We start from the raw sequence: 273,052 nt of genomic DNA, 5'->3' as shown, positions 1-273,052 counted from the left end.
TGATCGACTCGCCGAATCATAAAATAACTATAAAACGACACTAAAACTACATGCACATTTACACTTATCGTTTATCATCCTGCAAAATATGTTCAAGAAAGTACGGACGTTAAGGCTAGAAAGTCATTATGGTTATAAAATGAAAACGTAGATGAGCGTTCTCGTCAATTTTACGGCTCGAAATACTGTTAAAGTTTAGTGTCGTACACAAAGATTTCTAATGGCATGTATGCGCAAACTTTGGTTGCGGCTGTCGAGGTTGTGGTGATTGAAAAGTCAATATTATTTAAAGCTACGTGCCGTTTAGTGGGAGCAGTCCTCGGAGTGACCTTGTGGCGTGGGAGACCAGCTAGAAATCGGCCCTGTGGTTACGCAATCTCAACCACTCAGGCGCGCCTCCGCGAGCGCTCGTTGCTCCGTCGCCCGCCATTTTGCCTTGTACCCTAATGATCATGTCCGACATATTTTAATTCTTGATACCTACTCGAATTCAATTCAATGTGAGTTTTTTCCTCTCCTCCTATTTTAGCACTTACTTAGATATTTTTTTTAAATACGACATAAAATACTGGCATCCTTACGAGCTATTCAATAACAAGAATATTATTTTATTCATCCTCTCTACAAATTTATTCACAAAAACTCTATAAAGGTAATCTTTTCAATTTTACAGTAAATGTTCGAATATTAAACTACTGATTTGTATGATGATTGATGAATAAAGAAAAACCCAAATATTGTGAAGATGAGCTGATACAAACACACAACACTGATAGCGTTTCGCGTTGAACGCAGAACACACCTTCTTAATTATCGCGTATTGATAAGCCTATCAATTGATTATTATTATCATTTTGTTTTGAAGTAAGTCAGCCGTAGATGAAAAAAATACATTTCCTGAAACAAATATAAAATCACGTTATTATATTAATTGATTTAACAGTACATAGAGGCGATGCTTTACATGTCTACTTCTATTTCTTTGATACAACCTCTCTGACTGCGTTTATTAATAGATACATCAATCGTAATTTATGTAAATTTATATACAATGAATAGAAGCGGTTAATTTTCCACCAATATAACGCTAGGAAATATTCGTAAAAAATATTTTTAATGAAGTAGGCATTCGTACTAGAGCTAGGTTAATCGATTGTGCGTTAAAATTAGATATCGTGAGAGAGAATTAGTGAAGTCGCATGGAAACAGGACGGCTGTAGCGGCTACTCCTCATAACTGCAATTGTTTTTGCTTTCCACAATTGACAAGTGTTAAGTACGTATACAGTATGTAGTAAGGTATGTAGTACACAAATGTGTTTGTATGCAGTGAGCTCTTAAATAAGCTTATTTTTATCGCTGCTTAGTTTTAATTCGTTTTTTTTTCAAATAATTGAAGTTATTTTAATTGTTTCATGACAATTTTTGAATCTTTTCTGCGGTTGTCCACTCTAAATTTGGTATGATAAGACGGCGTCTATGGGGATCTAACATTCTCCTTTCGAAAGACAAAGCTAAGAAAAACATTAGTTTAGTGACAATTATCCTGTTTGTTTCTTTTTTGTGGTCTGTGGTCATTGATTAACCCTTCCTCACTTCTCTTTTGTCTTATTGCCAATAGACACCACAATTCGTCATAGAATATAAGTTTCAAATAGAAAACTCTACATAAAAAATCTTAAATAGGTAGATTTGTCTACATCTTTTAAAAGTTTATTGCAATTTTATAAATAAAAACTCTTTTGTTGATATTTTCAATGAAGTATACTGTATAAGCACAAGTTTCGTACAGTATATTTTAAAATAATATTATGTCAATATATTACGTACTAGACCGGACTCTCAGTGGAGTTTCGTTTGCAAAAATAGCGGACCTAAATCTGACTTCTGATATATATTGTATAGATCCCAGACATCCTATAGACAGATGTTGCCAACCAGTTTTGTGGTCCCCCTCTCCCCACAACGGTAATTAAATATGGCATACAAAGAAAAAAATAAAAATTTCCAAAACATGCCGTGTGGGGTATCAAATGAAAGAGCTTATTGAGTAGATCACGAATATATAGCATACTATAACATTTCTTACACTTTCTCTAAGATTTTTTAGAAAATTTACGAAAATGCTCCATTTTTGAGTTAACTTTAAACCACTATAAATTGAAAACTCATGAATATATTTTTTAAATTATTATTTTAAATAATTAACAATAGTCTATTGTTTACGATTCAATAGTTCGTACAGTGAAATAGTTGCATGGGGGAGTCTGGGGAGCATTCAAAGATGGCGAGTATATTTTCAAGTTTATGCCAGAAATAAAGGCCTAATACAAAAATATCGGTGTCAGGGCTTAGAATAATTATCTCTGCACTGTCGTTGTGTTTGATAGAATGAAAAATATGGCAGAACATTCTTGAATCAGCCTCTGTGTGATTTCAAATCAGTAACTTCAGTGAAAGTTGCGCCTTGCAATTTAAAACATTTTGTGGGGTCATCAAATCCACCACATATATTACGAACTTTTGAATCGTAAACAATGGACTATTGTTAATTATTTAAAATAATAATTCAAAAAATATATTCATGAGTTTTCAATCTATAGTGGTTTAAAGTTAACTCAAAAATGGAGCATTTTCGTAAATTTTCTAAAAAATCTTAGAGAAAGTGTAAGAAATGTTATAGTATGCAATATATTCGTGATCTACTCAATAAGCTCTTTCATTTGATACCCCACACGGCATGTTTTGGAAATTTTTATTTTTTTCTTTGTATGCCATATTTAATTACCGGGGTGGGGGACCACAAAACTGGTTGGCAACATCTGTCTATAGGATGTCTGGGATCTATACAATATATATCAGAAGTCACATTTAGGTCCGCTATTTTTGCAAACGAACATCTCCTTGGAGCCTGCTCTATACCAAATACCAATAACTTTTCATTAACATACGGTACAAACATGTACAACACTATAAGGAAAACAATAAATGTAATTCAAGTATGTACATATATAGAGTGTTTCAATTCATAGTCTTATCTTTCTGTTTGCATTTAGGTAATTAAAAAAAATAACAAAAGGTATGGTAAATACCTAAGGGTAAAAAAATAACCGCTTTTTGTTTCTTATAAATTTGTACATTTATTGTAAGTAATTTTAAAATTAATGGAAAATAGTAAATTCTTATTATTATGCAAATATTAATTGTACATTAATTTGAGCACATTAAACTACAAAATTGAGTAATAGAATCATTATTTAAGAATTAATTAACATAGCGTTAATGTTACGAATTATGATATTATGGCTAATAAAAGCTTAATTACTGAGTGTCATTACTATTGGCTTCAGTGTTGTGTCAGTAAAGTAAACTTATTATATGTATTATGTAACGACAACTTTTGAGTGAGCGTTGATATGAAATCAAAAAAAATAGCACAGGCTCTATCACAGTATTACCATCCTACAGTATGGCGACGAATGTACTTGTGCAGAGAAACGGAGGGGAACTGGCGGGGGGTCGGGCGACGCGGGCCGCTTAATGCAATCACGCTGAGTTTGCATTAACTATCGCGAAAGGATGACGCAGTCGTATTTTTTGTGTAATAATTTTATGATACATAGGTACTTACATATTCTATTATGACGCGCAAAAACTGTTCCGTTTACGGATGTAAATCTACATTGAAATCCCAGAAGGAAACAATATTTCAGAAAGATTGTATTAATTGTATCTGTTGAATTAAAATCAAAGCTATGTATATGTTGTCCTCATTATTTTCTAATCAGATTGTACATCCCAATGCGAATGCATTACTTAGTTAAATGGTATAATATACAATTAAGAACATCCAAAAATAAAGTGTCCACGTAAATAATATTTAGCAGTGTAATATCTGTAATTATATATTTATGAACAAATAATTACATCAGATTTAATAATCGCAATTATTTTGAATGTACATATGAATAAATGATTTCATCATAATATTAATAATCAAAATTGTTTTATTTCCCATTTGTTGCAACCCTAGCGTATTTTCGTGTGGCAGCGTAAGTACCTACGCTGGCGGCGGCATCGCGCAACATCAAAGGCGATTCCTTACTGTAGGAAATAATATTGTAATACTGTGGGCTCTATATTATATTAGGGTCCTATCTGTAAATTCTGTAATATCATATACAAATACATATATCTTCTGTAATTGAGCAATACATAGTTTCAATCAAATATATATTGCAGCACGAACACTTCGTAGTCAGGCATGCAATACCTAAATCTTAATCTTTAATGATTTAAATTACCTAGATACCATTGGACATAAGTAGGCAGGCACAGTCCGAGTGGCGACCTTCTCGGAACTGAACATCGCGAGTCGCGACAGGAGCCCTGCCGCACCCTAAACAAAATACTCGTGTAACCTAGCTCGGTATTTTATAACTAGAAAGATATTCTTTGATTGCTTTCCTACTTTTTAAGTCAATAATGTAGGTACTTCTTTTCATAAGAATGATTTTATACTGATTAAGCTTATATTATACTGAGTTGCTGCGAATGTCATACTCAGACTCAAACATTTATTTTTTCAATAAGATTTCTTCTAGAATCACTCTTGAATCGTCATAACATATTTGTAACATTTGCCACCGATTGGGAAAGCAGTATTTATGAAGAAGAACCGGCACGAAATTCCATAGTTGCTCTTTTAAAATCATGCCAATTTTAAATGCTATTATCTAATAACTACATAATATATTGTGGAATTAAATAGTACAAAAGTGTTAATATGTAAATAGTACAAATGTTATCGGAACCTTAATCATATTTCAAAGATAACGATTTCGTTTCTTATTAACTAATGAGAAAACACATGACTGTATATTTCACTAGTCTCAATTTTCTACACAAAGACATGATTGAAGATTGTTGCATATCTGAGTGAAGCGCGTGTGTGTTATCAGAGGGAAGAACCTGACATTAACGATATTTATATAAAGCCCGATTGAAATCGGTACATTTGAAATTAAGATTTATAACAGAAACTAACATTAATCATTTTACGATTTTCCTGTCAAGTCACGCCATATTGGAGGTTTCAATGACAAAATGTAGAGTTTCAGAAAATTAACTGCAATATTACTAAGCATATCCGGGCTTACATACACCCTTTTCAATATCTTTAATTTCTATGTCACTGATTCGTAATCGTACATCTATATGAGAGATTATGTTCACCAGGACATAGTCTATATAAAAGAATATCTATTGTTTTATAGATTATTGTCTCTGCTATTTATTGCATCTTTGTAGCTATGGTTAGTAGCTCTGAAACAAGGACATTGTAACCGTCTTCAACAGCACCGCCTCGGGACGCGTTTCTATCATTATTGCGGAGTCTGTGATTGCTTCGAAGATATCTAACAGTACACAGCGAAAATTGAACGTCCGAAACGAGTCATTGAACCGAAACCTGACCGTTAGCCACTACAATCCGAATCTAGCAGGACGGGCCCTTTTACTTCTTTATGATTTTTTGTCCTAATTTCTTACTACTTTCTCCCTTCCTCTTATAGCATCTCACTCATTAACTCATGTTTTATGCAAAATTATGACGCAAATGGGTATTTCGTAATCACTCCTATTATAATAAATTAATATTTTAGTTTAAATGAACGTCCATTAGTTTATTGTAAAATGTCGTAACATTAATTCTATTTTACATTAATTGTCTTGGCCCCAGGGCACCTATAAATAAAGAGTATCTATCTAAATCATTATTCTTAACATTCCATGAACTAAATCTATAACAATGTATTAGGTTCCTTCAGAAGTAGATTATTGTGAATGCCAACAAAAATTACGTATGAAAAACTAGCACTAACTAACTGAACTATCTACAAAACATCCTTTAACAGATTCACAGTACAGCCATGTTCATCATTCGATACGAACGTACATTAACAAATTGATTATGAAATAACTGCATACCGGTTCACATAGCTAGAACATTGCACTCCGATCGATAGTATGGCGCTGATGACACAAGCTGTGTAGATACAATCACGTCGCCCATTCCGTGTTTGATGACAGGCGACGAACATCTATGTTAGAAAGCTGAAGGATTTCTTTTTGTTCGCAGCTTTTACCACTTGCGCAGTTTTAACAGTTACCGTCGACCGTTCTCTGAGCCGTTACAGTGAATCTGCTTATTCATTGAACTCTCGAAACATCCAAAGCTTGATGTTATCTATTCACCATCACAACTTACTAAAAACTAACAATTTACCTTAAGCAAACTGTACAAGTAACTTTTTTGGTAGTATCATATCGGTTTTATGATGTATAAAATAACGATTGAAATCTGTTTAATTGTTCCTACTGTTCTAGGAATCGTTACTGGTAAAATGTGAATATTTTAAAATATAAAGAAATATCGACAAAAAAGTTTTATGTTCCTATATACGTACCCAATATTTGTACGATACAGAGTATTTGTTACATAATATTTTACATAAAACAAACACAGTTTTCAGAAAATAATAGCTTTAAAACGTAGTAAATCGTGTGACCTAGAATTTTTCAGGATTTGAGGGCGTGTTTGTTATTAACGGGAAAGTGTGTTGGCAAGCTTTTATGCACCGACTGCGCTGCCTGAAAACTAGGTCAGCTCTATGTAAGGACTTCAGCTTACAGCGACACTGTGACCTGGGTCAGGTCAGCCCTGAATATACGTTATACATCTCATATAATCGATATCAACTTGCATTTTTCCTTAATCATCATAAATATTGCGAGGAAAGTTTTTTTGTTGTTTAGCTCTTTATCATGGTAGAGTTTTAGAAGAACACAATTTGGCTATATTTTTTACATTATTTGCTTACGATGCGATTTATGATTGAAAAATGACTATCATAATAACTTCATGAATACGTAAGGACATACATACAAAAATACATAGAAATAAAGGGTAACAATAAAAGTATTTTATAAAACACATAAATATTTTACAAATCCACTTTATCAATATAACTCATAATTTAATTGTTGACAAGTGAAAGACAGACGTAATGTTATCACATTATTTAAATCAGTTAACGGGGTGGGTGGCGCATATTTTAGTAATTCAGTACATTGTCAAATACATACATTTTTGCTTATATTATAAACTAAGGTACTATTAAATTATAGTATACATATATTATGATAGAATTTATACATAATATTGTCTTTAAGAGAACCTTATTTATTAACAAATAAATATATCATAAACAATGCGTAATATTTATCAGAAATCATCTAAGATCAATTTAAATGAAAGGAAGTTATCTAACGCAGTCATAATAGCAGGGTCTCTTGTATTAGGGTGAATGAACAGTCAGTCCACCTGATGGTAAGTAAGCATTGTCACGCTTGAGAACACTAAAAGTGTAAAGTAAAAGATGGAATGTGCAGAGGAATGGTAGGGATTGTATTTGTATGTCTAATTTCTACTTGAAAATGAATAAACGGTTCATACAATTTTTTGAAGCCTGTATCGAACTGTATAAAATGATATAGGCGGTTCCTGATGACGTTACGTCTTTATCACACACATCTATCAGAAATGTCATGAGAAAAATCTGAAGTGTGCAATATTTTCGTGATAGCGATGGTTTCGTGATAAGAGACAGTTGACCCTCTTGCATCATGCCGTTGTTAACAGGGTAGAAGTAGTTTGAAAATTCTAACTTTGCTAAAAAATATATTTTTATTTTATGAATTACAATACCCTGTTCTTAAAACTTATGAAATCAAAAGTTTTTAATTTTAAATACAGTTCTTTAACAGTAGATATATATAAACAAAAAAGAGGTAGGTAATTAGTAAATATTGCATGCAATAGGGGTGTTAAAGCTCTAGGCGATTCTTATCCTCCGGGAATGATTGGTGAGCCAAGTGTTTGCCTCGATTCACTTTTGAAACTTTCTAACCCTGTGTTGAAGAGAAGCGGTAGGGAGGGGCGAGCGCGGGTGCCAGAGAGAGGGTACCGACCTCATTGCCCATTGCCACTCCTCCCGCCGAGGCGGCAGGCCATTTTTATTGAAAACACTTCCGAGTTACATATCGTGCGCGACTTTTTTCGGACGCAATCCTTACATCCTTGACTTTTTTTAATAGTCTTAAATTATCCAAGATATAAATGGCTCGGAAAAAGTGACGCGAATCAATGATGATTTTTATTGTAACTTTATTATATTTCGGCAGTGTTTGAAAAGTGTTATTTTGATTGAAAAATATAAGTGCGCCCCGCGGTCTATTTTCCATTCGGTGTCGAGTTCGTACGGTTGCGAAAAGTGGCGAAGTTCGGTCATCTCCGGCGGTGATCGCAACAACGGAGGCGCTTTATCCACCCCGCCCGTGAGCAAGGGAGATAGAAAACTCTGCTGACATGGCGACAGTGCGAATGGACTAATGTTTTTCACGTGGAAAACTCATCCCTTGAACAAACAATCATAAAGGTATGCTGTACACGACTTTTAACCATCTATTACCCAATAATTCCTTTAATTTATTATATGAAATATATGTATAAGGATAAAGGTATCGTTCACCCTAGTTTAAATTTAAATTATTATTATTGTTTTTATTTTGATTTTAAAATTAAATTATTTCATACAAAATATCGAATGATATCTGTTTGTGGAAATTGTATGAGACTTATGTCTTAAATAGAGCTCATAATAACACGTTAGAAGTTTAATTGACGAATTATTTTTTGAAGTTGAAAAATCGGGTCCTTGGTAGCTAACGGCAGTACATTACCGGTACTCACACCCTAAACGCTTTAGTCATCGTTTTATTCATCATCAATCATCATAATCATAGTCTTCATCTAGGTAGGTACCCTAAAATAAGTTTGATAGACTATTAAAGGGCGATCTCAGTAACGCGAGAGGAAATCAATAAATTTCAATAAATCAATATTTTACCGTGCACCCTGCGCTGAATATATCCGCTGCCGCCATTTCGATGATGACGACGTATTTTTTGTGAGAGATATTCGAGCCGCGCAGCGAGTCGGTATTCGCCGCGCGGGGTTGCGACCGTCAGTCGTCGGGTGAGCGGGGTGCGACGTAAACGCGGACTCGGACTATGGCGGAAGGGCTGATTCTCATTCCCATAAAAGGGTCGAGTTGATTATAGTGCAGATACGTGTGGTACGTTTACTTATGTTTGTGCAGTGATTTAATTATTCTCAATTTGTTCTTATCGCGTCGTATCGGTCGATTTAGTGTGGATATCGTAGGTAATAATGCCATTGTGATGACGTAATGTAACGCGCTCGACTGGGTGCGTAGTAATAATTCGTGCGCCCGTTTATACCGCGATAACATTTGTGGTCAGCACCTGTGGATGTAAAGCAAATAATGGTTTAAAATACTTTAAATATATCCGATGTATCCAATAAGATTCTAATAAGAAATTGTTTACAACGATGCGTTGATTGCTAGTGGACAATTAATTTATTACACTTAATCCATTGAACATATTTTGATTGCACTGTAACGTTGAAATATTTGTATATGCATACAAACTATAACACGTATAATGTTTTCCTACTGCAGTGCGCTCGCTGCACAGATTCTCCTCCCGCCGCCGCTAGAGGCGCCCTCGATTTTTAACCTTGATCAATCTATGAGGTCTATCTATCTACAAAGGATACAAACGTGAAACGTGCATCTACTGTTTCATGACAGTATAATAAATGCCTAGATGTTCATTTTACAGTTTATTTTTTTAGTTGGCATTTATATTAATTAGAAAATAAGTAATTACTTCGGAACATAATTTATTGATAATGTATGGTTTATTGATAAACAATAATTTTATTTTATTTTCCAAAATATTATGAATGAATATTTACATATACTTATAAATATCTTGAACGTTTGTTTTTGTATTTATTTAGTCGACGCAATATTTTATTTTATTTCATTCATTTATTTCTGGAATTAATGCATGTTTTAATGTTGCACATAGATAGGTACTCTATGTGCAACATGTTATTATTTGCCGCTTTATCTTTGCCACCACAAGAAAAGTCATATCCGTCATATTTCGCGTCATATTTCGCTCTCGTTAGAGAGTAGTATATTCTTTGTTTCGCGTGCTCATCCTCAGACACAGTCCTCAGAGGATATCGCGTGACAGATAACACCTAACTTTGCTGATTGCTCACATGCCATAATAATAGTACATAAATTTTTTCTTCCACGATACTAGAGAAATCGAACAACAGTTATCTATAAAATGTCCATCAAAATCATATTTGAAGGAACTTTAATATTTTATACGTACCTAGGTATATAGTTTAAAATAATTTGGAAAATCCAAAAGTGCACGCCTCATAATTTTTTTTTAATAAATATTTATTAATTATTATTTTTGTTTATTTAATAACAATTAAACCACATCGAATCAGGCCCTGAAAAATGAAAGGGTTCTATTCCTGAGCATACTCAAGCGTAAGAGAAAAAAAAAGACTCGATTAGTAAAGTATTTCGGTCGCTATCGTGTTAACAAGAAAAAGGATCCGCACATACAGACACACGGACGTCCAAGACAGAACTTTTTTAAACTGTTTTTTAACTAGTTTAAATAACAAAAATGACATCAAAAATATCATGAACGTTAAAAATAGTGTTTTTTCTTAATATGTGTGTGTATGTATTATCTTACAAGTGCAATGTATGATACATATAGACATTTTAAGTTTGAAAAATCAGATGTTTTGCGCGAAGTGACAGTAGTACCCACCTCAACGCTTCGCTTATGAGGCGTGCAATAATTAGGTACCCACCATCCCACATAGGAAAAATTTTAAATTCAAAACATGCCACGCCTTCGAATAAAGTTGTCTATCATTATTATATTATTTACTGCTTTGTATACTTATTTAGTTTTTATCCCCTTTTCCAGGTCCTCTCGCGCCCGTCACACAAAAGCACTATGAGAAAATAAAAATGGCTTCAAACTAAACACTATCCATTGTTAAAGTTTTGTTGTATTATTCACGGAACAAGAGAGAATACTTATGTATACACAGAGATATTGTTGATATATATAGCTCTTAAGCCTGAGTGGTATTAATTATATCTTCCAAAGAAATAATACTGATTAAAGATGGCTACGCAAAGATTTTGTTTGAGGTGGAACAACCACCAGTCAAATATGCTGTCCGTATTTGATCAACTATTACATGCAGAGACGTTTACCGATGTGACACTGGCTGTCGATGGCCAATTGCTTAAAGCACACAAAATGGTTTTATCGGCTTGTAGCCCATACTTTCAAGCCCTTTTCGTAAATCACCAAGAGAAACATCCTATTGTTATACTAAAAGATGTACCTTATTCAGACATGAAAAGTTTGTTGGACTTCATGTACCGAGGAGAAGTAAGTGTTGATCAAGAACGGCTTACGGCATTTTTAAAAGTAGCTGAAAGCCTAAGAATAAAAGGCCTTACGGAAGTAAATGAGGAGAAATGCGATATTCCAGCGCTTACAAATTCACTTATACAACAACAACAAACTAATAACTCTGCGCATACACCACCACCGCAATTGCATAGAATACATCCTTACATGCATCAAAAAAGGCCCGCGTCGGGAATTCCAAGTGGAGGTGCCCCTCCAAACTTGCTCATGCCTTTATTGGGTAATGCATTAATGCAACCGAAGAGGAAAAGGGGTCGACCAAGGAAGCTGAGTGGAAGTTCAAGTGATGCTTTAAATACCGCCGCCAGTCCCCCAGGAGAGTTCATTCCAGAATCAGCATCCCACGCTTCATCAAACAGAGCTGGAGACCAGTTGATAAGAGGCTCACCTGAAATGCTAGAGGTCAAGATGTCGATGGACGGTTTCAACCCAGAGGATGGCACAACGTCGGGTGGCGAGGATGGAGGGGAGGCTCTCATGATAGACGAAGGCGATGATGCTCAATCCAACGAAGCACCGAATTCAGGCAAAGACTCCGAATCTGCAGGTATGTACTATGATAATGCACATACACGGTGATAGTAACGATTTATGATAGTAATTTTATACTCTTATAATTCTTAGTCTAATTTATTGCTATTCTTGTATGCAACGTTATTGGTAGATACTGTTATTGAGACGGTTTCATGTACTACAAACATTAAACATCGCGAAAAGAATTTAACGAATCATGACTTGTACTCGCTTATCTATTGTAAATAAAAATGTAATCTTCCCTTTCATTTACCTAACACCGCTAGAAAAGATGAACAATATGAAAAGAGAAATAGTTTAAAGAAAAGCTAATGGGATATAAGCTTTGATGTTAAAAATCTAAAAATATAAGTGAAAAGTGAAGTGATTATTAATGATTATATTATATTTAATTTATTTTTCTGAACGGGGTAAGTGATAATCTATAAAATTTTTCGTATCGAAAGATAAATGCTTATTCTTCCATAAAAGAATGAATTCTTTGCTTGCTTTTCTGCTTTCGGGGAGAGCTATTAGAGGAATGGCCAGGGGCATTTTCGGTGTGGTATAATTGAGTAACAACATTTCATTCTTATAACTTCCTTAAACAAGTATATATAACGTAGAGTAAAGGGAAAACAAACAAGGCTTATTCCCAATAGCTTTCCTTCACATAAAGCAAATTGGAAATATTATAGTGTCTGGATTCTAATCTATTTTTTTGCTCCGCTAAAATATTTCCATATGCAAATAGAATCATGAAAAAGTAAACATACCATTCGATTTTTAAACTCGTCATAACTCTGCATAGACAGTAAGAATCAATTAAATTATTTCAGATACCGCAAAAGTACCCAAAGAGGAAACACAACCAAATTATCCGTCAAACGGTCCCGTGCTTTCTATCGAAAATGGATCAATTAAACAAGAAGCTGTTACGGAAGGCACAGACGAATACAACGAACCCATAGAGTATAAATATAATCCAGACAGAAGCCGAGAAAATTCTAATTCACGAGACGGCCCGTTGAAAGATACAGATGATAAAAACAGGCTAGGTCGTAACTTAAAACCAAAGAATAGTAAAAAAATACTTCCTCAAATGTCAAAATTTAGAGCTCGAACTCTGTTCAACCAACTCTCTGGCTTATCTAATTTGAACCCCGCTTTGAATAGCTTTGATAAATTCCCTCCTGAAACTGTTCTTATGCCAGCCCTTGCCACTCAATTATTCGCGGCAGAGTTGGAACAAAACAACCTCAATATGGCTAACAACGAAGTGGCAGACTTATCCCAAACTAATTGGGAACATCGCATATTTCCTTCTCCAATTAGGAAGAATAACATAGGCAATGTCGGCAACTATCATGAGGAAACTAACGAGTCGGTGCGGGATTACTGTATTAAGGAAGGCGAGAATGTATTCAGATGCAAAATATGTGCGAGGGTTTATACTCACATAAGCAATTTCTGTCGACACTATGTCACTTCTCACAAAAAAGACGTTAAAGTCTTCCCTTGCCCCATTTGCTTCAAAGAATTTACCCGCAAAGACAACATGATCGCACATTTAAAAATAATACACAAAAATCAACCGAATGCTAATGAGCAAACGGCTAAGCAAGAGTCTTAATTATTTGTATGGAAAATTATACTCATGTTACTTACACGATTAGACGAAAAGATCTGATTTTATGTGTAAGTTATATTAAATTTTGTCTGATAAAATAGAATTTGATCGAGTAAAACGTGTAGTTTGCAATCGTGTAGGAGTTCGAGCTCTAAGTTTCACCTCTATCAATAAGTTTGTTGATATTTTGAACGACGTTGATCGTTCGTTGTTATATTTATCTATTTATTTATGTTGTTCCATTTGTTTCTTAGAGTGCTGAACTTCAAAGAGATTTTAACAAATTCTGTAATTTACTTGTTATTTTGCACTCACTTGTTACTTAATTTTATTACTTACAAACTTTCAGGGTACAAAGTAACTACTCATAGTGATCGTTTAATCAAACATAGTTTATTCGATTACATGCAATTCTCATTGAACTGAATTAGTTAGTGTAGATTAGAATTTACTTTACGAGTATACCAATGGCGGAGCCTTTTTGTAAATTATAAATTATATGATATTTATTAAGCGGTATATTAAAAGTAACACTACAGAGGCTATAATCCTTACAAAAAGGCTAATATCGCCATTATAATATAGTAGTGGTGTGAAATGCATTTTCATTTAACTTGCCTTTTAGTGATCTTAGTTATAATATACATTATAGAACTTCTCTGAAGTTATAACTCAATGTGGGCTATGATTTTAATTTCTAGGTTTGTTAAGATTAATTTAAAATAGTTTATCGATGTTGGAAGGTTTGGTTGTAAATGTTATTCTGTCAAAATAAATGCAGCACGGTTGCTAATAGTTGAATAACACTACACTAACCTCATTTAAACAAGTATATAGCATTGATACAGTTCCTTGATATGTTGCAGCTATTAATCTTTATTATATCGAAAAATCAAAAACCTGTACTAAATAGGGGGATGTTTATTCTAATTTTTTTCCGTTTAAGGAATGAGTATATGTTAAAGACAATACCTATCATAAAACTAAAGTAGAAATGTTTATACTACCTATATAAAATAACGAACATACCATTATTATTATATTGACATGTATATATCCTTAAAATATCTAGCAAAGAGTATATATAATATGTTAAAAAAGAAGATTATTTGAAATGTATAAAATAAAAATTGTTATTACTTGTAACGACACAACTTCACGTTGTTGTTAAAGTGATGTTAGCAAGGTGCTTTGGAAAAGGTTTAAATACAGGAACCATGAGATGATTTGTAAATTCTATTTAATTAGATGTCAAATTGCCTTAAATATAAATTAAGGGATCGTACTTATAATTTGGTTATATATTTAGATGCAATTGTAGTCTTCCAAACCGGTAGCGAACACGTTGACTTAGTTCAATTATTTACAAGATACTTACAAAAACAAATAGGTACCTACTGAAATTATTGATTATTTGTCTTTATCAGTCGGATGTTTTACCCAGAACGATACGTTTAAATTTTGTAATTTGTAGGTCCAGGGAACGCTTGCCTATTAGTGTGCCTTTACTTGTTATATTAATAAGTTAATTCGACTACTAGTTGACTAAGAAATTTCAAAGAATATTGTGTATAATTGTTTATTTTCATTATTCAAAGTTTACAATCTATTTTAAGAAGCTTCCTTAGGATTATAGAAACCTTTAGGCCCAAGTAGTTAAATATTTGTAGGAAATTAGGACTGTCATCTCATGTTTCCCACGTTACTCGAAATTAAAAAAGGATATATGAATAAAAACGATTTATAATATTTTTAACAGGGCGATTTCGCCTGCTTAATCGTTGTTAAGACTGTTAAATTCATTAAACATTAAATAACGAATTTATTGTACCCTTCATAAATTTATAAGAAAAATTTATCTTGGAAATTGGATAGGTACTTAATGATGAAAATTAGTAATATTTGAATGAGAGGCTAATGAAGTTTAGTATCTACTTACAATAGTCAATTTAGCCAGTGCCTAAACTTAAATTTTCGGAAACTTAAACTCGTAGTACTTTCTTTTTAAATGTCTAATGTTTGAATCTGAATCCCTTAGTTCCTTACGTGTATTGCATTGTATACATTAATTTATTATTGTAGGTTCTGTAACAAACTCGTATCCATCAATTATTTATTTTTAAACAAGTTTCAAATGTTAATATTGATTGAAATTTATTTATTTATATAAATGCTATATCATCAATTGGTGCTAAATTAAACTTAAGAAATGTCGCATATGATGTGATGTTATAAATGATGTCCCTAAACAAAATGTTATTTGTTGATAATGTTATTTTCAAATATATCTATGTACGCAGCCCTAGTTAGTTAATTTTAAAATTAACTCTACGAAATGGGGCCCTTCTGTGAAACTAGAATGAATGTATAGTATATTTATTTACAAAGATATCTATTTATTTTCAAACTGTTACTTGCTAACGTTATGTAATATACATATTAGATTATATCACGACATATTCACGATTCATATATAGACTTATCTTGAGCAAATACTAAAGTAATATTTATGCTTCTTAAAGATTATTAATTATATCGATAATATTTCAAATTTTAATGAAAATAGTAGAGAGTATGTATTTAAATTTGCATCAAATACAATATTGTGTACCTATTTACGATGCTATAATAGTTACTGTTATTTCCTTTTACTCTAAGTAAAGCTTATGAAATCTACATTACTTAGCTGGCGTAGAGAGGTGTTATGTATTAGTTTGTTGCGATTCGCAGTGTTTTGCGGGAACACACATACACTCAACTATGATATTTATGTAACTGTTCTAATTATAATACAGAAATATATGCACATATTTTTTTTATATATAAATAAATATATTTGAAAACTATAACATCGTGCGCAGGCACGTTTAACTAAATAAGGAACAATAACGTGCAAATATAAATGTTATAATGAAAATAACTTCTTATAAATTTGGGAACAGACGATCATAATGTTTTGTTATAACTCTTCAATTCGGAAATGTAATAAAATATTTATATTTACACCTCTCTTTAACATATGCATAGATTTACAAATATGGGTTTAAATTAATACAAATTATTATATTATATTCAATAATAGAAGTTAGCCAAATGTTGATTCCATATTTTTTGTTATGTGCACATAGACAATAGTGAAGGCAAACTGTAATAAATTTAGAAAGATTTAGATTTGAAAGTTACACGAATAGCATTATTTGTTAATATAACAAAATACAATCGTATACAATAATATGTTAATTACTATTTTTAGAATCTTTAAAAAAATAAAAGTTACATCAAAAGAGAGTTAATTTTTACTTAATGTTATTTTTTGATTTTATTTTCTTCGTTACTGTTTGTTTTATACCTCTTTATTTATTACGTGGTTCACTCTTATTCGATGTTGATTTTTTCTTTGTGAAGTTTAAGTAGGTACTTATACATATTAACGTTCTTATCTATGTACCTACTTTGTTTATTGTTTTATAAAAGATTTGCTACTGTTCATTGTCGCAATCGTATTGGTTATTATAAATCATAAATCAACGGCACCATGGTTTAACCTCTGTGTAAGTGTATCTTACTGGTGATATCAGCAACGATGCTATTAACAAATAATTCATTTTTTTATAATAAATAAATATATATAATAGTAGCAAAGTAACAACACGGGTTATTAGTAAAGATTAGAATAAGTTATTTATAATATATTATAGTTTTAAATTGTGTTGTAAAAAAGGAGTGAATTTTCTATTCTGTAGAAAAATAGTAGTCACGAAGAGAGGACTGATCAGGTAGGTAACGTTATCATTAAATTGATACTTCTCTCACGTTTTGTAGATGGTGTGGTTAGAGCTAGGTTTTATGTTTAAAATGCTTTCAATGTTGCTCAAATTTACGCTATGCGAGAACAAAGTATTTTTGGTTCAGTACAAATTGTTGCTTGTATCCCTTAAATCCATGGACAATTAGTTTCATTTATATACTTTATATGTTATTTTATTCTATGACATTATAATTAACTTTTTTTATAATTAAAAGTCTCAAAAGGCAGCTACATCATTTTAAGCTTAATGCAAAATCAATGTACACGCCCTTCAATATACTTACTATTATGACCCACCTTATGTGATCTTATAGCTAAGCTGACGTTAATTTACGTCCTTTATACTTAAATATCATTAATATGTACCTACTACAGAACTTGCCGAAATAGTTCCAAATGCAAATCCTTGAGTCCTATTTTATTCATAGTGAAACTTTACTTTTTGTTAAATAATTGTTTAATTTATTATTTAGATAATATGATTATTTTGTAATGTTTACATGTTTGTTCTCTTACGATCCGTTCTATTGTAGTATAAAAATATAGTTAATATTCGACTCTAAATATAATTAAAAAAAATTAAGCATTTTCTTATTACGTTCATCAGAATTTTTTGTTTCTAGTTGAATATATGTTTTATTTAAGGTCCTTCCTGACGAGCGAGTTTGTGATCTATGTCTATATTTTATGTTTTAAATTTAGATATTACAAAAAAATTTTGGTGCTAATATTGTCTTCTTGACATTATTGTTTTTTGGTATATGACAAACTCGTTCAAGAAGTAGTTCAATCACTTTTTTGTTTTTTTTTATCATGGTGTAATTAATTACTCATTGAACAAATAAATCTAAATATATTTTATGTTGTTGTTTTTTTTTATTTGTTTTTTATTTCCCTTTATTAGCACATTATCACAAGCTATTGTTATTATTTTTTGCAGAAATAATTTTTCACCATTAATCATCGTGCCCTTTCCTTTATAATTTTTTTTTATTTTCCAGGACGTGGTACTCCAGAATTTGAGAGTAAAGACACACTTTATCTCCAATCACCTTACAACGATGCTTCAGGGAAAATTCGCGTTAATCCAGCAACACAGTCGGCGTCAACTTCCAATGAATATCAAAATGATTCAATAAATAACAACACTTTACAACAAGGTAACCAGTCCCAGAGACCATCGGCTCGACGGCGGATACGGAGAAGAGCTAATTCAGCCTCCAACGACCCCGCGGAGCAACTTACGGAAATGTCGGTCAGAGGCCTAAATCTCTTCAGATACGCTTCGGTGAACGAAGGCGTTTATCAATGCACAGAATGTGCGAAGGAAAACATACAAAAAACATTTAAAAATAAGTATTCATTCCAGAGACACGCATTCCTCTATCATGAGGGTCAACAGCGAAAAGTCTTCCCTTGTCCTGTATGCTGCAAAGAATTTTCCAGGCCAGATAAAATGAAGAACCACATGAAAACGACACACGACTGTTATGTACCTAAGGATTGTGTTTATCCGCCAAATACATATTTCATATTACCGGGTCCGCTTCCAATTGATGGAATTGATCCATCTGGAATCAAATTGGAAACTGTGGGGTCAGGTTCACCTCAAGGTACAATACCACATTCTTCTCCTGATCCCGCGCAGGCTTAGAAGATACAGTGGTCTAAGTAATAATATAAAAATTCCAAGTGTACTTTTATAGACATTCATAGTGCCTTCTATAAAATGCCTTAAGTTGTTTAAAATATATTCTTGCAATTATTAGGTAGATATAGGTATCCAGAGTTAATTAGTTTGTACATGTCGTTCTATTTTTGGAGTGGAATTTTAATATACATTTTATATTTCCAATGATACTGTTATGCATTTAAAATCTAATGTTTGTTGGAGCTCATTGTTTCAATAGTTTAAAATATTAAGGTTGTGCGGATTAGACAATAATTATACAAAATAAATAAAAGGCCAGTTACGCCTTAATTATGGCGATTAAATTTTAGATTTTTTACAGAAATATTATATAGAAATGACGGGTGCTTAGGAAGTCTGAAAATTTTCTACGTTTTACGTTCTTTATTGTATTTAATTCTGTTATATTATTCTTCTTATATATACAGATAATAAGTAGTAGTTAAAATCACATATTTAGCAACCAAAGACTGTAATTTCCTAATAATATTCCGTTTTAAAAATCTGAATATTTTAAAGTTTCCTCTCTTTTTAAACCTGACTTAGAATTTACTAAACTTTCTAAGTTATTCGCCATTGTAATAATTTAAATACATATATGTTATCGTATAAAATTAAGCAAATATATTATTACTAATGATAATATCAACATATGTAATAGTGCCATAGCACAAATATTTTGTATAACAGTTTCCATTTTTTTTTAATTTTCGTAGGTTATATAATTGTATAAAGGGTTCTATCACAAAAGAACCTAAAAACGACAATCAGCAGTTCTTCCATTGATAAGGAAAAATATAAATATCATTAATTTAGGTGATAATACTATGTTAACGTTTTAAAATATAACATTATTGTTTATGGTAGGTAAGTTTATTACTGGTTAAAGTGTTTATAACGAGCAATTTTATGTAAGTTTGATATACCTAGGTATATTATAGTATAGATATATTTACTTAAAATCGGTTATTTGAGTTTTGTGTTTTAGATTTTGCGCACAATTTTTATATAAGTTTATCTAAGGTTATAGGTTCAAGTTTGTGTATATAGTGGGGGATGTATAAACTTGGATCGTTATAGATTTTATATTCACCGTTAAGGTATTAACAATTGCAGTGTGATGTTTTTTTTTTTAATTTAGTTAGGTATTATATTATGCGCCAGTCAATCGCACAAATTCTTTCCCGGAGCTGTGTAAAGGGCTTTTTCATTTTATTTGTCTATCTGCTTTATAAGAAGCGACCTACGATAGGATCTACCTACAACTTGGAGTCTATAATTTTTATTGCGTCCGAGCTGTTAACCTGTTATTTATTTCTTTTTTTTCTTTTGTAGTATTTTATTTTGTGATATTAGTGCTAACTAAGTTAGCTGTCATGTTCATTGTTAAAATGTCATTATTTTCTCTTTACTTTATCCTACACGCTGCTAGGCAGCATGTCGCTGGAATCGAAAGCAATTAAAAATCGTTTTCAATGAGTATTACGTATAAACGTACAAACATATATCTCATTATTTCTTTCTATTATAGTTACTGCAATTGTATTTTTTATTTTTCCTACCTAATAGGTTCACACTTTTATTTGAATGGCGGTAAATGTTTCCTCGTTCACATGGTATTAATATTACAATGATAATTTTTAATTTAATAGAATTTTTGCATTTAATATCTATAGATACATTCACGAAAAACAACTATCGTACCATCTCACTTTTCAAAACTTACCAATCCTTATCGAATAGAAGATTCTTACATTTGGAAATCGAGTAGGCCTAATCGTAATTTTTGCAAGTCGTTAATTTTTATGGCAGGATTTAAAGTTTCTAGACTGTATTTTAAGTTGGTAAGTATATGAGAATTTAAGTGTGGACCTTTAAAAGTTCATTCAATTATCTATCTATTGAGGAGTTTTTTATAAAGTCTATCTTTATCTAATAATATAATAGATCTAGTGCAATATAATTTGCAAGTGTTAATTAATTCTATATTCTATTAAAAGGGTATTTAATTGAAGAACAGATAGATATTTATCAACAGTTTTCTAAACGTCTTTATTTTAGTATTATATAATATCTATTTTATAGTTTTGTTTGATAAAACTTCTTTTAATTACTACATGTTTTTGTTTGTTTATTTTTTAACGGACTTGGTATAGGAACTGTCGATAACATTTTATTATTGGAAAGGAGTTAAGTACATACATTTATGACTATTCTTAAAGTATTATGTAAGTGAACATTTACGATAGATGATATACTTTTTATCAATGTTATTAACACGTACTACCACAGTTTAACTGAATTACATAGTTTTATAGATATAAATATAAATATTATTGCAAATAGCAAAGCTTTAACACTAAATTCTTTTAATGTTAAAATATTGTATGTAACAATATTAAAGTAGTTTTAAGAAAAAGAATCTTACCATCGCAATAAGTAATTAAATGCGAATTATGTACACTACCTACAAATAATGAATAAATAAAAAATTAGATTTATTTTGTTTTCATTTTATACATACCTTGTATTATTGAGCGGAACATTACTTATGATAAACTGAAAAAAATAACACGAATACAACCTTTATGGTTGTTATTTAGATAAATCTAACAGTAAGATTTTCTTGTTAATATATTTAATGCAATTAAAGTATCTTGCTGAGTTAATTACCTATGTTTAATTAAAATGTAACCGATTTCAGCATATCAAACAACGTATTACGATGATGTGGACAGTAATTTCCCAGTAATAACATTGGAGGTCCTATCTACAAACACAGACCATAATTACTCTACAAATTATACACAAGAATATAATGAACATCATTCACATGAAATGGAAGTTATGGACTGTGAAAATGACGAAACTGGTGTACATTTCCTATCAGAGCAAATAAGTAATGAATGTGATAAAAAAGAATTTGGAGACGCTGCTAATAGCTCTCCAACAGTGAGGACTGACTTACTAGAATATATGATAAGGAGTGACGGGAAAGTCGTCTGTAAGCTCTGTGGCGAGGTATTGCAAAGCCGTACGCATTGGTACAGACACAAATACAAAATTCATTCGGTTAATGCTTTAAATCCAACACCGTTGTTCCAATGTGAGCAATGTGGTGTATACTTTAAAAGCAGAAAAGGTATGTATAATAATAATAATCATTATTTGAAAGGTCGTTCTCCGAAAAATAGTTAGTCATAAAACATTAATGTTTCAGGATATATCGGACATTTAGCGAGTAGACATAACGAAGTTTTAGCGGATTCTACTCCAGTTACAACTAACACGAAAGTTGAAAATATTTCAAGTAGAACGACGGTCGCAGAACCTCCTCCAGACATAAAAGATGAGACCGATCCTGAAATGTCAATACCAAAGACAAGTGTGCCGAATTATCAAACTGCTACGGTTGTACAGTCAACAAAATCCACGGCAAATAAGAATACAGAACCTAAAAAAACATACAGACAACAAAGTAAGGGTAGGTTACATTGTATGAATATGTTAAAAAGGGGAGGCTATGCGGGGCTAACTCCCCCCACTATATTTAAAAGTATCTATAGATATGAACATTCATAAAATTAAAATAAGGACGGGCCCACAGCATAATATCATGTAATATCTCGTATCCTGTTTTTTTTTTTATTTACCCTGGCGCATACTGTTCCACTGCTCGCTAAGATTCGCTCAATTCCTTACGGAAGATCCTTTCTGTTTTCAAAAAAATATATGCCAAATGAAGTATTTTATAATTATCATCATCATCAGCCTATTATGTTTCCACTGCGAATATCATATATGAGAGTGCACGCCTGATCTCGACCCCCACTTATCAATTTGAAGTCCGAGTTCCTCATTGCTGAGCCACCACACCACCAAATATAATTATTTGAGATGTATAATGTAATTGGTTAATTTGTGTTTGGGATATTTGCAGGTGAAAATACCGTTCGAACTGCAAGCGAATGGGAAGAAAAAAGAATCAGAGAAGAAAAACTAGTAGCTGACATAATTGCCAGAGTCCGTAAGGAATGTGAAGGTCAGGCTAACATGCCAGCACGACGTGCGTACTCCCGTAGAACGTCTGTGATGCACTCATGACATAAGAATTCTTAAATTAACATGGATAAAATGTTCCTCTTGCAATAAATTGCAGGCCTAAATTTTACAAATCAATGACTAGTGCCAAAACCGTGTCAAAATTCAACAGTGTGTCAAATATTAAATTTTACTAGATTTTACTTGTTACAAGTTGTTCATGTTTTGTTTGCATTATTATTTAAGAGCAGCTCTTTAATAGAAAGCAAGCGTATTAATTAGAATCTAGTTGATTTTTAAATGAATTATTTAAGATGGAAAATATTTTTTGTAAGCCAATTAAATATTAAAAAAAAAGTCGGAAAAACTGAAACAACGTGAAAGTTCCTATTGCATGGCAATACCGCCGATGATATATTTTTTTAACGCTTAGCTTTTTTGTAATCTCATGTAAATTAAACCATAAGAAAAATAGGAATATTTATGCAATCTATAATTTTGTTAATTAAAGAGGTAATTTTGTATGGTAATTACTTAGGTAATTAACATTAAACATAATATCTGTTCCTTCTTATTTTCAATCTGTACTGTAAAATTGAACGTTAAAAATCTAACCATCCATTATTATCCAAATTTAAATTCGTTTTTCAACATAACATTATGCAGTGTTAAAAATTATGATAATCAGGGATAACTAAGAATTTTCAATATTATTAAAGTGGCTAGATGCTTCAAGATTATTTTACGTTTCCAAAGTAATGATATTAATTTATAAAACATTGAATAACCTTTGAGTTTATGCTTTTTTTGAAAGAAAAACTTTTTGAAAGATACCAATTTCAAAGTGTTATTGCGTATACTCGGATTTTTAATTAGATAAAGTAAACTGACGTTTTCTGTGTTGTCAGTTTTTGATGAAATAAAAATAGCGTTGTCACAAAGTGAATGATTGAAAATCGGGAATGAATGAAATTGAATCGAACGTCTAGTGAATATTTAGTTTGTAACAATATAACATCAAATAAACACAACAATGACAACAAACACAACGTAATTAGTTACAATTAACGAAAAAATTACAAAAACAATAACGTAAACAGCGTAACAATAAAAATAAAAAAATTATTATAATTACACTCTACTAGTAACTTATATCTTATGTAGCTTTATATATTATAATTAGAAATAATGTTATTTTATAGTTTGAAATGATGAACTATTCACAGTCATTGTTCATTCATCTGATTGAATGAGAACTGAATTCCTCACTATTACTTTAAATGTGGCAACATTATTTTACAAAGTGACATTAGCTGCTGTCAGTTTACTTTATCTAATTAAAAATCCGAGTATAGGTACAAGGTGTCCCGCATGTGTTATATATGTACATACAATATACCTACATACAATGTTCAATGGAACTTATAGTTTTAAGCTGATTTCGTTTTTAATTATTAAAAACGAATAGATTTTTTCTTTAACTGCAGTTAATTCTTAAACTGTAATGTTCCATTTTTACAGTTCAAGTTCGCGATAAGCACCTCCGGAATATATGGGTATATACAGCATTGTGCGGATGGCAAAGGTCGGCGCGTTGTTAATCAAACGCGTAAGTAGGGCGAGAATAAACGTGTAGAGATACAGTTATAAGAATTTATCAAATAGAAATCAATATACCTACTTACGTCGGGGATTTTATGAGTACATATTATTTTACGTAGATATCAGCGCATGAAAAACGTTTCTTTAAATATTAGATATCTATTAGATATTAAATATGCGACATTGAATATGTACCTATCCCCGTGACCACTCTCTCTTTTAGAATACATATATATAAACTTTAATTATATGTATTCTACTAAGCTTTAGTTAGCTATTATTAAACATGTAACAATGAATATGTCTCCCCGTGACCACTCTCTCTTTAAGAGTACATAATTTATAAACTTTAATTATGTATTCTAAGCTGTCGCTGTAAAATGTTAGTCTCCGTAGTAGTAAACTATGGAGTCTACTCTTCATAAGTGCGACAACTCTCAACGGACTATGAGCGAACAAACAAAAATATTTTACGTGGTTACTATAGAGTTTACTGTTTCAACTTTCTATCAATGTTCTGTGGCCTAGTACAATTTTGAAGTCATGCTCTTTTGTGTGTTTCAAGTGGCTGTTACATAATAACCGATACTAAATGTTTTAAATGTAGATACATCAAAATATGTCTTATGTAGTTTCAATAATAATAATCTGTGTCTAATACCTACCGAGTAATATATAAAGTACTTAATGTAGGTACATAATAGCGCTTTCATTCATAAAGTAATTATCCAAATGCGTGTTATTGGTGTCTACTATATTTATAAGCGTACTGACTCATTAAGTACAATGAATTATTATTATTTTACTCGTAGAATTATCAAATCCTACGACATAACCTATCTTGAGGTAATACATAGGTAATAAGTAACGGTAAGATACAAATGTATTTTATTTTGTTCCATATCATAAATGTAAGATTAAAACCAATAAAATGATTAAAATAATATAGAGTGTTGTTTGGACGGATTGAGTTGGGATACAGTAATTATTCTAAAAGAAAATTTGTAATTGCAAAGGTACCTCATTTATGTACATATTTGTTTACTTGGATAACAAAAATTAATATTTTTTTACACGAATACAAAAATATTTTGAAAGTACCTAAAAGATGAAAGATATTTTCAAAATTCTAATAAGTAGATATAACTACCTATTGGATAATATTGCACGCCTCATAAGCGAAGCGTTGAGGTGGGTACTACTGTCACTTCGCGCAAAACATCTGATTTTTCAAACTTAAAATGTCTTTATGTATCATACATTGCACTTGTAAGATAATACATACACACACATATTATGAAAAAAAACACTATTTTTAACGTTCATGATATTTTTGATGTCATTTTTGTTATTTAAACTAGTTAAAAAAACAGTTTAAAAAAGTTTTGTCTTGGACGTCCGTGTGTCTGTATGTGCGGATCCTTTTTCTTGTTAACACGATAGCGACCGAAATACTTTACTAATCGAGTCTTTTTTTTTCTCTTACGCTTGAGTATGCTCAGGAATAGAACCCTTTCATTTTTCAGGGTCTGATTCGATGTGGTTTAATTGTTATTAAATAAACAAAAATAATAATTAATAAATATTTATTAAAAAAAATTATGAGGCGTGCACTTTTGGATTTTCCAAATTATTTTTTATTTTATTACTTCATAACGTTTATGTCTTTTTATGTAGTTACATGCTTATTATATTTGGATATCATTATACATAGAGCCAAGCGATTGGCAGAATAACTACATTTAACTATTCTTTACTTTTGGAATAATCAATATGATCTATTACAATAATTTAGCCTCTGCTTGTGGAATAAGAAATTGGAAACCTGCATAATTATGCAGATTATTTTTTTAAAGTAAGTAATTAGTCCATACACTTTTAAATATTATAATACTGTATAATTATTAATATAATTATTCGTCCAGGTCAAACGTACATAAAGTTATAAATATCTATTTCATGTACCTACTGAAAAATTGAAATAAATTGTAGAGTTTACTCGGTGTATCGTATTATGTATAAATATTTAATAAGGAAACGTAAAGATTGAATTAAAGTTACTAAATTTAATAGGATTCAGTTTATTTGTCTTGTCCTCATATTTGTCAAAATCATTTTCACAGAATATAACAATAACTATGAAACTGAATCCTGAATAATTATCAAATGAAAGGGATAAGGGTAATAGTCACATATGGATAAGGCGAGGTATCTACTATCTACACGCGACATATTTATTGTAGGTGTTCTCAAAACACTGTTCGACTGTTAAGCACAATTAAATATTGAAATTTAATTATATATGTAGGTAATATTTTTAACACATTGATTTATAAAAGTATGTTAAAGATAGGAACTCCTAATATGTAAAAAAAAACATACCAACGGAAATTTTACGAAAATACACACTTAGTCAATTTATCGTATTTTGTAACTACATCGTTTCATATTAGTGTACACAAAAAAGAGTTTTTTATTAAGTGATATCATTCGATGAAACAAAACCTTTTCGTTTCATCTTCCGCGCCCCGATACCTCGTCTTAACATATAGGTGCATAGGTAATTGGATATCGACGGAAAACAAAATTGTATGTAAATAATAAGATAAACGAAATTGTAAATAAAACTATTTTATCATCAATTATTTATTACTATTATTCAATATGTGTCAAATTTAAAATATACGAAACCTGTGATGATTGTGGCTCAGATAATAAAGTAATAAAAAAGTCTATTGAAGTGCAACTTATTATTTTCCTCACTTGCATAATAATTAGGTACTAAGGGACTTACTCAATACTTTAGAGTTTAGACTTTATATTTTGGGCATTTCTCTTAATGTTTTTCCAACAGAATTTCCATATATATGCTACAGTCAAAACCCTGAACCAGTCAATATGCTTATTGACGGTTATTAAGGTTATTGACTAAGGGCGTCGGTTAATATCCTTATTGACTGATTTTGTCTGATAAAATATAAGGATATTGACCGGCACCCTTAGTCAATAACCTTATTAACTGATTTAAAGAGCAGACATTCAGTCAATATAGGTTTGAATAGATTTTAACACTTAAATCTTTCTGTAATGGGCAAGTAAAACAATAGCGAGTTTTACTTGCCCATTACAGAAAGGTTTAAGTGTCAAATTCGACCCAGTAGGTTACAAACATCGCACGTCATTTTCGTTCGCACGACAGTTGAATGAAATTTAAAAATGATGATTGCTGCTGATGCTTTATAGTGCATGCTCAATTACCTAATATGTTAGTAACTAACCTAAAAAACATTAAATGAATGTTAGTTATTAATTAAGTTTAGTGAAGTCTTCTAAATAATTATTTCTCTCAGAAATTGCGTTTTTTAAAGGTAATTTCGATTATTAGGCAACACATTGAATGAAAAAATCGGAAAAGGGTCGCAAACTACGATTACGACTGCGTTTTTCTTAATTTTACAAAAAAATGCCGTAGAATGCCTTTTGGACTTTTAGACTTTTGGGGACAACGGGAGATGAATGAAGGACAAAATAATAAACAAACATACTTTCGCATTTTATATTTTTAGTAGTATAAGAATATTATAGTAAGGAATCACTAAGGAATAAGGATATCTTCGTTTATTAAACGCTGCGATTGGGCTGTATGGCAGTACTGAGCCCTTGACTGAAATAACAAAATTGAAACTTGACGTTGACATTGTCATTTGTTCAAAAAACAAAATTCAAATTTATAATCAAAGTGGATCAAAATAGTAAACAAAGTAATCATAGTATGTAAACTAAACATACAATCCAAAGAGATACAATCATTTAATTGCATGAGTTGTGAAGTAAACTTTGCATTATAATATATTGTTTTGAGGTTTGCATAAGTTTACTTACAATAATTTTATTATTGATGAAAAGTAGATTGCGGTGAATAAGTCCTTAGAGATATATTTTAGGTTTCCAAATATGCCTCAGATATTTCAAGTTTTACGATGTTATAAGTGTTTTATATTTCAAGTGAGTAAAATGAATCAACCTTTTTTATAAAGCTCTAGGAAAAGGCTAGAATGACCTATTTATTATAATTTATGTATGTGATTTATTATTATCTCCGTTAGGTTATATTAAATTTATATAATTAGACAACATAGTTTCAAATAATGAATCTTTATAAACAGATACATCAAACAAAAAAAAGTAATAAATGGGAATGCAAGATGTGTGGTGAAAAACAATCGATAAAGCGACATTATGGCATTGGAACAGGTAAAGAATGCAGAATGCATGTACAGAAATTAAATAAAATGCAAGCTGAAAAAACTAATATGCCTAAAATAGAAAAAGACGAAGAAGAGGAGGATGAGGAAGAAGAAGTGGAGAATAAACTTAAAATGTCTAATACTCTCAATAATAAAATTAATAACAGTAAGTGGTCAAATTATATATCTGAATCCAAAGAAAAACAAGAAACAAACGAGCCTATGTATCTCAATGATCAGGAAGTAGTTTTAGAAATACCAAAAAAACCAAGATTGGTAAAGCACAAAATAAATAGACAAAGATATTTGGACAATCATTACCCTGATTCCATGAATTTAGATAATGTATGCAATGAAGAAAAAATTAAAACACAAGAACTAAGTTGTAATGGATTATCAGAAAAGAATATAAAAAATCCTATTTACAATAATTCCACATCTTTCCAAAAAATTAAATCAGCAACAGTGAATTCAGAAACCAAAGCACCAATTCAATGCTTGGTAGACATTGAGAAAAATTCTTATGAAAATCAATCAAATGCTGCCTGTGTATCTAATACACTCATTACAAAAACAAAACATAAATCAAATAGTTTTTTCGTTGCTGAAGCTCCAGACAAAGTAAAAAATTCTAAATGGGCACAGTACATTGAAATAGATGATAGTGTAATAATTAATGATGATATTGTTTCAAATATTGAGGACTCCGAGGTATACAGTTCTCAAATGAATGTAGCTGTTGTAAAGGAATTTTCACAGTCATTGCTAAACCTAGATGATAGTTGTGAAACTCAAAATTTCAATAAAAATTTAGATACTAAAGTTCCGATACAAGAAAATAAAATAACAAAAACCAAACAAGGAAACAAATCTTTATTTTCAATGGTGGATGAAGATGATTTAGACAGCATTTTAGATTTTTAAATGTAACAAATTAAAAACTAAATAAAAATTTAAAAGTGAAAGGAATAAAATACGTGTTTTTTTTATTCATTTGTTTATTTTTATCTTTAAAAACGTGTTTACAATGCATGCCTCAGTTTGCAAATCTCTGTTGTTACACATTTAAACCTACAAGCATTTCTATAAACAACCATTCTCATCACATGGCAACAACATTATATCACTTTATATCTAATACATAAAACTGGCTACAATCATTTCACTTAATAACTCCTAATAAATTGCATAAAATATATTATGCATGCAAAATACATATAAAAAGTTTGTGTTTTATTAACTAAGATATAGAGAAAATGCAAATTTTGTAAAAATTAACATTACATTAGTGTTCTTATCTCAGATAATAATACTTCAGGCAGTGTCTCAAGTCCCAGAAAATATAAATATTATTTTAGCTACGGCTAGTCCAGTGGTATGTCACAGTAAAACCACAAAAGTGTGGCTGCACGTAATATAAAAAGCATCTCACTGCTCTTGTTCAGTAATGTCCTATCAAGAATATGAATATTAATAGATTATAGCGAAATTAGTCTTGTGTATTTTTAATGTAAAAAATGTTTTTGTAACCTGTTAACTCAGTAAACAAAACTTAATAGGTACCTAAGAAATTTAAATTTGTTTTTTAACAAAAAAAAAAACAGCTTTATAATTTATATGTACCATGACTCATGAGCTATCTGATAAGTTTCTGTTGGACTTGTGTCTGTTACTTAGAAAAACATTGCATCACCCCTAATTCATGAATAATATTCCAATAATTCTAACATACCTACCTACTTATACTTTCTTTTTTGCCGATATAATATCTATATTCTAGTCTTCTTATATATAAAAATGAATCGCAAAATGTGTTGGTAAGCGCATAACTCGAGAACGGCTGAACCGATTTAGATAATTCTTTTTTTATTATATTCCTTGAAGTACGAGGATGGTTCTTATGTAGAGTAAACGTAAATATGTACCACGGGCGAAGCCGGGGCGGACCGCTAGTAATTAATAATTATAAAAAAATACTGTAACTCTCATTTGAAGATTGAGAAGTTAAACGGGTGTCTTCGATGAAATATTTTGTTTTCCATTAATGTTTAAATAGGAATTATTCAATAAATAGATTTCTTCAATGAAATATAATTTTACCACACCATAACCTTACTTTATTCTATAACATAGGTATTTACGTAAGGGCTAAGTTGCGACTTAGTCGCTTATATCCAAGCTTTGAAGGTCAGGATATAAGAAAATAATTTCAGTATTATGCGCATTTTGAATTAAAGAATTATTCTCCATCGAGTTATTCTTGTGGTCTTACTGGGACACAATACAAAAATCACAGAAAAACAATATATAAATACTTACTACGTAAAACAGAATTTTCAATATAGCATAGAATACATTTTAAGTAGGTTTAAAGATAATTTCGGAAGCCCTACAATATTCGATGCTTTACAATTATCATAAATAATATTACAATATCTAATCAAGATGTAGTAGTATAATATATCTAGATTCTAGACTTTAGATACTCTATTCATCTAGATCTAGAAGTACAATCTTCTTTTCTCCTCTGCGATTTTCATACCTTCAGAGCATTAAAACGTTAATAAATTTCTTCAACAAAATAAATATTTTTCGACTAGTATGCCATCATGTGTCGGCGACGATGCAGCTCACGGGCTCTTGCATATCGCCGACCATAACCACTCCACCTCCATGCTCTAAAAATACAAAAGGTAAGTCTTAATATTGTATTGGTACCTATACTTCAAATTTAATGAAAAACTGGATTAAATAAAGTACCTTTCATTATAGCTAGGAGAATCTCCTCTATACGTAATATGATCATCCGCATATCGTCTACTAATGTCTTCAATGTCACCTGCAAACGAAAAGGTCATTTGCAATATATTAATGCATTTGACATAAATAATAATATCCTAATAAGTTTCCGTAAATTACCAGAATTAGAATGCGAAAAACGCCTGCAGGATGGTCCTCGACAACTAAGTAATTGTTGCAACTGATTGTGGAAGTAATCTTTTTCCGCCACTGATAAATATTTAAACCTGTTTTGCGTTTCAAATGGATCTGAAAAATGTTTTCAATTATTAAGTTTATTTTTTTTCTCACAATAGGGAAGCGCTTGACCACGATCTCGCCTGATGTTTAGCTAAGCTGCTAAGATGTGGTCTGGTCTGGATTCATACATAGTGAAAGAATATGTTCCACCATTTGTGAAATTTACACTTACCTATCCGAAGATTATAGTAAGTCACGAGTCCAGTGACAAATTCACAATATAATAAATTATGTGTTGCATTTATAGTACGCACACAGTTGTACGTGTTATTAGAAGCGCTCATACAAAAGCAGAATGGCCCTGCAGTCCATAGCGGAGCAGTTCGCCAATGTTCATTGTCATGTCGGAAACAGTTCATACGCTCGGATTCGCATAACCGTTCAAGCTCCGCCTGTATACAACAAATAAAAAAATGAATATTGTTGATCAACACGAGCATAATATCTAATATTCTTAGGTATCCGTTTATACCTTCTTTTTAGCTTTTCTTAACTTCTTACGCAATCGCTGTTCTTTTAGCTTCCGTCTTTCTTCTTTAGCCCTTTGAGCTGCTTCTAGATAAGCTTGAGCAGGTCCTTTAACTTTTCTGTCGATATTAACAAGTCTTTGTTAAAATATTAAGGATTAAGATTTTTATTTATTAAGATTAATTTGCCTCAGATTATATAATTTATCAACATGATCGATATGTAATGTTTACATGTACCTAATTTAATAAACGAACAAACAGAAGAAAAGACAACTGTAAATTTATTATAACAATGTCTATTAACTTACCGATTTTCTTCACAGTAACAAACATGCTTGTCTTCATTTTCAATAAACAGAGGATGTAATCTTTTTTGAAATATATCTGTAGGCTTACTAAATATATCCATATTGTTTGGAGTACCCCTATTAGGGTTAAGTTTTTCATACTCTGAAGCATCAAATCTCGTTGGTCCCAAGTTCCCAGCAGTAGACGATACAGGCCTTCCTTTAGAAACAAATCGGGGCGTTTCCGTAGTTCTTTGAATCGACTTATTATGCATATGGTTTTGATGATGGGAAGGTATAACGTCTGCTTCAGAATTATAATACTTCGCGGTGGTATAAAAATCAGTTGCTGCTGTTGTGCTATCAGTTTTTGGAACAGATAAATTTGCAAACGGATCTCTGATGCTCGATGATTCCATCATTCGTGAAAATTCGGTGGTAATTTCATCAATTGTTGTTGATAAACTGTATAGCGTACTTTTTTCGACAACTTCTATATTTTTGTCGGAATTATCGTCGTTGGTAATAATTGTTGTGACTTGAGGTTTCGGTAAATCTTCAAGAATTTTTGTTCTATTATTGGAAATATTACTACTGTTTATACTATGTATCTCGAATATATTTGGCATAGTGGTTGTATTATTTTTTAATTGTATTTGTAAAATATCATCCTTTATGTTAGTGTTTACTGTAGGTACACTATACTCATTTGTGTGTTTTAACTTTTTTTCAAATAAATCAGTATTTCTCTGTTTAGGCTTTAGTCTTTGTATTCGAAATTTGCGCATGGAATCTTTATTGGTATTATTGCCATTTGCTATAGTCTTGTTCTGCACGCGGTTTATTATGTACGATGGATTAATAGTTTGAACTTCTACTTGAGCAGGCTTGCTAATTTTTAAATGTCTTTTAATTTCTTTTAAATCTTCTAATTTTGTTTTTAGCTGTCTTATTTGATCTTCTAAACTTAATCTGTTAGTATGCCAGGCTTTTAAATCATTGTATATAACTTGTGAGCAATTAACTGTGCCATCCTTTTCAAGTTTGCACTCTAATGTTGAATCATTGTTATTAATCATGCCTTGATTTCTTTGTTTGTGTTTGTTATGATTCCAGTGTTGTGCCCTTCTTTTGCTTCTCTTATGATCTATAGTATCTTTGGTACGTTCGTAAGCTTCTAAGAAGGCTTCAGTCTCTTTTATCAGTTTGTCTATTTTATCTTCGACGTTCTTTTTCTCAACTTCATTTAATGGTTCATTTTGGAAACTTAAATGACCTATACTAGGGTTTTCTTCAAGGATGCTATCAACTGTGTTGGGTTCAAAAACGTCGTTGTTCATAGAACGTTTAGTTCTAGTTATATTTTCTCTATGGAGATCAGCCGGTCGCCTAGCAATATTGCCGTCAGTTTCTAATCTTGTATATACTAGACCACTAGGTGTAAAACATGCGCATTTCTTTGTGCTCATTTTTGGCTGAGGTTCAATAACACTTGGCTGTAAGAAATATTACAGATACACATATTATAATAAAATTGGAGACAAATTTTATATCGATAGAGCTGTTTTTTAATTATCAATATGAAATAGGTATAAATAATTAAATAGTATAGTTAAGTGTAACCATCCTAATTATAAATATAAGTTTTATTAATGATATTATATCTGTATTCATATTGAATATCAAAATGCAATATTGTGCTACCTCGTATTTGCATTTGTGTTTTCTCCATCGACCGTTAACAAGCACACACTTCCATTTGCGTTTGTCAGAGCATGGAGCTCTTAGCTCAGCTTTTGAGCATTCCGCAGCTAGACGTGCTGCTTTTCCATTAATTATACTAGTCTCCGATGATTCTATAAGAACATTAAATTCACATTGAACATTTAAACTAACTAAAAACATAATTCAAACATGAATAAAGCATAAAGCTATGTACCTGACAAATAATTTTGTTCATTAGAGTTAGGATCATCAGCTTCCAGAACTTTCTCTAAACTGGCTTCAAGGATTGGATTGTGACTTTCATTTGATATTAACGGCTCAGAAGATTTACTTGCACCTGTTGCTGTAGTGCCCTGTATACAGAAAATCAATAACAAGAATTACGCCTTAATTTCGTAAACCACTTATTCATTTTTACATGGAATCACAAGTGAAAAAAATTATAAATGTAGACAAAATCAATCACTCAAACACATTGGCTTGCATAGTTAAAAAAACTCACATCATCATCATCATCAGTATCGTCGTCAAGTTCTAAAAAGTCATCTTCCGAATCGTAATCGAAATCCCCACTTTCCGAGGACGACTCAAAGGGATGTGGTGTTGTTGACTTTTCGTTCATTTCACGGCTGTACTTCTGAGCGCGCAGACGTTCTTCCATAATATGAGCTTGTGTTTCACGACGTCCAGAACTTAAAGATTTTAATATTATATTATAAAGTGTGATATGTATTAGTATGCAAAAACTAAACGTAGAGTAAGTATTTTTAATATACTGGCTGGAAAAAACGCTTGGCCAATGCAAAACTATTATTTAATCTCATGTTTGGCATGTTTCTTACCTCTCTACAAGGAAAGTATCGGGCCAATGTGCCGCAGCCACTCTTCTCCTTCTAGGCTGGAGCAGAGGCAGCAATGAACGACCATCCATGTGAGCAGGAGGGTCCACGCCACCCATATCCAGAAAAGTTGGCGCCAAATCTATATTCAGGACGATATCGTCGACACTGAAATTGATTTATGCTTTGTCATGTTACCTATATTTAAATAGAATTATCGGAATTGGACAAAGTTTATTTTTTTAAGATTAACTAATCATCATTAGTCACGTAACATTTTCTGCCAAAGAACTCGACTTCTCAATGATATTTAATTTAAATTGAAAAATAAGTACTAGCTCTATCTACATTTGTTTATAACATAAAACTATTATAAAGTGACATTATAACTTACACAGTGCCAGGTTCAACGCCGGGTCCACGAACTAGAAAAGGTACTCTAATATCAAACTCAAAAGGAAAACTTTTTCCCTTTACGAGCCCGAACTGTCCCAGGTGATACCCGTGGTCCGAGGTATACACGAGATACGTGTTATCTAATTCGCCGAGGGCCTTTAATTCTTGATACACCCGTTCTACTGCCTGCAATATTGAACATAATTATTAACATCGTCTTACGTCATAATCTTTTACTGGCTCAGCATAGTTTGTATCTTCATTATTTTAATTATACATCACAAAACCGATGAGAGGAATTTTTAATAGTTAAATTTAAACAAATTAAGTTTTATTTGTTATGTTAAGTACTACTGTTTACATTTATTTTCATAATTAATATTGAAATAAATTCTAAATACATAAGTATGTTCTACTTATGTAGTATGATATGAGATAGCTCATTCGTGGAGGTAATCTTAAAATATGATCATAAACAATGTTAATATTTTATATGCCACTCGTCTTTCTTCGGACTAGAAGCGTTTTGATTTTTTGCTCAAGTAACATTTTAATGTGGCGTAACCGAAAATAACAGATTTTGAGATGAATAGTCCTGCTTTATAATTATTAATTGCAGCCATTAAATTTTATAAATTGCCTGGAGAGTGCAATGCAATCTGAATGGTAAATTACATTGTAGTTAGTAGAAATATTACGATGTTTCGTTATTAGACTAGTTTTCTTACTTATTGGAGTTATTATTAGGCGCATTGGATGTTACATAACTTTAATTTATGATATTCAGTTATAGTATGGTTTAAAATAGGCGAATTCCGATAATATAGAAGTCATATTTTTTCCTAACTTCTGAATAATATTACCATATCAACGCTCTGCAGTGTCTGCAAGCGTTTGGTCATCAAGAGGTCTGTGAACTGGCGGTGAATGGGTTTCATTTTCTCCGTTACACGAAGTATCCATTGCTTGTCAGGATTTGGCGCCATGTCATATGTAGGTGTGCTGAAATAATGAATACGGTTATAATACGACATGATAATTATTTTCGACTTTCATAGGTAAGAATTATTATAACGTAATTATATAATAGACCAGAATATATTGTAAATATCTAGTTGTATAAATGATTTTTTTATTGGTAGAGCGAAACTTGGCCAAAAAGTAGCGTGGTGGAAGAAGCTTGCGCATATAAAAATGTACTAAAACTTGATGCGCAAGCTTCCCCCACCACGCTACTTTTTGGCCAAGAAGTTTGCCGGGCTATAACTATCAATAAGTTTAACTACCTTATGCAATAGATGTCATACATAAATAGAGATTGATTACAAACATCTAAGAAATTACATATAACCGGATTTAGGTAACCTAATAATGCACACAACATAATATTATATTTAGAAAAAAATCCATATTATGATTTATAAATAATAATTCGAATTGCATAATTAAATAAATTGTAGAGAAGTAATGGTTTATTTCATCAAACAAAAATATTGTAATTTTAAACCTGAGTTAAAAATGTAATTATTATGCTGCTTGTGCAATTATCCGCCTTGCCGGAACTTGATCTAAAGCTGAGCAAAAAACTAAAACAATAATCAATTAATTAACCCGTTTAATTGACAAGTGCGAAATATGTGGCATGCGGTTTATCGTCATGCATCGGCGCAAAAAGACTAAACAAAGATAATTTCACTTATTTATAGAAAAAAATAATTATTTATACTGATAGATAATAATTGTAACACTATAATAGTTATTTAATATTTATTAACCATGTCAATTTGAAATGCAACATATTACTTTCCCAATAAATGTGCCAGTTCATACTTCCTTATAAAAAGTGAATAGTAAATCACCAACCATATCACCAACCGTATCATCACCAACGTTCGATGGGTGTGTCTTTTTTGTATGGAGTCATAAAATACCTACCTACTATACTAAATAATCAAACTTAAATATCTACTTATAATAAATAATCAAACAAAAATTAAATAGCGATCTGCCAGTCTTAAACTTCAAAATCACTAAAAGTTAATAAATCATGTAAACAAAAACATAACAGAAATAAAGGTATTAATGACAAAAAAGTAAAAACAAAGCTTTACACACTAATGAATCTAAAACCCTTGATAAAGGTCTTGATAAACCTTAAACAACATTCGCCGATGTTATCATTTTGTTATATATTTTGTAGTTTTTTTAAGTGGTATCATTACAATATTTTAAAATTAAAATACTTTTTATGTGTTTATTTTTTATTGCAATCCTGTTTGTCGGCTCGACCCCCAGACAGGTTTGGTGGCCACACAATACGACAAAATCAATAAGAGATGCTGAACATATTATAACAACGATTTAGATCTCGAATTTTTATCATAAATCGTAGGTGTATGAACTTATTCTAATGTATAAATTCAGAACAGTTTCAGATACATCGCTTTGAATGTACCTACCTAACTACCAGTTAAAGGCATAATAACAAATATGTAAACTATGTTCTTATTTAATGTACCTAATTTACATTACATACCTACATTAACCAAAAAAGTAAATTTAAAATCATATTACAGGCCCCCACGTTGTAGGTAAACAAATTCGATACACCTGTTAGTTCTATGATTTGCATTATTAGCTCTCGAAGTAAACCTGAATATTAAAAAAAAAAACACTGGCAGTTGCCAACTTTACTCCGGGCGGTGGCGCCCAGACGGTGTGCGAAAAACTCTATAAAATATACCTACCTACGTCTATATTATAACCTCAGCCATAACACGGAAGCCATCAAAGCCATAAATGTATAAAGTCATTAATCACATCAAGATGCAAATAACTTACTCGAGACAAAAAAGCATAGGAGGTGCAGTTGTTTTTATACGTAAATCAGTTTTGGTAAAACGTCACTTATAAATTCGACTCGTGTATCTTAATATTCTCGATAGGTATTACGAAAAGTATTAAGGGATAACCATACTTCCTTTTCGTATTCTTTTTGTATAAAATAGTTCCTTGGTGGTCTCATTAAAAAATCAGATTATCTGATCTTGGATTTGAATGCATTTTTTTAGTGCCACATTAATTATCTGTCATTGGGTTCCGAATATTAAAAATCGTTTTTTTTTATATTTGCGAGCTAGTTTGAATAGAGATTAAAATTTAGAATAAGGTATTTAAATAAAATATACACTGTATGCTCCAGGTAGCCCGCCCTATTATCTACTGGCTCATTAAAAAAAAAACATAAATAATATTACGTCTTCGTGGCACGTAATCGTGTATGCAGTTTACTGCAATAACGGTGATTCCTTAGTACAGTTCCTCCCTACTAGAAAGACATAGAAAACTACTATAATATTTAACAGTAAACACATTCATTAATAATTTTCCAATTATCACGAACTACGTTCAATTCCAAGTAATAAACCTCAACAATAATTTGTATGTACCTAGCATGCGTGAAATATACAAGATTTATGCTCTTTAACAAGACATTATCTTACAGTTGTAATATTTTATATCTCAATGTACAGCAGTTTGCTATTTTTTCCATGAAAAATAAATCGGCGTTGGGTTAGCTAAAGGCAAAATTATTCACAGCGGTAAGTACTCATGTTGGTACGTGAAATTTTGGTGTTCAGAAAAAAAACAAGGTCGTTACAAGGTTCTTATGCTAATAATATTCCACACGGTTCCGTAGTTGCTCTTAAGATAAATTACTTGATAAAATCACTTGTTCGTAAACACGCCATGCAATCGATTATAATGTTTGTAAAATATATTTCGCATTGATGTCATGATCATTATGTTTATTCAATAAAAAACAAATTATTTTAAATTAATTTTAAGTAACGAGATTCCCTTCAGAAATGATGTATTTAAATGTATTGTGAATTTATGAAAAGATACTTAGTACAGTAAAATGCAGTAGGTACCTAGTATCTATCTACCTACCTACCTATCTTCAAGTCTTTTGTTTCTTCAAAAATTTTACCTAAAGATTAAGTAGTCGTTCTATATATTATTATGTTACATTGTTGCAGGCTAGACGAGTTTAATTGACATAATAGCTTCCGTTGTAGACAAGTGTAAGGGTCACTCTCTCCATGGTTGAAGAACCCTAAAACACGGTCAGCTCCTTAAATATTTAAGGGATGTAAAGATGGCCGCTAAGCTCGCAAAAATACCGAAGCAATTAGAGTTTTTGTTGAAACATTTAAGAAACGTGCTCCGTAAGTCTGGTAAAGATTCTCCTCTCATTTTGATTTAATTTTAACGGTTTCAATATTGCATATTTTGTTATACACAGAACGAAATAAATACATACATACGATATACTTTTTGTGTTTCTCTGTTTGCAAAAATCCATTACTATAATTTTGAATCCAAATCAAACTTTTGCACATGCAAAACCACTAGAATCTGTGCCTACTTAGGTATATATACTCCATACACCTAGGCATATTTTTATGCATACATATTTTTATTATTGTTTTTATAGTAGGTAATATGGAAGTCGGTAGAAAGACTTCTTTGAATAAAATTAAGGCTCTTCTTGATTGTATCAAAAAATATTGTATAAATTACAAAATGCAAATGCTGTTAAGGTTCACCCGGTTGACTTGTGAGGAAGCTGTCGTAGAAGCGAATGGAATGGAATGAATAGCTGTCTTTATATAATACGTACATACTTCTCAGACTTGCAGGCATTTTTGAATGAAAATTCCGATGCTTCTTCGTGAGCATACTTGTATAATCGCAATGTTATGATGATACTGATAACTAGTATAATATTACATCAGATTTAGTTAATCTTCACATAACAAACTTGCAATAAATTATATTGGGTATAATTTATTGCAAGAATTTCACCGTTATGATTTTTATTTTTATTTTTGAAACCTACTTACTTAATTTTTTTTCTCTAAATCTAAATCTACTAAATCTAAATCTACTTACTAAACTTTTTACTAGTTACTAACCTTAAATTAATTTTAAATTTTAAGCGATACCTTCATGATACCTTTAACCTATTGAATAATTTGAATAAACCATAGATAATCATAAACCATAGATAATCTTTATACTATGTAAAAGCCATGAAAATGTGTGGAACATCGTCCGAATTTTACTGTTTACCTTTTTTTATGAGAAACTAGCGGTCCGCCCCGGCTTCGCCCGTGGTACATATTTACGTTTTCTCTACATAAAAACCATCCTGGTACTTCAAGGAATATAATAAAAAAAGAATTATCGAAATCGGTCCACCCGTTCTCGAGTTATGCGCTTACCAACACATTTTGCGATTCATTTTTATATATAAGAAGAAGAAGACAAGTGACGAAAAAATTATTAAATGTGTGGAGATGACGTATGATGACGTTGAGTAAATGCGGAAGACTAGGAATTGAATTTCTCTTTTTATCATTGGCTTTTTTATAATTGGATACAGGTAACATTAGACAATCTATTGTACCCAATAAGCAAATGTTGACAAAATTTCATTTCACAATTATTTTTTATTACTTGTGCACACATAAAGCTCAATTTCTCTTATTTTAGGTAAAGTAAGATTATTAGATTTAGATTTTATGATATGGTACCTAATTTTATTGAATCATTCTAACAGTATGCTAAATAAGTCTAAACTATTAATTATAATATGTATCATCCTAGCTGACTATTAATCATAATATGATGATTATTGAAATGTTATTCGATCGTCTCAAGTGCTTTCACACACGGGACGTGTGATGCGACGTCTCAAAATTAAATGAAGAAACTAGATTTCCGCCCGCGGCTACGCCCGCGTTTTCAAAGGAAAACCCGCATAGTTCCCGATCCCGTGGGATTTCCGGGATAAAACCTATTCTATGTGTTAATCCAAGTTACCCTCTATATGTGTGCTAAATTTCATTGTAATCGGTTCAGTAGTTTTTACGTGAAAGATTAACAAACATCCATACATCCATACTTACAAACTTTCGCCTTTATAATAGTATTAAGAAAGATATTAAGATACATCAGTACGAATGTCTTACTTTTATGAAATATAATTACCATTTTATGATCATAAAGCGGATCATAGGCCGGTAAAATGTGCCAAAATATTAATTTGGTCATAATAGATATACTCACTGGTGTGTCGTTACATTGAAGAATAGATGCGAATACTGCGGCGCCGAGTCTTCAGGCCCGTGTGGGGCCGGGAAAGACATAACAAGCAGTACCGGTTTCCTCGTAAATCTTCGCTTCGACGCTCTCAAAAACGCTATTGAGTCATTCGCAATTAAATCTGGATAGTAATCCTGGAACAATAACAATTATATGTAGCTGGCTTGTTGCCAATGTCGCTGTAAATCATCGCATTGTTTACTGTTTCATTCTTGGAAATAAGCTGCCATTACAAATTCGTAAAATAAATACACTATGCACACACACATATTGGAAAATTTGCGGGCTTAAATTACAGCAGGCTATGTCGTATTTATACTTAGGACGTAGATATAATATAATCCTGTAACCTGTTTAAAATGCATGTAACAATTTTATTAAATTATTAAACCGAAGTATATGATAACAATAATATTAACTTACCTTAAAATAATCATCTCCGTGTTTGATCTTCTTCCCATTCATGTTAATACTGTAGTTGTAATACTTTGAGTTCATAATAAGGCCGCCCCATTCACGCCAGCCAGGTGGGATGTAGGAACCGTTGTATTTGTTCAAATATTTGCCGAAATAACCTGTGAACAAAATATACAATTTAAATCAACTTGATGGTATAAAGAAATAAATAATAGCCACTAAATTAAACGACGTTACATTATTAACGACGCCATTAAACGTATCTACATGTATGTGTTCGTCTGCTTGTAAGTTTGCTGCTGCATTTAGTTTTAATGAAAAAAAAGAAAGGTAAGAAAGAATTATTATGTTCGGAAAGTATCCATATAAAACAACAATAAGAAGACCTCTTATACAGGCTAATTCTATCAAACGATAACAAAACATAATAGAAGTATATAAATTCATATCATCATTTGGCACCATAACTCATTTATATGATCGGCGTCCCGTATCCAAATTTTAAGAAGACCTTTAACCTCATTAAGACCTGCAGATATTTATCGGTCCCAGGGCAGAGAGCTTTGCTCCTATTTCACGGAGGACTCTGGAATTTCATTTCGCCCGACCTTAATCTCTTCACGGACGTTGACTGAAATCTCTCACCCCCTTTTATGACCGCTCGAAATGCTTGCATTGCTTTTCGCTGCTTAATTGAAAAAATGCTAAATTGATTAAAGAGCTTATCTCTGACGATTTTATTGTTTTTTTTCTGTGTGAGAAGGAACTAAGTAGATGGATGAAAAAAATGGAATTTTAATACAATTAATACATATAAGCTTTAAATCGGCACTTATTGATAACAGAGAATGGGAAATAATAAATTTTAGATAAATGTAATAGTGCACGAAAAATATTTAACTAATAAAAGTTCTTTAAATATTTTCATACTTCGGAGAAAGTACCACATTCTAACAGAACAAGGTTGTTAAAGTGAAATGCTTTTATATTGAAAACTTTTAACGATACTCTCAGAGTGAGAGGTCAATATCCAATTTCCGTCCCTCATGTCCTCACTTTAAATTTTGATAATAATATTCCTTCTTGCGATGTGCATTTCATAGAGTAGGTACCTACCTCGCATATTTATATCTTATAATGTAACTTTATTCTACAAAATGATAATAAGCCCAAATAAATACCCTCCGAAAATGTCATGTTATCTGGAGTAACTAGTTAAAAATTGTATCTTAAATTGTAACCTACATCCAATTTTATTTTATTTTAACGAGCCAACACAGTGCTTAACCCACATCGTTGTTAAAAACTCAAAAATTTCGAGCGGTAAGTGACACCATTTCTTCGTTCCGTTGTCATTCAAAACGTAACGAGCTCACCTTAGCCCCTGGCACTTTCCTGGCGCAATCTTTGTTACCTCATAATTTATTATTTTAATTAAATCCTTTTAAACTGTTCGCCTTTTCCAGGTCCATTCACTATCTATAGATGGAAAATTTCAATAGAGTATAATTAATTGTGGTTTTAATTAATGTTCAAATCATTTTTTACCTCGGCTGTAAGCAATTTAACCTATTCAAAAGGAATTATATACAAAACAATTCATAATAGCCACTAGACATCAATAAATCTTAAATTATTACAATAATGTATAATAAAATATGAGGTTTCTTAATAACTTGACGTCTGATTTGTTAAACTTTTGATATGCACGGAAATGTCCTGCAAAATGCAAATGCATTAACTAGTTCGATTTTATCTATGGCCTCCACTCAACAGCTCTAAGTTATTTCACAGGCCAACAACTTACTAATTCGTTTAATATTGAACGGCAATTAATCATTTCCACAGTGCTTGTTGCAGTCGCTGATGTAATTTACGGTCTCTTAGAGATGATAATAGATTTTAAATGCTATGTTATTTTGAGCGCTTAGAGTTACCCTTACATTGTAGTTGAAATACTATTATTGTGATAACGTTGTATTGCTAGCATTCTTGACCTACATCGGTCCTAATAAAAGGCGTCCTTGGAACATTAATCATCTTCAATAATAGTTATCACTGCGACTACCTACATCGCTAGAGATTGTTATTGGAAAAAATCGACGCTGTCACTATTTAATTATTAATGTAGTTCTATTAAATGCCTTGTAGTTATTTATATTAAATTTTAATTTAACTTTATCGGGGTTATCGCAATTTAACGATATTCCCGGAACTGTTTCTTCGATTTGTTCGATCTTTATTTAAATTGAATGTATATCTATATGTTTCTGCACTTAACAGTAGCACAGATTAGTAGATATAGTTCGTACTAATTAACGTTTCATATTTACGACAGTTAAGTCTATTTGGTTTTTGCCGAACCAAAAAAAAATACTTTTTGCTTTACAAATCTTATATCTATAGATACAGTATCTCATACATTAATTGATTGGCAAGATAATAATTGTACAGTAAAATAACTAGTTGGTAGATACATATCCTGGTGAGTCAATCGTAATAAATATGTCAATGGTTCCCCACTTATCTTTACATTTAACGAACGTGATGTCACGCAACACTGCTTAATTTACACAATCACTTTCAGACTATGGTAGATCTAATTCTAGTATTTTATGAGTCAACAATAGAGCTAAATTCTGTAAACTGCGACTGCTTTGTGTACTGCGAGTTCATGCGATTGTAGAACACTTATTAATCAAACTTTGTATAATGTAATGTAACCTAACAATCTCAATATCATTAGTAAAATAGGGTAGGTGCCTTGCTAATTTATTATTGGATTACTACAATAATAAGGTCAAAAATTAAGCCTCAAAGATTTTACAGGCCTTAACGAACGTGGTAGACTTTTGCATTAAAGCCTCTCTAAGTTCGTGCAAACACACCTCGTTTTATTTTACTTCTAAAGTTGATTTGTTATATCATTCTAAGCATTCTATTAAAGCATTCCAAAATGAAATGAAAAGTGATTTCCATAATAGCTTGAATCGAATGGTTCATTGACAACAGTTGTGAATCGTGTGCGCAGAGGCAGCGAGGCGCCCGCGCCGCGCCGCCCACACTCAGGCGCGAGCGGAAGCAATTAAACCTACAAAGGTACAAATTAAGAATCACCTATTATTGGAACGTGTTTCTGAGAACAGTTTTTCTAACTTATTTATTTAATAACAATAGTCGTCAACCTCCTACACTAGTTTTTACAGCTTTGTATTTAGATCTGAAATCAGTTGTACGGTTTCCACGGGCATATGTAGTATTCGTTTTAATTGTGTGAAAATATCGCACTGAATACATTAATCATATGTAGATATTATATGATGATGTTATAACAACAGCCTCCCCTAATATGAAAACTGTATGATATATTCAGTGAATTTAGCGAGCAGTTAAGCTTAATCTAATTTACAAGCATGTTATGAATGTAATTTAACGAGGTGGTGAAGTGGCACGTGCGACACCCACACGAGCCAAGCGGAAGTGCCGTCCGCTTTGAACATCTACCCGCAAACTGGCTACCGAAATGCGTGCTAAGAGATAAGCTTTAAGCGTACCTATATAATATGTTTATAAGAAAATATATTTGGCAAATTATTATGTAAACTTTTTATATTCTGTGCGTGAGAGTACATGCGTAATTATTTGCTGATATGATTGAATCACGATTGAATCGTTCATACTTGTACATATCTTAATTTTTGAAGATTTAATTTAAAACTAACATTCAGAGCTTTATTCGTTATAAATGATTGATTCTATTTTATTCTATCCTTTTATTATTTAATTGACGTTAAACATTATTTTCCTATCGGAACAGGGGATTTGGAAAGTGGGGAAGACAAAAGAAGAATATTCTGAAATTGATATTTTTTAAGACTTTCATTCACATACATGTTGTACTAACAATGGACCACAATATAAACTCAAGTATTTGCGTGACCCACGTGGGCGTTCCACACTAACTGCCGATTATACAAATCTATGAATTATTTAACAGTGTCCGATGTCGCAAGCTATCGCTAGAGCAACGCTATAAATCTGTAAGTACAATAAATATTTATTGGAATTATACACTATCGCATTATTTACTCCTTAGAAACGTTAGCGCTCTTAATATTTGCTTTAGTATTTTATGTGCAACAACGACAATTATTAGTCTCAAAGTTATAGTGCAAATCGTTTGAATACAATTCAAATAAACATCTACACATAGATTTTAGAAGACAGTCAATAATTTTGAACTTATAGCTTTTCTTGGAAAGTCTTTCTATATGTTAAGATATTGTTTACAAAATAAATAGGCTATCACTATAATGCAAAGTATCATTATTCACATTACAATGTGTACCATTCGAGAAAGCTGTTATCACTTTATCAGGCCAGATGTTTTCTGAGAAATCACTACAAATACATTATTAACGCTTGCTATATTCTGTAACACAAAATTATGTGAATAAATTTTCTACTTGGATTATAACATGCCTTTTAGTATACATGTAGTTGCAAAAATAGAATTAATAATAGCCTAAGCATGATGTTGTATGAAGATGTATAGTAAAATAAGCTGATAAGATAAACAACAATATTCTATGAATTTTTAGTGAAATAAGTGAAACTGTAAACTTGGTAAAGTTGACCGCCTTCTCGGCACAGTGGTTGACGCGTAAGCGTGGAACCGAGGGGTGATGGGTTCGATTACCGGTGGAGACGAAGAAAAAAAATGTCTCGGTCTGGAAGGACACAGACGGTTGATCATCTACTTGTCCCTAAAGAAAAATCGGTCAGCGAAACAGATGTATGCATAATGCATCTGCCCTTCATCCCACAAGGGGACATGGGACCTCATTTTTTAAACTTGGTTAAGTAACTACTAACTACCTACAAAATAAACGTATCTGAAACACTACCAGTGAAACAAATCAATTCCCGAAGTTTTAGGAATCCAGATGTTTATCAAAACATTCCGTGATATTTTTTTAGCTTATTTTAATGGCAATGACCAAAAATAAACTAACGAGCTGCTATCGACAGTGGGTGGGCACCGTAACAAGATCCAGTCAAGGACGTCCATTGACAACTTAATTAGGAACACAATGCTCACCGATAATAGCTGTGTTTATTCTACTGCGATCAATAATATTCATCTAACCCAATCCCAAGGAATGGAAATCCTCCGGTTTTGGGAATTTCGCTTACTAAATAAAATGCCTACCTATTATACAAAAAAACAGACTAGGTAAAATAGACAAACTTATCACCGACAGACTGATTATCAGAACAATTTTTTTAATTCGAAATATATAGGTACGTATAAAATTTATACACGCGCGGAGTTGGGACCCCGATCCATCCATCCATCCAAATATCTTTTTCTAGAAAAATCGCCACTTCTCAAAATTTCGTAATGTTGTTATAATTGTAAAAACCATTTTTTTATTTACTCGTAATTGACACCACGTTTTGCCAAAACCACACAATCCCAATTTCAAACTGTGGTTTCAAATATCATCAGTAATAAGCAACCGCACCACTGAAATATGTTTGACATTTTAGTGCTTTACATTATAAATGACTTCCGTTTAAGTCGTTATAATTCAGAACAATTTAATTTACAAGTACCACATTTAGGAATGTTGGAATTTATGAACTGACTTAAAATATACGGATTACAAATAAATCTTTCAATGAGAATGTAATACTAATAAATCAATGTGTATGTTTTTTTCTGATTCTTATATTACGTACATAACTACCAACAAACAACCAGTAAACGTAGTAGCACTATCTCAAATTTCTTCGGGGTATTTCGCTATCAGTAATCATATATATATATATTGTTACCTACTTATAAAAAACTATAAGTAATTTTTCTATTGCAAATTAAGAATAACACAAACATTAAATCCTAGCCCCTTATCCCAGACTAACCGGGGAAAAAACATAATTGATAATAATATAATATTATAATTTATAACCTTTCTGTTGACGAAACTAATGTTTAAAGTGGATCACTATAAATCAGAAGCTCATTTAATTTCATACAAGTACCTACATAAACACACAAAGCTTTCCTCTTTATAAAATTATCGTAGACAAAGTTTGATAAACTTATCAACAAAGTTCTTTGTGATTAGTTTGTAACTAGAGCCAAAGCATAAAGTCATATACAGCACCCTACGTCTATCCCGTCATAATCCCGTCACTGTGTATAAACAACACTACAATAACCGTGTAATTTTTGTAACGCTTCTGATTGATTATAAAATTTACAAACCTCTATTTCTAAAACCCTTTTAAAAATTATATTCTCGTCTTCTCACATAACAAGAAATAATCGTAAATAAATTTACATTGCAGGCATTTATAATATATTGCCCAGTTCTATTAGACGAAGACCTTTATATTGGACGTGAGTGGGCGGGCTCGTTCATTCATTTGCTCTAATGAATGAACAAATTATAAAATCAAACTGGGAGTCATTTACATTTTATTGCCGTAATGAAATTTCATAAAAATCAACGTGGAGATATGATATTTAATGAAGCAGGTTAACCCACACATATTAACATGTGAGTTCTATTATATGAAGTAAGGGCCGAAGCGGAGAGTTGTAAAAATAACTGGATTTACCTACATTTTTGTGACTTTAGTGTGAGTGTGTGTAGTCCCGTGTTGTATGTCCCGTGTTGTATGTCCCGTGTGGTATGTCCCTAGTATGGGGGCAGATGATTAATAAATCTTTTTCTCTTATCGATATTATTTACAAACACGTAGGTGAATAACACGTCTCGCTTAATGACGCGATTTTTTTAAATTTGTTTAATAACATGCTGTAATTTGAAAATAGGAAAACACAATATTTTAAACTGGATCGGAAATTTTACTTAATAATAATAATATGTATTATGTATGTAGGACTCAAAAAATATACATTTCCTCTCCCAATCGTTATTATAACAATTTTTTAAACAATAAAGAAAGTTGAATCCAGTGGGCGTGCATTCGAAGTAAATTAACGCCTGTCCGGTTTTAATCAGGATATCCAGGCAAAACATTAACACAACCGCAATTGAAACAAATGACACTTAGGAAAATTACAATAAAAAATCTTCGAACGACTCTCGTAATTATGAAAAAGTAGAATTAGATTCAATTAGTGACCTCTTCGTCCTAATAGACTCTTCCTTGTCTCTTTAATGAATGGAGGCGCGCAGTTTGGAAGTTTTATTGTCTTTAATTGGATTGAGATATTTTCTAATTTGCTGCCCAATTTAAAATACTCGTACAATTTAATGATGAATAACAAACATTATAAAGAACATCTTACAACTTATAAGATATTTATTTAAGGGATAGGTATATCTGTTACGGCTAAAGGTAGGTGAGAACATAAACTTAAGATTAGCCGGCTAAACTTAGGTTTATTTTCGACGAGGTGTTAATGTTAGTTTGTTCTATCTTTAGCCGGCTAAACTTAAGTGTAACCGCAGGCCCGTGGCTAAAAATGTCGGGGTGGGTAGATTTGGTTACTATAATACATGTAAGGAACAGGGCGAGTGTTTTCTGGCACTTCGCCGGCTGCTGCCGCAGCACGCTCGCTGCGCTCGCTCGGCTCGTGCGGGTCTTAAGAGTTCTAACCTAACCTAACCTAGCCACCAGCTTTCTGCCCTGAGTCGGGGTGGGTAGATTTGGTTACTATAATACATGTAAGGAACAGGGCGAGTGTTTTCTGGCACTGTGCGGGCCCCTCAAGCCCTCCACCGGCCCGGCGCTAACCAAATCTACCCACCCCGACATTTTTAGCCACGGGCCTGCGGTTACACTTAAGTTTAGCCGGCTAAAGATAGAACAAACTAACATTAACACCTCGTCGAAAATAAACCTAAGTTTAGCCGGCTAATCTTAAGTTTATGTTCTCACCTACCTTTAGCCGTGACATATCTACATGATACAACATAATATGACAACGCTCGCAAAGTCATTATTTTTACAGCAGTTTCGTCGTGTCAACAAATGTGTTCAGATTATCTTTTTACAAGTTCACGGGCCACGTCAAGCTGTACTTAAAATAAAGCTTTCATTACAAATCTCTATGAAAGACTAACGAGAGCGATATTTTTATCGCTGCGACGCGACTCATTCAGTGCAATGGTTTGTGAAAAGAAACATGCATCGTGACTCACATTCCAATTTCGAGGGATTTGTATGGATTTACTGGCGTTTAGAAGTTTTATCTTCGTTGAAGTTTATACAAAAAACGTGTGCTTTTTCTATTTGGGTATAATTTTCAACAAGTTTCTTCTGTTTCTTGCATGAATGTTTTATATTTTTAATGTCAATGTACCCGTCTATAATACATTGGATAGGTACTAACGTATAACATTTTTTGTATGATTAACATTATATTATGGAAGATTTTAGATACCTACCTATATCTTAAGGTGTTTTAATGTATGCCCATATACAATATATTTTATTAGCTGAGTCTTATCTTCAATTCTTTAAGAAGCGAGATTTTAATAGGAATTCCTAATGATCGATATGTGACCTATTCGCCTACAACCTTTCCGCAGGGCCACTTAACGACGCGCCCTACGCAACATTTACAAATCAGCTATTACAAAATGTTTGTCTTATAGTTTAGAGCTTAACAAATCAAGATTTGAGTTCTATGGATATTTCTTAAGGAAAATATTTTTTATATATTATATCTTATAAGTAAGTAATTGTAGGTTTATGCTAGTGTATACAATATCTATTGTTGTATATAGGGAAACATGTTTATAAGAATGAAGTATGTATGTTTAATATAAAAAATCGTAAACAAGCTTAGATTTTATAATTCTTCTGAGAATTCAGATGAATATTCGATAAGATCAACAGACCCGCCTATCCACGAAAGTATATGGAATGGACATCTAGATTGCATACTTGTTCATATACATATCAACCCTAAACCATTACCATATCTACAAAGTTATAGTCAAACGCTTATCAGGGTCGAACGTACTTGCTATCAGTAACCGCTTACTAAAGTAGATGTTGTATTTAAATGCTTTCACGTTAAGGCTGCTTTACTGGTATGACAGAGAAAGCGGTTTGGTCTTCTAATAGCCTTTAATGTTTGACCTTATGAGCTTTTGTTACTATGTGTTTTGAGGGCAATAAAATGCTGTTATGTTGACTACTGTGATTTTAGACAGTTGGACATTTCTGGTTATAAAAACAAAAGTGTATTTCTTTATAATTAAGACTAGATTTCCGCCCGCGGCTTCGCCCGCGTTTGCAAAGGAAAACCCGCATAGTTCCCGTTCCCGTGGGATTTCCGGGATAAAAACTATCCTATGTGTTAATCCAAGTTACCCTCTATATGTATGCTAAATTTCATTGTAATCGGTTCAGTAGTTTTTACGTGAAAGAGTAACAAACATCCATACATCCATACATCCATACATCCATACATCCTTACAAACTTTCGCCTTTATAATATATGTATATGTATATGTATATTAGATATTAGATAAATAATAGAAGAAAGAAGTTTTAACGAAAGTGTGCATATTGTAATTGTAATCGTAATATACAATTAATCTAGTATATAGTCTAATTGCAGTCTTTTTGAGAGTAGGTATCTTACATTTATCAGCAATAAAACATATGTAAATGAAGACTATACAACTTAAATGATTTTAAATATAATAATTTAAGAATCCTAGGTAATATGCCGTAAATCTCTCTTTTGTAGTTTAGCAAAATGAAAGGAAGCGAGAGTTTTATTAACTTATAGCGAGTGCTTGCTACATGATTTAATGACTAAAATTGTTCACAATATAACATAAATGTTCATTGCGTATTAGCACACGTCATGCCTTATTATCCGCCATATATTGTTGGCGTATTAATAGTAATGGACACTTGCGGCGGAGTGACATGCATCATGCGAGGTCAACATTGTACTTTGATTTGATTATATCTCGACGTGAAGCTTGATGAAAATGAATTTGTTAACATGCACATACTTTTACCAAAATGTATTGTACTTATTTACATGATTGCTATATTACCTATATATACAATATGAATACTAAAAATAACTCTATCAAGATTATTCCAGGGAGAGGTTCATTGAGAAAACGTTTTCTAAATACAATATAGAATTTAGATAAAAGAAACCTTTTTGTTATTATGCAAGATTCAGTGAAAACAAATCCACCTGTCTTTAAGAATAGGATATCTACCTATCTTTGTGAATAGTGGATACCTGTCCACCAAAGATCAATTTTTTCTTGGGTGTTTTTTTAATTTATTTCAGAAACCAACAGCTGATCAACTAAATGATTGATAGAATCATTACATTTATTTGCCATAAACCAAAATGTATGGAAATAAATGTATTTATTTATACATAAGTTCTCAAAAAGTTCCTAGAAGTTTATCATATCGTTAAAATATTTACTTCAACTAGCTCCCGGGCCGTCTGCTAAGAAGTATGTTGCACGAACGGCCTGCGGTATTTGTATTGCCAGAACAAATATTTACTTCGGAGAGGATCAAGTCTACCTCCCTAGTTTATAGAGCAGCCTGCATTTAGATCTTTATTAACTTTGTGATGCACATTAGTTTAATGTGCAGGTTACGTTGTTTATACGAACTTGAGATCTTTGCTTTGATCGAGGAATGTGAGCAATATGTAGACTACAAATTTACAATACAAGTACATATTATATGGTACCTGTATGAGGTCTATCACGGAAATTGTAGGTGAAAAGGGGGTAAACTGGAGCAAATTAATATTATATCCTGTATAGGTGGTACTACCTACTGATATAAGTAAAACTTGACTCAGGGTCGATTTATACCCTAGGCCTAGGTGATTGCTGTTTTCAGCAAGTTCCATCTTCCATCTCTTAATTTCTATCTCCAATTGACTTACATAAATACCTACATATTATATAATATTTCTTCGGATTCACCATTCACAAGTCCAAAAATGTTTAACACTCAACTAATAAATATACGATTGCAGCAATATGTTTATATACAGTTCTACTGAATCACCGGCCGAACAATATCTGAAAACAAACGTAGGCTAAGTAGTAGATGAGCTTTCTATTTATATTGTATAAACTTTATTCAGATTGCAAACGACTAGACAGCACGGCGTCGTCGGCGCCCACGCATACAAGTTTACAACAACGTATACTGTTTCAACACCATTTACATAATGACACATGTCTTCATTAATTTATCAATAAATTTACAATATTTTATTACATCACATTACCCACATTTAATTTTTTACCCCTTATTAATAGTAGGTATGAGAATTTATTCGTAGTTGGTAATTTTTCTGGATCTGATGCAATGTGATGTTGAAAGACATCCCTTTTGAATAATAATTTAAAACCATCAGTTGGTACCGCATATTTATTAAAATTACAGAACTTTGTAGCTGTGTAACAGTAGCTAAGAGCTTATTTGACTTATCCAAGTCAAAGACCAGGGAAATCCGTCGTATATTTACTTGAGAGTTGAGATGCTATCGTTAAAAGGTGTGCCTGACCCCTGAATAACACAAAGGCACATTAAGGACCCATTCCCTTTCCCAGTGGAGCATGACGACAAACTGTACCTTAGTAGGATAATTTTGCATAATTAAACCTAAGTCTTTGTACTACAATCGCTGAGCATTTTATTACCGTTATGGTATGATGCTCTTTTGTAAAATTAAACTCTTTATTTAACTAGCAGCTATTTATTTTCTTTTATGTTAATATGTTTGTAAACAATAGGTACATATCAATAAAAAATTCAACATAAATAGATTTGTTGGATTGGCCACAATTTATAAAAAATTCCATTCTAACTTGCTTATTAGAACGTCACATGGCTATAATCACTATATTCTTATAATAATGAATAACGTTTAATTTTCTTCATACGTTACTTATTTTAAAATATGAATAGTTGTACGCTAGGTTGAAAATTACTTGAAGGTATTTTTAGCCGTGTTAATTACACATTGCGCAGGTAATATGTAAAAGGTTAACTGTTTCTAGCCAATTCAAGACAATGCAACGTAACTAACTAGCCGTCTTTACAAATATGAACTTTATGTTTTGAACCTTGGTCCAGTAATTAAAATGAAACATTATTATATTTAATTGAAATATTACAACTTATTGTTGTATAAATGCTTATAACATCCTTATTATTTATTACACTATGACGCGGCGAGTATTTTGGTTTTATACCTACATAGGGTGGATGTACCACTAGTTGACCATTTAAGCGGTTTTATCTTTAGCTATATATAAAAAACGGGTTATTTGTTTTACGTTCAATGTTATTTTTGGGACACAGATAATTGAATACTCACTGTAACTATTGTTCTTAATATCAATTTGATAACCTTCAAAGGTTTTATGAAAACTACTCTGAAAGTTATTTCTGCTAAAAACACCATTACTTGACCACTGATCACCAATATCTGACCATCATTACTCTAAAAGTTGACCATTTTCAAAATGAACAAAATGTCCTTCTTCGAACATTAGTTTTGTTTAATAAATAAATATATTATTTAATAAATAAAGATAGGTTGATGAAATCAAACCACTTGGTCACGGAAATCAAGTGGACAACTCAAGGTTAATAATATTCTCGGCCCCGAAACCTGACCAACTAAGTTCGGTATAAAAATCTTACGGTGGTCAGCTTTTGGAAATATGCAACATAAAGCTATGACTTAACTACGGCTTATATGGTTTGTTAAATTAGGTAGGGATAAGCACAAACCAAAGCAAGTCTTTCTTAGCAAAATACATATAAAGAACCAAGAGCTGACCATACTGGTCAACAATAGGCGAAAAATTGTTTTCGTTGCTCCAAAAGATAACCAGGCCGCTAAAAACATGAAAAACTGTTCATGCCAAAAATGAAGCCGAAAGTCTATAACAGAATGGTTCAACATTATGCCTATAACAAGACATATAAAGAGTAATCGATTGCATTCAAGATAAATTAAGATTTCCCAATCAACTCCCGATAAAAAACTTTTAGTAAAAAATGTGATTACTTACGGGGCACCTACTTAATTACATCTTCGTGTTGAAAAAATGTCAATATTTCTGACCAATGGCAGCAAGGTTTGTTTTTATTTTATAGATGATGTTGCTTTATAGAAAAAACAATAAACTATCATCTGGGGCTGCCGTATTTTCTTAATTGGCGCGTATATTTGAATTTCGGTCATGTATTGGCGCTTGGTCAGCTAGTGGTACATTGACCCTATATCAAATTATTCTGAAACACGCAGGTTTATTCTGAATATTAATTATTGGTCCCGATATTAATATCCGTATTGTCAACGAAGTATTTCAATTCAAATATGCCATAGTACAAATTTGAATCTCTCCTCCGAGCTCTACACTTGAAGAAAACCAACAAGCTCTATAAACAGCGACCCACACACTTTCATCAGTTAACGGAAGCAGCAATCTATGTGATTAGATTGAGCAAAGAATCTAAAATACTGGTCTTCCCTCATGTGTAGGCGTACCCTTCGCCCACATGCCCGTGCGGAAGGGAAAGCACAGGGCGAATTTATTATAGCTCGTTTGGAACATAAATTTACCAACTAAATGGACTCTTTAACGGCACAGTGATAAATCGTCGACACGTGCTGCTTGTCACATAGGGCACTTATTTAAATTGCACTGGAATGAACAATAAAACACGAGAGAAGCTCAATACTACAAATACTAGGTAAAAGTTCATACGAAACTACACTAAAGTAACTAAGGATATAACCATGATATTACAGTTCACCGCTCGAGTTTGCGTCACTTATGTACAGACTGCAATGGGTCCAAAACTATTCGTCGCGTGCCATAAATTCCTTTATCAATTTAAACAATAACCCTCCAATAAATCGCAACGTTCATTGCAAGTGATTCCTTCCGTTAGGTCCAAATCACGACTATTCATAATGTCTTCGCCGGATGGTCTATCGGTCACCCCAAATACCGGCAAGGACATTTCTATCTGAATTTATTCATTCGTGACGGCAACAGTAGGTATCGCAAGTGTGATGTGACCAAATGGCCAGCGTCCGGCGACCCACGTGCGCCCACGCCCAACCTATGATGATATTTAAAACAAATCTAGACTACTGTCGGGTACAATCGCGCTATTGACTTATGGGCCTTTGTAATGCGCCAGGATTAGATAACAATCGGACAAGCGTAAAGATTATGTGTCTCTTTGCACTCAGTTTTATTGTTGTGCATTTGATAGTGTTTACGGTTTTCTATTTCTTAGATTGCGAACATAAATCGATAGCGTATCGTCGTACTGGAATAGCCGGAATAATGTGCCATTGAATTGCAATACAAGTTTTGCATTTCTATCTCGAGGTTGGTTCGGTGTCAAAAGAGAATTTGAGTAAAATTTACTTATTTCCCCAGAAAGTTGTATATATTATTGCATCATTAACACAAACATTTTATCTTGGGGCACTACTTCTCGTCTAAGGCTTTTTATTATATTTTAGGCAGATTCTCGTATATAAAGTAGATAATCAAAGGATACGAAGATTTCAGTGCCTATAACTTATAGCGTAATAATGACATTAAAAAACAGATCTCCCTTGCTAGAAATGTTGGCAAAAAAGCAATTACTTTTTTATTAATATGGGTATGCTGACACAGTATTCGTCATAAACTTGCTTGCAATGCAAAAAGAAATCATCTGGTATGTTTTTGTGCGATTCCCAATGTAAGGAATGTTGTACAAAGCGTAAGATATTATAATACTTGTTTCAATATAATATTTAAAAGAGTTATCAATCCTGAAAGGAAATAAAATTCCCTGAAAGGAAATAAAATTGTATAAAATATTGAAAACATCGAACATAAACCTTAGCCTATTAAATGTATTCTCGTTAAATTTAATAATTTAGCATTATAAAATTTTGGGTGTATAATATTCCATAGTAAATCATTCACACGAATAAAGTTGACATTAACATAGAAGAGGTCGTAAAACCTTATATCCCAAATTAATAAGCAATAAAATGTTACAAAATGATTTGCTATAAAGGTGTTACATTCCACTGGCAGATTGGAATGTAACATGTTATGCTTTAGTGAAGCATTCTCAGGTGCTGTCAGTATCGTATATCGAATGCTTACAAGCAACGACTATTGATAATCGAATCAATGTAACAACATATTACAAGGATAATACCATATAAGATTTCACGCTTTTAAAACAATTTATAGACCATAAATGTATACGGATGTTTAAGTTGCACGTATTACGTAAAAAATATATAGTAGAGATAAAGGGAACCATGTAGTGACTCAGCGACATGCTTTTTGTTTGTAAAACATACATGTTAAACACTTATTTAATTACATGTAGCTCCCCCTCCTCTTTTAGTTGCAGTTACTTTTCCCTACCGGCTCGACTATCTCTAGGTACATTTAAATATCACGAAAGCAGTTAAACATCGGTAAAATCTGTCAGTAGCTCTTCATCCTGAAACTTACAACTTAAATATAGCTTGACAAAACTTCAAAGGATTATTTATGTTGTTAGCCTTCAATCTTCACCTTAGAAAATAAAACATTACAAACAACACTTACTAGGTACTGGAATAGATCCGACACATTTATGAGAGGTGAGGACTTACGGGTTGTGTATACTGAAAATACACGTGGTTTTTATATGTGTTTTTATGTTATCATAGCGCCATTAGGGACTACTGTTTCTCTCCTGATTCTTATAAAGTGACACAGTTCATACTTTCCTTATATTAAATTCGACGTCAAACTTGTTTATGTACATTTTATATACAAAGGATAATGAAACTTACCAGTACGATATCCAGCGTTTGAAAGATATGTAGCAAATGTATTAGTTTCGTGCTTGGCCTGCCACATCGGGGAAGAGCAGTTGTCATTATTTGTAAACACGTTGTGGTTGTGCACGTACACTCCGGTGAGCAGTGAACTCCTGATAAAAAAGAAAAAATAAATGAATATAATATCTTAGTATTTAAAATCAGACCCAAATACCTGCTCTACCCCACGAAGAAAACAATTATTAATTAGCAATTAAAGTCATGATATTTTTATTGTTGTAATACATATTTCAAAGATACTAATATTCTTATTGCCAATATAAATATTTATTACACCTACTGGATAAAAAATAAACGTACCGTGAGGGACAGCACATTGGCGTAGTAGTGTAGGCGTGACGAAACTCCGCACCGGCACTTCTTATTGCTTTCATTGTACGCGGCATAAAATTTAAACTGCCCAGTTCAACGTCTTGATCATCTGTCAGAATTAAAATGATATTAGGCTTCTTCTCGCGTGGCTGCGGGTACGGAATGAATCCACCAGTTTGCCATTTGTTAGCCGCTTTAGACTTGAATCGTGTTGTGTTTTCTCTTATAGGTGCTGAAGATCTTTCCGGAGGTTTGTTCTGCGCCTGTTTCCTTCTCTCATATGATTTTTCAGTAGTACCTTTTGTATGCTTATCTTTCCTGGATTTATCATTTTTAAAAGGATTCGTTCTATTTAAAGATTCTTCAGACGATTCAGATCCTCTCCGTCGGTCACGTCTCACTTCATGTTCTCTTTCCCAAAATCTGCGTCGGTCACCGCGATACCTTGAGCTGTTCCGGTGCCTCAAATTTCGTCTCTCTGGCAAGTCTGTTAATGTACCATTAAAGGTAGTTCTATTCCTATTATTTTCCTTATTTCTTAGCTCTCTGGCCCGTAACGAGTCATCATCCTCAAACGAGTCTCTCTTTGCGGAAATTATTAAAAAATTCCATGTAAGAAGGAGTGATATTATTTTCAAATTCATATTTGATTCAATGCGTTAAATGTTACACAAATACTGAGAGTATTCCTGTGATATTTATATTTTGTTTTTCAATAAAAAAACCTTCAGGTTGTTATAGATTGAAAGTACCAATAGCATAGCTTAAATCGTAGTGCCATTTTGGGTCGCTACCTGTAACAAAGAAAATGTTTTTTTAGTAAATTTGTAACACTCAAATGCAATTTAATTAGGTTAAGTATTTCAATCTGAAATAAGTTCATACGCTATTTCGTCCCAAATTATTCGACGAGTAACTTACGTGAATGAAAAGCAAGCCAGTTATATAACTACGTAGAAGGGTCTATGTCGAATTGCTTTTAAGAAAATTACATCTTTGAGAAAGTAAATATTTTCCTGTATTGCTTAGAAATGAGTTAGGTAGCATCTTTGCTTAATTTTTAAATCGTACAAGCGTTTTGGCCTCGGCCTCGTGCTCTTACTCTACAAGTATCATAGATATGTATTACAGGGTATCTGTATACAAACTATTGATATTACTACTATTTTCCCGATCTCGAAATTACTTTGCTATTTTATACTACATATTATGTTGTATCGTCGCCAAATAACTATAAAATACCGTTTTAAATTTTAAATTATTTTATGTATCTTTAATAGGTATAAGTAAGTAATTTTGATCAATAAAAATACCGTTGCTTTGCATTATTGCTTACAATGTATGATATAAATACAAAATAATACGAGAATTTATGTATAATGTCCTTTTTGCAGATGAAACAAATGTGTATGTTTCATAACCACCTTTGATAAATAAGGGACAACGAGATAGATTGCACTGCTAGTTCGTCTAGCGTGACCTCCAATTGATTTAAAACGCATTTATTTATTTGAAATTGAAACGCAGTTTCGTTCATCATCTTAAATTGCTGCAATGATTGTAAACCAGTATGGTCAATTATTGTCATAAATAAATCCTAATTTATACGTCTATTAATGAAATTACATTCAGTCTCTGTAAATGACTGCAAAATGACTCACCCAGTGGTGTTATTAAATTTAATGTTTGGACCTTAGATGTGCTTTGGACATAATGAAGATGTATATTTTGGACAAGCCTTTTTAGTGGTTACAATTAAAATAAAAAGATAAAGCAGTTATTGCATTTTCAACAAGAGTATATTTATCTTGGCTTTACCAATTAATGTGTAAAATCATAACAGCTGCGTAGATTTCTATGTTTGTGCGGTGAAAGCACGCATATCTCGTAAACCTCGTTGAATTAGATCAAAATGCGTAATTTTAACTCAAAGTAACTTTACGCTAACAAAAACAGTTATGGCTTCAGGCACTTTCTCTGAAAGTATAAACAAATATAACCAACGTGCTGCGAAATTGTTATTTATGTATTCCCGCCTAATGTTTAGACGATATTGGCACGTCCTATTTCCAAAGATACTAATATAACTCCTAGCGTTAGACCAAATAAACATACCTATAGTTTCGCAACAGACTTCGATGCGCACTTTTTGGTTCTAGAAATAATTTATTCGGGAAAAGTAAAGTCACATTCATAAAAATGATAATTTTTTATTCGTTTGAAAATATACGTACAAATTTTAAAATGAATCATCTCTGCTGAAACTTAGGTTGTAACAATGTTAATGATCATTATAAATTAGAAGTTAATCACCCGCTCTCCAAAGTTTTGCCTGCTGTCAAAGAAGTTTTATGTAAATCTCCTTAACGATTTCTGGAAACCAAACTTTATCCTCCATTAATATTTGAATCGAGGGAATGCTATTTGCGGTAATTAGTAACTTTATATGTTATATAATATTTAAAATACATTTCAGCTAGTGTAATTTCGTCGTACGAATCCTTACAATACTGATTATGAAGACTTAACAGAACGTTGATATAAAATGTTATATTCATTTAAAACAAATTGTTGCTCTACTTTGTGGTCTCTATTAAGCTAGCGTATTATCCTACTTGTAATAAAATAAGTTCCACAGTACGGGCCTGATTGGCTTCATAGGCTACGCATCACGAACACGCTCCTAACAATACCTTGTACATTTTATGCTCGAGCGGACTCCTAAGTATTTTAAAGGTGAGAACAAAGGAATCGTTAAGGACTATGTAAATAGCGGGTGCAAGATGTTTCTTCTTTCGTGAGCTCACATAATTCCATAATTAAACATTCCCTTATCTTGTCTTTCTTTCGGTGCAATTTGTTCGAGGTTGGGTTTATTAAATTTTTCAGGGGAAATATTTTTCATTTCAGCGCTTAAAAAACATAATGAAAATACAGTCAGTTTTAAAGTTATATTTTTTACAGTAGGTAGGTAGGTTTGAACGATATTTAGGTCACGATTTTTAAAACTAAATAATATCCTTATGTTAGGTTAGGTTAGGTTATTAAGAAGTATTTTCTAGAACTATTCAACCAAATAATATGAAAATTCTAAAGACTCTATTTTCTATAAATTCGTTGTTCCGATCGAGCTTAACGTTATTTAAAATAGAGCTCGTGTAAACTGAAAACATAATTGTTATTATAAAGTGTAATTTGTATCTGACATTTCAATTATTATTAAATGTGCTATTGACTGTAAAGTTGATTAATACAACCGCATCGTGTGACACATTGAATTAGTGAGAAGTTACGATGGCCGTAATGAAATGGTACGGTCATGTTACATTACATTAAGTTAACTCTGCATTGATATTTACATAAAATTAAATAGCTGTAATTATTTTGTTAACCCACATACGGCTATTAATTTTTAATAGCCCAAATTATTAAGTTACAAATTAATCTAGCTATAGTATTAACATAACCTACGTGTGCGTATGACAAGAGGGCAGGTATGAGATAATAGCGGCCTTTACACGCAAACTCTATCGCGCGTTCTGTGGATCGTACAGGATTACGCGCGGGTAAGCCTGCACGTTCAATCGCTCGCGATTACCTTTGTATGTCTTAACTACGACACTTGTTCTTTCGCGCGCGATTATTCGTGTTTGCTTTCCTTAGCGGAATGAGCGGCCGTGTAAAGACTAATCGCCTGTGATAGACCGCGTGAAAGAGGCGCGTGTTGGAGTGTGTGCAATGCACACGGTTTTATCGACAACCGCGCGTGATTGAAGTGAAAAATGGAGACAAGATATCGGGTGGCGCAAGTTATCATGGTTGCTGGTTTAATTGAACTCAAAAAACTTTGCATTTTTTTTACAACTAAATCACGATTAGCGTCAATAAAACCTTTTTCTTTACAAAATCGATAAGTTTTTTATATGCTTGGTCTTTTAAATTCTTGTTTTTGTACTCTTCCGCTTGTCCAGAGACATGGGAAAGATCTGTATAAAGTAATAAGCTCCAATACTAATTTCTTGCTCCACGTGCGTATGTCCGCCATCTTATTCGTGCGCGAAAGAATTTATGTGTAAAGGCAACCTGTGTACAATCGTGAGTGCGCGATTGCGCGCACGACTGATGAGCGCGGCATGTGGTCTATCCTTCCGTCCCCTGCACCCTTTATACGCACGATCTTTCACACACGATTGCTGTTTCATGCGCGATAGAGTTTGCGTGTAAAGGCCGCTATTGTAAAAGGATAGAGCTAAAATAGCTCTATGGTATCTATGAAATAATTCAATTACAAATATCAACTCATTTATCAAGTCTAAAAGGACCAATTGTTTGTTTACAGTATGCGTAGACTAGACAAAGCATAAAAAACAAATACATAAACTCATTTCTCCTGAGCAATTACTTATTTGGAACGTGTCATGCTCGATGCAATTTATGAATCGTGTATAAATAATATGGGGACGTGTGTTGTAAACAAGAATAATGTTTTCGACAAATATCAAAGTTCAGACGCGGGCGAAAGCAGAGCGACTATTGATTCATTTACTGCTCGTATGTATACATTTTACATCGAGTTATATTGATTGGTGTGCAATTTTTATCTTTGTTGATTGCCGGTATATAGCATACTAGAGGTCCGCCCCGGCTTCGCCCGTGGTACATATTTCGCAATAAAAGGTAGCCTATGTCCTTTCTCGGGTATCAAAATACAAATCTCCATACCAAATTTCATGCAAATTGGTTCAGTAGTTAAGGCGTGATTGAGTTACAGACAGACAGACAGAGTTACTTTCGCATTTATAATATTAGTATGGATTAGCTTTACTAGACAGACAGACAGAGTTACTTTCGCATTTATAATACTAGTATGGATGATTAAAAAGACTATTGAAAACTGTTTTTATTGCATTTACTAGAAGTGATTTGCATAATATAAAATACACTAGATTTCCGCCCACGGCTTCGCCCGCGTTTTCAAAGCAAAACCCGCATAGTTCCCGTTTCCGTGGGATTCCCGGGAAAAAACCTATCATATGTATTAATCCAAGTTACTCTCTATATGTGTGCTAAATTTCATTGTAATTGGTTTATTAGTATTTGCGTGAAATAGTAAAAAACACACACACATCCTCACAAACTTTCGTATTTATAATATTAGTAGGATATTGTTTTATTTATTTTTATTTATATACTCTTTATTGCACACACAAAGTTTGACAAAATCAGGATATTATACTAAGCAATTGGCGGCTTTATTGCTTAACAGCAATTTCTTCCAAACAACCAAAAAATAAAAGCAGAAAGTTAATACAATTACAAAATTGGGAAGATAGTGTACACAGAAACAAAAAAGAAGACAACATATCTAAGCGTAATAGGTTAAAAGGAAAAAAAGATAACAATAATTAAAAAAAAAAGCAAATAAATTGAGGCAAAGATAATAAAAACAAAACACACACACACACACACACACACACAATAATAAAGGTGAGTGCATTTAAAAGAAAAATAAAAGCAGATAAAAACAAAAACAAAACAGAGAAAAAAAAAAATATTAATAACAGTGAAGATTAGCAGCTTTGCAAATAATGATCCTTTACCAATTTTTTAAAAGACTCCAGCGTTTGTGCTTTCCGAATACTAGTGGGTAAAGCATTCCAAAGTTGAACAGCTTTTACACTGAAAGAGGCGTTGTAAAATTTGGAAGAGTGAATTGGAATAGTTAGCATTAGGTTCTCATTAGATCGCAGGTTCAAACTCCTAGCAGATAAAAATTCAAAGTTATTTTTTAAGTAGCAAGGGATACGGGGATCAAATAGTATCGAGTACAGGAGCGAAAGGACATGGGCATTACGGCGATGGCGGATGGGTAACCATTTTAACTGCGACCGAAACGCTGTAACATGGTCATACTTCCTCAACCCAAAGACAAAACGTACAGCAAGGTTCTGCAAGCGCTCCATTTTATCGAGTTGCTCTTGGGTGAGGTTAGAAAAACACACGTCAGCATAATCCAGTATGGGCAGCATTAAGGACTGAGCCAGCATAATCTTGGTGGGAATAGGCAAAAAGTTGCGCAACCTTCTCAGACTAGATGCAGTCCAAAATATTTTTTTGCTGATATTTTTTAGGTGGACAGTCCATGACAGAGTCTCATCTATATGTAAACCTAAGTTCTTAACAGATTTCATGTAAGGCACAACAGTGCCATCAATATGGATAGGTGGTAAGGTAGTCCAGTTGATTCTGGCCACCAGACTCTGACTACCAATAATGATGGCTTGTGATTTTAATGGATTAAGCTTGAGACCATAACGTCCACTCCAATCAGATACCTTACTAAGATTATCATTGATATCATTAATTGCAATATTAATATCAATTAAAGGCGACTGTGTATATATTTGAAGGTCATCTGCGTAAAGATGATACAGGGAAGTTAGATGGGGAGTTAAAAAGTTAATAAATATAGCAAACAAAATTGGAGAGAGCACACCTCCTTGTGGGACGCCAGCGGATATATTGCGCCATGTCGAAAAAGAATTGTCAACAAGAACACGTTGCTGACGATCAGCCAAGTAGCTCTGAAACCATCCAAGAACATCGGGATATTGTGTTGTTGATGCATATGATGTTAAATGAGAGCAAAATCTCTTCTTCAAGCTGGTCATTTTTTTAAACTGGTAAGTTATCCGAATTTCATTGTTCGATGTTAAATTTGGATTTTTTTTTTCTCGTATAAAAATTGTTCTATATACGAAGGCATTCTTAGTCCTGTAGTTATCAATAAATAATTCGTTATGAGGTTTACACGGTATATGCAAAACGAGCATGGAAAGTACAAACCTGCCTCCAGCAAGGGCTGGTACTTGCTAGATCAATATTACGATATCCCTAAGCTATAGATGAACTTAAAGATAAGAAAATCTAGGTATTGTATATAACTTTCTACGAATACATATTGTGCAAATCCAGATACTCTTTGTCATAATAGCTTATCAAACATGAATCACGATTGCCAAATTGGTCTTTGGATTATTAAATTCATCGAGTAATTGTACAATGGCAGCCTATGCTGACTTCATAAATTCCCGATATCCAATAATAGAATTCATAAGATTTCCACTCAAATAGTTTCAAGCTACCTTGTTCAATAACACAACAGAATTTTCCATCAAATATCTATTATTAGCGACGTCTAACTTTGACAGCCCTAAAGTCAGTATTATTTAACGCCCAGAGAGAGGATTACGTACAAGTCTGCACTGTGATAAGCTTGTAATAAACCTCCGGAAGATTATAGAACAGTAACGACTCTTTAAACGTAATATTAATAGCATGTTAAATGTCACTAAGGGCAAGGCCCTTCTTATGATAAATATGGGTTCTTAAGCTTTAATGAATTTATAAGTTGCATTACTAGAAATAGGCATTGGCTGATCAAATGAAGTACATAAGTATAATATGATTTTAAATGATACAATTAATTGAATTGATACTCATTATAATAGTTTAAATAAGTTTTTAATAAAAATACAAATAAGTTATCGACTGTGCAAATGCCATGATTGCCATGTAATCATAATTTGATATAACCTATTATTATGTATACTCATAATATCCTATGTAGCTCACATAACAGAGGGTTATATTATGCATATACATTTTTACTCTTTATACAACTGAACTTGTGGAATAAAGTAATTGGGAGTGCTACAAAGACCGTCTCTGAGAGCTATTTCTAGAACAATAAAAGCATGCGGGCTTAATTTTACAACTAGATCGTGTTTTAGAGTTAGTTTACAAGGCAAGTTTATTTTTAATTTTTAGAGGATTACGTTTACGAAGATAAAGTTATATCACTTCCATATCATTAAACAGACTTCGACTAGAGAAAAGCTAAATAAAAAGGGCTTAATAACTTAAACTTCAGAAATACAGGCGGAGAAGAGTAAGTAAAGTTCTTTAATTAAACTATTTATCGACTGTAAGTACTTTGTACAACGACTTAGTAGATGAATTTATAAAAATAGAAAAATCCGTATCGTATCCATGCAATTTAGCGAACTGACTAAATCATATCTGTTGTTGTTGCATAATTAACACATTCCAAACAAACCTTGACAGAACTATGTGGTTGCGCATTTAACGGATTCCCACGGATCTATGCGCAGACGCAGGTCGGGCCATATGGCGCCGGTTCCTGGCTCTTAATTTATTGGCCAACGAAAATACATCATGCATTAATAGACACTATTGTTTGTTCTAACCTAATTATTAATTATTTTTTCGCAATAGTTTAAACTTTTAATTATAAAATGTGATATATAAACTTCATACTCACTCATTTTAAAAAAGTGCATCTATTTGGTACACAAGATTTTTACCAATGCATTTATAAAAATTATAAAAAGCATGCAAGTTTATTATTTTGATATGATATATGTATATAACGACCCTTTTCATGTTATTGCTATGCATAATATAACAAGAGTCAACAGTTACATTTTTAACGATCTCGTTATCCATAAATGACTAAACTCATAAAGTAAACCTTCCAACTATTACTGAGAAATCAAATAAATTTATCAGTAAATCTCGGCTTAAAGCTAACTCTGGCTTTAAATTCATAGAAAAATATAATAATATAAACTCCACAACATAAAATTAAAGAACTGTATTCCCAACGAATTTGCGTCATAATTCAACTTATAACAATGATAAAATATGTTCTGGATCGAACACGTGACTCCAAGGCTCACTTTGATTTGTTATTGTTGTAGACAGCCGCTATAAACACTGCACAAATGTTCGCCAAACGCAAAACAATAATATTCCAGTAATATTATATCGTGTACAATTTGTAGATCCCTGGTTCGTTTTCATGATTTATTGTATTTATACATATGTATTTATCTTTCCATTCCTATGTAATTTAGATAGAGCAATGTGCAGCTATTTTGTTTTAATTTCTTTTATATAAAGATCTTTTAAAAACATATAAGTATTCCACCAAATTACTTTCGAATCTGCCATTATTTAAGATATTAAGGTATTTACACAGAAATAACATTACAAATCTTACGGTTCCCTACCAAACATTATTTCTATTGTTCCATATGCCAGTCTGGATTCTCGACTTGGCGTCGTCAAAACACTGAAATACACAATTACTCGTCTACATTTAGCTAATATTAGATGAACTCAAATGTGCATACGGTCTGATGTCAGCTACAAAATTACTCTAGGAATCAACTTTATTTATGTATTAAATACTGCATGAACTAGTATGTACCTAGTAGGAAGTGTCGAGATGATGGAATGACATTTTCAAATGTTAGTTTTAAACGCTTACATTAATGAGCATTTAAATAAATTAGTCGATACTTTATACGATTTTACTATAAATAGATAACTTTTTGCAATATTTCTAAATATTGAAGAATTCAGAAGACTACCACATGAATTCTCAGGTCAACGTATTTCAATTGCGATCCATATGGAATCAATTGGGCATAAATAAGAGTGAAACTAAAATACCTAACACAGAAAATTTGAAAATTTAAAATACGCTTCGATAAGGGCCAACTCTCAGTTATCTGAAGTTTGTAGCAGAATTCACAACGCACAATAGAGACAGCGTGGAAACTAACAAGAAAAGATCAACATCACCGCCCATGCAGATTATTACGAGACCAAATTATCTCGGCGTCCGGTGGCAACCGGCCGCGGCTGTAAAAAATATGGAGAAATATTTATCATATTATTTACCATTTTATCTACTCATTAATGCATTTATTCGTCTTGAATCAATGAATTGTATATTAGTATATCAACGAATAATTAACATACATAATTTCGCCTTCAATTTGCATTCCGAACAATTTCAAATAAATTGGAAAATCCAAAAGTGCACGCCTCATAATTTTTTTTAAATAAATATTTATTAATTATTATTTTTGTTTATTTAATAACAATTAAACCACATCGAATCAGACCCTGAAAAATGAAAGGGTATTCCTGAGCATACTCAAGCGTAAGAGAAAAAAAAGACTCGATTAGTAAAGTATTTCGGTCGCTATCGTGTTAACAAGAAAAAGGATCCGCACATACAGACACACGGACGTCCAAGATAGAACTTTTTTAAACTGTTTTTTAACTAGTTTAAATAACAAAAATGACATCAAAAATATCATGAACGTTAAAAATAGTGTTTTTTCTTAATATGTGTGTGTATGTATTATCTTACAAGTGCAATGTATGATACATAAAGACATTTTAAGTTTGAAAAATCAGATGTTTTGCGCGAAGTGACAGTAGTACCCACCTCAACGCTTCGCTTATGAGGCGTGCAATACAAAATTATTGTCATTTATATAAAATAGTTGATAATTTAAAAATATAGAAATACCTATATACTTACCTACTGCTTCTATTATAGTAGGTGAAAATACTTGAATAATTTGAGTATACAAATTCTGAACCAAAAAAGTTTGGGATGCATCTAGAAGTCAAAACATTTTCTATTCACACGATGTCATTAGCATTGAGAAATGTTGCCAAATTTACGCCAACAATATGTTTCTAAGCTCAAGAAATTATTACCAACCTTCACAATAGGGAATGGAGAGTTATGAATAATTCAGTCTCCTATTTAAGACTGACGTGAATAAGTACATATTTAAACTATTCAATTTATAACAAGAATGCTAAGTTATTATAATAAATCACAGGTCACTTTTCCACTCATATTACTCTTCAAACTCATTTCTTCTCATAGACGATCTTTTAATTTATACTGAGATTATGATCGACGATTGAACATGAAAATATAATGAAAAATACAGAAGTCTATTTTGAGATTATTTGATACCCAAATTGAATTTGAAGAATTAAAATACAATATACATATAATAAGCATATAAAAACTATGCTAAATACTTAATAAATCTTTTAAAACTAATATCGCTTTTAATTTTGTGCTGGCTTAGACAATCAAAAGAGCAAAATACACATATTTTAATAAAAAATAGGCAATCAATATAGACGAGTTAGAACTTGGAACAGCTTTGCTTATAAATTAAAAGGTCATAATGAATTACCCATTTTAGAAGATAAACGGATGTTTGCGCGGAAAATGGAGAAAATTATAATTGTGAATTAATAGTAGAATTAATATCTTACCCACGTAATTTATTATGATGCAGTTTTTGACATTACACAGTGTAGCAAAATAAACAGTGATAATAATTATTCTTGGTTATAAATATGTCTACTTGATGGTTTCTCAGTAATAGTATGCTGTTTGAATATGATATTTTATATGGTCTTAAATTTCGCGAAGGGTGGTCTCGAATCCTTACAAATAAGGATACTTTATTTAAATATGCTGGCATCGTATTTCAACCCAAAATATTATGTATTTTACATTATGTGTGCGACTTATGCATTTACCCAGTACTTAGCTGTAGTTTACCGTTTCATAATTATAACTAAGTTTATATGTTTCAAATAATAAGTTTATATATAAATAGTGTTTTATTTTAATTTAAAATTGACATGACATTGCAAAAAATTATGAATTTAAATTCATAATTTTTTGCTATATCGCAATTTTAAATTAAAATAAAACACTATTTATATATATTCATAATTATAACTAAGTTTAATGTTTCGAATAATAAGTTTATATATAAATAGTGTTTTATTTTAATTTAAAATTGACATGACATTGCAAAAAATTATTTTTTTTTCTTAAAAAGTAGTGTCAAAAGCTATGTTAAATTAACATTTGCTTAATAAACCGTAAATGCCACCCTAGCCTTGCAAGCACGTATTAAACTGTCCAATAAGAAAACTGATACCAGCATAATCAGCGAAGACTGTATTTTATTCTCAGCGGACAGTCGACGTCTCTTGTCGTCTAATTAAACGGTCTTGGATGCCAACGATAATTTCGTTGAGACATTTTATAAATGTTCCTTCAATATCTTTAAGACATAACCTGTGCCTTAATAACTTGAAACTTTTTAAGCTCTTTAAATAAGGCATTCTGTCAGCACTGTCGATACTCGATACCTTAAATCGACGTATATAATAATGCAAGTTTTTTTGAAGATTTCATAACTTCGTAATAATAATGACAATTCTGTGCTGCTATAAAAAAACATCAGGTAAATTCAGGTAGGTCCTAGTTTAATTCCTATAGATTGCTAAAATAAAATATTTTTTTCTTGTTTGTAGTAGGTAGTCACGCTTTTGATTGTCAAAGTCATAAAAAATATTGGAACATATTTTTCTAGGATACAATGAGTTTTCTTACAAACGTACCTAGTTAGTTACTTACTTTTAGCATGTTTGTTTAAATAACATAATACGAAATATGCAATTACATCTCCGCAACTCATATTAATATACCTATATCTCTGTATACAGGGTTACAGGTTAAGTCGACCTATTCCTGTTAAGAGCGTGTAGTAGGGGTCAAAACAAACTGATTTGATCATATAATACCATATCCAAAAGTTAGCCGTTGAAGAGTTATTGCAATTTTAATTTTTTTCTTGAAAATGCCACTTTATCTTCGCATTTAGCGTTTAATTTTTTATTTTACTTATTTGGTCTGGGTTTTTTTGAGTTTTTAAGTAAAGGTTGAGTTAAACAATAATTCTCAGCAATAAAAATCCATATCGCTGCAAACAATTCAAAGAAATGGCTTTTAAACTAAAAATAATAACATTAAAATAATTAAGTTAACTCGTTTTAAACAAAGATATTGAAAAAAATCTCTATGAAAATGTGTCTGCACATGTTTTTAAAAACATGTGCATGTTCTTAGCTATGTAAAAAGGTATGATAACCTCAGGTAGCATTCGTAGATTCCAAGAAATCGGGGATAAACTTGGTATGGGGAAATAATTCTTAGAATAGCTCATTAACATCGGTCTAGTTATTATCTGCCTATGCGAACAATAAAGGGTTGTGCCGCGTGATTATGATGTCTCACTTACACGCTGCAACTATCTCGCTTCCACCTACTGGAGACATTTTGATGTGTTACGGGTTTTGTCAAGGTGTATCTGCACATGCTCGTGCGGAATACATGACCCGCTATCCTGACGCTTAGTGTCTTCGAAGGGACCTATCGTCGCCTTAGAGAAACTGGTTCGATTCTAAGACGACGAACAGACGTCGGTCGGCCATCTGTCCGGGATGAGGAAGACGAAGAGGAAAATGAAATTAAGCGATTTTTTCGAATGGATCCCACGACATCAACAAACATTGTTGCCCGAGAACTTGGTCTGTCTCAGTGGAAAGTATGGTTCACAATGAACACTTCAGGATATTACCCATATCACTACACGCCCGTGCACGTGATGGAAGAAGGAGATCCTTTAAGAAGACTAGATTTTTCTAGATTCATGTTGAATGCGGATCTGGAAAACCCCTCGTTTTTCAAAAAAAATTTATGGACAGATGAGTCCAAATTTGATCAAGACGGTATCACAAACTACCATAACGCTCACTATTGGGCTCCGAAAGCACGTGGCAATCCTAACAAGAAGAATCCAAAAAAATCACAAAGACGATTCAGTCTTAATGTGTGGATGGGGATAATTTCAAATAAATTAATTGGACCATACTTCCTTCTGGACAACCTAAATGGTGAAAATTATGAGACCTTTCTGCGCCAACATTTAAGCGACCTACTTGAAGACATACCCCTGACTTTGTTAAGAGACATGTGGTTCCAACATGATGGCTGCCCTGCACATTACAGAAGAAGTGTTAGAGAATGGTTAGACATCAACTATCCAAACAGATGGATCGGAAGAGGTGGGCCCATACCATGGCCGGCTAGAAGTCCAGACCTAACCCCCATGGACTTTTACGTATGGGGGCATATGAAGAGTCTGTCAGTCAATGAGCCGAACCCGATTCCATCTGTTGATATTTTACGACAAAAAATTATCAATGCAGCGAATAAGATGAGGAACCAATTAACAACTGGGGTAGTCAAGAGTTTTCTGCGGAAAAGGTTTCGAATATGTGTTCGCAATAGAGGAAGACATGTTGAGCAGGAACTGTAAAGTTTTTAAGAAAAATAAATTATGACAAAATTTATTCTGATGTTGTACTTTACTAACACTGTCCCATGTTTATCCCCGATTTCTTGGAATCTACGAATGCTACCTGAGGTTATCATACCTTTTTACATAGCTTAGAACATGCACATGTTTTTAAAAACGTCTGCAGACACATTTTCATAGAGATTTTTTTCAATATTTTTGTTTAAAACGAGTTAACTTAATTACTTTAATGTTATTATTTTTAGTTTAAAAGCCATTTCTTTGAATTGTTTGCAGCGATATGGATTTTTATTGCTGAGAATTATTGTTTAACTCAACCTTTACATAAAAACTCAAAAAAACCCAGACCAAATAAGTAAAATAAAAAATGAAACGCTAAATGCGAAGATAAAGTGACATTTTCAAGAAAAAAATTAAAATTGCAATAACTCTTCAACGGCTAACTTTTGGATATGGTATTATAAGATCAAATCAGTTTGTTTTGACCCCTACTACACGCTCTTAAAAGGAATAGGTCGACTTAACCTGTAACCCGTATATTACACACCTATATGTATATACATGTGTGTAAGCCTATAAAATATGTGTTGCTATTTGGTTGCTATGCTGTAAAAGTCGTTAATGTTGCTATTATAGGTGTTATTCATAGAAAGCAAAATCATGAATCGAGAGTCGAGCCCACAAAGAAACCTGTTTAGGCATATCTCGATTGTGAATACCAAGTTTGTTTTAGGTCCAAGCACTCTTTACTAAGGGTCAGGGTCCTGATTGAAATATAATCTTCTATTTTTAGTAGATAGCGTAATTTATACGTTCGTTAATACATAAAGGTAGCTACAATTTAAATTATTTACATAATAATAATGAAGAACTGCAATCTGCAACAGATCCAACCCTCGTCATCATTTACAAGCAATTATGAATACAAACGGTCTATAACAATCTTAATAATCTTATTTATCTCTTATTTTGCAGATCAATAAACTTTTATCGCCCTTATTAAGTGTTGAATTTATAGAATCATTTACAATGTTTTTATCATTCTTCCTAAACAAACTAAAACATCACAGAAATATAAATGTATTACCTACTTAAAACAATAAAACTTTAAATTAGGATGGACACGAACCGCGGAGCAGAAGTGGAGTTTAAATACCACTGAGGCTGTAACAATTAATAGCAACAATGCTCATCGAAACATTTTCATTTACTAGAATTATTTTAGTAGAAGACTAGAGACTGCATTTATTAAACATTTGTATTATTCTCTATATAATTATCTATATGCTCTTTTGAAACCTATTTCAAGTTCGAGTCACTTTGTATGATCATTGCAAAATATAAGTTTATTTTTGGACGAGTCAGTATTGTATAAAAAAAAAAGTGTGTGCGTGTAACCTTTACGCGCGATTGAAGTAAAACTTCTTTGGCGTTGACGACATATATCACTGAAATGATTAAATATTAACTTAAATAAATAAATATTATATTATAATTTAATTATATTTATTATTCATGTGCTTTACAAAGATTATTTAAATGTTATATTAATATTATTCATTCGAAACATGTAATTGAATGTCATAATAATTTCTTACGTACGAAATTATAGGTTTGTGGTAACTATAATGTGAAACATAAATTTTACTCTCTAAATTTGCTACTTTTCTTGAAAATACAGCATCTATCGTTGTACCGAAACGCGTTGTTGAATGAAGTCGAGAAGTATTCATAGATAAATCAAATTTTTCTTCTAAAAAATCAATTAACGGCTGAGATTCCTGAGAGCGAAAATTAACATTAAAATCTCCAGTTAGAATCATCGGTAATTCATGATAATTACTATTTAAAAGTCGAGAACCTTCAATTGTGAAGTGAAGTAATTGCTGATGAATAAATTTTATGATATTTGTCAGGCTAGTATTTGTAGAAATATAAATAACAACGATAATCACAGGTTGGTCATTCGTATTAACACATCGAACCAAGGCGATGTCACCAATTTGTGAAACCTCATCGGAAATTTGTGATAATATCGTTTGTGAAATATTTAGAATTGGTGTTACATTGTTCAGTGTATCTGTAGATGAATGATATACAGCTACTCCACCAGCAGTTGAGTTGGGTCGTTTGTATTGGGTTACGCAATAAAAATTTTCAATAAGAATTTGTTCGTCATTTTTCATCCAAGTTTCGGAAAATAACAGCAATGTGGACCTTTTTAATACTTTATCATTCAGATCAGAAACATGAGCACGTAAACTTTGGCAGTTGAAGGAAAATAGTGTAATGTTACTCTCATTTACAAGGTTATATAATTCTTCCTGTTGTGTTATTAGGCGAGAATTTGAAAGTATTTCAAATTCACACTGTAAATCAACTATTCCCCCTGGACGCTTTCTTCCATGATAAAATTTGTTGTCATCGGTGTTTGAGACAATGAACAATCCATTTATATCAGTTACTCGTGATAATGCTACATATAACAGCTGCTGACTGTGACTTTTATTGTATTCATAAACGATTTGATCAAAAGTACCACCTTGAGACTTATGTATTGTAAGCGCACAAGCAGATACTAATGGAAAGTGATTTCTCTTTGCAAATATTGTCTTATTTCTATTCATTGGTACAGATGACGATCTTCGTAAAATTGGGACTGCTGTTCTACTAATGTTTAGAGTTTGAATATGATGGGCAGCTTTTTTCCTAATTTTCTCTCCTATCTTACCAGGAAACTCAAGCCATAAGCGTATGATGTTATCACTGTCATCACGTTCAATATACACTAACTTTCCAACACAACCGTTGGCTAAGCCATCAGATACATCAATATTGGTTGTAATAATGTAAAATTTGTTAAGAACTAATATGATTTCATAAGGCGATCCTCCTGTATCAATAACTGACATTTTATGAAATTGTTGGCGTACATATGCTTCTTGTTCAACTGAATGACAACCTATATACATATCTGTTGCTATGGATACTACTTTGTCTTCAGCAATATTTAAAATAGATTGATTATAATCCGCAACATGTTTATTTTTATTTTTAATTTAGTTATTTTAAAAGTAATAAATAAACAAGTATATTTAGAGATTTTCAAAAAATTTTGCAATTTAAAATAATGTTTTTAAAACTGTTGAATTTTTCATTCACTTTGCTATTCACAATTGATCCGTTTGAAAATTTGAAAATAAATAAACCTAATTGATTATGATATTTGCCACTAGCTGGCGTATGTCAAGAAGCGTGTAGTATATGACATATACTTACAACCAATCAGAATTATTATTTTTAAATGGCGGAAACTACACAGACTGACACAGACTATAGTAAGCGTTACTTCCGTCAGAAAAAAAATCTGAGTTACTCCCTAGTCGCGCCTAAAGAAGTTTTACTTCAAAAATAATTCCATAGGTATTTTCGTTCTTTATCTCTTAATTTAAATCAGTGCCTATTGACTCACAACAAGGCAGTGAATGAGCTTTTCTATACGCCATTATCGATTATATCAACTGCATGTGCTGCACAAAGCCCTCAGTAAATATACCTAGGTTAACTTTCTCTTAGAATAAACGTTATTATATGCTGTTAATCTTGTTCATAATTAATTATTCCAATCACATTAATAATTAAATTCGCTAGAGCTTTGCTTTCGCCCGCCTGTAACCCAGGTACTTTTATTAACCTATATGTAATATACATATATATTGGATATACATAATAATAATTTGAATATGTACATGCAATATTCATTCAACCGTATTAGAACTTATTCATCAATAAAATAAATATTTCAGGACCTTATTAATTATTCCGTACCAGTACTAAGCTTTCAAGATGGCTATTTTGGCATGAATATGTTTTAAGCATGTTAATATAACTTTCAAAACCATTCCAGTTATAACAAAATAACTTTAGCAACGAACGAAGATTCCTTATTCTGTTAAAAAGGAAGAACATATTATTTTTATGGTTCCTATCAGAACTTTAAGTACATATTATATCAGGTTATTTGTGAAGATAGGGAGCAATGTTTAAAGGTATAGTGAATCCTCCATTAATAAATACATACTAAAATTATGAATCAGTTATATTAAATTTATTTACATATTTTAATTTTCTTAAAAATATTTTTATAGCAATACAAAAAATGGTGTAAAAGGTAGAAGCAAAAAATATTTTAAAATCATTCGTAATGTAAATTCAAGTAGGTAGTATCCTGTCAAATTTCATGAAATAGGATAATGAATTCAGCCTTTGAATGAAATTGTACAAAGGACTGACTTTCTCATTCATAATATATGTATGTATATATGTATATGTAAGTACCTACAGACATTAGTCAGTCTAGAATATCAACATTGAGAATAATTAAAACATAATTTCAGGGGTAAAGTCAAAGCTGTTCAACAAGGTTATCTACACTATTATAATGTTGTTTTACTAAAGATAAACCGTTTCGTAGACTTAGATTTCTTACATTTGCGTTTCATATACTTACTATATAATATATATACCTACAGTTTTAAAAGAAGTACGACGTCGAGCTGGCCACTTCCTTTTTGTTAAAAATATTATATGATTAGCAAATAAATCAGCATCAGCTATTTGTGAGCATTGTGATGCACGTCGCAACCCGACTGCGATCTAGTCAAGTCTTTTTAGAGGAGCCTTACGAAATTTATAACTCAATTGAAGATCACACGGACAATTTGGTACTCTCGATCAGAAATTCTAACTATTTGTAGCTAGCTACTAGTTATTATTCTGTGCTATTTGATATTTAACAACTACCTACCTACTTTATTGTCTAATTGTCTATATTTGTGTGTTATCTAATGCTATATGTATTAATTATCATCTACACGGCACATGTTTTAATAGCTTCATAATTAACCATTAAACTATGTTATAATTTATTAAATGTTGAATTATGTTGTCAAGATTATGGTAAATGGATGAATCTTATATATAAAAATGAATCGCAAAATGTGTTGGTAAGCGCATAACTCGAGAACGGCTGAACCGATTTCGATAATTCTTTTTTTATTATATTCCTTGAAGTACGAGGATGGTTTTTATGTAGAGAAAACGTAAATATGTACCACGGGCGAAGCCGGGGCGGTCCGCTAGTCTATGATATACCCACAGTGTATTTAAAATAATTATTGCAATAAATAACTAACGTAGGATCTTAAAGCACTTTATATTGTAATACTGTGACTTTATCCATAAGAATGAAAGAATAGTCTCCTTAAATCAAGACTGAGAGTAATGTTCTTTCGATTTGCATTTATTTGTTTTCCCCCTTAAAATGAAATTTAATTGGGTACCTAGTTACCTAATTCGTTCATCTTGCTATAAAGCGATATTCATACAAAATTAGATACAAATGTTATCTAGTAAACTACATCCAAAAAGCAATTACTTACCTACCTACTCAATTTCTACAATTATATCATTTGTACCATTTTAACAGTGCAATAAAGATTATTACTTATTTATTTATATAGGTTATATATTATTTACCTTTAAACAAGTAATTAACATTTAAAAATAAAAACGCACCCCCGAATGAATAAAATCATAATATCGAAATCAAAGTTTTTCAGAAAGGTATAAAAACTGTTTTGATTATGGAAGCGATTATTACTTCATTTCTTATTTGATTTCCCTTAAGGTATATTCATAAATAAATATTTTACACAAACATTTTATTAAAATCCTACCTACCTAAAACCTAATAATTATAAAGACATGTTTGAAAGGAAACTGAGATAACGGTTCGAATATAATATCGTGTAACACGGCAAAAGAAATATTTTATTACTATGTACAACTACTTTCAAAGATATCCGCAAAGATCACATTAAGATTATGTTAGATATTTGCATACAACCTGTTTGCAACGTTTTGAAACCGACACACCTGATTTGAACAGGCTTAACATTCCTTAAAGCCTCTATTCCACAAAATTTATAGCGTCACGGTCAATGACGGGTCAAAATTGTTATAGATAAAATATTTTAAAACATCTGTTTGGCGATAACTACAATCTACATTCCAAGCAATATGTAAATAGGTACCTACGTTTAACTTAATACATCGTAAATTGTGTTTAATTATATTGCGTGTTGAAAATATGTCGATAATGGAGCTTTATGAGCATTCCTCCAATATCGTAGAAATAAAAATAATTTGTAAATACTTAATGATTGAGGAAAATTATATTTTGAAGTTTTTATGCAAAATTTAATACATTATCTAGAAATGAAATGTTTGAGTGATTTCGAAAGTTGTAGTTATGCACATCTAATAGTACCTAGTAGGTAGATTATTTATTTATTAAATTGCACAGTCATTTAGTATAACGCTGCGGATACCTCCACTCTTTCATAGCTATAAAGCTCATGAATAAAGTAATTTATTTTTAACCTAGCAAATATAAGAGTCATCCAGCTTATCCTTTAGTAGATGTCATACAGCTGATAGTGCAAAAATATTCAAAGCCATCACCTTCACGCATCAGCCATCAGATTTAGCGGATTAAAATAACATTGCAGGTTTCTAGAATACGTGTTACTTATGAAGATTTTTTCAAACAAATTACAAAGCATCATAGCATAAAAATCTTTAACTATTATCATCGTCATAATATAAAGTTTGAATACGTAGTTGTATACAGTCAGAAAAATACACCATTCATTTATCTACAGCTACACATGAATAGGTATGGGAAATATTATATTAACGAATTCTCCCCGCGAATCGTAACATATATGTAATGGTTTTTCATATTTCTATTGGAGATTTATGGTATTTAGGTACCTTTGTTGTTAGAATGAGACTGATGAATTTGGATCACCCGGCGATCAAATATGAAAGCATAGTTTATTCGCGAGATATCGTTATCATATATTATGCATGTAACTATGAGTTAAGCAAGTTTTAAAGAAATTTCTATTCTCAATTCAATTGATAGGACCAAAAAAATATAAGCAAGACGTTTTAAAGTAATGTATTCAGAAACTAGTTGTAATTACATAAAAAACCGTATTGTTTACGATGCAATACATGAAAGTGCACAACAATGGGTCTGTTATCTTTCCACAATTAAAACACAATCCATTCTCAAGACCGCTAAGAAAGTTTTTATGTAATCAATTCAATAAAAAGTAGTGTTAATTATCATTTGCAATCAATACAAAACGATTATTAAAAAATGCGAATCATAGCGGCTCTTTGAAAGCTACAATGTAATTCTACAAGACGTGTACATAATACATATACCCAGTATAATGAATGGATATAGGTATAAAAGAAATATAGGTATGCAATGGATTAAGTGGATAATTATAAGAATAAAACGGTGGATTAATTCATCAAATTAATAGGCACGTATGATGTATGTTTTGTTATATTATTATAAATAATTATGTAATAATGACGGTCTAGTACCTATGCTCAAAGTTTTTATAGAACATCAGAAGGGATGTTTTATGAAGTGAAACTTCTTAAAGCGGGTGATCCACTGGCGAGCCGACGAGCCGACGGTTTAGATCGTTGACTCGTTGGCTCGTCGACTCGCGTTGGTGATCCATTAGCGTACCAAACAGTTTACTCTCATCGTTGGCGAAGTCATGGCGTGTTACTTGGGGGTACTTTTAAATCAGGAGAAAGAACAAAAAAAGAAGAAAAGACGCAGATATTGAATGGTGTTTTTAATATCAGATATTGTACCGTTGTGATCATTTTTTTGGTAGATCTCTAAAAGTTTATTGTACGCGGAAGTTTTTAGCAATTGATTTTTATAGTCTCTGCTGATGTACTTCCATAGACAATCATGTTCCTAAAAACATTTTATAAATTCCGACACAAACTCGCGACGAAACGAGCGTAAATCCATTTTTGTAGCTAGACGCAGCGCGTGCGGTCTACACGAAAGTCGCAAAAAGACTGTAGGCTCGCCGGCTCGCCTGATCCACTGGCGGTTTTCTGGACCGCGGACTTCGAATTTCAAGCATGCACAACGAGCCAGCGAGCAAATTCGCCGTTCTTTAAGTCCGCAGACTTTTAAGTGCTCCATTGGCGGTTTAGACCTTTGGCTCGCGAGTTCGTTAGCGAACCAGCGGTTTTGCTCGCCAATGGATCACCCGCTTAAGGCGCGTTAAGAGTAAAAATTCAAGGTCGCGTCATGGGGTAAATACAATTGAAAATAAGTAGGAAAACCGTCACAAATACCGAAATATTTATCACAATCCCCTAACAATGTAATAAGCTCTTAGTAAGGTCATATAGATTAAATACCAGTATGGAGTATACATTGCGTTCCAGAGTCACCATCAACTGCTAGTCTAGACTGTTCCATTACAAAGATGGCTGTTTCTATATAATACCTCTATAGCTTGGCGTTAATAAGTACGAATTTTAAATCTATGTTGATAGTCTTAAAGATATACCTAATTTTAAAAACTAATTTACTATTCGATTATTATACGTGATCCCTGTCTGCCTGAGTGCTAATTGCTATAGGCCGAAAAAGGCCCAATAAATAAAAATCTGATTATATACAATATTAGTAGGTATTATAAAAGTGATTAAAATTTAAAACCGCTAAATATAATATAATAAAAATTCAATGTAGTTTTTATTATAGATAAAAAATGTCATAATTATCAACAGTTTATGATAAGGTTTATATAATATGATCATGATGGTTAGCTTTTTTTTAATCCTATAAAATACTTGATAAACTGGAAAGTCAGTAAGTACCTAATAGAATACTGATTAATACAATTTGATTATTGCACGCCTCATAAGCGAAGCGTTGAGGTGGGTACTACTGTCACTTCGCGCAAAACATCTGATTTTTCAAACTTAAAATGTCTTTATGTATCATACATTGCACTTGTAAGATAATACATACACACACATATTAAGAAAAAACACTATTTTTAACGTTCATGATATTTTTGATGTCATTTTTGTTATTTAAACTAGTTAAAAAACAGTTTAAAAAAGTTCTGTCTTGGACGTCCGTGTGTCTGTATGTGCGGATCCTTTTTCTTGTTAACACGATAGCGACCGAAATACTTTACTAATCGAGTCTTTTTTTTTCTCTTACGCTTGAGTATGCTCAGGAATAGAACCCTTTCATTTTTCAGGGTCTGATTCGATGTGGTTTAATTGTTATTAAATAAACAAAAATAATAATTAATAAATATTTATTAAAAAAAAATTATGAGGCGTGCACTTTTGGATTTTCCAAATTATTTATATTTATGTTATCAAATGATTTCATATAAATCGTATTATGTATTATTTTTAAAATACTAAGTATGTAGTTAAATTCATAGGTTTACTTAAAAATAAATCTTTGACAAAAGAAATTGTAAATTTACATTTGAAATGTCAGAATAACTAGGTACTAGCAAGAAATATAAATCAGACACCTGTTTTCGGTGTCAATCCAAGTTACGCTAAATGTAGGTATGTGCCCAATTTCATTATAATTGGTTCAGTAGTATTTGCCTGAAAGAGTTACAAACATCCACACAAACTTTCGCATTTATTATACATATTAGTAGCAGAGATGTAGTCCAATATGTTTTAAAAAATTAGTAAGATAAGAATATTAGGCATACATAATTTATGATAATGCTCATGACTAGTATTGACCGGCCTCTGCCGCGGCGGTCAAAAACCCGACCTTGTCAAATCTAGTATCGCGATGAACCAAATAGGTACGTTTGACAAATCTGCATTGTAATACGAAAAAACAATATATTATGCATTGTCACGTACAGATGTACATGTATAGGTACATAACTACCTACATAGCAATGACCACTCAAATATAATAGGGGAAATCGACCAAGTACCGACGTAGCTTTATTCCAATTATTTTATTTGATAATAAGAAAGAAAGAGTTAGTATTAGTTAGTTTAAAGTTTTAAACTATACAGAATTTATATTATCAAACCCCACATAAATAAATTCCTATGATATAAATTTATACAAATATCAATTCTTAAAAGTCGATTCTCTAGAATCTAGATTAATCAGCTGTTTTTTGCATTCATTTAATATAACCGCACACCTACACAAGAAAGCTGCAAATAATTATCCCTTTACCTATGCCGAGTCTAATAATGGAATGCATTCATTATTATGGCATCCTACCGTATTAGGGTTCAGCACCTCGCATCCTACCTTATCCGTCCTCAGTCGACTGTCATGCTTGATGCATCCTAAAAAATCGTGGCCATAGTTACTATGGACTATGGACATTCCTGGAAACCAGTGGTACGGAATAACAAACCACATTTAGATCATCAAGTATGTTAAAAACAAAGGATCAATAAGGAGAAAGGTGCTTGACATTGAATAACGTATAAAACTTAGATAAATACATATGTAATACCAGTCGTTACGCTGATTAATTGATATCAATAAAAAAGATTAACTGTTTACATTTATTACCCAACTCAAGCTAAATGGCCTTCAATTTTAAACATTATTAAGACTACTCAGAGGTGGTGCGGGAACAGAAGAAAAGAGAGTTACATTGATCACTTCTTAGTTCTTAGTTCTTACCTATAGGTAAGAAAAGAAAAATGATCAAAATCCAAACCACTGCATTTTGTAGTAACTATATTATCTCGGAATAAGACAAGAATGTAACACCTTGTAAGTTGTAACGCCTGACAGAATAAAAATTTTACAATAGCGCACCATTGTTTTTCATCTCTGACATGATATTGTCGCATACATTTTATTTAACGCTGGTACCACAATGAATGGAACAAAGAATGCCAGTCATTCATAACTTCACCAAGATCCTTTTGTGAAGTTTTACCGCGGGCGCTAGCAAACGTCAAAAAAAGATGAGCAACCCAGGCGGTTGGTAAATTTTCTTTTTTATCATAAAGAGGAAAATATTTTTTGACTAACTAATTCACGAGCTTGAAGCCCCACTATCTAAATAAATATACTATCAATAATTGTATAATGTTTGAAAGTTTACGAACAAATAAATTTAAAAGGTACCTAATTAAATGCTCTATACTCAGAGATCAACCATATAATGAGAAACCGTTATAATATCCTGAAAAAATGTATCAATTTTTCAAAATGCTGAATGCAACTTATAAATATATCACACAGCGGCAAAAATAAAATCTTACAAAAACGAAAACAAAAGAAAGATTAAGTTACAATGTTCGACAAAACATTTCTCCCAACTGCCACAGAACACTACTTTGAAAGTGTTTATACGTCCTTGTTCCCAGAAGTCGGTAAGTATCAATGAATGGGTTTGTAATTACGTTTTTTTATATCTTTCATAAACGCCGACACCTGGAATTATGGTCTCGTTAACGTCTTCATGTCTCATTAAAAATAAATAGCTTGCTAGACAATGGGTTTGTTACGATAATGTTTATGACGAAATATTTGAGCCGGTTTAAGATAATTCAATTATCGATGGATGTGGTATTGTTGTTATTGTTATGTAAAGCATTTTTTAATCCGCTTTCCATGTGGAAACTAAACTAATTTTTCAATTATGTTTTCAATAAGTAGTAAACATACAAGACCCAAAAATACATTATTATTAATAACACGATTAAATTAAATTTTAGTAGAAATTAATACAATAAGCACGTGTAAGTGTTAAATAGTTAAATACTTCAAGCGCGCTTAATAGGATAATGAGGCAATTAGAAATAACACTATCTATTGGCAATTTGTACCATTGAGTGGATAATTACCGCGTATTTTACGTTGCTTTTCGGACGCTTTGCTTTATATTGCTTTCTATGTGTTATTTCATTCAAAAATATTAAATATTTTTTGAATGATGAATACATCCATACAATATAATGTTCCTTAACTTATAAGCCCTCTTTATAAAACGATTTACAAAATTCAATTCTTGTAAGTTACGCAAATGACTAGTAAAACTACGTCATTACCGGTGATTTCCGCTTGTCATAATGACAGGTGAGTGTCGCCCGAGTGCCTCTGGATGATAAGCACGACCCGATTGGCCCCTTCTGATATTACCACCGACTAATAGCTGACATGGACATTATCTGTGACGGAGACATAAATTTCCCGCCGCGGCCGGGGTAAATATCGAATATCAATGTGATTTAATAAATTACTTCAACTTTGCTTTTAGTCCCAATATCAAAATTCTGCATTATTCATTCGACTCGACTATGTATTGTATAATAACGTGTATATATATACATATAGCTTTAACAGCAAAAAGAGGTTGTGCAAATATTTGTTTAGCTCAAACCAAACGTCGGACAGTTTGACAAACATTATTATATCAGTGTTTAAATAAAATATGTGCATATTAATTATTTACATAGACTTTACGAGTCCTTGTTAATTATATGAAATAGCAAAAGCTCGCTCGGTATTATCCAACATTGCAAAGTTATTTTGTAACACTTTATTGCGTCTGCCGCAGTTAACTTAATAGGTACTTAGTTATTAATTAGTAGGTAATACTAAGAATATACACAATAACCCCATTGAATAGTAATAGGAAGTGTGATGCCGTTTAAAATAATTGTAGGTACATTTTACTTAAATAGCCAAGAAACAAACAGTTTATTTCGTTTAGTTATATCCATACTATAGGTAAACCAGAATCTGATGGCAATTAGGGAAATCAAAATTTTGAGTGTGCAACCCTAGGGAAAATGGACTATGCGAAGCGTTGAGGTGGGTACTACTGTCACTTCGCGCAAAACATCTGATTTTTCAAACTTAAAATGTCTTTATGTATCATACATTGCACTTGTAAGATAATACATACACACACATATTAAGAAAAAACACTATTTTTAACGTTCATGATATTTTTGATGTCATTTTTGTTATTTAAACTAGTTAAAAAACAGTTTAAAAAAGTTCTGTCTTGGACGTCCGTGTGTCTGTATGTGCGGATCCTTTTTCTTGTTAACACGATAGCGACCGAAATACTTTACTAATCGAGTCTTTTTTTTTCTCTTACGCTTGAGTATGCTCAGGAATAGAACCCTTTCATTTTTCAGGGTCTGATTCGATGTGGTTTAATTGTTATTAAATAAACAAAAATAATAATTAATAAATATTTATTAAAAAAAAATTATGAGGCGTGCACTTTTGGATTTTCCAAATTATTTTTTAGTTTGTTCTCAATATCACAGTCACATTACATAAGTGGACAATACTGTACTTAATAATGAGATATCCACTTAATATTATGTAGGTACATACTTACATGTATAATATACATATTACTTTTATGCAGGTAATACATAATACATATTATTATTTACACATATACCTATATTTGTATGTTCATTATCATTATGCCATGTGAAAATATCGATGTTATATCGATAGAAAACTAGACTGCTTATAATTTTTTATAAAATAAAATAAAAATAAAACAAAACAATGTTTATTTTCGTAAGTATTAACAGATACACACATTATAAAATTGACTTGGACAGCTTGGACTTGACGAATAGCCGTATTGGAAACTCCTGTAATAAGTTTTCATAAAATTATATTCCAATCAACAAACAATATTATAGTTACCTACATATAATATTTTTTAATTGAAAGTGTCAAAGCGGGTAAGTCCAATTTACCTATAAAATCTTCTAAATTGAAAATTGTGATGTGTTTGACCCTTCTTCATCAAATATTTTTCTATACACATTATAAACAACACCTCTTGCTTGTGATCACAGCGGATTTTTCGACATTTTCGAAGATTTTTTAGACAAAATCCTAAAAATTATTTATCAACTGCAAAAAAGACAAATAATTTGACAACCAATTTGATAGTTGTCAAATAAGTTGCCACATGAAAATCTTTTATTTCATAAATATAAATATGCCATCAGATTCTGGTAGACCTATAATATTATAAATGCGAAAGTAACTCTGTCTGTCTGTCTGTTACTCAATCACGCCTAAACTACTGAACCAATTTGCATGAAATTTGGTATGGAGATATTTTGATACCTGAGAAAGGACATAGGCTACCTTTTATTGCGAAATATGTACCACGGGCGAAGCCAGGGCGGACCTCTAGTATATATATGATTTTAATTAATTATTATCACACATATGACGCATAGATTGTGTTTATTTCAATTTTTAATATAAGAAGCTAGAATATACCTATCCACGTTACTAATTATTGATTACACCAAAACTTGTTTGCGACCAATGAAATATGTACATATTTCGAAGTTGTCAGAGTTCTTCCTAAAGAATCCGGGTATAGACATTCGACAATCTTATAAATAATGACTAAATTAATTTAAATAAAATTTTTAAGGATGCCTACTGTAGACTTAAGTTTACGAGAACAATAAGAAATAGATCGCATTAACAATTTAACATATAAACTTTGAAACACAATTTAAACTAAAATTGCTTGATTTAAATCAATAATCAATCCTTAAAAATGACACTATTAAAATGTACCAGATCTATAAGTCGAGTATTAAACGTTATCTCGTCCCGAAATAGTGCAAACAACAAAAATGTTGCAGTTCCGATGGAAATTCGATCAACCGGGCGGCCGTTTGCTTTTAATAGTAGACACGCCTCTGGCACACTTCTAAGTAATTCATTTATGCAACAATTTTATGAATACATATGGAAGCGCTCATGTCAATACAGACCGACACGCTAATGACTTACGATTATTTTCCTTTTCGTGTTCGTGAGCAATCACGAAAACAGATGCCTTTCTTTCTGATGAGATGGAAAGAATTAATTCATATTAGATTTCTATGATGATTTATGATAGTCCTGTTTTTCTCCCCTTTCAATATCGGTCGGTTTCATACATTGCATAGGTAGCCCGAGATTAAAGTCTAAGTCTAAGATGGAAAATTGGATGTAGTCTGCATTGAACAAAGCTTGAATTCAATCACAATAGAAATCACATTTGAGACTCTCTTAAAATGTTTGTTTATCTCCAGGATAAGCTTTTTAGCATCGTGTTTCAAATTCTTTTACGTCAGTAAAACGTGGTAAGACTTGAGCTCTTTAGTATCCTATTAGGTAGATAACCCAGACATTCCTCAGTAAATGCTGACTAAATAAGTTTATTCGAAAGAAATCACACACTGTTTGTGTTATCGGAAATTAATATATGTTTAATTCAATGTCAATGTATTAATTTCCAATAAGACAAACAGTGTGTGATTCGCTTAATTAACATTCGTTCCGATTTATTTATTATTATTAAATCAACATAATTAATAGATACAATGACATTAAAACGGAACAATTGCATTAATTTCTCGGGGAAATTAAATATTATCATTTAAATTTTAAAGTGTACTATTATATCTGTTTTCAAGTTTCTATAAAAAATTAACTGCTTTTACGTACTTCTTTTTATAAAAATTTCCTAACACCTTGTTATTTGACCTTTAATGAATTTTGATCTTCAACCGCGAAGCATTTCAAATATTCTATTTATGCTGCATATCAAAGTTAACACACAATAAAAGCAATCTAGTCGAAAATGAATCTCACAGAATGTTTGACACAAAGGCGGGGCCGGCTCGCTCTTGACCGGTTTTTGTACCATGGTGTAGTGAACGCAGCAGTGGACCGAAGCGGCTTTGTCATTCAATCGTCCCATTGTGGTCTTTGTCGGTTGGCCTGAGCCGACCATACCCTACACGGAGACAGGTCTGAATGCATTAGTTAAATGGTTATAAAAATCAGGGTGAAAATCATGTGAACGTATGGCGCGTCGTTGTTATTCGTGTCTGCGTAAGTATCCTTATATTAATGCAAGTCGGTATCCTTACTGATTATATCATGACGATTCCAAATAATAACATACCTAGTATAGGTAATGGCAATAATTAATACTTAAATTTTTATTTGAATTCTGACTAAGTACCTAATAATGTGTGTGAATATTGTGTAATACCTAATCGAAATATTCCAAATAATACCTATATCCAAAACCCAAATATCTTGTATAAGTTCATCGACCACAAATATCCATAAAAATCTTTCTAATCTATTTTTAAAGAAACCATTAAAACTTGAAAGCTACGCTAAGCCTCTTTAGACTTGTAATTAACAAGGCTTTACATTTATTATCGTTTCATTGTTGTCCTATCTAACTTTAATCTGAATTCAGATAAACTCCTTCTATCTTCAAAAATATCATTAAAGGATAATCTTCTTAGATTAGCTCGTTAGCACAGCTCCAAAAAACTACAAAGTGATGTTTGTTATTGTTTCTCTGTGTTTGCTGTAATCCCTTCGTAAAACCATTAATCATCCCTTACGAGATGTGGATAGTGGAGTTATGGAATATAGACTACATTGGTAGTAATGTTGGTTTTTGTCACGTTTTGTGTCGGTTAGCACACGTATAGCGATTTTATCAATTAGGTATTTCGTAACGTTCATGTCCCCTTTCTTATTATATTCACAAATCACACTCGTTTAATATCATGTCAAAAAAATGATTGAATATAGGTATTATTAATAAAACTATTCTTCTCTCATTTACAAATGTCATTGATCGCAATCTCTTAAGGGTCATAAAGCCAAACAGTATAAAACTGAAGCACGGTAAAAATAGTGCTTTTCATGTCATAAATTGCATCGAAAACTTTAAATTCGACATAAATACAACTACACTACAAACCATTGCTTATATCATTTGGACATCGCAGCAGGCGCCTCGTAATCTACATTGAACAATGTTGTAAACTGCTTCATGTGCAAACAAGATTAGTGAAACGAATCCTGGTTTATTCATGAAAGTTCAGGTCATCGACTCTACAATAGAACTTTAAGCTGTGTTTACAACTTGATTCATTTAGTTCACTTCGAGTGCACATTTGTAATATGCATACGGCTCCAATTTTATTGCTGGGACAAACTGGGCATGTATTCCGCATTCTAATATAAATCGAGCCTGTTGAACAGGCCCTGTTCTCGGAGCTCCATTTATGTACCATTTTACGTTGATTTTAATTTAGAATCGATTTAAGAACAATGCAAACATTATACTTGAAACTTGTTAAACTCGAAGTATTTTCTAGTTATGTAAGTTTAAGTTTAGCGAGTAATTACTAGAACAACAATTTTATTAAAAAAAACCTTTGTTTTAGAAAATATGATAACCTACAGAATATCTTTGATAACAAATTCTACTGTTTACCTTTATGTAAGTAAATAAAATAATAAATAATGTTATTATTCGAATAATATTTCTTTCGATATAGAAGAAAATTTAAAGTCATTTCTAATATCAATCTTGTAGGAACGGTAAAACAACTTTATAAGAAAAAGAGTACTTATATTCATTGATTTAATTTAAATTATAATAATAAAAGATTACAAAAAAATAAGTATTTTAATTCTTATATCGAGAATTAGGTAAATACATATATAATTTTGATTAAGTACCTTGTACCAACGAACTAGGTACGTACTCTAGGTAGGAATAAGATATTACTAAATTAATCTGTAACCTCAAACCTGTTTACATAAAGTTTTCAATCTCATCAAGGTGTATTCAAATTTTTTGCTTTATCTTATAAATTAAAACAACTTTTTTTTCTACGTTTGCCAAAATAGGTATGCACTAGCTTTTGCATATTCAAATTGAGTTTCTTTCTTTTTAGCCAACAACGTGGAACATTTAAATCAGCCCGTGGTACTGGGCTATTACAGACAATACCGTACCTATATAAAATAAAATGGACTTTTTTTATCTCACTGTTGTTTTTTAATTTAAACATTTTACCTATGCCAAACTTAATGCTTATTATTGATATAACGGTTTTAAATTCGATATATTTGTTTATCAATATAAGTACATATATTATTTAAAAAGTAAATATACCTAATTGATTTATTTACCTACCCACATATTCAAATCACAAATGTAAATAGGTATATACAGATAAAGTGTAGGTATGTATTACTCAAGTTGAGCATTCATAATATGTTACTAAACAATAATGATCAAATATTTTTTTGTTAATTCTTGCTGCTAATCTTAGAACTAGCGAGACATATTTTAATGGGACTTTTACTCCTGGGTTTCTGATGTTACAATTAGAAGCTATAGGTACTTATAAAAAAAATGAGTTCATATACCTACCTACCTAGGCATGTAATGTTGGTCTCCAAAAATAGGTACCTAACGAAAATAATATGAGTAGACTTGAAATCATATTACCTAACTAGGTACCTAGGTGAACCTACCAAAACCTACAAAACCTGACAACAGTTGACCTCTGAATTAAATTATTGAATTACAATAATATTTACGAACGATAAAAATTAAAAAAAATATTAGCTATGTATTAACTAATATGAATATCAAATAACATTAATATTTAATAGGTATGCAATATACATACCTATTAACATGATGCATTTCGCGCATTGACAATATACATTTCATACCTATAATAATAATTACAAGTATGTAATCATAAAACGTAAAAATCATCTCTTATCATAATTAGATAACAAAGCGTCGGCTTGTCTGTTAAAACAAAATATTAGCACGCCCGTATATTCCCTCTGACCGACTAATTTATAGACCAACTAGATATCGTTAAAAATACTCACCGCAATAAAGATGCAACAGGATCTTGCATGCACTCGATACCAATGCTTTTCACAAAATTGAAGACACGAAACTGATCATTAAAATAATAATAAAAACAATGGAAAATATCGGAAATAATGGAAACAAATTAAAAACTAAATATAATAGCTACGAAATAAGAAATTTATTCGAAAGCTTAGAACCGATATGTAACACGTAAAGTTTTTGACGTTTGAACTTGTATGTGTATTGGAGATACGTAATGCGGTCGGCCGCTAACCGTGCCGACACAAGACTGTTCCGCTGAACAGCGAACTGTTCTCCCGGCTCACAGCTTTCGTACCTACTCTTCGGAACGTGCATCCCGCTCTCGCAACCAGTCACCTGCCGGCTAAAAAATAAGAAGCCTCATATTCGGCGAAATACGAGTCAAACCAAACAGCACTTTATTCATGAACAGGTACAAGGGACCATCGAAATCGTTTACGAAACAATATAGACACCCCATGAGAGTGTGTTAGAAAGATAGCTCAGTTTACACATTCCCTCATACGTCGTTAACAGAAAGGCCGTTCGCACGCCACGGACTATAATTTGGATACATTATCTATCATTCAAGATCTCGTAAATTGCTTCGGTGGGAGCGCAACGGCCTATCGAATCGAGTCTCGAGGGAACTTTAACGTTTCATTGATAACAAATCATATAAACAAGCAGTGTGTTTTAGCGTCGAACATGTAATCACTGATACAAACTAACACATAGTTAAAACAGGGATTGGATACAGCATAGCCGTTGTTTCTTCGGTTTATCTCGGAGTAAACGTACATCCTAGATCAATATTGATGGATCCAAAGCAAAGAAACCCCACCGTGTTTTGTTTGCACACCCTATTGTACATCTTATGTAACTTATTACTGTTGCGCTACTAGGCTCTTCACATAATTTAATGCAACAATGCTAAGCATTTTAAGTTTATAAACTTAACGACTTTTTACATAAATTTCATGTATTTTTCCTATTCCACATTTATATTTCTTGCCCTTGATTTATGAATGTGAAATCTTGTATATTGAGTTTATAAAAAACACCAATAGCTACTTACACAATTTTAATATAACAATAACTTAATTAAGGATAAAAGTCAACATTTACCCTTTATATTTGAACCCAAACTTTGTAGATGGTACATATAAGACTTTGTTTTTTGTCTAGTTCTATATTAACTAAAATCACAAGCAGAATAAATAAGAAGCCGTCTTGCCTAGTATTCGAGCTTGGTATGCCTCGCCTTGCCAGATGTTAAAGTTCCTTCATCCCGAAAATCCACGGTGGAATACTCAAATCTCTACACAATAAATAAGGTTTTTATCCTTATATACCCAGGATAAAACTACATAGGACATGACAAAGCACTTTCAAAAGCCTAAAATAAATTCGGAGTTTCAGACCGCATTGTTACGAGCGACAACTTTAAATCCTATTAAATTCTAAGCTGCGTAATGCAACACAACCTCAACATTTTCCTCTAAAAATGATGTAATTATGTTTAAAGTATAACATGAGTAATCACTATCTTTCACACTATCTATATATGTTTATGACGAAGAATTTAGATTGATAATAAAACAATAATATTATACCGACGCAGACACTTGACTCTACATAGTACACGTAGACGAAAGAAAATGTTTTTCAGTCTTTTTTTTTTCGTTATTATCTATTTTGTATTATTAATTTGCCACCATCAATTTTGTGATGAAAAATAAAGTATCCTAACACCGGATGCCATTAATAAAATGGACAGAATTATTATCTATCGGGCAATAATTTTATTATACAATAAATTATATTTTATAGTGCAAATAGTAATTACGATCACACAAAGAACCAAAAACTCCTTTACTTTAACTGATTATGAAATCTGGTTCCGAAAATAAATTAAAGGATTTTTTATATAGTTATGGATACAATTCATTCATAGATCTTACAAATTGAGGACTACACAAGTATTTACACAATGTTTCTCTAAACTCTAGTCTCTAACTCAAAAAATTATCTTTAACCAATAGTCCATTAATATAAAATACATAGTCTTAATAGAAGATTTTCAATTAATAATATATAATACATACTAATATATGCCATAAAAATTTCCTTCACCACCACTTCTGGCAACTGAGGTGTATTTAGCTTTTGTTTCGAAAAACGTGAACTGTGAAATAAAGACGTGAACATTATTGTATTAAATAGTTTCTCGGAAACCTAATGAGCAGTACTTAGGTATACGTGATTATGATATATGATATAATGATATCTGTCAACATAACAGTAGTTAAGACGTGATGTGCTGATGGCCTTGTGGGTAACCACTATACCAGCACTTTAAACAAACCTCAGACTTGAACTGTATAAACCCTTTGATATTGTAAAAGGAATTTACTGGGCTATTAATACTCAGTTATTATCATTAATTATAATACCTAAGTAATTATACCTAATATATTTTTTATTAAAATACATAAGCTCTATCTGCAATATTTTTTTTATCTAGGTATATTGGATTTTTCATACCTATTTATGCGGTTATAATTCAAAAGTCTGTCTGCAAGCGAATGTCTCTGACCTCTGTAATACTAATCACGAAGTTGGAAGGGTCAGTGCTGAAACATATTGGTACTGATGCTGATGGTTATTAATACGCTCGTTGCCTATAATAATATAAGCGATCCATTTACGAAACCTGGCTTAATTTCGTAAATGAAACCGCAAACAAAAATATTCATGCAATTCACTTCCTGCTTTTGTGTACAGAGTACAAAATAAAAACAGCCAACGCGACCGCACGGTTCATCTGTCTACCGTACGGACTTTTTCGTTTTGTATTCGGTACATAGAAACACGCTCCACGGTCTTAGGGCGAGGCCACAACACTGCGTTGCGGCGTCGCGTCGTAAAAATCTACGACGCCGCAGAATGCATCGTGGAAATTTCCGATGCGACGGCGCATCGTAATGCGGCGACGCGCTGCCGTTTAGTCGGTGTCCATACTTTGAACGACCTGCACGCGTTTTTTAAGCGATATGGCGGAGTACGATGTCGACTACCTGATATCCTTAATTCACGAACGTCCCGTCCTTTGGGATAAAACTATATCAGAATTCAAAGACAAATTTTTAAAAACAGAAGCATGGAGGGAAGTGTGTACAAGTTTATATTCAAATTTTGAGGAGTTAAATAGTAATGGGTGCACCCAGTACTTTCTTTTCTGTTTCTTTTTCTTAATACGTCTTAACGCAAGCAGCAGTAGAACACGCGCAGTGCGGTCCATGTCTCACTAGAAACTGAAACGTTGGTTAGCGTCTTTTCGTTCGATGTCGTATCCGATGAAATTTTTGCGTTGCGACATCGCATCGCATTGCTGTGCGATGTTATTTTTGCGACGCGACGCCGCAACGGTAGTGTTGTGGCCTCGCCCTTAATAAACGTACCGTCAGCAACATAGTTTATTTTGGATCTTAAGCTAAAGAGGGAAGGTGGAAAACTGCGCGTTTTTATTGCTTCTTTACTAAGTAATAGCAAACCTTTCGATTTAACTAGGACTTGAATTACTTCGGTTTTGCTCAGGTTTATGGGTGGGCTAAACTTACCTTTATTCTAATGGATAAAAATTTTCAATTTTAAATTAACTATAGTTGTTTATAGTATATTTTTGACGATGTTGTAAGTCTGCAAAATGATCAAAGTTAAGTCTACATTGGAGTTACATACAAAAGCTACGTTACAAAGCTTAGAAAGCTAAACTTAAAAACACCCCGTAGGTAATGTAAAAAAAACTAGTTCAATCCTCAGGTACACATCATCTATTACATGTATAAATTGCAGATATAATATTTTATCGTTCACATTTTTAGTAAGTAAGTATTTTCCATTTGTATTCGGCGTGGATGCAACATAAGGGCTGTGCTGTTTTGCATTTTTATAAATACATTCTCCCCTACCCAACCATTTAAAATATGAAGCAGATGGAATGAATCGTTTCTCTTTTAAATCATGATATAAATTTTGATATTGGTATTCAGTAGGTACCAACGTTCTTACATAAAATAAGCTTTATAACGCAATTTAAAAAATATTTAAATTTTTTTGTGATCAAACAATATACAGTTTAACCAAAATATCAATTATTTATAACACAAATTTAAATATCTACAATAAGAACTCGTTATGTATGTAGAAATGAAAATGAAATTCAAATGTCACTGGTAGACTTAATTAAATTGTCAAAATGTTTAACAATATTTTGTAAAAGATTTGTTCATTATTTTTGATTTATTTTCGTTTTTAAACTTATACGGGATCGTGTTTTGAAAAATATACATCGATAATATCAATATGGCAGGTAAGATATATATATTTTTATTACCTATTAGAAATTAGGAAGGTAGTTCATTAATTCATTATTATGAAAAGTTATATCGAACAAGAAGGTAAACTATCTACTTTTTTTGTAAGCTATAAAGTATAAGTATTAGTACCTACAAAGTATTAAAAAATAATAATGCTTCTGACTTAGGCTTCTAATATCTGAATAAATAAATCGTTAATCGTGCAAATACCTAATGATTATTTTGCAGACGAAACAGCCGTCCTTTTGAATATCAGTGAAATGATTGATTTGGCCATCGGTACGCCTGAGGTAAAAGCAATTACATTCTGCTTTTGTTACACATAGCATTCATGTCACTGGAAAAAAACTGCTTACGCTGTACGAGGCTGTACGGTACTGATCAGCTTACCATATTCTTCTGGAAATCGGCTTCATATTATCTGCTTATTTTCGACTTGAATGATATCTACCTACTAAATTACCGTTTCAATCTCTCGAATTAAAGGGTATGAGTGTTACTAGTAGCATAAGATTCTTAATCTCATAAGATAAAATAACCAATTAATAATTCAATTTATCGATCCTTTTACGTTTCAATCTAATTTTATCTAAAACAAGTACCAATGCATAAACAATACACTAACAATATTGTATTCTATCTCATCTCTTTTAGGTTGGTGTGGTCGATTTCTGCATGCTTCAAACAGTATTACATTGCCTTGCCCAACAATTGCGTGTACTTGGCAAGAATGTAGAATTACGAGGCAGTGTAGCCGCCCTGCCCCTCGGCAGAGAAAACTCTCAGACCATAGCTGTCAGCGAATTTGTCGTTGATACTGATCAGGTATATTTATAAATCTTTCTAGTAGTCATTTAATCCGATAATCCTTGTTCCATTTTTTAATACTTACATCTATCTTTAATTGTAATAAAATCTTGTTTTATGTGTCAGGATCAGAACAGGACGATTAAAAAGACAGAAATGGGTAAGTGACAGTAAAACCCTCATAATGAACCAAATTTTGGTTTTGGTTAACTACCAAAATATACTATGTTTGAAAAGCTTTCAAACGTTTAATACACTTAATATTTGGTTGTTTACAGTTTCATCTCAACCCTCCAGTAACGAGCAAGAAACTATATTAGTAGGTAAGAATTCATCAACATAATACTTAAGTTAATTGGCACAACTCTTGATCATCGATGCACACGCTTAGGTATTTTACTTTCGATCAATTATATTCACGCTATTATGCAAATCGTATCCAATAGGTTGGACATCCACAGGAATTACTGTTAAATACGATCTACGGCAATTTCCTTCTACCAAAGATAATGTAATACATACTATACTAGTACTTCTACAAAACTTGCGGAGACAATCGTTTGTTATAATACGCTAAATTTCCTTGTAGTTTTGTTTTTATCCTTGTATTATATTTTTTGGTAAAATGTAGCTACTGTTTAGTGTAGGTATATAAAATGTTTACAGTTTATACCCATACTTATATTATTGATGCACATTTCTGATACAACTGGGACAAATAAAACTGATCACGCAATTAATGATTTCATTTTATATGTACCTATTAGCCACAATCTGTGTCCTATAAAAATTTCCATGGACCTTTACAATGTTATTAATAGGATAATATTAAAGTCACGATACGCAAATGCAAAGCAACGTGTATATCTCATTTATAAAATTAAACCTTTGTACCATTTTATACAAAATCTAATTAACAAGGTAAATCTGATTACAGTTGAACGAGTAAAAAGGGCCGACTCACCGGGTAAGCATTATTAAATTATTATATTATCCTGCACATAAAGCATTACCTAAAGAGGCCGAAACGGGTAAAACAGTATACAATGTCTGCCAAAACATATTAGTCCCAGTTTACAATTTTCTCTTCTCCTTTCATAATGAATTTAAAAAATGAGAAATTGAGAACATAATATTTAAGTTATAAAAGTAAGTTAGTTATGTTTTGACAATTTATTTTTGTGGCATTTATATTGTTAATCTGCGTATCTGCAATAATAAAAAAAAAATAATAAGCTTTTTTTTTTAAGTAAACCGAAGTCCTCCCCGGGCTCAATCACCACAACCAACCGCACCGTCTCCTGCTCCTGTTAGAGTTACATCAACGGAGAAACTATCACTCGTTACCCTTAGTAAATTCAACTTGCTTGAAAATACCGTGGAAGATCTGAAAAATCGAGTTTACGGGAGTATGCCTAAAAATGAAGAAATTCTGGAAGAAGTGAGGTAATAATTAAGATGAGGGTGTGTGAATAGCCAAATAGTTAGCTGATTAAATTACATACTGGACTTAATTATTGTATTTAATTAAAAATTTTGAGATCTCAAACGAACCTGAAAGCCATAACCGATATGTGGACATCTCTAAACGTGTCTTCGCGCCTGGAAGCGGCAGAGGCAGGCATCGCCAAGCTGAGTTCACTGGTGCAGGACATCATATCTGATACAGCGGGACTCCAAGAAGCTATTGCAGCTCGTAGGGCGTCTAAACCGTAAGTTTTAATTTGATAATTCCAATACCCATTTCAAATTAAGCTGTAGGTAAGTAATAAAGAAACTTTGGATAAGAAATATATTACGTCATATTGCACCTGATACCCGACAAGAGCCTCAAGGTTTGGCCAGTGTTGAACCAGCCTAAGAAGTTGTTATTCTAGGTGTAAATCTATATTACTTGTAAGTTGTGTAATATTTGTGTCTCAAATTTCATCCAATTAGCTAAATATTTTCGTTCATAATGATTTTGTGTCTTATGTTTAGTAATACAAATAAAATACATAGGGGAGACCGGGTACAAAAGTAACACTTTGTACTTGTACCTTGATTTCTGACTGGGTGTTACTGTTATCATTAAATTAATATAACCATATATAAATTTAGTTTATATTCTTTACACTAGCAACTCAATTTATTATATTATGTAGTGTTTTATATTAATAAAGTTAATTTAAAAAAAAATCGTGAGTTGTTACTTTCGACCCCGTAAGCAGGTCGAAAGTAACACGTCGTGGGTCGAAAGTAACAAGACAAAGGGGTAGGTAATTAATACAATATTATGATGGTAAATCAACAAATTTTTTGTTGAAAGACTTTGTATTAATAACACATATCAAATCTTGTATTTTAAATATAATACTTACAAATATAATACAAAACAATCGATAAAAAATATTCGAAGTTCAAGTAATGAGATTAATTAAGGGAATCATTCTTGTATAATTAAAAATTCCCTATCCTGCATCCATCCACTAGCATTCCCATCTCCAGCACAACCAACAGGACCCCCGGCAATACGAAAAAAGCGGAATGTGTTCTCCTAGAGCATTAATGGCAAGAGCAACAGTTACTAATTTTCCAGGCTCTGCTAAGGTTATGGCACCTACTTGTTCAATCCCTTGTTAATCTACAATTTTGCTAGGTTTTTGGACAGTGGTCACCCCTGTCTCGTCCATATTCCAAATATCTTTTGGCTCAAATTGGTACCTTTCCCAATACCTCAGCAAGGTTATCAAAAAAATTATTCATATTATGCTCGTTGACGGAGATAACTGAAAATAAACTGCAGAGCACTCGATTAAATAGTCGCGTAGATTACTTTACTTGTTATTAGTAAATCTCGATCGACGCTGGTAGCTGTATTACCGGTAACTAGTATTACCGGCTTTTATTTTTTTTTATAAATCTATATAATGTTACATGGCAAATACATATTATATTTTTGCAAGGCCTCTAATGGTTGCACCATCTTTCAAAATGCTCTTCAGCCGTGTCGCAGTAGTTCTAATGCGTTGTCGCGGCATTATGTTGAAGTAAAGATGTACATAAAAATATACATACTGTTACTTTTGTACCCGTAGGGCTATGTTACTTTTGTCCCCGTCTATATTTTTGCCAAGACGTGCAACAAAACTTTAAAACGGAACGTGCTGCATAAAAATGATTATGAGCAATGTACAATTACTCTAATCAAGAATGGATATGCAAACATTCAGATTTCTATCATCCTTTTAAGACTACGTAAACGTTTAATAAAAAAATGTCGAAAATCTTACTTTTGATTCGTGAAAACACGTATCGTCTTGTCACACAGCCTAACAGCGCGTGGCGCACGTGGCGAATGAATACAATTAAGGGGGGCGCTCTCGGCTATCGCCTGACAGAGGCTAAGCGGTGTTCGCCCATTGGATAAATCTAGAGAGCATTTGTTACTTTCGACCCACTGTTACTTTTGTACCCGGTCTCCCCTACTTGTTATTTTTGTTTTTTAAATAAAAAGTGTCCGCTCTGTATTTTATTTTATTTAAATTTAGAATGCATTCTTAATAATTGCTATCTCCTCAGAGCTGAACCAGTAATAACTACAATAGTAGCCCCTCCTGTGGACAATGTTGCATCTAAAGAAGATTTGGCTTCTATACAGCAACATCTCACGCGTATACGGAATGATCTGGATAACCTGACTAATGCTTATTACACCGCTATGGCTGAAATACAAGCTGGTTTAGGTAATTTCATGGATTCTTTATAACAAATTTCTAATAATAGCTATAGCAATTAACAATATTTAGTTATGTTTATGATATAGGTAAGTACATAATAATAGTATATTAATGTTTTTCATCAAATCAAAAACAACTCGCCGAACCGAGCTTCGAATTCTATACTCGCTATAAAGAAAGTCAGAAATCTATGCTAAAGCAGGATGATCTAGAATTTATTTTTAGATAATTAGTTTTTAGATATATAAAACAAAAATATTCCTCATTTTAATTAATGATATAGGTACCTGTAACCTGTTCGACATAAAGAAAGTATCAAAAATACGAAAATATTATTCCAATTTTCAGAAGCAGTTCCTCCTGTCCCACCTCCTATACCTCCTGCAGAACCTCCTGGTACGTAATTAGTAACTATAAGAAGTAGTACTTTACATTAAAATATCTGCAATAAGTACCAATACAATTATGTCTATATATGATTAGATACATATAGACGTAATGGTATTGATATTTTAAAACGATGCAAGCCGTCGTTTTCAATTTTGTATTACATATATGTAATATGTAAATAGCATATGGGGTCAATATTTTAAATTAAAGGTACTTAATCATTACATATCTGATTTTTCTGTTTAAATTACTATGAATTTTTGGGTTAACGTATGTAGTTACGTAACTTCAATAGGTATGTTTACATTTCTTTTGTATCGCAAAACATAATTAAATTTCATTTCAGTGCGAAAAATGTCTGAACAACCTCGTAGATCCTTCTCAATGTTGACAGCTGGTCTTATGGAAAGAATGAATGATTTAGAAAAACGGCTTAAGGAATGTTGTGACAACCTTGGAAAGAAGGATGGCATAATACAAGATCAGGTAAATAACCTTTATTTTTTAATAAATATTTTTTGTGTATATTTTTTAAGACTGAACCGTATCTATCGGCTTTTAAACTATTTGTTTATTCAGATACTAATTCAAACATAAATTCACCTACAACTTATAAACTGTGGTAATATCTAATTGATTATTGAAACTATTGTGATATACATATTTACAGATAAACTCTTTCCAAGATCAAATCGAATATTTAACTAGGCAAATAGCAGCTTTAGCGCAAAGTCAAAACGCTAACGCACTATCCCCCGACATGTTCAAGGATATTCAGGGTAAGGCGTGTTCCTTACAAATAAAATAAGAATATTCTTACTGATTACGAAAATAAATATTACTAAGGGTAGAAATAGTAGGTATACCTAATCAAAATCTATTTTCCCAAATAGGACTCATGACACTCTTCCAAACGGTACAAGACATGCAAAATCAACTTAAACTTGTGCATGAAACAGCATTGCAACTCGCTGCAGAAAAGGAAGATCGACTGTACAACATGAATGTATGTCTTAGAATTTTTTATAATTCCCTTACATATTGGTCTAGTTAATGTAGGTATGTATGCTATGTTGCGTAGCATATGCCAATAAAATTTTAGACAAATTACCAATATTATCGTATGAAAAGGAATAAATTGAATTGCAGGCGTTATTAGAACAAATAGAGCTACTGAAAACGATTAAACTGGATCGCGAAGATATGGTGGAGGCGATGGCTGAAAAGGCGGACTTGCGTATGCTCGCACGCAAAGTCTCCCATGACCAGTTCGAAATGGCCTGCGATGACTTATCTCGGGGACTCGAACATGCTCTTGGAAAACTTACTTTGCAAGTAAGCAATATTTATCTGTCTAGTTAAAAATTATGAAAAGATAACTAAACTTTTTTGGTTATTAAATATTTTAGGATTTCAAAACAAAAATATTTCTGAATATTATTCACATTTTCTACGTCTAACCAATTATTTCGTACATAATAACATTATGTTCATGTATTTTTAAGGAGTCATTGTGGCAACAAGCTCTGGATGACATACAACGAGAGATTGAGATGAAGCTTGACAAGATGGAGTTATCACCAGTCAAAGAATTCTTCAACAATAAATTAAGACAACTGCAAGAGAATCTTAAAGAGATGGCCGCTCTACGACGAGAAGTCGAAGCTGCCGGCACCAAGAAAAAGTTATTGAGGTGAGAAATAAGATGGGTATTCAAATATTATTTGTATTTTAGACTTCAAGTTATTATTCCAAGTAGGTAATATTTTAATAAAGTGAAGGAAAAAACCCCTGCTATTATATAGAATGTTTCGCAAGCAATAATGGTTATGTTTGAACTTACTTTGCTAAAGGGCTTTTCCGTGTTCAATCATTGTTTAGATTCCATTAAACAGCATATCGTAGAAGTTAAAGTAGTAGGTACTATGACTATGTATCTATGCAAGATTTCCCAACTTAAAAAAAAGGTACTAGTCATAGTAGACGATAGTCATAGCGTGTTTTGGATATAGGGATGTCAACTGCATATCATGCGATGCACGTGCTGTGATGCCCATGGAAGCGGCGTCCAATGTACCAGTCAGCAGACCAATGCCAGCAAATTTATCTATGAAACCATACCTCAGCTATGAACTGGGTAAGTATCTTATTTGAACAATAAGAGAAAATAACAATACCTACTTCATATTATGTCTGTTATATTAAATATAAATATCTGTAGAATTCCTTATTATATACTTCTTTTCTTGTAAGTTATCGTACCTATTGTTTTAAGTAGAAAAATTATTAGGCACCACATATTCTATAAGAATTTTCGATGAAAAGAAAGCAAAGATGAAGTACCTAAGATAATGGTTTCCTATCGTTTTCTTTTCCAAACAAAGATGCAATCAGGAAGACACAAGCAACCAATGTGCCACAAAGGAATATGCGAGATTGGGAAAACATAGAGAAACAAATGGGACAGACGAAACAACCGCCTCCTAAACCAAAGTAAGATTGAAGTCATTGTTGATACGATATGACCGTTTCTCTTTTCAAATAAATAGATAACTTAAAAATACATTACAGTACTCCCAAACTGATAATGCGCATAGAAAAATTCGTCACTGTTCGGCAACTGTCATATTCCCCGAGCCTCCGAAGATGATATGTATATAGAGTGGTTAAATGTATTTTCTTCATGCATAGTTTATTAGAATTATGAGTTTTATTGTGATTTTATGGTAAAAGAGATAAGTTACGAAATTTGTTTCGATAATTCAATGTAAGTTAATAGCGATGATAAGCCACACGATTGCGAATATTTATTTGTATTGATTTACTCGGAAAATTCTATACTCAGAACTATTAAAGTGTCTTACTGTAGCTGGCGTAATGATGGATGTATGGAAGGTTAAAAAAAGACAAAGTTTATATTTTAAAAAATTATTTTCAAACACTGGATTACATTTAAATTGTAGAAATCTAATCATTAAAATCTCAGTCCAAAGGATTTACAGAATCAGGGATTATCTCTATTTCTGATATCGTAGAATGATCAGAACTTTCATTATGGGCTTATTAATTTTCACTTTCCCCACTGCTATCTGCTACCTGTGTAAATAATCATTTTATCGGAAAATTCAACTTTGAAACAAAACTAAGAAGGGTATGTAACAGCAGCTCTATATAATTCCATACATAGATAATACGTGCGGTCACCACCAATATATAAAGACGACTGACGGATTTTTGAATTTTTTGACTGACAGGCTACCGTCACCTATCGCCTGAATTGTTTTAGATTGTGTATGACTCTAAATTGACTCCTATTTCTTTTGAACAAGGTGCAAGATGCAAGTGCATTGTTTAGGGCACTTACGATTCAATGATTCGGGGTGATTCGGGTGTTTCTGGAAATACGATAATTAGCGAAGATCTGCATGCGCATTATTAATTTTGGAGTACTGTACAATTGTAAATAACCGCAACCCACACACTAAAGATATAACTATATGTATTGACTAACAACAGAAGATACTTAACATGTTTCAACGTAGTAAATACTAAAATATAGTCTTGATTTGGCCGACTGCAACAATGATATTTTATGTATAGATACGTTATATACTCACAATATATCCAAAAAAAATGCTTCATATGCAGTGTCAGGCACACACAAATACAATTTTCATTTTACTTAATTTATTACATTGACAGACTGTATAAGAGAGATGGCTTTAATAAAATGATATAAACAAAAAAGACAAAGATAGTTTGTCACTTCCGCGCAGGTGTAAGCAAAAGTCATAAGAATTCACCAATTAAATATAAATAAACAAATAGTTGCCATGGTAATTGGCATAGACTAACGACACAGAAGGTTCAATGATATAGATTTTAGGTTTCCTGCACAAGTAAATAAATGTGACAATTTCATTTACTATTTTATGATTATTATGATGTCGTATTAAAATGAAAAAAAAAACTTTTTTGGAGATATAACTGTATTAAGTATTTATTACTAGCTGTGGTGTTCGTTTTCAGTCATCATCATTTCACCCGATAAACACCCACTGTTGAGCATACTGCATAGTCCTCCTTGGCTCCTTAAAGAACTCCATAAGGACCGATCTTACGCTATTCGTTTCAAGGCAGTTCCCGAAACCCGTACAAGGTCATCACTCCAACTTGTAGGGTAATTATAATAATAGTGGTGCCTAGATGAAAAAAAAGGATGAAATAAAAGAAAGGATGAAGTATAAGCCTTTTTTATCTAAAACACAAATAAAATTTATGTTCAATAGCTATTTACAGAAAAGCAAATAGCATTTTTCGTCAGTAGCGATAATCTTTTCTTTAATGTATACGTATATTCAACTTCATTTTTGCAAACAAACATTTTTGCCATCACGATTTCATTGTATATAATAAATAGATACATTTGTTAATTATATGCACTGTGTGGATTTAAATATAAAAATAATCAAGTATTTACCCAAATCGAAATTAATAAAATAACCGTTCTATTTTCAATAATCGTATCTACATGATAATCTTTGAACACAGTGTACGCTAGCTTTGTCACACCAGTGATTGAAGCAATGTTTTATCCCTTTCATTATTTCAATACACGTGTCAAGCAAGTGTCATTCATAAAGAATTGTAAATTGTTATTTTTACTCTTAAACTGTAATAATTTAATATATTTTGCTGTGATATGATATTCCTTTATCTTTCTTTATTTTTTTGCACGAATACGTGCACTTTCTGAACACACAGGAAGGCATTTTCGACAACTTTAATGTACCCATCGGCATGCGCTCACTGGGACCAGTGACAATCTGACTGATTGCATTGGTCCCAAATAGGACCAATTCACGGAATCAGTTTTGGTGCGTTGATGACGTATCTACCTCTTTTTCTATATATAATATCATTGGACTGCAAACAGTAAATAAGGGTGTGTTCAGACCGATTGCCAGCTGCCAAAACTGAGCGAGCATTAATGCTGTTTGCAATCGGCCAAATAAAGACTATATTTTAGTATTCACTATATAATACATATATATTCTACTCAGGGATGAAACAAATTAGTTAAACAGATTTTAATATTATCAATTTCAATTCATTCTAAAGACATGTCCACTGGAATATCGGCTCTATAAAAACACGCTCAATCATATTGGCTTTATTTGTCTTGTAAAATGTGCTATAATATTATGTACCGCTGCTCAGATCGGAAACAGACAAGCACCTGTGCAACCGCTACTGCGGCGGTTCCCACACCACTACGACGGCGGCGCAGCGAGTGGCTCGCCTGGGCCACTTCATGAAACAATGGGGACCGGACGTGGTGCCCCTGTCCTCTGGTTTGGCGGCCGGTGACGATGGGAGGGTGCGTTTTTTATTAATGTTGTGGAATATTAAATATTTATTGTCGGTAATGGTTCATTTTAAAATAATAAATCGCAATCGTAGATAATGGAGACCCTTTAGACTTACTACTTACTTTATACATAGTAAAATGCGATTTAGTTAGAAATAATTTTTTGCATAGGTATAAATAATTACTGATTCATTTTGTTTCGACTCTAAAATCTAATCTAAGTACAAACGTTATTGATAAACTTATTAATATTTGAATTAACAACTATGACGTCGCAATATGGCGCTGAGATGATCCTATGCTCTAATTTACAGATGTACAAAGTCAATCCAGTCGAAGGTGCCAACGTCGGTCCAGGTAATTATATCTTACAATTTATTGAATACAACGTATCTACAATTTTATAACCATGTTAGCTCTGATATTTTTATTTTTCTAAGGTGGCGCTGTGGATGCAACTTGCACACCAAGACTTAAGAAAACTGACCTGCCAGCAAAGCCTCCTCCGAAACCAGTGCTCATTAACCCAGTATGTTACTAATATTATGTCCTATCATCGCCATTTTATACGATTTAATTTGTAAAAATAATTTTATTAAAGTATTATTGGTCTAAACCTTCCAAAAAGGAAAATAAAAGCGATGACTTCAAATCCTATTTTATTCGCGACATAAAATAAGTATGTCATAATTTCTTTTATAGGTATTTTGTTAAGCATCTTTGTAAAATATTATATTCTTACAGGAATGCCGCTGCCTCGAAGCAGGTAAGAATTTATGTATATTTTTTTTATAACTAGCAGGACTTTAGAATTTGAATATTTCAAGAATTTCCTCTTAAAAACTCTCTTTTCTTAGTCTAGATTTTTATCGTTATTAGAAGTAGCATATGTTTTATTTCTTATAATAATAGATAGTCAAGTAAATAGAGAGATGAACAGAAACGACAGATTTAAAAAATATGTGGTTTGGAAATATTTTCATTTTGATAATAAAAATACAGAAATCAACATCAATAATAAGAAAAAATTTAAGTATGAAATAATCCTTTTTTTATTTCAGATCGGTCAACGAAGGGTTGAATTTGCCGATTCAACATGTTGTTACATATTTTTATATATTCTAGTTATATACTCTAGCTACTAGATGAATTCAATATATTTTGAAATATCTTATTAATGTCATTTTCTATATTCTCGTTAAAATGTTCTCCATATATTATGTAATTGTAAAAATAAATAAAAAAAACTTCATCTGGTTTATTTTGATTTATTGGTAAATCAATTACCATACATTTTCAACTTAAAATCTATTTGATGGTAATGTTCGAAACAGAAAATAACACAATCGTCTTTTTGCAAGTATACATGTATGTAAAACAAATACATTGAAATTACTTAAGCTAAACCTAGTATATATTTACATTATGTAAGAAGCTTAAATCACATGTTAGCATTATAAAAATAATAGTGCGAGGGACTGAAAGCATCTAAGCTTTATTAAAAGAAGCCAGCATGTAAAAAATATAAACTCAAATTCCTATAGTTTTACCAACTTAGTACTACAATATTCAGAGTTATATACATATCAATAAACAATAAAACATATTATTCCAGTATATTACTAAAATGGCTAAGACTGAGGACAAAATAAGCTAAAATAAGGGAAAAATTGTGCACAAAAACTGTTTTTGAAGTGAAACTTCTTTATCGGGGTTGGAAAAAAATTTAGTGTAACATTTTTTCGTTACGCGCCATCTTGTTTTTATCCCTACCACGCGTGATTGACGTATTTCTGTAAAGTTGCATATACATAGTAAATTATGTTTTGAAAAATAATGTCATAAAGAAGTTTCACATCTTACGTGTGTACACTAGTACACGCACACATTTTTTTTTTCATTTAATTTAACTACGCGGTTATTTCCCTAAAAAAATGTCCCCAAACTTAGCCCACTAAACTTATACGATCTAGCAACAACTAGGGGACAATATCTTTCCGATTAAATACTGTACAAGATCTTCCAACCATTAAATTCCCTGCTCTTACTAATTATTACTGGGCATAATAAAATTATATTTATTCACTAGAAAAAGATGTTTTTTTAAGATATAACTACATATATTTTTTCGTATTGTATGCATATTAGCTATACACTAATGTTGTTTAAATTTGCACTAGAAAAAATTTACTTGTTAAATCATTTTGAGTTGTTAAATTCAATTTTTATCTACTTTCATATTATGTGATTTTATGTTCTTCATCAAAACGATATTTCAATAAAAAAAAACAAACGTGGCAAAAAGCGACAGATTTCAGAATATATTTTTAGAATCTCTATGTTATGTATAAGATATTTTTATTCTTAGTATAAATGTTTTATGTCGTATTCGGATGAATAAGAATGTCATAATATAAAATAACCGTTGATGTTTTGACACAAACGTGTCCATTTCCATGACTTCGTGTTATTACACCGAACATGTATTTGTGATTTATCTTTCAGTATAAAAATCGAAGCCAGGCCATTGAGATATACATAAATGGAGACGACACCGCCTACATCATTTATGTTCCGCTCAACATACGCCATATGGCGTAACTGCACGCTCATTTTTCATTTGTTTTAAAGTGAAACGCATCAAATATGCCTTCGTGTGTGTTACGATATTGCACAAATAATACGGAAAAGTGCAAAGGAATAACTTTCATCGGTAAGTACCTAACTAGATAATAATTTTTAAAACTTAGTTAGAGCAAAAAATGGCGCACAGATTTTGTTCGTGGTGTCTCCTCCATACGAAGTAATATTATCTCAATGAGCCAGGCATACTCTTCCCATTAACAATATACCTATCCCCCTCTAGCGCCAATATACGCCCTTATAACACACTGCATAGTGTTATCTATCTCGCTCTATTGAATCATAAGTGTCAGAAGATAATATCTTGCTGGATGTAGAAAACTTCATCTGATTTTGGAAGTTTTAGCGGTAAAAGCTGATTTTGTTTGTTTAGTCCTTCCGTTAAAATTTGTATGTAAGTATTAACGATGTCTGCCGCGGCCGCCATAATGATTTCCAGAACCTTCGCGGCTGTACCGACGCTCCTTCTTTTCCCGGCTGCCGCGAGACCGGTCCCGTCTGTCGCGGTCACGTGACCATTCCTTGTCCCGAGACGTTCTAGAAAATAATCGATATATGATTCGGTGACTTAGTTTATATATAAGTAAGATGTTTAAATATATTGTGCGATTAAACGTTGTGTCACATGCACGCACTGTACAAATTTAATAAGTGCAAGAAGCCTACGTCAGTGACGGTAAGTACCATATAAACGGAAAATTCAATTAATACCCAATATTAAAAAAAGTATTGTGTGGTTTAATGAAACCACTGTAGGCGCCACCATATTGGCTTCGGTTGCTCTGAATAGCGCCTTACAGTTTATTACTACTCCGCGGCCAACCGTCACGCGACATGCAAGACACAGGCGAAAAAGTCAAAATATCACATAGACGTTTTTAATTTAGCGTTAACTTAAACTTTACCGATCCCATCTGAATATCATCATGCGGAAACAAACGAGTTACCCCACCAAAAACACAATTATTACATACACACTAAACCACTTTCAAACCATTGAGTTACATGTACTACGCACTAGAGAGGACATCGCTACTACACTATTTGTAACACGAGTTAGAGTCAATCGTCTCTAACTCATTTTTTTAAGCTATTGCATAGCTTCTATCGCGGGCCTTGAGCGCGGGGAGCGAATCGAGAAATTCCGTAACGAAAAACCTCACGCTCCCCACTCCGACGAACGGAGGTGTGACTTGAAGGCATAGCATGTAATAGCTTTAGCGCGGCAGTCCCCGAGTGCCACACGTCGCTTTTTTATTTTGTTACATTGATACGTTTATTCATATTTTTTTATAAGATAAACAATAATTATTTGTTACATTTCTTGGTTTTAATTGATAAGTAATAAGAGGCAGAATATCTACAAAGTGTACTGTGAGTCTGTGACTCACTAGCCGCCCCGCGCCGCCGCGCTTGACACACAGATTTTGTTCGTGGTGCCCGCTCTAGTAATAATACCTCAATGTTTCAAACACACTTCTAATATACACACTATACCACGTTCAAACACATATGTATATTTTAAATATCTTACCTTGTCTCGCCAGCAGAGCGGCTATCCCGCGAGCGGCGCCTGGCGGGCGCGCTGGAGGAGCGCGAGCGCGGCGAGCGGGAGCGCGTGCCCGACTTGCGGCCCTTCGGCGAACCGTTCGGCGACTCGCGCTCGCTGTTCAGGTTGAAGTCGTCGAACCTGAACGTTTCATTGTATAATAAAAAAGACGGGTTGCACTCCGGGAGTGCCGGCAGAAGTGAAAACTTGATTATTAACGTTGAGCATGTTTGATATCCATCCGTCTTACGCTTTTTTCGATCAGGTCACGTGTCCTGACGCGAGTTTAAGATTTTATACCCAACGCCGCTAAAGAAGTTTTCACTTCAATAAAAGGTGTTATTTAAACGGTTAGCAAAGTCTATATATGTATATTATATAAAACTCAAAGGTGACTGATATAGTGATCTATCAACGCACAGCCCAAACCACAGAATGTATCGGGCTGAAATTTGGCATGCAGGTAGATGTTAGGACGTAGGCATCCGCTAAGAAAGGATTTCCCGAAGTTCTTGCGGGAACGGAGAAAAACGGGGATGCACGTACAAAGTCGTGGGCGGAAGCTAGTATTGGTATATTTGTGAGCAGAAATATGTAATTGGTAAGCCAAAATTGATAGCCGGACAGCAACTTGTGTCCAGCAAATATTTATAAATCAGTCTGCAATATATATCATAATTTAAATATAATTAAAAAAGAGCGTGTGCCGCCACACGTGTCAGACGTGAAACTTCTTTGGCAAAAGATACCAAAATCGTCGCCTTACTCTATGACGTGACGGTATTGCCATGATGCGACCTTGAAATTTTACTCTCAACGCGACTAAAGAAGTTTCACTTCAAAAACAACAACTAAACACCGCAGGAAATCATTGTATCGTCAACGATCCTTCAACAAGTATATTATGCAATTTCAAGAAAAGACATATTGATTTGATAACCTTTAATTTACATTTCTATGATTAGAATTTTGAAGTAAACTACTAAACGATAGCACCAAAACCAACTTATACATACTTATTCTTCGGTGTCTCCGTATTTGTAGAACTGTGACTAGAACTTGAGCTGGATGACGAACTCGACGACGACGAGGAACTTCTCGATCTTAAAAAAATATCACTATTATGAAATACACAATAAAATTTCATTAGAAATACTAAGAAATACGCTATTATTTTACTCAGGAACTCGTGTTGTACATAGAATATAAACATCTGCACATTTTGTTGTCTTACCTGCTTCTTTCTACCGGCGATTTCCTATCATTAACTGGTTCCGCCGAGTTTTTCGAATTTTCTGACTTTTTTTCATCCTCGTTGTTTTCTGGATAAACGAAAGATAAATATTAATCATAAAGATATAAGATAAAACCAATTGTATTTAACTAAACAAAAACGGCCATAGCACATAAGGGAGCATAGGAAACTTATGAAGGAGGAACTTAGGAACTTATAACTTGAGGCACTTCAGAACACAATACATATTATTAAAACGTCAAAGTAAAAACGAACATATGCCTTCAATAACATAAAATAACCAAAGATTAATACTAATTACCAGCTTTGGATTGGTTATTTTTTTCGTCGTCACTGCCCCACAAATCATATTTGGATAGATCAGCTTCATCTCCCGATTCTTCCTCCTCGTCTTCTTCAACCGCATTGCCTTCTTGAGAAGCTGAGGTTGTGGGCTAAAACAATTAAGCCTTGATAGAAAAAAAAATACCAAATACAAAAATTTATAATTTCCAATGCATGTGCATTCAATGAGTTATCAAACAAAAAAGGCTCATATAGTTTCACTAATATGACTAATAAACATGGTTACTTCAAGGATTTTGCAGAATTGCTTTAAATTTATTGAATTATGATTTATTTATTTTACAAACATAAATAAATTAAATTTAATGGTTGAATAATCACAATTGAATTCTTGTGTCATATTCATTATTAAGAGATGGTTTTCTATAACCACTACCTTCACCTTTTTTACTTGGAACTCCACCAGATGTAAAAAAGTATAAAAATAAACACATTATGATATATAAAACCATTATGTGATCTTATCTTAGTATAAAAAACGAAAAATAAACGCAAAATAATCTCATAATATAGTCAAGACTAATAAATAAAATACGAAACACATTTTTTTAAAGTACAAAACAAAGTCTGTAAAGTTTAAAAAAACTGCTCATAAAAGAATGTATAAATACAATTTTATTAGAGATACAAACCTTTTTCTTGCGTTTAGATCTTTTTCCCTCAGCACTTTTTTTATTTTTATCTGGTTGTTTAACTGTCAATTTAAGCCTATTTAAGATGACAGGTTTGGGGAGCGCGAAACTTTTAAAATTTCCTATTACGGGTGCATTTTCATTTAAAAGTGGTATTTGAGTTTTACTTTTATCATCAGGATTTTTGATGTTGTTGTTAAATTTTATGTCAATATTAAAAGGCATTGTAACGGGCCCTGGATCAAAGATATCACTTAGAAAAGGTGTGTCACCAGAGTTGCCATCTAATTGCCGCAGTTCCCTTTCTATGCTATCATGTCGAATTGATTCAAGTTCCCAATCATCATTTGTCAAATTAATAGTTTCGACATTCGTTGATTGCTCTACATTATTTTCACCTTCCGAAATGTTTTTTTCAACTATATCTGTTGGTGGATTATTCTGTGGCTGAGACATCTGTTGTAAATTTTGTAGAGCCAATAAGAGTGTATCTGTATTAATATTAGAAAGTATGTTAGATAAATCTAGTTGCGGAACTGTATTGGTGACGTCTTCCGTCTTGTCGTTCTTATCATCATTCTGAAGAGTTTTCCTAATTTCTTTTGCATCATTTTTCATTTCAAAAGACTGAAATGTGTTCAATTCTTCAGTGTTTCTTGGAGAATTTTCTGGAAAATCAGAATCTTTTGGCTTTATTGTGATAGATTCTAATATTTGTACCCTCTTTGATGGACTTATAATTTTGCTTTTTGAGGTACTTTCAGGAGATTCATGTGAAATTTTAAGTATTTCAGTAGACATTTCCGTTGATATTGGCTCAGGCAATGGAATATCTAATAGTGAAGGTGCTGAATGATAACCTAAAGAATTATGGTTCTCTTGATAAATCTGACTAGTAGTATTATTGGATATTTCTTTGCTTTTTGGACGAGCAATATTATCATTGCCTTGTAAATCTTTTAACAAGTCCAATAGTTTATCACAATGTTTTTCAATGTTTTCCTTGTTCAATCCTTTCTCATATGTCAATTCATTTTCTGACTCATTATACAACATATTTGAAGTAGGGCTTTGGTTTTGTTTCAATTCTGAATTTGAATCAGGTTGATTAATATCCTTATTATTTGATTCTGCTGTATCAGAATCTTTATAGAGATCATCATCATCATCATTCCATGAATTTTCATACATTTTTCTTACACTATCATACTTATCTAAATCACTGACTGGCTCAGGACTTCTTCCTATATTGTCATCTTGAGTACTAAAGATATCCATAATATTTTTGCTTTTGTTGAAACAATCTGATTGGACTACATCAAAAACACGTGAATTATTAGAAATTTCTTTTTGAGAGTTGGGCGTTGAGCCTAAAGGCTCCCCAAAGAAGACATAGTTCTTATCATGAATTATATTATCAAATTCATCTTTTGTGAAATCATCATTCTTGTCATTGTTGGTTGCATAGTTATTTTGTTGCAATGTTGTATAGTTTGCATAATTATCAACTGAATTCAGTGTAGATATTACAGCGGGAGAATTTTTTACAAAAGATCCATTCCCTTTTGCCCAGAACCCTTTTTTCTTTACATTATTTTTAAAATCCTGGTAATGTTTTTTAGCTGTTGCTGCCATCATTGTGGGCACATATTCTGATGACAGACCATCTGTATCCCCTGAACTATTTATTTGGGTTCTTACATTCATATTATGGAAATTAGGTGTATATATGTTACCAGTAGCCAAAGGAGATTTTTCAATCGGTTTCTGTGTAGTATAACCTTGAAAAGGTTGACGAGTGTCAGGTACATATGTATTATTTTTATAGGTTACATTTCTTTTTAATCGTTTCCTATTTTTTTTAGTTTGACCATAAACTCTTGACCTAAAGTCTACATCTTCACTGTTGTAAGAAAATGTCTCTGAATCACTTTCGCTACCTGTGTGTTTGCTAATTTTTGATGAAACTGGAGTATGCCTTATATTAGAATCTTTCTGTTCGGTAAGCTCAACATCTGATTCAGGATAGTTTGAATCCCGACTATCTCTTGAACTTGACCTTGTACGATTATGTGTTGAAGATGATTGGCTCCTTGTTGCTTCTCTTCCATCGACAGTACTCACAGAACCAGTAGCAGTGTTGTTTCGTACCGTATCCATATTGTCAATTAGTAGTGTTTCAGCACTAACACTCCTGTTATGTAAAAAGGGCACTGCCTTATTACTTGTTTCACAGTAAGGAGGTTCTTCATGCTCACTTTCTGAAGATATATAAATTTCATCAGGGTTAGGTAACTTATAGGAAACTGCTTTTTGTTTTTTATTTTCTTGGTTTTTATGATCATACAATGGCCTTTGTATTGATTCTTTGCTTTTATCAGTATGGTTGTCAACAAGACAACCTGTTCTCATAAGTCTTTGCCTCCAACAAAAGATTGTCTTAAAATCTGGGGCAGGCTTATCAAACTTGCTCTCGAATTTAGTACTTGTAATCTTACAGTTATTATGAACAATAGCAAGAGCAGCAGCTACCACTCGTTGCTCAATAGTGTAAGTTACTTCAAATGCTTCAGAGGGTGTGGTACCTGAGAATTTATATACAATATCATTGTTTGTTGATGAGACTCTGTTTTCCATAATGGCATTGCCCTCATGGCTTGATGATCCTGACTGGTCCCTATCGCTTATACTTGAATAATGTTTTCTTTGAAATCCCTTAGATTTGGGTAAAGGATGTGTTATATTCTGTTTATTATAACTGTAACTTCGTGCATTTTTTTGAATTGACAACCTGGGAACCACGGACACTTCACAGACGGAACCATCACTCAGACTGCTACTTTTAGGTTCATTAACTTTTTTAGTCTTCTGTGTTTTAATGACAGGGGGTACTGGCAAAATTGGCTCCTTGATCTGCTTTGTCGGTGGCAAACTTTTGAATACAGGTCCTTCAGTGATGCCAACCTGAAGGCAGGAAAAATTATCTCCACTTTAATAATGATGTGCTTCAAAATTTATTTCATAACGCTATGTAAAAACATCAAGTCTTCTTAGCGTCATATATCCTTTATCTGCAGTAATATTAAAATGTTGCAAGTCTAACAAGTTAATGATGAACAGCTGTCTACCACTACGTTATTAAGTTTAATACTATACTAATTTAATCTTGAAAGTTTAGAAAATTGCATGCTTTTAATAATGAAATTGAAAAATATATTATACATACAGTGTCAGCAAAGTCGGCAGTGTCGCTTCTACGCTTGCGTTTCTTTCTTCCGAATTCATCATATTCGTCGTCAGAGGATGCTTCTCTCTTACGGTATTCTACAACTCCACGCTCATTGTAACCACCACCATACCCTGTTCGCGCTTCAACCTAAAAAATAATTATATTAAATAAACCTAAAAATTCACATCAATATTCTAAAAACATAAATATACTTAAATAACTTTGGTTTATTTTTAACAATAAATTTTACGTACTTCACCAAATTTCGGCGCATTACAAACATTACAAGTTGGGCGCCGGGCCCAGTTGACATTTGCACATTTATTACATTGCCAATCATCGGCATTAAATAAACCGCGAGATTTCTCTGCAGCTGATTTTCCTATTTCTGTTCCAAGTTTCCTTTTAGAAGGCTTTGCTCCATTAGGGCGCTCTTTATTACAACGATAACAAGATACTCGTCGAGAAAAGTTTATATTTCCACAATTCGGATCGCTGCAAATCCAATCACCGTCGTTCATTTTGTTATTGCAGAAAAACCTCCATTTAAAACAATAATTTTAGACTGCATTCATGTGTTGATGTGATTCAAAATAACTATTCGAACAATATGAGACTAAAAAGTTTTTTGAACAATCTCCACAATTGTAAGTAACAAATTTATTTCAAACCAATTGTATTGTAGAAAGTATTCAGAATCAAGCTCACATCAAGCTTCGCTTCGTGCCAGCCATAAATGCCATTATTGCCATGCCACAGAGCAAGTATGGTGCCATGGCGGGCGATTGGCAGGCATGATATGATATGACATTTATTATCTATGGAAATGACGTGAAATGACGCTAAAGAAGATATATTTAAAATTTAGGTACGTAATGATAATAATTTATTTTGTCTAAATATAAAAAGTTATTATTTTATTTAGCCATGGTCAAACAAAATTAACAGTCATTTGTCGTGTCCACATTCCTTTCACATTTTTAGTACCATTATAGGCTTCTTGGTACTATCTAACGGAATTTTAAAATGCAGGTGCACAAGATACGAGCTAGTTGCGGTGAAAATGTATCTCTCGTATCCTAAGAATTCGTTTACACTAGTGCTAACTTATGTGCATCTATGAATATCAAACGCACCCACAGGAACGTAGCTTATAGCATATCTGATTGAAAAGCACCCAACTTCAAATATGTAACTACTTACGTATCATATTGGATACTTATCTTTCGACCCAGCTCCGCCCGGGGCCACGATAAAAACAAAATAAAATGTAGCCTTTGTTACTTCCTAATAATGTAGCTTTCTATTAAGTGAAAAAAAATTAGGTCCATTAAGAGCCTATTCAATAAACAAACAATAATAAACTTCCCTCTACTTTAAAATATTGGTGCAGATTCCCATGAATATGTATTTCTGCGATAAAAAATGGTCATATAGGTATTATATAACTCGCTAGCTAACTATTACTAACTATCTCTGGACAATAATGTCATGTCATAAAATCGCTGCATTGCAACGTGAAAGAAAGACAAACAAACATAATATTTTCACATATGTAATATAACTTTGCCTCGCGCAGCTTCTCCCACTTTGTAGAAAACTAAACAAATTAATAATTATATAATAGAACCTTCACTTTATTTATTTAAAAAAACCTCATCCAAATCTGTCCCGTAGTTTGTACGTAAGTATTTTGGTATACACTATACAGTATACACACAGACTTACGGCGGAAAGGGATTTTGACTTATAGTGATTGAGTATACTATGGATACTATCTTATAGGAAAATAATTTAATACCAGCATAAATATTATCCTCAATACGATAATGTATTCTTCTTTCTATTGTATTTGTTTTTGTCTTTTTTTAAGTCAAACTTCAATTGACTTAAATGTCTCGTAGCTAGATCATTAAATTAAATCTCTAAAAAAAAACTTTTGACAGAACATAGAATGACATATTTTCATTTCTGATGACTGATTTGCAATTTGCATTTTGCATCAAAATCAAAATATTTTTTTTGCAGTAAACACACGTCGCTATTACTTAAATAGATTTTTCAGGGATTATTTTTACAAACTTCAAACATGTCTGAAAATGTGAATATTGATCTATCTGGTGAAATAAACGCCACAACAGAAAAAAGAGGTTTTCAAAAGTATGTTAATGATATGGAATTGTAAGTTTATATATTTTACTAACAAATATTAAAAATAAGGACGTGGAACATTATTTTCTTTGAGTTTTATAGATAACCAGAGGTCCGCCCCGGCTTCGCCTGTGGTACATATCTATACATATAATAAAACTGTAGAAGGGTCAATTCTGTACATTGAAAATATTGAAAAAATAAATAGCAGGGGGTGTTACTGGATCGATACCAAACCCAAATATGTGATTAAAAAAATTTTTGTCTGTCTGTCTGTATGTGAAGACATCACGTGAAAACTAACGGTTCGATTTCGATGATGGTATTTATTATACCTTATTATCCTGGGCGTAAAATAGGATACTTTTTATCCTGAAAATATACGAAGAAAGAAAATAATCTTAATTTTTTAGTTTTATCCATAGACGTTGTTCTGTAGAACAGCGAACACACGTTGGGTATTATTATAGGCCTAGCCGTATTTGAGTCCAATAGATATTTATAAGATGTTATTGTCAGAGTTACTCAAAATGGAGAAATAAACCATCCACGCGAAGACCGACATCGACCGAGTCGCGGGCGGAAGCTAGTTTCGCAATAAAAGGTAGCCTATGTCCTTTCTCGGGTATCAAAATAAAGGTATTTATTATTTTAAATAATAAAATAATACTTTAATAATATTTTATTTTATTAACGTCTTTATTTGGTGCATTTGGGGTGGTAATTACAATAATGAAAAATAAACATGTAGCTGGTGATTTTTATAAATTTTCAAATATTTACAAAATTCGCCTACATTCACAAATACCACTACTTACATGCACTCTAACATTTAGGTATTTGCGGTAAATATTATTTGTTACATAATGTGTGTGTGTTGTGTTTAGTTAAACCAATCAAATTCTGTACTTATAATTTAGTTTAAACTTTAAATGAAAATAAAAAAAAATATATAATTAACTTTCGGTTTTATATGTCTCAAGGGACATTCCAAACTTATCTTTGTCTAAAGTAAAGACATTTGTATATACATTGATTAAGATATAATAATTTGATGAATCATTATTCAAAGGGGGCCATTTATGGTAGCAAGGGGTCTTGAAATGGTGACAACTGTTCTTTAAAAAAAAAAAAAACATCAGAATAGTATAATTGTCTCAACTATTTTTATTGTTATTGTACTTTTAGTACCACAAAAAATACTGCAATACAAGTGTTAGATGTTTCAGAACATTTACAGATACATTTATGTTCTGGGGGAGGAGTCTTAGTTTTTGTGACATAATATAAATGATACAATCGGGGATCACAGAAAGTAAGGCAAGGGGGGACAGTCAGACAATAAAAACAAAATTCTCAACACAGCATTTATAATAATAGCATTTATATGTACAAATAATTTAAAAAAAGAATTGTCATACACGTAAAAAAATATCAAAGGACAATTTTATACATTTTTCATTCATACTATACAGTATACTGCTAACCATAACTATTATTTTAATCAATTACTTCCAGCAGCTAGCTCAAACTAACTATAGTGTTGTAATATTAATAATAATACCATACACCTAATTTTTCTTGCTCAATGCACTAATTAATTAAATAATACACTATTAGTAACTATAAATATGACAACAATTTTTTTGTTTGCAGAATATTACAACATGTGCGGAGTGGTGCCGGACCTGCTCTGGTGATGGGTGTCCTTTCTACACGTAAACCATGGACACAGTTTGTGGCTACTGACAATTTTAAAGTAAGCTTAAAGCTATGTCATGCGTGCTACCATGTTAATTTTGATTTCTGTGTCAGTTCAATATACATATATTTGGGATTAATTTCTCATTTCCCCTTTGAAATTAATAGACTCATATTATACCTAGTCATTTTGAGTTTTCATGACATTAAAAGATTATGAAACCTTTTTTGGCTACATGAGTACCCACTACGGATAATTAAAAAATCCCTATAAATACCTTACCTACAACATTTGCAAAAAAAAATATTTTTTTACAGGTCCCAGCGTCAATACCGAGATTATCGCGACGTTTTTACCGAAATGTAGAATATTTTCAAGCTAACTATTTAATGATATTCCTGGGCTTATTTGCTTATTGTTTGTAAGTAATTTTTTTTTTAGTTTCACAGCTTAAGTTTTATTGTGCTCATTGTAATACTTGACTAGATTTTAGTAATTTATGTGTCATGATCTTTTTTTAACAATACAATAAATGAATGTTTTTCTTTTCTATCATGCTAATAAAATAATTAAATTTTATTATAATATCTATAAAAATAGAAAAATATTAAAAAAATTGTTATCATATTGAAAAAGTTTAATGCGTCATCCAAAGCTTTGTTTTCAATAGTAAATTTAGCAGACAGTTGCAGTAGGCTCTATTTGATAAACCCAACCATTGTTGCATAGTCAAGACATTTTTTTATACTTCTCATTCCCAATGATACTTAGCGCTAAGGCTGCCACAATGTGTCATCAAATTTTAAGCCTGGATAGTTATCTCTCCTAGAATTTTTCACAGATTGGATAAAAATATTAAGAACTAGCAGTCCGCCCCGGCTTCGCCCGTGGTACATATTTACGTTTTCTCTACGTAAGAACCATCCTCGTACTTCAAGGAATATAATAAAAAAAGAATTATCGAAATCGGTCCACCCGTTCTCGAGTTATGCGCTTACCAACACATTTTGCGATTCATTTTTATATATAAGATTCATCTATATTATGTTTTAGGATAACATCACCATTGCTGCTGATAGCTATGGTGGCAAGCTTTTTTGGATATAAAAAATTAACATCTGGACCTAATACTTGGAAAGTATGTACTCACTTATTCTCCTAGATTTATTATATTGTATTTAATTATATATCTAAGTAACAGTTAACAAAAGTTACATTTACTTAAACTATAATTCTTCTTATTTCAGCCTAAAGTAAGTTCAAATATGTAATTATTACAAATAACAGTTTCGGCTGTGTCCTTGTTTATACACTTTTTTTATATTTGTTTGTATTTCAAATGCAAAGAAAAGCATTGTTAATAATAAAATGTGTATGTTGACTTTTATAGATTGGTGGTTGGGAACTAACGAAAACTCAGCAGTATGTGGTGGCCGCTGCATGTTCCACCCTTGTCATGTGGTTGGCTGGCGCTGGGGCAGTACTTTTTTGGGTTTTGGGTATATTACTATTTTCCCTTTTTTGATAATCTATAACCAGATAGACGCTTAACTTTAAAAAGTTTTGATCAACCATTATTCTCACCTATTTGACACTCAGTTTCCACTAGTTTAGTATCTAATATGGAAAGTAAATAAAATTAACTAAGAATAGGAGTAATTCAGCGCCATATTGTGACGATATAGGTGTATCGATCGAGATAAGTGAGAAGTTAAGAAGTAAAATCAAAAATAATTAGGTATTTTCTTAATGTAATATATCAAGCACTAGCTGCGCTTCGCGGTTTCACCCGCATGGCTCTGCTCCTGTTGGTCTTAGCGTGATATATACCTAGCCTATACCTATAATAGCCCTCGATGAATGGGCTATCTAACACCGAAAGAATTTTTAAATTGGAACAGTAGTTCCTAAGATTAGCGCGTTCAAACAAACAAACAAACTCTTCAGCTTTATAATATTAGTATAGATTATTTATTATCTGGTTTCCAACCACCACCACCACCACTACTTTATCTTTTATTCGTTTTTGTGTATACAAATATTTCTTTGTCGCCTAACAGGTGCAACAGTGACGGTGGTTGCACTCCACGCGAGCTTCTTCGATGCGGAAGTTTTACCCGTTTTGGACGACCCTGAAAAGTTTCCCATGATTGAACAAGTCTGACAAAGCGAATTGCCTCTCTACATGCCAAACCAACGAACGGCCCTCCGTTAAGATACCTGAAGCACTTATAATATAAAAAATAAAAATAATGGAATAACACACTTACCTAATTAACATTAATTCTACAATTTTTCATATTTAATCATAATTCATGAACTCAATGTTCCAAATTTATTGTTCAGAGATACAAATGTTTAGTCATTTGTGTCTGCCTAGTAAATTAAAAACTACATAAAAGCCGTTTCAATAAAGAAACGAATCTAAAATGGCGGTCCATACCTAAAACGACATTTCAAATTCATAAGTGTGACAGGTGACTAAACACAGATATGTGTGTGAGTAAAGACGGAATGAGAACCTGTGCCGCCATTTTAGATTCGTTTCTTTATTGACGCGTGTTATACTTATTTTACTGATCTGTAATTTTTATATACATATTATATTAAAAATAATTTCAAATTAGCATGGCTATATTACTAGAATTTAAAGTAATCATAATGATTAATGTATATATTTAATTTAATGTAAATAAAACTAGAATTACTCCGTGATATATTTTTTTTATTACAATAATATTCTTGCAATGTCACAGAAAGAGATGCATAATGTAAGCGTTCTAAATAGATGTTTTATGTATGCTTAGAGTTCTTACAGACGAACGGCAAGTTGTGAAGCGCAAAGGCTACTCCAGCCGTCGCCACCTGTCGACGGCTGCCGTCGCCTGCCATCGACATAATATTGACTGCTGCATAATATCGACAGGTGGCGACGCCTGGAGTAGCCTTTGCGCTTCACAACTTGCCGTTCGTCTGTAAGAACTCTAAGGAATACATAAAACATCTATTTAAAACGCTTACATTTTGCATGTTTGTAGCGTTTTTGTTCAGTTAAATCGGATTGAATTTAATTTCAATCTGTGTTATGATGAAGTCGATAATTACTTGAGATGTTTTTTTAGAATTTGGAATTTCTGATCCCAACCCCCTGGTAAGACATTGTGAGATTAAAAAAGGGATAGATTTATTTCGAAGACAATATATTTAATATTATGCTTCATAAGGTTATTGCCAAAACAGATGTGGCTGTTTTTTGTTTTCATTAAAACAGGTCTTTATGATCATTACTGATATTCTCCTCCTTAAGATGAGATTTGGACTATGGCTCAACCTCTCCCCCAGTTAAAGCTTAAGTAATTAATGGGCTAGGTGGGATATAAAATAAAAATCTCATTCTTTTTATTTAAATCTATGTGTCCAAACAATACATTTAATTAGGAGCAATAAAAAACACTAATTGTAAAATTTGCCATATTTATTTAACAAAATATGATTATAAATGCATAATATAGACAACCTGGCATATTTGCAACTAGGTACTAAGTTTCACTCTTACAAATATTACATGAAATCACATTTACCAAAGGACCTGTTGACACAAACATCTATTCACCTAAATTGCAGTCAATTATTATGGTTCCTACTCAGTCATAACATAGATAGATGTTTAATTATTATTTTTCTCAAAATTGTCATCACATTCAATAAGGTTAATACTCTACTAGTATAATATGTTAAATATACATTATAACATTTTAAAATCTTTAAATATAGTATGATGTCAGCTGAAAGAGAATATTATAAGATAATTGATAGGTATAATCATCTGCAGTATTAATATTAATCTGAATTATGTGCTTAATATGTCTCTCTATGTATAAATACTATTAAAATAATTTCATATTATATAACCATTGCATACAAATAAAAATACAGTCAGCTGTTACATATAAGAAAGCAATACATCAATTAAAGTCAACATGGTTAATTTGTTTGATTTAAATTTTTCACCATGGATAAAGGAAGAACATTGAATTATTTAGGTACATAATATTATATATGTAGTATAATATAATCTCACTAATCCATACTTTCAATAATGTGCTATAAATAAGTTTTTTATTCTGAAATCTATTAAGCATCAGTAGGGCTATATTAATCAATTAATCTGCTTACTTTGGATATAATTTATAAAAGAAAAATAAATAAAGACAAAAGAAAATTCAGACTTCATTCGAAATAACTAAATAATTTAATTTTGAAGTGAAACTTGGCGCTTTGATTAACAATACCGTTACACCCTGGCGCAATGCAACAATTTTGGTATCTTTGAATCTTGCCAAAGAAGTTTCACTTCTGACATGTGTGCTCCGCACACCCACTCTTTTTTTTTAAATATAATTAAATAACCAAATTTTTTAATGCCTGAATGATTAGCGAGGTTATTTTATAATATGTATAATTAACATTATTTCCTTGGTCAATGCTTGCTTTTTGTATATAAATAAATATAAATAATATCAGATTTTTATCCAAATTGCACTATATTAAAATTTTTTCTATTAGTAACACTTTAATAAAATTTTCAACAAAGAGAACAGTTTAGTTTTTATAAAACATTAATAAGTTCATATTCTGTATATAAAATATTTCATGGAAGACCAGTTCATAAGTTACACCAGTATACAGTTCACCAGTATACATAATTTTAGATAAAGTTAGGAAGGCACTTAAATATTATTATTAATTCATAATAATTACATATTAAAAGGATTGTTAGGGTATTCTAATATTTAAAAATTCATAGAATTTGATATTTACCAAAAATGTAAGATTTGGCAAGATCATTGTTATTTGTCTCATACTTGTCAATCTTTTTTGCAACCTCTTATAAATAATAAATATAAAAATATCATAATATTAAAGATAACAATTATCAAGGATTTACAAAGTTACTCCATTATTAATTCTACTTAACTCCATATCGGCTACAAGTAAAATTTCATCCCATTTGTGTGATGGTGTGTGTGGAGGAGTGGTCACACCTAGCTTATCCGTGCTAGAGGTGGGAGTGGTGAACTCTAACTTCCGTTTGGACTTGCCAGCAAACACATGGCACGGTGTGAGCTGTTGTGACCCGTGCAACACTGTCACCGGTGTTATAGGAGATGGTGTAAATAAATCCGCTTTATCAAGCTTTTTTGATCTAACCCCCACATACTTAAACACCGGTTTCTTTAATATTGAATTACCATACACCTTTTCAATGAGACCAATTGAAATCAGTACATTGGCTATATCGTAGAGCCTCCTCACTTTAGATTTGTGTTGACGATCCATTTGCTCTGGTGATAATGTTGACTTACATTTAGAGTTTGTGTCTATGAGTACACTTACAGCCATTTCTAAATTAATCAGTCTGTTCTGTAAGTAAAATCATATTAATTAAAATAACAATATTAAAATATAAACCAAACATAAAATAAGTAAAATACTTACAGGAGGCTCCACTAAAAAGAGCATGAGAAATCTTTGTGCTAATACTCCAAGAGTCTTGTGCTTGGGGGCTGGTGGCTTTGGCGCCTTCCCCCGGAGTACTTCAGACAGTCTTAAATTTTCTCCTTGCTTTTTTAACATCTTTAAAAATGAATTCAACCTTGACGCACCATGCCATAGATATGTATTTTTTCTCTTGTGGACTGCACATTGCATAGCTTCTAAAATATTTATTATGTCGTACATACGCCGCTTCTCCACCCCCAGTCGAGCTGCTGTACTATCTAGTTGTAGCTCAACTGGACCATTTCCATGCAATGGATAAAGATCCAAGAATCTAAAATATTGAAGTGTGATTAGGTTTATAAGCAAAGGTATATTACCACTCTAATAAATGTCATTGTAATAAACTTACTTGTCGCATAATATTTGCAAAGATTTTTCTTTGCGGTGTACAGTGCTCGGCGGCGGCGTGGGATAATGCAAGGCCACATTAGTCAACAATTTTAAATTTGCTGTTGGAGAGACATAGTTTGACGAATTGGTGACTTCAGTGAGCACGCATCGTTTTGGAGTAGAAGTTATATTATCATCTTCATACATTGTGTGGGAACATTATGTAAATATCCTACGTTGAAATATTCGCGTACTTTTTGACACTTGAATCAAAATCAAGTTGGCTGTATTTTAGATGATTAAAGAGAAGGTTCCTTTTTAGTAACCATTGTGAAATTAGTTTTCTTTCACTTATTTAATTTAATAAATGTAATTTCTTTAGAAAATTATTAACCTAACCGTAAACAACTTTGACAAGTGACATTAGTAAATGCGCGCGAGCTGTAGGATATATAATTGAGTTACGTTCCGTTTTGCCGATTTCAATTCGTTATCTTTTTCCGAGTGAAAATGGTTTATAATGGTTTTTATGTCTGGTTTAGTCTACCATGGATGCTTATTTAATACAGTTGAACTATTTTTCAAATTTATCTATAGTTATCTTGATATTTTATATAAATTTTTCACTTATTTTATTGAAAACACTGTTTTTATTCATGACCTCCATTTCTTTAGTCCCATACACAAGTCCCATATGTATTCGCTTTTGTCGTAAGATATGTGCACGATCTATGTGAGGTACACTTAGTACACAGACCAGGAACAAATAGAAATGCCTAACCCACACATTTAAACCGATAGCTAGACAGTACACTACAATTAGTATACTATTCCTTTTATTGGACAGCTTAATTTGAGTAAAAACTGACAGGTAATAAATTCAGCATTTCAATATTATACCCTAACCAAGCCAGTCTATCTCCGCGTGTAGGTATTAAAAACATACCTACAGGCGTCCGAGGGCCATTGCGCAAGGGCCAATCTGGCCAATTCATTTATACGCTAATAGAAAGCCACTTGTCTAGGGGGGCTGTAAGTCTTTAGATTATTTTGATATTTTACTTAAAATGTTCACTTTAATTTCATTAACGTGTTTCAAAGATGGCTTATGTCTATTTATCAGTGTGTTATGAATATATTATAAATAAATTGATAAAAACTACATTTTATTTAATTCATGGTGTTTGGGCTACTTTAGGCTACTATTTACTATAAAGCATTTCATTAAAGAAACGAATCTTAAATGGCGGCGCTTATCATCCCCTCTCGCTTACACACGGCCGTACGGCATGCAAAAAAAAAATAGGGAAAAGTAAAATCACTAAGCTAGCGCACACGAGCAACTTTGTCTCCGCAACTATTTTGTCTCCGCAACTATTTTGTCTCTCCACCCATGGGCTAGTATGAAAGTGCGCGCACGTAGCGACGCAACTCCCCATACAATTGATAGGAGAGACAAAATAGTTGCGGAGACAAAGTTGCTCGTGCGCGCTAGCTCTTAAATGTATTTGATTTTACCTAAAATAGCTTTTATCATAAATTTACAATGACAATTATGTATTTGCGATAGTAAATAATGTTTTATTGGAATTTGACAAATTATATTCTTTGGGAAACGTTGGTCAGTTTTATGGGCTTATTACGAGTATTATGGGGATTTAGTTGCATTCTGTATACGTAAATATGATAATACACAAATACCATAACAAAAAAGTTTGTCAATAAACAAATTGGAATAATAAAATAATTATCCATTTACATTATTTTTATTTTCTTTTTTACTGACCCTACCAAATTATGTCAGTGTCAGCTTTGGCCGCCATTGAAGATTCGTTTCTTTAATAAAACGCGTTACACAATTACTGATACTCGGCGATATAGGCTACAGTACTCCAAAATTATTAATAATGCACATGCAGATCTTCGCTAATTATCGTATTTCTAGAAACACCCAAATCACCCCGAATCATTGAATCGTAAGTGCTCTAAACAATGCACTTGAATCTTGCACCTTGTTCGAAAGAAATAGGAGTCAATTCAGAGTCATACACAATCGAAAACAATTCGGGCGGTAGGTGACGGTAGTCTGCCAGTCAAAAAATTAATAAATCCGTCAGTCGTCTTTATATATTGGTTGTGACCGCACGTATTATCTCTGTATGGAATTATATAGAGCTGCTGTTACATACCCTTCTTAGTTTTGTTTCAAAGTTGAATTTTCCGATAAAATGATTATTTACACAGGTAGCAGATAGCTGTGGGGAAAGTGAAAGTTAATAAGAGCATAATAAAAGTTCTGAAAAAAAAAGAATGTTGTGTGGTTTTATGAATCCACGGTAAAAGTGAAACTTAGGCACAAAATTATCGTATTTGTACGATAATTATCGTACGGTTCGACCGTCACGCGACATGCGCTATACCATTACTGTTCTGTGCGCTACACAGACCAAAAAGTTTGAGACGATGTAATAAAAGTTTCACATTAATAGAGATAATCCCTGATTCTGTAAATCCTTTGGACTGAGGTTTTCATGATTAGATTTCTACAGTTTAAATGTAAACCAGTGTTTGAAAAAATATATTTTTTAAATATAAACTTTGTCTTATTTTAACCTTCCATACATCCATCATTACGCCAGCTTCAGTAAGAAACTTTAATAGTTCTAACAAGGTTCTAACTTCTAAGTTTAGAATTTTCCAAGTAATAAATACAATAAACTATGCACGTATAAAACACATATGCGTAGTTTGGGAGTACAGTACTTCATGCATGAGAAACGGTGACATTAGGGCCAGATCTGTTGGCAACACTGCCCTCTGACAGTGTCAGGCAAATGCCAAAATTGTACTGAAATTGTTCATGATCACATGATGTGTTTATGTGTCAAATGTCAATCGTTTTCACTATAATTATTTGAGATTTGATATTATTTTTACCTCAGAGGAATAAACCTATAGAGTTCTTATATTGAGACAGAACAAAATACATATTTTCTAATCTACTTACTCTTAGTCAATAACAGCATAAGTCAGATTGCGATAGCGATAGAGTATCTGCACTGTCTTCAAACGTAGCGCGCCGGCAGTCAGTTTGTTTTCCAACCAGCTGGTGGGCTCAGTGCGTCAAGTGTTTTTAACGAAATATTTAGAAAATATAAAGTGTATAGTGTTTCTTTTTATTTGTCAGTGTGCTAAAATGACTATTGTATGTTTAGCTACCGGGTATTACTAGTCGAATGGGAGTTTTGGATGAAAACAATGAAAAAATATCTTTCCATCGGTAAGTGATTTTCAGCAAATTGATAAATATTTATGTTCTAACCCTATTTGAAGGTTTTATCAAGCGCTTTTTTATAAGTTTATGTTGTAACTGTAACATTTACCCACTTTATGGGGTTGTGGGATACAAAAGAATTAAATAATTTTTAAAAATTGTCACAATATTATCAAGTTTGGCATTTTGTTTACCACCGTAGTGTTGTTACACATCTAGCGTATATTATCGATTTATGACAAAAAATCTATTTCATATTAACGTTGATTTATTTATTTTGTTTCTTATATCAGATTTATATGTAGTTGTTGTAGCAAATATTTGATGTAAATTTTCTACAGCAGGAAAATAAAAAATACCACGTGGTTGTTTTATTTGACTTATCTGTTTAGTTTGTTGTTTCTCTTTTAGATTATTAATAAATTCATTTTGTTTTAGATTTCCAGAGCTAAATAAGAAATGGGTATAAAACATGAGACGTGTAGATTGGACGCCGTCTAAATTTGCTAGATTGTGTTCACTGCATTTCGAGCCTGCGTGTTATCAAGATGGATACTCTAGAAGAATTGTGCAATCTTACGCTTACGTTTTTTTTTTGTTCCTTTAGATAATAAATACATTTGTGTGTGAGTGAATTTTTTTTACACATTTACTTTAAATGTGAAAATTAAACGGTTGATTAAATGACAGTTCTCATAGATGAGAAACTACTATTGAAATACATACTTAATATACATGCGTTTTCAAAGAAAAACCCGCATAGTTCCCATTCCTGTGGGATTTACGGGATCAAAAGTAATTTTTCCAAATTTCATTGTAATCGGTTTAGTAGTATTCGCGTGAAAGAGTAACAAACATCCATCCTCACAAACTTTCGCTTTATTAGTAGGATCTAAGGAAAATGTTTTCTTTAAGACTGTCCTTTTATGAACTTGTTAAAATTCATGCTGACTGTGCCTTTCTCCTCACTCCTTTAACTTTATTGATCTTTATTTTAAATTATGTAGTTATATTTCAAGTTTTAAAATTTATTTTAAAATATACTAGCTTTCCGCCCGCGTTTTTAAAGAAAATCCCGCACAGTTCCCGTTCACGTGGGATTTCCGGTATAAAACCTATCCTATGTGTGTATGTACAAAATTTCATTGTAATCGGTTCAGCAGTGAAAGAGAAAGTTATCCATTCTCGCATAATTTCGCATTTATTATATTCGTAGGATTAAACAAATAATGTATTCAACTGAAATTTATGATTAATTTTGTTTTTTTTTTTATTATTTATTATTTCACGAAACCGTAAATGCAAAATGCATTCACGATTTTATCGATTGAAGCACATCCCATCACTATCACCTTCTATCTATCTAAATACGTACCTATAGTAAAAATGGTGCCATGACTATGTTGAAACGTAGCTTGTAGTCTATAGCTATCTCATTCTTTCTTACGACGTTTTCTTTAGATAGAGAGAAACAAATATATGTAAATTGTATACGCTCGATACAAGTACTCTATAGGTTTATTGCTCTGAGATTTTTACCCCATTATTGAGTTCCACGTCTCCAGACAGATAATTGATAGTATTGATAACAGGTAAATGAAATACTTCGCAACAAATACCTAGTGCAGTGTGTGATTCGTGGAACATAATATTATTATATTTTGATAGTGGCGATGGTTATACTTTTAATTCTTTTTATCGTACTCTTGTCTTCATCTTTGGCTGTTAACCATGGTGCTCGCACTATCTAACATGAAATACCACAATTCCTTGTTATTTATAAAGTATTTTAACTGAAGTATAATTATATAATTTCTTCTCTTAACTTATTTCAGAGGCAAATATATTATGTCGAAGTTGTGGTAATAACATATCGAACGCTAGTGATATAATTGCAAAGGAAAGTCATTCATCTCTATATTCTTTTAATGACACAATATTTAATGAAAAAAATATATTGGTTCAGATATTAAGGAAAGATATTATATTTCAATTCACTATAATTACCGCTAACTAGGGATGTAACGATACATGATTTTGCCGATACGATACCGATACCGATATTTGTAGTAATGTATCGGCGATACCGATACCGATACCGATATCGATGGCTTGGTAGAAAAATAAATAGTGAATTATGCATAAAAAGTTACCAACATTTAACAGAGACAACTGTTAATCGTATTCTTTTAAATAAAAATGCCAAATCAAAAAACAACAAAACCATTTATTTTAGTATTATTATTTTACGAAGTCAGTTAAACGCCGACTTACACACAAGAGTAGGAGATAGACACTGTTATGGCACAAGGAACAGAAATAGAATTGAAATGCCATTTTTCCGATTAGCTAAAGTTAAAAATTCATTTATGGGTCAAGGTATACGCTTTTACAATAGAATTCCTCATAATATTAAAGAGTTTAGTAGTTCTAAATTTAAAACTTATATAAAAAATGTACTAGTTCAGAGAGCGTACTACAGTATTCAGGAATATATGGACGATAAAAACCCATGGAGGGTTGTCGCGAAAAAACCACAGGACAGTTCTTTGGCATGTTATTATAATATATTATGATGTTACATATGTATTTTGTAATTGTAAAACTGACATGATTTAAAAGAGCAACTATGGAGTTTCTTGCCGGTTCTTCTCCGTAGATACTGCTTTCCGAATCGGTGGTAAATTTTAAAATATGTAATGACGTTTCAAAAGTGCTTCTATGTATAAGAAGTCTAATTGAATGAATAAATGTTTGAGTTTGAGTTTGTAAACTTTAAGTAATACACATACAATCAGTACCTAATAAAAGTTTACTATTGGTAGAGTTTTTTCAGAAAACAAAGTGCGCACGCGCGGGCGGCCTCCCGCATCGTTCATTGGGCGCGGGTTTTTGAATTATTTGATATCAAAAAAATTGGTTGTTTGTAAAGTAGGTTTACGATCGAGATGTTTACGTGATAACATAATGCAGCGCTCGAGATGAAACGGGAGATCGGTCCGTCTCTCTCTCGTTATACCTGCGATCGCGCTCGTGAGGTTTTGGTGTGACACAAGTTTATGAACATGTCACCCGACTAAAACGATTTTAAAAACGTTATCACGTTAAAAATTTAAAAAATTCAAAATTATTTATTTCTTTCCTTTACATAAACTAATTTGTGATTGGAACACTCCTAGTAAGCAAATAAAATGCTTGTGTCAGGAGGTTGCGCTCTTCCTTAACACTATTACAGAAACAGAAATAAAACAATATGAAAGAATACAATGCAAAAACATAAAAGAAAAGAAAGAATTTAATAAAAAAATATCGGTATCGGTTGATTTATTATCGGCGATACCGATATATCGGCTTGCCGATATATCGGCCGATATATCGGTATCGGTATCGGTATCGTTACATCCCTACCGCTAACCATTCTAATTGTATTGGATTTGGGGAGGTTAGTGAAAACTACTCAATTTATCTTAAAATCAATTTTTAAATCTCAGATATTGCATTATGAAATAGAAGTAATCACTCATCACTTATTGCACAGGTTTTGAAGTATTACTTTACTCTTAGTCATAACGGTTTACTTTTAAATATAAATTCATGGAAATGTTATTAAAAATATTTAATGAAATGCATCTGCCCTGTACTGGGACCACAATATAATTATTGTAAAGGTTTACCATATGTGCTTTCAGTGGGAGAAAGAAGAATTGTGGTTCCCTGGGTATCATTGGAAACCATGTTTATGCCCTGAATGTGGAGATATAATTGGTTGGCTCTTTGAAAATCGTAATCCAGAACAAATCTATACATTTAATCGCTTTTTTGCACTTATTTTACCTAATCTGCTTAGTGAAAAAGGTATTTCCTCAAATTGATACATATTTCTTTAGGATTTTTATTTTACTTTGACAGATAAACTACATACATATTACATAGATGCAACCCCACATACTTTCACATTTTTAATTTATCTCTTCTCTTCTCTCTCGTCTTATTCTGGCTAGGCACAAAAGGCTTTGACGTATTTTCTACAATGAAAATAAATCAGTGAAACACTACACACCATGTGGGAAAATTCATTACTTTACGAGAAGTCCAGACAGTACTTTAGTTAATCTTTAATCTTTACTTTATCTTTTAAAATTAACTTTCAGTTTTGCAGTCTCTCATTGCATATCCAGTTTTATAACATGGCAGAATTATCAACTGAAGATAAAGATTTCCTAGCTCAGTGTGAAGAGGAGTTTAAAGACAGATTTACTGAAAAAGATGAAGAATTTATGAAAGTGTTCAATGCAGAGCCAAGTGTGCCTCCTATTTTAGAAAATAACTGGCCTTCTAATAACTCAAGACGGTATGAACGCCGCAATAATAGGCGATTTAACCCTTACGATAGAGATAGATATAATAACAGAGACAGAAGATATCATGAGAGAGGCTCTGGCGACAGTTACCATGATAGAGGCTCTGCTGAAAATTATAGTCGAGGTTATAGTGATTATCATCAAGATGACAGAAGCTATGGTAACCGATACGATAGAAGACAATATTAAAATTACATCTTAGCATAAGTGAAGGATATTAAATAAAATAAAGACATTTTTTTCAAAAGAATATATTCTCAGTTATTATGGCTTGATTTACATTTTAACAACTTAGAAATTACAATAGATCACCTGAAATAATACAGCTACAGCAGTTAATGAAAATTAAAGTCAAACAAATAAATATACATTCCTCATTACTACTCAACAATATTTATTATAATTAAATTTTTAACAATATTATGCCAATATAATCATATGCTGTAAAATAAGTTCGATTTCTATGACAATCTGATGACAAATAACAATCTATAGTACTGCATGGACAGATGCACTCGCAAATAAATGTGCTTAACAATGCCATAGACAAATTTTCGATGTCGCTACAACTATGAACGATTACAAATAATTACGATACTGCATAAAAATATATCTCACCAATAATCTCATAGCTTAAATCTTTAGCCCTTATAATGAAAGAATAATAGGATTTGCTGATGCCAGCTACTAGTCTCACGATAGCTTCATGCTCTACGATGCGAATAATTGACATAATGTAATAAATAAGCTGCCCTAGCTAACTGATGCGACACAGATCCACCTTTGGAGTATAATAACATTGCTGCAAACGTTTTCACATAAAGGCCCACATAGAATTTAATTTAACAGTATACATTGCAATGGCGTAAATGTCTATATTATACATCAAACCATAGTCGAATACTATTTCTACAGTCCTCTAAAAACCAGCAAACTAGAATGTTACACTAAAATATTGCACAAAACTTCCAAGGTACTATAATGGTTAAACTTGTATATACGCTTAACACAAACTACTGAAGAGGGTCATAGGCGTCTTTAGCGATAACTTATGACCAGAAACCTGAGTAACACCATGCTAAGTGACACAATTACTAAGCACAATGACGATTACATTCATTAAGCTTTCTAATAACTATATCTTTACTAATTTATAATACATTATCAATTTATTGGCTACTCATTTATGTACTCAAGCGATAACATCGTAAAATAATTTTATGATTTCTTATAAAACATAAATTTAAATACTTATGAATGTAATGTTGAATACATTCCCTCTAAATATGGTGAATAGTGTACCAAAGATACTCAAATAAACAGCTAACGATAATGTTACAGTATAATAATTCCATTATACAATAAAATGCCATATCAATCAAATCACAGTGAAGTGTTAACATAAATTATGCTCACTAACTTAAGAATATGACTAATATACAAACAGACATGAAAACAAAACAAATACTCCTCTACTACGTAAACTAAACCTAATAATTACTGATAGTGTCACCAGTTCTAATACAGATGCAGTTTAATAATAAAGAGTGAACCAGTCACGTTCGTTTTTTTGGCAAGTTTCCTCCAGTGTTGCCAGGAGACCTTCGGATGCAGTACTACGGTAAATAATGCGAATACATCGACAAAACAACGTGAACATTATATAAACATTAACTGGGTAACACCGATAGACAGCTTTCTAAACACAATGATCATTTGTTTCACTACGACTCGTGAGAAAAGCTCGGCCAAGTGATATGCGTTTTGCTTTGTACTGTCATAGGGTTGTTGACTTCATACATTTGAATCGTATAAAAGATGCCACGTATATGGCAATATGTAAAACTGGATAAACTCGAGTTTTATAAAAATAACAAATAATGAATGAAATAAAAAAATTGACACTATACAAATTTTTAAATATGTATGTATATTTTATTTTAAAACGTTAAAATTTAACATCAGTCAACAACCCGTAAAACGAGCGTATATTAAATGTGTTGTTTCCACAAGTGTAACAGTAATTTGGTCTGATATGAGTCGAGCCTTTCCCACTGCGCCACCTACGAATATAAATTTCTACCGAACATCGATTTGATGTCATTACAAATACGTTTACAACGTCAACAACGTTACAATATTAATTGAATTGACACGTGACGAGGGGAGCTCGCGGGCGGCGTCCGTCCTTACACACGAACGACAATTGACTAGGATTGGTGCACGAGTGTGCGCAGTGCGGCGACTGCGTGCGGGCGGGCGAGCGGCGACACGGGAATCAAAGCGTCGAGCTTCAGCGCTTCTGACTAGAGGTACGCGGCCGCAGCCCGGTCGCGGTCGACGGGTTGCGGTGTCAAATTCTCGTAGCGAATTTCATAAGAAGGCGGACGCTTCATATGAAGGTCCAGCACTCCATGATCTTGACGATGAAGTCCTCGCGCGTGCTGAGCGGCTCGTTGCCGTACGTGGTGCAGCGCTGCGTGCGGCCCAGGTACAGGTCGCCGTCCAGCCAGATGCCGAACTTGCCGCTGCAATGTACACCGCACAACATTAGTCAACGACAGAGGGAAAGAGGGGGGATTATTGAACGAGTGATATATACTATAGCAAACAAAACCTATAATAAAAAAAAAAACAATTCACGTTGTGGGTGGGTTACCATTACACCGTGAATTTACTATATTATCAAATATATTCACCGACTTTTGAGAAGATATCGATCGAAAAACAACATTATCATTATATAAAGATAACAATAAAATAACACCCATAAAAAAGGCGGGGTGAGATATGTTAAACAACACATTGACCGATACCAATACAGGGGGTGATAAATTAAGTCATTCGTTCGATATACACACTTGCTTTTCAGATACAAATAAATATGACAACAAAACAATAACATAGATTTTTTCTAGTCATAGTAATTATAAATTAACCTATAAATACTAATAAAAATAAAAGTAAGTTCGACTTACTCTCCAGCGCCAATAGATATGTTATCGTTACTCCCCCTGATGAAGTACATGTTGTCTCCGGTCCAGCCCCAGTATTTGAATTTCGTTTTGAATTCTGGTTCTGAAAAAATAAGACAACATTTATTATTCCGTCTTTAAAACTATAATTTGTTTGTATTAGCGTGGGAACTGTTTTTCAGGTTCCGTTTTCAAACTCCGTCAAGTTTACAAACATTACAAGTTACCTACAACGTACACTTTACCAAAGTGATTCATTACGCGGTGCTTATGATTATTTTTTTTTTTCGATAATCATCACTACATGTTTACACAGTATAAAACAAAGTCGCATCCCTATGTAAGCTTAGATCTTTACATTACGCAACAGATTTTTATGCAAATTTTTTATAGATAGAGCTTATCAAGAAAATTTTTTTAATACAGTTTGTTGAGTTTAAGACAAAGTTAACAAAGCCACGGGCGGAAAGCTACTTTTAACCACTGTTCATTTGAAACATACCTTCTTTTTCGTCCTTGTCCTCGTCCTTCTTCTCCGTGACGTCATCTTCCTTGTCCTTGATATCGTCCCCTTTATCAGAGAGCGCACGCGGCCGCGGCTCGTCCGCCCGCTGGAACGCGAACAGCAGCGACTCGCCCGTCCCGTAGAAGTGCTCAGAGGGACGTAAAGCGCATGACGTCAGCGCGCCAAACACCTACAAAACAAAATTATGTACATTTTTGAAGAATAGAAAATGCAATCACGAGGCGCGATGGATTTAATATCAAATTCAACAAAATTATAATTTAACGTCAAATAAAATTTGGCTTGCAAAAAACACGTCTTGAACAATTCAAACTTGGGTTCTTGTAAATATTATAGGTAGGTACTTGTCCTCTTTGAAGATTCGTAACAAATAACAGGACTGAAAATAGAAATCAGTATTTAAGTTTACCGCTTGGTGGCGATGATTTTACATAAATTTACCTACAGTTACGATTGAGATTTGAGATGATTCTGCATGTTGCATTTTGAAATCTAATTTTCGAATACATTGAGATAAATTTTAATAAACTTTCAAGTTTTCAACTACGCCATAACCTTCTTACACAAACAAGTATGAAAAATTAATCGCTGCCACAGTTTACTGAATAATTACTCGCTCCTTTCAAACAACATTCTTTATCAATTAATTATTTAATATTTTATTATGTTTATATCATACATTCGTCTCAAAAGACCTTCATACTTATTTAAAGTAAATTTATCAAATTAAATAAATACTTTTCATAATTACTTCAATAAATACTTTTTCTTCAATACGTAAAAAATATACCTACAGCTATTTACAAAGAAGGCTCGAGTGTCAGTTATTTATAACTTAATTTAATTTTTAATAGGTCAGAATATACATATATGTATTATATCTTACAGTATGGCTATATTACATAGCCATACTGTAAGATATAATACATATAATATATTCTGAACCTATTAAAAATACATTACCGACAAGAACCGCACATAACGACCTCATTTTGCACATAATAATTCTAAATTACAAATTACATTCGTCTTTTTGTTTTAATTCTAAAAATTGTATTAATGATCATTAATTATCAAAATGATGTTCTTGTTTCTACAACATAATGAAAAAATTGCTTAAATATAAAAGGATGTAAGTACATTTTTTGATGGACGCGATCCATTCATTGCTATTATTATAAAAAAGAAAATTTTATTGATTATTATCGGTATAAATTAATCATCAAGGATATTTAATATGTAATTAAATAAATCAAACTATAAATAATGAAAACGTTAGTTCAATAACTAGGCGTTTATTCTACTCATAATAATTAATAATTTTTGTTATTATTTTGCTGCGAGGTTACTGATAATTATGTGAGCTTTTTATGAAGTACCTAGAAAATAATTATTTTAGTAACGTAAAATTATTATTTTTAAGTATCTTATCTGTTACATGATTCTTGTAAACGTAAACAAAATCTATAACTAGAGTTATTTAGAAATACCCATTTTATATGATATTTTATTGAGTATTTAGAAATACCCATTTTATCCATATTTATATGTATAGAGTTCTACATATTAGAATTTAGTACCCGCATAACGCATTCCGATAAATGCCAAATACATTTTGATAAAAAATTAATCTATGTTCAGTAAACTTAGTAAAAGATATACTTAAGTATTGTTAATTATTATCATCAATTACAAATAAATAATAATAATATATATGAGCTGTGAGCATACCGCGGGATGAATTTCTGATTAAAATATGACAAATCAGTTCAATTAAAATTCTTGTTTTTATCGATGCAAACTAACTGTGTTTACACATAGACAAGGTAGAGTAGGTCAGAAAGGTCATCAGAATATTTAGTAGCATAACCTAAGCTCGAATAATCCAATTAGATAATTTATTATACTGTATGTCAGCACACCTATGTGTTTGAACTAAAACCACGTGTACTAGATTATAAAATGATTGCACGTCTTGGAATTTTAATACCTTCCTTGAGTATCTTTTAAATGTCAAATATGTGATTATCTCGGAACCTGAGGGTTTAAATATAATTAACCGGAACGGTTTCATAGTTTTTACCACAATATGCATTCAAGTCAAACATATTATCCTTTTGAAATTTTCGTCCATATAATTAATAACCCAATAAGTGATCATGTACAATTCAATTGTACAGTTAGGTATTTGCTTGATAATTATATGTATATGCAATTGGAAACACGGTAATTCATACTACTATAACTAGAATGCGTTCAAGCGTGTTTCTTTTCCGGTACGGTTCTCGCGGTCCTTTTTTAAAGGAGTATTTAATTATAAAAAGAATAAAATACTCGTAAATATATTCTTATATATATGTGTGGTAAGTATTTAATTTTTTATTGCATTCTTTACATTTTAAAACATTTTGTTTTTAATAAATTACTACTTAATTCGCATTCTCGTGTTCACTTCTAGCGATGATAAATACTGACAGGATTTTTTTAATATCATTTGTCTTGTGGGAGATTGAAATCCTTAAAAGTTAAATGTATTATAATTGATCACAAACAGTCCCTGTATGAGAGAATTGAGACGACTATGCTACAGCCACAGCTACAGCCATACCTCTAAAAACTTACATGACAAAATTCCAATTCATTACTCCTTGCAAAATTCCCAAAAACTCAAGACGACTTTACTTTTTAATTATAACTGCTCCTTTTTCTTCGAAGTTGGTTAAAAAAAGGTACACTCACGTTATTATCAGTGTCCTGTATGACGAGCAGCACGGGGCTGTCGACGCGCTGCATCTTGCGGTACATGGACGCGAGCGAGAAGCCGTGCTGGCTCGTGCTGAACGCGAGCGACCACATGTAGCCCTGCGCGCGGGCCGGTAGCACACTGCACAGCTTCTCCCTGAATATACATACAGATTATTGTGAGATACTCTGTAGTTGGACATATTCGTACGTGCGTATATACTAAGCTGAAGAGTTTGTGTGTTTTTATGTTTGTTTGAACGCGCTTATCTCAGGAACGACTGGTCCCATTTGAACAATTCTTTCGTGTTAGATAGCCAATTTATTGAAGAAGGCTACAGAATATATATCATCACGCTCAGACCAACAGGAGCGGAGCAATGCGGGTGAAACCGCGCGGAACAGCTAGTGAGTATACAGGTTGGAGAATACATATCCTCATATGATTGTTCTTCATGCTTTCGCTTCTGAAGTCACTTAGTCGGACATTCTCTAAGAAGTTATAAGGTACAAAGAAATAGAAGAAAGATTGGAAAGTCCATGTGATTGGATATAGGTAGGATATCGGTCAATTAGGGAAAGCTGGCATGTTCACAGTACTCACACTTATGCAATTTCACTTACAGTATGTTCAAAAATAAATGCGACTCTAGTTTCATTTTAGACTTGAATTGTAAAATGGTGCGTTGTAGATATATATATATATATATATATATATATATATATATGCAAATATAATTACTTATGAAAGCTCTCATAATTTACCTGTAAAATTATAATTTAAAAGTAAATCAATTGATGAAGTTAATTATTTATTCTAATAATAATCAGTTGGATAAAAGTATTAATAATCATTCAATTATCAAATAATAATTAAATTCCTGACTTTGGTCGAGTAAAGATATCTAAGAAATATTATATTTGTAGTAAGTACGTAATACCTACCAATACGCGCTAACAAATATGTGTTACATGTTTATTGTATAATTTTCACACTATTGGTTTTAAACTCAAACTCAAACATTAATACAAATAGACTTCTTCTAGAAGCACTTTTGAATCGTCATAACAGTTTAACAGTTTTAACATTTACCACCAATTCAGAAAGCAGTATCTATAGAGAAGAAGAAGAATCTATTTAATCATAATCGTAATCTTCTACTTCACTGTAACTTTCATCGCTCGAAGAACTCGATGTTTCGTTGTCGGAATCTCTTAATGTTATTATAAATGAGTCAGTGTAATTATCTACTTTTGGTTCTAATTGAATATATTTTTCCTCATGTTCTCGCGTCTTTCTCCAAACGTCACTAAACATATCCAGACTAATAGCATTTGCTTCCTTTCTAAATAATTCTTCCACAGTTTTCAAGTTAAAGTTCACATTTTGTGATGCTGCTTTCCCTTTAATTATGCCCCATAGTAACTCTATTGGGTTGAGTTCTGGATGGTATGGTGGAAGGCGCAATACACTATGTCCATGATCTTTGAGGATTGCATCAAGTAGGTAAAAATTGTGTATAGTTTGGCTTATTTTTTTTTAATAATGTGATAACTCTGATTATAATAATTAGTAATTTGATTTTTGAAAAAAAAAATGCCGATTTTAGTCAAAATTTATATTTTTCTAACAAGATCCTTATCATCCAAATTTTTACCTTGGTGAGAAAAATTGACATTTCTAATGAAAATGAACAAAAAATTAAATGATTTTATTAAATATGTACTGTAAAATAGTCTATAATTCTTCCATTTACTGTATCACAAAATTCTTCATAGATTTTTAGATATTCGTACTACACCAATTACATCACCCTGTATTTATAAACAATTGCAAAATATGACACATACATAGGCCGGGAGATACTGACACAAAATTTCGGGTCATTTGTAACAGAATGGCGGTTCGGTTATTACGCAATGACTAAAAGAAAAATGATGGTCAGAACTCAGAACGCTGGTACCGGCGGACTAGTCGCGTGGGCGTTAGTCGAACTCGTCGGATAAATAGCGAAAGTCAAACGATTTGTAACACAAAAATTTTAGAATTCACCGATAGCCCATAAAAAGATGTAGGCGGTAGTGTCATGCCATACTTTTCCGGTGTAACTTACAGCCCCCCATACCGACGCGATGCGTTGATTAAAAAGAAAACAATTCAAACATTTGTGCCAGGCTAACTTTTGCACAGGTAATCATCATTCATCATCGTGTAGACATTTACGAAAATCGCCATGCCATACTTTTCGGACGATTCCAAATGGTAGCCATACCGCGGAAAATCTACAAAAAAAAATTTTTTGCTGCACGACGATGGTTACCTGTGCAAAAGTGAGCCCGGTACAAATGGTTGAATTGTTTTTTTTTTTTTAAATCAACGCATTCACGTCGGTATGGCGGACTGTAAGTCACATCGTAACTGTATGGCAGGTAGGCGGTAGCTACCTACATCTTTTTTAAGGGCTATCGGTAAATTCTAAAATTTTTGTGTTACAAATCGTTGGACTTTCGCTATTTATCCGACGAGTGTGACTAACGCCCACGCGACTAGTCCGCCGGTACCAGCGTTCTGACCATCATTTTTCTTTTTGTCATTGCGTACTAAGACCCCTCTAGACCGCCATCCTGTTACAAATGACCCGAAATTTTGTGTCAGTATCTCCCGGCCTAACATGTGCAATGTGTAAATGTGTTGACGTTCCAGCTCTTCTTAATATACCTGTACTGGATAAGACATTTAAAAGGGATAGGAAAAGAGACGATATTCATTCTGAATTGATTGGAAGTTAAACTAATTTTATTTTGCTTGAAATTCTTACGAGGGATTCTCCAATTCATGGAAATGGCGAGGGCATATTATATTATCAAGTACATGGTTATTTACTGAAGCCATGTTAAATGTTTTTCTAGATTTTCGCTTCTTGGCTGCGCATCTCTTATTATCTCCGAGCATACACCACTTTAAGCGCGTTACATAATATGTATCTCAAATCTTAACCGAGATTTAACTTTGCAGACCGGCCCAATTTAAAATTTAATTACCTACTTGCTAATTTAATTTTGGTTTAAATTGAAAAGAATGCCAACTTTCTCAATCGATTGGACATTGAATATGAAAGCAATAATCGAATAAAAATAGCGGGTTTATTCTTACTCAATATTGTGCAAAATGATACGCAAGCTATTTATACACAATCACATCACAACTCATGGTCAACATTTCACCCGTATGACAATATCCCTCCACATGATTGTATGATTCCCCCATACATTGTATCTGAATTGTTATTGTTTATAAAATCGCACCTACAGAGGTCGTAGCTTCTGTTGAATTAAACATACTTAATATGTTAATATTGTTTTTGCGCCTCACTCGATTGTTTCAGAATATATATAAGAAACGAACGCAGCAAGGCGTAACTCGCAATACCTCGAATTGATGCAATTATAAACAGAATTTTCTACGTTATTCTAATATTGCTTATTGCTTGCTTGCTTTAAGGTTAATCTTGATAACTGAAATTTACTGACTTGCGTTAGTCAAAAGTCAAAACCGCTGAATGGAATAGGATCAATTTGAATGTTGCAGAAGAATGAATCATAGACCTTAGGAGAAGGATATGGACATAAAAGAGGGGAATGTCAATAGCCAGTGGTCAAGTCATTTACCTGTGTTCCATTGTGAAGATCTCGGAGGTGCCGATGAGGTCGGGGGGCGAGAACTCCATGTCGACGGAGGCGCCAGACGAGTAAAGCGCTCGTCGCAGCTCATCGCTCATGGACAGCACCTGTTACGGCACATTGTGGACTTTAATACACTTCCATACATAACCTATCATAAAAATAGAACACGTGCAACATCACGTTTCCAAGCTACATAATGTCATGAAGTTTTTTCCTTAAATAGACTCGTACATTAGATTAAACGAGCTCTAGAAAAATGAATATGCTCCAACTATGCCATATAAAAGAAACATCAAAAAATATTTTCGAGCTAAGACATATTTATCAGCCTACATAAGATATCTCGGCAAAAAACAGACATACATATTCATAAACCTGTTCCCACATTGATAGTAACGGTGCGAATAACGAGTTACTTTTTAAAACAGAGAAATCTCATAATATTAGTACTTTATTCTCAATGTTTCTATAATAAGATAATTTTACTTATATTGGCAATTTGATAAAATTCTGAAGTAGGTAGTATACGAAATCATCTAGGTATGAATTGTTAATACATAATTACATATTTAAGTTTTGATTGAGAATGAGATGAGGTTATTTTGTAGATAATTAGATATGCTGTAATATATAGTTACATTTACAAAGTTTATACCTACAATACACTTAACATAAATAATAAATATAAATACAATAAGAGAATAACATTTTTGTAGTCATGCAAAAAATATTTATTCAACATTCAATTCATCAAATGAACAGGCACATAAACGTTGTGCAACATGCCCTGGTTAATGTGATAAAAATGATACAGCTAATACTGAGAGTGAGACTTGTTGAATGAATGAAATGGCAAACAATTTCATCTAATAATGACAAGATGCACTAATGAGCATTCCGGACACTACAGTTCACATTCAACATTCACGCTGGTTTTATATTTTAACATTCAATTGCGTGCGTTGCGCACTACTTCCTCTAATGACAACTATGTCGACAGGCAAGTGAAAAGAATAAATCCAACGTCCATATAGGGATCTTGTGGCGTTATTTATTATTTTTGTACATTTTATATTATATAAAGTGCACGATACATTTATAATATGATATGTACGGTGTACCTCTGATAGGGACGTCGGCATAAAACACTAGAATATGGACACAATAAAATTTAATCTGATTACTTACAATTTTATACTTACATATTTCAATACACATTTATTAAACAGTTTACCAATAACAACTATAGGTACCTAATAAGATATCAAAATCGAGCCTAATAAATTTGACTTATACTTGAACAAGATTACTGATGCTTGTTCTAAATATGGTAGTATGAATAATCTCGACATTCGACGAACACAGTCAACAAAAACACAAGAGAAAAAAATATAATATGCTTATTGCTTACAGCTTACATCATAATAGTCAGATTCTAAAATATAAACAGAGAATTAATTGAAGTTAACATAGGTAGACATTATTTTCTCAGGTATCCAAAAAGAGATTATTTGATTTATAACTCATAGTTATAAACGGTAATATTAATGGTGGGTAGAAAAATCTCACCTCGACAATGGATTCTAACGTGCACCTTCTACTAGAAGGAAACTTTGGTGGCTTTTTCATTTTCATAGTTACTTTAAGTAACATGGTATTAGTCTTTTCCACTTTCTCGGAAAGCTTTTTTGCTAACTTTCCCAACATCTTGAACGAATTTCACTTTCGCAACTAATAACGTGTAATCAATTCTTGCCAACTCACGTAAGAATATATTAAGACGTTGTTTAGTTGATAGCTAGTTAGAACATCATAATCAGCGGTAACTATTAAGGTTGAATGCCAACGATCGTCATTTTGAAAATAACCGGTTAATTTTAATTAAGGTTCCGAATAGCATCCAATGCACCACCACAATTACGACTGAACCTTCATGTTGTGAGTGTTCCATATCAAACCTAGATGTTATCTTATGTCAATAATTTGTGAATATAATGCACAATACATTTATTATTGTGGATTATATGTTTTTTTATTAGGCAATAAATGCGAGTTGATAAGTAACTATCAAAAATTGATATCATTAATATTATTAACCCAAGCCAAATTGTGTTATAGGTGAGAGCTATTTTGTCATAGTTTTTTATTATAGGTTAGGTATGTAGGTAATGTAACATAAATACTATATTGTTTATTCTTAAGAGTATAATACCCTTTTGGTTGATTTATATTTGTATATCTGTCATTCAACTATACATCGCGACGTGACGGCCTTTTGCAATCAGTTTGGATTATTAATAAATAATAATTAATGGATTATCTTCAATACCACTACATTAACTGATCAAAGATAATAAAATAAATATTCGTGATTTATAGTGATAATATGATAACTAGCTAAGTATAGAAAAATAGAATAGTATATTATCTCTAATAGATTAGGAAACATTATTTTAATTAATAATAAAGAACCTTTGTAAAAAGCATTTATTTTTGACGACTTTAAATACTGGTTGATTCGTGTTTTTTTTTCAATATTTGGAGCAACATTGTCATATGCTTTAATTGTTAATGATTCGAACAATTTTTTAGCAATTTGCTCGACGTCCTAAACCCGTTTATGTGACATTAATTATTGCAATACATTTAATATTCTTACGATACAGGAAATGTAAGCGAGTTGTATTCAGTTAATTAATAAGTAGGTCACAACAATTCTTTTTGACTATCATATATTTAACTTGGGTAACAAAGGTTGTAAGTTTATCTTAATACCATAAAGATAACAGGTTATTATCATGCTACTTAGAAAAATTAGATACGATAGCATCTTTAAATTATATTAATAATTTAACGGTAGATGGATATACCTATAAAACAAAACTTAAGCAAGATTTTTATAGTTTTGAATTTTGATCAATCTCTCAGACTACATATTACATAATAAAACAAATATTGTTAGATACAACCGGCTGACAACTGGATCTACAATAATTATTATATTGGCGGTATAACAGTTAAGGCATAAGTGTTTATAGCGCACGATGTCAGTTTTACAATCCGATAAGAAAGTATACATTATTGCTTTCGCTATTGTTAACGGTATTTCGTAACCTCACCTTCTCGCTGTCGAAAGTGGAAGACCTCTCCGGCGACGTTGGCCCGAGCCGCACCATTTCTATCCATTTCATAGTCTGCATTTATGAAACGTTATTTCGCACAAAATTCGCGAATACAACAACTGCAAGTGTGCACAAGGAACGTAAAACACGCACGTATTCACGAGACGTTTTTAGATTCACCCACACGACTAAAGCGGTTTCGAAGTTGTTTTGTATTGTAAACTCCGCCTCGGCTCTGCTTATAAACAAAGTTCTGTATTTTTCGCTTTGAAAAGTGATTCACTTCAGTCGAGTGCATTTATGGCGCGAATGCTGCCTGAAGTCGAACTCGCGTTTTCAAGTTGTCGGGCCGCGTATTAATTAAAAAAGTTTTTCAACGAATAATCCGTCATAAAGGCGAGTACGGCGCAGCACCGCTGCTTGGGAACTAGCTAGAGGCTAAAGAAAGAATCGCGGCATGCCACGGCCGCGGCGACCCCGCCACTGTGACGACAAAAAGTGCACGTTTGGCTGCTCTAGCATGCTGTTTATCGGGAAACGAATTAACTCCCTACTTAAACTATTAACTTGGCTGCCTGAACGTGTCTAAGAGATTAATTGGCGGACAAATGGGATCATTTACCGAACTGCGCACCACTTATCATTGTTGGAATGTAAACAGACTTTTCGATGATTTTTTATTTTGCAACTGCAACAACAATGCACCTCGGGAAACCGTTTTATTGTGACTGTTCAAAATTAGTGAATAAAAAATGGTCAGATGAGTGGGGTGATGGCATTGGAAATATAAATGCACCGTAGTGGCTGACCCGTGTTCGAAGGTGACGTCGACTCACGTATCCGGACGTGCTAGGCCGCTCTCCTACTGCGAGGCGATACCATCACTGGCTGATAATAATAAAAAAATATCTTGAAAATCCATTCAAATAAAATCTACCTAAACCTTCTCCATTTGCAAACAATGTCATACGACAAGGTTTGTATGCATTGCGCTAATGCCTTAACCTCATGTCATTTGTAATTACATGCATCGCAATTATATTTTAAACGGGCTTCTTATATTGTTTTACCTATGTAGAAAAACATGAACATATAATTAAATTAAAAGATGACGTATACTTAAACTGATGCTGTACAAAATGCTTAATCGAGATTTGACCATGAAGTGGGATTATTCGCAAAGAATTTTAGCAAAAGGCTTTTATAAATATTGCTTAAACACTGCGTTGTCTAGGTGAACACGTCAAGGAAGTATGTCTAATGCTGGCGAATTTATACTTATATTATGGCTATGTTCTTGAGATCCGACAGCAGGTACCGCACAATTTATGAGATCGTATATCAACGTGCCGAGATTTATGGAATCCAAAAACAAATAACTAATAATACTGTACAAGCAACCATCAAAGAATCTGTATGTTCTTATCGCCCCGAGAAATTTTCTAAAATCTCCAGACGACATTTCTAATCAGTAATCCCTTGTCAGACTAAGGTAGAACTTCTACCTCATATAATAAAATAGTTAGCCATACATTCAATTCCACTTCCCTTTATTTAAAATATGATTAAATTTAAAAAAAAGGCTCAAGCACTCTTGACTGGCTGTAAATCTGTTTAAAGTTTGTACACACCGTTATGGTATTAAATGAAATACGACACTTATACTTTCATCCAATATCTTTTACCACAATATCAGATTTCATTGCAATACGGTAGCCCTGTATTTACAGTTCAGTGATCTGAATAGCCATTTATTTCCTCTTATTTATTAACTGCAAAGCTAAGAACTGCAAAGGTTAACGTAAGAACAATTTCCACCACATGTTATTGACGTTCAATTAGTATAGGTCACAAATCTAGAAAATAACAGTTAACGAAAGGCTGAATTTCTGCCATAAAGATTCTAAAATTGCAAATAGACGCTAAAAACCTAACAATTAGCGATACGCCAATTAGTTTTAGCTAGAGTGCTAAACGTCTCGAGTTACAGGCTTAATTAAAATGTTTTCTTTTGTATTTACACGTTAATGTAAGACAAGTTCATTTTCATTTAAATACATAATCTAAACAATTGAGACAACCTTATCTAGATAATTTATTTTTCTTATTTGTGGCACTTAAATATATAAAACAAATATTGAAGTGGTGACCTAAAATTGAATATATCGTAATATTGTAATGAGGTAATTAATGATGTAAATTTTCCATACATAGAATGTGTAAACATACGTCGTTGTAAGTTATTTATGGGCACCATAAATATAAACTCGATCTCACTGGATCGCGGGAAATGCAGCCAGTTCCAATTTATCCTATACATTTAAACGAGATATAATTAATTAACTCATTTAAAACAACATAAAACTCAGAATGTTAACAATTTCTGAATGGGACTTGAACAGCTAAATCCGAAATATTAAGAAATACGAAAGGACTGCTTTATGATATCGCTAGCTTAATTTAACTAGAAATGTAGTACTGTTAAATATAAAACATCCTACAACCCGTTTGTGGTTTAATTCTCAATCTATAGAAATATCTAATACATAATTTGTTAACACTATTGCGTTCACACCTACTCATACACAGTTTTTAATATTATATTATACGTATAACAAATATTAAAGGTGTAGGTATGTCTGTTGCATAATCTGTCAGAATTCAAAAACAGCTTTTATAAACACTATCGCTATCGTCAATATTTTCCATCTGATTGTTTTATTGGATAATTTGAATTTAAAATATTGAGTAATTTCCGTAAATATGTTTTCTTCATATATATGATTTTGTAACATTAAAGAGAATGGAAAATACCCTAACGAGTTCATCTCGGTTAAGACTAACTAAAAAAACAAGTATCAAGCATCAATGTCGAACGATGTATGGAAAGGACATGTCCAAAAATGTATGAACCAAAAACCCAGAATCGACAGGAATGAAACGTATACCAATGGATTCGCATTGAAGTATAATATAATATTACCAAGGGGGCAACTCCGAAATCGTTATAGTATAGGAGCTAGGAGCAAAATAAAATAACTAAGAAATTCCTTAAAAAACATAATATACATAAGTTTCCGTTATGTTGTGGCTTAATATGACGATGTTATAATGTTTTATCACTTGGGTTACACATAATAAATATCATATTTTACAAGAAACGAAACAAAAACGTTAAAGCACAACATAACAAAAACTCTCAATTTTGTAGTTTTGTTCTTTTATTTTATAGATACTACGATTGTTATAGTATGTTTTGTAATTCTAGTCTGTTTATGTAATTCTATGGCTAAAGATTGAAAAAAAAAATCTGTATAGTATAGGAGCTAAGAGCCAAAAAACAAAGTGAAAAATCGTTTGAAAATAATAAAAACTCGTTATGTTGTGTGTTAGAATATCGTTGTTATTCATTTATTTTTATAATTAGGTCTAATTTTATTAAGTTGTATTAATGATATTATAATCTACCTATCTATAATAGCAACTACATTCGAATCTACAACAAATTGTGTTACACATGAATGTACCAGCAAAAGCAATTAATCAATTAAAATTAAAATTATAATAACAAAGATAATCTCATCCACATCATAATAATATTCAAACATTTTTTATTCAGTTCTATTGTCTTTTAACTCCTATACTATACCTATTATTATTTTTTATTTCCAATCCTTAGCCACAGAATTAGGCACCAATAATACACACAGTACTATAGCAATTGTAGTATCTTGAACCAAAATAAAAACTACTACTTAATAACGGAATCTTTAGTCAGTTATGTTGTGATTGAACATGATGTTATTATGTTGCTGTTGCTTTTAAAATGTGTTGATGATAATTATCATATATAACACAAGTGATACAACATTATTATAACGTCATATTAAGCTACAACATGGCGTAAACTTATTTTTTGATTTTTTAAACGAATTTCTTACTTATTTTATTTTGCTCCTAGCTCCTATACTATAACGATTTCAGGATTACTGCTTTTGCTACATTATATTATATTTAATTACCAATCCATTGGTATACATTTCATTCCTGTCGATTCTGGGTCATTTTTTGGACATCTCCTTTGACTAATGAAACTTTTTCTTCTCTTTTCTACATAATGAATTTTTAATTTTTCATCGGCGATAAATAAAATATACCATTAAATAGAGTAAAGGGTTAAAAAATGAATACTGTTTTTGTATGTAACCGTCGAAAATGCCTCAAAAAGCACCCAGTGGAATAATTCCGAATATGAAGGACGAGGTCGTATGCTCGTACATTAGACTGTTTACCAATTTACTTTCCAGTCTCAAAGGGCTATTTGTGGATTTTTACGAGCCCTAAGTAGATTCACATATGTAGAATGAAGCCTTTTTGTAAAGTAAATTTCTTATAATATAATGTTACGTTACCTTCATTTAATAGCAACCTAACACCTTAAAAATTGAAATGCAGTCTTAGTGGCACTTACAAAAACATTAGTTCAACGGCCCCTTTTTTCACAGAAAAGTTACTATTTTAAATCTATGTACAAAAAACGTGAAAAAGGAATGTACAAGCAACTAGTACTTTGACAATGCGAGACAGAATTAGCTTATTTCCAACGCTACATCTCATTAAATGCGCTAGTTGTCCGGTATTTTCCAAGAGCATGTAGCAATTTGAATTCATTTATCTGACAGAGTATTGTTGTCAGCTTGATGATAAATTCACATAGCGTATAGTACAGTCGAATTAGCGAATTCCTTTAACAGTTACAGCGTAACAAACACGATGGTTAGCATTCATAATATTTGGTATACGTGATTATGCATCTAAAAGGAAAATATTATAAAGATGAAAAGATGAACTGCGTTCGTAATACTCGATTCACAATAAATAAACATGAGACAACGAGTTATTTAAACGTTTGTGTACAACGTCGTCTTGTAATGCAAGTTGCAATGTAAATTAATATTAATCTCAATATTATCGCCAGTTGGCAGAGATACTAAACAAACTGAACGGTGTTCATCACGTGTGCTGGTACAATCAGTGAATTGATCACGTTTATCCTCGCTTATTAAAATCGTATTTGGTTACAGTCTCATTCCTAATAAGTAATCGTGTTCCGTTAGTTTGAAAAATTAATCGCAAGCTTCTTTTCCAAGAAACCTTTTAGCTTTAAATTTACAAACGGAACAGAATATAATTTAGTTATTACGTGGAAGTATTTACCAACCTGGGAAAAGCTCGCTGAGATTTATCAAGAATTACAGATTTTACTTGAAAGATTGTTATTTTTCCTCTAATTTTGATTCCAAACTGTTTCTTGTCATTTTTTTGTCATTTTTGACAGCGTGAAGCGTATTTTATGAGACAAAAAAGCGGTTAAACGGATTATTTTTGTAAAACTTTTGGGAATTATGGTACGGGAGCCAGGAACAGATTTTATGACCAAGTTCCTCTCAAGCGGTAATTAGTAAAATGCATCAAAGTATAGTATTATGAAGCCTCGTGAACGTCGTCGTGAACTCGTGAAAGCTCGGTTGGGGGGAAGAGCGGTTGTAGCCTCCCGTATCAGCTGACGGTTTTTCCACCAAGATACAGCCAGCTGACCTATATATTTATCCACAGTTACATATAAGCTATCATCAGGTAAATTTTTGTTTGAGAGGAAATCACGGAAAATAAATTTTTCTTTAAATTTAACTTTCATGTTCGAGACACCAGCTGACGTATTTAATACACCATGTTGTAACCAGCTGATTATTTTTTTTCGTTGAGATATTGGGTTAGCTACAATTTGACAAATTTTTAGCTGAGAGGAAATGAATGAATGAATGTATTTTTTTTCCTACGTGCGTGGGAGGCTACAACCGCTCACCCCCCAACCGAGCGCCAGCTGACGTTCACGAGGCTTTATAATATGTACTATACTCTGAGGCGTCTGACGAATTATCTCTTGAGAGGAAATAATTAACCAAATTTGCACCTGGCTTCCGTACCATTATTACAAATTAAATTTCGTTGGTATTTATGGTGAGTTGAAAAAGCAGACAAAACATATTAATTTAGTTTGTATCAAAGTTCTTTAGTTAAAAGCTGTATTTTTCAGATCCATTAAATACTTTGTATCAAAGTTTGTAATGCATCTCAAAAATACAGCTTTTACTATATTATGTGAATTAAACTTCAAATAGGAATACCCCGAAGCAATGAAATACAATTTATTTTTTTTTTTTTTTTTTTTTATGTATAAGTCGGCAAACGAGCTTGCGCGTCACCGTACAGAAAGCGATGATTGGCGCCGCCCATGAACAACCACAGACTTTGGAGTATTGTGGTTGCGTTGCCGGCCTTTGAGGGAGGAATACGCTCTCTTCTTAAAGTATTCTAAATTATAGGCCTTGGGAAATGCCGAATTTGGAAGGTCGTTCCACAGAGGAGTAGTGCGCGGTAGGAAGTTCCTCCTAAAACGCACGGTGGAAGAACGCCAAGTATCGAGATGATGTGGGTGAAATTTGAGCTTGTGGCGTGCGCTTCGGTGGTGAAATTCGGCGGCTGGTATTGTACCGAACAGCTCTTCAGAGCATTCACCGTGGAAAATGCGGTAAAAAACGCAGAGAGATGCGACATCTCTACGGAGAGCCAAAGAGTCCAGCCGATCAGTAATACAAGGATCATCCACAAACCGTGTTGCACGTCGCTGGATTCGGTCAAAAGGAAGGAGCTGGTACTTGGGTGCACCGGCCCAGAGATGGGAACAGTATTCCATGTGCGGCCTGACCTGTGCCTTATAGAGTTGAAGGCGTTGGCCGGGTGTGAAATACTGTCCCGCTCTACAGAGCACACCAAGTTTTTGAGAGGCTAACTTAGCCTTACCTTCCAGATGACAACGAAACTGGACATCACACGAAATGTCGACACCAAGTATACTAATACTAGCTGAGACTCTGGTAGGAATGCCCTGAAAGCATGGAGATGTGATGAAGGGTGTTTTTTTTGTGGTAAACGCACAAACTTGTGTCTTTTTAGGGTTAAACTCAACGAGGTTGGCTTTTCCCCAATTCGAGATCTTCTCGAGAGAGTTCTCAATTTGAGACACAAGTTCGTTCCGGTGCTCAATAGTGGTATCCCGAGACATATTGCATCGGCCGGTATAAAGCGCGTCAACAGTACTGTCGTCTGCATAGCAATGAATGCCACTGGTTAGTAGCATGTCATTGATATGCAGAAGAAACAGAGTTGGAGAAAGAACGCAGCCTTGTGGGACCCCAGCATTCACAGGCTTAGACTCGGAGCACGAACCGTCGACAACGACTTTAATGCTCCGCTCTGTGAGAAAACTGGTGACCCACTGACACAATTTCTCGGGAACCCCGTACGATGGAAGCTTTGAAAGGAGTGCCTTGTGCCAAACCCGATCAAAGGCTTTCGCTATGTCCAAACTTACCGCTAAAGCTTCACCCTTGCTTTCAATAGCGGTCGCCCATTTGTGAGTCAAGAGCGCTAGAAGATCACCAGCTGAGCGACCTTTACGGAAACCGTACTGGCAATCGCTAATCAGCTGGTGCTCCTCTAGGAACTCAAGAAGTTGGCGATTAATAATGGATTCCATTATTTTTGAAAGCAAGGAAGTGATAGCAATAGGTCTATAATTGGACGGATCAGAGCGATCGCCTTTTTTGGGAATGGGATGCACTAAAGCAGTTTTCCAGGAGCACGGGACAATGCTTGTGGAGTACGAGAATCGGAAGAGTCGCGTTAACACCGGAGTCAGCTCTGGAGCGCACATCCTTAGCACAATCGGTGGAATACCATCCGGACCGCATGACTTGTTCACGTTTAAAGAAAGAAGGGCTTTACGTACCGCTTTCTGCGTGAAACGGATTTCCGGCATAGAGCATTTAGAGTGCGGTATATGAGGTGGTGGATTACCCTTGTCCTCCAAAGTAGAATTATCTGCAAAAAGAGAGCCCAGAAGATCGGCTTTCTCTTTTGCCGTGTGTGCTAGCTGGTCATTTTCCATGTGTAAGGATGGAAGAGATGGGCGACAGAAGTTGCCTTGTACGGCCTTGGCGAGAGCCCAAAAAGCTTTCGTTCCAGAAGGAAGTCGGGCTAGTTTTTCCCCAAGTTTGGTAATATACTCCGACTTCGCTTTCGCAATCGCTCTTTTAAAGGCTCTTGAGGCAGAGTTAAACTTCTTTTTAAGTGTTCGAGAATTTGGATCACTAGACGCTAAACCAGCAACCCAGGCCTGGTAGCATTCTTGTTTATCGCGAGCTGCCGCTTTACAAGAGCCACCAAACCAGGGCTTAGACTTGCCGCCGATGGGAACCTTCGAGCTAGGGACATAGAGTTCCATGCCCTGCAATAATACATCAGCAACACTTTCGGCACATGCGCTAGGATCCTTTTCTAAGAAGCAAACTCTGTCCCAGGGATACGATGAGAAAAATGTGCGCATCCCGTCCCAATCCGCCGACTTGAAGTGCCATAAGTGACGAGAACTCGCACAAGGTGGGCGGCGACAGTACGTTATTGGCACTACACATCGTACTAGGCAATGGTCTGACGAGCCGATGGGAGCATCAACTCTAACCTGATAGCCTTCAGAGTGAGAAGTTAGCAGGAGGTCTAACAGGGAAGGTAAATGATTTTCCACATCGGGCACTCGTGTAGGCGAGGGCACTAGTTGCGTCAGGCCATAAGCAATGGCGAACTCATAGAAAGATCTCCCTGCGTGGTCGGTCGTACGAGAGTTTAGCCATTCTGTGTGGTGGGCATTGAAATCGCCCAGTATCACGACTTCAGCAGAAGGGATCTCACGGAGTATGTGATCTGTCACGGATTCCATGTGCTCAATAAGTTTATTGATCTCCGGGTTACCACTATGGGACCTATAGAGGCACGCATAGATGCGGGGGTGGTCGTCACAATCTAAACGCAGCCATAATATTGATAGGTCCTTTACTTCAAAATTCCCAAGGCGACGAAAACACAAATCCTCTCGGATGTACGCGCATACACCGGCACGTGGCAGGAACTTATGCTCAAGGCTGTAGCCAGGGTAATGGAGGTAGGAGGTATCGGGTGGAGAGGAGATTTGAGTTTCCGTTAGGAAGAGTAATGCCGGTTTCGTGGTCTCCAGGTGAAAGTGAACGGCATTCATGTTTGAGTGCAAACCCCTCACGTTGCAGAAATCCACATGAAGTGTGGGGGAGGGTATGGGACGATGTTTGTTCCTATAAGTCCGGGTAGAAGGTGATTTGTGCGAAATTTTGCCCACCCCAGAATACACTGGGCAGCCTGAACCAGAGAGCTCAGGGAGGGATTCTCCTGCACGATGAGTGCTGGTACCCTCCTGGGGTATATATCTATTTAATTCCGCTGCCATTGAAAGAGAGAGGGGAAGGGAGAGATGGGCGCCCGGTTATCTCGCTTACCTATGCGAAACGCTTTTAAGATGAAAAACTTCACGCCGGTGTTCTGCGAGACAGTGGTTCCACCCCGGACGAGCTACCGCCCATTCGTGCTACTTATAGATTATATAAGTAACTGTAGCTCTACCACTGTAAGTGTTTGTCACCAGAGCCTCGTTCGTTGATCAGCAGGGTGCACCGCGAGCAGGTGAGGTTGGCTTTGGCTGATAGATGGTAGACAGCCATTACACCCCTAATTATTTAAAGTCTAGACAAATAAAAATGTAATTAAATACAGACAAAATAAAAACCAGTGACGCGTATGCCAGTGGTTACGTGACGATCGCGGCGTCATCTATTGTTCCCTAGAATTAACTAACGAGTGTATATTTGGAAACGTCACTATGAACATACGAAATGAACAGACACACGCAATATTTATAAAATTAAAGCAATGCCATTATTACTTTTGATGATCGAATGTTTATTTTTATATGTGAAATATGTTCACAAATATGCATAGTCATCGTCTTATATATTACGAACATGATTATAAATTGTTAAAAATATTGCACAAACTAAAAGGAAAACGAAATAAGAGGATGTTGAAAGAGCAACTTCTTTTATTATACAATTATTTTTAACGAATAAAACAGAAAGAATAAACAATGTACATTCATCATAACAGGGTTTAAAGTGGGGAAATAATCTTGCAATCCTACAGGATTGTGCATAGGTATCTAGAAGTGCATACAGATAGTAAGAACACACCAAGGCTCGCGTCCGTACTTGGATATCCAATCATATTAATTCGATATTAATATGAACAACGCATTAAACCATATAACTGCACATTTATGGTGTCCTATCAAGGGTCCATAAAGTGACGTTAATTATTAAAAAGGAGCGAAGGAATCGACGCCTTGACGTGTTCGTAAACGCGCGTTCATCACATGGGCGTTTAGCTTCGTGCATCATCTAACACCCCTACGAGTTATGACAAAAACAAACATCGTAACTTCTAGCGTTGCTGTAAAGCGCTATAGTACCTCGGGCTGAGGCTCCTCCCCGAGCGAATCGCCCAGCGCTTCGGCTTGACTCTTCATTATCGAATATATTTTCACGTAGGGCGCCTTCAGCAGCTACGCAATCGCGTTATTCATTACAGTTTTGTTATATCAGACATATCTATTAATTCTTCCGCTAGACGATGGCAATAAAACGTGTCACATGTAGAGTTTATGTGCAAAGTATGTTTACGATATGTAAAGATATCCTAAAATAAATGTGTTATAGCGATAAACAAATACTAAGGTTCATCTAGATAACACGTGTATCCATCGAACCTATTAACGACGCTATCGTACAATAAAGACAGCGCTCAGATTTTCAAAATCAATTACCTGATTATCTGAACGACTTATTAACTTATCGAAATTAATTAGTTCGATATATCAATAGCCCTTTTATTGAGCGGGCAAAATAGATTAATTCATAAAAAATCGTGCGCTCATGTTCAATTAGAAAACGAAACTTTCCCGCATACACATTTATGTTACGTAGGTATACGAAAGCATTGCACGCGAGTAAAATTAAAAGGTATATTGTTCATTGTCTGTTATTCATTTATAGATATTTGATACATTATATTTGTGTGGTAATGAATCTAATTTAAAGATAGCGCCTTTGTTTGTTGCACAAATTTATCACGATAAAACACGCAATACAACAAACCTATCGTTGTTTAATATGTACCGTAATGTGGAATGTGATGTGTTAGAATAGAAAGCGTTATTTGTTAATCACAAATCATAATACAAAAGTAATAAAATATTGACTTTAAGCAGTAATATAAGTAGGTATAGTTTATAAGTCTTACCTCCCATGACTCTCTCGTAAGGTCAGATACATCTCCAGTGCTGCCGGCGCGTTCCTGCAACAAAACAATAATATTGTTTCTATTGGTATGTATTATATTATATATTGTTATATTAAGGATTAACGATCTCAACCTGTCACTGATAGATGTATTTTGCAATGGAATCTGCAATGTTTTGTTTGAAACCGGTATTGCATTCGAACTGCGTAGAAACATTTATATACCTATTTGTTTAAGTACAACGCATAATTATAATATTTACCTAAGTCGAGGTGTTCTAGCGTATGAATAATTAAAAACGTGATTAGTTTACAAAATATATTCACACTTGTTTAAGCATGTGCTATATGAGGCTCAAGTTTTTATAATATAGATGTGTAGAGGCTGCAATAATTAAGATGTATAGTATATCTAGTATCTGATCTAACAAACGGGAGCAGTTATCTTGATGAGTGATGTCGCGATAAAGGCGGAGTCGCGTGTCAAGCTAATTGTTGATTTAGCGCGATACAATTAGCTACAATATACTATGTTCGTGTATTATTATGTATTACGTTCGAGTCAAGGTTACGGCCGTATCGGTGATATACTAAAATAACTGCTTATAATTTATCAGAAACGAAGTATGAATAACCCAATTATCAGTCTATATTAGATACACAACTATCATATTTAATCCGACAGTTAAATAACTGCAATAAACGACTTTCGCTGTCCTTCTTTTGAGAATTTTTGGATTTTTGTGTAATTTATTAAAGGTAGGATTTAACTTTAAAGTCAACATTGTATTACAAAATATAATATCGATGCATAAAGTACAAGTCACAGAGCGCGTTCAAATGAAACATGTTCATAAAACATTAATTACCTACTAAGAAGGAAGATGCCTTGTGGTTCAAGCGTATTCAAGTTGACTGGTGTCTAATACGAACTAATTTTATTCTAAAATGTATTCGTTGATCATGGAGTGAAATAGTATTTTTTAAGATTTTTCAATACAGATACAAAAAATTCCTCTTATATTATTTTATTTCGAACTTTAGATACCGAAATACTAGTAGATGTACGTACAATAAATAAATTAAATGAAAATATAGATCCAGGTGTAGTAGAAAGTGAAGATGAACATCTAGGCATAGCATATGAAAGTTCAGATTAAAAAAAAGATAAGGACGTAGATGTATCTCTTGATACTTTAGGTCCAAGAATACAAATTGATATTGAAGTTAAAATAGACAAACGTATTAATAAAATTTCATGGGTAAAAGTGCAGATATTAAAGTAGATACTGTACAAGGTAGGTAGGTACAAGTGAATATTGAAATTGACACACAAGAATATAAATTTATATTGAAGTTATCTATATTAATATTATAAAGCTGAAGAGTTTGTTTGTTTGAACGCGCTAATCTCAGGAACTATTGGTCCGATTTGAAAAATTCTTTCGGTGTTAGATAGTTCATTTATCCGGTGAAACCGCGCGAAGCAGCTAGTCATAAATAAACATAAACTATAAAACTTCTCGCCTACCTTTTGCCCCGGTTTCACTTCATCATCATCCCATTCAGTGTCGCTATCGATGAGCTCGTAGCCGCGCGCCGCTACATCACCAAGCGGCCCGTACCGGTCGGGCACCCAGTGTGTGAGGAACTTGAATAGATCGTCCACCCTGTACAACATTCATCATCATCATCAACATCTTCATCATTCCTATAAAAATTATCATCCTACTAGCTGTTGCCCACAACTTCGTCCTCGTGGTCAAAATAATTTTTCATGGTACAAACTTTCATCCCCTATTTTATCCCTTGCCTACCGGCTATCTGCATGCCAAATTTCCGCACGATCGAACCTATTTTGTATTTTGGGCTGTGCTTTAATAGAACAGTCAGTTAGTCAGTCACTTTTGTGTTTAATAAGCCGACACAAACATTCGTCACCATCATTGTCATCATTAATAGGCTATTCGTAAGCAAGATCAAAATTGATTTCATATGCTACTTAAAAATCAATCACAAATGATTGAAATTATACTGCTAATACTTGGCAGAGACTATATGACACAAAAAAAGTTCCTTAAAACGACTTTGAAAATAAATATGCAATTTAAGAAGATAATTATATAAACACATGGAAATTAAAATAAATTGCAATATTTTACAAACAATCTGTACTCACAAATATGTGAACAATTCATGCTATTCTCTACGATTAACGATACAGAGACAAAACATAAATAAATCAGTCAGTTTTTATGCTGAGTGTCAATAGCACTTCCTTATATGCAGACCATGTCATATGTTCCAACATTTATACGCCACAACAGTCTAACCAGTTTCAATTATCTACATCCATTTATGATGGTAAAAACTTAGATATTTATAGACTGGGTAAACATTACTTGTTATGATTTTAATAGAACTGAACATCATCGATTTTGTAAAAATCTAGCGTCGGTATAAAAAGTTCAGGATATAGAAGATGAATTACCTACTTGCACATAAAAATAATTATACATAGAAGATATTAAGCGCAATAGATTTACCAATGGAACAGTATTTCATAATCTAATATATAAAAATGAATCGCAAAATGTGTTGGTAAGCGCATAACTCGAGAACGGGTGGACCGATTTCGATAATTCTTTTTTTTTATTATATTCCTTGAAGTACCAGGATGGTTCTTATGTAGAGAAAACATAAATATGTACCACGGGCGAAGCCGGGGCGGACCGCTAGTACATAATATAATGCAGAGGCAGACCACAGAGTCCCCGTAACTCATAAGAGACGATCCCGCTTTAAAAATCGTCAAAAAACCAACCTTTTTTGCTTACCTCTGAAATTTTTTGAATAAAATAAAAAAAAAGCCCTATAAAGGCCCGGTCAAAAAAAAAAACAAATCGCGCACCTATTCCTCGGCACGCCGAACCAGTACTCGGGCTTCATGCGCTTGCGGCCGTACGACATGAGCTGCGTGGAGCGCGGCAGCGGGCGGCCCGCCGGCTTGCCCATGCGCAGCCGCAGGTACAGCGGCGGGTCGTCCGATGCTCGGGCCGGTCGCGGGATCAATTCTGCGGGGGGAAATACGTTTATATTGAAAAAAAAAAATGTACTTCTCTTAATATTAATTTTTAGTTTCAAAACACTACTTTTTATAAGATAACCTAAATCAAAAATTAAAAAAAAAAACAATTCATTTATTTATAATTTACTTATTTAAATTAGAAGTGTGATGATAGTTTTTGTATTATACCACCAAAGTGTTTACTTTGAAAAATATTTTTAATATTTAACACCATCATTTTTTGCTGTAGTAAGGTGATAGGTCAAATGTTGAAGAAAATTAGCACCTTTTGTTTTATCTTTATGCAAATGTCTGTTAATATTGTGTAAACACTACAGTAAACTCCATTAAATAGCGGTATTAGTGACAATATTTTGAGATAATATCTAGTAATTCAACTGTTGTTCTTGGTATTAAACGTCTTTTTCTTTGTATTAAACTATAATTATACATTTATTTTCAAACGAATACATAAATGTAAAATTTCGTTATGACAATTTATTGTTCTAAATACTATACTAGTTAATTCACATATCAGAAATATAAAACATAATATTATACGCACTATCAAAAGATGCGAACAGGTCTGGCATGTCGTCGACGGACACCATACTCCTGTAGTCGAGTTTTGGCTGAGGCACGCTGCTCGTAGACTTTGTGTGAGAACGCCCGAAACCGCCCAGTGAGCTGCGCCTGCGCATTATCACTCAACATTAAAAAAAAATCGTCCAAGTATATAATTTACTATGTTATAGCAAGATTTTTTAATTCTAATGTTTTTTTGTTGCTGATTCTTCTTGTTGTTTTAGTTTTTCAATGCTTACTGATAGAATCTCTTAAATAGACGGAAAAACAAAAGTTACGCTTGCTATAACATACGGTTAATGTAATGCAATAGAATCAGTTACAATAAAGAGTCCATAATAAAAATTTGGACAAGAATAAATTAACCCAGTACCTTGTTTCCCACGAGATAAATACTTTCGTAAAGTATTTATTGAACGTTAAACACAAAACTAATATAAATGTTATCATTTAATAGTAAGCTGTAAATAAAACATCATTATCTCCTCCTGTAAGAAATCACAGTTATTCTCAGTTTACTTATATCTTAACATGCTCCAATTTGTAACGAAACAGATAGAGGGTGCCAATATGTTAGAAAAGTGAATGATGAACACATAAACTCGAGTCACAACCTTAAAGACATGAGACAACGTTTCTTGAAAGAGCGGTAAGACAGAGGCACGCCATAGCAAATACAAAAGTTGAAATAGATCTATTGAAAATTTATTAACTGTGATTGAGTTAAAAACAAATTTTAACTTATAACCCACAACAATAAACATCCAATATGATATAATAAGATTAAATTTGTGCCAATATACGTCGAGCCAAGGAAATTTTTGATCTTATCTAGAAAGCGTGTCGTGTCACCACACCGCTAGTGCTCAAGATACTATACTAAACTTCACAATAACTATTCTGTATCGCCTAACACATATACCACATGCCATTCAGCGATCGATTTACAAAGAGGTAAGCGCATTGCATTTTGAACCAGCACTGATAAAAGTAAAAAATATATTTTAAGGCAGTATTCTTATTGAAGAAAAAGACTAATTCAAAATGCAATTTTCACAATACAAGACGAGATAAAAAGATAAACCGGTGGGAAGGCCTAGAAACATAAAGTGAAGTCACGAACAATAGGCTGATTGTTAGGACCACACTGACACGACCGGAATCACCAATTAACAAATATTTTTTGAAAATACACTATGGAAACAATGTGACTTTTTGTATCTACATACTACTTTAAACAGTTATCAATCATTATTCTTACTATTTTCCTGATCTAATTGTCAGAAACAACAGTCACGTCTAAATGAATGAATCTTTATCATAAGCCATCTCACAGAAACTGGCAACAATTTTTTCTGTAGTGTAGTTACTTTCACATCAAATGTATAGTAATTATGTCTCGACGTAATCGACGTGCAAATTAAAATTTACAAATGTAATCATATTTTTAGACCGACCACACCAAAAAAGATTTACACCAATGAAATTGTTGAAAATTGTGAAAGTCTATGAATGACTCATAACAAGCTGTTGCTGCTTCTGTGAGACGGGATCTATACTAACGACCGGCCGTAAAGCTCAAGGTAAGTTTTGGGGAGCGTGTCACTATGGTCTACGGGTTGAAGGCAACACATATTGGAGCGGCGTCTCTTCACGTACCCCGATAGAGTCTCGTGCGGCATCTCCTCCGACGGAGTCTTACTCAGGAACAAACCAGTACCGAACTCGACTAGGTTCATTGGCGAGCTACACCAATGAACAGAGCGGAGTTCGTAACGGACGATCCCGGTTAGCATCCACGGTAGCAGGGGGAAAAATTTTGAATTGCCATATTAATTTAGAGCATGTGTATATGTGTGCGTTATTGGTACGTTTTGCTTGATGTTCGATTCGTTTCGATTGTATTCGAAATGTTAATACCTGGCCCGGAGGCGCCTTTGTTTATCAAAATTACATTAATACATTATTCATAGCCAGTGCATACAAAATGGCAATGCATAATGTATTACGTGTGGTTCATAAAAAATCCTTCAACTTTATTTCGTATCCATAAAATCTTTTTATGTTTCCGATATATTGGAACATATTAAGACTTTATCGATACATCCCCAAAATACAATTATTTAAAGCACCATTTATCAATTCCAATAAAGTTTCCATGTTCACAGTGTTATGTTAGTAAACAAGTAATTGCCACCACATTAGAGAAAGATAAAAAGTCGATATTTTATCATACCTATTAAATACTTTGGAGAATACGCTCGTAGAATGCTGGCTATCGGCTGAAGTAGGTAAAGAGTCACTCTGTGACGTCTGTCCAGTCGCTTGTCCTTCACCGGTCAGACCCTCCACCCATGATAGTGGATACGAAAGACGTTTAAGCATCTATAACAACATAAAATACTATTGAATATCTAGAAAATAAATAGCAATGAAGATTAAAAATGACTGTCTTTTTGTCTAAAAAGATATTATGTTTATATGCACCAAATAGATTTGTCATATTTTGATAACTTTAGAAAATTATCTGCCGCTAATCTTTTATGAGAATAGCAAACAATGGAGCGTTAATCGCAAGAGGAATAAACGATCGGTTATTAACCCATAAAAGCAGGCTAGTCTGTCTGCCTGTAGGAGACATAATACATAATAGGATAAACCAGATATAAAAAATGAAGTCTGCAATATCATTTGAAATACACTTCAAAAGATCTCTCTCTTCTTCATAACCATTTATTGTGAGGATATTTAATGAGCATCAAGACAGCAATATGTTTCACTTTACCTTATTCTTCTTATCCGGTTTAGTAGGATCGTCCTTCTGGGTGCCATCGAGCGAGAACGACACGGCAGCTGGTTTGCGTTGCGCCCGCTCGTTTTCCCCAAGCGGTGGCGCTGAGAGCGGCGGTTCGCCTCGCGGTAGGCACACGGGTGGGACCCAATCCGCTGATAGCACTATGTCTGCGTCGCTGTATACCTAGACGATCATATGTGGTTTGTTAAACGTGTATAGGTATACTGGCTGTACCTGGATGTGGATATGATTATTGTTCGAATTTCGAACAGAAGTTCTCGTATAGGGTTCTATGTTCGTTAGAATTTATAAGCTTTAATATACACACAACGATGTCTGTATATTAAAGCTAAGTAGTAAGTCTGACTTTTGTGAATGAACTTTTATTTATTATTATGATGATTTAATCATTCAGTTCATTAATTAAAACAATAAATAATAAACGTACAAAAAACCTGCACCATTACAATAAATAACTAAGACAAAACATCGAAAATAGAGAATAGAGAATACACTAACTTATGAGATAAACATCACGACTAAAAGTCACTTCACGATAGAAATAAGAAGACCACGTAGTTCAACGCAACAGAAGAATAAATCGATACTATAAGTTGGAATAAGATTTGCATTCACCAACCATTTCCTCAGAGATCAACACATATAAACCACCAAATACTATGTCCACTTATTTCCTCACCATATGATGGTCTAAAGAGAAACATTTCAAAAAATGCTCTTCATACGTGACGTCACAATGGATGTCGTATGACTCTTCGCTAGACGACTCGTATATTGTTTCTATTTCATGGTAATAGTCCTCGTGGTGCAGACATTCCTAGAAAATTACTTTGTATGTCAACAAAAAGTTTAGTTGAACCGACACTAATATTTATATGCAAACATATTATACTGTGATCGTCAAGATGTATTTTTTAAATATATACACATATAAGTACATTCATATTAAATGCATCGTTTTTTGCCTATATACCTTCTAACAATTCTTCTTCGTCTTCTCGTACGCATATATGTAACGTCAAAACTTATAAAAATTCGAATTGGAAAAAAGTTTACTTTTTCGCCGTGGCACGACGGGAAGCGTATTTCTAGTTGACAGCTTGACGACGTGCGCCGCATCTTCCCCGACGAACACTAAACTATTAATTTTAATTCGAAATTCAAATTACACAAAGAATCGTTACCTTCTTCGACGTATTAGGCGCGATGTGCAGCATCGGATCGCGTATGTCTATCCCCGAGTCATGGTATGACAGTTTGACGAGATGCGCGGCGTCTTCCCCACCGATATTAAAACTATTCACGTATGTCAATCCCCGAGTCGTGGTAGGAGAGTTTGACGAGGTGCGCCGCGTCTTCCCCGTCAGACTTAAAACTAATCAAAATTCCAAATTCGAATTTCAAAAACAGACCATTACCTTCTTCGACGTATTAGGCGCGACGTGCAGCATCGGGTCGCGTATATCTATCCCCGAGTCGTGGTAGGACAGTTTAACAAGATGCGCGGCGTCTTCCCCTTCAGCTGCGGAGGGCGCACGTTCCGCGTCCGATCCCTCCGCGCCCTCAACGCACTCGCCGCCCTCAGCCATCGACACTTCGAGACTCTCCTCCTTGCCGTGATCCGCGCTTGACGACACCTGGGAAATATTTTAAATGAAAATGAATTATGTATTTAGTTTAATTTTATAAAATGATGTAATGTCAAAGTACGGATTAAGAAAAAAAAAAACAAATACAGTAAAAAATAAAAAAACAAACTTGTAAATAGACTGAATAAACCGTAAGCGTTATAACTTTTACCTCACTTCCTTGGTCAATTGACATTCTGTCCTTGCTTGGAATGGCCCAGTGTTGATCCAACAGGGATTTCCGCCTTTCTTCAGTGGTCTGTTGCTGTAAGTTTAATTAAATTGATTCAAGTTACACTGAATTTGATATATATTGTACTATCATAGAAAATTAAAACATCTCGATACTTAATAAAAAAAAAATATATATTACCTGCAAAGCGGTAGGCGTGACTAGGTCCCGCTCGAACGCCTTGGGGAAGGCGGCTCCACCGCGCTCCTCTTCCGTGGACGCGGGCCGCTCCTCCCCGCCCTCGCCCTCCCCGCTCGCCGCCTGCAGCTCGGGGAATGTCTCATCCTGGTCACATTCAATACATAAATTAATAAATATCAATAAAAAAAATATATGATATTATGTATATATCATATATTTTTTTTCGAAGGTAATATCGAAAAAAAGCATCTGCCAAGCAAACGCGTCAGAAGTGAAACTTCTTGCAAGTTTCTTCTGGCAAGTTACAAAAATCGTCGATGTACCTACCTTGAAATCATACTCTCAACGCGCCTAAAGAAGTCTAAAAACAAACTAGTGATGAAGATTTAAAAACAAAATATTTTTACGGCTAAAGAAGTGTTGTGCATATTATTTATTAAGCATGATATTTTTTTAAAGAAATTGTTTCATAAGAATATAAAAAATAATTGTGTAACTTACTTTGACTAGAAGCGAGTCTTTGCCTGGGGAATGATCAGCTTTACTCATGTAATATATTTCAGCTTGCTCCGCTCTGAAATCAAAACAATTCATTTTTAATTTATGAGTCATGTTGTTTTCGCGATATAATTTGCGATAAGCTAAAAATTTGCTTCTACAATACGCAATAGTTTCTATTTTAATTTACGAAGCGTAGAAGCGAAACAAAAATGAAATGTTTCTTTAATGTAATATTTTGACTTCCTATGTTATTAATATGAAACGGTCATCATTTACATTTGCTCGTACTTGTGCGCGTTGTGGTCTGGTCCATGTGTGCGCATGTGCGCGATGTCGTAGAATATGGCCGCATTGACAACGTATTCCATGGGCGCAATCACACCGTACGACTCTGGCCCATGCTCCATCACCAGCGTGTCCGATACGTTCGGGTCGAACATCACTGCATTCGGTGTGACTAGCAGCACGCCGGAGACAACACCCTGAGGATACACATATGCTTGATTCAAATTTGTACTTTTCATTGTAACACCATAAGTTCAAACAGATTGGCAATACCATCAGTACGATGCAGATGGTATCGCTCATTAATTATTAATATGTGAGAAATATACTGAAGTATTGTATTGTAGGGCCTTGGCCCGGTTAGAGAAACCTACGATGTTAAAAGGACAAAAACATGCGATATATTTTTGTATCAGAAAATAAATCATTTGGTATTATTACGATCGATACGCCGATGATGCATCAAAGATTAGCATAACAAACGTATTGTAAAACAAAATAGACCTGTCTTCATTTATTCAGTGTGGACATTTTAAAGATTTACCGAGCGTTTGTCTACGAAGATAATAAAAACTTATTACTTCTAACAATTATTTATAACCATTTCGTGTACAATGTCATTATAAATTATAATTGTCAACTAACGCTAGAGTGATTAGTCATTTTGTCAACGGTCTAAATGGGCGATAAATAAAAGTATTCATAAAATCGTAAGTACTTAAATCGTAAGATATATTTTATATTTATTATTTAGATCTTTTAGTTTTTAACCGACTTCAAAACAAAGAGGAGGTTCTCAATTCGGCCGGTATATTTTTTTAAGCTCACAGTTAATGGGTTATATTGTGTATCATATTGTGCAATGTTTTGACGATACTTATACCCATATCTTTAAGTATCTTAACAATCAACGTAAACGGTAGGACAATAACAATAAAAAATATGTAATTCAATTGACCTCATTAATACCTAACAGTAATTAAGTTACACTACAAATAACTAATATTATGAAATTTGAATCAAGTTCTATGTAATAAATATTCTGGTTGGAACCCAGATTATAGCAAGTCACGCTTACCAACGTTGTTAAAATTCAATGATCACGAAATTCAACTGATAACACATAATCCACTTTTCCTACAATTGATTGAAGTTATTTATAATTTAATGAAAAGTAACAATTTTGATTCTAAGAACAGAAATAATCTTTTTATATGAATTTGATTTGTTAATGAGATCTGATATATTAATAAGCTACATGTTGTTGTTTATATGCCACTGCATGCAATACCTTAATTTTAGAATTTAATTGCATTTTAATTGTAAGAGTGTATTTAGTATTTACAACAAAGAAGAACTTGAGTAGAACAAAGAAATAAAGAAGTTTTGTTATATTTATTTTATTATCCACTGAAATTAATTTTTAAAAACTTTAAAAACGCTTGTAACACTTTTGTATTTACATGCCTCATGTGCGGATTCCTTTTACTTGGAATTGAAATAAAACTTTAAGTGCTATATAATCTTTACTTCGAAACGGAACGATTTTGTGGTGTGATTTTTGTGTCGAAGATAGTTAGGAGGCTAAAGAGATAGATTACTTTATATCGCGGGAAACGTATCACTCCCTTAGGAATTTATTTTCCACGTAGTCAGGATAAAGTTTTGGGCGGAAAGTTAAGTACTTTATAAATATTATGAATATTACCTGTCCATCAGTAATGTGCCGAACATTGATCTTGAGGAATCGCTGCGGCGCATTGCTCGCAGGCGCTTCGGGCGATCCAGGCCTCAGACTATCCAATATTTCTGTAAGAGTTTTAAAATAATTTATTAATAGAACTTTATTATAAAGAGGAATATAAAGCACCTATATTCGAGCTAATTTAATAGGCAACATTTGACGTCTATCAATTTTATCTTCGAAGAGAGGTAGCCTGCATAGAAACATCGATTAAAGAAAATTAATCGATACGGACTTGAAACATCAGTTCTTTAAATCAGAAATTGTTTATTATGTTTAAAATGGTTTATCAGTAAAATTAAATCTTAAAATTACTTGTATCGATCATTATTATCATAAATATATTGTAATCGTAATAAAAAAAAGTTAAGCAAATGTGCAGTTCTAACAAAACGAAATAACATATATGTATTATTCTATGTCGCCGTTACTAGGTTACGTTGTTGAATTTTGTCAAATGTTGCCTATTAAAATGGCTCTACAATAGGCGAAATAAAAGGGGACCATAATTCATGTTATTTACATAATAAGAATAATCAACTCTTACAATTATTTATTGTTGTTCTAGAGATTTCATAGAACTTTAGAATTTATTTGATTTCTTTTAAATCTGATAGATTTTCGTATAAATATAATTTATAATTCTCAAAGTGCTAAATTTTATATAAGAATCTCGGGTATTTCGTATAATTATGTCGTTTATACTAGCTTGATATTATTTTTCTTTAAATATTTGACTCTACCTAACATGCCGGTACAAAAGTAGGTGGCTGATAAAAAGTTTTCCTTGAAGTGTCGCGATAACAAAATAACAATACAACCACGTCGCATATTTGCATGTTTTTCTAAACAAATATCACGCTACTTTCATTCAATCGTTTACATGAAGACGGGTGAATTACGTAAATCCAAAAATTATAAGCTGCATTATGATGATAGATGGCATGTCATGAATTGTAAATTATTTAAACTTGCAGAGGAGGTTCACAATTGTATAAAACATTGGTAATTGCTTGACCAATTAAGCAGTTAGATTTTGCGCGCTAATGACTTTTTTAAGGTTATTTTCCGTCACATTAACTACGACTAAATTAAAAATTTTTTTTCCAGAAAGATTGTGTATATTACTAAAATAAACCTTTACCTTTTTCTTGTGCGGGTTCACTGGGAGCCCCTTGAGTGGATTCCGACGTGTTATCTCCGCTCTCAGACGGGCCATCGGACTCCTTGTCGCCATCTGAAGACACAGTTATCAACATTTTACTATACAACACCGTACAAACACTTAAATTCCACTAAACATAGCCGATAAGAATGCAAAACGAAACGCACCGTGATACCAACGCTTGAAGAATTCAAAACTGAACATTCTTGAACAGCTGTTGCTATACAATGTACATTATATCAGCGTATTATCATGCGATAAACTGGGCCCATATCGTCGCAATTGTGGCCACAAATACCAGAGCTGTTGAGAGCGATCGCGTGTTATGTGGCACAACAATACCGGCTAATTGATAGACAAAACTATGAGGCACTGTGACGCGGGCGCATTTGCAGGCGGTCCGCCACGACTGTTGTAACATTTGTAAAGCGAACAAATAGAAAAAAATGTTTTCATGACGACGTCACACCTCAACAGCATAGAGGCTGATGCGTTTTAGTTAAAAAGATGCCATTACGTAATCGTATGTTTAGTGCAATACACTTATTTGTATCACCAATTAAAATCTAATATTTTATCATTAACGATGATAATAACCAATTTAGTGATTGCAAAATTACATGTCACTTATTAATTGGTTTCATTTTTCTGATAAAATTTTGCTTCCATGTAGGGTTTATTTAAAACGAGTTTTAACAAATCGTTTTGCATCTGTTACGCCTGCGCCCGCGACCATGACCTACACGTGAATATAAAGAGCCCGTTAATCAGTTAACACCGACAATTACGGTACCTTTAAAAATAATATATCGTCGTCAAGAATATCACGTAGGTACATACCGATTCATGAAATACGAGATAATAGGTAATAAAAATAAAATGGGCTTTAAATGTTTTAATGGGTTTTAAGTCACGGTTATTTTATCATTGTTGATTCAGTTTAACCATTAAATCATTTTATATTTGACTTATTTATATGAATATTTGTAAATAGTCCTTGCTAAAAAATAAATTAAGGTTATGCAAAAATGATTGATGAATGTACAAGTACACACGAGAAAGTACAACAACCTATGTATCCTTGCCGGTCAACAGATGTTTGCCTTCAAAAGCATATGAACGGAAGCACAAATATATTTTATTGCTCAATAATAATTTATCTAAGACCATATAATTAACGAATATGACCAAGCAATGTGTTTGAGTCGTTACGTGCCACTCACCCATTACTCACACCCTAGTTATGATTTCGTTTATTATTCGAATATGACATTGACCTTTACTAAACCAAAATTACACGGGGAGGTTAAAAGAAAACGGTAAGAGTCCGCGAGTGAAACATCTGTGCAATCCACAATAGTGAGATTTGCACAGCGTTAACAATTCCGAAGGCCAGTTGCGCAAATTCGTTTTTCACTTGAACGATTCGTCACGGTTCAATCTGATCGAGGGCTAGGTACAGCGCCGGGGACGCGATTGGCTAAGAAATATCACCGCGGTAGGTGCTTGTGGGTGTCGGAATCTATGTCAATGAGCTCTGAACAATATTATAGGGTTTGAGTACCTTGATATGGATTGACGGTATTTGATTAAGGTTTACCAGAAATGGACGTAAGCAATTTTAGAATTCAAAGATTACTAATTACATATACTTACTTAGGTACGTTCACGATTTTTTTTTATTGTAGAGATTATACTATAGTTAAGATTAAGATTGTGGTTTTTAAATTTAATAAATGATTAATGTATTGATCGATTATAAATAACAATTAAATATGTTTATCTATGAAGCATCCCAGGCTCTCACATTCTAGGTACAAGATTTTATATATCATTTAGGTATCAGTTACTTTCCCTTTATATGCCTGGCTACAATGGGACCATGGAAACATTTTAAAAGCCCGTTAATATATAAAAATGTATATTTTAATCCTCTTCTTAATTTATCATGTCTCTACTATATCACAAAAAAAACATTTATAAAATAAATAACTATCTTATAAAAATACCAAATGTAAATTGTAGAGAAATAAATTAATATTAAACATTTCATTTACCCTAACCTAGTAGTGGAGCAATTTTCATGACAATAAAGCAATTCTCTTAACAATATCTCAGGCGCTCGAGACAATTCCAAAGTCCTCGGCCAACACGAGTGAAACGCTGTTTCCGTTTCGTGGAAACGGATTTGATAATCAGAATCATTCAACAAAAAACATTTGTATCTGCCTTTGTAATTTATCGCTCATATTTATTCAATCTTGATAACAATAAAACAATATCGAAATGTTCAAAGGATACTTTGTTGTATTTTTTAAACATTGCTTATAACATGGAAAGTAGCAAATCGAAATCTCTTCTTATTTTCCTGTATCGTTATCACCATTTAGACATTACAGGTTTTGTTGTTTGTAAATAGTTGTTAATTTTATTTTTATCTCAATAATATATATTTTCCAATATTCCCAATAAGGTTATCAAAACAATTCCGTATGATATTATGTACCTAATAATAAATGATTACCTAAACTAATAACATTTATCTCCGTCTTACGTTGTAGACGGATATTACACACGATAAGACAAACCAACAAATCTATTTACGGATATCAAATCAGTCTACGATTTCAGCTTATTATATTACTTCACAGTACATATTATGATATAGGTACCTAGGTAGAGAGAGATTATTAGATAAATTAATTAAAAAAATACATTAATTCCAACAACAATACAAAAACGATGACAAAAGGTTTTCATTAGGTATACATCAAATGTCGTACGTTTCCCTACTAAAATAAACGGCCCAAATTACGTGATCCCCAAATATAAAGGAAGTCCTTTAACAATACATACCTTTCCTCTTATCCGGCACGAGCAAGGTCTGGCCAGGGAATATGAACTGCGTCGCGAGACGGTTCAGCTTGGTCAGCTCCGAGGGCGTGGTGTCGAAGCGAGCAGCCAGTGACGTCAGCGTGTCGCGATCTCGGACCTGACATAAATGTTAAATGGTTTTAATTGCCCCTTTAATCTGTTAAATTTTGAGGTACCTATTCGTCCCACGTAGCTTCGTCGTACCGTAATGTTTACAACTACAATTTGAAAAAAAAAATGAAACCAGAACGAGGCTACGAAAAATGAAAATATAGATAGGGAGATTCCATCTTCCTTCTTCTTTTATTTATGTCAGGGAAGATTCACTTTTGAAAATCACACGAACATACATTATTATGCTACGCCTAAGTTCCATAAAAAAGAAAGAAAAAACACAAATCCAGTCGGTTAGAGCTGCATAATTGACGAGTCAACGGGGTGACCGTGAGATACGAGGGTACAACTTGTTATAGCTAAAGAACATCGACTTTTAAACCGATGGAACTTCAAAGCACTTTGAAGTCCATCTCAATCTACGTTAAGATCGATGGATATATTTATCACATTGTTGTTTATGCCACTCATGTGTCAACAAACCAATACTAGTTGACATTTGATCATCACGATCAGAATGAGAAGAATTAGGATATAGAACTGCATTGTAAATATTTTACCATAATTAGGATTACTTTTTTGGTTTCTTCGATTACTTTTAATATAGAAACGCTAAATTCAAATATCCTTTGGTGTGGTGGATTTCATGGAAGTAGTAGTATTAGTAAAAATACTTTTTTGCTTTACTTTTTTAAATAAATTTTCATATGAAATGCTTTTTCCATTTTAATATGTCACTGAATATAATTTTATTAAACATAAGCTTCTTGCGGTTATATCATTATAGGAGGAAAGAATGACGACAGTCGACAGATTGAAGATCTCTTTTATAAATCGAACTAACAAATACACTAATGAATAAACGATATGACGTAACGTATGGGTGCACGTATTGATCGGATTAAGTAGGACAAATTAATATAATAATATTAAAAGCTTACCGTGTACGTCACAGTTTTCATCGGGGGCGGCGGAGGCAACCGCTTGGCTTGCTCATCCTCTTCTGCAACAAAATACATTCAATATAAATCCAATTTTTCATATAATAAACATCTTATCAAAAATTATCGAAATCGTTCCCGCTTTCAGCATAAATGAATCTCGTTTCGAGTTATTTTTGATAAGATACAAAGTGTTTAAGATTAATAACTTTGACGAACTTTGTCTGGATAATTTTTATCATCAAACATTTTAATCACACCTACGTGATATCCTCAGACGTGCTGATTAAATACAAGTTCTGCGCAACAGGAACGATCTCATGAATAACTAATGGCATTAATTTGGATATCACATGAGTTTTAGGAAATAATCTCGGCATTTACGGTTCAGAAGAATACCTCCTTTAATTTTCCTCCCAGGGAATTTGATGATTTATTCCGTTTAAACTTTCTGAGAATAAAACGGAAGATCACTAACCTCCATTCATGTTCAGGTGTTATCACACTAACGGTTCTTCAAAGAGACGTGCATTACGCTTTATGTACCTTAAGCGCGCACCATAAAAGTTCATTTTGGAGTAACTTCGTGATAAATGCGAAATCGTGACAAGTCATCTCGAAAATCAATCCAGCGTCAGTGTAATTAATGTTGGCGTTGAATATTGACAAAGGCGATTTGACTGAGGCCTGGCTTTGACAAACAAATCAATACAGCTGAACTTGACTGTATCGCTCAGGGCAGATCTATAGCTAGCACTGCGTGCTGTCGTTGCGACAATAATCCTATTATGTACTTATGTCTTTTTTATTCAGTGTTTCTATGAACTTGAAAATGATTTATGTAAGGTAGCTTAATATAAATAAGTATTAATTTTAATTTACATGAAATCTCTTATCATAAACTACATAAATTATAAGTATCAAACACAATGGATAACTACTGCTCTGCTCACTTCACGATCTACATTCATACTTTGAAGATCAGAAAAATATTCCCGTCTTTCTTCCCAACACATGGAAAAACCCATAAACTGCCGTCTATAATAGAGATACGATACACGATTAATATGTTGGCAATGTTCCAGTATAAATGTGCAAATTATCGCGCACAATATATTCAAGATCATCATTATGGTTTGGAAATAAAATATAAAGTTTACCATATTATTATCGATTTGGTTAACGGCGTGACATCAGCGTCACATGCCTCCCTGAATAAACTCGTTACTCACGCGCGGATTCATAAATCATCTTTACATTAAATCGTGATAATTAAAATGAAAATTCTGAAACGTCTGTCAGTATGTAAATAAACATCATAGACAAAGAGCTCGTAGGAAAGTGAAAATTGTATATTGAGTGATTCACACTACACCTACACTCTACATGCCTTTGTTTATGAACAAACGGTTAGGAGTACTAAGTGTTTATGAATTACTAAAAAGTAAAACAATTATTTTTATCAAAGTATAAAAGGTGGTCCCTTTTAACTTACAAAATAACCGCTTTATCCAAACTATGCTCTAGTATCGAAAAATTTAATTGTCTGGTATAAAATGTAACAGAAATTATAGCTGAGATGACTATAATATTTTGTTAAAGTTTCAATCTAATCAATATCAAATCGAATGCATCGGGTTAAATTCATTTGGAAGCTTCGAGCCTATGATGCCAATTTCAAATAAATATTTTGGAGAATTTTATTAATATAATTTACGTTACCGGGCACTAACTTTATGAGTGGCATGTTTATTTATGAGACTGTGCCAGAATCCGCCTCATTCCGCGGCCGGCGATAACAAGTACTGCTCCAGTGACATTGATATGAATAAATAAGAATTTTCCTATGTTTCAGTATAATAAACGAGTCCCGGGCCAAAGAGGAAGTTCAATTTATTTGTGTGCTGTGCGCTTTTGTGCAGTTTCAAAACTAAAGCAATGATTTATATGCACAATGTATTATTAATTATTATGTGTACATAGTGTATCCTCTTAATGAATTATACAAACATTCTTAAGCAGATGTTTACATAGTGAGATCATGATAGCCATAAACTAATGGCAAATGTTTAAAATCTTCTGATTATCTTGATTAAACAAGCGCGTATTGATTTTTACAATTGATACATAATATTATGTACGTTACGCCTAAATCAAAATTATAACGTCATTTTATCCAAGGCAAAGCAGTCAAATTTGTGTTTAGAGGTGCCAAAAAGAAAAAAAAACATATATCGTTAAATATCAATTGATATTACCTTTTTGTACAGCATCAAATCTTCCCTCGACCTTCGACCGTAGTGACTCCAGGTCAAAGGGTGGCGCGAAGCCATGGTCCACTGAACGACTCTTCGACCTGAAACATTACATTATCAGTTGACACTAAGTGTTTACGTTTTTGCAGAACAAAATCATGTTATTAGGTTTGCCGATTTACTTTTCTTCTCGACGAGATAAAAAGCAAGTCACAGATAAAACATAAACATTAGGTATATGGAACAATGTCAAAACCTAAAAAGATAGTAGTGTTAACATAAACATTTACTTTGCCTAGATTTTTGCGTCATAAAATAAATAACACAATTATTAATATATGTATTTTCATGTAATTTCGACTTGTAAATAAATGGGAGCAAGAGGTAAGTCATTAATTTAAAGTGCCCTCGCCGGCGCGGGCGCGGCGCCACGGCCCACGAGTGACGAGTAAATAAATGGTCCATGATGTTGATGTGCAAATTCTTAAACTGTTAAATTTCGGGTGATTGCACGAATAATTGGCCAAAATTAATACAAACGATCTAAATAAATTTCAAAGCTTTGTCGACACAAATAAACATGTATCTTTACTTTCATATTCATCGCAACATTTTGAATTAAATATTAGGTCAAACAACACTTACAAATATTTAGCACTAATAAAAAAGCGGCAAAAAGAAAATTAGATGCATATAAATCACACTCTGTACATAAACGATGCGTACCGCCGTCATCGCGCTAGAGACGATTTCATTGACGAAAAACAAAATAAATGAAATGAACAATACCTTTTGTATGATTGGTCGATGCTTTCGGCGCTTCTGGACAACTGCTGGGAAGCTCTTCTAGACCTGCATGCAACAAAACACAAGCTAATCACAGGCAGCGCATGCATGCACACATACTCTGATAATGAACAATTTCGAATCAATGCAAAAACACAATGTTTATTCTTCGTATCAATAGAAATCATAATAGCCGACTTCATCAAGGTTCTTGATTGTTTTACAGCTTTTACTCTAGAATAGTAGGTAACTGTATGCAGTCGATTCTGTTTGTCAATATCAGAGTAAGCGTGCAAAAAATAAATGAACAAGCTAACAAAGATTATCATTGATTAGCTTATTTAAAATGGTGTACAATAGCAATATATGAAAACTACATGCTTCTAAAATTATTATTTGGCAGCATTAAATGAAGAGTGTAAAAATATGTGCAGTCGAGAATCAGAGGTCCGAATAATAGCTAAAAACATTTATGGAAAAATAATTTTCATTTCACAAATTTCATTTAAATAAGTTAAAAGATAATAGATAAGTAGGTATATTATTTCCAAATGAGAAATAATTGTTGAATGTAATCATTATATATTTAATAGTTATAATTAACTAAGTTCAAACATAGTTAAAATATTATGCGGTTATATTTTCGAAAAGTTCGTCTCATCCATCATGATCCCCAGTAACGGAAGCGAGAGCTAATTACTTCGAGTCCCAGATGTGTAATAACTAATTACCCGAACTTTAAATAAATATAAAATAACAATGCAAACAAGAAAAAAAAAAGATAAGTAGGTACAATGATCATGTGCCAGGATTCATTTATTTTTCAAGCGATAAATATTAATTAATTTTTATATTCATTGTACCTCATATAACATAGCAACCGTAAAGATAACGACCCATAATCACGATAAACTTATCACTTGAATCAATATTTTCGCTGCGAAGCTACTATCTCACTATAATTTAGGAAAGATTTTATTGTATAGGTAAAATAAATTATTAACAGTAATATATTATACTACTGTACACAAGATACTTCATGATTAATAGCAGTTAATAACCATGGCTAAACCTGTGGCTATAATATATCATAATAATAAACAAGTTAACACAATTTTTAATTTCACATTACCTACCAGCTAATTTTAAAGAAGTCTAACATGTTTCCAATATATTTTGAGATTATGAAATTGTTTATCACACTAACGTTTGCACTGGACTGCAGAGATTTTCCCTGTATCGAATTAACAAACTGATAAGTCGAATAGACTAATAAGATATCGAAACTATAATAATTATTCTTGCATGCTTGAATCGTACATAAACTATGATATAAACGCTATTAAGAACTTGACCTAGGCCGGCTCACAAAGTAGCTACTCAAGGAAGACCTACGTTGCTTCATTACGTCTTCGTTAAGCAAATTTTGTGCGCGAATGTGAAGAGATCTTGTTACATTGGAAGCCGCGCGAGCTAATCGCACAAGTGGTGGATGGAGGGCGCGTCCTTGACACTGGGCGCGACATCGCGCGTATATATTATACATATTATACTGTATCTACTTTACCTACATTGTATCACAAACACCTACCCTCTACAGTACAGAGTACATACAATATTTTCACTTTCAAACCAAATAATACCTACTCTTTTTCGTTTTTAATGAGTCTTCGTTATGAAGGAGTAAGAAACTCTAGATGCTATTAATTCGCTTTGATAAAATCCTACCGTTCGATGAATAATGATTATAAGCTGCTGCCAATTCTATCCCAAGGATATCCTCAGCATTGATATGAGTTGCTACTTGCTCTAGTGTGGTAAATATTGTTAGTTGACACTTGTGACTTGACAGTCAACAGCATGGAGTACATCGCGGTCCTTGCTTGAAGTATTAATGGCGTAGTAGTTATTCATTTATTAATAAACGTCTATCATAATGTATACGGCTATAACTGTATACGTATTACGGCCGTAATCTCTCGCTATACCAAATTCGTAGTTGTGAAAGAGATCCATATGCAATCAATGATCAATAAAAATAAATGATGAATACAAAGAGATATAATATGTTTAAATTTGCATCGCGTACAGTTCTACGGGTATCTGACACCAGTAGGGCAAACCATAGCAGCTCTCGGAACTCTACTATTACACAGTTGAGCAAACAGTTTCCCTTCTAGAGGCACACTTTCGCATTCATCGAGCGCCATGACCGTCAAACTAGTTGAATGTTCAGTAATACTGCAAGATAAAGGCAGAGGACGCTGCGTTCGGAGCAAATGAAATTTTATATATATATGTAAATGTCACATACCGACCGCATAATTGTCATGTTATTGCAAATATCTGTTTACATGGCTTGTAACGAGATAGCAGCGGATAATATAACTGCATATTAATAGCAGGTCCGACATAATACGAAACCGAGTTTCCTATTCCACGTAGCTACGTGTATGGGAGATATGTAATCCTTGCATGCCAACATCTATAATGCATTGATGGATTGGATACACGATGCAATATTAAATAAACAATAACAAGTCAATAAACTTTGTACACTATTTGTATGTGTTGTTTAATCCAAGACAGATTGATCATGCGAAATACCTAGGTAATAAAAATAAAAATCTCAGAATTTTAATAAGAAAATCTGTTTATCTGTGTATAATAAAACAATTTCCGATAAATGCAAAAGCAATAAAATATTGTGATAGTGATCTCATACCTTATGTGTATGTTACTCTAATAGAAAAAAATGTTATACGTTTACGTTATAGCTGTTGTATATTTAGAGCGCGATGACCACATCTCAGAAATAATTACACAACAATAATCAATTGCATGAGAAACATCATTATTCGATCAGCTGCACGCAACATTAAACACATAGAAAAAATCATGTTATTTAATTCGAGTCGCTTGTACCAGCGACAGCAATTAAGTTCATTACTGAAACGTAAATAAAACAGCAGTTCCATGCCAATTGAAGAAATGTTTAGAGTCACTAAGCGCTCGAGGAAGTTGGCACGATTACCGTATTGGATCTCAATCAAGCATTTATATGTTGTCAATAAGCAAATGTAGTCAGGTAATTGTTATCTGAGCAGATAATGGATTTAAGTGAGGAAGTGTTTAGTAACCCATTGAGGCGAGGTCGTTGGACCGCGCCGCCGCGGTTGCGAAACAGTATGGTGGCTACGCGCACGAACGCATGTACATGTAACAATCGAGATAGTTCGCTATTGAGCAATTATTGAAGATAACGCATTGCACTCGTCGATATTTTTTCTATAACGACAATTATTATTTAATCATCCTGCGCTCTTCTTATCCAATAATTTCTATCCGTCAAGGTAGTAATTTCTTTTGTAAGAACTAAGATATAGTGAAAAGGGAGTATTTGTCACTCCGCACCCGCCCTTTGTTCTTTCTCCCACGTTTCACTTCAAAGCGCCATTTCATGTCAAGACAATGTAAAGCTATCGATATTATTATTTTGCTTTTAAGTTTTATTTAGCTGATCGCTTTTTTGACTGAGAGTTTATTAGTAAGAAACAAAATGTGAAAGTTTTATGTATCGGTATTTAATCAATCACATTCACGCGAATTTAGCACAAAGATATAACTCAAATAACATATACATAATTTGAAGCTGGGGCTGGGTAGCTATGGACATTAATTAGCTATTAAGTATTAATGAACATCCAAACAGCTTCGTCAGTCAGACTGACCTTATTGGTGGCGAAAGAAAAGATTCGTATCTCTCCGATCTTTTCAACAGTATCCAACGTATGAGCCATGCAAGTTGCAGTGCATATGAATAATTAAAGGTGAGTTGTAAATCATCAAGGTGGAACGGATAATGGTCGCGGGTCCGCATTACGCATTCCTATACCTCGACGATGCTGTAATATCGAATTACCACCGCGCCGTCAGTGTTGAAAGATGATAGACTACTTTAGTTATTTTGAATACAACGAAACTTTTGCAAAAACTAATTATTATTATTAGTGCGTGAGTAAGTGACATTAGTGGCAATGGTATTTATACTGCTTCAATAAAGTGGTTATGTAAAATGAAAAAGCTAGTCGTTTGAGATTTAAGAAACTTTCCCAGTATGGTTTCCAAAAGGATTGCTCAGTTTATTATGAAAAAGTTCGCGGCTTTACTAAATGGTATTTTAGTAAATAGGAATTTTAATGTGACGCCCAGTTCACGCAGTTACCCATACATATTCTGTTTTTGCTATCTACCTTAGATGTTAGAACCATAATTATCTATGTATTTATGTACCAATATAATTTTTGAAGGGTGTTAAAGATAAACTATAGAATTGTAATGAATACAGTAATTGACCCCGAACGCGACGTTGTATTGCAAAACCGATACATAAAGAAACTTAATGTACCACATTAATGCATCGCCATACAAAGGTGCATTAAATTATATAGTTTGCAAACTATTCTGAAACAGACAGACATTCAATTGTAAGTGCTGTACTGTGTAATAATCATTGAATTGTCTACTTAAACCAAGTACCATAACATATTTTTAATGGAAGCATAAAGTTCACCAATTGACACATAGGTAGATATTATGTCATGTGTTAATATGTGTGGTGATATTTTTGATCAAGTTCCATTCATAAGCTTTTTCATATTTAGGAATCCGATGAATTCATTTTAATTTATGTGCGGATTAGTATAAGCAAAACATACGATTTACTATAATCCTGTGATAATGAGATGATAATTTTGGCATAATTATGTAATTGGGTATTGAGGCTGAAGGGACCAAATTGAATGGTTTGCGGTGCATTCAACCGTAAACTAAAATTTACTACGCTCTAAATTACTGCTGATTAAATTTTGTTAACAAATTCAAGTCAGAAAAAACATAAGTGACTCACCCGAAAACGTTAGTTGTTAGTTATTACTTATTAGTGACAAAATATATCTAAATAGTAAAATACGATACCAGAATTGCAACGGTAGAAATTTCACTGTACAAGAAGACGCGTTGTATGTCACGAAAAAATCCTGTATCCATTCTTTTAGTCCCATTATTAAACAAATCGCTCAATCGTACGATTTATTTTGTCAGTATGGATATCGAAACACTGCACTTTTTAACCGACGTTCTAAAGAAGGACGATAGATCAAAAGATAATTCTCAATTCGTATTGAATATTTATTTAAACTGCAATGAACACTGCAACTCCAACCGCCATAAATAATTTTATTTATTCTTCCAGTGTATTCTAGCACAAACTAACTCAAAATGTGTGCCGTTCTCATCTGTGGACTGTGATATACCTACACTAATTATTATATTAAGGTAAACTTATAAAATGTTCATTTAAGATTCCCATATTAAGGAAAATGTGATACATATTATATCGTCATATTGACGTTTTCTGTTGATGTTGACGCAACTTCAAGTTTCAAATTATGTATTGTCACATGATTGTCACCATAGAATCACAGACATATCAAATAAATAACTTTTAAATGATCAATCAAGAAATGCTGCAAATCATGACGTCGTTGGCAGCAACATACTTGTACTTGTTGCTTTCCAGCAAATTTTTCACAACTTCAAAAATTTTACAGATAATTTTTCGTACGAAATATCTTAAGTACCTATATGTATATAGTAAATACAGATTTTATTTGCGGTAACTTATTTTAGATTTATTATAGTAAATTGACACTTCGAAAATAATTAAATTTAGGGTATAAACAAGAGCTGGGTCCACTATTAAATGAATTATACAGTAACAAAGAATTCAACTTTTATACGAAGGGTTCACTAAAAGTGTAGCACGTTTTTGCTTGACAAGATCGTATGCGTTTAAGAAACCTTTTCAGAGCAAGGGTCCACATTGTTCCTCTAATCTCAGAAGATCTAATCGCTTTATCTGAACTTATAGCCATTTGGTGTAAGAAATATTGTATACTTTTCTGTCGATATTGTTCGCCGAATAACTTGAAAATAAATAAATGATCAGGGAAATTCCTGAGACAAAAATTCCATAAAATAATAAAGCAAAATTTATTTAGATATAAATTTTTCAACAGCTTACGAATTCCAAGAAAAATTAAAGAATAAACGTCCCCTAGACTATTGTTTGAAATTTTAATCAAACATTAACATCATAATGGAACGGTGTTTTTCAACCGGCGTCATAAAACATAAAAAATGAGAGCGTCTCATATCAGCATGAAGTTTTTATCACAAACGAGTGGCATTGACGAATGTCGCGAGGTGCGCTCATCCATCAGCCGACTGCTAATTGCGGAGCTTCGCAATTAGTCCAGTGTCGTCCACAAACAAGCACAATTGATGGAATACAGGGTAAACGAACATCTACTATAAATGTACCAATATATAAACACTTATTACATTATCGTTCTATTCTCGAGAGCTTTAATCTCGCCTCGGTATCTTCGTGTTGCTGATTATTATTATTGTAATCGGATATTTGTTATAAAATATTCTCAAGACACGTGAGAGATATAATTTTATAATTACCTTGGATTATTCATTAATTTAATTACGTATACCTATTGTAAAAAATACGAATTACACCTGAACACAAAAAGTAGTGATTTTAATTGTTCATTTCAAGCTGTATTTTGATATTTTTTTTTTTTAAGTGAAGGTCTAATATAGTATACAGTATGCCACTATAAAATGCAGGCCGGATTTATAAATTTATAATCGAAAATGGTATTAGCAAATGGCTATTAAAATAATTTGTAGTCATTAAAATGTAGATTTGTACATACAAATCTAATGATTTCCGGCAAGAGTTTAGAAGAAAATACATATACAATATTCACATAACGCAATCACTTCATACATCTCGTAACCAGTCCAGAATGCGGCCGTCCTTGTTCGGACCACATTGTGACCACACTCAGGCAAATGGGTCAACTTCTATCCGCATTTATTCGGAAGGAAGCATTTAATCTTGAAATATAAGTAGTCTGCTAATGGTTCCGCCTACTTGATAGCGTTTATTGGCTTTATGTATAAGATATTCAATGAAAATCGTGCATACTGCGTTATCTTCCGGAAAACAGTTGCAATACTATCACGATCCCTTCTAGCGCACAATAAATATCTAGGTAAACATCAATAGTAATATTTCATTTTACTAATTGCTCTAGCACTCGTTTCCCGAGTTATCATAATTACTGCAACGGCAAAAAGTCACGTGAAAAAAACTAGTTATGTATTAATGAATTGCATTGTCCGTGCTGTTTAACATGGCACTAAAATGTGTTATATTGTTTTAAAATTATAAATAGTGCATATTATAATTGAATGCAAATATTTCTTGCCTGTCCTTGTTAAGTATTTTCCTATTGAAAGAACATATTTTAATGAACCACAAGTCACAACCAAATAAGTTATTTTTATGATGATTAATATCCTGCAAGTATTTTTAGTATAGCCACAGATTCTGTAATCCGTTTAATACATAATATGACAAAGGAAATATTACCAACAATATAGGTATCGATACCCTTGTTAAAATCCTACCTATACAATAAATAATATGGAATGGAAAATATTCGAATGGCGAGGCACAATGGGGCTTCGATGTAAGCGACACTTAGAAAGGATTTATGATACGAATGCTTCGCTCTGATCGTAACAAAGTACATACTTCAAGGTGTGGTTCGGCTTACGTTTTATTGTAATACTTACAAAGGATTCTATGAAACGCAAATATTGACGACCTCACACCGGTTTCCGAATTTAACTTTAATAAATCGTATTAAGAAAAATAGTGTCGATAAAATGTATCACGAAGGAAATAACTAGTATTTTGATAAATATGTGCGAGAATCTGGGGGCACGGCGCGGCAGTGCCCCGCCAAGTCGAACATTTTTATAATTTGTAAAGACTATAGAGACTTATTTGTATTTATAATATTCAATAATTTATAATAAATTACATAATATATATTTTTTGTTAAACAGAATGGCAGCATAAAACATAAATTCTGTCGACAACCGTTGATTGAACGCTGTAAATCACTCATAGATTGTCTGGGTCACGCAAATATCAACCGAAAATTTTGTATATTATTATTATTTAAAGAAAACATAAATTAACCAACCAAAAGGAAAATAAAAGATCATTTAAATGACAGCAATGTATAGCAGGAACAATAACATTATGCCCGTCATCGCGGGCGGACAGAAATAATTTCTCTTTCTCAACGTAAACGTCAATGTTATATTTTACAATCGCGGTGCAGACAAAATATATCAAGAGGCACGTATGAGGCGCACACCTCGTCTGCTAATGTTTTACTATAATAATAATAATAACTAAAGATTTAGTTAGTACGTGAATGTATAGTGGAGGCGGGGCTGGCTGATGGCCAAGCGTTGGTAAACATAAGGAATTCTATTTTGTAAACACGCATAATCGCGCTTGCACAATCGTAAACAGCGTAATAGCAAAATACTAGAATTAAGGAAAGGATTTATTGAATTATAAAAAATATAATTAGCACAACACTGTAAACAGTACGTGACCTAGGTAGCGTCGCTATATACGAAGTGATTCACGGTAGATATAATGTCGATAACTATAATATCTTTAATTATAAAAGCTAGTTTATGAATAAAACTTAATCATTTCTCATACATGTACAAACTAATTATGAAGTGGATTAATTAAAACAATAAATATGTATAACGAATTGGTAAAATTAAATCAATGATATTTTTAATTATTGTACAATCACAATTGCTATAACCTCATTTACGCCACGGTAAATAGTTACATTGACCTAAAGGCGAGGTTATAACAACAGTCCTAAAGGTGGATTAGAAGCGAATATAGGTAGGTCCTCTTGCTATACAGCGCGTGGGCTTCCTTAAGCTCCTTTTATTGAGACCAGCTTAAGACTAATCTATCTTATCTTCTTCTTATATATAAAAATGAATCGCAAAATGTGTTGGTAAGCGCATAACTCGAGAACCGCTGAACCGATTTCGATTATTCTTTTTTTATTATATTCCTTGAAGTACGAGGATGGTTCTTATGTAGAGAAAACGTAAATATGTACCACGGGCGAAGCCGGGGCGGACCGCTAGTTTATAATATAAATAGTACGATTTAACAGTTGTTTATATAATAAATAATAATTTGCATGAATGAGTTAAATAAACGGGATTTAAATATGTTACTATTGTGCTTCTTTCACTGGTATTAATACAAATATTGCATAATATCGAAATAATTAAAACAGAATTATTTGTGTGCAAATTCAGAATTAACACATGCACGTAATGTGTTAAAACTGGGACGATACTTTACTACGTCAAAAGAACTAACGACGCGGACGTTGAAGAAAAATGAAAGCAATAAAATAAATCGTACAATAAGTGTCACATAACTTTTTAAAATAGACAAGATGGTATACCTAGCATAGAACAAAGAAAAAAGGTGAACGTACGATAGCGGAAATAAATGGAGGCCACATTATGATGAAACCACTGTGTGAGTTGTGACGTAGGCAACACCATGAAGTAACTGCAAGTCGCATAAAAATTTTCAACGTTTACCTTTATATGAATACGAACGCAATCGAGCGTTATTGCCCACGGCACATAAATAATTCAATAATAAATATCCGATTTGGTTTAATATTGACGGAAATGATTTTTACAAGTGGGCGTCGCTTTATGCAAATCGCGAGCAAATATGCTAAGATTATGATACGCTTTCGACCTTCACTAAGCTGAGTAATCCGGATTTAATATGTATATAATTGGAGTCGCAAAATGTATTAAAACTATTATACTTTTTGCTTTTTAATATTTTAACAGATAACAAGTGATAACTGCGTTAAAAACAACCGACTTCAAACTTGCACTTGCAACATTTACAAACACAGACAAAAATGCTCATAAAATAAAAACTACTAGGCCTATCCGAATAAAATTTTTATGGGACCAATTCGACACCATCCCGCATCGAACAAAAAAAGAATCACGTAAATCGGTTCAGAAACCTCGGAGTAATCGGTGTACATACATAAAAAAACAAAAAAAAAAAAAACATACCGGCCGAATTGATAACCTCCTCCTTTTTTTTTGAAGTCGGTTAAAAATCATATTGAGTGAGTGTTTTATAATTGTAACATATTTTATATTATAACTAGCGGTCCGCCCCGGCTTCGCCCGTGGTACATATTTACGTTTTCTCTACATAAAAACCATCCTCGTACTTCAAGGAATATACTTAATAAAAAAAGAATTATCGAAATCGGTTCAGCCGTTCTCGAGTTATGCGCTTACCAACACATTTTGCGATTCATTTTTATATATAAAGATATAAATGTGACTTTTGTCAGGCAGGTTACAAAGATAAACGATCGCTAATACAGGCATGGCACAATACTGCCCATTCTACGATACTTTCTATACAGGGTGTCCCAATGTTGGTATACTAAGCTCAAAGGAGGTTATAGTTTTGAATACGCTGAGTACGTAAAAAATAATTAAAAAATTCCTGACGCATTTTTTTTTCAAAAAGATGAATTCTTAAAACTCTATGTGTACACCCATAACAAGCAACCCATCCAACTTTGCCACCAGCACGTGAGCTATCGTTTAAGATTATGTTTTCATAGACAAAATGCTCACATTAGAGGAGCGGTATATGCCGGCTGCGCGAAGCTAGAGAAGAAAACATAGATTTTCAGGAAAAATTTAGCGAAAAATTTTTGATGTAATTTTCTTTTTTAAGTATTATTTACGTGATCAGTGTATGCAAAACTACAAGTCCCTTCGCGCTTAGTATACCAATAGTGGGACACCCTGTATACATATAATATTATTTTAATAAAGTGAATGGAAGGTAAGGGTATAGTGTATGCGTGACTAAAAGTAACAATAGTACGTGATAACCATAAGGAGACAGTAAATGATTCAAGGTGAAAATATCGTGTTTTGCAAATTACACAAATAGGGGAGATGGGCCCAAAGCGGGCACCTTACGGGAAAATTAAAAAAAATGAAGTTTGAAAAGAAGTTAATCCATTTATTTTTTTGCCAAAAGTTCCATTGATAAATACTTTTGAATGCTAAGTGGTTAAATTTGTCAAAAGTTAAAGTATATAATAATTATTAACAGATTACTAAAAGCCTACGATTGCCCGCTTTGCCCGAAGGGGAGGCCTAAAGCGGGCTTTCGTTTAGGGCAAAACGGGCAGTAGTTGGGTAAAGCGGGTAGGCCTGGATTTAAACAGTAGATTTCAATATACAACCACAAATAATATATACAATAATAAATAGAGTAAAAGACACAAAAATATTTTATAAGTTATGTATTTCAAACAGTCATACAATTATTTTTAAATGAATATATGAAACAAAGGAACTTCTTAGGAGCTTTAAACGTTTAGGTACAATATTTCCAGATATATCTGAAATAATATTTAAAAAAAATAACGCCCTGTTTACAGTCTATCATTATTTAGTCTCTAATAAGCGATACAATTATTTCATTTTTTTTATAAATCCTAAAATAATGTAATAGGTATACAAGTTCCAAAAATTCTTGTTTAGACAGCCCGTAAAATAAAGAGTCCATGTGGAATACGTATTCCAAAAGCTCCATTTCTTGTTCCGTAGAAAAGACAGTAAGTAGTAAACCTACCAAGCTTTACATTACACGAACCCAATTTAAGATGTCTGCAATGTCGTTCTTGGAATCCCATATTTAGTTGTTACTTTTTGAAGTAAAACTTCTTTAGGCGCGACTAGGGAGTAACTCAGATTTTTTTTCTGACGGAAGTAACGCTGTGTAGTTTCCGCCATTTAAAAATAATAATTCTGATTGGTTGTAAGTATATGTCATATACGGACGCTTCTTGACTTATACGCCAGCTAGAGTGCGTTTCACGAAAGAGTTCCCCTGCCGTTATGTTGGCATACCTGACTGTCAAAAACGAAAATATTTTTTTTAATCAAAAATGACAGAGAAAATATTCTCCTTTCTAGGCAGTCGACCCCGTAAGATACGGGATAAGGCTAGGAAGAAAGGAGAATATTTTCTCTGTCATTTTTGATTAAAAAAAATATTTTCGTTTTTGACAGTCAGGTATGCCAACATAACGGCAGGGGAACTCTTTCGTGAAACGCACTCTAGTGGCAAATATCATAATTCATAATCAATTAGGATTATTTATTTTCAAATTTTCAAACGGATCAATTGTGAATAGCAAAGTGAATGAAAAATTCAACAGTTTTAAAAACATTATTTTAAATTGCAAAATTTTTTGAAAATTTCTAAATATACTTGTTTATTTATTACTTTTAAAATAAGTAAATTAAAAATAAAAATAAACATGTTGCGGATTATAATCAATCTATTTTAAATATTGCTGAAGACAAAATAGTATCCATAGCAACAGATATGTATATAGGTTGTCATTCAGTTGAACAAGAAGCATATGTACGCCAACAATTTCATAAAATGTCAGTTATTGATACAGGAGGATCGCCTTATGAAATCATATTAGTTCTTAACAAATTTTACATTATTACAACCAATATTGATGTATCTGATGGCTTAGCCAACGGTTGTGTTGGAAAGTTAGTGTATATTGAACGTGATGACAGTGATAACATCATACGCTTATGGCTTGAGTTTCCTTGTAAGATAGGAGAGAAAATTAGGAAAAAAGCTGCCCATCATATTCAAACTCTAAACATTAGTAGAACAGCAGTCCCAATTTTACGAAGATCGTCATCTGTACCAATGAATAGAAATAAGACAATATTTGCAAAGAGAAATCACTTTCCATTAGTATCTGCTTGTGCGCTTACAATACATAAGTCTCAAGGTGGTACTTTTGATCAAATCGTTTATGAATACAATAAAAGTCACAGTCAGCAGCTGTTATATGTAGCATTATCACGAGTAACTGATATAAATGGATTGTTCATTGTCTCAAACACCGATGACAACAAATTTTATCATGGAAGAAAGCGTCCAGGGGGAATAGTTGATTTACAGTGTGAATTTGAAAGACTTTCAAATTCTCGCCTAATAACACAACAGGAAGAATTATATAACCTTGTAAATGAGAGTAACATTACACTATTTTCCTTCAACTGCCAAAGTTTACGTGCTCATGTTTCTGATCTGAATGATAAAGTATTAAAAAGGTCCACATTGCTGTTATTTTCCGAAACTTGGATGAAAAATGACGAACAAATTCTTATTGAAAATTTTTATTGCGTTACCCAATACAAACGACCCAACTCAACTGCTGGTGGAGTAGCTGTATATCATTCATCTACAGATACACTGAACAATGTAACACCAATTCAAAATATTTCACCAACTATATTATCACAAATTTCCGATGAGGTTTCACAAATTGGTGACATCGTCTTGGTTCGATGTGTTAATACGAATGACCAACCTGTGATTATCGTTGTTATTTATATTTCTACAAATACTAGCCTGACAAATATCATAAAATTTATTCATCAGCAATTACTTCACTTCACAATTGAAGGTTCTCGACTTTTAAATAGTAATTATCATGAATTACCGATGATTCTAACTGGAGATTTTAATGTTAATTTTCGCTCTCAGGAATCTCAGCCGTTAATTGATTTTTTAGAAGAAAAATTTGATTTATCTATGAATACTTCTCGACTTCATTCAACAACGCGTTTCGGTACAACGATAGATGCTGTATTTTCAAGAAAAGTAGCAAATTTAGAGAGTAAAATTTATGTTTCACATTATAGTTACCACAAACCTATAATTTCGTACGTAAGAAATTATGATGACATTCAATTACCTGTTTCGAATGAATAATATTAATATAACATTTAAATAATCTTTGTAAAGCACATGAATAATAAATATAATTAAATTATAATATAATATTTATTTATTTAAGTTAATATTTAATCATTTCAGTGATATATGGCGTCAACGCCAAAGAAGTTTTACTTCAATCGCGCGTAAAGGTTACACGCACACACTTTTTTTTGACAGGTTTTCCTAACTCTTGCACTTCTCGTTTTGCTTGCTGCATAGTTGAGCGTTGCCATGAGGCTTGTGAAGTTTTACGCTTATATTTACGCCGGTTATAAGCGGTCATCTGAAAGGAAAAAGCAAATTAACAAAATAATGTAACATTTTAGCGGACGGGGCAAAGCGGGCGCGTGCCCGCTTTACCCTGCCCGCTTTGCCTTTTGCGACATTTGAAAGGTTCAGACGAAATTGTACCTCAAAATTTTTAGACACGTGGATTTTTATGGAACCAAAACATGGCCAGATAGCCACCTAATAACCAACAAATTTTGGTTAAAGGATTGTAAACACCAAAATAAAAAGAACACATATTACATACCTTGCAATATTTTTCAGAAATCGTCGAAAAACATTTATTTGTTGCAGCTTGTAAATGCGTGCTCGCAAGCGAATCCAAATACTGCCGCGAGGTGGGAGGGGTGTGGGGATCGTGCTCACAAGTCGCGCGCGCGCCATTATTTAAAATGCCGATACTATACTGAGTGCCCTCTTTAGGCTCTGTGCCCACTTTAGGCCCCTTTCCCCTACCCTCGTTAAAAGGCTGGACACGTTTCAGTCGATGTCGTCCAAAGAAATCGTGAACCAGCTAAATCTAATATAACATAAGTGCTAATAGAATTGGAAGAAGGATCTAAGCTATTAATGCAAATAAATAATATTGTGTTACATGTTATCAAAATTGTGTTTGTATCTTCGTTAAATGCGAATATAAAAATATGATATGAAACTGTTTATTTGACACGAAAAATGTAATAATGTCATGTGAATCACATGACAGTGAACGATTTTCATAAAATAATTTGTATTTTAATAGAACACGGAACCTTTAAAGGTAAATATTGCTAAAAATAATTATCACAGTATCAAATAAATATTATCCTATGTGTACATTGGTTATGAAACATGCGCGAATTATGTTAAATAGTATCATAACATTACGGAGAGTAGAGGACCCACTCAAAGTGTCAATCGTTTCAGTAAGAGTGAAAGCAGATTACTTTGACGATTAAAGACGAAATCGATCCCAAAATAAAAAAAAAAGTGTGTGCGTGTAACCTTTACGCGCGATTGAAGTAAAACTTCTTTGGCGTTGACGCCATATATCACTGAAATGATTAAATATTAACTTAAATAAATAAATATTATATTATAATTTAATTATATTTATTATTCATGTGCTTTACAAAGATTATTTAAATGTTATATTAATATTATTCATTCGAAACAGGTAATTGAATGTCATCATAATTTCTTACGTACGAAATTATAGGTTTGTGGTAACTATAATGTGAAACATAAATTTTACTCTCTAAATTTGCTACTTTTCTTGAAAATACAGCATCTATCGTTGTACCGAAACGCGTTGTTGAATGAAGTCGAGAAGTATTCATAGATAAATCAAATTTTTCTTCTAAAAAATCAATTAACGGCTGAGATTCCTGAGAGCGAAAATTAACATTAAAATCTCCAGTTAGAATCATCGGTAATTCATGATAATTACTATTTAAAAGTCGAGAACCTTCAATTGTGAAGTGAAGTAATTGCTGATGAATAAATTTTATGATATTTGTCAGGCTAGTATTTGTAGAAATATAAATAACAACGATAATCACAGGTTGGTCATTCGTATTAACACATCGAACCAAGACGATGTCACCAATTTGTGAAACCTCATCGGAAATTTGTGATAATATAGTTGGTGAAATATTTTGAATTGGTGTTACATTGTTCAGTGTATCTGTAGATGAATGATATACAGCTACTCCACCAGCAGTTGAGTTGGGTCGTTTGTATTGGGTAACGCAATAAAAATTTTCAATAAGAATTTGTTCGTCATTTTTCATCCAAGTTTCGGAAAATAACAGCAATGTGGACCTTTTTAATACTTTATCATTCAGATCAGAAACATGAGCACGTAAACTTTGGCAGTTGAAGGAAAATAGTGTAATGTTACTCTCATTTACAAGGTTATATAATTCTTCCTGTTGTGTTATTAGGCGAGAATTTGAAAGTCTTTCAAATTCACACTGTAAATCAACTATTCCCCCTGGACGCTTTCTTCCATGATAAAATTTGTTGTCATCGGTGTTTGAGACAATGAACAATCCATTTATATCAGTTACTCGTGATAATGCTACATATAACAGCTGCTGACTGTGACTTTTATTGTATTCATAAACGATTTGATCAAAAGTACCACCTTGAGACTTATGTATTGTAAGCGCACAAGCAGATACTAATGGAAAGTGATTTCTCTTTGCAAATATTGTCTTATTTCTATTCATTGGTACAGATGACGATCTTCGTAAAATTGGGACTGCTGTTCTACTAATGTTTAGAGTTTGAATATGATGGGCAGCTTTTTTCCTAATTTTCTCTCCTATCTTACAAGGAAACTCAAGCCATAAGCGTATGATGTTATCACTGTCATCACGTTCAATATACACTAACTTTCCAACACAACCGTTGGCTAAGCCATCAGATACATCAATATTGGTTGTAATAATGTAAAATTTGTTAAGAACTAATATGATTTCATAAGGCGATCCTCCTGTATCAATAACTGACATTTTATGAAATTGTTGGCGTACATATGCTTCTTGTTCAACTGAATGACAACCTATATACATATCTGTTGCTATGGATACTATTTTGTCTTCAGCAATATTTAAAATAGATTGATTATAATCCGCAACATGTTTATTTTTATTTTTAATTTACTTATTTTAAAAGTAATAAATAAACAAGTATATTTAGAAATTTTCAAAAAATTTTGCAATTTAAAATAATGTTTTTAAAACTGTTGAATTTTTCATTCACTTTGCTATTCACAATTGATCCGTTTGAAAATTTGAAAATAAATAATCCTAATTGATTATGAATTATGATATTTGCCACTAGAGTGCGTTTCACGAAAGAGTTCCCCTGCCGTTATGTTGGCATACCTGACTGTCAAAAACGAAAATATTTTTTTTAATCAAAAATGACAGAGAAAATATTCTCCTTTCTTCCTAGCCTTATCCCGTATCTTACGGGGTCGACTGCCTAGAAAGGAGAATATTTTCTCTGTCATTTTTGATTAAAAAAAATATTTTCGTTTTTGACAGTCAGGTATGCCAACATAACGGCAGGGGAACTCTTTCGTGAAACGCACTCTAGCTGGCGTATAAGTCAAGAAGCGTCCGTATATGACATATACTTACAACCAATCAGAATTATTATTTTTAAATGGCGGAAACTACACAGCGTTACTTCCGTCAGAAAAAAAATCTGAGTTACTCCCTAGTCGCGCCTAAAGAAGTTTTACTTCAAAAATCTATTAGAAGTGGTCAAGTTCGATTCTCGACTCAATTTTACAATGCTAACAAGAAGAATATAAAGAATAGTATACCTAAGATATCGCGTTTGTGTGTAGGGAATTTGCGCAATTTTTTTTTATAATGTACTGAAATAGCTAAGCTATTAAACGTTTTATGCCAAATCATGTAAAAATTTCATATATTGCACATACCTTTCCACGTTACATTAGAACGTTAAATAAATTAACATTAATCACTAACAACATATAGAACATGTAAGTTAAAAGAAATAATTTAGCCATGAAAGAGCTGTGATACCCTATAAATATTGTAAATAAAACCGACTATTGAGTAAACGCTAGGTCAAGGGGATCTAGTTTTATGGTGCATGTACGTATTTCCATTCTAGTCCCATATACCTACACACTCAACCCTACAGAAATGTGAATTAAACATACATTATTCACGAGTAGTTCTTTCTAGAAATGCATCGTGGCTAATGAAGTTTATTTTATAGTGAATAATTTTTAAAAATATTATTGTGTCTTTAAATTAAAGCTAAACAAAGTAATATTATACAATATGTACCTGTTCTTTAACATGTTGTCGGGAACAAATACATTCCACCAAGAGGGTCGCTTTTGCCGTATATAAATTGATGGCTCGCCTTCTTCATCAGTATCATTACCGCCTGATTTTCGTCTCTTTTTACGTTCGAGTTGCAATCGAGCTGCCCAAGACCGCCTACGACCTTTTTCACTGGGTCCGTAGCCGTCAGTACCAACGGGCACGGCCAGGGAGGCGCGGCGCGGCATATCAGGCGAGGGGCCATCGAATTCGGTGAGTTTTCTGTATCTCTCAGCGAACGTCGCATCCGAAGCTCTGCGCCCATTTGACACGGACGGTGATGGGTTATTTAAAATAACTGGTTCGACAAAAGCTTCATCGTCGTCTGTATCAGGATTGAAAGGTTCATCGCTGAAGCGTCTCGGGGTTTCATCGACTGCCTCTTGCAAGCTAGCTAGGGGCAAACTGGGCCGATGTGTGCGCAAGCCGCGAGGCAATCGATTCGGCCGGCCTTGCAGGCGAGCCAACGCCAGAGGAACCGGCGACTCGGTTAATGTCGGCTCACTACCACTCATTTTTGATGTCTCACTGGCACTCACTAGTCACTAATACTGAACTTTATGCAATACGACAATTAGCCATTTATGAAAAACATTTTCCTCGGCTACGATTTCAAACTAAGTTCTAGTGAATAAACCTGCAAATATGCAATACCACATTTTCACTCGCTTATTTAATAAAACTGATTACCGGGCGTATTCCTGTTGTATTATATTCAACTAATAAGATCAGACAAAAAAATGTGTTACTTATTTTAGAACACAGCAATGGTAGGTATAAGTATTAACTATAACGCTTGTACCTTGACATTAGCCTTAAGAGCATATTGTGCTACAACCTGTTTTAATAATATGGTGTCGCATCCAAAAGTTGCATATTGATGTTATTATATGTGACGTGAACAATGCAAGTTCTTTTGCTACGCTATGTCATTAAAGTCATGCTATTTTGGGATACATTCTTATAGATTACATAGACACTAAACATTAGAAATTGTATTCGTTTATATATGTACTGCTTGTCGTCTCAATCAAATGACGTGCAATTAGAAAACATTTATATGAATGTATCCGATGACTCAATTGGTTATCTAGTAAACATTATCTGGTAAGAATCATAGTAACAAGTATAGGTGCCATATAAGCAGGTGCAGCTTTCGTAACTGCATATAGTCGTCATCGCGCGGCTCGCTCCGGGGAAAGTTGCCACCGACTCGTATAAATAGCTGTCTCGCGTTTACTACGGTCGATTTCATTATCATTACTGTGCGAACCTAAAGGTGAACTCATAGACCTCAAAAATTTTAAAATTTAGTCTCCATAACTTTTGCTTGCAACTCGACGATTTCTTATGACGTAGAGATCTGTTGTATGACATGTGCTCGCTTAAAATAGCAAAAAAACAATCAGTTGTTGCGTCCAACATATTCTATCAAGGTCGCGCTTCAATTCAGTTTATTAAGGCTTATACATGCGCTAATAACCTTGACCATACTTGACGGATCTCAAACCTCTCCCGCTGCACCTTCTTTTTTCCTCGCATTTTGTATTTAAAAAGATACCAATCAGTGAAACAAAAAATCCTCGTCAGGGACTGTTGTGTAACTGATAATTTATTAAACATAAAATTTTCAGAGCTCTAAGTCAGCAGGTTACGAAGTTTATAGAGTATTTGCGGAAAAATCGATGACCACGGCACATTTTTTTTCTAGAAATCTATTAACTTTGGAAAAAAGTCCTCGCGAGCAATTAAAGATCAAAGACCATCCTATTTTATATATTTTTTTCGGTATTGTGCTTTATGTTGTACCAGATTTTATAGAGGTTGAACATAGTCGAAATTGCCGGGTAGCGCCTTAATTGACACTCGTTGAGTTTATAAAGCGCATTCATTATAATAAATATTTACAACTATTAATTACCGAGCCAATGAACTACGCGCAGCGACGTACCTCACAGCCAATCAATGTTAACAATTAATTACATCATCATATACCTGCTATTCTTTCTGCTACATACGAAGTAATGCTTACCTTTTAGATAGTTATGACGTTTTATTGCTTAGAAAGTTACAACTGACAGCTTGCAATCGATAAATCCAAGTCAAGGAGAGCAAAACGTAGTTTGTTTTTTTATCAAGAAAAAAAGTGCCTACTTGTGATGTGTGTAAGGCAAGCCACATAGTTACGTCAATCAATCGTCGACGTCGCGGGAAATGACCAATGTCGTTGAAGAGTGGCCTTACTTTGCTCAGATGTGCCACTCCGATAGACTTAAAAGGTTTTAGATCCCATAGTCGACATTACGTAGGTATCTAGTAATACGATACAGTGATACAAGCTATGTTGGCAATTGAATACGGAATTGTCGTGAAAAAGTTGAATGATGATTGATGAATGGCTCGATTCAAAATGAACTACATAAACAAACAAAATTAAAACTCAATTGAATCTTTTGATGTAGAAGGATGTTAACAGTTTTTACAAATCAACAAGATTCTATTTTTGCAATTGCTGATTTGATAGAGTCGAATCAATCACTTTTCCATTAGATTTTTACTTATGATGCAGTCTTACATTTTGTTATTCAAATGCATGAAAATGTTTAATGTATAGGTATAGGCAACATCATTTCATGAAGTATTTTACTAGCGTAATTTTTCTTTTTTTAAAAAGTCCATAAAATCTGACAATAGAAAATTAAATTAACACTACTGAAGTAAAGCAAAGGAATCGTTATAAAACCGCAAGTTTGCGGCGAGCTGGTTGGAGGCCGGCGCGGGCAGCCTGCCTTTTCAATGAGCAGTCTTGGAGTATAATTATAATGTTCGTAATATGTATGCTTTTACACGACGACGCTGATATTCCGAGTAGACAAACCATTTAGAAACGTTACGCAGCTTACGGTAATGGCCTGTCTGACGATAGAGCACGCACAATGGATTGTAAATGTACTTCTGTTCCATACTTAACTCACGTTGCAACTACGCATTCAAATTAAACACATCTATCTATATATATACTAGCGACCCGCCCCGGCTTCGCACGGGTGCAATGGCGGCCGGCCGGTACCGCCGCAAACGCTACGTTCCGCAATTTTTAAATCTGTAATATCTTCGAAAATATTCGCTTAAATCATACGGTGTAAAGGGCCATATAGATCTATATTAAATGAACAATGTATTCAAGGTATTTAATTGGTTAAGGATTATTGCTGTATTGGTTAAAATCGCTTCGAAAATTATCCATTATTTGTCGTAAAAAGTAAATGACAAAAAAAAGTTTTTGTGGGTTATCCATAAAACATAGACATATACCATCGCGGACTTTTCTGTAGACCTTTTCAATGTGTACAATACTTAGTACATTATTTTGATAAAACTCGTAGGGTTCAGCCTGCGTTTGCAATGTAAGCGGAAAAAAATTTAATTATTTACGACATCACATTAGAAACCTCAAAAATAACAGTACTTCTCCACTATTTAATGGATGTTATTATACATATAAACCTTCCTCTTGAATCACTCTATTAAAAAAACCGCATCAAAATCCGTTGCGTAGTTTCAAAGATTTAAGCGTACAAAGGGATATAGGGACATAGCCCATAGGGACAGGGAAAGCGACTGTTTTATACTATGTAGTGATTATTTACAACGTTCACTATTTTCAAGGTTTCTTATTTCTTACGTAGACCTAGAAAAGTTGTTTTTATTATTCTTTTACAATGTTGTGTTTGCTAAATTAATTTCAGTTTTCCAGCCAATTTTTGTTTCATGGCCGTTGTCGTCTACTCTTTGAGACTTTACACATATGAAGTTAAAAATAGTTTCATCATATGTACTTAAAGTCGGAACAACGCAAATATATAATGATACAATTCAACATAAACCTGATTATTTCAACTTAACAAACTTTATAACAAAAAACATAATTATGACATTGTGACTGCTTTGTTTGGCGAGCTACTTTAAATCGTAATAACGTTCATAAAATAAATTAAGAACTCGGAGATAATTCAACATCAAAAAGAAAAAATAACAAGCTTGATACTTTTATGTTTACCAGCTGTTACTTTTATGTTGGCGTTATGAGCTCTTATTATGAAAAAATAATTTGACTAAATTGATATAAAATATTGCCAGTATAATATGGAAAATTACATTCCTCACAATAATAAGTAATAACGTATAATAAACTTGAAACCAGAAATATCATATAAGCTCAATTAAATGTAAATCAAACAAACACGCGAGGCATTATTTAACGAGCGTATCTCCTGAAAGGCAAACAGCTTCCTCTTGAATTATACGGAATAGTTTATTGAGAGCAAAACGTGATGTACTGATACAATAACACGTTAACAAACAATGTATCACACGGCTGCGACCGTAGCATATTCAATGAGTAGACGCTGCGCGGAGCAGAACACAGAATACAGATTAATTGTTTACCACAATGGACTCGCATAGGACAAAGAAAATATCGCAGTCATTACGTACATTCCTATAACGAATAGGAAATTAGCTTCGGACGATATAATGTATTGATTAAGGAAGTTTGCAGCCAATTAATGGGCGTGTTTGTTTAAAGCTTATTGAATAGAATTGCTTGAATTGCTTACGATACTACTGGATGGTCTGCTATTTATAACTTGTTAGTTGTTACGCGCAATAACTAAAAATAATATATGTATATGTATAAGTATTTTGATTATAACCTATATCTCTTTGCTTTGGACCTATACATTCCCTAGGTACCTATACCTAGTTGAGCTTTTTCCCCATATCGATTAATGTAACACCGTTAATTGTTCCAAAATACTATAGGTATTATGTGCAAGTAATATTAATGTATTTATTATTCACTCATTAACACTGTAGGTAAATATTATAAACTATTCGTCCTGCATACAAATAACTTCCCGTAAGGAGCCTGCAAAGAACCGTCGAGAATTGAAACAATACCAACAACCCTATATGGACCCTTTGTTTAAGCATTTATATTTATCATTATCCAACATACTTATGCATTTATGTGCATATGAACTGTATTTAATATAAATAAAAGATACAATACATAAGATATAATTCATCTCGATTTATGACTAATTAATCCTTTACCTGTATAGACTAGGACGTATACTTCATATCATTCATGTGTAAAATAATAGCCTAACGGAACAGCAGGCCAACGTTCACTAAATACGAGGTGACAAAAAACATAACCCGCAATAGAAATTGGAACACAATTCGCGGACAATGTGAACACCCTCAATACGGTATCGCATAAACAGTTATGAGGAAAGAACGTGACATAATAACCGCTTAAAGCATGTACTCGATTTATCCGGGTCCGCGCATCAAAAATTAGATGTTTCATTGCAAAACCTCCCAATTATGTGGTAGATCGCCAGTTTATCCATCCAGGTATATTATGCAAGATAATTATGGAACCTTTGTGTATCCGTAAAGTTCCTGTTTAATATTTACGATGTGCATCCACATCAACGCTTGAATAAAGGATGAGCTATTAATATCGTTTCAAAGTCTATTTTAATCATATGAATGATTAAAATAGGTGAGTTAATTCTGGGTAAGACTTTAATCTATGAGAAGGTATATTTGAATTGGTATACGTAATACGACGTCAGCGATAGTTTTCTATGTAACTTTGACTTTAATCTCTTAGCATTATTTTTTAGATAAGAGAGGCTGGTTTATTAAATTTATAACGACGTACCATGATATTATAACAAGGTGACAAGATCTAATTAAGGCACACTTAACAAATAAATAAATCTAAGCAAAATCTTTTAACATTACAATGTTTCATACTTGTTTATAAAAGTGAAGTCCCATGTCCCCTAGTGGGGTAAGGGGCAAATGCATTATACATCTGTTTCACTGATCGATTTTCTTTAGGGACAAGTAGGTGATCAGCCTTCTGTGTCCTACCAGATCGAGACATTTTTTTTTCTTCGTCTCCACCGGGAATCGAACCCAGGACCCCTTGGTGTTACGCTCACGCGTCAACCACTGTACCGAGGAGGCGGTCACTTGTTTATATGCAGAATATATTAACTTAATTTTAATAAAATATAAGGTACATTCCGTAGCATGTGTTATAAATTATCATATTTTTCCATTCATAAAACGTAAGTGTAATATAAAAATGCATATTATACTTATATGTATATACCTACTAGTAACTATAACGTTTGAAATTGAATATAGTTACATATTTTTTGCAGCAAGACGTCATCTAATACAAAGTGATTCTTATTAACTTTTAAAACATAAGTTAATGTTCCGGTTGAAAAAACCTTTTTTAACCGATAACTAACAAGGAAAGGACCACTGAGTCACGATAAATTCCACCGGGTGATTTCCAAATGACGTGCTCTTTTGTTCAACGTACTTTTGAGACATCAGAACTATACCTAGGCACCATTTTTGTTTCTCAATATACAAATCATATCCATACTAATATTATAAATGCGAAAGTAACTCTGTCTGTCTGTCGGTTACTCAATCACGCCTAAACTACTGAACCAATTTGCATGAAATTTGGCATGGAGATATTTTGATACCCGAGAAAGGACATAGGCTACTTTTAATTGCGAAATATGTACCACGAGCGAAGCCGGGGCGGACCGCTAGTTCAAAATAAAAAGTGATTCTCAGAATTTCTATTTTTGTTAATTCCGAGAACAAATTCATGGTTGCCTTAAATGTGTTATTAGTATGCACTAATGCACTGTGGAACGAACGTCATAACATGACCGTGATATAACGAGGAATATGTGGGAAATACTTTGGGAACATTCCCAAATTTGCAACTGCTACAAATAAATCTCCGGAACCGTTCTGTGCAAGCGCGTCGTCCTCATTTCGCGAAACGAAATAGACCAAAAATATATGAACTTCCCATCATAAAAGAAAACAAGCTGAAAGAATTCTATTCACATAATACTACATAGAAAGTAATTGCGAAAGCAGTTTCTTCAAATGAAACGTTTCTTGGAAAAAGTAATATTCTTCAATAATGCTTTTAATTAGGAAAATGCAATCTTTCAAGATTTTATTTAGACCCCAAGAATGTGCTTATTGTGGGGAGATTCAAGAACTATTTCGACGATAATAAAGATGAATCGGATACGTTGCCCGCTATACAATTTTATTTACTTGATAAAAAAGAACGAGCGTATTCTAATGCGTTTTATAGTCGATGCAAGGATATAAATATCATTGCATTTAATCTGCAGGACTATTAACGATTTATAACAATATAATAAATAAAACGAAATGAGATGCAGAATTGCATTCTTTTGTTAACAAGCCTGACCTGAAATAGGTAGTTTATACATAGTGGTTGTATTGTATTTTAATTTTTGATGTATATTTAGGTAGATATTTAATGTGGAAAGCTTGCTTAGCTTGGGGCGTGACTTTTATTGGTATTTAATATTCTATTATGGGTTATGAAAACATCGACAATTTTTTAATTACAATAATTTTACGACAAGACACGTTCTAAATAAATACCTATGAAAACAGAACTATATCGAGAATAATTATGTGCCTATGAACATTCAATTCTAAAGAAATTAAACTAATTATTTCAATTAGTTAGCAGTAACCAAAACGCGAGGTAGCTGTACATTTCAAAAGAGCTGAAATGAATTTTAATTTTTTAAGAATTTCATAACTATTATGAACAAATTCTACATGCCAGTCTTAGCATAATTTGAAATGCTGACACAATTTTTCTAGATCATTTAGTCTACTGTATATGGTAGACGTACTTGAAGGCACACAGTTACCTTGCCGTGCCTATAGGGTTCATAAGGTTTTGTTTACAAACTAATAATACAAATAACAAAATATTACAATAATTAATATCTGAGACCGTTCTCAATAAAATAATATTTTATTAGTTACATATTTAATTGAATAAAATATATAATTTTGATAAATTACAGATTAAATAAAGTGAAATATCAAAGTCAATATAGAATTTCTAATTTCATATAACTAATAATGCAACCGTATTAGAAAACCAAATAGGTACCTAGTTAGTTACCAAATGAAAATGGTTTATTTTATTTAACCATTTAAAAAAGCTACTTATTAGTAAATTGTACATCATTCGTTTCTTTTTCAATTAATTACATTTCTTTGAATACAAAAACATTCGGTCGCGTTGTATTGCCATGTCAGCGTACTTGTGGACAGCCCTGACATAACAAATCTCAAGTTACATTTATTGCTAGAAAAATGTAGGTCGTGTCCGATTTCAAAGTGCACTGGGACTTGCATAACTTCTAAAGCAACAGTAGACAGCAACACGCCACACTGACATTGAGAACACTTGTAGGTACTTACATATATTTCATTGAAATATTCACAACAATTGTGTGTGTGAACATTATTGATAAGATAGCAAATTTATTATTCAGTATTCGCGCCTTGATTAAATCACTGAATGAATATCTCTCAATGTCACCCTAATGCAACATGAGTAACAATTACTTTTAAAACGATAAGTAATTATTATCAATGATGTATCGGAGTACGTTTCGCAAAGATAAGCTTCAGATTTCCTCAGATTTCAGAATAATATTTTACGAAGAAAATACCGGCATAATATTAATTGCAAATATGCATCCGCTTCTACGTCGTAGACGCTCGTAGCGAGCTCATATTACATTGCCGGTAACTTGCATTGCTACTGAAGGAAATATTTATTAAACAGTTATTAATTAATTTCCTTATTTTTATTTACGTTTAAGGTTATATTTGAATTATAATGAATTGTATCTTTTAGATTTTGTAATACTAGTATGAATTAAAATGTATATTGTTTATTATTTTTAAACGTTAAAAGTGTTAAAATGTACACTTTAGTAGTAATTTAGAACCTAAAATATACAAAAGGAAATATTTTATCAGGAATTGTGTTACACTATGTGCACTCAGTTCTTGTAAATAAGCCTTTTTTAAGCCTAAATAAAAGTTAAAGCCTAAAGATAAAGTTTTAATTTTAATTCTCAATTTTAATTTTATAATTGACAGCGAGGGTAGGTTTATCCCGAATAAAAGTGATCAAGGTACAAACATTATTAACAACTATACCCCACTTGCTAAATGTTTTGATTTCATTAAAAAATATCTTAAAAATAATTATCCGTATAAAATACCACAGGAATGCGCGTAATAGTTTTTAAAAACGTATCCAAATGTCACAAACACAAAACACGAGGTGTTACAGGCTGCGGCCACGTACCGACCTCCTTTCCCCGCTGCACTGGCGCAACGAACTTAACAAAATAACTAGACGAAGATGTCGGAACACGAAATCGCGGAATCGGCGCGTACGACTTTCACTTGTTGCCGGTTGCGCATACACTTGGCGTGGCGTGCGAGCCTCACAGCGCTTTGAATGCTACTGACTGCTGCGACACGGCGTCGTTGGAGGGGCCGCTGGCCTGCTTGTCATATCACCATCAGCTGATAACCGATCCCAAGTGCAACCCCTATTGCGCGCCTCATACCCTCAATATTTATCTTGACATGCTTACAATACCTTCACATTTGAGATTCACTTTCGCAAGCTTTCATCATGCCTTTCTTAGTACCTACAGTGTTTGTTTTCTAGAAAATAAACGTTAAAGACAAACAAAATATAGACCGCTAAAATTTATTTAACTAAAAGTCAACCAATTTTTCTTTTAATTTTAAAATTAATTTAAATTACACATGAATAGGTATAAGGATTAAATTTAATGGCAATATCAAATGATTAACTTTGATGTTGAGTATTAATTAAAAATGTATTTTCTTACGCGTCCTTCAAACATTATCAGTAGGATAAAAAATAGCAATTACATAATATTATATGTCCTACATAATATTTTAATCATATAAAAATATTAGCCGCGGTTACCTATACAGGTGCTAGGCAAAAATCTTATGTCGCGAATATTCTATACCAAAAAACACGTTAATCAATTTTATTTTCCATCAACCGTCATAGGTAGGTAAAGTCGTACAATAATAATTACTAATTACTTTTTATGCGATAACGTTACTTAAAAAGGGAAATTCTAAAGCTAATAAAAAACATGTAACACATCATTCATCAAAACATTAACCCTTTTTGATACAAATACATATTACTCAAAACAAACATGATACATTTTTAAACACTTATTAGTTTTTTTTCATAAAACATTTAGGTTGTTAATTGCCCAATTCTGCCCTTTGTGCTCGTTCTTGACATATTTTTATTATCATTATGTTGCAAGACCGTTTTATACCAAAAGCTTAAGCACCGAGAATAAACTCGCCTTTATTATATAATTCGTGGTACTTAAGTAATTGTGTAAAATGCTTCTGTAGAAATTACTAACTCACGGGTAAAAGATTTTTTTACTGGCACAGATGTACCATGTACATGTATGTGATAAACCATGTTTAAAACTTTACATACGACACGTATATGTATGTAAAAGAACTTAAAAAAAATACTTTTGTAATGACATCGTTTTAAATTGTAAAATAAACGAGATAATGTTATTGGAGAACTGGATTTCAAAGCATATAAACATCCAATTTAATCCAGTCTGTAGGTATTTATGCTCTACAAAAGGTGGCGTAGAAAATGTTTTGAAACGATATTGTTTAGGTATGAAAGGTTAATAAAAATCCAAGTTTTCGACCTTGACGGACCCAGGCGCTAGCCGCCATCTTGAATTAAAGGTGCTAAAATTAGGTATATTTTAAATAACTTCTCAATTGTTTACTAAATCACAAAAGTGTCTATGAGGGGTTCAAAGAAGACAAAATTACCTACATTTTTTTCATACATGATTATTCTGTAAGTCTTATAGGTAAAAAGTTGCAAGCGACGGAAATAATAATATTTACAGAAATCATATAATTTTAATTTTGTTTAAAAATTGTGCAGCAATCTTTTTTTATTCTTTTTGATGGCCCGGGCTGGTTAATGGTGGCTTCTTCATTATTGTCGCTGAAATTTTCTGTTTCATTGTCTGTATTTTTAGTTTCCAACCATGAAATTTCGTCATCATGACCAGAAGAAATCGAAGACGCTGGAGCACGCTTTCTAGTAAATTTTTACGGAGGGGACATGGATAAGGAATCCTTAGAAGATATCCGATATGAACGATTCGTAAAGTTATCAATAAAAAGTAAATTTAATCGACGAAATTTCATGGTTGGAAACTAAAAATACAGACAATGAAACAGAAAATTTCAGCGACGATAATGAAGAAGCCACCATTAACCAGCTCGGGCCATCAAAAAAAATAAAAAAAGATTGCTGCACAATTTTTAAACAAAATTAAAATTATATGATTTCTGTAAATATTATTATTTCCGTCGCTTGTAACTTTTTACCTTTAAGACTTACAGAATAATCATGTATGAAAAAAATGTAGGTAATTTTGTCTTCTTTGAACCCCTCATAGACACTTTTGTGATTTAGTAAACAATTGAGAAGTTATTTAAAATATACCTAATTTTAGCACCTTTAATTCAAGATGGCGGCTAGCGCCTGGGTCCGTCAAGGTCGAAAACTTGGATTTTTATTAACCTTTCATACCTAAACAATATTGTTTCAAAACATTTTCTACGCCACCTTTTGTAAAGCAGAGGCTTTTACATTTCCCCACAGACTGGACTAATTATAATACTTTATGGAAGGATATAACAATGCGGAGGTAACCCAAAATTTCAATTTGCTGTATTGTGGTCATAATAAGTAACGGAAATCGGCCGGTACGTACAAAAGACGAACAACGGTATTCTAATTGTAACTTAACTTCTTGCAAATCAGGTCAAAACTAATGGGCACGCCTCTCGTGGTAATTAATACATTTAGAAACGTTGCTCATACTGTCGTCGAAATGCAAATTATGAGTAGCCTATACACGTAGTATACACGCATACTGAAATTTTATACCATTTAAATTATTTATTTCGCTAAAATTTGTCATGCGAATAACAACATTAATAAATAGCTACCTAGTTTAAAACTTTTCTGTTTATTCGTATTTGTTAGAGTGATATATTTTAAATTTTAATTATGGGAGTATGTACGTGCGTATTTAGTTCTCATGTTTCATTCATCTTCCTCACGTTTTCCTATTCATTTCGCATAATTATCAATATAAGACATTAACAATTATTATCATAATATCTCGTGACTATGAAAATGCAAATATTAGTTGTTACTCTGCTATTTTAGCATTATGGGCATTTACATTTAAAAAGGAAAACAAATCGCACAAAACCCCTATTAAGTATTATGTATTTATGTATGTTCGTATATGATTATTATAAGTATAAGTAAATAATAATTTAAACCACGATTTAAATACTTATATTTTACGTCATGTAATGAAAATTTATTAGGTACATCAAAGACGAACACTCGGCGTCCCGCGTCAGTTGTTTTGTTTCGAGAGCTAAACATTATTACATATTCAGACCCTGCGATACTAAATTATTTATTCATTAATAAAACGAGTGAGCAAACGTACCTACGCTAATAAAACACAATGATGTTTATTAAACATTGTCTAGCTATAAGTCATATGCACGCCTTCGATGCATTTGTTTACCATTTACTATACAATGCACTGAACGTCAGAAGGACGGAATAAATATAGCGAACACATGGAAGGTCAGTTATTTTTACGCAAGACCTTTTTACAGCAAAATTTTGGACACCAACTTATCGGGTAAAAGATCAATTTTTAAGATAATATATTGGTACAGTAATAAGTCACGTCCGTCGCGGCGAACGGATGAAAAATGGTTACTCAATTGGCCATGCATTTAACAAAATAATTACGCGTGAATTAATTGTAAATTATGCAACCGAATTATGATTTTTACGATCGCGTTTTCCTTTAAAAAGTTTATGAATAAATTATTTTACACTACGTGGCCTGGTAATGTAGGTTTAGGTAACGTTGAGATATAAACAAAGATCTAAATTAACCAATTAGATACCTATATTACGTGTTAAAAATTCAAGTAGTCATAGCTTTATTTGAATAACAAATTGTTACATTTATAATATTTAAAATTTTATGTTTTATCTATCTAACATATATGATTGATGCGAAAATTGGATAAAAATAACTTCCTATTGTGATTTCACCAATCAACACGGGGAGTTTTGTTTTTGGCTACATTTACATAACATTTTAAACATCACCAATCACCGTACAATCTACATTAATAGGTTGGCATTGTCTCCGTTATCCTCTAACAATGATAGTGTACTTTATGTGGACAAACATCGTCTTATCTTGATTGGTGTGCCTGCTACCGGTGATAACAAACATTTCTAAGAACACAACATGTTTATATAAAAAATCAGATTTGCAAGTAAGTAACTAATCTGAATAAAATAGAGACAAATAATTGCAAAGAGAAAGTCTTTTGAAACGTTTGATCTACATTATTTTGAAAGCCTGGACATCCCTATATGAGTCATTAATTATTTTCAATATTCACAATTCAATTCATTCATTCAAGCTAATATGTAACAAATTTCTCTTCTATGTAATAATAAATCAAAAGAAAACTTACAGAACGGATGTAAGACGTCTTTATTATCAAGTCTTCCTGTTATGAGCATCGTGCCTTTATATAACACCAACAATAAGGGCAATCTAGTCCCCTTGTTGAGATGTTACTTGCATAGCTAAGAACATACTAACTGCACTTCGCTGTCAAATGCTCAGACTAGTTGGTCTATTCAAATTTCCAAAGTAAGCTATTTGCCTATTTCAAATCGACATCTAAAACATTATTGGATACTTTCCATTGTAGGAAGTAAATATGTTCAAAAAGTTTCCGAATATTTGTTTGTCAAATTATAACGTCTGCCTCCGTGCGTGGGAGGTGTACGTAATTCTAATCGGCACCGTTCTGAAAGTAGGTTATAGCATTTAGGTGCTACCGACTATTGATCTGCAGATTCGGAATCTGATAGTATTCGGTAGGCCGATTAACGCCTACCTGCGCTTCATGCCTTAGTTAACATTTGCTGTTAGTAAAATCAGATAGTACATATCTACGTACTATCTGATTATATGAACTATCTAGTTTTCTGTAGAACTACGCATTTCTTACATAAATTGCTTATTTATATAAGTTTTGTAAATGCCTAACATTTCAATGGAATAATAGTCAACAATGGACAATACAATGGACAATTAAGCAAACAAATATAAAACAATCCGCTTCCTATGCCTGTCTTTCGATGGCATATAATTTAAATTTTAGTAGTACATAAAGATACATTTCATATTAGGTGGTGGAAATGCCCAAAATATTTTTAGGATCGTGCCACCGGCATTCTGAAAAAAATAATCGTATCCGAATACCGCGCTCATTGAATTTGCTGTTCCCTCATTCTATCTAACTATTCATTTGTGACACAGCTCATCTCTCGTGTTATTACAAGGCTGAAGGCATTAAACAACTTTAAAACAGTATCATATATTCGTAAAGACCTATATTATACTGTTTTACTTTAGGACATAAAATGACCTAAAGTGTACCTATGTAGATAACAATAGGTGTATGTAACCGTAACCGCAAATCTATCAAAATTATAGATTTCATTATATCAGAGTGTAGTATAGATGAAATATTGATAATATTTTGTATTCGTATACAAATCATGATAGGTACTATTTCTTGAATCAGCGGAATCAAACCTTTAACCTCTCTATGACAAAATGAGAAAACACATCCAATGCAACAAGTACATTTTACATCTACATATAACTACCTAGAATCTAGATTTTAAAATTATTTTTGCGTATTACATAACTGTGTACCTATAGAAATACCTTAATTGGCAAAAGTTAAAGTATTGCTACATAGCTTATTTGATTTCCTCTCTCCAATGTCAAGCACGCCTTATTTAGGTCGAGAAAATCGGAGCTAGCTGTGTTAGGAAAGCATTCCATTTATTTAAATTATACTGGATTAATTACTGAGTTTAAATTACAAGTTAAATTGTTTTGCATTTTTATAACTCTAATTAACTACAAAATCGTACAATTTTGAAACTTTTAGTCGTGTTGGATAAAAAATATGAACAAAATATAATATAGATTATATTACAATGATTAATAGTAATATAATTTGAACTGTTCATACCATTTGTATTCCATAATTTGCAATTATTCAATTTATTCATTTGTGCGCTTCCCTGCAGTGTTTTGTAACTTATTCAAGGATATATTTTTATCATCATTATCAACACAATATTTGGTTGATTGAAATTTTACGAAAAGCTATGATTTTTCAAATGTAGGTACACAGGTTTTTCTCAATTTTGGAAATCATAACATGAAAACAATTTAAACTAAAATTGTTTCTATAGATTCGTAGTTATATATTATATCTGTGACATAACATACTTTAAAATTGTCTACATGATATCTTTTTATATATAAAAACTGTTCGAAGCAGGCTGATGTAGTTGGCTCAGGGACTTCCCCTTTTATAAAATTAAATGGATGAGGATGACTTATAGACGTCTGTTCGTATAAATTATTTATTTGCAAACCGCCGCGCCATTATATTAATGCTTATATTACTCTTACGCACTTTACATTGCCATTCTTATATATACTTACACATAAATCGAATCATATTTAGGTACACATAGATTAAAAATGTTAAAAACTAACGAAATTAAAAAAAACTAAATTTAAAATACTTCCTCTGATTAATTAATCAGCGATCTAAGCTGAAAACTTTGTATTTTATCGATCATATTTTATCAAAGCAAACAGTGTCCAACACACATAACGACTATGTTATACATACAAAACTATCTTATGTATGTACAAAAATTCCACCAAGGTATAGGATGAGTAGATACATACCAAAAGAAGTCCAATAAACTCATTTTCACAATTCACTTAATACACATATAAAAGATTGAATGTACTCAAAACAATATCACAAATGCTGTATTTTACTGAAGCATTGAATGTCTACTAATAAATATACTGATTTATCGGCAGTGATATAAATTATTATCGCATATATAGGTACGTAGAGCGTAATGCGCTGTGAAGATATCATTTTAAATTATTGTATCAGTAATGACATCTATATTAAATATTGACGGTGACATGCAAAGAAAATGATGAATCGTGGTAATTTAACTATTTTAATTAGTAACTAATTATTGTGCTTGAAATTTTAAAAGGATTTTTACGGCTTTCCCTTTTCAAAAAGGATATGATTCTGAAAATATTTGAAACAAATGTAATAAGTACCTATAGTAATATTATTATTTGTATAGCTAGAAACTATTCGCGCCTTCTCATTAAATAGGGGCCAAATTTCAGCTACTGAAAAACACTCGCACTTTGGCAATATGTCAATTTTTAACATTTTGTTTTCAATTTATGTTTTTTATTTATAGACGTTTAAATGATGTACATAAAATTTTCTAGTTAACGTCAACACCCTTTCTAACCAGACATTGGACCATTTTATGTACAGTTGTTTGTTTGAATATAATTTATTGCTTATAAACTTTACTAGGTCTCATAATAAGTTTATGATCCATCTGCATTTTATTAGCCAGCCGAATAAACCAAAACATAGTTAGAACTTTAATTCGAGTCATCCTTACAGATGTTTTTTATACACGTACTACGTAGATATACAGGGTGTCCCACCGTTGGTATACTAAACTCAAAGGAGGTTATAGTTTTGCATACACTGAGTACGTAAAAAATACTAAAAAAATTCCAGACGCTTTTTTTCAAATAGATGAATTCTTAAAACTCTATGTGTACACCCTTAACAAGCAACCTGCCTAACTTTGCCACCCGCATGTGAGCTATCTTTTAAAATTATGTTTTCATAGACAAATTGCTCACATTAGCCAAGCGGTAGGTATATGCCGGCTGCGCGAAGTTAGAGAAGAAGACATGGATTTTAAGGACATATTTAGCAAAAAATTTTTGACGTAATTTTGTTGTTTAAGTATTTTACGTGATCAGTGTATGCAAAACTACAAATCCCTTCGCGCTAATAATCCCCGGTATAATAATTAAAGAAAAGCTATTTGTAAATATTAATTTGAATAATGTTTATTTGTGTGGAAAATATTCAACATGATAATAAATGGATATCTATCTTCGAGGTGCTGTGAAACCTTATAAACTTAAAACAGACAGAGCAAATAGGTAGGTATATGTATATCATATAACAACTTTACCGTCTATATTTAAGCGTTTAAATATGTATTACCACAGACTAATAATAATATACTAGGTATTACCACAGTATTACCATTATTTCCTACAGTAGTGCGACGAATGTACTTGTGCAGAGAAACGGAGGGGAACTGGCGGGGGTCGGGCGACGCGGGCCGCGTAAAGCAAACACGCTTAGTTTGCTTTACCTAGCGCGAAAGGATGACGCAGTCGTATTTTTTGTGTAATAATTTTATTATACATAGGTACTTACATATTCTATTATGCCGCGCACAAACTGTTCCGTTTACGGATGTAAATCTACATTGAAATCCCAGAAGGAAACAATATTTCAGAAAGATTGTATTACCTAATTGTATCTGTTGAATTAAAATCAAAGCTATGTATATGTTGTCCTCATTATTTTCTAATCAGATTGTACATCCCAATGCGAATGCATTACTTAGTTAAATGTTATAAATTATAATATACAATTAAGAACATCCAAAAATAAAGTGTCCACGTAAATAATATTTAGCAGTGCAATATCTATAATTATATATTTATGAACAAATAATTACATCAGATTTAATAATTGCAATTATTTTGAATGTACATATGAATAAATGATTTCATCATAATATTAATAATCACAGTTGTATTTCCCATTTGTTGCAACCCTAGCGTATTTTCGTGTGGCAGCGTAAGTACCTACGCTGGCGGCGGCATCGCGCGACATCAAAGGCGATTCCTTACTGTAGGAAATAATATTGTAATACTGTGGTATTACCAAGATATTTATATGATTAGAGCTTGTAAAATATTACAGAATACCTGTTGCCCACGGTCTAAAGAATGAAGAAAGATCCTTAAATTGCAAAACTTTGATTAAATATAATTAATATACAGGGTGCCCCGTTTATAGTGGTCCAAAAATTTTTTTCAGCTTGAGAACATCATGAGTAATCATTTAAAACAAACTTTAGTTAAGCGAAAACTTATGGTTTAGAAATTATGATTTTTTTTATAAATAATCCGGAGTTTCAATATTTTTGTCACAAAACCACTCTGTTGTGAAAACTACTGGACCGAATTGAATGAAATTTGGTATAGGTATAGCGCAATAACCTACCTATCGCACTATAGACTCATCTTGTGTAAATAATTAAACTGCATTTTTTTATTTTAACTTTTTCTGTAGTTTTTTGAATTTCTCGGCAAAATATTGATTTTTCGAAAAAATCCTGTGAAAAAAAAAATGTACCACCAAGGTTTTGCTGGTACTGCTAAAAACTACCTTAACATAGGGTTATTCTTGACACAAAAAATCATAGTTGTCCTTCGATTGTAACATCTTCAAAAACAACATCATGTACATTATAGCATGGAAATCGAAAAATTACGAAATTTACCATAATTTAATTTTAATCATTTGGAACGGCCAATTTTTGATTAAGGGTGCACTCACACACATCAGTCACCGTCAAGTCACCGATGACTGATCGGTGACGGTTCGTGTACGTATCCACAAACACCAGTCACCGTCATGTTGTCCGTCAGTCACGTCGCCGGTTTGACTGAATCATTGAACACATACATCAGGTTAGTCAGTGATTAGACGTGTGTCAAGCTAGAGAACATGTAGCAATTGACGGTAGCACGACGCTGACTGAACTGAGACGTGACGGCACCGGGTGAGTGGGGATAAAAGTATGATACATGTATGGAAAGATTATTTGACGTGCCTGACCGGTGACGTCACTGATAGATTTCGTGCCGGCGACTGTCGTGTGGGAACAGAGTCATACTAGAACTATTGATACATATTTTTTTTTAATCCTGTCCGGTGACGTGCCGTGACGGTGACTGATGTGTGTGAGTGCACCCTAAAGAACCATTTATTGCCATAAAAGTCATTACAAAACAGTATTCACATGGCTATAAAACTATTTGAATGAAATAAAATTTTAACCTGCCAGCCAAGATAACGTAACTTTATTCTAATGTCAATTTATTGAGTTTTTTTGTTGTTTAGTTTTTATGTTTAAATCTTAATAAAAGGTTTGGAGAATTAATAAAACAAAATAAATATTAATTAACATATTGTTTATTTTTTACAAAAGGTTTTCAAAATGCCGTCCGCCTTTCGCTAAACATAATCTGCATCTGCGTAAGAAATTTCTTCGCAGCCTATTAAATGGCTGCCGGCTTTCTTTAATGACTGTTATATCCACTTGAATTTTTAGGTATGAACCTATGGTAATAAATGGTTTAATACCATAAATTGGTATACAAATGTACCTATGTATAATGAATGTATGGTTATTTATAGGCATAAATTCAAGTGGCTATAACAGCCATTAAAGAAAGCCGGCAGCCATTTAAAAGGCTGCGAAGAAATTTCTTACGCAAATGCAGATTATGTTTAGTTAAAGCGGACGGCATTTCAAAAACCTTTTGTAAAAAATAAACAATATGTTAATTAATATTTATGTTGTTTTATTAATTCTCCAAACCTTTTATTAAGATTTAATCATAAAAACTAAACAACAAAAAAAAACTCAACAAATTGACATTAGAATAAAGTTAAGTTATCTTGCCTGGCAGGTTAAAATTTTATTTCATTCATTTTAAGTTTTATAGCCATGTGAATACTGATTTGTAATGACTTTTACGGCAATATATGGTTCTTTAAACATAAATTGGCCGTTCCAAATGATTAAAATTAAATTATGGTAAATTTCGTAATTTTTCGATTTCCATGTGTTAATGTACATGATGTTGTTTTTGAAGATGTTACAATCGAAGGACAACTATGATTTTTTGTGTCAAGAATAACCCTATGTTAAGGTAGTTTTTAGCAGTACCAGCAAAATCTTGGTGGTACATTTTTTTTTCACAGGATTTTTTCGAAAAATCCATATTTTGCCGAGAAATTCAAATAACTACGGAAAAAGTTAAAATAAAAAAATGCAGTCTAATTATTTACACAAGATGAGCCTATAGTGCGATAGGTAGGTTATTGCGCTATACCTATACCAAATTTCATTCAATTCGGTCCAGTAGTTTTCATAACAGAGTGGTTTTGTGACAAAAATATTGAAACTCCGGATTATTTATAAAAAAAATCATAATTTCTAAACCATAAGTTTTCGCTTAACTAAAGTTTGTTTTAAATGATTACTCATGATGTTCTCAAGCTGAAAAAAATTTTTGGACCACTATAAACGGGCCACCCTGTATATTTTAATTGTTAACTAACTGTATTAAAGAAGAGTTTGATGAATGGCTATTATTATTATTGATCGAGAATCTAAAAAAGGTACTTATTTTTAACGTAAAATAAAAAATGATAAAGATTTTATATCAAATAGTTTTCTTTAAATAACATCTTAGGTATATATATTTAGGGATTTCTTTGTTATCTGCTTGTCTGTCAATCATTTCGTAAAAGTCTTCTTTCTTTGAAAACGTATCAAGTTGAAATTAATATAATAAGTAAATAATATTTTTACAATCATTAAAAGTTTCATACAACAAACGACTTTTGGAAGCTCCAGCACTTTGAGGGTTCTTGCTTAGAAAAAGTTTTTTATATTTTTATAATACGGTTCAATTGTTAAAAAAATATTGGAAACCTCTCAAACAAACTTGTACAAATATACATACATATATGGTACTAATACGTTACAGAAGCAATTACAGGCAATAATTCGCCAATTGTTTACGGTTGAAGTAATTAAAGACCTATTTGTTTACTCGGTGGAAATATAATAACTAGTTAAAGGGACTCTGTATTACACTGTCCTGTACTTTATCATACTTAAAGGTCAATAGCGTTGCAATGGCACGAGTAAAACTAGAAAGCGACTTAGCCTAGAGCCGTCTCTGAAATTAGCCGATTGACGTAAATGCATCGAAATAATTCCATAGTTAGAATTGAGTGCAACGGGATATCCTCGTATCAGTTTAAACAGAGTAACGATGTGAAGTACATGTAACGAGACGGATGCGCCTGCCCAGCATCATCTCGACAGGTGTCAGAACGGCGCCGGCACTAATCTTTCAATTATGCGCACTTCTCACTGCACATCTCCATACTTCAATTATGGAATGTACTCGAATCATATTATGTATCATGTGTTGCATTCGCTTCTGCGTACTGCAATTTAAGACCAGCTCGTTTAAAAATGTACGTGACTGCTTTAAAAATAAGTATTATGTATATCTGAAACATTGCCATGTCGTTTGTTGGAAATATTTCCTATTATATAATGTTACTAGCCCGGCTTCGCACGGGTGCAATGCTGATACTAAATACACTACAGAAAAACTGTGAAGTTGTATATTATAAAAAAAAACATAGCGGCCCGCTCCGGCTTGGCACGGGTATTATAAAATATTTTATTATATGTATTGATTATATAGCCGGGCGGCCGGCCGGTACTGCCGCAAACGGTACGTCCCGCAATTTTTAAATCTGTAATATCTTCGAAAATATTCACTTAAATCATACGGTGTAAAGGGCCATATAGATCTATATTAAATGAACAATGTATTCAAGGTATTTAATTGGTTAAGGTTTAATGCTGTATTGGTTAAAATCGCTTCGAAAATTAGCCATTATTTGTCGTAAAAAGTAAATGACAAAAAAAAGTTATTGTGGGTTATCCATAAGAGATAGACATATACCATCGTGGACTTTTCTGTAGACCTTTTCAATGTGTATAATACTTTATACATTATTTTGATAAAACTCGTAGGGTTCAGCAAGGGTTCAGCCTGCGTTTGCAATGTAGGCGGAAAAAATGTAATTTTTTACGACATCACATTAGAAACCTCAAAAATAACAGTACTTCTCCACTATTTAATGGATGTTATTATACATATAAACCTTCCTCTTGAATCACTCTATCTATTAAAAAAAACCGCATCAAAATCCGTTGCGTAGTTTCAAAGATTTAAGCGTACAAAGGGACATAGGGATATAGCTGGGACATAGGGACAGTGAAAGCGACTTTGTTTTATACTATGTAGTGATACAGGGTGTCCCTAAAAGTAGTGATGAACGGAAGCTGGGAGGTAGATGACCTAGAGGACTATCCGAATCACCCCCATGTATGTTAAGCGATTTTTCGTATTTTTGGAGTTATGAAATTCTTTTTTTTTTTCAATTTTTCATCTATCGCTGAGTACGATGAGATTTTTATTTATGGTGACGTGAATTATTGCGCTAGATGCTTGATTTTTTTGTGTGCTAAGCTGAAAGATAGGCCAATTCATTATGGTAGCATTAACTATCGTTAGATCTTTGAATGGAATAAAAAAAAGAATTAAATGCCAAGAAAGACAAAATTACCCAGTATGTTCACAACTTCAAGGGCACATAAAAAAATAAAAATCACATAAAAAAGTTTTCCGTTTGGCTTTTAAAAACTTGCTCTATCTATCAGGTAGCTACCCTAAAAATTTAATTTTATTATTCAGAAGGCTTCAATCGAAAAATTAAAATCTAAATGTGGGAAGTGCAAAAATTTTTGGCGAATCTCTCGGCAATAGGTGAAAAATTGAAAAAAAAAACATCATATCTCCGAAAATACGAAAAATCGCATAACATACACAGGGGTGATTCGGATAGCCTTCTAGGTCCTCTACCTCCCAGCTTCCGTTCATCACTACTTTTTGGGACACCCTGTATATAATAAAGCGTTAATATTATACAGTTTACTTTTGCAACTGCTGGTACGGTTATAATTAAAAACATTTACACATGGATAAACGTTTGTCAAAATGTCAGATGTAAATGTTTTGAATTCTTATGAGGAAAATCAACTTTATCTTCCCATCTCGACAAATTAAACAGCAAAGTGGTGATGAGCGACAAATAAAAAACAGGAGGCTCGACGCTTTAATACACTATCTCTCTTATCATGCTGTATGTAGAGCGCAATAAAAATATTGTCACGTTTTGGAGCCAAATGCCTATAAATATACTAGAAAAGAAGTGTGTTTTGTTATATTATTCTAAACACGACGTATTTTGATATTTCTAAGCATGACATGATTAAGAAATGTTGAACCGTTGATGTCATATTTATCATTTCTTTATCACGCCAATGGTGAAATCTAAATAATATTTAGATTGTGTGTCAGTGATATTTCCATTGAACGCAGATAAAACGCATTTGCGCAGGAACATCTTTCCTAAGAATCGGCCGAGCACAAAAGATTAGCAGTTATGAGATCAAGTAATATTGATATGTAAATGTGTACATAGAAAGGGAAAATAGGTACAGATAATATGACAGTTGTATTGTTTCGTTATTGTTGTGAAATCCGCTTGGACGCGGTACAAGCGCGATAAAGGAGAGCGTTTTGTGCGCCGCGCGTCGCGCGTGACACCGTGTTTACATGTTCAATGTGACACGGCCTCGTTTATTCGAGTTTGTCACGATTTTATCAACAAGGAATTCTTCAGAATTGAATATGTAAAGCGGTGCAGTGACTAAGGATCATAAAATAAATACGCCCACCTTGCATTGCTTCATTCAAAAGGAAATTAATCAGAAAATTCCTGGTAGAAACGACCAGAATTTGAAAACATAAAGCTTATGAAATAATAATGTCCGGTTGTCTATTTATGGGCAGCTTGATTTATTTCAGTGAATACAATTGTTGGAAAAGGCAAATATTATAATCTGTATTTTGGTTATTGTATAGTCTGTATGGTATCACTGTAAACGGCAATTGTCTTTGCCTTCCTCTCTGTCTCTGTGGTTCGTGGTGCGCACAATGTAGTTTGTAATAAAGTATAACAAAAAAATAAAGATAATTTATAAAGATCCACAAGTTGTGTTTAATATACAATTATTTCAACATGGTAGCAGAGCGTGGTTAATAAATTATGAAAAAATATCAACATCACGAGAAGATTATGAAGATACGTAAAAGTACAAGTTACACAAGTAAATTGAATATAAAAGGAAAGGTTGAAAATTGATCAAGATTATTAGAAATATTGAAACAATGGCTAAGCAAGCCCGGATTGAAGATATTACGATACCTATTTTTGATGGTGCAAATTATTCAAGTTGGAAATTGAGGTTAATGACCTTGTTGGAGTATAAGGAATGTCACGAGCCCGCCACGACACGTGTTCCGGTAAAAGATGAAAATGTTATGAAGAAAAAAGATTTAAAAGCAAGGACTATTATAATGAGCACAATTTCAGATCGTCAACTAGAATATATTAGTGAATGTAAAACAGCTTACGAAATTATTAGAAAATTTGACAGGATGTACCTAACCCAGTCTACTGCAATGCAAATATTATCGAGAGCAAACATAGAAGAAGTAAAGTTGAATAATTATAATACAGTAGAAGATTTTTTTGTCGCTTTTGAAAAAACAATCAACACTTTTAAAGATGCCGGAGGAAAGATAGATGAAACAGAAAAGTTGAGATATCTTCTCAAAGCGCTCCCACCAAGTTATAGTTATATTGGAGATTTCCTTGATGTAATACCAGAAGAACAAAGGACTGTTGATTATGTGAGGACTAAAATTAAAGAGAAAAATATTACTTCATGCAATTCAGAAGGTAGAAATAATGTGAGTACATTTAATATTAAAACAAAACTTCAATGTTTTATTTGTGGAAAGACTGGCCATTTCAAGAAGGACTGTTGGCAGAGAAAGAATATAAATCAACAACGTAAGGAACCAGGCAGATATCAAACGCATTACAATCATCGAGGACATTTTAGAGCAACCTACAGAGGTCAAAGCCGAGGCAGAGGTCGAGGTCATGCCAGAGATGACACTTCAAACAATTTTTCACCGCAGTCATGGACAACTCAAGTATTAAACCCGGAAGTAAAGCAGGTATATTTTGATAACAATAAGAATAAAGAATGTATGTATAATAATGAAATAAATTTTCTTTTAGATAGTGGATGTACGGATCACATAGTAAATAGCGATACATATTTTTATAAATGTGAAAATTTAAAAATTCCAGTCAATGTAAAATTACCAGACGGCAAAATATTAAGTGCGACCAAGGTAGGTGATATTCAAATTTGTTTTGAAAACTTTTATAGTAAACAATATGTAGATTTAAAGAATGTTTATTTTGTAAAAGGTATTAATCAAAATTTGTTGAGTTTTGCTAAAATAACTAAGTCTTCCACAATAGTAGCTAAAGGTGACAATGCAAAAATATATAATCAGTCTCGTGAATTAATAACTGTTGCTCATAAAATTAACAATTTATATTATATGAAAGGTTTTGCATTTAACAACTTGAAAAATGATGTGTATACTCATTCTGTAAAATTGACTTATAAAGAGAAATGGCATAGGGCACTTGGACATGTAAATTTTCAATATTTAAATAAACTAGTTAATGATAAATTAGTTGATGGTTTGCCGGATAGGATTGAAAGTGTAGACATGAAATGTTCAAATTGTATACAAAGTAAAATGGCTAATGTTCCTTTTGAAAATAATAGAACTAAAACTAAAGAGATTTTAGAATTGATTCATACTGATTTAAACGGTCCACATAATACAACTGGTTATGGTGGAGAAAAATATTTCTTGACATTTATTGATGATTATAGCAAGTGTACTAGAATATTTTGTATTAAAAGCAAAGCTGAAACTGCCTAATTGTTTTATAGAATTTGTAAACTTAGTAGAAAATAAATTTAACAAAAGAATTAAGAAATTACAGTGTGATAATGGGAAAGAATATTTAAATAAGGATATTATTAATTTTATTAAACAGAAAGGTATAGAGTTATTACCATGTCCACCATATGTTCACGAATTGAACGGAGTAGCTGAAAGATATAATAGATCCGCTATGGATATAGGTAGGTGTTTATTGAGGGAAGCTAATATTCACAGAAGATATTGGCCGGAAGTTATTAAAACGGCAGCTTATTTAAAAAATCGAACTATCGCTAATACTTTAGAAAATAAAACTCCTTATGAGATATTTTTTGGAATAAAACCAGATGTAGAACATTTAAAAATTTATGGAAGTAGAGTTTTTGTAAGAGTTCCTGAAGTTTTAAGAAAAAGTAAATGGGATGATAAAGCTAAATTAGGAATATTAGTGGGGTATAATGAAAATAGCTACAGAGTTCTTTTGAATAATAGGATAGTTAATGCTAGGCATGTTCAGGTAGTCGAAGAAAATACTAAATTAATTTGCTTAGAAAAACAACATGATCAAATAGTTAAAGATAATGATTTAGAATCTGATACAACATTGAATGTTTCAAATAAATTATGTAATACTGAATATGAAAATGATACAAACATAGATGAGAATTATAAAAATACTACGGAACACCTTGTAAACAATGATAATCTTGATGACGATGAGAATAACGAATGTGTAGGAGTAGGAAAACTTAAAAGAAAGCGAATTCCAGTTTCTAGATATGGTAATCCAGTTTCACACTTTATATATGTAAATTATACTGATGCAAATGTACCAAATACTTATGAGGAAGCAATGAGCTCAATTGATCATGAACTATGGCAAAGAGCAATGGACTCTGAAATAAATAGCTTAAATAAAAACAATACTTGGCAAATTGTTGATAGGCCCAAAGACAAAAAAGTTATTGATGTTAAGTGGATTTTTTAAAAAGAAAAGTAATAATGTTTACAAAGCAAGATTAGTTGTAAGAGGATTTCAGCAAAATGATTATATTGAAAATGTTTATTCACCAGTAGGAAGAATGCAAACATTAAAAATTTTATGTCATACAGTTGTAAAAATAGTTTATTTATTGAACAGATGGATGTTGAGACTGCATTTTTAAATGGTTGTGTTAAGTCAGAAGTATATATAAATCAACCGAAAGGTTTTGTAATAGGAGACAATAAAGTTTGTAAATTGCAAAAAGCTCTCTATGGTCTCAAAGAAAGTCCTAGAGTATGGTATGATTGTTTTGATAGGTTTATAAAAGGATTAGATTTTGTAAGAAGTAACTATGATTATTGTTTATATGTAAACAGAGCGAGCAAAGATCCAATATATATATTACTGTTTGTTGATGATCTTTTAATTTGTTGTAAAAGTAAAAATAAAATTGAAGAAGTAAAAATTAGCTTGATGAAAAGGTTTGCAATGAAAGATTTGGGTAAAATTAAAAGTTATATTGGTATAGATATAGATTATAGTAATGATAGAAATATATTGTCTTTAAATCAAACAAAATATATTGAATCTTTGGCTGCAAAATATAATTTAGAAAATTCTAAGTTATATGATACTCCAATGGAAACTAATTTAAGATTAGAACAAGCTAAGGAAATTGATGAAGGTATTCACTACAGAAATTTAATAGGTGAATTATTGTACATTAGTAACGGCACTAGGCCAGATGTAGCGTATAGTATTAATTATTTGAGTAGGTTTCAGAATTGTTACAGTCAAACACACTATAAATATGCAATAAGAGTATTAAAATATTTGTTTAAGACTAAGGATTTAAAGTTAACATACTATGGAAATGTAGACACTGAAATATTAGATTGTATGGTAGATTCTGACTATGCTGGAGATAATGTAGATCGGAAATCAACGTCAGGTTTTGTTATTAGATTGTTTGGAAACTTAATTTTTTGGAAAACACATAAACAAAATGTGGTTACTAAATGTTCAACTTTTGCAGAGTATATTGCTATGTCAGAGGCAGTGTCAGAAGTACTTTTTATTAGAAACTTGTTAAGTGATTCATTTGATTTAGAACTTTGTAAACCGGTAAAATTGTATGAAGATAATTCAGGTGCGATTGCAATAGCTAAATATGGTAATTTTACAATAAATTCAAAACACATTGAAGTGCAGTATCATTATATAAATGAGAATTATGAAAGAGGAATTATTGATATTGTTAAAATTGATTCAAAATGTAACTTAGCAGACATGTTAACTAAAAGTCTAGATAAGACAAAATTTTTGAAAAACAGATTAGAATTAAGATTAATTTAGTACAGTTTACATCTAAGTTCAAGTTATAATATTGTATAAGTAAAAGTTCAAGTTCAAGTTATAATAGTGTATAAGTAAAAGTTAATTAGATTATAAATTGGGTGGAGGTATTATATTGTGTTTTTAAGCATTGTAAGTAAAGGTAATATTGTTAAAGAAAATAAAGATTATAAATTTGAGGAGGCGTGTTGGAAAAGGCAAATATTATAATCTGTAAGTATTTTGGTTATTGTATAGTCTGTATGGTATCACTGTAAACGGCAATTGTCTTTGCCTTCCTCTCTGTCTCTGTGGTTCGTGGTGCGCACAATGTAGTTTGTAATAAAGTATAACAAAAAAATAAAGATAATTTATAAAGATCCACAAGTTGTGTTTAATATACAATTATTTCAACAACAATATTGCTGGATTAGACGCACAATTTAATATATTTTTTGAAATGACGGAAAATATATATATTATAAATATACATATATTATTGGTATATTAAAAAATTATTTATATGAAAATTACAAAATCTTCTCCCTACTTAATTTCCTTGCAAAACAAATAAAATAAATATTGTTATTTTTTTCTTTACGCTGCAATAGGGGAGCGCGCTTGTGAATTTGTGTGTAAATGAACATTTAACAAAGATGTTAAACAATGTTGTCTTGGCATCCAAAAGACATAAATTGCGGGTGATTAACCTAGAAAGAGGTTTAATAACCAAGATTCATGGCAGCAAACTTAAAGGAGATTTACTCATATCAACATGCGTAATGGCGATCGATCAACTCTTTCGCAATTTACTTGTTGAAGTGTGCAATCTTACAGTAAATACCGGCATTAACAAACAAGTCGTTTGCCTTTAGCGCTTCAGAGACAAAGTGAATTCTTTTTCCAGGCTTGTCGAGTTGGCCAAATTGGAAACAAACAATTTGATTAAAGTTTTCCCGCACTCTCTAGCGCCATTTGTCTTAAATTAGAAAAGAAAACACAAGTATTCCATTAGAAACAATGGGCATTTCATAAATCATACTTCCATTAAGCTCTTGATTAAAAACATAGCGGACGTAGTATTTAAAGAAATCTCTTGTTGAGACGAATAAAAAGGCCTACTTTATTTCCAACACAGCCGTATCTCATTTGTGGTATACGTATAACAGCGGATGGGACAAAAGAAACAATAGGAGGGAGATACACCTCCTACAACCATTCTGATGTTAATGTTGGGAACCTAAACATTTTATATCGGTCAAGGCTGTGTGATTTATACATTCGATGCTATTATATATTCTACATACTTCATAAAAGTAGGTGAGGACTGAGGAGTGACTGAGTTGGTACAATTTATATTGTTTCTATCTAATATATCTCATATTCTCAATATTTTCATAAATTGCAAAGAAATTACATACAACATAATATTATGTTGTTTACAATTTTTGGTACGAACTAGGAAGATCACATAATTGTTTTTCTTTGTTTTATCTATCCAAACAAAAAAGGCAATTAATAAAAAGTAATTTATGAACCCAGGTACTTGCCAGGCCGATTACGAAAAGCGAGGTGCAAGCATAAGGCGCAATATGTAGCAAATTGCATCCTTTAAATGCAATATACCTGTATTTTACATTCTATCAAATCGCATTTTCGTTCTTATACGCCGATATTATAAGATAGTTAGTTATACGTCTTTATATAAGGTAAAACGCTTGCGTGTTATTAACACTATTAGTTTATATAAACGCTATTTTCAGAAAGTGAGCCTGCTGCAGACGCGATAAGGGTCTTGTAGGTGGAGGTAATGTACACAGTCGAGATAGAGAATGTTGCTCAAGTTAAATATTTGCACGCTTGCCTACTTCGCGGAGACTACCTACGTGAAAATTTGCGCGTCGGTCGGTGTGAGTATTAAATTTTCCGAATATCCAAGACGTCGACATACCTGCATCTTGTCGTTTTTAATAGTCTACAATATATACATTTATAAAGAATCGAAAACAATCGATCACGAGGCGGGACTCGAACCCGCGCCATTCTGGGGCGGATGCCTGACCAATTCAGCCACTCGTGAGTCGTGACCCGCCGGAGCATTTAAATTTATATATGTATTATAATATAATTTTTAAATTTATATTTATAAACGCAAATAGCTGTACCTAATTGAGTTAGTTTATAACCGTATTAATAGAGGGGTATTAGATACGATTACACTTCACACTAATTTTATACAGAATAAGGATAATCGTTCAACTCACACTAACCGAAAATTTAAAAGACACGTTTCATTTCATAACTATGGAAAATTCAAGGGAAATTCACTTTAAAGTGCATTCGAGCAAGCATGCTATTGGAATCTAGAAAATCTAATTTTTGCCGAGTAGTTGAAGCTCATCTATATCGACTTACAAAATATGCATATTATGTACCTATAGGCTATTTAGTATCTATGAAGATTTTTTTTTAATAAAATATATACAGGGTGTCCCACTATTGGTATACTAAGCGCGAGGCGACTTGTAGTTTTGCATACACTAATCACGTAAAAAATACTTAAAAAAATTTCAACAACAAAATTACGCCAAAAATTTTTTGCTCAATTTTTTCCATGTTTTCTTCTCTAGTTTCGCGCAGCCGGCATATTATATCGCTTCTCTAATATGAGCATTTTGTCTATGAAAATATAATCTTAAACAATAGCTCACGTGCTGGTGTCAAAGTTGGGCGGGTTTCTTGTTATGGGTGCACACAAAGAGTTTTAAGAATTCATCTATTTGAAAAAAAATGCATCTAGAATTTTATAAGTATTTTTTACGTACTCAGCGTATGCAAAACTATAACCTCCTTTGAGCTTAGTATACCCACAGTGGGACACCCTGTATATCTATTCTATTTTTATGCAAACTTAGGGCGTATTCAGAAAGAAAGCTTGAAACTTATAAGCGCTTATCGGCGCTTGTCAACGCTGGTTCGTTCTATACAAAGGAAGCAGGTTGAAGCGGATTCAAACAAATTTTATATGGCTGACCAGCGCTTGTTGAAACTTGTTGATACTTGTCGGCGCCGATCAGCGCTTATCGGCGCATGTTCATATATTTTCCTGCGCGGGTTACCAGCGCTGATAAGCGCTTATAAGTTTCAAGCTTTCTTTCTGAATACGCCCTTAGAAAAGTATAATAGACCTTCTTATTCTGTGTTGAATCCTGAGCCCGTATGAATGAAGCCCTAAGCATATTAATTTTTCAGATTTCAGATGCGCAATTAAAATATGTATTAAAAAGATATAATATAGTGCTAAGCTTTATCTGAAAGCAAAACAAACAAGGTGCGTGATACAGAAACACTTATCCAAGCCAAACCGCATAAAGTGGGTAACCTCGTAATCCACTCGAGTATCCTAAGAGACCGAGCGTGTGTAAAGAGTACTCACTGCCAATGGAAGGGTCCCGTAATGCCATCTTTCAGTCTGTCCTTGAGGGATCGCTGGCGGGAAGGGCCGGGCCCAGGGGGCAGCGTGCCCGCGCCCGCCGGCACCGCGGCGGGCGGCGCGCGCGCTGGCGACGACATCGCGACGCGCGAGTCCAGAGGGCTTCACTAGCACCCGGCGCACATATACATCACACCACTGCACCGTTATACAGCACTAAAACGCGCGCTGCAACAAAGCCAACCGACAAAAGCCACATAAATAAACACAAAGCGAAGCGGTGGTGAGTAAAACGATAATTGGTAAGCGGAAGAACTGTTTCCACAATTCGCGATTATTGCGACGTTGAGGTGTAAGCACACAAATGTTGATAGTGCAATAATGTATCAACTATCAACTATTCGACTCATTGCAAAAAAAAGGGGATTGTATGCAACACATGTATGTAAAGCTGTTTAAAGGCTTGTTTGCGGGCCAGTGTGTAATAAAGGTATAGGCTTAGAAATATTAAAATAATTAAACATAATATAAATGTATTATAAATGACCTATTTGTAAAATAAAACATAAATAAACATACACAATTAATTTCAACCTATGAACAGAATCCTCATAATTTATTAGCAAAGTCTTCTATCGATTATTATGCATCACGTTTGTGTAAGGCGTTACAAAATGATTTAAGTACTTTTAAAATGATTTTTTAATGTTTTATTGTAGAGATAGCGTCACTTAGCAAATAAATCAATTTGGAGCTTTGAGAACACATCGAATAAATAAATATTTCAGGTGTTTCAAAATAGGTAATAACTTCCCTTGTATGAAGGTAGGACGTGGCGCGAATAAATTCAAAGGAGCGTGTGAAAAATTAATTATGCATTACTGGCTTGGGGCTGCTGTAATGTGGGAAGGTATGGTAATTTAATGTTCACTGGAAAACCAAATTCCTCTCACATTAATTTAAATTACACGCGATTAAAAATTATATATCGTCTCTTACTAAGACGAGTCGATTATAATAAACTTCAACAACACTTGATAAAATTTTAATAGATGTAGGTATATGTGTAATATTTTTATATGTTAGTGCATAGTATCCACTAACATATAAAAATATTAAAGCCATGGCTTTTAAATTTTAATCAAATAAAACATGAGGTAGTGTTCATGCGCCGAAATTACTTTATTCCAATTTAATGGATCGCATTTAAACGTGCACCTTAACCAAAACGAAATACTTATCATTAATTTGTAGAATCCTTATAACTATCTAAGTCTATCATCGTGGTTAGATACTGTAATAGCCAGCAAATATATATTTCAGAGACATGCAACGTCCGCCATCCATTATCTAGCAACGCGGCACTATCGCGTGCAACATTCCAGAATGCTGTCCCCCAACTATATAGCAAAGTTCAAACATCAAGTCACCGGGTCACAAAGGTCGCGCCGCGGCGCTTTAATTGACCTATACAGGGACCTAAGCGAACATGAACACGTGCCAAATCACGATTTTCATTGGCACTTCGTGGAACCGACAAAGAGGCTTCGGCAAATGTGATTTAGTGATGATGTATCTGCTGATTTACATGCCGAAATTTTGAGGTGATATTAAAATTTAAAATGATTGACTATCTATTAGGTAATTTTCTCTTGCATTATATTATGGATTCAAAATGATTTCAATCTAAGTTAAGAGTCTATTAAATTAATCGGATATGGAACACTTATGTGAATTAATAATATTATTTTAGTGCGACCATAGATTTCCTTAATTTAAATAAACTTGATATAATCCGCTTATCGAGAGACAATAATCTGGTCGATTATTCTTTTTAACAAAAACAACAAGCAATTATCTCCTTAAATCAACAAATTAGGTACAATTAAATTGTGATGTGAAAATACTGAAGGGAGAACGACAGCAAGCGGCTATCGATCGGCCCTAGCCTCCGCTTGCGGGGCTCTTCCCTCCTCCCCGCGCTGCCCGGCCGCGTGCCTTACGTAAGCCCAGCTGATCGCACCCACCCTGTAACCTTGGCAACGAGCCCTGTGCACGCGCTTCTCAACAAAAAAAAATATCAACATATTTTCCTGTTTGTTTAAGAACTTTGACCTTTTCTACGTATGAGATATAAACCTGTCATAACTTTGCATAGGCAAACTTGGGCAAATTAATGTTTAAACTCGCCGTGAAAGAGAACGGAAATTTATTTATTTTATGCTTAGGTAAAAGAATACCAAATATTATTTAAAAAAGTAAAAGACTAAAACACAAAATTACACTTAATTTATAAATCAGCAATAACAATATCTAACGTTGTTATCCATAACGACACCGACAGTATTTCACAATGCAAGTAGTTCGAGCGGAAGAGCTATCAATATAAGCTCGTTAGAGAACGCTATTCTCCTGGGAGCCTACATCAGACGACATGTTAATTTCCTGCGACGAATGCGAGCCAACCGTTCATCCTACCAATAAGCAATAACCTTCCATTACGTATATGCAACATATGTCTAGCTGTACTCAAACACGATATTCAGATTAACTATAATATAATTCACAACAGCCTTAATTTTTCTGGCATTCTAGTTTAACATTATCGATCGACTTTATTTACTTGAAAATGTTTTCACGTGAAGGTTGGACAAACATCATTTTAAATATGTATTAAATAGCTTTTTACTTTCTAGCCCCTTGTTTCTTGAAAATATGGACTATCGACATAAAATATAACATGTTGCTTGTAATCCAAAGTAACAAGCGATGCGGAAACAGACCCGGACGGGAAAAATACGAACAAAAGTATCTCTGAAAGTCTGAAATGCACTGCATTCAGCATAGTAATAAAGGTATAAAGTATGCTTGTATGCTTAACCTATGTATAACAAGCTGAATCATACTGTAAGTATAAATTTATAGTGAACAATTAAATTTAATACGCATACCTAACACAAACATTTCGTGGGAAAAATGTTAATAAATTCTACGACATATCTGTCATCGAGGCTAACTATTATTTGTAATTTAGAATAAATTCCTTAACAAAAATCTATACTACAATTCCTACATAGGTAATATTCAGAATCAGAAACATCTTCTTTTTACGTCTTCTTTATTGCGTAGGTATATGCTTAATTCGCTAATATCTGACATCTAGACAAACAGGCTACATAAAAATTGCATCAGAGTAAAATAATGAGACACTTTCGAATGAATCTAACGATACTAATTGACAATTTTATTATGGAACGAAAGAGAACGATGACGAAATAAATGAAAAATGATTGAATTTCTTTGACAATGTTTAATGATGATGGCGTGCAGAGAAGCATCTAATGTGGTTCATGCATTGTCGCAACGAACCGTATAAGAACGAGGTTCGCATGAAGCAGCGTAGACAGGCTGAGCAGCATAACGCGCACACGTCTACTTCGAAGGCTGGAAACGTGCAACTGTTCTAGACGACGTCGGGCGGGGGCGCAGTGAGTGGGCGGCGCATGACGATGGCGCCCAACGAGAAACCTCACCCTTTTTCTCTCCGCCTCGCAATCACTGGTCGGTGTATCGACACCTATACCGTGGAAATTTACAGAAAACTATGCAAACTTTATACAAATAGTCGCTCATGAATGAAAGCTCGGCTCGAAATCAAAAGTAAGATAACCATATTATCTGGTACCTCATAAGTTATTATTAATAACATAGACATCCTATTATAAATACAAGTGATCACACAAATTATTACTAAACTAATATAAAAAAGAAAACAATAAATAAATCTACAATATCAAGACATAAATAAATTACGAAAGGATAGTTTAAGGGCATCTGCATCGTGGCGTGGCATTACGAAAAAGTGAAAAGATCAGAAAGTTTATCGCTGTTTTCATAGTTTAGTTGTCTTACAAAATATTCCTTTACTATTTAGTTATTTACTATTACGGCCTTTTAACTAGTTCAATCATATTTCGCCGCAAAGTGCTTAATAGTTAATACAGCCAGCTTGTTCTTTTATTTGGGTCTAAAGTTTTTGTTATTCGCCCTAGAATTAATTTTGAAATTTTTTTATAAATATTCGACATAAGGCTTATTGGTCTATAATTGGTAATTTCGCTCTTGTCACCTTTTTTATATACCGGGATGATTGTAGATGTTGTCCACTGAGTTGGAATTGTCTCTGTTTGTATTATGTATATCATCGAAAATATTACCTACACGTCGCGTCGTAAAATTGTCGAACAAAACTTCTTGCTCGGGTCTACATGACCCTTGTAGGTTGGTAGGCTTCATGTAGGTATCGTGTGAAAAACAAAGGTGTTCACATGCTAATATTTTATTTGTGGTTGGTTTCTTAGTATTCGTGGTTTCATAAAGACTAATAATGAGTTTGATTATAGGTACTACGAATCGAGCGTGCATGATAGGTACATTGCCACATTATGCCCACATTTTTTTTTAATAGTGGAGAATGCATTTAGGCATACCCAGGGCACTCGGAGAAAGAGCCCTGGGTTATGTCGGACTCACCCTGCTGAGTGCAGGGAGTAGGGACCTACCGACTAAACTCCACTGTGTTCCGCCGTGCCGCTTTATTGACGGGGCCGCGGGTATTCGGTAGAACCGCGTCCGCAGACACATTAAGTTATGTGGAACTTATAGATTGGCAAATCGACCATTCCTTTGACCTAAGAATAAATAGTCCCTTATTAACAGTGTTCGCCTATATATAGTGCATATGGATAACTTAGGCCAGTTAATTAATAATAATGATGATGATTTTTCCCTTATATCGGGAAACAGGATAAGAAACCCTTCCCAGCATATCGATTTTCTGACTTCTCTCATCTAATTGAAAAGACTGAAGCGATAGTCAATAAATAATTTAATTGTAGACTTAAAATTGGTCAAGGATATCTTATTTCCATCATATATTATAAAATGCGTATCTAAAACCAGTCCTCGACGTCACTAGCTTGTTGATTGTTCTATATCAGTGGGATTAGACACGAAATACGGAAATATTCCGTGCAATGGCGTAACTGAGAGATACTCCATAAAAATAAGGATTGTGTTAAATAGGATAGGAAATAGGAATGGTGTTAAGTATAAAACATACAGACTTCAATCAATTACCAATTACGTATTATTGTCTCAGATTGCAAATAAATTTAATATAGGGCTTCTATCACTCAGTCACTAACGAAGCCATAAAAATTGGTATTATAAAAATACTGTAGGCCTGTACCTAGTTGTTTAAGTAATGTTGAATAATACTATATGTTGACCCCATGAGGCTATTGATTACTGGTTGACTACAATAGCAGCTTTTCTCTTCATAAAAACCTTCCAAGTGCATATACATTTTAAGTTTTACCCTCTAAATTTTGGAGATTCATTTTAATTTCAGGGTGTAATCGTTAAGTGTGACGTCACTTCGAAAATCTGCTATGAATACAAGATGTATGGGAAATGAATTGTATGGGAGCGTTTAATGTAACATTTTTGGATATTTCTCGAAAAATTACGGCCATTTTACTCAGTAGGTTAAGTACTTTTGATATAAGTTTAAAGTTTTTTGATATCTGCAATAGTGACGGAATCATCGCCTGTGCACACATTGCGATTACACCCTGTATAGATTAGCAATATCAAATATAAATTATAATATGAACAACAATTATAACCAATACAAATGGCAAATAAAAGAATGTTTATATCTTGATTTCCTATTGAAAAGTATGTTCAACTAGAGGTAAAGAACTATGTAATAGGTTTGAGTTCAAATCTGAATAAAATAAATAATACACATTATTACAGGATCTACTAAATTTAGTGCAATTGAACGAACATACTGCTACAATGATTAATCCATACTCATATTATAAATGCGAAAGTAACTCTGTCTGTCTGTCTGTTACTCAATCACGCCTAAACTACTGAACCAATTTGCATGAAATTTGGTATGGAGATATTTTGATACCCGAGAAAGGACATAGGCTACCTTTTATTGCGAAATATGTATCGTCGCAGTGTGGGACGGCCTTCAACGAGATGGACAGACAACCTGATCAAAGTGGCGGGGAGCCTCTGGATTCACGCCGCTGGTGATCGGTCGTTTTGGAAATCTTTGGGGGAGGCCTATGTCCTGCAGTGGACGTCTTGAAAGGCTGTAATGATGATGATGATGACGATGATGTATCACGGGCGAAGCCGGGGCGGACCTCTAGTTTGAATATAAAACTACAGAAGGACAACAATTCCTTTCTCATGCACCAGTAATAGAGGGGCACCTCTAAAATAACTTCCAAGGCTTAGTCATAGACATAATGTGTGGGGCAATTGACTCACTTTACTTCAACTACCTAAGTACCTAACCTGTTGTAATCAGATGATGTAAGGTAAATAGGACTTTTGCAAATGTGATATGATAATTGATAATATCTATTTTATATGTGAAATTCATCTTTCACATCATTATATTATATTATAATGTGTATAATTGTAAATGTGTATAATCTGTTCTGTCAATATGGAAATATAAATGATACAGAATTAATACAGAATAATATGCAGAAGTGATCCCTGCTAATAAAAGGGTATCATGAAATATTTTTTACATATAATAACAACAGTGATACAAATAATTATTGTAATCTTTATTAGACTACAAGCCCGCATAGGACAAAAATATGGGTCAAATGAACCACCAGGGGACATATCTAGAACGATAGCAGAGCAAAAAATAATAAGATTCATCACTATGCCGTCACTTGTAAGCTGTCCAACTGAGTGCAGATGAGAATTAAAAAGTACAGGTAGACTCGGTAAATTTTGGTCATATATTTTTGTACGGCATTCTTAACCATCGATAGATCCATTAAAAATAATAAGAAACCGCTCAGTGCCGTACAAAAATGGTGGTCCACCAAGTCGGAATTTTTATTTAATTTCCGAGAGTTACCGGGGGTAAATTTGGTCATTTGACCATGTACGGCATCTGTGTCATACTATTGCTATACTGCTTTTAATCCATTATTCCGCAACGCCGTACAAAAATCATGGGGACAAGGGGAAAAAATCGAGAGATGCAATCCCCTCTCTTTCCCCACTCCAGGGGGTCATTTGACTAAGTACGGCTTCGGTTCCAAAACATTATCTAGCACTCAAAAGTACTATTAAAAGCAATGCCGTCAAAAAATAATTGTTCTTTTAAATGTATACCAATAATCATCTTAATTTCATCGAATTCTTGATATAAAGAGCTGTAAGGTCATTTGACCCTGTACGGGAACTTTTTTTTTAACATGATATTGTAAAATTCAATTGTTGTATAGTATTGCCGTTCAAAAGAAACCGTTCTAAAAAAAGTTATAGAGAAATGCAAAACCAGAAATTTTGTTAAAGTTTAAACATCGTAGATTAATGAAATATAATAGTTTTCTACACTTTATCCGTTGTTTTAAATAGTATTAACATAGATAAATTAGGAAAAAACGATGCCGTACATTTTTGTGCAGACCACATCTTTTAGGCTGATGAAAGCTACGAAAGCTACAATTTTAAGAGTGCTTTATGGCCATTTGATACAGTACGGCATTAACATATTTTTACCCAACTACGGCAAAGCAAAAGGAGGGTTATGGTTGTTTACAGGTCATGTATGTATGTTCATCTATTCCCTCGTAACTTCTAAACTACTTCGACAAATGACATATCATTAGAGGCGTCTGAATTGTTCACTGGATAACCCACGACCAGCTAGCTAAAGGCTATATGGGGTTTCACAAAATCTAATGTGGCGCCCTCTAGCGGACAAAACATACAGAGTAAAAAATAAAGTTAAGATAAATATGCAGTGTTTGGTATCATTTGAAAGCGCTTTACTTGTACATTTTGAATATGTATATATTACTAGCATTTGCTTGTGACTTTACCTGTATTCATGGACTGATTGCATATAATTCACATCTTTTCGTTCATAGCTTTTTTATTAGTTCATCAATTAAACGGAGTCCATTCCACCTGACTCCGACTTTCCAAGGTGATAATTAACCACCTCGAGCTTCTTAATATTAATGTATATTTATATTTTATTATAAAAATATAAAGCAAACATTTCGTTATATGGATTTTTTTCTTTTTCAGATTTTTCCCCTTTGAACCAACGAAAATGTACGGCACATGAAAAAATATTATCTATGCATAAAATACTTTAAAAATAAATTTATTTCGTGTTGTGTCAAATGACCCCCTGGAGTGGGGAAAGAGAGGGGATTGCATCTCTCGATTTTTTCCCCTTGTCCCCATGATTTTTGTACGGCGTTGCGGAATAATGGATTAAAAGCAGTATAGCAATAGTATGACACAGATGCCGTACATGGTCAAATGACCAAATTTACCCCCGGTAACTCTCGGAAATTAAATAAAAATTCCGACTTGGTGGACCACCATTTTTGTACGGCACTGAGCGGTTTCTTATTATTTTTAATGGATCTATCGATGGTTAAGAATGCCGTACAAAAATATATGACCAAAATTTACCGAGTCTACCTGTACTTTTCAATTCTCATCTGCACTCAGTTGGACAGCTTACAAGTGACGGCATAGTGATGAATCTTATTATTTTTTGCTCTGCTATCGTTCTAGATATGTCCCCTGGTGGTTCATTTGACCCATATTTTTGTCCTATGCGGGCTTGTAGTCTATATATATTCCTATTTAAAATGTTATTGTAATGACCAAAGCTCATAAATAAAAATAACTTTTTATCTGTTCTGTGTGTCACTTGACCGGCAGCTGTTAAGTTTTATTTACATATCTTTATCAAGAAACGGCAAAGACTGATTGCACATTTACTGAAATCAAACAAACTATTGTTAAACTTTGATGTTTATTAATTAGATTAATTATAATCATTTAGGCGGTTTGATGGTACAAATAAAATTCTCTGAAATATGAGGACTACAAGAGCTAGCTGAACTTGAGTGACTGTGTTGACTGACTGACTGTGTTTTTGGTTTGGGAATAAGAATTTGCAATTTACACGAAATCTATTGATTGGACTAAAAAAATAAAACACTCTTATTGTAGTATGTTGCTTGTAAAATTATTTGCCGAAAAAACAGAATGATTGCATGTACTTTAGTATGGTTTTTAAGCATCAAAAGATTTTTTAGAGGGGTAAAAATGTACTTTAAGGGCCGTTGAAGGGGGGGGTAAAGGGGGGGAGGAGGTGAGGAGGGGGGGAGAGGAACCCCCTCTGTGAAGGGGGAGGTGCGGAACCCCCCCCCTTTTCGACAAAAATGCAAAACAATTTTTGAGGTTATGTTACGAAATGTAATAGGAAAAAGGGGGTAATGGAGAGGAAATTTGGCAGGGAGGGTTGGAAAAAGGAGGGGGGATAAGAATACAACATAAAATACAGTAATTTTTGACATTTTTTTTAATAGTTTCGGGAGAAAATGTAAACTTTTTTAAGGAGGGGGAAACGAGTGGGCTTCGCCAGAAGACTCGCTTCGTCGCCCCCTCGCTTTACAAAAACACTCTTGTTGTGTGACAGACAAGACTACGTGGGATTGGGGTGCTCCGCTTCGGATCTGCTACTCGAAGTGACCTAACTCGACTCAAGTCGAGGTGCTCTGATTCGGATATGCTACTCAATGTAATCTAAATCGACTCAAGTTGGGGTGCTCTGATTCAGATCTGCTACTCAAAGTGACCTAATTTGACTCAAGTCAGGGTGCTCCGATTCAGATCTGCTACTCGAAGCGGGCTAACCCAATTGGTGTGCTCGATCTCAAATCGACTTTCGATTTTTTCTTTTATGGTAAAAAAAAATATTTAGAATTAACTGAATGTACTCACAATATTATAGAATTCCCTGAACTAAAAAAATTCCTGATTTTACTGATAAGAGATTTCATTTACATTGCAAATACAAATTTGAAAAAAATCGATTTTTCAGAAATCGATTTTTATATTGTGTCAGACACTGCCTTAGCTCCGGCGCTACGGGAAGTGCAGCCCTTCCGCCCTTGCGTGACAAAGCACGGCGGGCGAGGGCTGCTCTCCCTCCGCGCCTCCGGCTTTTTACATACACTCTAGGGGTAGGGCAGACAAGACCACGTGGAATTCGGGGTTGACAGCTTCGGTTCTGTGGCAAGTCTTATGATAATGCAATGCTTATTTTAGCGTAACGTTTTTTAGCTAGATTCGGACTTTCGCAGCTTAATATTGAATACATAATATTCCATCATTGAAAAAAATTACATTTTACAAGAATTGTACTTGCAAAAACGAAACGCAACAAAAAAAACAAATGTCAAGATGGTTGCTCGAAATTGTATTAAAAATTATGAAACTTTGATAATTAATTTCTAAAAAACTATAAATCTCCGCCGGTTAAGATTTTACGGGTCAGTTACTTAGGCATAGACCTTTCTCCAAAAAAATTTTGGTTGCCCAACTCGATGGCCCTTAAGGTACATTTTAGCCAAACTCGCGTTTAGCTCTTCTAGTCCCCTTAAATAATGAAAAAATTACGAAAAATAATTGTATACAGATCACTGGCATGCAATGAAGTGTAACTAACTAAATTAATTTGACAGTTTACTTTATTCTCATTAAGATTTTCAATTATATTAACAGACCCTTGATGGCTTGTGCGTTAAGGATGTAACAATGAAAATTTATTCTAGATCGCTGTATATTAAACAATTACATGCAAATAAAATTGTCCTCTAAAATTAGCAGAGTACAGAAAAGTATGTTTACCTGACAACAATAATAATAAAAAATTGAAGACTAATCAATATTTATCATTGAATAACTAATCAGTAATACTTACATCGTGTTATTTTCCTGGAAGAGACCTCTAAGAAGTTTGAGGACTAAAATCACATCTTATAAAAACGTTATTTAGTTATTTTCTACGCACTTCTATAGCTATCGTTATTAAGAGTTTTAATATTTCCACTTATAACATCAAAGACACACATCAAGTCTTTACCACGTCTTTACTGATCAATACAGGGAAAATATTTGGATAATCCAAATCGCACTGAACCGGTAAGTTAGCTTTCTACTGTAGAATCTGAACGATTCATTGACATAAGTGGCCAATTTAACACATTGAATAGATACAATATTTATAGTTTAACAATGCGCTCTCGATCTTTGAACATACTGCGACATGAAGTAAAATTTATCCCGATAACAGAAAAAACAATGAAAAACAAGTGTTTGCTTCGCGCATATGTCAAATCAATCACACAACACAAAAGTCAAAATCTTTCAAAACAAGACGATGCACTGTCAATTTGGCATTTGCACCGTGTAGGCCTGTCGTAGTATTTGTATTCTCTTTGGGCCTGTCTACGGTGTAGGCACAGTATTACCATATGTGTAGGTAGGTACCTATTGTGTACCGGTGTACGACATGGGACATCTATTGACATTGACTGGTAAACTGGTAAAAATAACTTATAAGACTCATGATTTTTTCAGATTTTTTCATACATACTTTGTTAGCCTAAAACTCTCATACCCCATGGAGTCTGTGCCCATGGATATAGGCATTAATTTTTCGGTGGAGTAAATTGTGTAATATAATAAAGCCATTGATACCCAATTTGTCTAAATCGACTCTGGGTTTTTTTTGGACCATCACCTTTCTCAGCTAAATTGCGAGCTAAATTATATTTATTCACTGTATTTATTGAATATATTGACAAAAAGTTTTATTTCAGTTTAATAAATCACTAAAAAAAGAAATTTGTTTATTATGTTATGAGATGGTTATGAGTTCAATTATTTTGGTACTAAGAAATAGGAAGAAGAATAAAAAAAATAATAGAACAAGATTATTATTAAATTTAGACAGAACGACATTACATATTACGTGTATATTTATATCTGTGGTTTATATTATCAATGAAAACATAGAATGAAAATCATAAAATATTTTTAACAAGAAAGTTTTAATAGGGTACATTTAAGCATGATTTTTTTTAATTTTTTTATCCGATAGTTTACCTCTGTCTACGGTTTTCAACCACTTACAACATTAATCTATATAATATGTACATATAATATATCGAACGCATTTCATTAAAGAAACGAATCTTACTTATGTAGTTACTAGTTAGTTAGGTGTGAAAGGGATAAAAAACATACAGGCGTCATTCAAGGTCATATTTTCTTGTTACAAGTTAATGTTCGTACTGAAATCTCCAGTGTATTAGATATAAGCTTCTTGGCCCTGACTAATGGTATCGCGTTTTATATACATATACTAGCTTTCCGCCCGCGGCTTCACCCGCTTTTTCAAAGAAAAACCCGTTCCCGTAGGATTTCCGGGATAAAACCTATCCTATGTCCTTTCTCGGGTATCAAAATATCTCTATATCAAATTTCATGCAAATTGGTTCAGTAGTTAAGGCGTGATTGAGTAACAGACAGACAGACAGAGTTACTTTCGCAATATTAAGTATGGATTTGAATTTCCCAGACTTTTTAGAAATTAATTTCGAAATTAATTTTAAATTATATCAAAAAATATTAACAGGAGCTTCAATAAGAACTTCAGAAGTAATAAAGTTTAGAAAAAAAATATTTGAGAATAATAATTCGAGTTTCAATCTAAGAGTTTCATGCTTAGATCATTATGTATTGTATAGTACGACATAAAAGAGATGAAATTAATTATTTTGGAACTAATTCGTTTTTCATTACCTGGCAACCCTGAATTGGCAATGTAGCTGTCAAGTTGAATAAAAATTTGTTGTTTTTTTCGTGAAGTGGAGAATTATTGAGATAAAATTGTTATTTAGAACAAGAAATTTAAATAAAAAAGGAGACATCATGAAAAAGGTTAAACGTAGCGGTGTCCGTGATGTGGTGTATAAAGTTTTTATTCGGTGTTTGTCCGAATTTCAAGCTGGAAATTTATTGACTGATTTGGAAAACGTTTACAAACGTACAGCAGAATATACCGGTGAGATTCCATTTATTTTTGCTCAGTACTACGTAAAATAGAATATTCCATTAGTGACGAGTGTTTAATGTATGTATGTATGGCGATTATTACGTTTTCGCAATTTTATTTGAGGTTATTTGTATGTAAACAAAAACTAGTTTTTATAGTGCGACCAGCACAATTTGAGTCAAGAAGTTATATCCAATCCAACCAGCCTCAAATAAAGTACCTAGTTTAGATTTTACTACATAGTATAGTGATAACTGTTTTCATACAGGTATTAATCAATCAAACCATAAGAAAAAAAATCATATTTACTGTATCATATTTACAGATACTGAAGATGCCCCGTACCCTCTTGCCAGTACTTCGAAACAGAGTGATGATCAGTCCTTTGAAGGAGTAGAATATTTAGATTATGATGAATTACATTAATGTACAAAATTTATCTACAAAAAAAATAAAAATATGTGGTTTTCAAATCGCCTTGTTTTTTTCTACCCGACGGACCCAGAAAGAGGGTAATGTGTTTGAGCTGCATGTATGCTTGTTTGTTTGTATGTTTGATTCTATGTGCGCCTCTGCAGTCTAAAAACTTGACCGATTTTTATAAAATAACTAATTCCAAATACATTTAAGTAAAATTTGACCTAGGTCAATTAAAATACTAATGTATTTTTGTCTTAAATTTACACTATTGCTACAATGAAACAATTATAACGGTTTAAATCGCGGTATTTATTTTAGATTATATTATATAGATTTTTGGATTTTTATTCTATAGTATCAAGATCGCTTGCGTCGCAGTATCAGTGTTGCTACATGAGCGACGGTGGCGCCCTCATTTATTTTCATCTCTTTTGTGTCGCACTGTAACTAGTGATCTAAGGTTTCATGCATATTAATTGATATTCCATAACTCCATAATGACATTACTGGCCATTGTGCTTCTATAATTTGACATGCCTACGTTATAATTTTTACTCTGTACTCGAGTCTCTAGTCTTTGGGCGTATGTCGTTAACCTTTGTAAAATTGTCAATAAATTCGCCACAGTTTTCGATAATTCACTGTAATAATCTATATTTTTCTATACTAAAATGAAATTAGTTTAAAAAATTATTTGTATTTTAATTGCTAAAAAATGATTTATAGTACAATAAATTTAGAATGTATGAAAACTGAAAATAGGTGTGTAGGAGTGATAATTAGTTTTGTAAAAATCTAATCTAATCTATAATAGGTACCTATTTGTTATAATTTATTTCAACAAGTATCGAAAGTAATGAGTATAGATTCATACTAACGCAATGTCTATTTCGAATTGCAATGAAGAGGAGGAGGCGTATCCGCTTCACGAATGTGTTTTTGGTGGAGACGTACGAAAATTGTCCTCCTTGTTACGGTCCAATGATGTGACGCGAAAAGACAAACATGGGAATACAGCTTTACATCTAGCTGTTATGCTAGGCCGCAAGGAATGTATACAATTGTTGTTAGCTCATGGTGCCCCAGTCAAAGTGAAAAATCTCGCAGGTTGGTCTCCACTGGCAGAAGCAATAAGCTATGGAGATCGGCAGACTATATCATCCCTCGTTAGAAAATTAAAGCAACAAGCTAGAGAGCAAATGGAACAAAGGAGACCTGACCTTATCAGAGCTCTGGATCAGATACAAGATTTTTATATGGAACTTAAATGGGATTTTCATTCTTGGGTCCCTCTTGTATCTAGAATTTTGCCATCAGATGTTTGTAAAATATATAAATCAGGATCAAGAATACGGTTAGATACTACATTAGTTGACTTCACAGATATGAAATGGGAAAGAGGAGATTTATCTTTCATTTTTCAAGGCGATAAGCCAACTAGCGAATCACTGACTGTTCTAGATAACAAAGCTAAAGTATATCAAAGAGTGCGTTATGAGGAGACAGAAAATGAAATAGAAGATGAAGTAGACATTTTAATGTCTAGCGATATTCTGGCAGCTCAGATGTCCACTAAAGGAATTCTCTTCTCAAGAGCACAGTCTGGTTGGATATTTAGAGAAGACCGCAAAGAAACTGTAGCAGGGATTTACAAAAGTGATGTTTACACAATAACTGGACTTGTTTTAGAGTCAAGAAAGAGAAGAGAACATTTGTCAACAGATGATTTGCAAAAAAATAAGGCAATTATAGAAAGCTGGACAAGAGGAAATACACAAAATTTAGATACAAACGGTGAACCTGTTAGACGAGCTTCATTGAATCCACCTCCAGAAAGTGGTATAGACTGGAATGCTTACATATCATCACCCCCTGGTCAATATCCGAGTTTGGGAAGGGAGTTGGTCTACAAGGAGTCCTCCCGTAACTTTCGCGCTACTCTTGCTATGAGTGATGATTTCCCTTTGAGTGTCGACATGCTACTTAATGTTCTTGAAGTTATAGCACCATTTAAACATTTTGCAAAGCTAAGACAATTTATTGCTATGAAATTACCAAAAGGGTTTCCAGTAAAAATAGATATACCAATACTGCCCACTGTTACAGCCAAGATTACTTTTCAAAGATTTGAATTCCGTGACAACAATCCACCTCATATGTTCATAGTACCTGAAGATTTTGTGGAAGATCCATTGCGTTTCCCTGATTTATGACATTTTGATATTCTAGCACTGTTTGAAGTATGTGAGTATCCAATTCTGTGTGGTGAAACAAAGTGTGGTCTACGGAGACCAAGTTTTAGTGACACATGTGGCAAGTCTGTGCATGGACTACTTTCTATTGAAATACCAATGCTTTTTGGTTTGGGTAGTTCATACTCCAGCCATTATATCCTATATGTTGAATAGAAAACAAGGAAATTTTCAACAGTGTTAGAATGAGTAAAAAAAAGCATCTAATATGTTTGATTTCCAAAACCAAAATTTGTAGTTAATCAGTTTCCAATTTTACAGAAAATTTATTAAAACCTAAATTAAATATTTGATGCAATTTATAAGTGTAGTTATCAATACGAGAGTTTATAGCCAATTTAAATTGTTCTTAATTGTAATTTATGTACAAACCTACATTATTTATTTATTATAAATAGTTTATTAAAAGTGTTCTAGATTTATAAATTTAATTTAATAAATTTTTATTTTAAGAAATTATGTACATAATGGTTTTATAATGTGAATATATGGCCTGAATCTTAATGATGAAAAAATCTTTTAGCATAATAATATACTGTAGCCGTGATATACATAAATAGTTCCTGGCAGAATATAGTAGACGTGAGTTTAACATCTTTTGTCTCTCTGCATCATCACATTGTAAGGAGTAGAATAATTAGATTTGGTGTTTTACAACAAAAAATCATAAAAAAATGTCTCATTAATCATTAAGAATATACTGATTGGTCCTTGTGCCTTCTACTTCCAAGAATAGAATAAAAGCATTAAGTATTATTCAATATTTTTTCTAAACATTGTAGTTCATCACATAATTATTGTCCAAAATGTGGTTATGTTGAGTATTACAACATCAATGTTAGATAATGAAAAAATATTTTCCTTAATCACTACTCACTAGCATCACCTAGTGTCACATCTAATAGGCTCAGTTCTATAAATAGCTGTGCCTAGATCAAGTTACTTATAAGCCAAGAACATGAGTAATTCAAGTGTACCAAACACAGGGACTTAAAACAATTAAGCCAGATTCACAACATACATCTCTATTATCTTTACAATTGTTTGAAATCTATTGTTATTTGACATAAATTAATCAATTCATTATATGCATGTGAAACATTGAAACAAATTTATTTTATAAATAAACACTGTTATTTATAAATTACATAGAGTGTTCTAAAATCATTTTTTTATGTTTGGTGAATCTGGTTATTTATTGTATGTAAATTGTATTGTAAAAACATGTTCTTATCTAAACTTCAGTGATTACACAAAAATTAGTATGTATTAGTACAATCAAATGTATATACATATTTATCAAAAAGATTCATAGGTACATTACTCACAATTTAGACAATTTCACTTCAACCTAGATGCTTGAGCAAAGCAACAAAAGCAAGCTGTTGACAATAATGTTTAAACCCACCTGATATTTTAATGTTAACATTTTTTCTTGCCAACCTGTTTAAATAGTATTAATATTTTAAAAGACAATGTGTGGTGTAAAATTCTGGTATGAAAATTTGTAATCTAATAAATTGTAGAAATAAAATATGATGGTTTTTATTTTTTATTGCTCACATTTAAGGCGTAAAAATAAAACAAAAATATTTGAACTGTGGATATTTTTATTAGCATAAAAATAATTTAAAACTTTTTGGTTCCACTGAACCAAATATTTATGAAGATACAAGCATAGCAACAATGCTCCAAATTGCAAACGAATGTTTAAAAATTGAATAAAAAGTAGTAATAATAAATAAACAAGAAAATAAGATTATCTAAATGATTTTCGTGATCGCGCACTAGCTATAGGATGCATCGCTGGCGAAGATTCTTCCAAGCCCAGAGTCACCACACGCAAAGACACCGTTGAACGACGAGCTGAGTAATAACAAATAATTACATGACTTGAGGCTCCGCCTTTAGAACATTGGACAATTATTCACTTTCTCAATAAATCTCTACAATTATTGTAAATGAATGATTTTTACGCTTTCACAAAACTAGCGAAACAATAATTTCGTACTTGAGAGCAATGGAGTTAACAAATTAAATAAATAAATTATAGTTTTAGTCGGTATTAGAAGTACATAATATTATTTATATATTTATAATCTTGGAAAATTATAGGTACATAGTGTGATGCATTATCATTAAAATTTTAAATGCTTACCCTGCTCAGGAATATCTTCGATCAACTGTAACAAGATAGTCATGGCTTTAATATAATAAATACAAAAATATATTTTCAAAACTTTATCTTGTTCGAATATTTGATTGAATTATTTTGTTTGTGAATAACATAAGAAAAAAACTATTGAACCAATTTGCATGAAATTTGGTATAGAGATATTTTGATACCCGAGAAAGGACATAGGATAGGTTTAATCCCGGAAATCCTACGGGAACGGGTTTTTCTTTGAAAACGCGGGCGAAGCCGCGGGCGGAAAGCTAGTATTAAATAAAGCCCTATTTTATTTTCATTATTACATAAAACGTTATTAAAGCTGGTATCTGCCTCAATAGAGTTGAAAATCTAGATTTTTGTTTTCAACTATAACAATATTTACCGCAGACTCCTGGACCTTAGGTGCAAGAGACCTCCTAAAAGCTGATATTCTCTTAGTGTAGCCGCTGGCGATGCTAACCCCACTCCGGATAGATTCTGAAGAACTTGAAAAGACAGTTTCTGTAAAATAAAAGATAGAGAAAGATACACGTTTAATTACGTTGATTTATAGTATACAAAATTTAATTTGGTATAGAAAAAAAAATTGTTTTTTTTATGTTTTACCGTCTAGATCTTGGACAGATTCTCTTACTCGAGAGCCCGTTCCTTCCGATATAATCCTGCAATATGAGATTTTTAAATATTATGATCACAATTTTAATGATATTTGAAACTACCGAGAAGTCTAAAACAAAATTGAAGGATGACGTAATGTGATATCAGAAAAATGGTATTATACGGAATAGACTCAACGGCTCGCCAAACTATATGGCCGCTCCGGCCCCCCGTCTGTACCATGCGCAAATTCGTACCGACGCCCATAAAGAATGGCGAGTACTGTACATTGAGATAATATTACTACGTATGGAGGAGACACCACGAACAAAATCTGTGCGCCATTTTTTTCCTCTAAGTTTTAAAAATTATTATCTAGTTAGGTACTTACTGATGAAAAGTTATGTAAGTCGCTTTTCCGTATTATTTGTGCAATATCGTAACACACACGAAGGCATATTTGATGTGTTTCACTTTAAAACAAATAAAAAATGAGCGTGCAGTTAAGCCATAATATGGCTTATGTTGAGCGGAACATCACTTGATGTAGGCGGTGTCGTCTCCATATGTACTTCATGAACGTCCCACGTGTGTACCTCTGCAGCAGCGCGTGCAGCCGCCGCTGGTTGGTGGTGAGGTGCTGGCGCAGGTCGGCCGCAGCGAGCGCGTGGGCCAGGCGCGGCGCGGCGGCGGGGCACGCGGCGCACAGCGAGCCCAGCGCCTGCACCGCGCTCCCGGCCGCCTCGCCGTAGTTGCGGCTCCATATCGACATCTACAGACATTGACTGGCTGGTTGGCTTGGTTGGTAGTGGCCCTGCCTTCCAAGCCAGAGGTCGTGGGTTCGATTCCCACCCGGGGCAAATATTTGTGTGATGAACATAGATGTTTGCTCTGTGTCTGGGTGTTAATTATCTATATAAGTATTTATTTAAAAATTATATATGTATGTTTATCAGCCATCTGGTTTCCATAACACAAGCGAAAGCTTAGTATGGGATGAGATTGTGCCGTGTGTGAAAATTGTCCTGAAATATTTATTATTTATTCCTGAAATATTTTATGATATAATTACTGCTGATGTATGGCATTTACGTTTTGCGGGTACTTCACAATATATAATATACAGTAACTATAAAATACTTTCAAAAATTACAAAGATTATAATATATTTAAAACGCGATTATTCAGTATTTTCGTCATGACTATCAGTAAAAGAATTTCAGCAGTAAAATTGGTCGTTAAGTTTTACAGGATACAAAAAATATAAAGATACAATCAAATGGTCATCTTTATAATTATTCTTATATAAAAATATACGTACTGCCGTCTCATAATTTATCATATCGTGTTACAATCTCGAAGTAACAGTACCTGAAAGATCCTCCAATCCTCCTCCCCCTCCACAAGTTTCTTGGCGCGTCTCGCGTTAACTCTCACAACGTCCTGTGCGTTCTGTAGCCGGCTCTCGTGCCGCTGCACGCGTTCACGAGCGCCGTCTAGATCGTTCTCGTAGTCCGCCCTTTAAAAAATTCAAGATGATGGATAATGAATTCTGACTCATAAAAATATTTTTTAATGTCTGGACTGAAATATTAAGATCAATCTCAATTTATCTTAGTCTGATACTATTTCATTTATAATGTAAAATTCAAAATTGAAAAGAAATGAAACATAATTGTATCATATAACTCACTCTTTGGCAGACAGCTGTTTGCACTTATCATTCAGCATAGTGTAGCGAGAACTCGCGTCTGACACAATCTGTTCGAGGGACGCTATTTTGTTGTTCAACTGTTTGAGCTCTTCGCGCTTATCATAGTATTCCTTTGTAAGATTGTTTAATTCTTCTATTTCGGGAGCTGTAATTCAATGTAATAGTTTGTAGATTTTTTATGACATCATGGATGTATTTGACACTTATAATATTGCTTTATTTTTTGACTAGAGTTTTTGTGACTTATGTATACTAATATTATAAAGCTGAAGAGTTTGTTTGTTTGTTTGAACGCGTTAATCTCAGTAACTACTGGTCCGATAAATAAAAAGTCTTTTGGTTTTAGATAACCTATTCATCGAAGAAAACTATGGGCTATATCTAAAGGTATATGGGCTATAACTATCATCACGCTAAGACCAACAGGAGCGCAGCAATGCGGGTGAAACCGCGAGGCACAGTTAGTGTCAAATAAAATTGAAATCAAGAAAAATAGTTCGACTCGGTATAATATTTTTAGCAATGAACACTGACTGTCGTCCTGCAGCGGCGCCACGTGGTGCAGGAAGTGCGTGTGCGCCGCGTGCACCACGCGCAGCGTCGCCTCCAGCGCGGAGATGTCCCGCTCGCGCCGCGCGATGTCCGCGTCCAGCGCCGCGCCGCGCTCGCGCAGCTCCGCGCGCTCCGCTGCGAACTGTGCAAGCGTACATGTTGTAACGTTAAACAATAACCCTTGAAATCACGCAAAAATTGTCCGAAGGAAAACTCTACTCGGATGTCATGAGGGCAGAGTTTTCTAAAGAACGGTCCAAAAAACTCTGAACATTACTACAACGCAATAAAGTGTTAAATTCAATGAATGTTTTATATAACGCCGCACGAACACATTATGAAGACTGAGCGATGAGCGATTGTGTGTCTTATTATGTACAGGATGTCATTTTCTGATATCAGAGGCATGATACCCGCTTCACGACGTTCCGCCCTCTCCGTTCCCTAAGAATCTGCACTTCACTTGTGAAGCACCATATACTACTATATTGCCCCTTAATCGAAGTTAGTGTTTCACATCATTTGTTGCGTTTAAATTTTTTACTGCTTTTACTATATTTCGTAATTTTACTCGTATGATCGGAAATTTGTGAAAATATCATCATCATCATCATCATCAGCCCATATATGTTCCCACTGCTGGGACACGGGCCTCCTATGAGGGTACAGGCCATAATCCACCACGCTGGCCAAGTGCGGGTTGGCGGATAACACATATCGTCGAACTTTTGATTCTTCGACATGTCGGTTTCCTCACGATGTTTTCCTTCACCGTTCGAGCAGTGGTGTGAAAACATCGGTCCGTTTTAATTCTGCCCCGTTAGAAAATTATGTATTATTGACAATTTATTTTGTATCACTACTATAAAAATATGATATACGTTAGTTTGCAATTAAACGTTAATAATGAGAGAATGTTTTTTATTACCTTTATCTTGAAGAATGTCACTGACAGTTGTTGTCCAGATTCATCTTTCCCCAAGGAAGCTATGAATATGTCATATCTGAAATAATAAATTTCATTAATATAATATGAAAAGATAATTGACTGAAATCATAACCGAGTATGTACTAATCATAACTCAGGCCCCGGAACCACAGACACAATAATAAATAAAATAAATAAATAAATATTATACGACATTATTACACAAATCGACCTAGTCCCACAGTAAGCGCAATTAAGGCTTGTGTTGTGGGTACTAGGCGACGATAAATATAATATTTAACAAATACATATATAGATAATAACACCCAGACCCAAGAACAAATAATTGAGTTCATCACACAAATATTTGCCCTGACCGGGGATCGAACCCGGGACCGTCGGCTCAGTAGGCAGTTACTTTACCACTGCCCCAACCACGTCGCAATAGAAAATCTATTGTATCTGGGACCGATCGGGCCGCTTGGGGCTCAATGGGTTAATATCTAATACCGACCTTTTGATCAGTTGCTCAATCCGCTGCTCCCTCTCTCTTATTTCAGAGCGAATCTTTCCAATATCTTCAAATAGAGCTCTTTTCTGTACGCTAAACATATCTCGGCGTGCTGCGATCTCTACAAGGCGCTCGTTCATTGCCTGACATAAAATTAATCTATATTATAATTCAGTTTCTTTTCATTCAGAACATCAGTAAATCACTGATTATAGTATAAATACATTATTAGCTATTTTCCTTGCAGATGGAGCTGATTAAAACATGTGACTATTCACGATAAATCATTTTAATAAATTACTAAGTTCATATGACTTAATTATCACATACCGCATCCAACAGTAGTAGCTCCTTCTACGATTAACATGGATGTTTCTAGAACTAGAACTTACCGCATCCAACTGCAGCCTCTGCTTGTCAAGCGTGAACGCAGTATCGTCCAAGCCAGCGAGGGCCCTAGTAGCGTGTGCGACCCGTAGCCTCATCAGCGCCTCTTCGACACGCAAGCGACGCCAGGTGTCGCGGCGAGCGCGTAATTCTTTCTCCCCACCCTCGACGTTCAACATCGATGTTTTGAGACGACTTTGCTAAAAAGTTAAAAGTGGTTGATGGAAAATGTAAAATTAAGTCTATAGATAACATAAAACAAGAAAATCGAAACTTTAAACGCTATTTTATACTTTTTTTTTAACACTAAGGGAATAAAAATGCACCCGATATGAAACCTAGTTGTACTTACCAGCTTGCAATGTTCTCCGCTTTTAAATTCAAGATCTCTTGTAAGTCGACGCATGTCATCATACAATTTACCGGAATGTCGCTCCAAAGTCGCCACGCGAGCAGCGTGACGCGCACGAACCTCTTTAAGTCTGTAATTATTAAATTTAAAATTAAATTACTTGGTTAGAACTTAGAAATATAACGTTCTATTCCATACATTTTGATATCAATTAAAAATTTAGATTTTATTATACATATTATTATCTAAATAGTAGATACCTATCTACATTATGAAATATTGACAATATAAAATACTGTAGGTTTGATTGTAACAAAGCAACAGGTAGCGACAGCGATCTCGACGTGGTTTCTCGCGGTATAACTGAATGGAAACTGTTACTATTTTTCATACATCATTGCTATGGTAGCAACAAATATAACATAGTATTGTTTATGCGTATATGTATAAAATGAACACAATTTTCCCTTGAATGATACTTCTAATTCATTTTTATACCACACAACAACACAGATTACATAATATATAACTCAAAATCTCGAATAACATGTACAAAATGCGTGCTCGCACGTGCAACACACGCAAATAGCGTGCAAAAGTGCGTATACTGTATATAGAATGAAACCTGTTTTCTCTCTCAACAAGCTCCGCTGAACATTCACGTTCGGCTTTAGCGCCTTCCATATGAGCTACTTGAGCACCAATAGTTTCGACTTGGTAACACTGCAATTGTCGGTTATTTGTTATAGCAAGTGAATTGTTTTTAATTTTGATCAAAATTAATTGAATGTTTATTCTGAAAAATAAATACCGCAAACAACAACAATTTAAACGTATTTAAATTATGACTGTGGTGTCGAGTTTCATTCCTATGTTTGAATATAACAAAGGATCTACTCACAATACCATAAAGTGATTCCTTTTGACTTTGTAGACTTCTTTCAACACTACGCTGTTTGCTGTCCAGTTTGCTCATTATAGCCTTCGACGCTAGAAAACAAATATTTTATATATAAATATTTATTTATAATACTTTTATATTAGCATGATATTATTTATAAATTTATAAATATAAATTTATAAAGTCTATTCTATTCTTTATAAATTTATAAATATAAATTTATAAAGAATAGAAAAAATTTGATCACGAGGCGGGACTCGAGCCCGTATCCTTTCGCGCCAAACCGGGGCGGATGCCTAACCAACTCAGCCACTCGTGACCCGACAGAGCGATCGAATTTATTCTATTCTTTCTATTCTATTTATTATTTTATTCTTACGGATTTTTTTGATCTTGTTTGAAATCATGCGTAGGCTCCGAAAATAAGCTAAAACTAAATAATTTTAATCTATACCTTTCAGCTGCATATGAAACAGCTTCTCTTCATTTTTGAGAGCTAATAATTTTTGCTGTTCAACAAATGAACAGTGCATGGCACGCTGTTGGTTCACTGTTAGTTGGCTTGCATATCTTTCTTCTTCCTAATGGGAAATCATAATGTTAATAACACTACACTTAGAAAAACGAAAAGGAATAAATAAATGTAATTATTTCCAGAAGTATAAAAAATCTTATCTTACATTCAGCATGTCTTCCAGTTCCTTGGCCCGTTTTTCTGAACTTTTTGATTTGTCAGTAGACTCAAGAAGTTTTTCTTTTAGTTCTTTGATCTATAAAATATAAGAAAAATGAACATAACACATTTAATGACAATTTTTTTGGTATAATGCATATAAATTTAATATTTATTTCCAAGTACTTAAATAAAGTACATTATAATATAAAGAAAACTAACTTTACTGTGAACAGCCTGCAGTGCGACATCCTTGCGATGTTGTTCGTCCATAAGTTGTCTATTTTCGGAATGCAATTTTTCCAGTCCACTTATCATGTTGCTGGACACACGTTGCAAACTTTGTACCTATAAATTTTAAATTGAGTATTAGGACTATTATTTATTATTATTTTTGTCTAAGGTCCCACTGCTTGATTTTGCAGGTGTCTATTTTTTTGTTGAATTATTATATATTATAATAATTTTAAAAGAATTTTGAAGGTGCATGCAGTGGATAAGTAAAAATATAAGGCGAGAGTCTATGTTATTAATTAAAATAATTAATTTGCTTGTATAAATTACAGCTTCATTTTTTCAATAAATTTAATTTTACATAATTGTAAAGGAAATGACACAAAGCTTTTCTATACATCCTTTATTTATTCTGATAGTGATGACAGTTCTTTCTCTTCAATAAAAATACAATAATCAGCACCATACCTCGCTATCCAAAGTGACATTATCATCAAACGTCTGCTGAAACACCAGCCGTATCTGACTCAGCTGTTGCGCGAGGCCCATATTCTCTCGCTGTGCGTCTGCATTATTTCCCTGTTGCTGGTCACAGAACGCTTGCTGGTCGCGACACTGTTCCGCTAGGTTGTTCGCTTCTGTATCCAATACAGCATAATCCTGGAATATGGATTTGAAAACAATTAGCTTATATTATTTTAACACTATTTGGTTAAAACAATAAAGGTAGTTTCCTTTTATATAATTTTTTCTACATATAGATAACATCCATCAAACATGCCACTGAGAAAAAGCATATTGAAAATTGGACATATAAACTCATTTTTATGTAGGTATGATTTGCAACTCAAGGGAATCATGACATAACATACTAGAAGAGTTAAAAAAATAATAAATAAAATAAACGTTAAAGAAAAGTTAATAAAATAAATATAATGATAAGCTAAATATTTTACCTCTCTGATGTGACGTATATCTGTATCCCGCTGCCGTAAATTTTCAACTGCACCCGTCCACATTGACATCATCTGTTTTCGTTGCTCCATACCTTCCATAACCTAAATACATATTGATTTTGAAACAATAAGTCAAACAAATCTTTATTTTCAATAGTAGAGATTGATATGAAAATAAATTACCTGAACAGAAATCCTTTCACATGCCCTTTCCTCTGCACTAAGGTTGGACACAAGTTGTACCAAACGCTCATGCACACAATCATGTTCGATCTTCAATTTCTGCCTCTTTGTTTCTAAATTCTGAAAAAAAAAATTGGTATGATTAAATTCCTAGACTTATAAAACTATTAAGGTACTTAAAAATAAAATGAAAAAGAATTAATTTGATTTATTTTTTGACACATATGAATTCTAATAGTAAATGCAAGTACAAAAAAAGCACATGGAGTATGTAGATACATATTTGTTTTACGAAATTGGTGTTTTATATTGATCATAAAATAATTACTTTAGCTTTAGATAAATCTTGTTTAGTGAATTGCTCGATAGCTGATATATCACCAGCGCTTCTTTCTAAAGCGGCCCTCCATTCTTGCAATGCTCCACGCTCCCCACACACTTCACTCTTCAAAGAATCAGCCTTCTTGAGAAGCTTTGCAATGTTAGCTGAAACATTTATTCATATAAAAAGACGATTTCTAACTTTCTTTCTTAAAAAAATTCCTCTAAATATAATATTAGCAAGTTATAGATTTAAAATTATAGAATTGTGATAAAAAGAACTTACTCTGTAATCTATCAATCCTTGTATTAATAGTTGATGTCTCTTTGTTACAATCAATGACATCTCGATCTAGGCGATCTGCTTCATTGCAAGACAGCTGACGCAGCTTCACTTCCTGCTCTAACTGTTGCTTATTGGCAAACAGTAAACGCTAAAATACAAATAATAATATGCAGCAAATAAATGTTTGAAAAGATATTTATGTCTCATGGGAAAATATATTATTAATAAATACTTACTGTATTTTCCTGATATTCAGTATGAACATGTTCTTTATATTTATTGAGATCAGATCTTTTTTGATTTTGTAAAATTAATGCTTCCTTTAGGCGTTGTATTTCCTCTTGTCTATAAAATGTGAATAAAAAGGTAAATTTAAATCTGAATATAACATTAAACTCAAAATAAACTTTTAAAATTAACAACACGTAAATGTAAAATATATCTAAATTGTACATGAATTATTAGGTTTGATTATGCAGTGCTTAGCTTTGTACCTTGATATAAGAAGTGTTTCTAAATTCTGGTTGTCTGGATTAGCTAAGGGAATCCTTGTGCCTTGATTCCAGCCAAGTTCTTCCAATAATTGGGCCATGTAACCTGGCACTTTTGTACTAGTCTCACTCATTTTCAATATTTAAGAAGTTGTTCCAAAATGTAAACGGAGAAGAAATAATTCATAAATCGTTTGATCGAACATAAAAATACAACCCAAACAACGGATTCAAAATATTTATTCTCACGTCACTGTCATGATTTGACATTTCGAAACTTGAAAGTATAAGTAGGTACTAGGTATGAAAAGTACTTAGAAATCAAAAAAATCGTAAAATCGTAATCATTATTTAAAAAAAATAAAGACGAGACATAGGCAAGGGCGTTTTAGGGCGGGCAAAACTAAATTAAAAAAAACTGTTGTGTAGTGTTTAGTCATTTATAAAACTATTGGTCTTACCTAATCTAGGTATTTGTAATTTAGATTCCAATTGTTATAAATATTATAGAGTATAATTTATGATGGTATCTTAATATATTGAGAGCTAATATAATTTAATAAACATATAGGTATTAAATTCAGATAACAGAAAAATATTCCTGCTGTGAAGATGCGGGTCATAAATCCTATCTCTAGCCAAGTATGGCTCATTTCTATTTTCTATACTCGATTTATTTCTTTACTCCCATTATTTTTTACAATAGCTTAGAAAATTATTAACAACCATTATAAAAATATATCGTTCTACATATTATGTTATATATATTCCATTATTAATATTTCTAATAAAAAAGTAGCTGCTCTTCCCAGCTCCGTCTGTTGTTTTGTTCCTTTTATAAAATAATATATCTCATAGGCTAATCTAAGCGTACACTAATCCAACGAACCAAAAATCATTAAAATTGGTTCAGCCGTTCTTGAGTCATAAGTTGTTTAACACGCATTTCTTTTATATACACAGATCGTTGAAACAAGTAAACAAGCTATTTTTATTATTAACTTAATGATTAAGTAAATTAAAAGTGTGGACTTCGATTCAAAAGGTAGCCAGAAATGTGAAGATGAAGTTATTTGTAAAGCTGCCAAAAATATACGTACGCAATCTTCCCAAAATAACTTGCATGTAGATTAGTATCACGCTAACTCTGAAGGATCTTACTAACATAGTCGTGATTTAAAAAATATTTTTGTTAAAATGAGTGGCGACGCAGCTTCTCTACCGTGCCCTATATGTTTACACACTGGAGTTTTTAATACAGCGCAATCGTTAAGAGATAGATTAATATACGTTTCGACTCATAACATTGTGTGTCCTATCTGCCAAGAAGAGGTGACAGGTTTGGATAAATTAACAATACACTTATTTAGTCATGTCAGCATTATTCCTTTTAAAAAAGGATTACAAGACAGAGAATTAGACATAAAAAAATTGCATACTAATGAAAAACAATTGACAGTGGTGGAAAAACAGAAAAAGTGTAGAGCTAAAAATAAACCAAGTACTTCAACATCATGTGCTCCAGTAAAATTTGTGAAAATATATCCAAAATTACCTGTTGTTGCGTTGAACACAATGCCTGTTATTAGCTCTAATAATGTGGTTGCTAATCCATTATTGATTACATCCACAATAAAAAATGAAACCCCGTTAATGCAAAGTGCAAATAAATGCAACATTTGCGGTGTACAATTTGTGAATGAAGGTATTTTAAAAATGCACAACAGTATTATACATAACTTTGAAGACAAAGATAATTCCGTTACAAAATATAATTGCCACCTCTGCTCAAAAAATTTCAAAATGCGCGGGTCTCTTATGGTTCATTTAAGGGTTGCACACTATGGATTTACACATAAGAATAAAACAAATTCAAACACTGAAGAGTCTTTTAATAAAAATGATGGTACAAATGTTCCTAATGAAGAAGAGAAACCAACAGAATATTTAAGAACAGATGGAAAACAATGGCAATGTGACGTGTGCAATAAATTTTTCACTACTAAGTACTTCTTGAAAAAACACAAGCGTCTTCATACAGGTTTTAATTACATTCATACCTTTTAATTAAACAATAGAGATATGATAGATAAATAAGGTAGTACTAACAATGTATAAGCTATCGCAGTTCTAAAGCAGCATACAAAATATTGTTCAGTATTTATGTAAATCTAGCTGATTTTCGAGATTTCCTCGAGCCGTATTTTTTTTAAGTCGTCATAAGTTATATGTTTATTTTTCATAATCGAACAAGAATTATTCCTTCTAAATTTGGCTATCTTTCAATAAAAGTATCATCGAAACTTGTCCAGCTATTTCAGATAGGTAATGGCGAATGGAAAATTATCGTAATATAAAAAATAAAGAATAATTGACATACATAAGCAATATTAATTAATGTTTTAACATATATATATTTTGATGCATATAAAATCTGTTCAGGTGAAACTCCGTATGCGTGTACGCAATGCAACAAGACCTTTACATTTCAACAGTCCTTCCACAAGCATCTTCTGTATCACAACGATGATAAGCCACACGTATGTAATTTTTGTGGTCGAGCCTTCAAGGAATTATCTACTTTGCATAACCATCAACGTATACACACGGGTGAAAAGCCATTTGCGTGTGAAACTTGTGGTGAGAAATATTTTATAGGTACCTAAGTATACAAAATTAAAATTTTCCAACTGCGTACGAAACGTAGTCTAACTCTTTCTTCTAGTCGTTCCTATGAAAGTAGTATTTACTATATGTTTTTTATGAATTGAATTTTAAAACTTTAACTGTAGTTACTTTAATTTTTTTGAGCGAATAAAACGGATAACCTGCCTGCTATTTGCGAAATAATGCATACAATGCGTAATTACTTCTACGCAACTTTTATTGATTTATAATTGTTTATTTTCTAGGTAAATGTTTTCGTCAACGAGTATCATACTTAGTACATAGAAGAATACATACTGGGGCAATGCCATATAAATGTACCGCATGTGAAAAAAGTTTTAGGTACAAGGTGTGTAGGTATTTTTTAATACATAAAGCGATGAATATTACATTTCGCTTTAAACGCTGTTTTATTACAGGTTTCCCAAAGAACACATAAATGTCAGGCTCAACCGCCAGGTACGGTGGTACGAAAATCAACGGATTTAGTCGAAAAATTGAAAAAAATTAATTCAGATCATGACTTAAATGATACAATTAAAAAAACTGACCATTCCCAAAAACCAAATTATGTAGAAGTATCTGAAGCAAATGCCGAACTAGTTAGAAATAGTGCACAATTATCATTAGAAGATTTAGAATCGGAAAATTTTTCCATTATTTCCAATTGTGTTTCCGGAAATTCAAGTGAAGTTACTATTGCTAAAAGTAAAATTATAGCAATTCAGGAAAATATGCAGAATGATAAAGGATACGATTCAAATTTGGAAGAACTAATTGACTCTATTCCTATTGATGACAAAAATATCCCCTCACCATCAGACATTTTGAAAAATTTGTGTTTATCAAATGAAGATGATTTCTTACATATACTTGAATAATAAGTTTTTATACTATAACTAAGTATGATGTTTATATAATATTGATATTTCAACATTTCGTTTAATTTTTCCCTATAACTACCATATTGCGATATAATGATCTAATTCTAAACGAAAGAAAAAATGACCACTAAAATGTGCATTATAATGCACGCTTACCGCGAATCATAGTTTTTCATTAATTGATTAGGTACTTATGGTAATGTCCGGTCAATATCTGACTCCAACTCAAATATAATAATCTAATCAATTATGTATCCTTTCCGATCAGGTAATAAAAATGAAGCTATTCTGAAAAAACAAAAAACAAACAAATTACTAACCAAAATAAATCGGTGCAATCTTCGAATAGCATTTTGTCAATGTGACATTACACGCATATGCTCCCTACGATTATGAATACTATAAGTAATAAAAAATATTACGCAAGCTTGAACCAGAAGACCAATAAAATTACATATATTATTGATGAAAGAATATAGTTATGAAATTATAATATTTAGCAATTTTTCTGTTGATGTAATTTGTACCAGTGCAGAGGATATTCCTATAATTAAATAAATAAGATGAGAAAATCTTACTACATTTGATTCTGGAATTGTATTAATGTTAAAGATTGAAATTTAAAAGTATCACCGTAGAAAAACCTAAACCGGTATTAATAATCGGTTCATGCACATCATTTTATTACCATTGTGAAAAACAATGTCAATGTGTTTGTGAGCTTCGCTATTTCGAAAAAAAACACGCGTTGGTATCCGCCAGTGGGTCGACACTTAGAACATCGTTTTGGTTAGGCTTCCATTATCAAGCAATTTTAAACTTCATTCAATTGACATAGAGTTCAAATTATTTTGTACTTTTCCAAGACCTAAGGTCAAGTCTGGCTTGCCAACATTTAGAAAAAATAAAAATATTTCTAATGTTGGCCTCTCCGATGTAATCATATAATAAAATATTAATATTTTAGTTTTAATTATTTATTATTATTTCTTCTTTTTTTTTGAACCCTATTTTTGTACATTTTAATTTTAAGGTAGTACATTAATAAATTATTTCTTTCTTTCTTCAATTTCTTGTCAATGGTTAAGACTTAAGCATAGACAACGTCTTGATGTTGATTTGTTGTTTGAAATTTGAATTCAAAATGGCGTTTTATTTTATTGTTTTGGTGGATGTTAAACAAAGTTTGTTCTTCGTATATCGTAAATTTTGTTATTTACCTACTCAGTTAATGTACAGTACATTTTTTAATTTGTAATATTTCTGCCAAAAGTGAAAAAAGAAGAAAAAGTGTTATATATATTGTGTAAACAATGTTAAAATCTTTGTGTGTAATAATTATTGGGCTAAATATTTGCAATATGTACCCAATGACTGTTCTATAAGGAAGATAAAACATAATAATTACATAACAATTTATGAGAAAACGTCTCTAACACGTCATGTTCTGGCTGTAGAATCAATTGGAGGAGATATTATTATGTCCAAAGAAAACAACGGCTTCTTCATATACAATTCCAATATGGCGATCCGAATGGCAACGATATATTGGTATCGAAATTTAGAACGAGATTTAATAGAAATCCCGCAAAATATTTCAAGGAAAAGTATACAATGTGAATCTAGTTGCATTCACATAATATTTAAGCCGAATTCAGTCCTACATGCCTAAATAAAGATATTCAGTACCTAATATTCAATTGCTGTTAATAGTGAGTTTTAATATTATATAAAAATGTTATTATATAATTAATATTATAATAAACTTATTGATCTACATTGTTGTTTTATTTTCAATTTCCGATAAATTTGAATATATGGATGAGAATTAGTAGTGTTGTTAAGCAGCATCGATAATTTTATCGATATCGATATGAAGTTTTATCGATACTAGCACTCATAAAGAGACATCACTAGCAACGTCTACTTTTTAAATGTTGGCAGCAATGTGAGTCATGTTTGACGTAAACTTTTCATTGGTTGGTATATAAGATTTGACCTAAGTAATACATGCATATGTGTGCGTGAGCTCGAAATCGAAGTACTGAGTGCCGTCTCTTACTATATTACTTGCTCTGTGGTATCCGCGGCCAGCTGTTTTTGTTCCAAGTTTTTGAATTGTTGAAATCATCATGGATCAAAATTGAACAGTGTCAAGTGGACTTGAAACAGTGTCGTTTGGTGAACTAAAAGTGAATTTGGTGGATAGGATACATACTGGGAAATTCAAGGTGTGTTAAAAATTAATCGATTCGATGATTCGTCGAACATCACGACAAATGCAGTTTTAGCGATTTATTACGTCGTATTTTATTCGCTTAGTTCTCTGTTCTTGTCGAGTTGATACTAATGAACCAAGAAGCGAATTGTGAACGTAAATTTTAGTATCAGGAGTTCTAATGAACTTATTTACTTCCAGGGGTAAGTAAAGTCAAATCTATAAAAAGAAAAAAGGGATATTTGAACATGGAGTAAACAAATAATATATTTTTTGGGAATTTATTATTTGGCAGCCTTGAAAATTGCAATAAATTTTGACTTATTTTGAGCAATAGGAAAGGTCATAATTCATAATAAATAAGATTAACTCTAGATGGTTTTTAGAACAAAGAAAACAAAGAATTGTATCCTTTTTCTTGAAAGACGCAACGTTTTATTTCTTGAAACATTATTTTTTAGCTACCCACAAAATTCGTCAGGAACTATGGAGATACTATACATATTGAAATAATCAAGCATCTCAGGTAAAGAATAATTATTGACTGACAGTTGAAAAAATATTTGATATCATTTACAACTACATATATATATTATATGATTGAATTGAATTATAGATATAGTAGGTACCTGCATATACATTTAGCTTTGTAACACAGCTGTTAATCAATCTGTGTAACAACAAAGAAATTGATTGGACATTTAGAAATACAAATTTGTTTCTAGCTGATTATTAGGATTAAGTTTTAGGGAACAGTTTTTAGGTAATCTCTAATAGAGAAAACAATATTGTAACAGATGTTACAATGATTTTGATATGAATATAATGTATTATGACAAACTATAGCATCAGTGAGTCACCTGATTATGCCATTTAGGTCGCAACATATCACATTGTGTATCTAGAGCATAATCTATAGTCTGTCCACTATAAGAATTGCTTTTTGACAGCTCGACGGGTGATACCAGAAGTGATGTTCAAAAGATTATCGATTGTGATACCATTACAATTATAAATTAAAAATATTATCATAAATCGAATCAGGTACGTAAATAATAATTACAACGTAAACGTACTAATAAGATATGTAATAATAAGACCACATATCTATGCATTGTATGTTAAAACTAAACTAAACTAATATTTTATTATTTATTGGTTTCTATCTTACAATTTGGTTGTCTTTACGTTTAAATTATATAACATAATAGAAGAGTTATTCTGCATCGGATATATTTTACAGAGTATTTCTATCGATTATTATAATCTATCGACCCATCATTGAATAATTCTGTGTAGACATCACTAAGTGGGCGGGACCTGTCCATGAAGAACGATAATTATTTGTATGACATTTTAACATAGACAATACAATCCTTCATAGGCGTGAAGCTGTCAAAAAGCAAATAATATAATGGACAGAGTATAAGAATAAAATGGTACTATGAGATATAAAGAACTGCTGGTATGTAAAGTACACATTCTTTAATTAAGCATCTTGATTTGATATTGCACTTGTTGTTGATGTGATTAATATGGGCTATAAAATTAAAATTATTTATATTATGATTAATATTCAAATGTTGTTGCGTTTAGAATTAGAAAAAATACTCAAACAAGTCCACTTCACCCCTAGAATTTTTATATATTCTAACGTTAATATGTATTATAAAGCTGAAGAGTTTGTTTATTTAATCCCGCAGTCCCCGGAATCACAGACACAATAGAAAATCTATGGTGTCGCGGCCTGCTCGGTGGTCAAGGGGTTAAACGCGCTTATCTCAATAACTACTGGTCCAATTTGAAAAATTCTTTTGTTGTTAGATAGCCCATTTCTCAAGCAAGGCTATATATCATTACGCTAAGACCAACAGGCGCAGAGCCACGCGGGTGAAAGTGCGAAGCGCAGCTAGTAGTCAATAATCTTATATATGATTGATCTAACAATGAAATTGATCCAGTAATTCCTGTAATAAGTGTATTCAAATAACAAACAAAAGATTTTTGTGTTATGGCAACAAAACAATGAGAAAAGGTTTTATGACGTCTGATTTATTTAATTACAATATTGACTTATTTATACTATGTTACTATTTCAATATATGGTATACTCAGGTGTAAATTGTCACGTAGGTATATTAGTGCTCTCCAGATGGCTCGACTTATACAGTATACTGGCTGTGCAAGCATTGTTACTTGTTAGAAAAAGCTATCTAACTTCACTCTGATTTATAAATATGTTAGGTTATTATTTCAATGATGCAGCTGGTGGGAAATCTAAAATTAGTAATAATTGTTAGGGTTTAAGATGAACTACAACTCGCAGCCATTGTCTGAAATAATAAATGACCTTCTCGATGTGTTGTCCAACCATATTATCTGGACCATCGGCTCTGTTATTTCCAACCTCTGACTGTAAATGAAAATCTCTCTGTAACTTCAATACTGATTGACTTGTTTATATAAAGATTAGACTTAAAACTTTCCGTGGCTTCAGTGGACGAAGTGGAACAAACCTGTCTTTATTTAAGTATTCACCAATTGCTGATTGGAAAAATACTCCTGAGGTCCAATCAAGTACTTCATCCAACATACTGCCAAAGATATATTAAGCACAAAATCGAAAAGAAACGTTAATTGCGTAAAATATGGTAGTTTTCTCGTCGACGCTCCGATAAAACTGCTTTCAACCGATCTAGAGATGAAGGATCTAGAAATTTTTCTTAGGACATCAACTTAAATACACAGTGGCAACTCACGTGCCCGCACCGATACAGAAAAGGCAAAAAAGCTTTTGCTGTTCACTCGCCATTTGTTTTCAAGCCTAATGAATCAAAGGACTTGTGTGTTCTTAAGAAAACAATTTAACGCCATATTCAGACTTTTAAAATTATCTGAACATCTGGAAATCTCTCAAATAATGAGATGATTCACAAATATGGTAAGAGTCCACTCATGAGTTATCTTCTTGTTTTGTGGCTGCTGCATCTTAACGCGAACGTAAAGTTTTCTTCTTACCCATGGACGTATAAAAAAAGACGGACGGAGTATCGCCTAAACATTGAGTGAAGCCTAGTAATGGCGGCGACACATCCATGTGTGTGTGCCATGTTGCCATGGCAACACTATGGCAACAGATGACAATGGCGGCTGTATTTTTTTCTATAAATTTTGCCGTAATAATTTTGTCATTAAAACATAAAAGAAATAACTTGCTTCCCTGTGGAATGTAATCCCTTGTGTTTTGTTATTTAAAATTGTACTGTTGCGACACCATTTAACCACGCAAGACGGCATTTTAAATATTTTTCGGTAGTTCACGACGTAATGGCGGCGACTAGCTTACTATGGTGAGAGTGTGTGCGTGTTCATTGTCTTTACACGATCGCTAGCTTACTACGGTGGCTTCACGTTGTTTGTTCCTAATACGGCGTCCGTCTTTTTTTATACGTCCATGTTCTTACCATTTATCAGCTTAACAGTCCTATCAAAACCGTGGGAGAAACTATTTTTTGTAAAATTGTCGAAGTGCCTCAACCAATCGGAAATTATCCCACACCACCAATTTAGATAATGGATTACGAAAGCAGCATTAAACCATAGAACCATAGAGTTTATCCATACTAATATTAAGTATAAATGCGAAAGTAACTCTGTCTGTCTGTCTGTTACTCAATCACGCCTTAACTACTGAACCAATTTGCATGAAATTTGATATAGAGATATTTTGATACCCGAGAAAGGACATAGGCTACTTTTTACCCCGGGAAATAGGATAGGTTTTATCCCGAAAATCCCACGGGAACGGGAACTATGTGGGTTTTTCTTTGACTGCGCGGGCGAAGCTGTGGGTGGAAAGCTAGTAACATATAATTTATAACTGCTTGATACCTGGATATTCAACAGGCTTTCGACAGGGTTTGACACAATACTACGACGCGTCGTAAGAAAATGTTTTCCCACATACAAGATTCCGTATAATAAGATCCTATCTAGAAAAAAGATTATTCCTTGTTAAACATGGGGAAGCTAGATCTGCATTCTGCACTATACGATTGCAAATTGTCTTGCTGGGGTTCCACAGGGTTCAGTCTAAGAACCCGTCCTCTATTACATTTTCACCTAGGACCTACCACATAGCGACGACGCTCACTGACTACGACCACTGACCTATTCTAAGCATCTTCTACTTTGCAAAATCAGGGATTAGCTTAAAAATGTCGATAAAAGCAAGTAGGAAGTAAAAGACAATGTTTGTCCATAAAGGGAAACAGCCAAAGTTTTCTGAATAGACAAAATGTATGGGCTGCCACATCATGACTGTACCTATACCCTCTACCCTTCCTCGCAAAGCTTTCAGACAAGTCTGTCTTAACTAATAACTACAAACTTTCCTAATAACTACAATTTTATGTAATTATCCAACACCATTTTATCAATAATTGCTATACATGCACTTACATTAAATATCTTCTACATGTTGATTTGGTAATGATAAATATTTAAAATAGCTGGATTGCTTAGTTTTGCACGACACCCTGTACGAAAATTTCTTAAATATAGTATTATTTCTTCTTTATAGTACCTACAAAGTTAAAAAATGGATTATTGGCATAATTCTCTCCATCTAATTACGATCATGGAGATTAACATTTATAAAGGTAATTTTTTTTAGAATAATATTGTCGTCACTAATTGTGCATACCCTAGTAGGTATTCTATTATTTGACTTTGAGAGACTGATAAATTAAACAATCCAATATGCTAGAACAATCAACTAAAAATAGCAGCGGTTTCATGCACCGAAAAGCAGTGTTTCAATTTCTGACGATGGCTCATGGCGAGGTGATTATTCTTTTTGAAAAGATTGGGCACTTAGTATTTCCGATCGCGTAAAAGAAATAGATGGTTTTCATAAAAATGTAAGTTTAAAGTATACTTAATAAAAATATTTCAACTCTAGTTTTTAATAACACTAGAGTAAAGTAACTAAGTGTTATGGGCATAATTCTCCCATTCCATAAATTATTACATATATCGATCAAACATTCTCATATTTTATAGACTTAAATAAACTGATTTGTGTAAAATTGCGGCGATTATAGTTTAAATGTACTTAAATCTAGCACTGACGTTGAACGTTCATCTCTATTATCGGTAGAAGTATATATAGGTGAGGAGGCAGGGTGGCTGCTCGCTACTCAGAGCACAGAGCTCGCTTCTATCGATCCGGCTGTGGCGGCCCGGACGAGCTGTAGGGTACACTATACACTTCTCATTACCTGTGTTGTATGCGACGGCGGACTCCCTTCAATTATTAGAATATTATATCTTGTATTGTTTGCTTTTATGTACTTTGGTAAACAAAATTAAAATATGATGACGTGCAATTAAGTAATAAGTTGTAAAGCGATTAACAAATAAAATGATGTGATTCATTTTAGAATGTGTAATCTAATTTGAAATAAATAAGAATGCACCAATGCTACATAAAATCATAGAATATTTTTTGGTTGGCATTATTTTTGCAATTTTTATTCACTTCATTCGCAACCAGCAGTCGTTATCGCATGTAAAGAGTTCGTACACCTGAGTAATGTTCATAATGCAATTTCCGACAAGGTCGCATGATAAACTGTTTGCGTGTACACATTAAATGCAACTTTTAAAATCTTCAAGTTAAACTTATACAAAAAAATCCGTATTTATTAGTGCCGCTGCTATTTTATATGTATGGGAGAGACGAGAGTATTTAGGTACATATTTAAATGTGGAACTGAAGCTGTTTTTACATGAGAATCTTTCTTTTATTAATTCTGCCAGCTAGCCATCTAGCCATTGTGGACACAATTTATATTCTGGATTTTCAATTGAGTTCAGCTTTAATTATTACAACGCCGAATTAATAAACCAATACACATAGGTATATAATGTAAGTTATCCAAAGGCATGAAATATAAAAGAACTAGAACTATCTATATATTCGTCAGAATATGCAACTAACTACATTAAGATTCATATGGTTTTCACTAACAGGCTTAAGTCATATATATGTAAGGTACAGTCACGAGAATTAATATTAAGTATATCATATTATATGTAAGTGTATGCCTAGAGGGCGATTACAAGAACAAGTTCATAATATCTGTCTGCCCGTATACAGCGAAATTATCTGACATTAGTAAGCAGCATAATAAAGTGGCACCAAAATTATGTGACGAAAATGTACAGCAAATAATTGTGATAACTTCTCACAGCATAAATATGTGACGTCACGTTTTCCTTTGTCGATCCTATAAATTGTATCTTAACGAAAAAAGATAATTTATACTAGTAATGTGCATCGAATAGGTATATCGATTTTTCAACATCTGAGCTCATCAGGTTCAGGCATCATCTCACATACCTATTCGTAATTTCCGTGCATTCATATTTCATACCGTCATCGTCATGCGTCGCTCCACAGCCATAGTCCACATCGGTAATATAAAATACTAGATTTCCGCCCGCGGCTTCGCCCGCGTTTTCAAAGGAAAACCCGCATAGTTCCCGTTCCCGTGGGATTTCCGGGATAAAACCTATCCTATGTGTTAATCCAAGTTACCCTCTATATGTGTGCTAAATTTCATTGTAATCGCCTTTATAATAGTTATAGAAATATTTAATTAGCTTTCACGTTTGCAGATTATTTTGAAATTATTGCTATAAATAGATGCGATAATACAGTCTTTTTGAGTCAAAATCTCTCAGTTTGTGATAAAAAACCTGTTCAAAATTTATCTCAAGTGAAGTCCCATGTCCCTTGTAAGTTGTATGGAGCAGATGATATATATATATACTAGCAATGCCCTGCGGTTTCACCCGCATAGGTAGCGATATCGTTACAGTGAAAAGTCTACTATAGGTTGGACTATAGGTTTAATTTTTAATCACATGAAAATCACCTTTACCCCGTCCCGCACTACGGCCTTTTTTTTGTTTTAGTGGGGAAATCTTTCATAGATACCCACGGACTCCGGGGGTGGGGCCGTGGGTTATGTCGGATTCCTACCGACCAAAACCCCACTGTGTTCCATCAAGACGCATATTGGTAGAATTCCTCCGTGACCCCCGCACTACGGCCTGCTCGAACAGTATATGTACCTACTATTTTCTGTAGATTGACACTTTTAAAAATTCGTTATATCTTTTGAATGGAATATCCAATTCTTTTCATTTAAAAAGTATTTTGCTGGTATTGAAACAGTCTATAATAAAACATCATTTAATGGGATAAGGATTAATATATGTGTATGGATTACATGGTTTGATTACTGTCGGCACTTCTATTTACTTTGAAAACGTAAAAAAGTTGTTGTAGTAACATAACTACTGAAGATGGACATATGGTATTGCGGACTTGCTTGTAGATATTGATCCATTCTATAATACCGTAGAACATTTTTTTGTTCTATCTTCAATAGATTCCGCAGCGCACGCGATGACAGAAGTTTTATTGAGGATTTTTTTACACCTTGGGTTACATTATTGCATTTTTGGTAAGGATCTCTAATTTTTTTGAAAATGCAATATAGCCTATGTTGCTCAGTAAAGATGCAGCTTTCTAATGGTGAAAGAATTTTCGAAATCGGTCCAGTAGTTTTTGCGTGAAAATCATACATACATACATACATACATACTTACAAACTTTTCCTCTTTATAATATTAGTATAGATTACGGTGCATTTACATCAAACGAGCGAATGCTCATTCTAACTACGCGTAATGCGACGCTATGTCAAATTCTTTTAATGTAAACAGACGAAGAACACTATTTTCGTTATTATTAGTGCGCTCGAAAAGATTTCTATGCAATGTTCACTAAAAGATCACAAAAGAATGCATAACTGTAACCGTGATAATAACGAACACATAAAAATAAGAATTACCGAAAACGGTCAAGCCGTTCACGCGTGATCTACCAAGTGAAATAGGGATTCATTTTTATACAATATTATGTACAGAGAGATAATATTATGTATCACGATGGAGAAAATTTACTATGTATTACATATTATAACATATTACTTATTAAATCATAAAAATAAGTAGGCATCTATGTAATTAATAATTAATTAATGTTATTGTTATATTTAAATTTGTAATGTAGGAAATTTAGCTAAGCTTCTATAATGGATGAATTTCAATACATGCACGTGCTCACAGAACGAGAATGACCTAGATATAAAACGTACCTACACTGTGTGACGACATATTTCAAACCACAGCTTGTTTACTAATACTATAACGATTATTTTGCTTTGAAATGTTGAAATAGTTATAGGTATGTATTATACTTTTCGAAGGATTACATAGGAATAGTGTACCATTCAGTCGAAAGTAGGTGGAATATTTTTTGAAATACATATATAAGTCCAGTACTCAAGCAAGTTTCAATAGTAGTAGATTTTCTCTTAATATCTTTTGATGGAATGTCCGGTTACGATAATTCAAGAAGTAATCAACAGGTTTAAAAAAACGGTCTTGAATACGAAGAGATTTTTTGGATAATGATGTGTTGATGTTTGTTTGTGATTGTGTTGTTCTTTTACCATCAGTGCTTTCCGCAGCGCATGCGATGAAATATATTTTGTGGCGATTGTACAACTTAAGTTGGAATTAGTAGTAATTCACATTTTTTTTTTCGTATAAAATATAAATATTGCCTTACTCAATGATAATGTAGCTCTCTAGATATTCTGTTTATTTGTAAATGCAAAATTACAAATCTTTCCTTGTGAAATGATATGACCTGCTTTGAATTATGATACTTACACTTTTCTTTTTATTTATTATTTTTTTAATCTTTTATTAAATTGTTTCCATGTATTCCATTCCATTAAAGCTATATTTATATTCATCGTACTCAGTAAATAACGTTTTATGACGCAAGAAGCTCAAACAGCCGCAAAACCTTTTGACTTTATGTCGAAGATGTTGTTGCGACACTGTAGTTAGCTTTCTCTGAAACACGAACCACAAGTTCTCTTTGGAAGGTTTACTTTTATCGATCGTTATTCAAGGCAGTTAATTGAAGTAACATTTGTATTTTTAAGCCTTTTTTCGTAACACCAAAGTTAAATAATGTTTAATTTTAGGATCAGCTTTTTTACACTATAGAAACACTCCAAAATATTGGTACGGAAAAGTTCGCTTTTATACTCAATTTTGTATTTTTGGAATACGACATTGTACGTTACAATATCGTATTCCAAAAATGCAGTATACTAAAAACATGAACACACGAGCTATAGAAAATATACTAGTCAGTACATAATTTTATAGCTCGTATGTTATTCTGGTAGGTAATTTTTTTTATCAAAATACGTTCAATGATTTTCAGGTGATAGCATAGTTAGTAACAAACATACTTCTATCACAGACTAATAATAATATACTACGTATACCTTCTATCGTCACAAACTTCGTTAGCGTTCTTATAAAAAATATCAACTTTTTTATTTTTTCTTTTACATAAGTATTTCCTTTCTGGTGTTTACTATTCGACGTATTAAGAAATAATTCATCTGTGGCAATATAAGTTTTTCTTCAATGTACATAATATAAGAGAAAATTCAATGCTCTCCGTTCCGCTAGTGCTTTGTTTCTTGTCTTTGCGCTTCTTTGTTCTCACCGATATCTTACAGTGTATTTAGGTCAACATAACGCTATGCAATTTACAAAGCGACAAATTATTATTGCTAGCTCATAATTTAATTTTTATTTCATTTAACTTTCTTAATTTCTTCTGTCCCTTCGGATTTGGTGCTTTTATCCGCCTGCTAGGTTAGACCCATATATACCTATCCAATGTGTTGGCAATTCAGAAATATGCAAATATTTTAGTCTTGCCATATTTCCCAACACGATTTAGTTTCATTTAAAGCGCATCAAACTATATCAAGAGGGCGCGCGACGTGGTCAGTTATTTTGGGAATTTAGCTCTTATCACTTTTTGTATTTATATAAATATTTGTGTTAGTGCATTTACGCGTGGTCTCGTATTATATTTCTACTAAACTGTGCTACAGCTAACTAAGTATTTATTTTTTAAAAGGAATCCTGAATGAACCCGCTATTTAATGTGTCATGAGATTTTTTTTGGAATGATAGTATTCCAATTTAAAATACAAGAATAGCCTTAGCTACAGGCAGATAGCTAACATTAAGATCAGCTATCTACCTAGCAGTGAAATAATATAAAAGGGCTTTATATACCGGAAACCAAGATAGAAATGCAAAAGTATTTTTAGGTATACACATTGTTTAATAACAACAAAAATAATATTTACTACAAAATGTGTCCGATATCACAAAAATATCAGGTCTGAGTTTTAGCCATACATGGTAAACCAAAAGAAAAAACCGAAAAAAATAACAATAACAAGTTCTGCCTGGGTAGACAGTTCTTGTTGCATTTGGTTAGGTCATGGTATCGAACCCTGTTATTCTCTTAACTTTTTTGTTGTAAATTTGGCAAATTATCCTGAAGAATATATCTAGTTATTATATTTTTATTAATAGTTTCGAAAAGAACTAACGGAGTGGTTCTTTTCTGTAGAATTTGATCTTTTGTATATTTTGCGTGGGGCATAAACGAAGGGTCGTTTAGGTCATTGAACCGATAGGGATCCGGAGAGGAGTGTGTGTTTCGGTTCTGGCGGGGGCGCGGGCGCTGCAATGGGCCGGTCGTTGACTCCCCCTTGCTGCACTCATGTGAAACACAGATTGATTTTGATTATTTACTGCTAAATTTTGAGCGCTCAATTATTAACTGAGTCTTCTATTTATGACGAAATTTATCATTTCACACACTCTTTTCAATCCATAAAACATAATCACTTTAACTCATTAAAAGCTTAGCCATATCCTGATATTTTCTACTTATGTGAATGTTTCAGAGCTACTGAACCGGTACGCTAACGGTATATGAGATCAAAATAAACTAAACATGTATAACAGTTAGGTTGATACCCATAGACTGAGCTTTATGTGTATACTAGCGGTCCGCCCCGGCTTCGCCCGTGGTACATATTTCGCAATAAAAAGTAGCATATGTCCTTTCTCGGGTATCAAAATATCTCCATACCAAATTTCATGCAAATTGGTTCAGTAGTTTAGGCGTGATTGAGTAACAGACAGACAGATAGAGTTACTCTCGCATTTATAATATTAGTATGGATTATCGTCTATTTATATACAGGGTGTAATCGTTAAGTGTGCACAGGCGATTTTTCCGTAACTATTACAGATAACAAAAAACTTTAAACTGATATCGAAAGTACTTGACCTAATGAATAAAATGGCCGTAATAAATTTTTAAAAATAAAACGAGAAATATCAAAAAAATTATCTCCCATACATTTAGTATGAGATATGAATATCCCATGTACCTACATTTAATATGAAAGATTCTTAGCTTTCTCTTTCTTTTTTTGGTTTTCTGCTTTAATTACTTCGCAAATTTGAAGGGAAGTTCATTTAGGAACTTTAAAAAGTGCTCCTCATTGTATTGCGCAATGAGGACGTCATTTAGAAAATCTGCTATGAATACAAAATGTATGGGAAATCAAATGTATGGGAGCGTTTAATGTAACATTTTTGGATATTTTTCGTTTTATTTTTAAAAATTTATTATGGCCATTTTACTAATTAGGTTAAGTACTTTCGATATCATTTTAAAGTTTTTTGATATCTGTAATAGTTACGGAATAATCGCTTGTGTACACTTAACGATTACACCCTGCATAGGAATAGTTGCAGTTTATATTATTTTATTAAATGTGCTTTAAAGTAGACGGACTCAGACTCGTATGTTACATATGTATAGTGTATTGTTGAGATCTGTCGCCAGAGTAGATATTTATATGCGTGCGAGGCAGGGTAGTATGGCTATTGGCTAGTGATTTCTGAGCTCCGAGGCCAGCAGGATTCGCACGTGCTATCGCATCAGTGCTATCGGGTTGTCGACCGACGGCCTTGGGGCGCAGCCCCTCTCTCCTATTTAATACTTCCGAAACATTTTAAAATCAACCTTAAAACACACTGTTAACGTACATAATAAAAAAATCGACTGATATTTAGTTTTGATAAAATCTATCCCTGTTACTACTAATTAATTCTGCGAGTCCTGTTAGCACCATAGTAACGAAAAAAAGACAATTCCAAATCGTTGAGCTTGGTTGAGATCAAGATTGTTTTGACTTTTGAAACTCCTTAATTCGTGTTCACAATAAAAAATACTCTTTACACGTTTGACTAAACTTGAGAAAACTTAAACAAAAGAACTTTTTAAATCTTTAATAAACTATTTTATTCTTGAAAACATGAACTGTTATTTTAATAATTTTATAATTTGTCTGAATTTTATTTTATTTATATTATAAATGCGAAAGAAGGTATGTGAGGATGGATGTTTGTTTCTCTTTCACCCAAATACTTCTGAACCGATTACAATTAAAATTGGTATAAAGGTAGCTAAAGACCCAGAATAAGATATAGACTACTTTTATCCGGAAAATCACACATTTTAAATGGAAAGGGAACTATGCGTGTTTTTTTTCCAAGCCACGAGCGGAAATCTAGTTTTAAATATACTAATATAAAATATTATAAAGAGGAAAGGTTTGTAATTATGTATATATGTATGGTTTTCACGCATAAACTACTGGACCGATTTCAAAAATTATTTCACCATTAGAAAGCTGCATCTTCACTGAGCAACATTGGCTATATTGCATTTTCAAAAAAAAATAGAGATCCTTACCAAAAATGCAATAATGTAACCCAAGTTGAAAAAATTCCTTAATAAAAATTAAAAATTGTGTCATCGCATCGCGATCGTTATTATGTGGCATACATTCGTACATATATTATTACTATTTTCGAGATTTTCTTGTAAGAGAAAATACTATTGATATTCCGTTCCACGTATGTTTTGTTCCACTATTGATCCAGAACGTCGCGTTTACCTGTACACAGGTAGACGTAAATAGAATTGGTTGTATTCAAGTTTATCTACCTGCCACTGCACATTGCACTTTGCGATCTCATAAAGACGAATAAAAAAGGAACAATGTCAACGTACACAATATGTAATCTGACCCTTCATTTCCGAAACTGTACATAAATATCCCTTTATTTATTAAATTCTGTACGATCATATTTCTATAAGCATTCTATTGTAAACATCATATAATAGTCCACTTTTACGAAAAAGAGTAAAATAAATAATAAGTAAGTAGTATATGTACCTACTTACTATGTTGGTAGCCTTCGTATAATTTATTGGTCATTGTTCCATTACACAATAAATAAAAAACTTAATATTCATTTCAACTTTTTTGATTCCTAGGATTATTAATATTGCGTACGTACTATAGTTACTAGTTATTATTCTTTGGTACTACGTACACTACCTTTTTATGTAGGTACCTATACTTAGTATCATATTCAAGTGACCAAGTGTACTTATAATGCAGCCTATATCCTTTGTCTTAATTGCATAGATCCAAGTAAATAAACTCATTATTACGTTGTGGTCATTTTGATAAACCAGTGACATTTAAAATATATTTCCCGAGTGATAATAACTGTATGATTAATTTATCTTTGTGCCCCCTAAATCCGACACGTATTTCTGACATCCATACTCCATTCTAATATTATAAATGCGAAAGTAACTCTGTCTGTCTGTCTGTCTGTTACTCAATCACGCCTAAACTACTGAACCAATTTGCATGAAATTTGGTATGGAGATATTTTGATACCCGAGAAAGGACATAGGCTACTTTTTAATGCGAAATATGTACCACGGGCGAAGCCGGGGCGGACCGCTAGTTTTAATATAAATGCATTATTTGCTAGCTAGTATTTAATGGAGTAATTAACAATGTATTATTAACCTACCATTTTAGGTTACATTGAATGTAAATACAATTACTTGCATTAATATTTATAATGACTGCGCTGCGAAGGTCATTTTACATTTCGGTTATGAGGTCAAGTAGTAGGCAATCACGCCCTTGATCGCAACGCATTAGCATCTAGAAATCTTACAGCTGTTTTAAGACTTCATATTATTTCC

General features: G+C 32.9%; 13 protein-coding genes and 1 long non-coding RNA gene across 31 annotated transcripts; 7 read left to right on the top strand and 7 right to left on the bottom strand.

Annotated features, from left to right (window-relative positions):
• The first annotated feature begins 8,032 nt into the window (after window positions 1–8,032).
• Window positions 8,033–24,000, top strand: ttk (zinc finger and BTB domain-containing protein ttk). Of its 5 annotated transcripts, XM_090119720.1 has the most exons (5): window positions 9,039–9,196; window positions 10,959–12,024; window positions 21,823–22,260; window positions 22,339–22,602; window positions 23,059–24,000. In XM_090119720.1, the coding sequence occupies exons 2-5, from the start codon at window positions 11,163–11,165 to the stop codon at window positions 23,220–23,222; spliced, it is 1,728 nt and encodes a 575-aa protein (XP_089975846.1). In that variant the 5' UTR covers window positions 9,039–9,196; window positions 10,959–11,162; the 3' UTR covers window positions 23,223–24,000. The 5 variants fall into 5 exon arrangements, with proteins under 5 accessions (XP_089975843.1, XP_089975846.1, XP_089975845.1 ...); XM_090119717.1 differs by lacking the exons at window positions 9,039–9,196; window positions 21,823–22,260; window positions 22,339–22,602; window positions 23,059–24,000 and adding exons at window positions 8,033–8,497; window positions 12,830–18,289; XM_090119719.1 differs by lacking the exons at window positions 21,823–22,260; window positions 22,339–22,602; window positions 23,059–24,000 and adding an exon at window positions 18,430–21,615.
• Window positions 24,001–28,629: 4,629 nt separating this feature from the next.
• Window positions 28,630–29,976, top strand: LOC149909652 (uncharacterized). Its single transcript, XM_090119715.1, has 2 exons — window positions 28,630–28,766; window positions 28,928–29,976. The coding sequence occupies exons 1-2, from the start codon at window positions 28,716–28,718 to the stop codon at window positions 29,930–29,932; spliced, it is 1,056 nt and encodes a 351-aa protein (XP_089975841.1). The 5' UTR covers window positions 28,630–28,715; the 3' UTR covers window positions 29,933–29,976.
• Sulf1 (Extracellular sulfatase Sulf1) lies at window positions 29,867–91,607 on the bottom strand. Its single transcript, XM_090119714.1, has 17 exons — window positions 91,347–91,607; window positions 58,584–59,389; window positions 58,236–58,375; window positions 42,362–42,513; window positions 41,903–42,072; window positions 36,628–36,766; window positions 35,763–35,950; window positions 35,372–35,536; window positions 35,032–35,221; window positions 34,744–34,882; window positions 34,509–34,660; window positions 32,826–34,300; window positions 32,520–32,634; window positions 32,220–32,439; window positions 31,928–32,056; window positions 31,769–31,847; window positions 29,867–31,686 (listed from the first exon to the last, which is right to left on the bottom strand). The coding sequence occupies exons 2-17, from the start codon at window positions 59,237–59,239 to the stop codon at window positions 31,605–31,607; spliced, it is 4,191 nt and encodes a 1,396-aa protein (XP_089975840.1). The 5' UTR covers window positions 59,240–59,389; window positions 91,347–91,607; the 3' UTR covers window positions 29,867–31,604.
• Window positions 91,608–94,409: 2,802 nt separating this feature from the next.
• Window positions 94,410–107,165, top strand: LOC149909650 (uncharacterized). The gene is made up of 22 exons (XM_090120187.1): window positions 94,410–94,526; window positions 95,933–96,025; window positions 96,390–96,560; window positions 96,669–96,702; window positions 96,821–96,865; window positions 97,480–97,509; window positions 97,793–97,988; window positions 98,084–98,254; window positions 100,104–100,267; window positions 100,610–100,657; window positions 100,998–101,137; window positions 101,322–101,430; window positions 101,545–101,657; window positions 101,801–101,986; window positions 102,157–102,344; window positions 102,664–102,788; window positions 103,036–103,144; window positions 105,872–106,031; window positions 106,337–106,379; window positions 106,463–106,551; window positions 106,767–106,788; window positions 107,084–107,165. The coding sequence occupies exons 1-22, from the start codon at window positions 94,410–94,412 to the stop codon at window positions 107,101–107,103; spliced, it is 2,373 nt and encodes a 790-aa protein (XP_089976313.1). The 3' UTR covers window positions 107,104–107,165.
• Window positions 107,166–107,274: 109 nt separating this feature from the next.
• On the bottom strand, window positions 107,275–116,374 carry LOC149909649 (uncharacterized). The gene is made up of 8 exons (XM_090119713.1): window positions 115,930–116,374; window positions 115,673–115,822; window positions 112,447–115,410; window positions 111,771–111,903; window positions 111,449–111,536; window positions 111,231–111,317; window positions 110,200–110,355; window positions 107,275–109,202 (listed from the first exon to the last, which is right to left on the bottom strand). The coding sequence occupies exons 1-8, from the start codon at window positions 116,194–116,196 to the stop codon at window positions 109,067–109,069; spliced, it is 3,981 nt and encodes a 1,326-aa protein (XP_089975839.1). The 5' UTR covers window positions 116,197–116,374; the 3' UTR covers window positions 107,275–109,066.
• Window positions 116,375–117,643: 1,269 nt separating this feature from the next.
• Window positions 117,644–122,243, top strand: LOC149909648 (prenylated Rab acceptor protein 1). Of its 2 annotated transcripts, none has more exons than XM_090119712.1 (6): window positions 117,644–117,835; window positions 119,483–119,585; window positions 119,846–119,949; window positions 120,582–120,666; window positions 120,919–121,027; window positions 121,589–122,243. In XM_090119712.1, the coding sequence occupies exons 1-6, from the start codon at window positions 117,765–117,767 to the stop codon at window positions 121,690–121,692; spliced, it is 576 nt and encodes a 191-aa protein (XP_089975838.1). In that variant the 5' UTR covers window positions 117,644–117,764; the 3' UTR covers window positions 121,693–122,243. The 2 variants fall into 2 exon arrangements, with proteins under 2 accessions (XP_089975838.1, XP_089975837.1); XM_090119711.1 differs by having other exon boundaries at window positions 117,644–117,856.
• A 1,987-nt stretch (window positions 122,244–124,230) lies between these two features.
• LOC149909647 (transcription factor E2F7-like) lies at window positions 124,231–125,883 on the bottom strand. The gene is made up of 3 exons (XM_090119710.1): window positions 125,440–125,883; window positions 125,028–125,361; window positions 124,231–124,952 (listed from the first exon to the last, which is right to left on the bottom strand). Exons 1-3 carry the CDS (start codon window positions 125,625–125,627, stop codon window positions 124,473–124,475), a joined length of 1,002 nt encoding a protein of 333 aa, XP_089975836.1. The 5' UTR covers window positions 125,628–125,883; the 3' UTR covers window positions 124,231–124,472.
• Window positions 125,884–130,293: 4,410 nt separating this feature from the next.
• Window positions 130,294–133,014, top strand: LOC149909646 (protein cereblon-like). Its single transcript, XM_090119709.1, has 5 exons — window positions 130,294–130,428; window positions 130,530–130,710; window positions 132,112–132,136; window positions 132,384–132,549; window positions 132,846–133,014. Exons 1-5 carry the CDS (start codon window positions 130,368–130,370, stop codon window positions 132,878–132,880), a joined length of 468 nt encoding a protein of 155 aa, XP_089975835.1. The 5' UTR covers window positions 130,294–130,367; the 3' UTR covers window positions 132,881–133,014.
• A 278-nt stretch (window positions 133,015–133,292) lies between these two features.
• On the bottom strand, window positions 133,293–237,501 carry mtd (TLD domain-containing protein mustard). Of its 13 annotated transcripts, none has more exons than XM_090119695.1 (25): window positions 203,735–203,978; window positions 194,499–195,174; window positions 176,523–176,585; window positions 175,737–175,834; window positions 173,479–173,540; window positions 172,406–172,541; window positions 169,529–169,621; window positions 168,349–168,449; window positions 166,632–166,837; window positions 166,356–166,428; window positions 165,855–165,998; window positions 165,654–165,746; window positions 165,272–165,490; window positions 163,824–164,015; window positions 163,275–163,423; window positions 161,019–161,146; window positions 160,298–160,460; window positions 158,918–159,056; window positions 157,388–157,441; window positions 156,558–156,650; window positions 142,968–143,086; window positions 139,296–139,455; window positions 136,533–136,725; window positions 136,034–136,133; window positions 133,293–135,583 (listed from the first exon to the last, which is right to left on the bottom strand). In XM_090119695.1, the coding sequence occupies exons 2-25, from the start codon at window positions 195,050–195,052 to the stop codon at window positions 135,448–135,450; spliced, it is 3,468 nt and encodes a 1,155-aa protein (XP_089975821.1). In that variant the 5' UTR covers window positions 195,053–195,174; window positions 203,735–203,978; the 3' UTR covers window positions 133,293–135,447. The 13 variants fall into 13 exon arrangements, with proteins under 13 accessions (XP_089975821.1, XP_089975826.1, XP_089975822.1 ...); XM_090119700.1 differs by having other exon boundaries at window positions 166,644–166,837; XM_090119696.1 differs by having other exon boundaries at window positions 203,785–203,978.
• LOC149909645 (uncharacterized) lies at window positions 164,349–165,264 on the bottom strand. The gene is made up of 2 exons (XR_016458590.1): window positions 165,038–165,264; window positions 164,349–164,670 (listed from the first exon to the last, which is right to left on the bottom strand). It is a non-coding gene; the product is annotated as an uncharacterized LOC149909645 (long non-coding RNA).
• Window positions 178,613–193,684, bottom strand: LOC149909644 (uncharacterized). Its single transcript, XM_090120140.1, has 4 exons — window positions 193,628–193,684; window positions 190,931–191,152; window positions 190,556–190,678; window positions 178,613–178,783 (listed from the first exon to the last, which is right to left on the bottom strand). Exons 1-4 carry the CDS (start codon window positions 193,682–193,684, stop codon window positions 178,613–178,615), a joined length of 573 nt encoding a protein of 190 aa, XP_089976266.1.
• Window positions 237,502–240,229: 2,728 nt separating the features above from the next.
• LOC149909642 (ankyrin repeat domain-containing protein 13C) lies at window positions 240,230–243,433 on the top strand. Its single transcript, XM_090119693.1, has one exon. It carries the CDS (start codon window positions 240,529–240,531, stop codon window positions 241,858–241,860), a length of 1,332 nt encoding a protein of 443 aa, XP_089975819.1. The 5' UTR covers window positions 240,230–240,528; the 3' UTR covers window positions 241,861–243,433.
• A 58-nt stretch (window positions 243,434–243,491) lies between these two features.
• Ccdc39 (Coiled-coil domain containing protein 39) lies at window positions 243,492–253,405 on the bottom strand. Its single transcript, XM_090119694.1, has 24 exons — window positions 253,162–253,405; window positions 252,904–253,012; window positions 252,668–252,815; window positions 252,389–252,546; window positions 252,061–252,180; window positions 251,878–251,979; window positions 251,390–251,581; window positions 250,910–251,035; window positions 250,695–250,784; window positions 250,469–250,595; window positions 250,015–250,103; window positions 249,739–249,836; window positions 249,114–249,243; window positions 248,767–248,961; window positions 248,378–248,517; window positions 247,864–247,939; window positions 246,918–247,077; window positions 246,363–246,528; window positions 246,041–246,188; window positions 245,266–245,441; window positions 244,679–244,734; window positions 244,455–244,573; window positions 244,058–244,082; window positions 243,492–243,765 (listed from the first exon to the last, which is right to left on the bottom strand). Exons 1-24 carry the CDS (start codon window positions 253,290–253,292, stop codon window positions 243,659–243,661), a joined length of 2,988 nt encoding a protein of 995 aa, XP_089975820.1. The 5' UTR covers window positions 253,293–253,405; the 3' UTR covers window positions 243,492–243,658.
• A 906-nt stretch (window positions 253,406–254,311) lies between these two features.
• Window positions 254,312–256,719, top strand: LOC149909640 (uncharacterized). The gene is made up of 4 exons (XM_090117956.1): window positions 254,312–255,199; window positions 255,601–255,798; window positions 256,071–256,174; window positions 256,245–256,719. Exons 1-4 carry the CDS (start codon window positions 254,356–254,358, stop codon window positions 256,704–256,706), a joined length of 1,608 nt encoding a protein of 535 aa, XP_089974082.1. The 5' UTR covers window positions 254,312–254,355; the 3' UTR covers window positions 256,707–256,719.
• Window positions 256,720–273,052: the final 16,333 nt, after the last annotated feature.

Source organism: Colias eurytheme, chromosome 3 (genome assembly GCF_061535395.1).
Source record: "Colias eurytheme isolate Ceu_HAF_F1 chromosome 3, ilColEury1 Martin Lab GWU primary, whole genome shotgun sequence".
In the NCBI taxonomy this organism is placed as follows: domain Eukaryota; kingdom Metazoa; phylum Arthropoda; class Insecta; order Lepidoptera; family Pieridae; genus Colias; species Colias eurytheme.
Note: the sequence above shows the minus strand (reverse complement) of the source record. Positions and strands in the feature narration are given on the sequence as shown.

Bases quoted from the DNA above. Each gene is read 5' to 3' on its own strand.
- ttk (XM_090119720.1), top strand. From the start codon at position 11,163: ATGGCTACGCAAAGATTTTGTTTGAGGTGGAACAACCACCAGTCAAAT. The intron at 22,261-22,338 runs GTATGTATAATA...TTAATGTTTCAG, and splicing joins ATACTTTAAAAGCAGAAAAG to GATATATCGGACATTTAGCG. The intron at 22,603-23,058 runs GTAGGTTACATT...GGATATTTGCAG, and splicing joins ATACAGACAACAAAGTAAGG to GTGAAAATACCGTTCGAACT.
- LOC149909652 (XM_090119715.1), top strand. From the start codon at position 28,716: ATGCCTCAGATATTTCAAGTTTTACGATGTTATAAGTGTTTTATATTT. The intron at 28,767-28,927 runs GTGAGTAAAATG...CTTTATAAACAG, and splicing joins ATAAGTGTTTTATATTTCAA to ATACATCAAACAAAAAAAAG.
- Sulf1 (XM_090119714.1), bottom strand. From the start codon at position 59,239: ATGAATTTGAAAATAATATCACTCCTTCTTACATGGAATTTTTTAATA. The intron at 34,661-34,743 runs GTACATAGCTTT...ATGTTCTTATAG, and splicing joins TGAACAAAATTATTTGTCAG to AATCATCGGAGACTAGTATA. The intron at 31,687-31,768 runs GTACTTTATTTA...TTGTATTTTTAG, and splicing joins TCTCCTAGCTATAATGAAAG to AGCATGGAGGTGGAGTGGTT.
- LOC149909650 (XM_090120187.1), top strand. From the start codon at position 94,410: ATGGCGGAGTACGATGTCGACTACCTGATATCCTTAATTCACGAACGT. The intron at 96,561-96,668 runs GTATATTTATAA...TTTATGTGTCAG, and splicing joins TTGTCGTTGATACTGATCAG to GATCAGAACAGGACGATTAA. The intron at 100,268-100,609 runs GTAATTTCATGG...TCCAATTTTCAG, and splicing joins TGAAATACAAGCTGGTTTAG to AAGCAGTTCCTCCTGTCCCA.
- LOC149909649 (XM_090119713.1), bottom strand. From the start codon at position 116,196: ATGAACGACGGTGATTGGATTTGCAGCGATCCGAATTGTGGAAATATA. The intron at 115,411-115,672 runs GTATGTATAATA...TCCTGCCTTCAG, and splicing joins CTGCCGACTTTGCTGACACT to GTTGGCATCACTGAAGGACC. The intron at 111,318-111,448 runs GTAAGACAACAA...TATTTTTTTAAG, and splicing joins TCGCCGGTAGAAAGAAGCAG to ATCGAGAAGTTCCTCGTCGT.
- LOC149909648 (XM_090119711.1), top strand. From the start codon at position 117,765: ATGTCTGAAAATGTGAATATTGATCTATCTGGTGAAATAAACGCCACA. The intron at 119,950-120,581 runs GTAAGTAATTTT...ATTATGTTTTAG, and splicing joins GGCTTATTTGCTTATTGTTT to GATAACATCACCATTGCTGC. The intron at 121,028-121,588 runs GTATATTACTAT...GTCGCCTAACAG, and splicing joins AGTACTTTTTTGGGTTTTGG to GTGCAACAGTGACGGTGGTT.
- LOC149909647 (XM_090119710.1), bottom strand. From the start codon at position 125,627: ATGTATGAAGATGATAATATAACTTCTACTCCAAAACGATGCGTGCTC. The intron at 125,362-125,439 runs GTAAGTTTATTA...TCAATATTTTAG, and splicing joins TTGCAAATATTATGCGACAA to ATTCTTGGATCTTTATCCAT. The intron at 124,953-125,027 runs GTAAGTATTTTA...TTTTACTTACAG, and splicing joins TCTTTTTAGTGGAGCCTCCT to AACAGACTGATTAATTTAGA.
- LOC149909646 (XM_090119709.1), top strand. From the start codon at position 130,368: ATGGTTATACTTTTAATTCTTTTTATCGTACTCTTGTCTTCATCTTTG. The intron at 130,429-130,529 runs GTGCTCGCACTA...AACTTATTTCAG, and splicing joins ATCTTTGGCTGTTAACCATG to AGGCAAATATATTATGTCGA. The intron at 132,137-132,383 runs GTTAGTGAAAAC...ATGTGCTTTCAG, and splicing joins ATTGTATTGGATTTGGGGAG to TGGGAGAAAGAAGAATTGTG.
- LOC149909644 (XM_090120140.1), bottom strand. From the start codon at position 193,684: ATGACAGAGAAAATATTCTCCTTTCTAGGCAGTCGACCCCGTAAGATA. The intron at 191,153-193,627 runs GCTAGGAAGAAA...AAACGTGTCCAG, and splicing joins CCCGTAAGATACGGGATAAG to CCTTTTAACGAGGGTAGGGG. The intron at 178,784-190,555 runs GTGCGTGTAACC...CTCCGAACGCAG, and splicing joins AACCTGTCAAAAAAAAGTGT to CGTCCTCTGCCTTTATCTTG.
- mtd (XM_090119695.1), bottom strand. From the start codon at position 195,052: ATGAGTGGTAGTGAGCCGACATTAACCGAGTCGCCGGTTCCTCTGGCG. The intron at 168,450-169,528 runs GTAAAGGTTTAT...AAACTCTTACAG, and splicing joins TGAACCCGCACAAGAAAAAG to AAATATTGGATAGTCTGAGG. The intron at 166,838-168,348 runs GTAATATTCATA...GTGTATCCTCAG, and splicing joins GGCACATTACTGATGGACAG to GGTGTTGTCTCCGGCGTGCT.
- LOC149909642 (XM_090119693.1), top strand. From the start codon at position 240,529: ATGTCTATTTCGAATTGCAATGAAGAGGAGGAGGCGTATCCGCTTCAC.
- Ccdc39 (XM_090119694.1), bottom strand. From the start codon at position 253,292: ATGAGTGAGACTAGTACAAAAGTGCCAGGTTACATGGCCCAATTATTG. The intron at 252,816-252,903 runs GTAAGTATTTAT...TTTGTATTTTAG, and splicing joins CTGAATATCAGGAAAATACA to CGTTTACTGTTTGCCAATAA. The intron at 248,518-248,766 runs GTAAGTTCTAGT...ATTTTATGTCAG, and splicing joins AGAGGCTGCAGTTGGATGCG to GCAATGAACGAGCGCCTTGT.
- LOC149909640 (XM_090117956.1), top strand. From the start codon at position 254,356: ATGAGTGGCGACGCAGCTTCTCTACCGTGCCCTATATGTTTACACACT. The intron at 255,799-256,070 runs GTGAGAAATATT...TTTATTTTCTAG, and splicing joins ATTTGCGTGTGAAACTTGTG to GTAAATGTTTTCGTCAACGA. The intron at 256,175-256,244 runs GTGTGTAGGTAT...GTTTTATTACAG, and splicing joins AAAAAAGTTTTAGGTACAAG to GTTTCCCAAAGAACACATAA.